Source organism: Lagopus muta, chromosome 3, assembly GCF_023343835.1.
Source record: "Lagopus muta isolate bLagMut1 chromosome 3, bLagMut1 primary, whole genome shotgun sequence".
Classification (NCBI taxonomy): domain Eukaryota; kingdom Metazoa; phylum Chordata; class Aves; order Galliformes; family Phasianidae; genus Lagopus; species Lagopus muta.
In genome coordinates this window covers 17067176-17355533 of record NC_064435.1, presented here as the reverse complement: position 1 = coordinate 17355533, position 288358 = coordinate 17067176, and the positions used below count along the sequence as shown (strand labels likewise).

General features: G+C 35.9%; 1 pseudogene; it reads right to left on the bottom strand.

The window, feature by feature from the left end:
* Positions 1-72417: 72417 nt before the first annotated feature.
* On the bottom strand, positions 72418-259963 carry LOC125690838 (heat shock transcription factor, Y-linked-like; annotated as a pseudogene).
* Positions 259964-288358: the final 28395 nt, after the last annotated feature.

Genomic DNA, 288358 nt, shown 5'->3' with positions numbered 1-288358 from the left:
TTCGGTGAAATTTACATTGAAATTTCTTTGCAGTGGAATATCTGACAGGTATTTTATTAATGGTGTGAATTTGTGGGGTTTTTGGTCATTTTAACATTACTTAAGTATCTTGCATGCTGCATTTAGAAGTATTCTTTTTCTTTCTTTCTTTCTTTTTTTTTTCTTTTTTTTTTCTTTTTTGCCAAGAATGTATTACTCAGAAGTACAAATACAAAATATGCAAGAGAAAGCACATGAGATACATTTAATACTACCAGCTTAAAAAAGAAAAAAAAGAAAGGAAAAGCAGTATAAAGTGCATAAAACATTTTGTTGCAACTGTTTCTTACATAAGTTGGAACAGAACTTCTATTTGTTAATATACTAGGGTTGGTTGAATGGTAATTACAAAGCTTTTCACTCAGGAATGTATGCATGGCTAGATATCATAAAGAATTTATTCTGAGGTGTTAGAAGTGATTTGAGAATTCCATTAAAAGAAATAGCCTTAATCATCCACAATAACATTATGTTAATTATTAATAGAGCTAATAAGTAGTCTGAAATTGCTCATATAAAATATTAATCAGAGAGGTAGATGAATTCATATTATTTGTGACAAGCATACCGCCTCTACTTCTAAATAACTTTATAATGTTATTATTTAGCCACCAAAAGAGATGAGAAACATTTCAGTACCCTTTGCGAAAAACTACTTGAATAGATTAACTTCAGAGATCTTGTTTTACTTACAAAATCTATTTATCAGCTATCAGGCAGTATTAAGGGAAAGGCAGCAAGCTGCTGGAAGGATGCAAAAAAAGTTCTTTTTATGCTCTAAATTGAGGCTGCAAACAAGCTGACAGACACACACCTTATGATGTTGCATTATCTGAAAAATGAGAAGTATTCAGCCCTCTGGGTTCAATTCTTCTAATCTGGAAAGCTTTCAGTAAGTCAGGGGAATCAGCGCTTATCAACTTATATGTGGCTGTCTGTGAAGCACAGGACAAAAGTGTGCTTAAGTCAGATCTTTCTGAATTCTCATGTAAGTTGTCTCTGATGGAACAAAATCATAAATACCAAGAAACGCAAACTGATTTTATTTTTAATTTTTTGTGAGAGGAAAAATATGTGTTGATATCCATGTGAGAATTGGAAGACTTTTCTCATTCTAATGAGATGTGAAAGAATTTGCTTGCTGAAGCTAATACTTAAATATGTCGATAATGTAAGGCAGAAATTTTTTCTGCAGGAATCAAACATATAGCCACATTAGTATTTTAATATGAAAAAAACATAGCCTGGTGGCGTGCCTGTAACAGTAATTGTTACACGTCTAATTCTGCTTATAAATTATAAATATAGCATACATTACGTTGGAATTAATCCTATGTATTAGACGTTGAGCTAAACTGGTTGTGGTTCCTTTATCACTTAATCCTGCAGAAGTTAAATATTGTAATAGTTATTGTGGGCATAATTTAATTGCCACTGAAATTAATAGGAACATTTCAACTGTTTTTAATGGATTTGGCACCTGTACTAATGCTGTAACTAAGTATGCCTGTGCTGTATTTGATGAAATTATTTACCTCTGCATAGGCACAACATAAAAGCTAAAGATAGGAGAGCAATTTCTACTGCTAGCAAATTTGATTTTTTTAAGCTATCTAAATAACTCAGATAAAAAGATAGTAAAGTTGAAAATAAATGTATTCATAATTTTGCTTACTGTGTAGCGCTTTATGAAATAAGAGCAAAACAATAAGTCAAATATACTATTGAAGATCTAAATTTGTAAGCTTTTTCACAAAGTCTGTGATCTTTTAAAACCATTAGCATTGCTGGTCACGTTCCAGACATAAAATAAATAGTGTTGATTTAATAAAACAAAAATCCATAAGGCTTGAGTTCAAAAATGTCAAGAGTATTAACATTGATCACCTTTGATTTACAAAATGTTACAAATAACACGGTATTTTGTTTTTGTGTATTTTTTGATAGATCTGCTCACTGTAATCGTGAATAGTTAAAGTATGAAAAATATATATATATATATATGTATATATATACATGTATATATATGTATAGTTAGCACCAGGACAATCATTTTTTTCTGTAGACATAAGAGCTTGACCACTTGCATGGGCTAGGCAATCCCCCAGCCTTTCTCCCCACCGCAAAATCATAGAATCACAAAGAATCTGCAAGGTCATCTACTCCAACTGTCCTCCCATTACCCTTACTACCACAAGCACTAAACCATATCTTGTAGCTCCTCAACCAGATGCCTCTTGAACACTGCCAGGGACAGCGGCTCCACCACCTCCCTGGCAGGCTATTCCAGTGCCTGACAACTCCCTGGGAGAAAAAGTTTTTCCTTATGTCCATGTGGCTTGGTCACCTGGAAAAACCTGATGCTCAGTTTAACTGGCTGGAGCCCTGCTGTCGCAGTACAACCTGGCATGCCCCTGTTTGGAAATGAAAAATGAAAAGACATTGTGAGGTGACAGCCTGGAGTCTGACCACTGCCCTCTTGGCTCACAATCTGAATGATCCATTGCAGCATCATGCTTTCTGTGACCCTACGTGGACTTATACAGCGAGGGACACAAATTGAAGTGCAGTGGTTGGGATCTGGCAAGGAGCCACATGAAAGAAGCTGAACGAATACCTGGAAGTCACAAGAAATGGAACAGTCACTTCTTATCCCCTTCTACTGTTTTTCTATGTTTTTATTTACATGCATATTTCTAAGTAAAGCACATCAAGCTTGGCATGAATAATTCATGAAAGTGATCTGGATGCCAACATATTTATATTGTAAGTAATGACTGAAAAATAAGAATCAATTTCTACAGCTGTTACCTGTGTGTTGTGTGTGTCTAATCAAATTCCATAATTAGAGAAAAATTGGAATAATTATGTAAAACACACTGAGAAAAACGAGGGTAAAAATGAAAAGAAATCTCAGTAACAACAAAACATCTCAGTTAGAATTAAAAGAGTAGCTGTCAAGCCACTCGCAGCTGGTGCAGCACTGTGAATGTTGTGTTAGCTTTAAGACAGCACTGAAACATAGAAACATGAAGAAGTTTTCTAGTACTGCAAGAGTGAAAATCTTTGTCTCTAAGGGAAGAGGCAGTAATTCAAACTAATAACAAAATGGTTACTTAGGAGAGTTTAGAGTACCATTGCCTACAATTAGCAGAAAAGAGGCTAGTTGGCTCTGCCTTTCATAAGAAATGTCAATTCCATCCCTGACTGGTCTGCTGAATCTTTGGAAGAGTTTGAAATTTGCAACTGAGCAGAAAAAAACTGCTATAGTCGGGCTCTGTAGCCACCATGGTAACATCTGAACACCTTTTCCTTATGTGTTTTCATTATATAGAGAGAAGAAATGTGCCTCTGGTGCCTTTGTAGTACATCTGAAAAAGTGTGCCTACAACAAAGCAGAACATTTTCCATACAGTACTACATTAGACTACTTATACTTACCAGGAGATGGTCTTCATGAAGTCTTTTTATATTGGTACTATCCTAACACTAAATTAAAAACAGTAGATTTGCAAAAGTCTTCGAGGTATATTTTAAAAAATATGTACTCAAAAGTTATCAACTCTGCAATAGCACTGGTCCCATGCAATTATACTTTTTTCATATGGCAAAAAGATTAACTTCATTTTGAGTTTGCAGAATGCAGTCTGCAAAAAATGTTATTATGAATTACTTTGTAAACATCCAACATGAATTTCAGAAACCCGGGCTAGCTGATGAAGAGAGCAGCTATGGTTGGAATAAAAATTGAGAGAGGAAGTCCCAGACCTGTCCCAGTCCAAGAGACAATTGACTGAGGAATGCTTCCTGGGAAATGTGATATGAACACTGAATGAGTGAAGAATTCTCCTATACTAAACGGATTGTCTTTAATATGATCTATAGTTGTCTAGGGCAATTGTTTCATATGCAAGTCTTATGCCAGAATTGTTCTCTAATTCATTCTTTGGACTTCCTATGAACATTAGATTTACATAGATGGAGTGGAAAGGTCAAAGATGTGAAATGCTTCTAAGGCTGAGACTTTGTAATATGTCCTAGAGAATTTCCAGATCCATACGTCATTCTTCAACGTGATCGATGTCCTTACTCTTGGAGTTTTTGGCCACTTAAAATGAGTATTTGAAAATCAGCCATCACAGCTGAACATAGCTACCAGATTTCATCTTCTGGTTCCAGGCTGGCTGTGGATTTTCCTGGAACTTGTTTTTATGTTTTCTTATTTTTCTCACTGTATTTGTTAGCTTCCAGATGAATCTTTCCTCTCTAATATTTTCCCAGGTTGCTCTGCAGCCTGTACCATATGTCTAGACTTTAGGGAAGTTGGGGGTTTGAACAATTTAAAAATGCTTCAGATGTATGCGATCTCTTTAGACAGAATTCAGAGAACGTAGATAGTTCTCTGAAGAAATCTGCAGACAATCTGGATGGTTATCAATTGCAAATTACATCCCAAGAGAGGAAGAAATTCTGCCAAGTTAGAAACATATCTCCTCTACATTCAAAAAGAAACATACCTTTAACAAGGATATCTCATTTGACATTAATAGGGAATACCCTAGGCATCAAACTACAGGAATGTTTGCATATTACCCCTCTGGCCACAAAGAATATTTGTATAGTGTACAGAAACTAGAATAGCTCTGAAAGGTATAAGTGGGGAGATCCTATGAATATACTGATCCTGTATGAATATTCTGGATTGTAAGGTTAGACTGTTATTTTGAAATTTGAAGCTTTTAGTTTCTAAACCTTCTATTTGGGATTAAAATATCCTGAAAGATAGACAGGATTTGATATCGCATGACAATGTTCTAACCAGTGGATAACCATTAGTTCCCCTTGGTTTAGCTTTCTACACCCAGATACCCTTTACAATAAGACATGAAAATTTTAAAATTCAAAACATTTTATTTTTAAAATTTTAAACTTTGTTGTTGTTGTAAAAGCAGAAATATTCACAACAACAAAGCATTTGGGCTACCTTAGGTAATGGAAGTTATTTTATGTGATCTGATAGTATAAGAAAAAGAATCAATTTTTGCTACATTTCCAACTCTGTGGCTCCAATGGCAAGCACTGCTGGTAATAAATCTGTTTTCATAACTTTCATAAATTGGTGTTTTAATATTCTATCTTGATAACTATTTATCCTGTTTACAGGATATATAGTTATCACCCTCCTCTGTACTACACAAGCCACAGGCCTGACTACTTAATTAATTAATTATTCCTATCTGACTCTTTGCATAACTTAATTAATTTTCTGCTAGCTTAATTAATCCATTCTTCAGTGGCTTGTCTGCTGATCAGATTAATTGCTGAGCTAATTTTGAGTCACTACCTACTGGTCTGATTTTCCTCTATTAAAAGTATACTTAATTCATTTCTTAACCATGTAATTTGTGTAATTCATTTCTAAATGATTTCCCTGCTTCTCTGAGTTTTAACCCACCAAGCTGAACTTTAAACTAACTGGAATGTATAACAAATTAAAAAGCATCTATATATAGCTCTATGCACCCTATGCAGAATTTAGAAACAGAGAAAAAAATACTGTAAGGAGAACCTGGGTCGCGAAGAACCTTTTACTTTGCCAGCAATCAAGAGAAATGCCTGTACAGGCTTAGCAGTCCTTGTACAAACACACTCTCCATCACTGTCTAACAAGTGTGGGCTGTATAGACAGAGATGTCAGCCTAGGTCTGAGGTTTTGAGTGAACCATTGCTTGTATAGTTTACCCTCACTGCTAAGGTAGAATCGAGTTTACTTCATTAAATAGCAACATATCCTATTTGTTTTTAAAAGCAGAAAGTAAGAAAAATCTGTAATATTTCTACAAAGCCTGTCTTCGTAATACAGCAGCACTGCATTTTGACATCTTTCTTTAATATCCAACCTACATTTTCTGCAAATTAGGTTGACAACTTCTTGTTTTTTCGATATTGGCAGTAGAGCAAACATGATTATCATCCTCTTTCTGCTGGCATTTTACATGGCATACTGCTTTTGGTATTCACACTCAGCTGTCTCTTTTCCAAGACTAAAGGACTGCAGAAGCTTTAATCTTTCTTCACAGGCATAATTTCTAATCTTTTAGCATTCTTTCTTACTTTTTTGGATCCTTTCCAGCTTTCTGTTATCATTCATAGCATTTGTTCTGTAAAGTTTGTTACTCCAGCCAAGGCCTTACCAATATTAAATATATAATAGAACAAGTCCTTTCAGAATGAAAGTTATCCTTCTCAAAAATGCATCATACTACCACGGTTATTTTCTGATCCAGTATAATCCCCTGAATGTACTATGCCAAGCTAATTATTTCACTTTTTTTGTTCCCTTTTGTGCATCCTCCATCAGTATTTGTTAGTAACACATTGATAAAGTTTTTCCACTGCTTGCCTTTACTGGATTCTGTGTGACTTCAAACAACCTCTTCAGCATGTTGGAGAATTTTGATAATATTCTCCAGATTTCTTGCACTCTCACAGATTTTATAGCCCTCTTCCTCTTTTGTGGTGCAGGTCATTAAGGAAAATGCTAATGCATCAAAAAAAGGCCTTTACGGGATGTCACGTGCAATGAACTCAGAGGTCAGTGACAAATAATTAAAAAAATATTCTTTGACTATCAATTTCAAACATACACCTACTTATTTTCTAATAAGGCTATTACATAGAATTTATTAGAGGTATAAATTTATTATATATACTTCTTTTCTCTTTATCAGCTATAGTAGTTAATTTGGTCCAAGGAAGAAAACGGGCCTCTCTACAGGATATTTTCTTACAACTCCTGTTTGTTATATATTAAAAATATATATTCAAGTTATCTGTACACTCATTCCATCTGAGTGTTTTCCAAAAAACTTTCCCACATAGTTTTTTGGATTGCTTAGATTCTCCTCCCAACCCACTACATGATTTTTGAAAGAAAAATGCTACAGGTTGCCTTCTCTCAAATCCTCCTTCCATATGTTCATTTTGGCTAGTTTCTTTAATACTTTAGGGTAAAAGCTATAAAACCAGTTTACATTTGCACAGAAACATGGACTCAATGTAATTTATAAAGGAAGAGGCATCCAAAAGTCATCTTGTCCAAATGTCTACTGAAAAGAGATCCAAATAGTTCAGGCCTTTCTTACGGTCTTGTCCAGTCAAGGTTTGATTATCTGCAAAGGCAGCATGTTCTGGTATGGATCACTCTCAAACTGACGATGTTTTTCTAAAATCAAATGACATTTCCATGTTGGAGTATGTATAGAATACTTCTTATCCTTTCATTATGCACTTGATAAAAATCTGGCTTACCCATTTCTGCATTCCCATGAGCTAACTATAGATAGCAATAAAGTCTTCTGTCTTTGACTCTCCTCCAGGCTAAACAGGACCAGCTTTTTCAGATTCTCCTCCTGTGCTACGTGTGCTTCAGTGGCCATCACTGAATTCACCAAATATGTCAAAGTCTTTCTTGTAGTGAGGAGCCCCAGTCTGGGCACAGTACTGGTGCCACAGCACTGAGTGAAGATGAATAATCAAATAATCCCTTAATCACTTTCCTCAAGCTGCTGGCTGCATTTTTTTTTTCTTTTTTTTTCCCCTAAGACAGATCTGCATGTGATTAACTTTTTTAGCCTTAAGGTCATACTGCTCTCTCTATTTTTGCTTTGATCCTGTTCTCCCCTTTGATAAGATGATTTAGTTACCTGGATGAAAATGATCTTTTCATATTTTTCCTCACAGTATTTCATCAATAACATTCACTAAAATGGAGCTGCTTGTGCCTTATTAACATTATTTAGAAGTAAGGTGTAATAAACTGCTCTATCTACTATTGATCACTACAGTCCCACTCTCAAATTCCATTTCTAATTCAAAATTCCTTAAGTAATAAACTTCCGTGCCCTGAAGACAAGCATGTTCATAACTCAGAAGAGAAGAAAGAGGAAGTTACTTGGCTCTGAAGACATAATTCAAGTATTCTTCATACCTATTCAAGTTCTAAGCACCAAGGTGTGGGGAATGCTGAGGACTCTGACTGATGAGTTCCAAGATTTTAAGATTTTGCTTTCCTTTTTTTCTCCCAAATGGCTGACTGCATTAGTTATTGACTTCTAATTTTAAAAGTACATAATTAATTGTTTTATTCATCCATTTCCTAATTAGCTTGCCAGTTGATCTTGACACATTCTGAAATGTCAGCTGTATTATGTATCTTATCACAGTCTTTATCCTTGATTTACATTTAATAAGGAGCTATTATGTATCTTTTCTGAGTACCTCTTATCTTCAGTGGGCCTATTTAATTTTTCCTTTTTTTCTTTAATTTTTTTTTTTCTTCAGTTCTGCAAATGTAACTTTTCCCTCTTTATTGTTCTACCGGGTAATATTTGCTAAAATATTGTCCATTACCATTTTTTTCTCATGCACCATTTTTAACTACTATCATGTCCTGATTAGCACCTCTCTAGGTCTAATAAAATTAGTGTATAAGACTGACTCTCACTGAACAAGAGTAATCCTTTCTTAATCAGTCTCATGTGCTTCTTGATAGGATCTTTCAAACAATCTCCTCATTGTTTTTCAGTTTTTTCTGTTTTTCAGTTTTCCAGGTCTGTTAACACTGAAAATATTTTAATACTCAAGTACTGTCACTGAAACCAAACTACACTCATCATTTCAGAAGAACTTCTCTGGTACACTCTTGTTAAACATGATAAAAAAATTAGTGGGATTGCTCTAGAAGTGTTGCCTTTTTTTTGTTTTTTCCAAATAAATAAGGATCACAGAATCATAGAATGGTTTGAGATGGAAGTGATCTTCAAGTACATAGTTCAACCTGCCTGTCATGGGCAGGGACACCTCTCACTAGATCAGGATGCCCTTAATTACTACAACCTGGCCTTGAACAGTTCCAGGGAGGATGACAGAATCTTGCCTTGTTGATAACAAACACTTTAGTATGCAAATTATTACCACAGCAACACTTTCTTATCTATTTTAAGGACAATTTGTGTTCAAGAAGTCCCAATTTTTTTTATATTTATCATGTGACAGGTTGTGCCTGGGATGTTGAAATCTGTTTTCTGCTGGGTGATATCATTTCTTACTCGCTTACCTGTCTTTAACTGTCCAGTGTATTTTTCTTTGTTCTATAGTTAGGTAACTTTTGAGACTCAGGTAATCTTTTACTTCCATTTTGTGTAGCACACTAGGACATTGTGGAATACGACTTGATTTATCAGTGCTGTGCAGTGCAAGATTTAAGTAAGAATGACTGGTTTGCTCATTTCTTTCAAGAGTATGGACGATGTGCATACTGTAACCATATGTCACAGCAAATACATTTTGAAAATTCATCCAACAAGGGAACAAAAAAAGATTCATATTTTCAGATGAGGATATTAGATCTCAGGCTCTTTTTCATATAAGTTTTTGACCATTTCAATGTAATTATTTTCAACAAATAAAAGTTCTGCATGTGCTAAACTGATGTCTTTCAAAATATGACATTACAGTATGTAATTCTTTATATTTTAATATAAAGGTAGCCATGGAAAATCCTATAATAATGGAGTTGCTTTTCATTAAAATGCAGTTCCTTTGTTGGATTAATGATCAATGTTTTTTTCTATCCCTGTAACAACAACAACAACAACAACAAATAGAGGCCTAATTTTCTTTCCTATTAAATTTCTAAGTGAATGAAGAGATTTCTGTTTTTATCAAGCAGAATATATTTCAGGTGCCTTTGTGGAAAATGCTTGAGTTCTTTTGTTGACTACAAGGTCTCAGGCAGTCCTTTTCATTCTGTATTTCTATTCAGATCCTGTAATGAGTTGCAACTGGCCAGATGTCACGTGTTGCCCATACATTTGATTTGCAGGATCAAAGCTGGATGAGAGACAGGTGGGAACAATTCTTCTATCTGATAGAAATTGCCAGTATTCCTCAATATTAGTCATATGCCTTTTGGGGTGGGTCTTTGAAAATTGCTGGGGAGGAATACCAAGCAGAGAAAAACAGATAAAATGACAGTGGCAGAAGCACTGGGGTATGAGAGCACATGTTCATATCATAGAATTCTATTAAATGAAAAGATGTACCAAAAAATAAAAAAAAATCTAAAAGCCAATCCTCCCTCCCCTGTAATTTTTTACAATTTTCTGTGGAATGGTTTATTTAGTACAGAGACATGTAGATGTTTTATTCTATGTTAAATTATCTCCAGAGTAATAACTAGCACTTCCATAATGATTTTAAGTAGCTTACCTCATAAACATAAGAAATGAACAGGTAGAAACTACAAATGTTTTACATCAAAATGATATCTCAAGAGGTTTGTTTGCTATAATCAGACACAAATGTCTGTGCTGGTTTAAATCCACAGGTTTGAATTCTGTGGAGCAGCTGAATAGAGACAGAGATTAATTTCCTTTTTCTGTGTTCTGTAACTGTGTTTGTATTTTTATGTCAAAACAGAGAATGGAAATTACAAGCAGTGAACGCTAAGTTTCTCCTTTCAGAAAAAGCAATATTTGTAACATATATAAACAATGAAATTTTTCTAAGCTGCTTTTATCTAATTACCTGTTGAGACTGAGGTGCACAGCTAGCAAAGGTTATAAATTAATGATGATTACTGTTGCAAGCAGTTCTATGAGAAATCATTCATTGCTTTAAGAATATAGTCATATCAACAGAGATAGAGCAAAAAGATCTGAATAGATTAGGAACACAAAAATATAGTTGAAATCATAAGAAAAATCAAGATAACCATAAGAGACCAATTGATTATTAATAAATTAAGTGCAATGTCATGCACCTGTGCTGAGGCAACCAACACTACCAATACAAACTGGGTGGATGAAAGGACTGAGAGAAGCCCAGCTGAAAAAGACCTGGGGGCAGTGGTGGGTGGGAAGCTGGACATGAGCCAGCCATGTGCCCTCACAGCCCAGAAAGCCAACTGCATCAGAAGAAGCATGGCCAGCAGGTGAGGGAGGTGATCCTGCCCTTCTGCTCTGTACTGTGATGTGTTACGTAATGTGTCCAGTGTGGTGTCCTCAGTACAGGAAAAATGAGAACCTATTGGAGTGCATCCATAGGAGGACCACAAAAAAGATCCTTGGATTGGAACACCTCTGCTATGAGGATAGGCTGAGAGAGCCGGGGCTGTTCAGCCTGGAGAATAGAAGGCTGTGAGGTAACTCGATAATGACCATTCAGTATCTAATGGAGAACTGTGGGAAAGAAGGGAACAGATAAAATAAGGGGAAATGGCATCAGGCACAGGGGGGTAGACTTAGGTTTGATAAAAGGAAAAAATCTTTTACAATGAAGTTGGTGAGACACTGGAACCGGTTACCTAGTGCTATGGTTGGTGCCCGTCCCTGGATACTTTTAAGATGAGGCTGGATAAGGCCCTGGGCAACTTGATCAAGCTGTGGTGTCCCTGTTCATTGTAGGGGAGTTGGACTAAATGGCTCTCAAAGGTTCCCTCCAACTCTAAGGATTTTATAGTCCTATGATTCTAAATTAACCACAGTAAAAATAAATAAATAAATAAAAATCAACCAGATAAGATCCAAAAAACTTCCCTGACACCAATCTTGCAGCAATATATTACTATATATTACAGCTTGACTAATAATTCTTAATATTACAACAGAATCTAGAAACTTCAGAAAAGTTACTAGTGATGACGTTCTCTCCAGCTAATATTTATTATCTAGCCAAAGCTAGGAATAGGCATGGACATTCCCTCCAACTCATAAACCAATGGATAGACACATCAGTCTCTGGAGTTTAGGTCTCTCTACCTCTCTTCAAATCCAATTTCAGGATGATCTGCAAATGATGAGTTTAGGATTAATGTTTATATTTTAGACAAATTAAATTAAGAAAGAAAAATCTCACTCTGTTAGAATATGTGATCAGAGTGACAATCTAATCCTTAAGTGTTTGTAATCTAAATGAACAAGATGAAGAACTAATGAAAGAAGGAAATGTTATACTCCCTGTATACAAATTAGCAGCTGATTGAAAGCCACAGTTCTGCCCTGATGTGGCAGCTATTGTTATGTACTGTGCAACTACAGTCAAGCTGCTGACACTAGGATTGTGAAGGCATCTTAAGCTCACATTTCTCTATCACAAAACATGGTTAGGAACACACTTGAACAGCGCTCTGCTGTCATATAAGGATTATTACTAATATGCATGTGTATTTAGTGAGTGAAAGAGAATGTCGAGAGCTAAACAGAGTAGTTAAGCAGTTGATTTCCAATATTTATTTTGCCATTTCATATTAAAGACATTCAAAAGGGCTGTTTGGAGAGGGAAGCATACCCTCATTTACTATTGTTAGTCACAACCTTAAGGAGGGAATTATCAAAAAAGATAGCTGTAGACAATGTCATTATCTACACATGAGAATGAGGACATAATAACACCTCAGATACGAAAGGACGTTGTTAAGATGTGTATAATGCATCTTAGGTTGGAGATCTTTGCTATGTTACATTCTACCTGACTCCTTATTTAACAACTACTTTCAAGGGCTGAGAGAGAAAATAACTCTAGGGCCTTGTGTTATCAGTACTCCTGCCATCTGATTTAGAGCTACCCTGGCTTACGTCAGTGTGTCACTACTGTTCCTGCACAGTGGAAGGCCCTAAGTAGGTGCAACTGATGCTGTGTTACAATGTGCTTCTCTGGCTGGTAGTATAAATCAGCATAGTTCCACTGATTTAAAGACTTCTATAGCATTGGGTATGGTATTAAGTGAAATTAAACTACCAAGCCTAACGGCTAAACCCATTACATCTTAGCACAGGCCACACTAGAGCTGAGAGCTTATAATGAGTAAGTACATGAGGATTTTTTCCAGGATGGAGGCAAAAAGAGGCTACTCACAGTGTGACCAGGCAGTGATTTCTTTCTACAGCAGCTGAATGATGCAGTATGTTAGAAGAAACATGCAGCTGTTCAATTTCTGATGATTTTATATAATTTTAGAATGGGATGATTAAAGTATTATGCTTAGGACCATCATTACTATACTTCCTGTGGATTCTTACATTAAGGATAATTTTTTCCTTTCTGATAGAGAGGTTCACATAGTTAGAAACACGGGTGTGGGTTGGTTGCTTTTTTTTGTTTTTATTTTTTGTATGTCTTACAGCACAGTCTCAGAACTTAGAGACTGTTAGTAAATCAGTATTTCTTACTGTCTGTTTATTGTTCAAATGTTTTTCAGGTCAGGTTAATGTTGCATATTTACAAGATCTTGAAATGTTTAATAGGGTATTGACATTTATGCAACTGTAAGCCTTCAAAACTGTTTCTTTAGGTAGGAATAGATAGATAAGGAATAAATGATATATATTTTTAAGTCCTCTTTGGGAAGGCAAAGCATGTTGTAGTAACAGACATTTTGACCTTTTTTACTGTCATTCTGTGATTCTTTCTTCTCTCTCTCCACTTATCTCTGCTTCTTAATGTCCCTGTCCTGCCACCAAAGAGCACAGTCCCTAAGGGGAGTTCCTGCCTCGGGTCACCAGTGAGACATAAGTGCCTATGACCAGAACCCAACAGTTTGTGATCTGTTCTACAAGGGTTAAAAATGCAGATTCCTTTGGCTTAAGCACTGCAATTTATAGAATTGTGAAATCTTCTGAGATAGAAGGAATCCTTAAAGGTCATCTAGTTCATCACCTCTGCAATGAACAGACGTATCTGCAGCTAGGTCATATTGCTCAGAGCCTCATCCAGCCTGATCATGAATGTCTTCAAGAAAAAGGCATCCACCACCTATCTGGGCAACTTGTGCCTGCACTTCACCACCCTTACTGTAAAAGAACTTCTTCCTTATATCCAATCTAAATCACCCGTCCTTTATTTTGAAACCATTTTCCCTTGTCCTGTCACAGTAGACCCTGATAAAGAATCTGTCCCCTTCTTTCCTGTAGCTCCCCGTTAGATATTGAAAGGCCACTATTAGTTCTCCCTTCTCCAGGCTGCGCAGCCCCCGGCTCTTCCAGCCTGTCCTCATAGGGAAAACTTTCCATCTCTTCATCACTTTTGTAGCCTTCCTCTGGATGCACTCCAAAAGGTCCTCATCTTTCCTGTACTGAGGACTCCACACCTGGATACATTACTCCACATGACATCTCACCAGAACAGAATAGAGGGACATGATCGCCTCCCTCAGTCTGCTGGCCTAAAGTTCTGCTCAGCCTAAATTTCACTCTTCTGAAGTTCAGGGTCCTGACCTCACTCTTTGCCATGCCCACATTCCTAGAGATCACAAAATCAACGCATAGATGCTGCAGCCCAGGCTGCCTCCAACCTTAACGCTTTTAATGACCTCCGCTGCAATGATGAGCAGCAGGTCCAGCAATGCTTCACCCCTGGTCAGTCTATCCAATACCTATGCCATTAATTGTATTAATTGTACCTAATGCAGTGGAGTCAGTGCACTTTTTTTTTTTTTTTTTTTTAATCCTTGAACCTTACTGCCAGAAATAAGGAAGGTTTATTTGGCAAAAAGTAACTCTCTGATGGCTTTGTTCTCCAGGATGTTTTTCAGTGTGTATTTTGGCCATATCTTTTATCAAGGAATCTGGTAATGTGGATCTTCCTCTGCCTCAGTGTCTCAGATCCTCTGTAGGACTAAAAATTATTATCCAGCTCTTTTTACAGATGGACAAGTACTTCTGGACTATGCACAGCACACTGATGTTGTTTTTGACACATTCATCTTCAAGATCTTTTTTCTTCTTATATTCCTTAAATATTTTCAATGCTACAATATTATTTAAATTTTACTTTTATTGTTATCTAGGTGGGTGCTCTGAAAGCAGTGCCTCCTATTTTATTCTGCTGGCCTGTGATGTCAGCAGTGGATGTTGGTGGTATGACAGTAGAGTTTGAACCTTCCCATCAATATTCCATTACATTTTGTTTCCATGTGACAAATGGTAGGAGAGGGGCAGTCTGACAAAATGGTATTTGAAATGGAAATATGTATGAATCAAAGGTGTTATGAGAATCCTTTTTTGGTATTTTTTTTTTCTCAAAGCTTGCTTCCTGAAGTATTCCTTGTGATAAGATTCTGATTTATTGAGGAGGCAAGTGATGGGTATTACCTGTGTGACAATCAAAATCTCTTTGGGGACATTTGAAAGCATCTTCCTCCAGAGCTACTTGCCTCTGGAAGAGAGTGCTCAGGAGTGTTTACTGGTGGAAGATCTGGCCTGTGAACAAATAACTTCAGCTTGGTATGGGACAACTGGGGAATGATACCATCGTGTCCTGTGAAAAACAGGACGCAGGTGGGCATCCCTGCTCACTGTTATCAGCTAGCAAGGCCCGAAAGATGGGAACAAAGGAGTTTCTGCTGAGATCCCAGACCCAGAAGCTGCCACTCCAAGGAGAGCTGACTCAACCGCTTTGGATTTGAGCTGTCACTCCAAAGAGAGCTGACTCAGCCACTTCGGACTTATAAATAAGTTGGTACTATCATTGAAAAGTTGCCATCATCGCCGTGGTCATCATAAACAGAACAACAACCACCCCTGACGACCCAACACTACTGAAGATCAATGATGGAACTACGAACCACGCTGGATCCATGGTGGTGACTATTTTCCTCTTGCTTCCTACAAAGACTCCTTGCTTCTTTCCTATCTTTTCTATCGCTCTTCTTCCCTTCCCCATTACTGTAATTTATAATAGTGTCCATCCTCCCCTTCCCCATCTTCCTGATTAAGGTTTGTAATAAGCTGGTTGGACCAACATTTGAACTGTTGATTATATATGTAACAAAGAACCTCCTCTCCCTCCCATAAATTGGAGCAAGACAGGTGTGTCATTGAATTCTCCCATGCAGAAAAAAATTTCATTTGCTGACATTCATTTGTGCTTACTGAGCATTTCTGGAGACCAAACAGTGGTTGTGAGTGCAGTGAGGAGGCGGATGGTACGTTTCAGCAGTGGTGACAGTGACTGGAAAGAAAAGCCACATTCTGGATGGCCATGAAGATTTATTTGAGCATAGTATACAGGCTCTTATTCATCACTGGTAAAAATGCATAGATAATGGTGGTGACTAAATTGAAAAGTGGTGTTCTGTAGGTGAGAATTTATCAAATACTGTTGTTGTACTCTTGGTAGCTATTGTCATTTCCATGGAAATAAACAGGAGGAATTATTTTCAGAGCAGCCTAAGTAGTTGTAAAGAATCAGTAGTAAAATAACAACCCCAACTTGAGTAGAAAGTCTACCGTTGGATTCAGGAGAGAGCGTTCAATGCTATTACTGCTATAGAAAGCTTGTTTTTCAAGAACAAGGCTGGAAGATTATGTTTGTGGAATGAACATGGAATAGAAAATAATTAGGAGATCTTTAGGCATTACACTAAAATAACTTCAGCATACTACATTTAGGCCAAGTAGTCAGATGCTGATTTCTGTGAGCATCATCTCTATACAGATCCAGATTCCTTTAGAGAAAATGTTTTCTCTTGACTCTTATTAATATGGCAAATATTTTCCTTGAGGAAAGTATCACAGCAGAGTGATATGAAAACCTAAATTCTATTCAGAGTTAAAACCATCAAATACTGAAAAAGCACATTTCTAAACAGTGTGTATAAAGTCCACGTTAAATCAGTGAACAAGATCTAATAAATGCACCAATCTCATTAAACTGACTGAATTTATATTAATTTAAAGTAACGATCTTAATAATGATATGTTCATGTGTAGATTGAATATTTAGTCCAAACCTAAAATAAATATGATTTACACCCCTCTTAAAAGTTCATTCTGTTCACCAGAGGACTGCAGGCTACTCAGCTGTAGTGGATAATTGTATTCCAGGGGTTCTCAGATCCCAGAAAGATAAACATGTATTTTAATCAATTATAGACCAGTATACAAAGTAAACACTAATATCAAAAAGACAAACACCAGTAGGAATGCAAATATTTTCCTTTGGTTATCAGAGATGATTTTGTTTAAGAAACAATTCATGTTAAAACATAACTGCTAGTTAATGAAGAGTTTTTTTTTTTTTTTTTTTTTATAGTTCATCCTACTATTAGAAAGTAATTTCTAACTTTGTGTGGATTTATTCATAATAAATTTTATAATATTAAAACTTGCCTACAGTATGCAAGAGGAATAATTTGAGAACTAGAGGCAAGAAACAATTTTCTTTTTATTAAAAGAGCAACAATGAATTTTTTGAAGAATAATAAGCATTTCTGAAATGAAAATAGTTTTCATAGCAATTTAAGTAATATTTAGCATGAGGTACATTTTGCTCTGTAGTCAGGCAAAATTATATTCACTTTCTTTTTCTCACTTTTACTCTTCAACATGTATTTTTCCATTATATACAAACATAAATATATTAGTTTAATGATTCATAGAATCAAATAATTGTTTGAGTTGGAAGAGACCCTTAAAGGTCATCTAGTCCAGCTCCTGAAATGAACAGGGACATCAACAACTAGATCACATTGCTCAGAGCATGATCCAGCCTGATCTTGCATGACTCCAAGGATAGGGCATACACCACCTGTAGGCAATCTGTTCCAGTGCCTTACCACCCTTATTTTAAATAACTTATCCCTTATATCCAACCTAAATTTCCTCTCTTTTAGTTTGAAACTATTTCTGCTTGTCTTGTCACAGTAACTCCTGAATGCTCTGGCAGGAATTCTCCATAGACCACGCTCTCTCTTGGGATTCAGTCGCTCTCATGTCTGCTTCACTAATAAAATAACTCCTATCACTTTGTACATCTGAGGAGGTGAGAGAGAAAATTGGAAAAGCAGATTACTTAAATTCAAACAGAGTAAGAGACATTGATTATTTCAGTCAGCCATCTACTCATCTCTGCATCTTTGTCAAAGCTTAGAATACTATGGGATATTTATTGAGAATTAGATAAAGAATTTAATATTGTCATTTAATGGCTTTCTTAAATCCAGATTTTTGTAGCTATGAATAATATACATTTTACCACCACTGTGAGTTACTTATAATCATAATATTTATTAAACTGACATTTCTACTGCAAGTTTTTTTTAGCAAATTTTGACATTAATTGCATACAACATACCAGTGTAATTACATCATATGGGCCTTTATGAACCTTTTAGAGTGCGTTACCTTTTTCTTTTTTTGTTCATTTCCTCCTCCTCTCTGTGGTTAGTCATGCCCCCTATATATAATCTTTCTCCTCTCAAGTCCTGTTTTTGTCACATCGCACATCAAATCCGTGGATTTGAAATTTGGTCCCTCTTATTTTCAGCCTCTTCACTATGGCCAGAATTTAACCCATCACTTCTATTACAAAAAGAGTTAAAAAGCACAGAAATTTAAAGCTTTAAAAGGCTAAGTTGAAATGTTATCTATAAACAAACAAACAAAACAACAGCAATAACAACAAAAATAACAACAACAACAAAAAAAAACTAAACTAAAAAAGCCTGAAACAAAGCAAATATATAATATTTTAAGTTTTTTTATGTCTTTCATCTTGGTTTGGGCAAATGTGTAAAATATACGAGGGAGAAAATTTTTAAATAACAAAATATTGACGTATCTTTGTTTCCCACTTTTATACTTTGATTCTCCCTAGGAAGTTCTATCTCCACAGATCACTGCCTTCAACTATTGTTCGCTGCTCAAAGGACTCTGCCTCACTGGGATATGTAAGAAAATGATAAATTAAAGTTTGTAGTGTCAGTTTGTTTCCTGAATAAAAGCCTATTGAACAAAGGGTAGTGCTACAAAGTGGGTGAAAGCTAGAATTCTGAGTATGTGTGTGGATTGTGTAAGGTAAATTAAGCATAATACTGAATTTCAATATCACAGAGGTAGGTCAGTGACCTACCATCATAAAGTGTATAACAGAGAAAATGGATATTTTAAAATTAAATAATTTAATTAGTGAAACAGTAACCTGTATAAAAATGGGGTGCAAGAAGAGTGTGTTTGCAAGTGTTCTTCATTACAAAGACAACTTGCTAGCCAATTTTTGTTTTGCTATTTAATTTTTATTTATTTTTTATTATTTTATTTTGGATTGTTTTAATTTGTTTTACATTATTTTATTTTACATGTGAATATAGTATATATTCACATGTATATATTCACATGTGTATATTCACCTGGAAGCAGGTGTACAGTTATGAATTAAATACAATTAAATATGTAAAATTAGAAGGAAACCTTACTATAAAACTCTGAATACAAACATATAGTCTGACTCATGCTTAGCCTCCCTTCAAACCAACATTCACTTTTTCATTGGAATGCAAATACGAACATACTTCTGGCAAATATGCTGTATATAGACAAGATCTGACTCATTTTGATCCAGTTCCTAACACTTCTATCAGCCGATCCAAAACTCACTCAAATAAGTAGAAAGACTTAGAATCATTGAATCATAGAATCACCAAGGTTGACAAAGATCTCTAAGTTCATCCAATCCAACCGTCCATACATCACCAATATTTCCCACTAAACCATATCCCTCAATACAACATCTAAACATTTCTTGAACACCTCCAGGGACAGTGACTTCACCAACTCCCTGTGCAGTCTGTTCCAGCTCCTGACCACTCTTGGAGAAGAAGTATTTCCTAATGTCCAACCTGAATCTCCCCCACTATAACAGGAGACCATTCCCTCTAGTCCTATTGCTAGTTACATGGGAGAAGAGGCCAACTCCCACCTCACCACAGCCTCCCTTCGGGCAGTTATAGATCATGTTAAGGTCACCCTGAGCTTTTTCTTCTTCAAACTGAACAATCTCAGCTTGCTTAGATACTTCTCATAAGGCTCATGCTTCAGACCTTCACGAACTTTGTTGCCCTTCTCTGACTTAACTTCAAGAGGCAACTGCTGACTTCTGCCTTTCAAGAAAGTAATTCTTTCTGGTGACAACAGCAGCCCATTGGTTATGGTTGTTTCTTGTGTGTCTAAAAAGGAGTTTGTACTGCTCAGTGTCCTAGCTTGTAATGTGTGTGATCAAGCCAGAGAAGGGATGAGATCATAGAATAGAATCATATGGTCATAGAACCATTAAGATTGAAAAAGACCACCAAGACAATCCTGCTACTGACCCATCACCATCACCTTCCTGTACTTTCACTAGCTGGAATGGATAGAGGTAAAGTACCATTGGTGATGGATTTTAGTCCAGCTACAAGGGCAGTTTACCCTTTCTGAGCTTTTTGAAGGCCCTGGGACAATGCCTCTGTTCAAATGTCTGAAGTTTGCTGCATCTATTTGGGTACCACATAGACCCTATACCTTCTGTGTGTTTTGCTGAACACTGTACAGTTTGGGCAGCCAACCTTGCCATTATCCTTTAATCCACCTGAACTGTCTTGTTGCAGCTGCTGTTCAAGACAAGAAACTGCATCAGTCAGAGCTCCTATGAATTGCATTTCCTGAAGTTCTACATGGAATGCTTAATCCCTTGCATCAGCTTAAATCTTGACTCTTCTACCTCTTCTCACACACCAAATTGTAAATGGGTTTGGGAATGGGGGGGCTGCAGCTTCCTTCAGACTGTATATAATTGTTCCTGTGTGGGGTCCTCTAATGTGTTTATCTGCTCCCATATCATCCTCCATGGACTGCAGGGGCACAGCCTTCACCAAGGTCTTCTCCACAGTCTGCAAGGGAATCTCCAGTGTTGTTGATAAGCTCAGGTTTGGCCTGACAGTGATAGGCATAATTTGAAGGCTTAAACTGCCTTTGTCTGACATAGACATTGTTACAAATTTCTTCTTCAGGTTCCCTGGTTACCAAAATCTTGCCACATAAACCCAATGCATTAGTCCCAAAAAAAGAGACTGAGTCACGCAAAACTGTGCAGAATGCCCACTCAAATTGGTCTTGAGAGAATTTAAGCACTGATTCATCTTTATGGATGATATAATTGATAGGAACATTCCATATCTCCCTGAAATCAGAAAATAGTTCAGCACCTTAAGACCTTAATTCTAATTAGTGTTTCATGGAAATTGCATCCTCCTTGTGACATCTGGGTGCTAAGAACAGGAAGTTAGTCTTTCTTGAAGGCTTTCCATCCTGAAATGTCATCAGTTTGAAGTCTGGATTATTTTTGGTGAGGTACAATCGGTTAATGCAAATTTTTCTGTAGGCATTGCATAAAAAATTCAGAAAATGACACATAAAGGGTAATTCTGTAAAAACATAAAATATTACAGGCAATGAAATCACTTAAATGAAATGTTTCATTACTGTCCAGTATTTTTCCATTAGGAATTTCTTCCCCATACCTCAAAAATCTTTCCAATTTTGAGTCTTCTGAGAGTAATTTTAGGCTCTTTGCTTCACTTCAAACTTCATCTTCAGAGGTATTCTCTACAGGGGGCTTCATATAGAACTGATTCAGGCTCCTATCTATACAAGCAATCACTTGAGAGAATAGCTTAACCATTATAAAAAATGTAGAGGAAACAAAAAGATACAGCTAAAGCAAGGCTCTATCTAGTTGATCCCTAAGGGTTAATGAATGTTCAAAACTGGTGAAAGGAGATAAAAGAAAAGCCCTGGTTTCCCCAGTTCTTTAAATAGGACACTTCTGTCTCTGATATAGTGAAATTATTAGCTTGTTAGAGTTTCAGAACTAATTTTTTAGTTGTACTAATGCTGCTTTGGTAATATGGCTTGAATCTTTATTTGGTAGAAAAATGCCAATTATTTTCTAATGAAGATAAACAATCAAATTTTTAGGATATCTTTCCTGTTCTTCTCTCCCTTAACGTTGTTAAATAAAAATGCAAGCCTTACTTTTTAAGATAATCTTGGGTTTTAAAAGATAATTGATGTGTATCTATTTATTATACTTTTTAGTTAAAAAAAAAGTGTATCAGCAAGAAAATTTTCACTTAGCTTGTCTTAAGTTTAAATTTTCTCTCACACTATTTCACGCTGTGTACAATAAAGTGAAAGACAAGATTGTACAGGCTCTTTGACCTATGTATCTTTGGAAAATGGGAAACAACATCCTCATCCTTTTCTCCTATCCTTTTCCTGCCATAAAGTGATATAAGCCTTTACTCAATGAGAGCTATTAGGATGACCCTCTTAGAAACTACAGAAAAGTAGCCTGAATCTTACCCACTGATTTCTCAATTCTTATTTAAAGTCTGAAAAAGTAGAGCTGTAATAGACAGAGCATGTAAAAGGTGAGAGTTGGGCTATGATGTCCATACACAAGCATCACATAAAATTTCACAGAGCAAGTTAATTGAATATTGGGTCCAACATGGTCAGAAACAATCCCAGCTGTGTTTAATTACTACTGAAGTTGTAGCTTCAGTGTATCTGGAACAGCTCTCTTGCACTGGTGCCAAGTACTGTGGAGCAGCTGCATACATGGTATTAAATTCACTAATACTAATTTCTACAGCATGCCCACTGAGAACAGTCCCTGGTTCATGCTGATGCCCAAACATTGCCTGAGATCTCACTTTGCAAGACTGCTAGTTGACTGGGGTCAAACTATTCCATCAGTTTAAGAGCACTGAAGGTCATGTTCCAGTGCCTGGAAATAATCCCTGGCAAGGCTTAATATAAAAGAATAGTCAAATCATATTGGTTTTTGGTTTGCTTTTTGTTTTTTGTTTCTTTTCTTTTTTTTTTTTTTATCTGTCTTTTTAACAAACATTATTAGGTTAAGTATTTACTTTTCTATTTCTATCACAAAGCAAAATGCTGTTAACAAGATTCTTGCAGCATTGCTTTTAATGTCATTTTGGATAATAAGAATATGGTGTGGAACACTATTGTATGATATTTTTCTGGAAGCAGATAATTTAATACTTGTTATTATGTTTCATGTAACATGAAAATAATTTTCTAATTAATTCTTGAAGTTGTAAAATAAAACTAATGATGTAGGTGATTGTATTCTGCAGCATAGCAATAATAAACTATTGTCTGGTGTAAATATCTATCCATGCTACAGCACAAAGGTAGCACATAAAGAGAATTATGCCTTCATGGGTGCAATTTAGATGAATGCAATATGTTTCCATAGCAATTACACAGAAACTTAAAGAAGATATTATCAGACTGAATTGAGCAGAAAAAGTAGATTTACATATTGATGGCAAGTAGTATTGCTGTTTCTTTTCTTTCTTTCTTTTTTTTTTAAATGATCTACTTGAACACATAAGCATCCTCCTAGACTAATTCTAGTATTGTACTAGGGCTGAACAATGTGAATAGCAAAACAGCTAGAGATGGGCTGAAACATGAGAACTGAGATCAGTAATTGCACCACAACAAGACTGTTTTATTTGAAGATAGAAACCACTGGGTAACAAGTAAGAGGAGAAATGATTCAGAGGTCTTGGGGATATCACACTGGGAATGATATCAGACCTCTTCGTAGCATGGCTTCACTTGGACATCTCTCTGCAATTACTGACTTGTAACTACAAATAATATTGCAATGCAGAACATAAGAAATAACTGTATTTTTAGTAGATATTTGCTAAAAATTTACTTAGTGTAAGTATGATGGATGTAAGGAAGCTTCAGGTACTGATGCTAAACACAGTCATAGGATACTGATCTATTTAAAATGATTTGAATCCCAATCCTGGCCTGAAATATTATTGATCTATTTATTTATGCACTAACATTACATTGATTGCTCAGACTAAGATGATGCAGTTGTCAAGGAAAGGAGAAGTTTAAAAGTTTATTCTGTTTATAAGGAATAAACAATTTCTGTCCATGATGCCGTAGTTGTGCTCAGTGCCTTTTAATTAATGGAATAAAAAAAATCTAACACCTTAGCCATTCTCTCCATTATTATTATTATTTTTTTAAGTGCAAGTATTTTTAGTAAAAAAATACAAAGTTGGTAGCAAAGGCAATTTTGGCCGTGATTTATAAAATTACATTGTGTTTTGCACTTACTTTAATTATCACCTTCCACATGAATGTGAGGAAAAATATATTTACTGTGAAAGTGGCTGAACACTGCCCATAGAGGCTGTGCAGTCCCTTTCTCTGGAGACGTTCAAAAGCTGTCTGGACACAGTCCTGAGTAACATGTGCTTGAGCAGGGACACTGGATCAGATGAACTGCTGAGGTCCCTTCCAAGCTTAAGCATGCTGTGATTCTGTGATTATTTCCAGTCTAAAACTAGCTTTCTGCAGTGCTAAGCTTATCTGATTTGGAATGCCAATATAAAGAGTATTTGCCTCAGTAAGACATGGACTACCACATTAAGGGAGTTTGACTTGAGATTCTGCTCACTGTAACAAACTATTTGAAAGCAAAAGAAATAAACAGATATTATCAGACCATTGTTTCAAGAGGAACTCCCAGTCTGATGTGTAGCAAACAACTTGAAGATATATTAGAACAAAAAGACTGGAATGGATGCACAAATATAACTGTTATGAATAGCAGACAGAAGAAGAGATGAGTTAAACTGTCAGAAACATAATTCAGTCTGTAATTTCCTTTCTTGGATCTTCTCTAATAAGCAAGCCATTGCAGAGTTAGAATGATAGAATCATACAATAGCTCAAGTTGGAAAAGACCTTCAAGATCATCAAGTCCAACCACAACCTAACCATACTACCCTAACTCTAACAACCCACTGCTAAATCATGTTCCTGAGCACCACATCAAAATGGTTTTTAAACACATTCAGGGATGGTGACTCAACCACATCCCTGGGGAGCGTATTCCAGTGCTTGACAAAAGTTCTGTATGATTAAAATGTTCTGCTCTGCTCGTCTGCTCTGTTGCAGAACTCTTCTGCCTCCTTCTCCTGAGTGGCACAGGATAATGGAATCAGACCTCCAGTGAATCCATAATGGTTCATCTTTACTGCTCTTCCATGGTCACCTGCTTTCCTTGCTCCAGTGTGGGACTCCTGCTATGGGATGGAGTCCTTCCCAAAGTGATCCCATGTGGGCTTCCCACAGACAGCAGTTCTTCAAGCACTCCTCCAACATGGGTCTGTACCACACTGTCCATCCTTCAAGACCATACTGCTCCAGCACAGGTCCCCACATGTGGCAGCTCCCCCAGCCCTCCAGCTCCAGCCCAAGGCTGCTCCTGTGGGAGCTCTCCATGAACTGCTGCTCCTTCAGGCCAAATCCACTGCTGCACCATGGGCTCCTCCATGGCTGCAGGGAGAGATTTGCTCCGCATGGTGCCCCATGGGCTGCAGTTTGCTCCACCATGGGCATAGAAATACTGCTTCATGCCTGGAGCACCTCCTCCACTGATCTTTTCTCTGCATTTCTCACTCCTCTTTCCTAGCTGCTGCTGTGTAGCAGGTTTTTCCTTTCTTAAATCTGCTCTCCCAGAGGAACAACCAATGTTGCTCATGACTCAGCTCTGGCCAGTGACAGGTATCTTTTGGAGCAGCTGGAGCCGGCTCTGATCTGACTTGGGGCAGATCGCTGAAGCTACCCTCGCAGCCTCCCTGCTACCAAAACCTTGCTGCATAAACCTAATACAATGATGCAATGTCTCTGAACATCTCTTGAGAATTTAATAAATGCTGACATGCTTTGTATAAGTTTTATGCTTTAGAAGTTTTACACTTTAAAATTTGCATTTGTTAGGCTGCAGATGTGAAAAAGAGACATCTGAACCAAGGAAATGATCATAGAAGAGAATTAGTAGAAAATCAGTGAATTTTTCACCTGTACTCCTTGGTTCTTGCTTTAACTTCCAAATGTACAAACACATTGATCCAGGCAACCTGCAGCACAGTGGTAAAAACCTGTCTTTAATCAAGACAGCCCAAAGACAGGAGACAAAATTATGGTTATTAACTTGCCTTCTTGGTATTTATGCAGCCATAGATCAGCAATTAGTCTGTAGAAGCTGTCTGCCTGCAAGAGCTGAGTTTCCTGGTATTCAACTTCTCTTCATGCTGAGATTGATACACCAAGGTGCAGGCTAGTGAGAAGTTCAGGCTAGATTTCTCTCTGAAAGCTGTCCGTCTGCTAGATATGTTAGTGCTTATGCATATGTATTATTTTCTTTCTGTAAAGTTTTTGCATACTGTAGTGAACACATTTCTTATACATAGTGCTTGATTTTCTGAATGCTTTTGCTGCTGGCATATAAAATTGTCTGTAAAATTTATAACTCAGTACTTTGACATATATGTTTATCTGGGGCTAACTGCTTGAACTCTTGGTCCACAGCTTCCAATTGATGTAATACTAATGGAGCTGATGAAAATGGTAGTAATGCTGCTATCTGATACAAATATCTGGTATAATATAGAGTAATCTAAAAGCAATTATGATCCATGTCTCTTGAAGACCCATGAATTGTTCTTGCATCTAGCAGATAGAGGAAAGCAGAGTAATTAATGCAGCTGCTCTGCACAGGAACTCCAGAAAGACTGAACTTCACCTAAAACAATTCCACAGTGTCCAGTGAGGTCAATTTTAGGGTTGTTCTTTTTTTCTATCTGGGCCAGAGAATACTCACTCAGTGCAAAGTATTCTGGCATTCAGATCTTTCTGGTAAGTCTCACTGCCTAGGAATAGCTGCTAAATTTAGAAAATAATTATTGCTTCAATTAACTCTGACATTGCATCATTATGAATGTGGGAATTTTGATTCCTTTTTCCCTAACTTAAACATTCAGTTGTTTTGTTTTTGTTTTTTTTTTCCCCATGAATAAAAAGATCAAAACAAATACCAAATCACTGAATAATAATTATTCTGTAAGTGAAGAAAATTAAGGTTAACTTAAACATTTATTCAAGAAATATAATAGAGTTTCTCCTTACCAGATGTATGGTGAGATTCAGGGTATCAACTGTGTTATGTAAAATGGAGCTTCATGACATTTGCATCTATGTTCATGAAAGTGGTTGGAAAATCTATCTCACATTCACTAAATACTCTCCATTCAGCCTGAAATTTCCATTGACACCTGCATGCATAAAGGAAGTAATGCAGTCGGAAGAGCTGGGTGCCAGTTACCTGCCTAAGCTCTGATATGATTGATGTCTGAGGCTAGAGAACATTAGAGATGTGCTTATGCCTAAATGATTCTTCTGCTTGTCTTTGTTTAGATAAAACATAATTTTATCTAAATTGTATTTATATAACAGAATTACAATATCCCTCCATAGAGCTGGAGATCTTGCTTAATTTCTCTGCTTAGGTCTCTGAAAATTCAATCTTCTACAGTACTATCCGAAATACTACATAATGTCCTAGAGGGAGAAGCGACTTGGAGTAGAGTAGAGCAGAGGATTTGCCATACTTTGCATCAGTCTATGCCAGTGTGCATCCAAACAAGGCCAGAGAAAGCAGGCAATCAGAACTCGATTCTGCTGTCTGATGATGAGAGCATTCATCTAAAAAAGGAAAGGAGGTCACAACTCCCCAGGTTATACTGATTTTCTGGGGTGTTTGTATTTCTTTTCTTTGATCCTGTTTTTCTTTTACAAAATAGTGAAAACCAAATCCTAGGTTTTCTCTCCTTCCATCTGAACATCCTAAATACTAAGCTGGCAGACAGATTCATTGCTCGGTTAATATTTATTAATTCCATGTACTCTGGAACATCTTAGCAACATGAGCCAAGGCTCCTCTGATCATTGCAGCAGTCATGATTCTTACTGCTCTTAATGGAATTCATCTTTCTTGAAAGCAGATGGCCACAGTTGTACACAGGCTTTCATGTACAATCTTTTCTTTTACAAATGCCGATTAATACTTCCATTTCTCACTTGATGCCTTTTTAGATTGAATTTTCACTTATCTGGCTATCATGCTGGTGGATTACTGTCACCGTCACTGGATCTCTGTGACTAATTATCATACGATGTGTGTCTGTTGTACATAAGTGTGAAGATCCTTGATGATGTACCATATTAATTATATTTGTGTTATTGTAATTTCAAAGAATTTGTTTAATCATATTTCTATTTTTCCAATCTTTAAGATAACATTATCTGATGATGATTCCTTTAGTGCCTTATTTTCTCATTTTGCCTGATTTATATTGCATTTTCTGTTGTCTTTTTTAATATACAATTTAATAACTGTATGCTCCTTGTCAGCCAATTTACTATTGTAAGTTATGATTTATCAGGCAATATACATGTACATTTTTAACTATAGTTCTTTTACTTATCATACTAAAAAAGATTGTAGTTCTGAGAATTTAAAAAACATGTGCAGACTAACAGAATATACTTTTCTCAAAAAGAAAGCACTGAGTGAAAGCAGAAAGAGAATTCTGGCAAACTGAACAGAGAATTCTGCCAGCATTCATGCTGCAAAGAGTCTCCCCTATCGTACATAGCAGAAGCACTGAGCTAGGGAACTGGAGCATCTACGCATAAACAGACCTCCATTTGGGATATTAAAATAGCCAGATTAAAACGATTTGTCAAATCTTTTAGGAGTTTGTTTCAAGGGTTAGTCAATGTTAGTGTTAAAATATTATGTCTTGTATTCAGCCATTATTCCTCTTCTATTGGCCAGTACAGCTTACAATTCTAATTGAACTTTCCTTTTAAATCATCACTGCAAAAGCTTTCAGATTATCTGTCGGAATTCTGAAATAAAAGTAAGAAATACTGAAAGCAGAGTTAGCACAAGTCAAGAAATTTAAGAGCAAGTTGGTAACAGGGTTTCTAATTCAGAGCTTAACAACCAAGACACTTATTTTTTGTGGTCTTTTTTTTTTTTTTTTGTGCAGGGTGGCCACAGGCTCTTTGTATTTCTGTGGGGTTTCTTAATCACTGACTGTTTAATCATGATTGAACTCTTGCTGAAATATTTATTTGTTATGGAATTGTGAAATGCTTTTATTTATTTTTTTTTAATCTTTTCTTTTTGATCTCTAAATAAACCATGTGTAATGAAAAGAAAAAGAAAACCAACAAACCAACCCAATGTCTGGCTGAACCAACTGAGTTTAAATATAGATTTAAAATTCCTTAACTCGTATGTAATTTTACCATTGGTTTTTGCCTCAGAATGGTGACTAAGGAAGCTTGTGGACAAGAAAGAGATCAGGAACTGCTCTTACTTGGGTTCCTTTCAAATAATTGCATTTCATAGCAGAGAAATATCATGACCTATAGAGAAGTGGAGAGGTTAGGTTTGATACCAGTGCCACTCTGGGAATTATCTGAACATACTGATAGAAAAAAATAATAGCAGACTACTTTTATGTTTGCACATGTAAGGGGAAATTGTATTTCAGGTCAATAATTTTGAGCCAAAAAAGCTGTTCTCACAGACTTGAAAGAGAACCTCTGTATCTTTTTGTCATACTTATTCTAGGTCAGGCCTATTGAAGAACAAGCATGAAGTCATAGATAAATGATGATTTCTTGCTAAATAAAGATGCATCTGTGTAAGCAATCAGTCTTATACACTTATCATTTTCTTTTCATTGGAGGAATGTAGTGTGAAATATTCTTCATACAGAGAAGAGCTGCCGCACTGCGAGTGTGTAGCACTCAGATACTGAGATTTCATTAGGTATTTTCAGATGTCTGAAACTCTTATCAGACATCACTAATGTACTCCATTTCCTACACATTTTTATTTTTGAATGCTACTTTCCTCTCGTGTGTTTTAATCATTCACTCATGCATGCTAATGGCATTAGCAGGCTTGATTTTTTTTTTTTTTTTAATAAGTAAGTAACAGTTCAATGGCATTGAACTAATTAGTATACTGACAAATGAAAATTTACCATGGTTGAATTGGTACAGAAATATGTTTCACTGGTAAGTGACACCAAAAAGTAGTTCACCTCTTCATTTTTCCTTATGCTTGGTACTGGTTCTGTATTCCATAATAGGCCCATGTATACTTTAACATCTATTTCTTCTCACCTCCTCCCTGTCAGCCTTTAGGCACATTCTTGCACTTACTTCTACCTTGGCGTCTCCCCGAAGAACAGGCACTGAAGCCCTTATTTGCCTCAGGCATCTTGCACTCATCAGTGATTACATCCCTGCTGCTTCTTGACTCCACATATGCCTTTCAAAACTACCAACCAAAGCTTATACACATCAACAGAAGAAAAACAAATTCTGTCATTGCTCTCATATTAAATCAGAAAGCTTTCAAGAGAATCTTGTGTTGAAATATTTCTTTGGTTAACTCGGAGGGATATTTTGGAATCAGCTATGTTCCAATATCCACAGTGCTGCTACGTTACTTCAAACATGAAGTGATATAAAACCATTTGACAATTAAGTGATATTAATAGATTTCATCCTTTCTATACAGTTGCCAGTGGTAATGCATTATCTCCACAGGGAAATTGTTTTACATTCCAATCAAAACCATCTTGAAAAGTAATGTAAAAAGACCTTTTGTTGCTAGTTCACTTTTATCACACACTAATCCTACAGCATATATATTTAAAACACCCTTCTAGAAGCAATTCCACAAAAGCACTCAAATCAATATAGCCTCTTTGTTTATTTTTGGGCTTTGCATTCAGTTCTAAATGAATTGCTGAGAGGGAGGAAGAGCTGGGAAAAAATAAAAACAAAGAGATTTACTTGATCCTAATCCTATTAATCAGGATTCTGTTAAATGAAGTGTTCAAAGCGTTTCACTACAGAAATAAGAAAATGCCTTTGTTAAATGACAATGAATGATGTGACCAACCTGTTCCACAGCAGTAGTGTTCGTGATCACGTGAGACATTCTGATTACTTGATTTCATTGATGTGCAAACTTTTTCTTTGTACTTACACCACAGTATGACATTTGACTAATAGCTGTCAAGAATAAGGTACTTAACTAGTCAAGAAAACAAGGGCATACATTGAAAGCAAGCAAACCAGACATGTAGATAAATATCTGTTTAGATAGTTTATATAGTTAAACAAATTTATTTATAGATTTTCAAATTATTTCATCAAAAGTAGGACAAAATATTCTGGAAAATCTCATCTGAACTTCATAATACTGTTTTGTTGGACATTTTATGTTGCCTTATATTTTTCTTATATAGTTTTCTATATTATCTAAGAAAAGCAAGATGATAAAAATACTGTAAAATAAATAAATAGAAAGGACCTAGCATGAAGATTTTATACTTTCCCATCAGAGATGCTGCAAAAGTTAGATCTCTCTTGATATTAGCTGAACCAGCACGCTTTCCTTTCTTTCTCTACTCACAACCCTACCTGCCTTCCTAAAGCCTTGCAGCTCAAAACTTGACTACTGGGTAGATTTGCATGCTGCTATCCTCATTCTCAAGGTCTCACACTTGACTCCCTTAAATTATTCAAAGTTTTTCCATGCTGTGGGAAAGTGATCTTTATTGGTTTTCTGCAAAGATGCCATCGTCAGTCCTAAAAAAATACAGTTTTCTCAGTATGTGGCCATTCAGACTTTGAGAGATGGTTGATATGGACACTTTTCCAGCCTTAGTTGCTCTCTCACATGCAGACACAAAGGTCTATGGAAGACTAGAGAACTGAACCTGTATTTTCCATTGGATTGTATGTTTTCTGTCTTTAGACCTAATGTTGCCAATCATGTTATTTACCATTCAAAAATTTTGCGATGTAAGGCAAATGAAGAAAAGGTTTCTGCTAATCATGTTATTCACCATTCAAAAATTTTGACATATGAGGCAAATGGAGAAAAGGTTTCTGCTAAGTTAAGCATTGTGGAAAGATAAAACTAGGAGAGTCCCTGTTCTGGGGGGGTTCTGGTTGACAGTCAGCAGAGTATCCTGGCAGCCAATCGGGCTGATCATACCCTGGAGTGCATCAAGCCCAGAACTGCCACTGAGTGAGGGAATGCATTTTCCTTCTCTTCTCTGAGCTGTATGGTCTCCCTTGAGCACATATAACTATTAGAGAGCATCCAAAGGAGAGCTATGAAGATGATGAAAGATCTAGAGAGCAAGATGGGTAAGGGGCAGCTGAGGTCCCTTGGTTTCTTCTGCCCAGACTGAAGGCACAGAATCACAGAATCACAGAATCCAAGGTTGGAAACGACCTGCAAGATCATCTAGTCCAACCACCCTCCCATTCCTATCAGTGCCACAAGCTACTAAACCATCTCTCGTAGCTCCTCATCCAGGCACCTCTTGAACACTGCCAGGGATGGCGACTCCACCACCTCCCTGGGTAGCCATTCCAGTGCCTGACCATCCTCTGAGAGAAAAAGTTTCTCCTAATATCCAACCTAAACCTCCTCTGGTATAACTTCTTGCCATTTCCTCGGGTCCTACTATTTGCCTGGGAGAAGAGGCCAGACCCTTCTAGTTCTATGCCATGTTAAATACAGGACAGCTATGGCTGTGGCCCAGATTCATTTTCCTTATCTGTATACAGCTTTTAGATTTGATATTTTTTATTCATCTTTTTTAGTGTTTGAGCTAAGCTTGCTAGTATATGTAGAGCCAAGCTATGTTGATCCTTTTGCTCTTCTTTACTGCTGACTGAAAGTGTTTTTGATGGGAAAACTGTGGTGATTTTTTTCAGTAGTTGACCAAGTTATATGTCTTCAGTTCCTCTGGCACAATCTTTTGAAGGTGTATACAGATAGGAGAGAGGTAAAGGGATCTAGTTAACCCAGCAGAGGTGACCCAGCAGCTTGTGACCCAATGTGCGTATTATGAGGACAATGAGACCTGAAGTGGTGGTGGAAAAAGCTGAGAGTGTCAGTGAGGGCAGCTCTGTCTGCTTTGTTCGCTAAGACTCTTTGCCATTGATTCAATGCTGCTGCAGGGCTTCAGACAGCTCACTTTCACAAAAGTCAGTTCCATACCAAATATTAAATGTGTACTGTATTGTACTACTGAAAGAATTTGATTCTATGAAGTGTGTAAAGGGCCTGTTATTCAAAGGACCCATACAAAGGTGCAGGGGAAATCTATGATGAGACCATTTTAGTGTTTGCTGTCTCCTGAGCAGCAGAACAAACACAATCCTGCTCCTCCTAGAGCTTTTTTTGCTTTAAATTTCTACCCTGGCACAGTAACTACATGTTCCTGCTCACAATGTTACCAGTACCTTGCTTTTCCTTCCCTAAAAAGTCGTAAGCCCCTCCTCAGAGTTTTTTTGCTCAATAAGGATGCCAATTAACATTCCATCAGAAATTAATCAACTACTCCAACCAGAAAACACCTAATGTAGGCAATTATCTGGCATTTTCAGAAATCCTTTAGGATGATTGGAGTTAAACATATCTGTTTATTTTTAGTGAAATGCTTGTTTTTCTTTAGCGACAATAAAGGCACTCGATGACCACCTTAGATTTCAAAGTACAATTTCGGATTTCTAAATTTGATTAGATGAATCCCACTGTGGGTTGAAAATGTACATATTATCTTCTAAATGCATGTGCTTTCATTAATTTTGTGCATTCTGTCGTATCCCTTGAGATCCTTCAGTTCTCTGCAAAGAAGGCAGCCATCTCATTTGATGGGAGCTACTGTGGGCCAATTTATGACTCAGCTTATGAAGCATGGCTTGACCACACAGGCAAAGATTTTTAAGGGGTTGAAACTAGTGATCAAGGGGATCAGTTCTGTAGGATGATGTTTTTGCAGTTTTAAATAATATCTATAATAACATTAACATACTCCCTTTAACAAACAGTTAAGAAGAAGAAACATTTCTTAACTGAAATTTTGAAGTTAAGAGCACAGAAATAGATTTCAGTCACAGAGTGTGGCAAAAAACTGTAAACTAGATGAAGCTGTGATGAAAAAATTACTGTGCATTATAGATGAATAACCTCTAATGAAGGGATTGTAGAAATATTTCTATTTGGCTGGCTGGATGAATAATGTGGTAGATATCCAGTTGCCAGATATAATTTTACCTGACACATGTGCTTTGTTGTGAAATCACCATTGTGGAGACCAGCTCCCTGTCTGCCAGCCAGATTTTTTTAAAGTTAAATTGAAGTGACTGACTGTGTTGCAGATAGCTGTAGGCTGCATTTCTACTTCCTACTAAAGAGCTGGGAAGTGGAACAGTACTATGGCAAAGCAGCAGATTGATCACACTGGTAAATCACTTGCTAGGTTTTCATTTGTGCTTGGGCCATTCTTTCTTAAGTAAGTTGCAGTACAACTGAATTTCAGTTTAATTTGATGCTGAAATCTCTGTAATGAGTAACATCTCTGAACCTTTTAATATTCAAATCAGGTACTCATTTTCTTCTTCTCACTGCATTTTTGACCTGGAGATCAAAGAGCAAACACTTAACAAATAACAGCAAGTAACAAACATCTCCATTAATATGAAGTAAGACATGCTCATTAGGTCTATTACCATTATTGACAAGGAATTCTAATGCACTTATGATCAAATACATGACTTTAGTAATAAAAGTTCTTTCTAATTTTGGCTGCAAGTGTAATGTGCTCACTTATTAACTCTGGTATTGATCCAAAGCCCATTGCAGTAAGAAGGGGAGTATTTTAACAGGAATGATGTATATCTGGTGTTGACTGCCATGGCTCCACTGACTTGCATGAAGTCATGATGACTCATCCGGCAGAGGACATGCCTACCAACTTTCCCAAGCACTGAATGAGGGAAGGAGTCTGCAGCTGATAGTGGGTAGGTGGGCTCGTTTAGACAATATTAATTATGAGATTATGGGTTGGTACATAATGATTCACAGTGCTTGCTGTCTTTTTTTATCTCAACTGCTCCAGTTTCTGGGTGCTAGTAGTGTTATTTTCATAGCCTCTTTATATCAGAACAGGCATGAAAATCCAAATTGTTTAGAAATGCCAAAATGTATCCATAAATTCAGACCAGTTATGTTAGGTAGCAGATGATCTGTAATTGCTATGCAGCTTTTTTTTCTTGCCATTCTTCCCTCTACAGTGTATTAAAAAACTATATTTTTATTACTCCATGCCATAGCAACTACAGAAGAAAAGCAGTAATTCTTAATGTATTATCAAAGTTCTTGTTACATTTACTCGGATTGCAATTGTGCCACTATTTCTGTTAGCCATTGTATCCTACCTTGTTTTTTGCTTCTTCTAAAGGGTAAATGACTAACGAATGGCAAAGATTTACCTCAGCCCGCTCCATAATGTAAGAAAATACAGGTTGTAAAAACAAGGTTATTAGGTGTTCAAATTTAAAGTAATAGAGGCAAATATCTCTAAAGATATGTATGTATATATATCTATTGATATAAAAATATATAAAACTGTAGTGGGAGTGGAAATTAGTAGTTAAGACTTCAATTTGCATCACACTTTGGATACAAGAAGCATCTTACCTGTATGAACATTTTAGAATAACAGAACTTTTCCTTGTAAGTCAAACAGAAATATTTTCACGAAGTCTTTGTGAAGTTCTCAGAGGCATATTGGAAGGTATAATTCTCTCTGAAAATTCCCATGGGGACAAATGAAGCTCCTCTTCAGGCTCTGAAGTCTCTGGATACTTGACAATATACAGCACTAGTGACACAGTGAAGATGTAATTTTTAAGTTATTTATTTATTTTTTAATCAAAGGTGTTATGAATAATGAATTACAGAAGTCCTATACATACCTTTTAGCACTGAGAATAGAACATACTTCCATGCAATAAATAACGTCTGTTTTAATGAAAACATCTGGAGACCAACTGCACTTGCCTTTTTAAAATACAGTATTAAAAATAACTGAATTAAAATAATAGCACAGTTTGCTATATTAGAGAAAATCTGTTTTAGTTTACAGACAGTGAGGTTCCTATGGGATAAATACTGTAAAATCACACTACAAAATTTCCCAAACAGGGAAGATAGGAACCACTGAAGGACTGGTAGAAGATATTGATTAAAAAAAAAAGGCAGCAACTACAGATGAAAAAAGGATGTTGAGTACTTGGCAATGTAGGCATCAGAAGGCAGCATAAAATGCACAGGGAGAAGATGTATAATGTTAGGAATAGGATCAAGTTATAAGCTTTGAAAGAAAATACAGTCTGGGTCAGAAGTAGGATATGTTTAGAAACAGTAATATAAGGACAAGTCCTGAAGAAAAACAGATCATCAAATTAAGAGTATTTTGTATCTGAGAATCAAATCAAGTAGATTTGATTCTCAAATTAACCAAATCTGGTCAATCAAATAGAGTTATTGTACTGTTTGTATCTGTCATATTTTCTATTGAAAATAAATAGCTGAAATTACTTTCACAGCAACCTATCTACTATAACTTGGCTAAAGGGTAGTTATTTGAAAGCACACTGTCTACTTCTCAAGTATTAGGTCAACCAGCAATGCAGCCAAATTTTATAGCATAAAAGAAAGAGGTGTAAAAAGGATCATAGGGATGAAATAATGAAATGAAAAATTTAGACTGAATAATCAAAGAGTTCTTGACAGAAAGATTTACTGTCGTTGTGAATGATCTCACAAAAGAAGTAATAGAAGCTCTATCACTTGGAAAATTTAGATGAAAGTAGGCAAAATATTAGCTTAGAGAATGTTAGCTTAGCAACAGAGAACAGTCTTGTAAAAACATAGATTGAGTGGTTTAGGAGTTACATAATTCATGTTTATGTCCTTAATGACACTGGCATAAATAAGTGACTGTTCAGTGTCAGTCTGCCAATTTGCCTCTGTAAAATAAGCTGATCAGTCAAATCACAGAATCTTTTCTTCAAACTGAAGTGTTTTTCACAGAATCACAGAATTGCGAAGGTTGGAAGGGGCTTCAAGAGGTGATCAAGTCCAACCACACTACTGAAAGAGATACCCTAAAATAGGTTGCACAGATGGGTCTTGAATATCTCCATAGAAGGAGACTCCACAACCTCCATGGGCAGCCTGTTCCAGTGCTATATCACTCTCACTATAAAGAAGTTCTCCAGCATGTTAGTATGGAACGTCCTGTGTTCAACTTTTAGGCCATTACTCCATGTGCTATCACTGCATACCACCGAGAAGGGCCTGGCCTCATCCATTTGCCTTCTGCCTCCATTTAGATACTTTTAAGCATTGATAAGATCCCCTCTTGGCTTTCTTTTCCTGATGCTGAACAGACCCAGTTTATTCAGCCTGTTCTCATATGGGAGATACTACAGGCCCTTTGAAATTTTTGTCAAGATTTTGGGGGCTAACTATGACCTTGTTCTTTTTTTTTTTTTTTTTTCTTTTTTTCTTTTTGAGGGGGATAAAGCAAACTCTTTTAAGTTCCTACAGCAGAAATGTGGAGAAAATATACAATAACATTTTTATCTGCACATGAAGTATCCTCACTTTTCCACTGAGGAAGATATTTCTTACTTTATTTAATTATTTCTAATAGAATATCTGACCTGTGAGGAAATAAACCCAGGGTTTATGAAAATCTTTACTTTGACTATTTAAATTAATTTTTCTTAAATTTTCTACAGCAGTCACAGTGCTGTCATGTGCAATGCTTGTGACTGTGAGTCATAAAGATGAATTTGGCAAAATAAAAACATGGCTTTCGAGAAGGACTAGCTGAGACATCGAATTCAGTCCACTTCCCTCAGTTGGAAAAAAAGTATGAAAACAGAATATTCATTGAAATGCACAAAGCCTCTATTTCAGACTCCCTACTAACTATGCACAAAATACATACCAGAACTGTATAGTAAACTCGAGGACTGGATAGGAGAAGCAAGTGGAAAAAACGAAGAAAGGGGTGGGAGAGTGGCCAGTGCACTCAGTCTTTACTGAGATAGTAGGTTCTTGCTCAGTTAAGGTCCCAACTCATTTAAGACTGAGCATCCATTAAGCTCAGGTGAGGAGACTATCATTAAGCTCTCTTTGCAGCTCCAAGTTTACCCTGGTAACAAAAATGGCAGATATTTTTGGTTAACACTGGAATGGGTTTACTTCAGATAGGCATGCTGATGTCCTTCTTGCACAGTTTCCTTCATCTTTTTGCATGTTTTCCAAAGCAATGCAGTGTCTTCATTTTAGATTGAAAGCTGACATATTCAAATTCACATGCAGCAGTTCAAAAGTACTGCCAGGAGTAAAAATCAGTCTTTTGGATAAATTTTCAAGTACTGTAAATTGGTGTGGACCCATGAGGACTTACAGAGGTGTAATGCAAATGCAATAGTTTATATCAAGGAAGGATTAAATTCAGGTCTTGCATGCCCTATTCACTAGCACTCACAAAAACATATGCTAGTTCTGCCTGTGCTTATGTAGTATCAAAATTCACAACAGCAAGTCTCTCTAGCTCTGTTTTCTTCCCCATTTTACTTCTCTCTACTTCTTGTGTCTTGATTTCAGCTGGAACAGAGTTAATTTTCTTCATAGTGTCTGGTATGATGCTATATTTTGGCTTTAGGAGAAAAACAATGTTAAGTAAAACATCAATGTTTTAGTTGTTGCTGAGCAGTACTGTACAGAGCCAAGGACATTTCAGTTTTTCAGGTTCTCATACTGTCCTGCCAGTGTGGAGGCTTGGGGAGAAAAGGACCTGTGTGGGTACAGAACCAGGACAGCTGACCTAAAATACCCAAAATGAAATTCTATTCTAACCATCATGCGAAAACTGTATAACTGTGAGCAGTAGGCAGGGGGAGCAGCAGCTGCTCTGTGACTCGCTGGGCATCCATCGGCAGATGGCGAACAATTGCTTTGTGCATCGTATACTTTATGAAAATATATATTTACTATTTACTATTATTGTAATTGCTGTTGTTTTTCTTTCCCTTCTCTGTCTTAGTAAATTGTTTTTATCTCAACTTATGAGTTCTATTTTCTTTCTTTTTTTATTTTTTCAATTCTCCCCCACTCTCACTGGAGGTGTGGGGAGCAGGTGAATGATTTAATGATATACTGATGCTGAGCTGCCTGCTGGATTGAACCACAACAGTTCAGAAGGCAAATTAATTTAATTGTTGTTCTATTCCTGTTAATATTTTATGTGTCACTGAGATGCCTGGAATGGTTGCGTGGAGAGTACCAATGACACTTCCTATGTGGCTGAAGAACTAAGGAAGAAACACCTAGATCAACTTCTATAATCCCTTAATATTTTCAATAATAATTGCTAAATGATATGACAGCCAGAATGATAAGGCATGTCTGTTAACTAGCTGAAATCTTCAAAACATATTCCTTTTGAACATACAGTCTAAACAAGATCCTAGGCAACCAACTGTAGGTGTCTCTACTTGAGCAGGGGTTGGGACTAGATGGCCCTCAAGGGTTCCATTCCAACGTCAGTTATTCTGTGATTGTGTGATTCTGTGGTATCCTATTTACCCCCTCTAATGAATGGTAAAACCTTTGTCACGTAGGAAAGTGGATGTTAATTGGTTATGAATAATACTTAGCAACTTGTCTGTGACTGTTCTTCATTGTTGCTTGAAAAGAGACAAACCTGTTTATCTTGCTGCAGGCAATTATGGCACCAGGCTCTTGAGCAGTGTCTAGGTAGCAAGCAAAGCTTATCACTCATTATTATTTCACCTTCTAACAATATGAAATCTTTCTGGAGATATTTATTTGTGAGCCCTCAAGGTTCCTTTAATTAGACATAAAAAAAAGTACAGAAGTCGAATACCTTGTTTAGGATGATGGGTCCATAATCACTGAAAAGAACACAAATGCTGAATGCTGTCATTATGGCATGCTATGATAATTTTTATTTACTATTTCCCATGGTATAAATGTTGTAAATGTCAGTTGCAAATTTTTGTGACAATAATAATAAAAAATGTAGACAAAGATACAGAAGAAAATGGACAAAACTGTATCTTCAGCTGATCACCTTTAGAGGCATGGTTTGCTTTTACAAGAATTCTTGACATTGAAATATGCTGTATACCCCAGACAATAATCTCCATCAAATATTTTTATGTTAATAAAATTGAAATATTTCAAATTAGAACTATCACACCCTTTTTCTGTTTTACTATCACAATCTTCCCATTATAGCTACCTGCAGTAAATCCTAAAAGTGAATTGTGCTGCTGTAGGAAAACAATTTATCCAGTGATAATGTCCCATCAAACACAATTGGTTGGCAGCTTTTACGCTGTTATTTCAAGGACAGCAAGTTGCCTTATTCTTGTTATAAATGGCATCCTGCCAGGGACTGTCTCAGTGAGACTGAAAAACTACAAATTAGTATACTGTTTACTTTATCTGACCTGGTTAGGAATAGATGTGGAAAGCAGGCACAACAGGAAGAAGAGATACTAAAAGTGAGCACAGGATGCAACTCAGCAGATGGGACTGGGTGACGCAAGCAGTAGGAAAATGTGACATAGAACCATTTAGACTGATTAATTGGTCTGCAGTCATCAAACATAATTGCCAAGAGATGAATGTTCCTTGAGTTATGTGAAAGAAGGTGGTGAACTTGGTAACCTTTTTCATTGTACAAATAATTCTTTGAAATCTTAATAACAATGTTGGAAATGTAAAATAAGATAAAAATAAAATGATTCCAAATAGTAGCGTAATGTTTCAGAACTATGTTAATCCAGATCACCTTTAAGGTGAGCAGCTGATGCTTGGGGAAGGATAAAATTTAAATATTGTTCTGTTTAGGAACATCTGGTTTGAACAAGCTTACTGAGTCAGATCTGGTGCTTGTTATTATATACAGCCATATTATTTAGTATTCCATAAATTTAGCGGTGCTAAATTAACTCTATAATGAAACATTTCTTAATTTTGTCCAGCAAATGAATGAATAGACAAATCTTCTATGCCTTTTCCAGCATAATATGTCATGGAAGAATGTAAATCCAATAATAATTACCAGAGCAGATATCAGGATACAATCCTTATCTATAAGTATTCATCATGATCCTTTAAGAATCCACAGACACTTTCTATTTGCAATGCAAGCCATCTTCTGCCTGTAGCACATTGCACTAGGGGTGGATTAGAGGGCACAAATTAGTCTCTGCCTGAAATGTTAGAAAGCTGCTTCTGTTAGACAACCAAGACAACTTTTCAAGGAGACTAGATCTATGCCTTGTTCCCATTTTCAGTGGCTACTGAACACAAAAAGCTAGACTGTCTGACCCCAAAACATGAAGTTTATTTTCTCTCTCCTTGTGATATTTATAACTTTTGTATTAAAAAAAAAATTCCGCCTGAATAATTCCACAGAAGAGTTTCTGTCTGCTTCATGGACATTTAATGGGTTATTCTGGTGCGGGCAGCAAAATACCAAGGTTTATCTCAGGGTCTGTTGGTAGCTAAGAACTGCAACAGAAGTATCTCTAATCACAGTACCAGTTCAAACAAAAAATTCTCAAATGTATGTAAAATATGCTCTGTTATGTCATCTCCTGCTTGTAAAAATAACCAGCAATTCAGCTCCTGTAAAATGTGTTTGTACATTTCTAGGTCATAATTGTAAAAATACTTGAAATAGTGGAATTTTAAGTAACTGCATTTTTCAAGCTTATTCTATTTCTGCTGTTCAATAACATGAAATGCCTTCAACTGTCTGTTACCTGTCTAGCACAGAATCCAACTTGCTAGATTCAGAGTTGAATGTCAATTTATATTCGATCATGTGTTTCATGTGAGAATCAATAATTAATAAATTAAGAGAGAAAATTCCAGCTCCAACTACCTACTTGTAAATCTCCTCCTGTACATATATCACGACTTACTATGACTTATAAAGTTTGAAGTTAATGGGTAAACCATATTTAGCTCATTGGAATATCTCTAAATAATAATTTGTTAAAAGTACAGTACATTAGGGTATGGTTGAGGATATTTTATTTCTGCAGTGAATTTAAATCAGTTCACCAGAAGGTGCCAGTCTTGGTCTATAAAACCAAGAACCTAGTAATTGCATTTCAGTAAATTCTATTACACAGATTTCAGTGGAAACTAATAGCACAGAATTCTGGCGTCAAAGAGAAGGCAACTAATGAACTCTGAAGGTAGAACACAAAATTCCAGAACAAATACAATACTATAACAAATCCGGGAAGAAGATTAATCATGCCTTGTTGATTTTTACATTGATGCAAAAATAATTCTGATCCCATGAAGGAAAATGATGGGGATACATGTACAGAAGATAATTCTCTCTTCAGCGTCTATGTATGTGCTTTATTTTTATTTCTTTTTTCTTTTCCTTTTTATTTTGAGTAGTGTGGAGCAAGTACGCACCATTACAACTAAGAGGATTTATTCTGTTAAGAATTAAATTGCAACTGATTTTAGCTCTTGAATATGTCACTGGAGACATGAATCCAAATTTCTACTCTCTCTCTCTCTCTATATATATAAAGTGATTTCTCTCCTTATGTTAGAGATCCTCTTTTTATTTTGCATCAGATCAAAGGAAAAACCTCAAGCCCATGCCTATAAAACTGCTTATATAGAGGCTGAGCTCATTTTATGTGTATCAGTGTCAGTTAGTCTAGCCACACACAAATAAATAGTTATGAATTCCTAGAACTTAATTTATTGGAGGGTCATAATGAGGCATTCTTACACATCACTTTTATATCCTGCATGCACATATGCTATTGCTAACATTTTATAGTGGTATAGCTTCAAAAGCAATTGTTCATGATGCCACACTGTATTCTACCCTCAGACTTGTTAAATTGTTTTTTCCTCTCCATGCATCAGGAGAAAGCTGCCTGCTTAAAGCTCAAATGACTAAGCTGTGCCTTGCCCTGATACTTCAGTCTAAGCACTCTGCTACCTTAGTGAAGCATGAAGTAAAAATACCTGGATACACATGCAGATGCCTGAAATTTCCTATGATTTGGAGTCTATCATGTAAGCAGCCATAGAGTCTGACACAGACTGCGAGTTGCAGAATAGAGTAACAGCTTCATCCTGAATTTATTCCAGTAATTAGACTATCAGAGCTACCACATGTCATTTCTCTGATTAAGAAGCAGGAGAACAAGGAGCTGTGAAGAGAAGAGAAAATACATTCAGTTTGTTTTCGCAGAAACATTGTATAAAACATGACAAAATAATCCATTTTTGTACCCTTGCAGTTAAAGTAATGAAACATTGTGAAAATAGCTGGTAACCACTAAAAAACATCCCCCCTCAAGAAAAAAAGAAAAAACAACAACCAAAAACAAACCCACAGCCAAATAAACAATAATGATGCAAACATCAAATGTGTATCTAAATGCCTGCAGACAGAAGAGGTGGAGACTGGGCTGGAAAACCAGTTCGATTTGAGAATATAGTGATATAGAAAGGAGTATATTTTTTCCTAGATGCTTCTGAAATTAAGTGGTTAAATACTTTCCTGGATAAACATCCAAAGTCACGTCATTTTGCAACTTTGATATGAGACATCTAAAGAGCAGCAGGTGGCACCTTGCTTTGTTAGTCCTGAACTAATGGCCTCAGCATGGTGTCAGGGGATGTAAAGTGACTTGAGGAACTCTCTTTCAAATAAGATATAAAACTGAAGACCTCAGTAATTAGATTTCTAAAAGGATTTTAAGAATGACCTAAACAAATTGCTTCTTGAGTTATCCCTTGATTTCCTATGTTAATGGGCAGCTATATCTATGCATACCCCTATGTGTGTCAGTTTACTCCTGATAACTTCTGATGAATAGTAGCTGGGAAACTTTGGTTAGATTTGACAAAGCAGAAGAGTTCTCAAAACCCCCATGAATTTCATGGTACTAGATGTCCAGGTAAGGAAAAGAAATCCCATCAACACCTGTACACGGCCAAATCACAGGGAAAAAAAAAAACAAAAAAAAAAAAACCACAAAAAGTTTGGCTCTTACAAGACACCAGAGAATCAATTTTTCAGGCAAGATCTCTTTCCTGTACAATTACTCCAGTGTCAATAATGCATATCTTCTCACTGAAGCTTTTCCTCTGGTTGAGGTAATCATAACTGTTCTTGTCTCTGAAGAATCTCTGATATCTAATAAGAAGTGAGTTTCAACAGCAGCCTTATTAAAATTCACTTATAAAGTAAATCAACCATGAGACACAAATCCATAGGAACCTAAGCTTCATTAATTCCACTTCCAATAGAACTATTTGTTTGCATACCATGATTTCCCTGCAGTTTCAACCACACATCATTGTTTTTTTCCTGCTTCTTGATGCTTTGGTATATTTAATAAATTTGGTACATAATCAGAGTTTATATAGCTCCTGTAAATTCTGCAGAAGTAAAGGATCTACACATTAGTATTTTGATTTGCTCCTTACTTACATTGATTTCAGTGGGACAATGCAAGCAGGAAAACACTACACAATATCTGAGTAGGGATGGGATTAATCTCACCAAGCTTTGTGAATTTACAGTGTGGACGTCCGCATCTGAGCTAATTATCTAAACTCCCTTTATAGTCAGAGGAAAGAAACAGGCATTTCCAAAGTGTGATTCATCTCCTCCCAAGGTTGACATCTAAAACAGGCCAGATGAATCACCCTCTGGAAATGCTCTTTACTCTCCTCTGACTATAAAGAGAGTACAGACAACTATCTCGCATAAAGATTTCTGATGTTGCAGAAGACTAAATCTAGGAGAAGTGGCAGAATTTTGCACATCTAATCCTGCTCTGATTTATGCCATTACTACTCTGGAGTCCCCAGCCTACAAGTAACAGCATGGATTAACTCTTAGAGATCTTAAAAAGTACTTAGCTCTCATAGGTACATTTTGGGAATGATTCAACTGTAAACCATTTGTGACTAAAGAAACAAAGCTGTTTTGTCTTAGAATGCAAGTAGTGAAATGGTGAGCCATCATGGTATTTCCATCTGAAGGAATAATTTGGGGGATTCAGACCCCAAATGTGGGGGAAACTATATTTATTTTTTTTCAACTTCTCATTTGTCAGCTGGGTTGCCAGGACTCATATGCTTTTAGCCAATGTATTTTTAGCTGAGCTGGAACTGGGGCACGATTCTTTGGTGTACTATGAATTACTTTGATTTTTCCCTTCTATTTTTCCTGTAAATAGAAGTTCACTACCTAAAGAAAAATAAAGACCTCTACATGCATAGCTTCCTACATATTATTTTCAGTGCTTCTAAAAAAATTACTAAAAAGTATCAGTGAATCCCACTGGAAGTCAGGAAAATGACCCATTTCAAAGTGCTAAACTTCCAGTAAAAATTTTAAACCCTTATCTTCTATTTTACTGTCCAAGACTCCATTTCACAGCAGTAAACAGGCAGATGGCTCTGTCCTTTCTGCCACTGCATTCTTTTTCTGTTTTCAACTACCATGCTGAAACTTTTTTTTTTTGCCTCAGAAAAACTTAATTAGTTCTATGCATTGCATATACTTAAAAGTCTGCTCAGTAGTGCATTTGTTTTGAGTTTATTTTGGCTTTGCTTTCAGTAGTTATCTTTGATTTACTCATCTTTTATACATTTAGGTTTATATTTATTTTTTATTTCTCTTGAGACTTACTGAGCATGCCCAAGCATTACAGAAATATGATGAGGGCAATTTGTCTAAAATCTGCATGAGCAATGTGCAAACAGTATGGAGGGTATAACTGGCCCAGGGAATATCAGTCTTGCAATAAAGTGGCAAGAATATGACTTTATGTTCACACCAGTCTTATTTTACTTTTCCTTGCCAAGTGTAGCTTGGAGAAAGGTACGTGGCTGTACTTAGAATTTGCATCTCTTAAAACATTTTGCATCGTACAGTGTAACTCATGCCAGAATCATGCATCACTGTATTTTTGGTTTCCTAGGAACAATGAAACAGGAATATTTTTTATGGCAATCTTCATCTACCTGAACACAGAAGTCCCTAAATCCCCTTCTTTCTACCTGGCAGATTCCTGCAGACTAAATGTGTTTTTGTAATTAGGAAAAAAGCCTGTCTTCTATGAAAAAGAAAAAAAAATCCACAACAAAATCTAATGAAGTACTGAGCATGATTCTGTAGTACAGTACATGTGAGCAGACAGAAAAAAATGGCAGATACATATGCTTCTGATTAAGCAACCACCCTTCGAGCGCCCTGGCCAAACACATTGACCTGACTGTGGTTGTACATAATCCCACTGACAGACATATGCAATCTCCTTAATTATAATTTCAAATAGTTTCACTGCAAAGCACACCAGCTCACACCAGCAAAGGGCAGCATTAGAACCTGGTGCTGCTGTAGCTTTACCTCATTAGCTCTCCACGTGTCAATAAGTAGAGATTATCACACTTTCTCTTATGAGTTCACACATTTTAACAGTGGTGCAGAGGCTAAGGCCTGGTTTGCTGTGAGCCTTTGGTGCTACCGTCTTACTCTGTACAGATCCATATTCTGTCATAGGGCTTAGAGATGTACCCTGTGCAGTGGCAAGAAACTGAATGAGTCATACCTGCTTATTGGTTCTTGGAGATTTCATGGAAGTGATACTTTCAGTGTTTGAGGTACAGAACATAAGAGTCATTGCATGAACCTACAACATTGGTACAGGAAACAGAAGAGTCTAAAATTTTCCTTCTCACTGACACATTCACACTTTCTCATCTCATATGTCAGATTTATTTAACATTTTTTAGTAGCTGGCAAATCTCATAGCCCAATAGCGATGAGGCTGCTGCAGCTCCAAGCTACCAGGTCTGGTCAGTAGCAACACTGAACACATTTCCAAAAGGCACACGTGCTCATAGTACTTATATATATGCACAGACAGCTGGCTGTATGTGTCAGTGCAGACAGAAAACACACCACTTACGTGAACAAACAAATTTCCAGTGGCCTGATCCTGCTTCTCTTTCTTGCTGTGCATGATGAAAAGCCCTTGGTAGGAAAGTACTTACACACGTATGAAAGGTGAATGCCTCCATTGTCTGGGCTAGGTCATGCAGCTTGCCAAGAGAGTATGCCCTGGCTCTTGGAGTCTCTTGCATGCATACCCACACACTGACAGACTTTCAGTCAAACCCCAGGCCCCATCGTCTCCTCAAGATCTGGTTGATACCTCTTGGTCCCTCCAGTACCCAACACAGTATTTATTTACTGTGAAAGTAGTCAAAGACTGGAACAGGCTTCCCAGTGTGATTGTTAATAACCTATGCCTGTCAGTGTTCAAAAGCCATTTGGATAATAACTTTCGGTTAGCTGTGAAAAGGTTAAGTAATCGGGCTTGATTACCTTGGAGGGTCTTTTCCAACTCTCTTCCTATCCTATCCTATGCTATCCTATGCTATCCTATCCTGTCCTGTCCTGTCCTGTCCTGTCCTATCCTATCCTACTCTTTTCAATTCCTCCTATTCCCTTCTGTTCTATTCTAAACCGGTAATATATATATATATATATATATATTTATTTTCCTTTTTCCTTTTTTATTTTAAATCTCAAGCTGAGATAAAGGCATCTTTAAAATAAATTCAGATAGAAACAATGTTGCAGAACTGTCAGGATAGAATTAATCTTTACTTCTCCTACTATTTTACTCATCATCGCTTTTGCAGTTGACAGATATAGCAAGGACACTAAAGAGCAGCATTTCAAAGTATGAAAGACAACAAGATATAAGACTAAAATACTCTAGCCACCCAAAAGAAAGGTGCCAACAAGTACTTCAGGTTCATGGTACTTAAGGTTGTAGATGTCATATCTCAATTGTGATTCACATTCTTCCAGCTGTGCAGGATCCTTTGCATGATTACTGCTTTCACCTCTCTCACATTTCCTGCAAAGGCTGGGTTCACACTGTATAAAAACTGTAGTGTTAAACAATGACTAAGAACATTTTCTGAAAAAATGCCTTCAACAATGAGAGCAGCATCACAATATGTTGTGTGACATCGTAAACTGTGATAATAGATTGACAAATCTTCTGAAGTAGGAGCCTGGAAGTCATGGAAGTATTTTTATCTAACTCCAAGTAGACACAGATTACAGTTTAGGAGAAAAAATGGCAAGCCCTGCTATTCTGGTAATGAAAGAGAAAAACAGAATTACAAAACAAAGGAAAAGGTTGACCTTTTGTGAAGCATTTTGTTGAAGGTTTTGTGGCACACAACACTCAGCCTTGGTTTTTGTGCTCAGGTTTCACAATTCAATTCTGAGTGTTTGTGATAAAAACAACTGAATTAAACTAAACAAACTAAAAAAACCCACAATATTAGAGCTATTCTGGATATCATCACAACTGCTTGGTAAAATAGTCTGATTCACAGTTCTATGAATTAAAAAATCTAATAATTAAAAATGATTGGAGATAGTCCACTTGCATGCATCCATAGGCATTCTTGGAGAGGACAGCAGATCTATCTGTTTTGAGGATGGTGGCTTTCCATTCAATTTGAAGAGTAGTTTAGGCTGTCAGAATTTATCCCATAATTTAAACACTTCTTTAAGACCAGAAGCACTGGTAAGACCCCAAAACCCACACTGCAATGACATGTACTTAAATCACGGTATGTTTTGAAACAATTTTTTGTACAGTTGTTTGAGCATTACATATTTATCAATAGATGCTTAATAGTAGCAAGATAAATTATATTAATAAGAAATTTAGACCTTTAATTTAAAAGAGGATAACAAGGGAAATTCAAAGAAGAATAGTAGAATAGTAGATTGTCTTGGGTTGGAAGGGACTTTAGGGAAAATCTAGTTCCAACCCTGCTGTCATGGATGGAATTGCGACCCACCAGATCATGCTGCCCAGGGCCTCATACAACCTGGCCTTGAATACTTTCAGAGATGAAGTTAAGCAAACCCAGCTTCCTCAACCTTTCCTCATAGAAGTGCTCCAGCCCTCCGATCATCTTCATGGCCCTCCTCCAGACCCGTTCCAGCAGCTCCATGCTGTGAGCCTCAGACCTGGATGCAGTATTCCTGAATGGGCCTTATGGAGGCAAGGGGAAAGAGCATATACGTCAAGGCATTTTCTGCATTCTCAGATGGATTTTGGTGGATGGTATTGGACATAGAACTGTCCAATGGAGAGACACAAGATCACACACACAGATAAATTAACAGGTTTCTGTTGGAGATTTTTTTCTGCTGATTGTTTTTCTTTTCATTCTCTGTTACAAATGCCATATTCAAAGCTGCATTTTGTTATATGTACCATGAGATGAAACATGAGGTGAAGACCCTGCAAACCTCCTCAAGTTTTGACAAATCTGCAAACTGTATGAGCACAGGTAGACTCTAGACAGCTAGACAAGTTCAGCTATTTCTTCCTCCTGTTAAATACCTCTGAATTTATAATGATATACTTGTTTTATGTGTTTCCTCTATCTAAATCAACTTGACTCAGCCATGAGAAACTAGAGAAGTCTTGCTCTTGTGCTACACTTACAGCTTTGGCATAATTGTGCCCTTCGGAAAACTATTCCTATTGCATTTGAGTGAAATGCTTTAGAGTGAAGCTTCAGAGTACCTTTTATGAATGCCGAGCCCCTTTTTAGCTCTGCTTATGATCTTCTAAATTAATTTGTTTATATTTCTGGAAACCTCTGGAGAAATTATTCTGACTAAGCATTGTTTTATTGTAAAATTGTAGTCCTTGGAGCACAAAACCCAACTTGAATCAGCTAAAGCTTACATTAATATGACCACATTAATTACAGGACAGTCATTTAGTATTGAAGGTATTATCATTCATACTTCAAATGTTCTTTGAGATGATGTAGACCTTGTGTTTCTTGCATTATAATGAGTGATTTCTACTGCATTTGTGTTTCATTCTATTTGTTATATTTTACAATAAAACTCACTCTTGGGAATGAGCAAATAATTTCTCTTGGCAACATCAAAAGTAGATGGGACCCAGTTCTTCTTTCTGAGGTAACCTGAACTTCCTTGTTTAGAAAAAATTAGAGTACAAAGCATTTAGGACTGGAACTAAGAAGCACTTAGCAGTGAAACAAGCATCAAAAATTGAGGTCAGTTCCAGTGTTGGTTTGTTTTTTTTTTCTTGAGTGTCTTTACCACTGACTTTCCTGTAAGATTTCATGCACATAGCTTGAATAACATGTAAAAGCAATTTTTCTACATGCCGTGTAATATTCTCTCTAATGTGACTCATTAGTCTTCCATGTAGAGCAATGATAGCTCAACCAGGTTGATATTTTTAAAGCTAATGAGCCACTGATTAGTATCTGATTGACTGAAGCTAACAAGATATGTTCTCTTTCAGTGATTTATGGTGATGAATTAATTAACTTATCCGAAATTCCATCTCTGGTACAATGTATGGCTTTCCTTCAAGTTTCATAACTCTGATGCTGAATCTATGAACTGAATATGAAGCTTTAAAGGTATGCTGATGTTCAGATGTCACTCTGTGAATGTGTTAATAAATGTACATTAAATTCTAAAGCAAATTAAAAATACTAGAAGGTGAAGGTTTGTGATAGGTTACTGTGTGCATGAGATGTGGAAGGAGTAGAGAAATCAGATTTCTCTTAAAGTATCTTTAAAGTACTTATGTTTTACAATGCCAATTAAGAGAATTTCTTATTTCCTCTTCCCTCAAAATTATTTTTAGGAATTGTAGCTATTTAATCACTAGTAGTTTGAGAAAATCTAATGCATTAATGTTGTACTCTTTTATGCTGACCTGTACAAGACAGCATAATAATACAGTGACACAGAATTTGCATGCACGCTCCTTCTGCTTTCCCTTCTTTTTTCTATTCCTGATAAAGACACAGATATCGTATTTCCAAATTACTGTTGCATTATCCCAAACTTTGCAAATTTGAATCAAATTTCTTAAGAAATTAAGTATATGTAGATGGTGAACAAGTTAAACATACTCAAAACACAAAAAATATAGATGTGTAGCGCTTGGAATAATTTTTAAAATATTTAGAAATGAGACAGATGCTATAAAATTTATCATTTGTGACCTTGGATTATTTCTTCCAGGAAGTTACCTCTAGTTTCACAGGTCAAAGATAGTATTTTATATTTCCGGGATAGGTTAATCATAGACTGAGATGGAAGGGATCAGCAAAGGTCACTGAGTCCAACTCCTGGCTCCAAATTGCACCACCTAAAATTCAAACCATACTTCTGAGAGCTTTCTCATAACACCTCTTGAATTCTAGCAGCTTGGGCCCAACTGGAACCTCCCCTGATGCAGCACTGTGACATTCCCTCTGGTCCTGTTGCTGTTACCAGAGAGCAGAGATCAGATCCTCCCCTCTGGTCCCTTTGAGGGAGCTGTCATGTGTAGGCTGCCCTGAAATTCACAGAATCACAGAAAGGACCTCAAGGATCATGAATATCCAGCCCCCTGCCACATGCAGGGCCAACAACCTCCCCATTTAATACTAGACCAGGCTGCCCAGGGCCTCATCTAACCTGGCCTTGAACATCCCTAGGTCATCCACAACCTCTCTGGGCAGCCTGTTCCAGTACCTCACCACTCTCTCTGTAAAGAATTTCCCCCTGACATCCAACTTAAATCTTCCCTCCCTCAATTCAAAACCGTTTCCGCTTGTCCTGCAGTTGTCTACCCTTTCAAAGAGTTGATTCCCCTCCTGTTTGTAGGCTCCCTTTAGGTACTGCAATGATGTCACCACGCAGCCTTCTTTTCTCCAGGCTGAACAAGCCCAGCTCCCTCAGCCTGTCTTCATAGAGGAGGTGCTCCAGTCTCCTAATCATCTTCATGGCTCTCCTCTGGACCCTCTCCAACACCTCCCTGCTTTTTCCGTACTGGTGGCTCCACACTTGGACACAGTATTCCAAATGGGGCCTCACAAGAGCAGAGTAGAGGGGGACAATCACCTCCCTGTCCCTGCTGGCCACCCCTCTTCTCATGGAGCCCAGGATATAATTTGCTTTCTGAGCTGCAAGGGCACACTGCTGGCTCATGTTAAGCTTTTCGTCCATCAAGTCACCCAGGTCTTTTCCTGCAGGGCTGCTCTCAAGGACTGCTCCTTCCAGTCTGTATGGATGCCTGGGATTCCTCCGGCCCAAGCGCAAAACTTTGCACTTTGCTGTGTTGAACCTCATCAGGTTCACCCAGGCCCACCTTTCCAGTCTGTTGAGGTCTCTCTGAATGGTATTCCTTCCTTCCACCATGTCAACCGCACCACTCAGCTTGGTGTTGTCAGCAAACTTGCTGAGAGTGCACTGGATTCCACCATCGATGTCATTGATAAAGATGTTAAAGAGCACCGGACCCAAGACAGACCCCTGGGGGATGCCGCTCATTACCAGCTTCCACCTGCACATAGAGCCATTGATGACCACTCTCTATCTGCAGCCTTTCAACCAATTTCTTATCCATCGAGTGGTCCACCCATCAAATCCACATCCCTCCAATATGGAGATAAGGATGTGGTGGGGGACCATGTCAAAGGCCTTGCTCACGTCCAGGTAAATGACATCAGTTGCTTTTCCCTTGTCCACCAACGCCATCACTCCATCATAGAAGGCCAGCAGATTGGTAAAACATGACCTTCCCTTGGTGAAGCTGTGCTGGCTGTCTCAGATCACACACTCATTCCTCATGTGATCAAGCATGTCGTCTAGGAGGATCTGTTCCATGATCTTCCCAGGCACAGAGGTGAGACTCACCGGCCTGTAGTTCCCTGGGTACTCCTTATTCCCTTTCTTGTAAATGAGACTGATGTGAGATTCCCCCTCAGCCTCCTCTGCTCTGGGCTGAACAAAACCAAGGGCCTCAGCACTTGTCATTTGCCTTGTCCTCCAGAGCCTTTCACATCTTCTTAGCCCTCCTGTGGATGCTAATAATTTTATATTCTTTTTGTATTGTGGTCTCCAAAATTGCATCCAGTGCTCAAGGTGAGAGGCAACACAGAGCAGAGTGAGACAATCCTTTCCCTCGTCTGGCTGGCAGTGCTGAGCCTGATGCACTCTAGATTATGGTTGGTCGTTTGAGCTGCCAGGGTGTACTTCTGACATATTCAACTTGCCATCAACCATGATCCTCAGATCTCTTTCCATGGAGCTGCTGCCAGCCTCTTGCCCCCACTCTGTACGTATATCAAAGTTTGCTCCATTCCATGTACAGAGTCTAGGACTCATTCTTGTTCAGTTTCATGCAGTTGGTAATTGCTGAGATCTCTCTAATTTGTTAAATTTTTTCTGCAAGACTTTTCCATCCTTGAGGAAGTCAACTCCTACCAATTTATTGTTGTCTGCAAAATTAATTAGAATCCCAGAATCATAACATTAAATTGGAAAAGATCATAGAATTACCAAGGTTGGAAAAGACCTACGAGATCATTTAGTCCCACTGTCTGCCTATCAGTAATACTTGTGTTGTTGTGTCACAACAAATGTTGCTTCCTTCTGCACAACAGTGAATGCTGGAGAGAGATTTTAAAGATCGGAAGATGTTTTTGTGCTTTGAGGGGACACACATATTTCTTAGCTCAAAGTACAGTGTTAGTACTGTGGTGAATACTAACATGTATAGTACACTTTCATAAAGTGTACACATGAAACATGTCTTCTGAAATGAGCCCTCTACATCTTTCACACTATGTTGAATTGATTGTCCCACAGTAGCAATTTTTCACAGAGGTGTTTGATAAGACTTCACTTTGTATTGTTCTGTTATGAAAATATTACCTAATTGTAAACACGGTTTTATTAAAAAGAACAGATTTCTGTTTTCAGAGGCAAGGATCCAGGCTATGACACTGAAGCTGGAGGCTCTCCTCTGACCAACAAATTTGGTAACAGCAGAAGTTGTCCTTCACTAGTTCTGCCCTTAAAGGCCACCAACAGAACTCAGGGCCTGTGCCCAGGGCATTTCAAGAGTGTGGGAGGTCTTTCTGAACATGAATACTGGGGTGTTTCTATGTATTCAAAAAGTATTTTGCTAATTTAATCTCTTCATCTTGGACTCAGCCAGGAGCCTTCCCCTGTGCAAGGTGAGTTGAGAAGAAATCACAAAATCACAGGATGGCCAGGGTTGGAAGGGACCTCAAGGATCATGAATAAAAGATAAAAGATGACTAACATCACCAAGTCCAATCATCATCACCATGCCCAGTAACCATATCCCTCAGTGCTGCATCTACACTTTTCTTGAACATCTCCAGTGATGGTGACTCCACCACCTGGAGTCTAATACTTTAAGTTCTAATACTTTACCACACTTTCTGAGAAAAAAAAAAATCTTGATATTGAACCTAAATCTTGCCTGGTACAATCTGAGGCTGTTGTCTCTTGTTCTGTCACTGTTACCTGGGAGAAAAGTTCAACTCCCACCTCACCACAACCTCCTTTCATTTCATTGTAGAGAGCAATAAGGTCTCCCCCAGCCTCCTCCAGATTAAACAATCCCCGTTCCCTCAGCTGCTCCTCATAAGACTTGTGCTCCAGACCTCTCACAGCATTGTTGCCTTCTCTAGACATGCTCCTGGACCTCAGTGTCCCTCCTGCAGCCCAAAACTGAATACAGTACTCAAGGTGCAGCCTCCTCAGTGCGAAGTACAGAAGACATTCACCTCCCTGTTCCTGCTGGCTACAGTATTTCTGATACAAGCCAGGATGCTGTTGGCCTTCTTGACCATCTGGGCACACTGCTGGATCACTCTCAGTTGGCTATCAACTAACACCCCCAGATCCTTTTCCTCCATGCAGCTTTCCAGCCTTTCTTTCTAGCCTGAAGTCTGTTGCGATGCATGAGGCTGCTGTTACCAAAGTGCAGGACCAGGCACCTGATTTTGTTTAAGCTCATACAACTGGCTTCAGCACACTGATCCAGCCTGTCCAGATCTCTTTGTGGGGCCTTTTACCCTCAGGCAGATCAACAGTTCCTCCAAACTTGGTGTCATCTGCAAATTTACTAATCTTTCTGCAAACTTACAAATCACCTCTGCAAACATTAAAAAGAACTAGCCCTGAAATGGAGTTCTGTGTAACCAAACTACTGACTGGCCATTAGCCTGATATTTAATATGGCATGCCACTGTGAGTCTGACTCATCATACAATTGTTCACCAATAGCATTATATTTTTGTCTAGCTGCATGCTAGACATTTTTTAATCAAAACTTTGCTGAAATCCAAAATGATTACACCATCTAATTGGTCATTTAGGTGAGCAGCCTTAACATATAAGAAAATTAAGTTTGTTACATATGACTTTTACCTTGTGAACTCTTGTTGGCTCTGTTCATTGTCTGCATTGTCTGTCAGGTGTTTTTCAATAACTACCAGAATAATTTTCTCCTCAGTTTTGCTAGGCACTGAAGTGAGATTGACAGTCTTTAATTACTAGGGTCTTCTTTCTTGTCCTCCTCAAAAATTGGGATAAAGTTTGCCAGCTTCCAGCCCACTGAGACTTCTCCAGATTCCTAAGACCATTGAAAAATAATTGAGATAGAACTTGTAGTGTTAATCTGACAGATCTTTGAGATCTCTGGAATGAATCACATTGGTCCCTACAGACCTAAATACATCTAGCTGAAACAGTACATCTCACACAGGTTTGAGTTTTGCTGGGAGTTTGTCATTACTGCAGTCTTGGTCATCAAACTCAGGTCCCTGGGGTTCAGAATGTTTTTCATATGTTCATTTATTATTACTAGTTTGATTAAACTATTCTTCTTGCACATTATTCTGAAGATAATGATAAAAAATCACAATAGTATTGAATAACATTCAGTTATATAATAACATTTAGATATTTGATGGTTTTGTATTAGTTACACAACTTTGCCAAATTTCTGATTCCTTGCCAAATTTCTGATACTTTATTATTCATTTTACTGCTATGCTCTGAAAACAGCATTTACTCTAGCTATGATACTAGAGAATATATTATCACGAATTACACAGTTTTAAGCATCTGAGTAAGGCAGTTCCATTTCTGTCTCCTCAGATGCTAAGATTAACGGGAACATTATGGATGATTGATTGCAGCATTTCTTCAAACTTGACAGTGTCTATACGAAACTGGATGTCCTTTATTCAAAGCCATTCTGAGCAACTACGGAATTTTTCTACAGCAAACATTGCAAGGGATTATTTCATGAAAACTCTCTCAAAAGAGCAAAAAAAAAAAAAAAAAAAAAACCAACCAAAAAATAATCCCCCCAAAAACTCTGAAGTTGGAGACTTTCAGTAGTTTCAGTGGTTTTAAAAACTAAGATAATTTAAATCAAAAGCATTCATACATCTTCTTCTTTCAGAAAATAAGCAAAAACAGCCTGACTAAATTTTCTCCACACTGGGAGAAAAGAGTGAAAGTCTATTTGACATGCTTTACATTGAACAAGGTGAGAAGTAAAGCAAAAAATTATTTGGTAGATATGTACCATGAACTTCTGCACTGTTGTGACTGAAAGAATACCCAACCAGTGCAGCATCTTGTTGAGAATCAGTCATTTACAAACAATTGTAACATTATCTTTTCAATGAGAAAAAAAAATAATCAACTACATTGAACATAGACAGCCACAAGATGCTAGGATGCTAGTTTTTCCTTGATGAGATTCAATCAAATATTAATTTTATTAGTTAGTTCCCTAAAAATCCAGTGAACATATGTTATTTAACCTTTTCTAATAAAGTGTAGAGCTTAATTCATTCCATCCTCTCCTTTAAGATCAATCATTAGGATATTTTTCTTCCGTGTAATATATTGCACTTCAAATAGGATTATATTAATTACATTTACAATGAACAAAACAAAAATTAATAAGATTGCTAGGAAGCCTACAATATATTATTTTCTTTTTAATTGTCTCCCCTTCCCAAAACTTTAGTGTTTTCCATTTTCCCTTGATAAATTCTCTTCTCCTCTGAATTGTTTCCAAGATCTCTGGCTTTTTTTTTTTTTTTTTTTTGGTGGCATGACAAAAAATTAGCAAAACAATCACTATTGCTTTACACCAAAAGCCTGATCATTGGTGTATCTAATTAAGTTGAGCTTACCACTTTACTGTGCAAATTTATCCCCTGAAGCTTTTTGAGATCCATAGCCTCAATTTAGATTCATCTGAATTAAAGAGGATAGAGAACAGCTCGCAAAGATACGCTATCTGAATACATAAATAATAACAATTTCTTGCTGTAATGAGTCTGGATGGGATGGAGTTAACTTTTCTCATATAGCACTACACTTTGCATTTGTGCATAAAATGTCAAATAACACACAAGTATTTTGGCTATTACTGAGCACTGCACAAACACTGTGCTAGCTGTCTCTCCAGATTTTGCCTCAAAGACCAGTAGGTCAGGATTGAGAAGAGGTAAGGATGGGACATCACCAGGACAACTGACCTAAACTGACCAAAGGGATATTCCATGCTCAAGGATGAAAGATGAGAGAAAAAAAGGATGAAGTGGGTGTGTTTTGTGGTTATGGTGGCGTCCTTCACAACCAACGCCTATTCATGTTTTCCAGTGGTGGGATGTCTGCTTGCCATTAAGAAGTAGTCAATGGATTCCTTGTTTTTGCTTTGCTTCACAGAATCACAGAATGGTTGAGATTGTAAAGGACCTCTGGAGGTCATTTATTCTGATCCCCCTATCAGCACAGCCAACCACGGCAAGTTGCCCATGACCATGTCCATGCATCTCTTGAAGATCTCTCCAGAGTGAGACCTCCACAACCTCTTTGGGAGCTTGTGCCAGTGCTCTGTCAATTGCACAAAAAAACAAATGTTTTCTGATATTCAGGCAGAACCTCTTGTGCTCCAGTTTGTGCCCATTGCTTCTTGTTTTGCACTGCTTCCTCATGTAGCTTTTTCTTTTCTTACTGAACTGTCTTTATCTTGACCCACCATAAGGTTTTCCATACTATTTTTGGCTCTGGTACTGCTGAGGAGGAGTGAAGGGGAGGCAACGTGGATATCTGGCAGATAGCCAAGGTCAACCAACCCATCACACTTGGAAACAGTTTCCTGAGAAGACAACTAACTTCCAGACTTTTCAAAGTCTGCCAAAAATATGAATTGAGTGGACTTACCTTTTTTCATTATAGGCATAAAGATACAAGACCAACTTCCAAACAAAATAAGACTAAAACAAAATTAGTGAGTTACAAACCAGTTGACATAAGGAATAAAATTTAATCTTTGCATAACTTTAAAATAGGCATTTTCACTGGAGATTTCAATAAATACATCTGATCAAAACATAAGATTAAAATATAACAAAAAAGCTGGATTTTGATCACTTCATGCTTCAGTAAAAGTGAAGAATTTCATCAGAATGTCAATGGATTTATATGGAAGTATAAGCTTGATTGTATAAAGAGATAAAAAAAGCACTGAATGAGATTGGGTTTGTGATCTGTACAAGTATCAAGTTAATTTTAAAACCGATATGGGATAAATTTGTCTCAAAACGAATAGGATTACAAAAAGAATCATTATGGATGTCTGTGCCTTAAACTGAAGTACCACAGCATATTTTATCTGAAGATTTTCAATGAAAAAAATAAAACAAGGAAGTCAGTCTTGTATTTATTCTTTATAAGAATGAAAAGAGAAATCTACATAGAGAGAATATGGGCTTTTTTTTTCTTTTTTTTTAATAATTGAAATCAATTTCTGTTTCTGAAATTCTTTCAGCTTTGAGGAGTCTGCACACTTTTAAAATGTAATGAAATAATTATAGATATGGGACTTGCTTTTCTTTTGTTCCTGTATTATAGCATTGGAGACAGTGCCAGCTAGTCAGTGTCTTAGATATGAGAAAACAATATGCTGATTGTAAGACATAGCACTTTTTGCATAAGACTGCTGAACAGCTGTCAATCCTATTCCTTCAAAAAACAGCAACAGAAAGTCAAGAAGAAAACAAATAAAAAACCTGACTCCACCTCTACCCTGCTCCTGTTTCCTTTAAAAAAAAAAAAAATCTATTTTTTTAAAGAGGAGCAGCAACTGTATGTTTTAAAGTATGAACCAGAGGGATAAACTAACTCTCTTCCATTAAAATGGTCTTTTTAAAAAAACGTTATAATATATTGTTGTCATAAATAAAACATAAGCACTATAAAAATTCTGAAAGAAACAACCTCTGGAAAATTAAAATACATTCAGTTGATTGAAATACTGAGCACACTTTATGTGGGGGAGAGGTGTGTTTGCTTTTCAATAGACTGAATATTATTATGTGGTACTTCAAAAGGCAGTGCTTGCAAGGCTGCCTACAATGCATTTATTAACTACCAAGATTTTACAGTCAGGCAAAATTATTTCAGCAGCTTTTGTGCTGCTGCCTCTCATGCCTTGGGGCAGTGCAGTCAGGAGGAATGGATAAGTTTTCCTGACCAGTGTCTTATGCATTCAGTTCTCCTAAAAGACCAAAGATGGTATAAATTACAGAGTAAACATTTCAGTACAGTTAGGAATGTGGAAACAAAAAAGATTTCTAGTTTGTTCATCTGATGTTGCAGGTGTTACTGCAGATGCACTTAGAAAATACAAACTGATAAATTGCTAGAATATTTTGTCCTCTTGCCTTTGGGCTAGAAGTCTTTACTTTTTCACACGCAGCTAAGTACCTAAGCAACAATTCCGAACTAACATGTCAAGTTGAGATGTTATACGAATCCCCAGTGTAATCACACACTATTTCTACTGCATGTTGCTCATGAGATGGGATAGTTTAAATACAGTTGTTGCTTTTTTTCACAAGGTTTGAAACAAAACAGTAAAATCCTCAAGAAATGTTGAAGGGACTGAGAACCTGAAAATACTAGTCTGACCTCTAAGCTGATGAAACCTTGCATTTCAGTCTCCATGATCCCATCAATACTGTAAAAAAACTCACAAAACTCAATATAACTCCATTTCGTAGACTCAGCTGTATTATTTTGTGCTGTTGTTTGATTCTTTGTTTCCACACTGCTTTACAAAAAATAGATTTGGAGACTTTGCAATCTGCTACGACCGCAACTCACATTTTTTTCATTCTCCACCCCTAAACACTCAGCAAATGTAATTTTCATTTCAAGCTCTAGTTGTGTTTTGATTTTTCAAAGACTTAAAGCATGTTATCTTGAAAGTGTGATATATTTTCACCTTCCCTAAATATACTGAATAAGCATTTCACCAAATTCTTGTTTACTGAGGTGATTTCTAATGTGATGTCAAGATGGTGACATGTGCCTCCAAGTACCATTAATCAAATCTTCCCTTTTTCCTTTTTCCTTTTTCCTTTTTCCTTTTTCCTTTTTCCTTTTTCCTTTTTCCTTTTCCTCTTTCCTCTCCTCGCCTCGCCTCGCCTCGCCTCTCTCTTTTCTCCTTTCCCCTCCCCTCCTTTCCCAAAAAGCTAATTTTCATTATGATATAATCTGCTTTTGATGCAGCCCAGGACTCAGTTGGCTTTTTGAACTGAGGGCACAGCAGTGTCTCATGTCCAGCCTCCCACCCCCCAGTAACTCCAGGTCCTTTTTGACATGGCTGTTCTCAATTCTTTCACCCCCCCAGCTTCTACTGATATGGGAGTTGCCCCAACCCAAGTGCAAGATCTTGCACTTGGCTTCTTTGAATTTCATGAGGTTCACCTGGGCACACTGCTCAGCCCATCTAGGCCTTTTTGAATGCACCCTGTCCCATGGGAGTGCTGACTGCACCACTCAGCTTGATGTCTTCTGCAAACTTGCTGAGGGAGCACTTGATCCCACTGTAGATGTCATTGATATTAAAAAGCACTGGTCCCAGTACTGACCCCTGGGGGACACCACTCATCACTGAAATATTTTGCTTAAGTCCTTGCAGGACCAAAGGCATAGTTTCTGTAATAGTGGAAATGAAAAATCATTGTTGGGAAGGAGAAAAAGCACATAGTAATGCCCGTGCCTTTTTTAGTGGTTTTATTTATTTTTTTTTAATCTTTGCTAATGGTTCTCATAAAACGTACCCACATTCTGAGAGTATAGAGATCAGGTGGTAAAATGGCCTATTAGAATTTACACAATCTTTGTTTACAGAACACGTAGTTCTGAGTTCAAATGCCATCAATATCCTATTAACTTATGTCCTGAAGCAAAATGAACTAAAATGTAGATTTGAATAACAATCATTAATCTGCCACATATTCTGTCACTGTAAAAACTTGTTGCTGTTGTTGTTTTTTTTTTTTGCCATTGTATAATAATTAGAAAAAGTGTGATGCTTTCTTCTTGTTGTTTTTGCTTTTAAATGCCTCATCTTTTACATATGTCAATGGATAAAAGTTCAAATTATCAATTTAGTAAGCAAAATAAATGTATTGAAGGGTAATGGATCTTTTCAAGCAAATCTTTAATGCCTTTCCTTCCTGGTTGTTTTATATTCCCATCTGTAAAAAAAAAAAAGAAATACAAAATGAATGAATGAATGAATGGAAAAACAATAAATTAAAATTGGTCTCTGCAGTAACAAATTATGGATATTTCTTTACAAATCACCTCTTTTTTTCCAGAGTATCTATCATAAATTTTAGCATATAGGCAGCTTCACATTATAATGAAAACACTTTTTTTTTTTTTTCTCTCCACTGTGGACTTCTACTGCATTCTTTTGAGAGTTTTGCAGAGAAGATTGACGAATTAAAATTCATCAATGTTGATTCAAACAGTTGTCACAAAATTAAAAGACCTGGCTAAATTGCACAAGTCAGACCTGAAAGCCATATATTCTTCATCACTCAATTTCTCTGCTCCAAAAATAATGCCTCCTATTTATTTCAAATGAAAACTACACCAGATTCAAAGAACAAAATAACACTATCTTCTACTACAAAACCGCATTTTTTTTTTTTTTTTAATATAGTCACCACCATTAGGCAAGCATTTTTACCAGTGATGAACAAAAGCCTGCATGCTGTCCTGGTAAAAATCTGTACCAGTGGAGGTGACCCTTACCAGTGCTGAAACACACCACTCACTGCCACACTGTGCTCACATTCATTATTTGGTCTCCATAAGTGTCCAACTGAATGTCAATGGATGCCATTTTTTCTGCATGAAGGAAATCAATCACACATCTTTGCTTCATACTCATACACCTCCATGTCAGACACCATTTTGTCAGACTGCACCTCTGCTGCCATTTGTCACACGGCAACAAACTTCAACAGAATATTGGCAGGAAGGTTCAACCTCTAGTGCAGTATCACCAACATCTGCCTTTGAAGTTGTAGGCCAATATAATAAAATAGGAGTCTTTCAGAGCAGCCCTTGTAGTACACAGAATTTGTGAACTAGAGGTTTAAAATAGATACAGCTTTCAAACCATGAATATTCAGGGAATGTCTCTTGGGAATTACCAACACCACAAAAACACATGAGATAAAAGTTTCAAGCTGACAGAAGTATCAGTATCTGTAACACATTCAGGGTATGCCTCGAGGATTTAACATAAATCATAAAAGAAGTCATTAGAATTAAAGACAATTATAAGCCATTGTTCATAAAGGTCAGTCTAAAAATACATTATTACAGGTGCATGAGGAGTTGGAAACAAATATAGGAAAAACACAAGAAACAAGTACAATGAAAATTCCTGGGAGCATTTTGTAATTTTTTATTTTTAATTTTTAAATGTGATGCTGTGTATGCGCAAGTATACTCATACAGTCTTTGGATACTGGAAGGGTCATACTTTTCTGGGATGCATGTGGGCCTAACTGATAGTGTATGGTTGGAAGCTACTTAATATGAAAGTCAACTCCTGTTGGTTGGAAGTCTCAGAGCCAGTAGAATGGAATAAATTTCAGGGATGTGAGGAATAAGCATGAAGTTGCCTTATTCTTATAATTTCTTCAGCATCTTATGTCAAACTTTTGAAGACAGGCTATGGGACACACCTCTAATCTGGCATTACCACATGATGTTTTCTTTCTTTCAACTTCCAATTAATTCCAAGCAGTAATTCTTATTTGTATAAATAAAAAAATATTCCTACTGGTGGGAATTTTTTACACCTAAACAATCCAAAGAAGCACACATCTACAGTTCTGTGACGTTTCTATTCTCTTTGGGGTGACTGGAGCTTTTAGCTAAATCTCTGCACTGTGTTCTTTCTTTGACATTATTAAGTAATTTCAAACTTTCCCAATAATTAAAACATACAATCATTTGAAACGACCTGTCATTTTCTATGTTGAGAAGAATATTCCAGACTCCCAGAAATATGTACCTTAAGGTTTAGGTAAAAGTTCTTTTCAATACCTGAGCCATCCCCACCAACAGGGATGAAATTCAGATTGCTTCACATTATAGCTGGCTCCTACCTGCAATGGTTTAAAATTGGACTGTGAAAATAGCTGTCTCACCAGTCGGTACCACAAGCATATCAGAAAAATTTAAGCATAAGAATGGCCTAAGTCACATTACATTTTCCTATAGACTCTATGAAGAATTGTTACTTTTACAGTAGTTAATTACATCTGTCATCTTTGCTATACCAAGCAATTTGAAACATGAGAATTAAAGCTGCTATAACCCTACAAATAAAAACAACAACAAAAAATCTAATAAATTAGAAAACATGCTGTCATGGCTAAGCAAAGTAAAACAAAGCTTTAGGCAGGTACAGAAAAGCTCAGTGGGCAAACCTGGCAAATTCTGAGCCTTTGCAAAACTTTGCAGAGAATTTAGATGTCTCAGATTTAGTCTCACGTCTTCTGATGCTGCTGAAAATTCTGACTCATGGATTAATGTCAGGTTCACTCTGTCCCTTTCTCCCCTCGACCAAGGGCTTCTACATGACTCAGCTTTCACAAGAGTGGTGAACAAATGAGGTACTTGGGATTTATAAAAATGTAAGGATTTTTCATGGCCATGAGTGATGTTTGCTCTAATCAGAAGGTGAGCAAAAGAGGGAAGACTGCCACATACAATTTCAGTAGAAATTAGATGTATCAGATTCCAAGAAGAGCACTGGCTTCCTAACTTTTCCTACAATGACTACATATGGCCATGAAAATTATTAGTGTGGCTCTGGAGTTGTCCTCATTTCATTTTACATGGCGCTAAGCACAGTGAGAAATAAGCAGATGTGATTGCTGTCTGGCACTTACAGCACGTAAATCACAGGTAATTAGATTCAGTCCCAGCAACGCTGCACAAGTTCACATAGAAAGCACAGACTTGGAACAGAAGCTTGCCTGCTGGCTTAATCACAGGAGAGTTTTTACATACTGTTAAAGCTGAAGTATATGGTTTCATAGAGAGAGGATTAGTCATGGCACCAAAGTCAGATTGCTTCTTTGAATTAGACTTTGTCTTTTTGCTGAGAATTACCTGAGAGTCTGGTCTTCTAACATAGTACCTTAACTGATGAGACCTTAACTAGGGAGAGTAAATCTCTTCACCCTGTATCTATGCTTCTCAGCAGGATTTCCTAAACAAATCCGGGGCTTTAGAACCATTATACGATTATTACATCAGCTCACAAATACATTCTAATTTTTAAGTCTTAAAAAGTGATATGGTTTACAATCTATGTTATTCACTCCCCGTTGTTTTTTTTTTTTAAAGTTGTCACATAAATGAAATGGAAGTTTGCTCTGAAAACACAACATTTCACTGGTTTATGCAGAGTAAAAACTAATATAGACAACAGACTTTAAAGCTTACTGTTACCTCTGATCAGGTTATCAAAAATACCAGATTTTCAAATGAAAAATGAAATATATATCAGAGCTCATATACTATTTTACAAGGTCAGGAGGAATTTTATTTATTCCCCTGGCCACAGGGGAATATTAAGAGGCTCATGAAAGCAAAGGCAATAATTTTTAAGAAAAGGAAAGAAGAAAAAGGATGTGAAGAGTTGATTTTAGCAAAATGGAACAACAGGAAAAATCACAGCAACAAACCAACTAATTTAATTTATATAAAGAGAGGAACAGATTAAATCTTATTAGCTATGAAATACCATAAACAATGCTAAACTTTTGGAAAGCCTGAAAATTAGTTAAACAACACTTTAACAGTAGACACGATGGGACGTTTTTAAGGAAATATGCCCTGTTTTGATATTGCCTAAGGTTTTGTCAAGTTGCGTTAAATCAATCTGAATTTCAAACCAAGTTGAACAGAACTCAAATTCAAATGAGAAGGTACCCTGAGAGTATGCCTAGATGACAATAATTCATACTTAAACACAATTGCTTTCAGTTCTGTCTTCACTTAGTTTCCTATGCATGCTATCGTACTTAAATCATTTTTCCCTATTGTAATGAAGCTACAATGTTTCCTTTTCTTAAAAAAACAGAGACTATATAGAAAGTTTCTAATGATTTCCCTAATTAAAACAGTGTTTCATTTTGTCTCATTCTCCATGCACTTGTTTTTCTGGAGTAACTAAAATCTTGTTCATATAACTGATGTATATAATGTAATTGATATAAATAATGTCTCTATTGAGTTTAATTGTAATTTCAAACAATTTAATAGTGTAACTGAACAATCTTTTTCAGAATAGTTTTAATTTTTACAATAAACCTAACAGATTTTCATTTAATACAGCTCATATGGACACATGTGAAAACTGAAATTATTTATATCGCAAAAAGGAAGTAAAAGAAATGTTTATGTACTGTATAAAGAAACACTTCAATGCATTTCATTTTATCCAGAATGTGTTGGACCTTTAAGTGAAATAAAGGAAGTTAATAGAGTTTAATGAGGTTTCAAATAATTTAAACAGAATTTAATGGACCAGTGTTGGCAAACTTAAAAGGAAAATCCAAAATTACTTTTTCACAGGAGTGTGAGAGGATTAATCGTCCAGAATATTAATAAAACAGAGTGCAATTTATTAGAAATGCAAGAAAAAAAGACTATTTCTGGTTTATCAGAAATTAACAGACTATGCAGGTGTTACAAAATGATCTCCTTTGCAAGTGATTTATCTGTGATCAATGTTTTAGTTCCTTATGGTAATACTTGATTTTAAATTAAATGTTTTCCTAAAGGAAACAATGAGGCAATACGCTGAAATCACAAGGGCATGGTCACAAATATACTCACTTTCATGTCTTGCATTCAGAAGAGGTTTGCAAAAAAAAAAGTAATTATTATTCTAAATGTTTCTGTTTCAATTGCCCCAGGTTATTTGAAAGCCAGCCCAGGAAGTATATTACATTTCATCTGAGCATATATGGCAAGATAAGCAGAATAGGGTTAAACAGCAGCAATTTTCATGTTTCATCCTTGGTATATCTCAAGTATTTAAAGTTTTCCTAAGGTAATTATTTTACAGTTCTTGCCATATTTCCTCCCTTCCTTCCTCCCTCCCTCCCTCCCTTCCTTCCTGCTTTATTTTTTTGGTTTTCATTTTGTTTGTTTGTTTGTTTGTTTTTAATATTTCCAAAGTGTTTGATCCCTCACATGTCCTTCTTCCTGTAGATAAATTATGAACTAACTCTGTGTAGAAGGCACTATGAGTTGCAGCCCTCTTTAGGAGTCCTAGCTCATTTTACATGGTATAAAAAATGACAAATGAATAAGCTGATGTCTCTCTCTCTCTCTATTTCATTATTTGTATTTCTGCACCATTCATTTAATCCCTGGATAAAACGAAACTATCCACTGAGATTAAAGATGAACACTACTAACTTCTAAGTTCATGAACACATGTAGGATCATAAACGTCTTTGTACTTGCTAATTTAGTTGTGGTAAATTTAGAAATTTGATTATTCCTTTTTATATTTTAGATATTTAATACTTATTTACTTGTTTGTTTGTTTTTTTGTTTGTTTATTTTTGCAGTGGATTCCTTATATTTGACAAGCTGTCATCTTAACTTGTTTGCTACTGGAATAGCATGTACAAGGTGCCTGCTACTCTCAGTTATTTGAGTTTTATAATATAAATATAAGTTCCAAAATACACATATGCATCTCTTTTGGAAAAAACAAAGGCTAGTGGAAATTATGTTCTCATCCTATGTGTAATTTTCCATAAAAAAGTAAAATAATCTCTAGGCAGAGTTTATTCTACACTACTGAACTTTTATTTTACTTTCTTTTTACTTAGAGAAAGAAAAGTTGAAAAGATAGATGATTGCTTCTTGTTGGAATGTCAGAGGGTTAAGACTGGGGAGAAAGAAAAGCTATTAAATGAAAGCTCTGTGGGGACAAGAACAACTAGATGTAAAACTGCTATGGGCTGGAAACAGATGAGCATAAGTTTATTAGACAGCTTTACACTGGAGCTATGAAAGACAAAAATCCCAGCCTCATTTGAAGCTGTCTTCTCCCATTCCGTGCTTCTTTCTGCTTTACATCTCCACGTCACATTCACATTCTTGCACCAGTTCTGTTCTCCTGGATTTCAGGATCATTTAGTTATCTGGCTGCTCACTGACACTTGAACTCAAATCCTGGAATAAAAAGGCTTTTATTGCATGGATAGATGTCAAGGACACAGAGGAGGTATATAAAATGGTGTCCTACTGTCCCATCTAAATATAATATAAAGGAGGCCTGCTGACAGTTTTAAGGCAACATTTTTCTAAAAGATTTCTGACTAAATGAAGCAATTTTTTTTTTTTTTTTTTTTAGCTCATATAACTTGCACAAGTCACAACAGATACTCATTAGAAATCTGAAATGTATTTTTGGCAGTTGCAAATTGTGTTTCAGAAAAATTCACTGTGAGTTAATTCTTTTTTGAACAGGGGTAGCAATTCTCGGCATTTATTTTCCACTTGAAATGCACTTGAAATCAAGGAAGTAAAAGGAAATGACTTGCACACAAAGACAAAAATTCAGATAAAAATTAAGTTTGACAAAAAGAAACCTATCTAGAAAATATCTCTGGAAATCCAAACAAGTTGTTCCATGTATAAGAAAAATCGTGATCCTTGTTTTCAGTGACTGTCATGGCTAATAAAAAACTCTATTTATCTTTCCCCCTTTGGAGTACAGGGTGAGTCATTTCGTTTTCAATGTTACTCATCTTCTCTCATACTGGTGATGTTTTAATTTCTGCCACTGGATCAAATATTGAAGTAGCCCACCAAAATGTAAAATTCTGTAGGAGCACATTCATTAATATGTATGGGGATTATGGTTTCTACTACTGTTAACAGAATAGACCTGAAGAAGGGGATTTGCTGGAGAGATTAGTGAGGCTGGAGCTCACCACATCTAAACCATCACTCATGTCACGCTTGATACATAAGCAGCATTGCGCAGCACTTTACAGCAATCTTCAGAACATGCTTATAACACTGTATGGAAGCATTTATAGAAGAATTGAACTGTTAAATCAATGATCACTTAAAAGCTATATTGTCCTAGGACAACAGACACAACTCCTACTCGGTAACGATGAGGTAAGTGATCTGCAACTTCTTCATTTTTACAGAAATATTAGTTTCTCAGAAAAAAAAAATGTTTTTTACTCATGTAGCAGTACTTTGAATAAGTTAGACAGGGAGGATTTTGATGTCAGTGACGAACAGAGAAGCATTACACATCTGATCAATTTCATCTCTCCTGACTCATCGAATAGTAGAGTCAGAGTAGCTTGAAGAAAATATCAGATGCAATGTATTCAAAGAAAAAGTAGATTTTGCGTTTCCAAGCAGTTGGGGATCTGAGGGTGTTTAATAAAAAAGATTATATATCATATTTTTTAACCATTAGGCTACTTTCTTTTTCAGATCTTAACATTTGATCATATTTGAGGTTCACTTGGAACTGTGAGGGCTGCTTTGAAAGTAATGTCACTAATTTCATTATGTTGGCCCATGATGTCAGAAGCAGATGCTGGTGGCATGACACTACAGGTTGTACCTTCCTGCCAATATTCGGCTGGAGGTTGCTGCCATGTGACAGATGGCAGCAGAGGGGCAGTCTGACAAAATGACGTCTGTCATAGAAGTGTGTACGAAAGACAGATGTGTCACTGAATTCCTTACACAGAAAAAAATGGCACCCTCTGACATTCATCAATGCTTGCTTAACATTTATGGAGACCAAACAGTGGATGTTAGCGCAGTGAGGTGACTGGTGCATGTCAGCAGTGGCAATGAGGATATTAAAGGCAAGCCATGTTCCAGATGACCAAACAGGTTTTTGAGTGCAGCATGCAGTTTCTTGTTCATTGCTGGTGATAATGCAAAGCTAATGGTGGTGACTATATTGAAAAAATAGTATACTGTGGCTGAGAATTTGCTATACTAGTTATACTATAATGCTCTTTGCATTTGTTGCAATTTCCATGAAAAAAAAACAACAAGAGGCGTTACTTTTGGAGCAACATCCTTACATTTCAGAAATTCCCCCCAAAGCAATATTTGTTCAAATCTAGTTTATGTCAGATAACCCTAGAGGCTGCTTAGTTTTAATTGTCTATAAAAGTTAACATACATCATTGTGTCTACTGTGAAATGGCTAACTTACACATTAGAGTGATCTATGAAATATACTTCTACTGCAAAAGTCAACTGCTTCTGGCAGTGCCATTTGTACAAAGCCAATGATCAAAAGATAATGAGAACTGACAGGCAACATCACAAATGCTCCATTGTAAACAGACAGACTAGGAGTTAAGTGAGCAATGATGATTGATTGTTTTTACTTTGGAGACATCTCAGAGAAAGAACAAGGATTTCTTGACATTCGCTTTCACATTATGATGACTAACCCTGCACATTCAAATACACTGAAAACACACAGCTGCTCTGAAAAAAACAGAGGTGTCTATGAATTACTTTCAAAATAAATCTGTATATCATGACATTCTAAATCACAAACTCCTTATGAATGTTTCTTTCGCTACAGTCATTGCTGAATCTAAGACAGTCAGAGAGCCAGTTCCCCAAAAATCCTTCCAAAAAAAGGGAAATAAAAAGATTTCACAAATGTGAAAATATCTCAGTGAAATTCTTTCTGCACTTTCAGAATGTTCTTTTGCCTAATGGTTACAGAACCATTTTATCGGTGCTATGTTACGTGTCTCAATTAGTCGGAAAATGGTAGAGCTCAAAATTCTGGCAGCACATATCTGTAACTGCATGGATCAACAGAATCATTTGAAGTGAATGGCTCTGTGGCCATTACTTTTTTATCCTGTTTGTTGCAGACACAGCAGTCTAATTTTTTTTCTAGTCCCAGTCCTAAACATCTTAATGATCATTATTATATGATCCTCTCAGTTTTCTCAAACTATCCCAATTATTTAAATATTTTCTCACCTCTTTGAGAAGCCTTATTACTCTCCAGTATTTCCAAGTCAGTTAATGTACTTGAAGGTCCAGTATTTTCGTAGTATTTTCTTATCCTTTAGAAATTGGTAAGTAATTTTTTTTTTTTTTTTTTTTTTGTATTTAAATTGCTAATTACAATATTGAGTGGAAGGAGACCTTGGACAGTCTCCTTGGCTGCCCTGCTTGATGCAGCTTTCAGTCTGAGAACTATCTGTTCAACACTGTTTAACTGCCTCTGCACCCTTCTACTATCCTTTCAGCTAGACAACGCCTGACTTGCTTGTAAAAAAGTTGCAGGCATCCTGACTTCTGATTCTGTTTTAAGAAATACAAGTGCTACTCCTCTTGCTTAAAAAGCTTTTCCCTGTTGGAAAAATACATTAGATTAGTTTGACTTGGTTTGCTCTTTACAGATGTGTGTTTACTGTTACATCATCTTTAAAAATTCATGGTAATTTTTTTTCTACGTTTAGGAATTTTCTATTTTTTTTTTTTCTTTTTTTGTAATGAAACTAGACTGAATTTCCTAAAATTCCCTGACCTTCTTTTCTCTCTCCCTCTTTTTTGTTTTGTTTTGTTTTGAGATAGTATATATATTTCTACTGCGTATTTTTAGTAATTTCTTCTTCCCTTCCCAAATTCAGAATTTCTATTTTTAGACTTTTTCTTAATTTTCAAGAATTAAGCATTTCCTAAATAGCTTATATGAATTTCTATAGGTCTACTTAAAGTTGTCCGCTGAGGTCATTTAAAAAATCTTAGCATTCTTATCCTTCCTGAAGTTCCCATGTGGATACATGCCATCAGTCAAAATAAAGGTACAGACTTAGCAAGAAATACAGCAATTTAAATCATTAACAGTGCCACTCCTGCTTTATGGGATAAGATTTTTAAGTCAAGGCAAGAAAAGAAGCACAGAAAATTTGTAATTAAAAGCGAATTAATGAAATGAAATCTCTTTTTCAAGTTAATAGCTTTACTACATGTTTAATTTACTAGGTAGGTAAGTTCATATTTTGTCTGATGTCTCAAAGAACAGTTAAAAACTTTTAAAGAATGAAAAACATGACTGTTGATTTCAGATGTGGCATGACTGAGGTGGTATGGACTCTAGCCCTCTACTTTGATGGTTTTGTTCATGTATTCAGGAAGAATAGCAGCAGTGCTTGTAACTCACTTTTCTTGAGAGTGAAGATGTACTTATGCAGATCAACATGAGCCAGCTAAAAACTGATATTTGCTCAGTATTCATTCCTCAGTAAAAGGAAAATTAAAAAAAATATCAATTGTGCGCAAATATTCCTAGTCACTGACAGTGAACTGTTTTTCAGACTACATCTGTTTCCCACTGATTGTTTAATGAGAATGCAGGCAGCACAGAGTGAGAAAGATCAGAGGAGCCTGTGCTCCTCAAGGCTATTACCTTGTTTACCTAATTTATAAAGCCAGGCAAAATATTTCAACCCTTGTTGTATTTGTTCATATTTATTCATTGCTTTCTAAAGTATAATATTCTAGAAGATTTGTACAGCAGCTGACTGAGACTAGGAAAACAGAAGATATTGCTGGACACACCAGCTCTACTAAATGTCACAGCATTACCCTTGTTTGAATTGGACTGACTGTATAACAAATGAGGCATTGACTGGCAGCAAAACAGATTCCTGGCATTAGATAGGTTCCAATTATCTATGCCATAGCTACTAGACACTAGATACACCTCTGGACAACCAGATAAGTGGACACCTGCACTTTGAGGCATGAAGGCAAAGTGGATGGCAGAGAAGAAATGGACAGGTTTCCTCTGGAGCCTGAGCATAGTGGTGTGACTGGTACAGCAGAAGGTGCTGCCCACCAAGGCAGAAAAGCATTGCTAGAGCTGTACAAAGCTAAGCATAAAGAAGGCAGGTGGTCTCCAGAATCATGGGGAGAGCTGGAAGTAGAGACTGGAAAAGCAGTGTTGTGTGTTGGCCAAGAAGTGACAGCCTGCATCTGAAGTGCTTAGGTAGCACTGTGGCATGCTGAGAAAAATTGCCTGGTCATGAAAATCATTCCCTCTGCTTCACACAGTGCCTACTTAGCATTTAAAAGGTTTGCCAAAACCTACAGGGCAGGGATAACAATGGTTGTTTTAGAAAGTTCAGAGAAATGAAAATTCCCTGAAGACACCCCCCACCTTAGGATGCAGGAAGAGTAGCTGTCAAATGGAAGAAACAGGACAGGAAAAGTAGAAAATATTCAGAAAATTTATTTTTGAAAATACTATATTCACTTGGTGGCTAACTTTTAAACTTCCTGTAGTATAAATTTTGTTCCTGTCCAACCCCATCACCTGTAGCTCCACTATCTGGGCCCAACCCTGGTGAAAAAGCACTGTTTGGTATGGGAGATGTAATGCGATATGGAGAAGCAGCAGATGCAGCAGGAGCAGCATCCTGGATGCAAAAGGGCAGCTCACTGCCACTGATGCAGCAGGGCCTGACCATATCTTCAGAGGGCTTCTGTTTAGGTGGCACTCCTTCAAATCCAGGTCCAGTGACAGTGCAACTGGTACTCTATTTTTTTACACCAAAATTCCCTTTGAATCTTCTTAGCAGATTGGTATAATCCCTCTTTAAATATGGGTTATAGTAGTAGACTAACTACAAAAATGCAAAGAAGAATTAGTTATCACCATTTAAAGACTGGAAAAGACAAAGATACAATAACTAATGATTAGAGTCTCTAAAGTCAGAGAGGACCTCAGGTGTATTTTAAACATGAATGCATGTGAATAAAATGTGATGGTTCTGTTAACTACATAGGTCTCTCTGAAACTAATGCTTCCTATTTATTTCCATGGAAACTACAACAAAGAGCGCAGTAACGCTTTTTGATGCAAAATTCAGTAATTCTCACCTACAAAACACTATTTTACAAGATAGTCACCACCAGCTGCTATGCATTTTCACCAGCAATGAGCAAGAGCTTCATACTATGCTTGTAAAAATCTGTTGTTACCGTTACTGCTGAAATGCATCACCTACTGCCTCCTTGTACTCACATCCACTGTCTAGTTTCCATAAACGTGCAACAAATGTTTGTTAATGTCAATGGGTGCCATTTTTTTCCGCATGGAAGAATTCAGTTCCACCTCTTTGCTTCATATGCGTTTCCACGTCAGACGGCATTTTGTCAGACTGTCCTTCTGCTGCCACCTGTCACACAGCAACAAACTTTAAGGGAGTATTGAAAGGAGGAGGTTCAACCTCTACTGCCTTACCACCAATACCAGCTTCTGACATCACAGGCCAATAAAATAAAATAAGAGTCATTCCTTTCTGAGCAGTCCATGTAATAACCACTCTAAGTTGTATTTTTGATATTTGGAAGTAGCAAAGAAATGTCAGATTTTCAAAAGCATAAAAGCTGGTTTTAAAACCCAACTACCAAAAGCTTTCTGCCACCTCAGTTTGAATTGACTAACCACAAATCACTCAAGTCCTGAGAGGTATTTCATGGGTAGGGGGACTGTATACCTCACTGTAGAAACTGCTACTTTATCTGCTAGGAATTTACCATGTGAGACAGATCTTGGCACATCCCCTTCTGTAGTGAAGAATCAATGAAGTCGAAGCTGACAAATGTTTTCATGCTATCAATGTCAAATATTTGCAGAGGTCATCTATTACCAGCACATCCTTTCTGAAGATCATTTCTTCTACCACTGCAGAGTTTCCCAACCAATTCTATGGTTGTATGATTCTGTAGTAATGAAATAATGTAAAAGTAGTGTCAGCAACATTGTTTGGAATATAATGAGAAGACAAGGAGACAGTTTTTGATTAGTAACCTAAATAAGAATCAATATCCACAAGATTTTAGTATAGTCGCTTTCTTTTAGCAATATCCTGATAGCTGAAGATTCAACTACATAGAAAGTTTTCTGGGAACATTTCATTAAGGTTGCATGTTTGAAAACTCAGCTCTCTGAGGTTTATTTTTTTGCTTTTGATGGAGTAAGTAATGCAATCTAAATAGTATTTTGGATTGAAATGCATCCAGATACTGTCTGAAGGGAATCCATACTGAAGTTTCTCTTCACATCACACAAAATACCTACTATTTTAACATAATGAATGATTCAGCAATGTTGAAATGGGCCTTTACTTATTAAGCTGTATTTTTTCTCGGGCACATCAGTTGAAAACAATGATGTCTTCTAACAGTTGCATGTTCAGTAATTCAGGATCCTCTGGTTCCTGCTCTGATAATCACATTATTATTTTTTTTTTTCACTGCATTTAAAATACTTTGAAATTGTCTTTCAAGTGCAATTATATTTATACATGAAGTTACGGAAAAGGTCTCACTGATAAGTTGTGCAAAAACATTAAAAATCCATTATCTCCTCTAGGGATGATTTTGTCTGCTAGAGCATGCTATTATCCTGTTTGCCAGTTAAACAGTTGTTCATCTTGGGAGAATCAGTATCGGTTAAGGATTACACCCAGTTTGTCTTCTCTATATTGTTTTTCTGATATTCTCATTTATTTCTTACTATTCAATTTCTGTTATCAACATATCAACACATTTCATAAATGGTTTCTAGGAAAGATTCCAACATTTTTGACATATATATGAGATATAAATGTACAAAGGGATATAAATATTATTAGGAAGCTGAAGGATATACCTTTTTGTTCTCTGCTAGAGTATGGAATCAGAAACAGAAGTTTTTTCTCCATCAGTGCACATAAACAACTTTCACGCTTTCTCTTATTGGGTAAACTGCATATATATTTGGGTCATTCTCCAAAGTTCTTCCAAGTTGCCAGCATCCTTTTTCAGATGGAGATAATGCATCTAGATAAGAATGTCATCATCAGTGTTATTAATTATATCTAAAAGGGACACCACCCTGCTTTGTCCCTTAGTTTTCCTCGCCTGATGCAAGAAACATGATAACTAAATTTTATAGTTAAAGAAGACCAGCAAGTAACCATTCAGTATGTTAATTACCATAATCCCTAGTTTTTTTTCAGTGTCTGTTCATTCAGGTACTGTTTGTCATCTCGAAAGTGTACTTACAGATTAATGCTTTTTTTCACGTATAGCCTTTCAATTTCTGTGAAAGATAGCTTTCTTAAAGCACATATTTTAACATAAATTTATTTTAATGATCAGTTTAGACTCATTTCTGAACTGACCTATTGTTTATTAATCTAGCTATCATGGCTTTTGATTTTCTGGGGCTTTTCAATAGTAGTTCATGCTTTTTTATAAGTCATGACAATTATAACACTAGATCAAAAGGAGTTTACTTTATGATGTGAGGATTCCTTGCTTATAATTGCTTGTTATTGTTTATCAGTTAAGAACTTTTAATGACCTTCTATAATGTACTTTCTGCAAGATCATTAAGGTGGGGTAAAACAAACAAAAAGAGCTTTAATCAACATTTATTTCCTGATTAGAATTTTTACCATGAACTTTATAATCACATGTATATTGATGATAACAATGCATCTATGTTTCTCTGAGTCAAAAAAAGATATGGATGGTAGTTAGAAAGAAATTGAGAAGGATGAAAAGTGTAGAAAACCAAAATAAAACTTTTTTTTTTTTTTTTTTTTTTTTTTTTTTTGTCATGGAAGATATTTTCCCATATTTTGTAGAAAAAGAAAAAAAAAGAAAAAAAAGAAAAAAAAAAAGGAAGCACTCTATTTCTATAACACAGAATATGATAATTTCTGAGTTAGGAATTTAGGAGAAATATTTGTATGAAGTGAGTTTGTGGAAAGGTTTATGAATTAAGCAGAAATAAGAATAATTCAAATAGAGTTAAGCACAAGATAAATTGGATGGAAGAACTTTATAAAGCGACTAGGAGTTGAAATTAAAGAGTAGCATAGTCATCATGATTTTTTTTTTTTTTTTTAAATGTGGAGTATCAGTTGCTGGTATGTTCTGGTCAGAAAAAAAAGAAAAAGAAGAAAAAAAATGAAGCCGATATTACTGCAAGGTGTAATGCCTACAACATCAAAATAACACTTAGAACTGCATTGCCATGTGTTTTTTAATTATTTAGTAGACAATTAATTGATAAAAACAGGAGGATGTAGGAATTGGCAAATGAAAACATTTAATTGCACCATTTTACTGAACTCAAAAAAATCTCTCTAGTTCAAAAATTTTTTAATAAGAGAAGAGACAGACTCCAGCACTAAAAGCTAGAATTTTGTTGCTCATCATGTGCTTGTGTATTGGTTAATATTCCTGCTCCTACTGAAATGAAAACATAAATTGCCTGCATAAATGAGAGAAAATGTGAGCTGAAAGTTTATATGTATGCTTGCTGCAGAATAATCTCGTTAAACAGTTTGTATAACAGAGATATACCCTGAGAAGCAGTAAAAAAGGCATTTGAAATTAGACATCCTAAGCAGAAATCTGGTCTGTATGGCAAAAGGGAAGGAAAAATAATAAAAAGCTGGAAGGAGGAGAACAGTATTCAATTTTCTTCAGGATGAGATCCAAAATGTAAACTATTTATTTTAATAAAGTCATAACAAAGTGCTTCCAATTCTACTGAATATATCTTTAGTAAATAAATGAGAGTTTATAGGAGCAAACAACTGTAAAAGAAAATAATATCCTCATCATTTTGTGTATTTTGGCATTAATCTAAGAATATATCCTAATTTCAGAATTTAGAGTTGTCTTTCAATACATAAAAAATACTACTTATCTCACTATAAATTTTTCAGAATCTTGCAAGTTGTAGGAAATGTAAACATATTTATATATATATTATGTACATGATGTTATGAATCTCCATTCATTGCATAATGATACATGTATATAATACTTCTATTACAGAAATAAATGAAAATGAAAATGAAAATGAAAATGAAAATGAAAATGAAAATGAAAATGAAAATGAAAATGAAAATGAAAATGAAAATGAAAATAAAGGAGCAGCAGTGGGGTAGCTACTTATTAAATCTGTGAAAGGCTTCACTCAGTGGTGTTTGCATATATTAGAAAAACTGAACAAAACTAGACCTTGGTGTTGTCAAAAAGTATTTAAAAGTAAAGAGAGTTGCCTGAGTGAAGTATTGACTGGAAGGGAGGAACAAACAGGATCAGGGTGACTGCTCAAATCTGCAGTGTATGTCATCAGAACCCCCTGCTATCTTCAGGGGAAAGGAAACATATCATCAACCACAGAATGTAAGTCACTGATTAATAAAAATAGAGCCCTAGAAGATAACCTCCCCACCCCACAGCCAAAATGAGATTGCTTTTTAGTTATGAGCAGACTGGTATTCTGTTATTAGTATAATGTAATTCGAGTTTTAAAGTAAACATAGCTGCACAATATGGAGTCAGTGGCTTCAGTGGGCTTAGAGAGAAATTACTTCTGTTAATGTTAATTCATCCTCTAATGTGACTCTCCATAACTCAAAATTCTCATGCCTCTAATGTCATTCCTGTTACATTCCATTACATACTGTTGCCATGCGACAGGTAGCAGCAGAGGGACACTGAAAAAACGATATCTGACACAGAAGTGTGTATGAAGCAAAGGTGTGGAACTGAATTACTCCATGCAGAAAAACTGCACCCGCTGACTTTCTTCAATACTTGCTGAATGTTTGTGGATACCAAACAGTAGATGTGAGCACAGAGAGATGGCGCATTGCTTCTTTCAGCAAAGCAACAGCAATAGTAAGTCACCTCCTCTAGTGCAGTTTTTTACGAGCATGACATGCAGGCTCTTCTTCATTGCTTGTGAAAATGCCTGACAACTGGTGGCGACAATGTAGAAAAATAGTGTTTTGTAGCTGAGAATTTGCTTTATCAGACACTGCTATTGTACTCTTTGTTTCTGTTGTAGTTTCCATGGAAATAAATAGGATGCATTCCATTCAGAGTGACATATGTAATATAAAGGCCTAATATTTTTTTCAAATTATCATTGTATTTGCAGTGCATACCTAACACAAACAGATCTTCTTCTAACACTCACAATCTTCACTTCATCTCATTGTTAGCTACTGAACATGCAGTAACTTCAAATTATGTAATATGACAATATAGTTATACAAACTATGGATTTTTTTTTTACTGTATTGTTAAGAGAATTTGGAAACAAAGACCTTTAAAAATAGTTTAAACAGAATTGTTATTAAAATATTACAATTTCTAATTTTTTTTAATTTTAGTTTGTGGAAACCTCTCTCCATCACAATCAAAATGTCATAACTGTCAGGTGGAGTCCCTAATGACTGGACAAAGAGAAACATAATTCTCATTTCTAAGATGGATAGAAAGGAAGACCTTGAGAACTGTAGACCAGTGAGCATCACCTCTGTGTCTGAGAAGGTCATGAAACCTCGTGAGGCCCTATTGGGAGTACTGCATCTGGGCCAGGGGCCCTTGGCACAAGAAAGACATGCAGCTGTTGGACTGGTTCTGGAGGAAGGCCATGAAGTTCATTAAAGGGCTGGAGCACTTCTTCTATGAAAAAAGCGTCAGGGAGCTGAGCTTGCTCAGCCTGGAGAAGAGACACTCAAGGAAGACCTCACTGTGGCATTCCAGTGCTTGAGGACAGGTTATAAACAGGAGGGAGTGTGACTCATTATACAGCATGATAGTGATAGGACAAAGGGGAATGGTTTTAAACTAAAAGAGAGGATGTTTAGATTAGATGCTAGGAGGAAATTCTTAGAAGGTAGTTGGACATTAGCACAGGTTGACCAAAGAAGATGTGGGTTTTTTTCCATATTCCTTGAGGTACTCAAGACCAGGTTGGTTGTGGCCCTAGGCTTCCTGATCTAGTGGCTGGCAACACTGCCCATGGCAAATTGTTGGAATTAGATGGCCTTTAAGGTCCCTTCTGACCCAAGCCATTCTATAACTATGATTCTACGAAGCATATTTTTGAAGAGACTGTCTGAATACAACTGGTATGAAAGCAGATTACAGAAAAAATACTGACTTTTTTTCATACGTACATATATTTAGAAACCTACAAAAATTTTTAGGTTTCTCTCTGAGTGTGATGTGGAACATATTTCTTCAGAACTGTTTCAGAATGGCATTTGTTTAATTATGAACTAGGCAAGGGGGTATAGAGCAAGCAAAGGCAAAACAGATGCACTGTAACAAAAATATATACCTGCTTTGTAACTACTTTATGGTAATAAAGTTTGATTTCTGTGAGTCAAATGAAAAAGAAATTACAAATATTCTATATTTAAATTTCAACTGTTTAGCTACAAATAATTACTGGGAGTTACTAAGGATGCTGGAGTACTTAGCTGAAGTACTTTATTTAGGGTGTTTTCTTACATCCTAACAATCAATGTATGTAGGTTAGGTTGCTCCAAAACTAATGTCTCCTAGTTATTTTCATGGAAACTACAACAAAGAGAACAATAGCACTATTTGATCGAGCAAACTCACATCTACAAAATACTATTTTCTGACACAGTTACTAACATTAGTTATGCATGTTCAATGGGGATGAACAAGAGCCTCATACTGTGCTCATAAAAATCTGCACAAGTGGAGGTGACATACTATTACTGTTGCCACTGCTGAAACATGCCATCCACCACCCCACACTGTGCTTACATCCCATTTGGTATTTATAAACATTCAGAAAGCACTGGTAAATATCAATGGGTGCCACTTTTTTCCGCATGAAGGAAATAAATTTCTCTCCTATGCTTCATGTACATTTTCATGTCAGGCACCATTTTGTCAGTGTTCCTCTGCTACCATCTGTCTCACGGCATCAACATGTAATGGAATATTGGTGGGAAGGTTCCACCTGTACTTCTATAACTCTAACATCTGCTTCTGATGTTATGGGACAACATAATAAAATAGGAAGCACTAGTTTTACAGCAGCCCTTGTACTTCTGTCCTACTGTAAAACAAATATTTTCTTAAGTGATGATTTATTATTTCCTCTAATGTTTTCTAAGAAGCACTTGTAATTGACACAGAGTACCCACTGCCATGCATCTTTCTTTGCTGTTCTTCGAATACAGTGTTTCCTCTTATAGCAGGGTTGAAGTTACTGCAGTTTCTCCGTGTAGCAGCAGTTTCTCCTAATGGCAGGGTTTGTCTGCAATTAAGTGGCAATAAAGACTTCTAGACTTGTAGTAGACCAAAGAAGAACACTTACCTATGGTATTCCTGGAATTGCCTCTAAAACTCACAAGATAAAACCATTGCCATGACAACATACTGAAGGCTGGAGTGTTGCTGGAAGACAGAGTTTTGTGAACAATGGGACAGCCTTGTTCATTCTAAAAATACATTCCTGTTTTGGTGCAATAAGTTATGTCTGCAAACTTGTTTTTGAAAAAGTTTTTTATTGTAAACTAACTTGTTTACAACTTTGAGATCGTGCACCTGTAAATCTAGCAGGTACAAAAGGATGCCTGAGAGGAGATTCAGAATTTCAAGACTTGGATGCTTCAGAATGAGTGCTTTCACAGATCAGCGACCCTGTCCCCTGACTGGACCAATGCTGGAAGCCAGATTGGCGATGTCTTTCTCCATCTGTCTCTCTCTCTCCCCCCACTCTGCTCCCCACCTCTGTTTCTTTTTTTCTTTCTCTCATATACTTGTTAAATAATGCCAGTGTTATTTATATTTCTTCTAAAGCCATATAGTTTTGTTGCATACCTTAGAATTGTAAGAGTGTTGATACTTTTAAGATAATTGTAGTACTGAGATTCTCATTAAAATTGATGTCTGTGTTTGGAGCTTAAGTGTTAGTTTCTCCTTTATGTAACCAGTGGGGATTTGTAAATATGGTCACCTCTCCCTCCCTTCATGGGTGGGAGGGAAAATTGCTTCAATTAGGAGCTTTATTTGGAAAGTGTGAAGTGACAATATCCAGCGTGGAACACACTTCAAGGTTACCTTGTTCATTTTACTAGCAGGGCTATAGATGTAGTTTTCAAGAGAGACATGGAAAACCTGGGTCAAACAAAATCTTTTTTTTTTTTTTTTTTTTTTTACTGGGGAGGGTGCGCCTCTTCAATTTGACAGGAGACAGAAACTTTGCACTGGAGTTCAGACTGCACTGAATGATTGATGTGTTACAGAGAAGTGCTATCACTCCATTCTTCCAGATATTTCTGAAGTTACAGTAATGCATTATGACTGAAACGTCTAAGTCATTTTCCTCCTTTCGGAAAAAATACAATAGCAGATCATGTTGATCATGTATCTAAGAGAAGACGACTGGATATTTTATTTATTTTTTAATATTGTAGTTACAGACAGTCTTTCGTACAGACTACACGACTAACACTTACAGACAATGATATTGCAAAGTTGTTTATTGGGCAAAAATAAACCATCCTTCCCATTAAAATACACACTTCAGCAGAGTGGGTTTCCAATTTACCCAAGACCACTGTACATTTTGCTGTGCTAACTTCTACAACAGGGAAAATATTTGATGCTCAAACAGACTGCTACAAGTTTCCTTGGAAACATAGCCCTTAAGTTCAAACAGTTTGGATAGGAAGCTAAGAACTGTATTCCAGCTGAAGTACAGAAAAGTCAGAATACCATGTTTTGTTCAAACGCATATATAAATATACATTCTTATCTATATACAGAAATAGACTTCAATATTCAGCATGAGTAAAATGAAAAAAAAAATTGTCTATGATACTGTAGTTCAGACCCAAATTTCCTATCCACAATATGCAAAATAAATAATTTAAAGGACTAAAGGAGTTATGAGTACTCTAAACTTAAATAATCCGATAAAGTAATTTGTGAAAGGACTTGGAACGAAACTGTGTTCAAAACAAAAATTTTTAAAAGTCTACAAAGATTAAGTAAGTCTGCAAGGACATTTAATCCAGACAGGAAAGGAGAAAGGAAGAATACCTGGGAATCCTGAAGTGAATAGGAAGGGAAAAATAGCCCTGAGCAAGCGGGAGAGGAATAGGCACATCCACTGACATGCTGAGGAATGACCATCATCATGATTCTCCAGGATTTAGCAGTGTTTAAAAAGTAATCACAGCAATTGCTTTCAAAGAGTAATGAATGTCAATACTAATTTTTCTTTGTAAATTAAAATTACAACAGGTTTGTGATATTAACAGAGGGAAAAATCTCTCTGTATGTTACATAAATGCTGTTGAAATGCTTTGTCTCTCTTTAAACACATTCTTTCCTTCAGATTATTGTTACAAGGGCAATTTCACAGACTTAAACACAAAAACAGTTTGTTGATCTAGAGTAGCTCAGCAGCTTGTTGGAGATTACATATACATATATATATATTTTCTCATAGTTACTACCTTCTGTAGAAAAATAGGTCTTCAGTTTGTATATCTAAATCTCCTTTTGAAGTGTTCAAAGGGTGTGACAAAGTTATCCAAAGGAAATGAATCACTGATATCATACCCTTGCTCTCAAGTATAGGAGAAAATTTGGAAGTCAGATGTAAAAGTAAACATCAATCAGAAGATCTACTTTCTATGATATTTTTTTTCCTCCTGCTTTCAGTATGCTCTTTGAGAAAAGAAAGACAGATTTTTTTTTTTTTTTTCAACTAGATTTACATGCATCCTATTTTATCACTGTAGCATATGACAGAATACAGAGCTGGATGAGCAATATTAATTCCATTGGAAAAATGGGCTAGGAAGGCTTCTAGAGTCACGGGAAAACTATTTTAAGGTAGGAATAGCTTGGAACTTTCAAAGTCCTCCATGTCAAGCAGTCAAACCATCTATCACAGAATTACAGAATCACAGAATTGTAGGGGTTGGAAGGGACCTCCAGAGATCATCGAGTCCAATCCCCCTGCCAAAGCAGGTTCCCTACACCAGGTCACACAAGTAGGCATCCAGGCAGGTCTCCAGAGAAGGAGATTCCACAACCTCCCTGGGCAGCCTATACATCCTATATAAACTAACACTAAAACCATAAACTTTCTTATCTCAGATTTCAGGGGAATTATCTTCTTGTTTAAAGCATTACAAATAAATTCCAAGAGATTTACTACTTTACTGGTTAAAAAATTTCCTCTCTTTCCCAATTTTCATAGGTATAAGCATTTTAATATCTGCTATTTAGTAGTCGTCTGTGTAGTGATATGATTCAGTGATTAATAATTTTTCAATGAAGATGTTCTGAGAAACCAATTTATGTGCATGTCTGAAGGACAGTCTGTTTCTTGTCCCAAATCCAGCTGACATGTACCTAGCACTGATAGAAAAAAACATATATTAGCAGGATCTTAGCAGGATAACAGTTTTCTATGCCAGGAAAGATATGAGATCCAATTGGAGAGCAGGAGATCTCGGGGGAGGCAATTTGAGTGCTATTTATCTGCTAAAAGATGGAACAATTTCTACATGAAGAGAGAAGGATAACTCTGTTTAACATCACCATGGAATTTTTATTTCAGTCGAAAGTTTTCTTTTTCAGCTACTCAATTTCTATGCACAACGGTGTCTATTGGTTTTCTTAAAACATTGCCCACAAAAAGCATAAAAGCAAACAACTAGGATGGGGCCTTTTAGAATCTACAACTGTTCCTTGTTATACATTAAAAGAAATATGCCAAATAAAAGCATATATATGAAAAAGATTTGAATGAAAGAACAATAATAATGAAGACTGTTTTTTTTTTTTAATGTACCAACCAGCTTCTTTATCTAGCCTGGGCTCTAAAAACCACTGTATACCTGTAGATATGCAAGAATAGAACAGCATCTGGGTATGTCAACAGTGTGGTACATTCCCTGAATGCAAACAAATAAAAACAATCCCGTATATCAGATCTTAGGAACTGCATTGTGCTGAGCAGCAACACTATGTAGGAAAATAAAAAATTAACAAAATAAAACTAGAAAATCCCATAGGCATGCTTTCTGTGGGAAGCTAATACCTCTATTACAACTGAAATACAGTGCGAGAAAAAGATCACAGACAACCTATCTGAACGCTTTTTGTTATTCATTGTATTCAAAAGCTATATACTAAAATGGAAAAGAGCAATTTTATGAAAGACAGGGTAAACTGTTTACCTGAGTCTTTATTCTGCATTTCCAAGAACTGTGAATTTTAGGTGCATTCCTTCACACCAGTGATATAATTCAAAAGAAATATCTAGCTCTTTCTCTTGAGAACTACTGAGTTATTAACATTAATTTACAGAGAAAGAAAAACAAGAACAAGTTTTAAAAAACACTGAGATTTTTTTTTTCTGCTGTATCTTTATGTCATGTGTCTTTTCTCAGTTAGTTTAGTGAGAAAATGGAACGGCAGAGATGTATTTGTTTCATTTTTTTTTTTAGCTTCTCTTCTGTTGTAAAAACTTAAATTTATGAGAACTGTTGACACTCAGACCTCAAGATCAGACTACGGACTGGAAGGGGCAGTCCTTGAGAACAGTCCTGTGGAGAAGGATCTGGGGTCCTGATAGATGAAAAGCTTAACATGAGCCAGCAGTGTGCCCTTGTGGCTCAGAAGGCAAATGGTATCCTGGGCTCCATCAAAAGAGGGGCGGCCAGCAGGGACAGGGAGGTGATTGTCCCCCTCTACTCTGCTCTTGTGAGGCCCCATTTGGAATACTGTGTCCAAGTGTGGAGCCACCAGTACAGAAAAAGACAGGGAGCTGTTGGAGAGAGTCCAGAGGAGAGCCATGAAGATGATCAAGGGACTCGAGCCCCTCCCCTATGAAGACAGGCTGAGGGAGCTGGGCTTGTTCAGCCTGGAGAAAAGAAGGCTGCGTGGTGACATCATTGCAGCCTTTCAATACTTAAAGGGAGCCTACAAACAGGAGGGAAATCAACTCTTTGAAAGCGTAGACAACTGCAGGACAAACAGAAATGGTTTTGAGTTGAGGGAGGGAAGATTTAGGTTGGATGTCAGGGGGAAGTTCTTTACAGAGAGAGTGATGAGGTGTTGGAACAGGCTGTCCAGAGAGGTTGTAGATGCCCCTGTCCCGGAGGTCTTCAAGGCCAGATTGGATGGGGCCCTGGGCAGTCTGGTCTAGCATTATATGGGGAGGTTGTTGGCCCTGCATGTGGCAGGGGGGTTGGAGATTCATAATCCTTGAGGTCCCTCCCAACCCTGGCCATTATGTGATTCTGTGATACTGTGATCACTCAATGTTTTAAGGTATAGATATTTGAAGATAGATATTCAAAAAAGAAGGCACACAAATGCTCTATTGTCCTGGTTTTATCAGTATTCCATATCATGACATCATGAGGCCAGCTGTTAGTGCTAGAACACAGTGCTGAGAAGCTGCACTTTTTGGTTCCTGTATCCTGGCAGTCTCAGCTATTCTCATGTGGGTTCCAGCTCTCCAAGAAGAAGATACACCAAGAAGAGATGGACTACAATTCCCAGAAGACTTTATTACTCCCCACATGATTTCCAAATCCAAGCGATGAGAGAGAACTCTTTTCCTTTCCAGGCAGTGCAGATACTGGCACAGCTGGAAATCTTTTATCTCCCATTTGTTTTATTTACTGCACGTAAATCCCTTTTTTGTATCATATTATCTTACATTCTTCTATCTTTTGTAGTAAATCAGTTATATCTCCTTATCTTTATTGGATTGTCTCCATTTTCTTCTCCCCAGAAATGGAAAGAGTGAAAAAAAGAGGCCAGGAAGGTCACTTGTGATAACATCAACAAAATCGCAACAGATACAAAAGCTAGGTTAATTATTTTGATTCAAAGGCTACAACCTTTCCATGCGTATTTGTAATATTTAGTTCTCAGTTTTCCTGTTTAATCCAGTTACTGGGCAAAATCCAAGCTTTGTAGATCACACCAGCTCCAAAAAGAAGTCCTTTGATAGGATTTTGTACAACTACTCTTAAGCAGAAGAGGGGTAAAACAAAACGTATTTTTCCACTTACAGTTTTGACTTCTAAAGAGAAAATCTGCACTTTACAACTAATCTTCTCCACTGCTTCTGAAAGTTTTGCACATGCATTTCTTTCTCCTCAAACCCTCATTCTCCAACACTCTTCATCAATATATAGTGGAAGCTCCACTGCTTCCACAGTAGTAGAGTAGTAGTAGAGTGCTTCACAGTTTTGGTTGTATTTTGCTCTTCATCAGTTCATAACAATCTTAAATGAAAAAGAAAAGAAGGTCCTATGGGTTCTGCAATTGTTGTTCACTTGCCCTGATGAGATGAGGTAAAGGATCACGGTTCATCTTTATGGCTTCAGATTATGTGAAGCACATGCTCTCACTGGGGAAAACAATCCCCGGTGGGTACAGAGAACTGATAAAGCAGGGAGTAGCTCTAGGCTTGTGCTGCCAGATACAGTCTGTCAAACCTCCAGGAGAGAAGTTTTCACCCTACTGCCAATGTCTGAAATCCAGCAGTAAATTCCTGTCAGTTTGCTGATGAATGGAGGTCAAAGTCTCTTTGATTCAGTAAGGTCTAGCCTAGCTTATAAATATCAAAATTTACATAAGTGACAACTGATCTGACATTCTCACTTACTCATGAGAGAACTTTTTGATTTTTTTTCTGCATCACATAATTTTGCAGCAAATACAATAGCTATGTGTTCTTTTTTGTCTGAAGATGAAGGGGAGATTTGTACTTTTACTCATTAATAACCTTGGCTCATTTGCTGATAACCTCAACAGCAATTTCCAGCCCATTCTAGCATTTGCCTCTTCTTTGAATTAAAATTAAAATTCAAAATAGTACAGTCAATCCTGTCAAACAATCCTTCCTGTCAATCAGTTTAAAGCATATCTTTGAGACCAAGCATCCGCAGAAGTAAAAAAATAAATCATTTCAATTATACCCATGCAGTTCAAATCAGCAGTAAGTAATGCAATACCTGAATATTTCTGCTTGTATGATTACACAGAAAATATCTGTTCAGTATTTCTGATTTGCTTTAATGATGCAGCTGGAGTCTAAATTTTGCCACTGGCCAACACCACACCTGCTATGTCTGCTGCTGAACCATTTTCCAATGAGCAGCAGTAAGTAAAATAAACAACTCAACTCATGCCACTCCCCTGGCAACTCTATAGGCTAATGTTCTCTTAATAACAGGTAAATGTTCTCTTCTTACATTTACATTCTCGTATCTCACATCTGAGCAGTGTGAGAAAAAAAAAAGAGTCTGCTGGAGAGTAGCACACACAGTTAAAGGTAACTATGTGGTTAAATCTACTGCTAGGGTCATGAAAATTGACTTCTACTGAATTTAAAAGGAATGAAATGACAGTTTCATAGTAATAGTGATCCCCCAATCTTTGGAGGTAAGAGTGAACAAGAAGGCTTTGTTATCCTTTGTTTTAAAAGAAGGAAAAACAAGAATGTAGAAAACAGGAGTACATAGAAGATTAAATAATAGGGTAAGGTTTAAATGCTGACTGAAAATGATATAAAATTATTGGTAAACTCATGTTTCCACTTTCTGAGTGTTATGACAAAGAAAACAGTATTCTGACATGTGTACATTTTATGAAATTAAATAAAATCAGACTATAACTATTTTCAGCAAAATAGGTTTTTTTCACTCAAAATTTTGGTAGTAAGATCAAGCCCCCATTTTAAGCTTCACTGAAGACACTCTGGGTTTGTTATCATTGAAGGATGATGGGAGAAGGTCTGGAAAGGCATCAGAAATTTCAGTCTGAGAAAAGAACTGAAAAATAAAAGGTAACACAAAAAATAGTTTAGAATTTTCTAGTTTTAGAAGCAATAGCCCAGATTTTTGTCTTGCTTTCACAGCATCTTTCACTGTAAGAGTAAGCAACATTTTTGTTGAAGGGCCTGGAGCATCTCTCCTATGAAGAAAGGCTGAGTGAACTGGGTCTGTTCAGCCTTGAGAAAAGGAGACTGAGAGGGGACCTGATCCAGGTCGATAAATATCTAAGGTGTGGGGGGCAGAATGGCGAGGCCGGACTGTTTTCAGTGGTGAGTGGAGACAGGACAAGGGGAAACGGCTGGAAACTGCAGCATAGGAAGTTCCGCACAAACATGCGCAAGAACTTCTTTACAGTGAGGTGACGGAGCACTGGAACAGGCTGCCCAGGGAGGTGGTGGAGTCTCCTTCTCTGGAGATGTTCAAGACCTGCCTGGATGCCTACCTGAGCGACCTGCTGTAGGGAACCTGCTTTGGCAGGGGGGTTGGACTTGATGATCTCTGGAGTTCCCTTCCAACCCCTACAATTCTGTGATTCTGTGATTCTGTGAAAGTTGTCCTCAAAGATCTGCCAGGTTTATTCCATCCCTTTGTACCTAAGGCCAACTTTCCAGGAGTTCTCATCCAATAATTCCTTAAACAGCAAAAAATTCCCTCTCCTGATATTCAAGTTCCTGAATCTGCTCTTTGCCAATCCCACATTCCTCAAGATCACAAACTCAACTCATGCTCACTACAGCCCAGACTGCCTCCTGATTTCCAAATACTAAATGTATTTTTTTTTACTTTCCTAAAGCTACTTCTGTGAAAAAATAGAGAAATAGAGAAACTTTTTATATGACAGGGTCTTTTTATGACATCCAATATCAAGAGAGGACAAGTAACCCTCAGAAGAAGTGGATTCTGGCAAAGAATAGATCTTTTAACAAGAAACGGCATAAGTGCTTTAAAAGGTGCATTCTGAGCAAGTGAATAAACCTGTCCCTGACAGATAAGCTCATAAAGTGCTTTTGTGAGAGAAAATTGCCTGATTTTTTACAAGAAACAGAGGAATTTAATATTGAAAAGTGTTTACATTTAGAGTTACAATAGAAAATAGAGACATACAGAGAAAGGCAGCAGAAAACCTACAGGGGTGCTCCTCTAGACAAACTCATTAGCTAGGAAAAATAACACAAATGCAGTATAATCAATTTTCTTCACCTCTCTCTTGTGGTATAATCCTAGAACTTGGAAAAATGCAATAAAAGCAAGGGATCATGCAGGGATTTGTATAGGTAGAATGGTGAAATATAGTTCTGTAAGTTTAGAAATGAGAGCTATTTTATGTCAAATTTATCAGTTGCTAAATCTAATATATTGTCAGGCAGTAACTGATCTTGGTATAAATTTCTAAGACTATGTAAGGCTTTGATTCTGTGTAAAGTGAAATGACTCTTAGGGACTCACTGCACTAGGAAAAATGTGACAGTTTCCATCCCATTCATTCCTGTTTTTCCAGACTTCCATCAGAGATGCTAATTTGTGTTAATTGATACAGGTCTTTTTCTGCTATGATACCACTTTCTGTGAATCTCCACGACAACCAAAAGAATAATAAAAGGCCTTAATGTTCTCATCTACACTAAGAATAATCCTTGCCACTCCGTAATTAATATCAGCAGCATTTTCCTATCAAATATGCTTTATAATGGTGAACTCACAACTTACAAGAACATTCCCAGAAGCATCAAGTTCAGAGGGAAAAAGAAGCATAGTTGTAGTATATAAAATATAGTACTGAAAAGGCATCAGAAGAAACCCAAACCAAAAAGATGATTTGAAACACTGACCACTTTATTTAAAAATAGAAGCATCAAAATTTTTCGGGTGACTGAATAATGCTCTAAAACTTAAGTTCACAACTTAGAAACAAGAGGGCTGATAGGATTTGCTAGCTTTTCTTATTTACTTTACTTCTCTCTTTCATATTTTTATGGTCTGTCCTGGAAATAGAATCAGTTTTGCTCATTTTCCCATAGTTTTTCTGCCATGAAATAATAATTGCAAGAAGACCTTCCCGGAAAGCTTTTAAGAAAAATATGGCGTGAAACTGAACAACAGTGTTATAATTTCTGACTTCACTGCACGGATGCAGTGTACTGCTCTGTATCCTCCTGCGCTTGATAGAAAAATATTTGGCACCACTTTGGATTGTGGTAGAAAGAAAAGAAATATTCTCCTGACTAGAGATATCTTCTCCCTTTTCCTAAAGTTTCCCAAGTTTACCAGTGAGAACTTCAGTAACAAAGATGACCCTTCATCAAAGGTCCAGATTTATAATCCTGCTTTGTCATCTGTACCATGGCTGTATCACCTCACAGATATACTTGGCCTACCTAATTCTATTTTTAGTAAAAAACCATACCTTTTCCCTGAAAAGCAAATATCTTCATTCAGAAACTCCTGTAGTGTTTCTGTGTAAGTAGCAGTGATATTTTCTATTTAAATTTTTTCACCCTAAGATCATGGAACAGATCGTATTGAAAACAATATGAAGGCATATACAAGACAAGAAGGTGACCTGAGACAGCCAGCACAGCTTCACCAAGGACAGATCAAATTTTTTCAGTCTGGTAGCCTTTCACATGGCCCCAGAGGACAAAAGAAGTTAAACTGATGTCATCTACCTGGATTTCTGCCACATCACATCCTTACCTCATTGGTTTTTGGACCAATGCTGCTTAATATCTTTATCAATGACTTAGATGGTGCTACTGAGTGCAACCTCAGCAGGTTTAGAGACAACATCAAGCTGAGTGACCAAACGGATGTAACAAAAGGAAGTGATACCATCCAATAGGACCTGGACAAGTTTGAAAACCAGACCCATGTGAATGGAATGAAGTTCCACTAGGCCAAGGTGCTGCATCAAGCATGAGTGCAGATGGGAGAAGAACTCACTGAGAGCAGCCCTGTGGAGAACATGAGGGTTCTGGTTCATGAAAAAGCTGGATGAGAGTCACCAGTGTGCACCTGCAGCCCAAGAGTCCAACTGTATCCTGGGCTGCATAAAAAGAGAGGTGTCCATCAGGGTGAGGGAAGAGATTGTACTCATCTACTTTGCCCCTTATGATTCTATGATTCTATGGTAGCTTTCACCTACTGACACTGCAAAGATTTAGGATACCTTTTACTTCTTGACCTGTATAAATGTTAGACTCAGGAAGTGCTTCCCATAACAGCAGGAGAGCATCACATAGTGCTAACCAGTGCTCTGATAACATCAGGTAGGAATTTTTTCCTCTTCATAGTAGTACATTCAGATTTATTAGTTCTACTCTAGAAATGATGGAGGATACTCAGGCACCTGAACTCTCTTGGAACAGCTGTTGCAGCATCAGACAAGAGTTTGAACTCTCCATCCCTGATTACTTCCCAAGGTTAGAGGAGGTGCACGTGAAACAGTAGAGAGCATGAGAGAATAACAGAGGACTGGATGAGGTCAAGAAAGCTGCCAGATCTTTGCCCTCCCTGTTGGAATCTTTTGCAGCTGCTAGCAGGGAGGAAAATAACAAATCAGCTGTATACTTCTTTCACAAGCCCCAAAGTAGCCTGTAGGGCTGCCATCTGTGCAAGAAAGATGATGGCCTGAGCACCATGTCATTAACCATCAAAAAGATGTGAAGTAGAGATTACTGAAAGTCTTCTGCTAGAACATCTTTCTGTTAAAATTTCCTGATTTTGCAGTCTTCTGTGTTTCAGAGGAATGTGAATATATTACAAAAAAATGACATGGATTATGAGGAATGTGCCACCAATGCCTATACTGTTTTTCTGCCTTGGGTCTGGATAGCACTAGGTGGCAAGGACTGAAGAGGTGGGACAGTACTCCAATTGCACTGCTCTGTGTGATAAGCAACTCTCAGTGAAGTATGTTGACATATCAATGCAATTGGTCATATGTAAATCACTAAACCACTTTTCTTAGAGAGGATCTCTGTCTCATTCCAGGTGTCTGACACACAAGAGGACAAAAACAACATGGTAAATATGACCTGTTTTAAGCAAAAAAATATATGCAGAATTGTTCCCTTAGGGCAAAATAGGAAATCTTGCAGAAGAAAGACAAAAATAATGTTGTTAAATTGAAAAACACTATAGAAAACTTAAAAAATTGGATTCGCAAGCTATCATTCAAATGTTCTTGCCCTTTCAAGTGGCCAGGAGACTGTGATGTCTACAGACACGGTTTAGAGAATGTTGGAGTGTTCTGTTTTATGACAATTTCTTGTTGATAGAAGCAGCAATAAATGATGTTCACTGATTTTGAACTGTTTAAGGCTTCGTATAACTACATAATATTCTGAACTGGAGGTTATATTCATCATACAAAACTTTACAGCTTGATCCTTGCTTCTGCTTGGAAATTCTTGAGATTAGCAGTTTTAAATTCTGTATGATAGACTTCAGATCAGCATAAGAAAATGAAACAAAACAAAACAAAATAAAGCAATACAAAAATCCCAAAACAAAAGAGGATTTAGAAGTATAGGAAAAGTTCAGGAATTTGAAGAGGGTATCTGCCGTGGAGCTAAAACAGTAATGCTATTGCTACCCGAGCGGGAAGCATGACAAGACTCAATATGAGTGATCCAGCTTCAGTTTATTAACGATTACACAGAGTTTTTGTAGTTGGCTTTAGCTATCGTATTGCCTTGCTATTGGTGGACAACAGTCGTTTCTAGGCAGAGAAGAATCTAACTACATGCCATCTGTTTTTGTCAACTCCCTTGAACCAAGTTCCTCCTTGGGCTACTCCCTCCTGCTCACAGAAACATTGTGACCTTCTGTTAGCCTCTAGTATTTTTCCATGGGTATGCAATCTGTACTGCCCTACAAGCTGTGCTCGTACATCTCCTCACAGCCTCCTTGTTCCTGGAGCCATTCCCCAACAGGTACCCTCCAAACATTTTTCCAGATGAAGATGGGCAGCAGATAGAGAATTGTAGATCTCTTGATGAACACCTACCAAATCTATGGTGCTTTATTTTTAGATAGCAGGTCTTGCACAGGAAAATAATACTGAAAACAACCACAAATCTGTCTCAGAATTGGGGTGGGGGGGAGGGGGGCACAAATGAAAGAACTGATAGCATGAGAGCAAATACCTGTTTCAACAGTTTATTCAATTGAGCATGTGCCTAAAAAGAAATCTTTGAGTCAGTCACCTTACCCCTATTAAAAAAAGAAAGCAGCCCAAGCTCTCCCTTGGAGCTCTCCTGTACAGCAGCTGGCTGCACAACAGGATCTCCCTTTGAGCAGGGATATCTCTCAAGATTACACCTTTACAGAGATCCCTTACACTTTGACATCAAGACACCTTGCCAGTACAAATACTAAATGGACTGTAAGAATCATAGAATCATAAAACTGCTCAGGTTGGAAAAGACCTTTAAGATCATCGAGTCCAAACACAACCTAATCACATTACCCAAACTCTAACAACTCTCTGCTAAATCATGTCCCTGAGCACCACATCCAAATGGTTTTTAAACACATCCAGGGATGGTGACTCAACCACCTCTCTGGGGAGCCTATTCCAGTGCTTGACAACCCTTTCTGTAAAGAAGTTTTTCCTGATATCCAACCTAAACTTACCCTGGCACAACTTGAGGCCATTTCCTCTCATCCTGTCACCTGTCATCGGTGAGAAGAGACCAACCCTGCTCTCACTGTAAGCACCTTTCAGATACTGAAAGAGAGCAACAAGTTCTCCCCTCAGTCTCCTTTTCCCCAGACTAAACAGCCCCAGTTCCTTCAGTTGCTCCTCAATGAGCATATTCTCCAAGCCCTTCACAAGCCTTGTTGCCCTTCAGTAAGCTTTCAGTTAGATTGATTATAAGCTTTGTTAACTTCATAAAGATCAAATTTTAGATTGGTTGTAAACTTTCCTAACTTTGCTGAGATTATATCTTTGATTGACTGTCCACGTATAATTCCTTAGACATATGACAGTGACTAAGTCTTGAACAGCTGTGGATTTAGCCACACCTAGGCTTCCTACCTGCATGGTTCAAGGAGTTTAGAAAGCACAATTGCCTGCTTGAGCCTTGTGATTCAATGGGAAAGCCTCCTATATGAGTATGCTTATCCTACCCTCTGCGCAGTAAATAATCAAGTGTATCTGTCTATCTTGAATCTTGATAAGTTGCTGCATTATTTACAATTCAGCTTTGTTAAATCACTATATTGTATCTGTATCAATACTTATATTCTAGCTTCCCTCTTATCAGTGCAATATAGTGTAATTGTTTCCATCCATGACAGCCTTAGAGAATACAAGCTTTTGTTTAGATAGCAAAGACCTGAAGAAACAAAGGCAAGAAAACTACTGAGAACTGGAATGAAAACAAATACAGTGATGAGAAGGGCCATAAAAGCTGTAAAAAACAGAAATGGAGCCAGAAAGAAACTGACGAAAGACAATTTTGCCCAATTTTGTGGTGCGTGAGATTATCAAGGGAATATTGCTATGAACACATAATGTGTTTAAACAAACAAACAGACAAAAACATCAAGCATCTAGAAGCTGACATGGGACTTACATTGCCAAGTAATACTGAAATAGGAGTATATAGGAGCTATTTAGAAATATAATCATACACAGGTTCTTTATTTTTTTTTTAAATACTTATCTCCACATGATAAAAATCATACAGGAAATACAGGGAATAAACAGTTTCATGTAAAAAAAAAAAATCATACCAAAACTTTCTTTCAATACACGATGTTAAGAGAATGAATGATGAAACACTAAATCAGCCTACTGCTGGATTGGGAGAATCTGGATCTTTCTACAGCATCCCATGTAAAGTAATGCATGGCCCTATACCTATTTTCTTCATCTACATTAGTGACAGCAGATTTTTCCAAACAGAAGCAGTTCTGTGGAAATATTGATTTTCGGATTCCAAGGAATATATTTATGGCTGTTTCTGGAAGATAACTGTCACCCAAGTAATGCTGCTGCACAAGAAGGCCTTAAGAGCACAAACAGGCTGTGAGTAGAGATGCTACTCAACATGCCTCTTGTTGCAGGAGACTACAGGGATGTTTGGTCCACAACACCCTCTTTAAGTCCTGTTACCATCTCATGGGAATATCTGAGCATGATTCATGCTATTTGTTTGATGCATGAAGGTTAACAGCATGTCTGGTGAGCTATAGTTTGCTTTCTAAGACAATCCACTGTCAGGTGGCATGGCACTGTCTGGCTTAGTGGGAAAAGAGTAAATCCTTTCAGGGGATAGACTCTCCTCCTTCAGGCCACATCCAGTGCTCCTCCATGGCTGCACGTGGAGATCTGCTACAAGTGCTGCCCCTGGGCAACAGCGGACATCCTGCTCAACAAGCAGAACATAAACTTTTATGCCAAATGACAACAAACCAACTAAACTGACCAAATCACACAGTCACATAATGTGCTGTCCTACTCTAGACAAAGTTAGAAATCTAGAAATACATATTTTCCCAAATTTTATAGGGAAAGATAGAAGAGGAAAAACTATACAGAAGTTTTGCAATTGCAGTAGGGAAAAATAAAGTTGCACTTTTCTGCAGCTGATAGTAAACACTGCTCATCAGTAGTACTACTCAGAGTAAGTACAACTCAACACAATTACATTGTACATACTGATTTTTTTTTTTTAAGTTTACTTCTTATGCTTTTTATTCTCTTGATTCCTGCTGGAATAAACAAATTCTATAAGTTCTAAATGCCTGAATATCTTACTATTTGTTGATTTCTATTAAGCATTTATATTTTATTTTGTTATGATTGTATGAATAAAAAGTATAGAACTTTAGAACCCATTCATATGTTTTCAATTACTCCATGCATTTCAGAGCTATTTATGATTGTATTAAATTCCCTTATTAAACAATGTATTGATACACAGATTAATTACTAGTAGTACATGAGTAGAATTTTATTACATGGTTTCTGGTGTAATGGATATTATGGACATAGTTTACTGATTTGTCTGCTTCTTCCTGCTTGTTTCCCTTTATATGCAAAGTAATTATTTTTCAGCCCGATCATCTCCCTGGACTGGCTTATTGCACATCCACATAGATGCTTGCAACAACACAAATTGCATGTGGGGAAATTAAATTCTATAAACCCAAGTTTATATTGGTTTGTTCTGTCATGAAACTGCATCTTAAATACTCAATTCTTCAAACTTAGAATAAACATTATAGTATCAGCACTGCCAAATTCCTTTTTATTGCCTTATATAACATCCTAGTAGTATAGTAATGATAATATTATAATCACTACCACTGCTCTATACAACTAAAGCATCAAGATGCTATCAATGTTTTTCTTCTCTTGAAGCCAAAACATAGCAAAATACAAGAAACTATGCAGAAAATCATCTCTGTCCCAGCTGAAACCAGGCCATAATTCATTAATTTGAGTACTTTCGTCTGCTTTTGAGCAGCACCAGCTGGTAAACACATTTCTGCCAGCCCATCTTCCCTCATAATTAATATTATTTCTAAGAACAGGGCCTATCCACTAAGCTGTGAACATTTCTAATCCAAAATTAGAAAAATTCCTATTACATGGTTATTCGAGCCTTCAGATGCCTTAACGCTAATGACACTCTTTAATATTAAAATTTTTCTTAGGTAGCTAGCATTGTGCCTTAGCATATCACTATAAATGCCCCTGCTCTGAAAAATCCAGCGTTTATTTCACAAACAGCTTCACTGGGCTTCTGAATTACTCCTTGAGGGACTTGAAGTGATGGGCATCTCAGGGCGCATTTAATACAAAGTTCAGTTTCTCACATTGTGCAAGGGCATGAGTCCTTAAGAAACATGGAGTTAAGTTGAGCATTATAATATTCTTTTATACATATTTTTATATATAGTATATATATAAATATATATATTTTATATATAGTATGTATATAACAATTACCCAGAAAAAAAACTTTTTTCTTTTCTTTCTTTTCCTTTAGCAACTCAAACTTGTTTGTATTTTCTCTTGAATCCTTGAATGATGCCTTCTAGATTCTTGAAATCATTTTAGTTTTGGAAATTTTATTTCCTTCTTATGTTTAAGACTTCTTGGTTTGCTGTCTCCTCATCTTCACAGCTGCTGTATATAACAAACGTCCTGCACTGTTGCTGCAAGAAAACTTCCTCCACTGTAGCCAATCTCACTCTTTTTAAAAGACTATCCAACATTTGTTCAGAAAACTGAAAGCAGAATCCATAGTTCTATTATCTATCATTCAAAGGAAAAAAAATGAATTTTCTTGTATGCTTAGAAAAAAGACAGTTGTAAAAGCTTGCTTTCAAGATAGTTTTAGACTGTAGATAGAAGTATTGGGCTTAGCCTTGAAAAGTTCTTTTCACCTCAGAGCAGCTGCTATCCTTATTATCTTGTATTAATGCTATTAACTTTGTTGGTTTTTTTTTTGTAAATTCTACTGCAAGATGCTACAAGAGGTAGCTCTGCACTGCAGAGGGGTTTTGTTGCATTAAGTTGTATTATAAACTGCACTATGGGCAAACTGCTGCTGTGTCTAAGTTCTATAATGCTCAAACTGCTCCCAGGCCCAGATTAAAATCCTGTACTGTTACATTTATTTTTGCTGCAAGCACTGCTGATAAAGATGTTCTTGGGATCTATTTGAGCTCAACTTACCTGTATACTCTCCTCACGTTGAAATACAGAATTACTTCTGCAAGGTTCAAATTCTAGTCTCGTATTTGCTGTACAGAATTCCAACATTCCAATAAGAGCTTTTATATTTATTTATATTTTTAATGAAGTTGTGCCTGACTTTAACAAGTCCTGTTCAAGGGATCTTTGCTTGTGTCCTTATTACCTCCTTCCCAATATTAGTGGCACAGATAGAAAAGTTTATATGGGCTATCCTAGAAGGTTGCTAGATTTGAGGGAAAGCAAAAAGAGTACAGAGGAGACAGTGTGATACAGAAAATTCTGGTTAACATTGCAAATTGAGAAAAGCAGAATTGTCCTGCATACTGACATGCTTTCAGTTGATGAGCTGAAGTCTGTCCATTAAAACCTGGGTGTTTTAATTGCTTTGAGATGTCCGTGTGCTTCTTCAGTGTGTATATGCAACCAGAGAAGAGTAAATAAGATTTAAGATTTTAATATGTGAGGTATCTCCAGGAGAGATGAGAATGCTATTGCACAGGTGAGAGCTGAAATCTTGTTGGGATATTCCACAGATAAAATCTACCTGCAAATACATGGAAGGACAACTAAAATGAAAATGAAATGTAAAACCATTCAGATAAAGCAAAAATAAAAGGCCTCAGTGTATTTAGATAAGAGGAATAGGAGACAGAATATCAATATTGTTTATTTTGACCTTGAAATGTCGAGCAAGAGGAGATTCATCAAAGCTAAGGGATAAAGTTGTCAAAATAAGAAAAAAAGCGTAATGTGAGCTTGAATAAATTTATGTTGCTAATTAGCAATTTCCAACTATCAGAACAGTCAAGCACCAGAACCACTTTTTATTAAGAGCAGTGAAGGACAAAAATCTAACCACCTTCTAAGATAAAGATTAATAAATGTACTTATATAGTGTGTCTGCCTTCAGTAACAGGGAGCTCATGTCAGTGACCGAGCAGCCCTCTAGCCATGAAATCCCAAGTACAAGCATATTTTTAAAGTTAATATATAAGAAATTTCATTTTTCTCCAGGTACTACAAATCAAATTTTAATATTTTGCTATTTTATAGCTATACTGGTTTTCTTTAAGAGAAATGCTGCTCTAAAGATGTTCAGAGTCTCTTGTAGTAATGAGTGATAAAAATGATTTCCCTTAATTGATAAATTGAAAGTGACCACACTGCACTTACTAGTTGGAGCCTTTTTCATCTTAATTATCACTATGACATTTTTCAGAATAACACTGCTTGACATTTACAGTGAAATGTGCTGTTGTTTCCTTATGTTCATTCTCTTTATAGTCATTTTAGCATCATCACAGTGAGGCTCACACTGTCTGTGAACTTTCATTTGTAGAGTAATTTCCTCTATATTTGCAAACTTTTGCAGTAATATTTGGAATTAGGAAGTAGAGAATTTTTATTAAATCTAAATATCTGTCAATTACTGTTTCAGCTTCTCATTATGTGTACAATATTTCCTATGAATTATTGTTGCTATACTGAAGCCACGGTAAAAAGCTGATGTGAAAAAAAGAAATAGTTTTGGAATTCTTGAGTGCACGAAGTAGGAACAATAAAAGAGATTTACAATTTTAAAAACTATATAATCTCAAAGTTAGTTAATTTTCCAAAAATGTATATAATTTCCTTTGTTATTCCTCACTCGAGAGTACCAAGAATAAAGATTGCACTGGATGGAGTATTTTGAGGAATGGGAAAGTATGACTAGTGCTTTGTGTATTTTTTGCTTTTTTTTTTTTTAATTTTTTTTTTTTTTTTTTTTTATTTGCTTGGTGAACAAATCTATTTCTCAGTTTGGCAAAGCCCAAATGTTTATGAATGCACAAATGAGTCACAGTTTTCCCTCTTTTCAACAAATTCTATACAATCCAAAATCATTAAATACTTAATACGATGTCTGACATTTTTCTAATACAATTTATAAGTTTTTCTAATCTTTTACAACAGGAACTTAAATGTATCTTGGCATCCTGCATATATTACTGTTCCTGTTTTCTTGTAAGGTATGTCCATGATTGGTAAAGCACCATCTCCTTACACTGTCCTCACACTGTCTGTGAACTTTCATTTGTAGAGTAATTTCCTTTATATTTGCAATCCTGTGCAGGATGTGATATGAGTTACACAATTAACACATATGAACCTGCTTTTCTTGAAGAGAAATAAAGCACAGATTTATACGTGAGTTGCAAGGAAGCCTAGTAGTCTGCAATTGTTATCATTATATCCATAAAGCTCTTGGATGTCCTGATTCATATCAAGGTCCCCCATATAAAAAGACTAAATGCAGTATCTATCAAAGGAGCTATAATTGGCACAAAGGTTTCCAATATAATTATAATATATTTAATGCTGCTACTTGGTAGGGTTTCTTTCCTTTGGGATATCTTTATATATTTTTAGTCATCATCCATCACTTGCAATTGCCACCTCTTTCTGTTTTGTGATTAACAGACACAAGCAGTGATGCAGAAATGGAGCAGACTGTTCAAAATACAGTAGAACAAATTTTGAGCTAAAATATCTGCCAGCATAACTGCTGGTTTCAGCCTCAACAGAAACTTTCTTTTTCACAAAAATTCATCACAGATCTTTGAAAGCCCTAGAAGCCCCTGGATCTGTTCATGTTTCCAGAGGGTGGAATTATCATCTCTGCTTTATAAATCACAACTGTACATAGAAACAGTATCTTTTATGAAACCTTCTTCATTAAATATAGAGTCCAAGTCCAATAATGGAGAGTCCAATGGGGGGCCCCAAAGATGATAAAGGGCCTGGAGAATCTCCTGTATGAGGAAAGGCTGAGTAACCTGGGTCTGTTTAGCCTGGGAAAGGAAGTCTGAGAGGGTCTCTGATGAATGGATGAGGCTACACATTTCTGTGATGAGCAGTGATAGGAAAAGGATTAATGGCCTAAAACTTGAACATATGAAGTTCCATAAAAACATGCAGAAGATCTTCTTTACAATAAGGATGACAAAGTACTGGAACACGTTGCCTGGGGAGTTGTAGAGTCTCCCTCTATGGAGAGATTCAAGACTCATCTGGATGCCTACCTGGGCTACCTACTGTAGGGTACCTGCTTTAGCCGGGAGGTTGGACTTGATGATCTGAGGTCCCTTCCAACCCCTGCAAATCTCTAATTGTGTAAAAACATATATTTTTTTTAATTCTGTAAAACATGGTTTTCTCCAGTGGCTGGCTTCAGGCAGTATGCCCAGAAGCTGGCCCCTGGAACATCCCAGTTGCTTCATGCAGAGACAAACACAGCAACTGGCCCAGATCCATGTGTTCACGAACTGCTGACTTCTAGATCCTGTGTCCCTCTGTTAGTCTGCTTGCATCCATGAGCCCTACAATAGCCAATTCTCTGATTCAGCCCCATAGGGCTGATGGTATCCTCAGACAGCCCTGGTTGGGGCAGCCAGACAGGGGCTGTATCTGACTGGGGCTGCCTTTTGCCTCTGTGTTCCTGCATGTCTCATACTGCCCCTTTAGCATACGTCACAGCAGTCTCAGTAAGCTCTTTTCACATGTATGATCTAATAGTGAATTTTCACTTTCAAACTTCTCCATTACCAATGTAGCAGACAAATTTGGTGTTCTGTGGAAAGCAAGTGCTAAATCCAATCTTGTTCTACAGTTTTGGGCTTTGTTGTATTTCATTTTACTGGGTTATTCAGACATCTCTTATAGAAATGAATTTTGTTTGTTGGGAGTGATTTTTAGGTTTCAACTTTTGGAGAGCAGCTTTCTTTCTAATTCATATACACATCATACTGTGTTGTTTTTTTAAAAGGATTAAAACCTTTAACATATCACAATTACAATTAGGATCTCTTCCTCTTAGCTCCCATTTTGAAATACAAGATGGATAGATACATGTGATCCTTTCTGTGTATCTGTAGTTTTAATCGTTCATGTATGTGATACAAGATTCTCAAAAAATGTAAAAAAGCTCTCAAATACCCATTTTAAGGCTTCGTATGTTCTGTGCTATGTCACTGAGGCAGCAGTGACAGTGGTCTTAAGAAATTTATATGCTTTTGTATATGCAGTTGTTTCTCTTTACAATAAAATTTTATATTAAAAAAGAAAACTAAAATTTCATAATGTTGAGTTACAATTCCTGGTTTCTATTTTCTGCTTTGAGCTGTACTTAGCAGGGAAAATGCAATATCTTATATTATATATAAGATATATATAAGGCTTATATATTATTATTATTAATAATAATAATAATATATATATATGTTAACAACAGTGGAGAAAATACCAAAATATAGTGCAAAATATTTATATAGTTAAATTTGTTTAAACTGCATTCACTTCAAGAATATAGGCTTTCTGCAGATATTACAGCAGTGACCTCAATTTATTCTTTCTGAATTCTCTTAAGGATAATAAAATTAATGAGGAAAAACAAATCTGAGCTAATACATTGAAACAGAAAACTGTTATGTGTAATCTGTGTCCATAAAATCTAATCAGCATCACTTCAGTTCTGAATATTTACCAGAAAAAAGGTATCAACAAAATGTGAGTATTACACAGCCTGCTTTGAGGGGTTTGAATCTCTGATCTCCTGAACTTCCACATGTGGTTCATTTATTGAGCCAACATGCTGTAGCATAGAAAAAAATTATAAATATAATTATTATAAAGTAATTACAATTATAAAACTGTATTCTGACTCATGTATGTCAAGTGTTGATAAACACGATTATTAGAACACGTGCACAGCACTGCAAGCCTCTTAATATTTGATCAAGAATATTGTTTGCAAGCATAATAGTGATTATTCAGAGTTCTTACACACACACACACACACACAAAATCACAAAAATTGCCTTTGGAAACATTGTTTGATTATGCTCCCAGAAAATAACTTAAGCAATATTCCAGAAAATAGTCTCTGTGCATTGGGATTTTGTTTTGTGTATTTTTCCCATTGTGAAACTACACTTGTGGGACCATCTGTAATCATACCATCTAATAGCTTTACTGTTAACATTCAGTAAGTGCTTTCTTATGTCACTGAATTATAAAGTTTCTTGCAATAATACATCTAGAGCTTCTGATGGAGAAAACATGCAAAATCCTGAAGGTACCTTTCAAAAGTAATGAGAAATTTGAATACACATGAATACTGTGGAAGCTGTCAACTTTTGTTAATTATCTTTCAAAAAGTTTTGACAGTATGAAAAGTCAGCTAACAATTCAATGAATTATAGATTTCTATTTGATCATAATATTTACAGTTTCTGGCTTCACTGTTGAAGCATTTTACCAATCAGTTTTACTGAAGTTTTAATACTTCTCATAAGTGATGCTTATGAAATTGATATTTTTTTTATTACTGTGAAAGGATAAGTCAAAGACGAACTAATTGCTTATGATACTTAAATTAAATCCTATCAGACATTTAATTCATACCCTATTACATACACATCAATATAAGATTAATTCAGTTGATACTGATCAAACTATTGACATGGTACTTCTGGCAGTATAATATCTTATGTATTGAGTAAGACTTGAGTATCCTATTGGTGATATACTCATTGACAGAACCAGAATACAGCTTGCTGCTTGCTTCTGTGCTATTTCAAAACGTGTTAGGAAGGCCTCAGGAAGGCTCCAGAGCTATCAGACCCAATGCAACTTCAGGCATAGTGATACCCACATGGGTGTTCTGCCCATTGGGTGCTCGACTCAAGAATCTCCCCAGCATCATCCCACTAAATTAGGTGGATTTGACTTTTGTGGTGTGATCAGGGCAAGTGGTCCAGGTTCTTGTCCTGAACAGGCTTGGTAATTAAGCTCAGGAGCTACCTCCAATGACCCTGATTACATTGTTTGTCTACCTCGTTATCCTCTTCCTGGTTTTTTTATTTGTTTGTTTGTTTGTTTTTTACTTCTTCTTCTTTGGGCTTGTGCTTTTCCCTCCTTATCCTGTGAGCTTGCAACCGGCTCTTATTTATTTTTTCCCCTTTGGTCCCAGCTTTGCTACATCCATACCCAAATTTGCTAATGATCTGCTAAGTTTGACCTGATGCTGCTATCTGAGTGACCTTGGCATTACTGCACAGCATTACTGGCTTGCTGGTTTTGGACGATGGTAGTCTTCAAGAAGCTACAGAAGGTTCTGTGAGTCTCGGTCCTGTCCCATAATACCTGACATACCAGTGAAATCCAGGTGTCCTTCATGGCTATGACCTACTTGTCATGTCCTACTAAGTAAGCTTAATCTCAGCCAAAGGCTGGTCAGTAGCCTGTCCATGGTCCTCTGTACTGACTATCTGTAGACTTAATTCACATATAAATAAAAGGATATAAGAAGTTTTATGATTTCCTTTCCTCTGTTGAATTTCTTATCTTAGTTGACCATTTACATTTTTCAGCAACATAATCTATTTTGGAGGGGACAGTGGATTTTCCACTGTGTCCTAAAAATCCCACAGACAATTGTATGTCATACTGCATGGAAACACCAACTCTGTCAGGAGCATGGCCATATGCTGCAGGGCTCTATATGAGTGGCATTCAGATCCAATAAGACTCTCCTGAGATGCGCATTTCAAAGCAAGAATCTTTTCTTTAATGCAGAAAATAAAGGGATACTTTTTATATAACAGTTTAGTGGCACAATGCCTCTGCAGGTATAAGAGCTTTATTTAGCATCACGGAGTTAAAATCCACAGGTTACTGCGAAGAAGATGCAAGCCCCAGTCTCAAAGGCTTTAAACTACGCTAGGATTGCAGTCCATTTTTTCTGACTTGTATAGAAAAGAAGTCAAACTATACAGGGTAAAAGGAGAAAGCATATAGAGAAGTAACTGGAACCAACAGACTTTGAGTGTTTCAGATATAACTGGTCACAGCTCATGGGATTCAACCTTTTATTACACTGAATAGCAGCTGGATGAAATGCAGAAATAGACAGGACAGTGAGTTCTTTCTCTTAGTTCCCTGTTCTTCACTCCACCTCTGCTTCATAAAGGCATCAAGACTTGAAGGATGCTTTTCCCTTCCTCTTTTTCCTTTCTCCCAGTTATTTGGAAAATATTTGTTCAGGAAATACAGGAAATATAGTGTGCTTTGGCATGTTTGAAAATCATTACATTTTGTAGAAAAATCTTATAATCAATACGTCATACTTCAGAAAGTTGAACAGCAGCTGCTTTCCCTCTAGTCAATTCAGAATAGACAATAGCTATACATTTGTCTTTATGAGGTATACTTACATACAAATATAGAAAATGATATGTGCATTTTGAACACGTTCTCAGGAATGCCTGGTTCCTCTGGATCCAGTGATGTTCAGAAAGGAAGCAGTTACTAGGCTGCTTAGGCTGGAGTCAGTAGAATTAAACTCCAGGAAGCAATAACTTCAAGCAGGGAGGCAGCTATCTACTTAGATATATCCTCTATTGTGAAAAGCAGTTAAGCAAGAACTTTCTATATTGAAGTGATTTGCCTGTGGGCCTCAGTTCCATCTAATCCTTGCTTGGAAACTTAATTCCATTATTCAGGCTTGCCCAGTACGTCTATTAAAATATCTAATTTGCTATCAGAATTTCTGATATTCTCTCAAGACTGCTACAGCACAGAATGAAAGCAAGGATTATCATAAAGATATGAAAAAGTATAAATGTTGCTTTTAATGACCGACCAATATTATATCAGAAGGAAAAATGTCTTGTAATTAAGACAGTTCAAATGTTTTATCTGATAGGCAAGGAATGATTTTCCAAAGTGGATTAGGAACATAAAACTAGCTGCCAATATATTTTGTAGCAGGGGAGCATACTTGTGAATTGCAAAGTATTTCCTTGTCCATTCATTAGTAATGGGAAAAAAAAAAAAAAAAAAAAAAAAAAAAAAAAAAGATTGATGTTAGACTTAACTAATCAGGAATATGTGGGGGAAAATGTAACTGTGAGCAGTCAGCAAAGAGTTTATCAGACTCCTTGATAGACCCTATCACTGTGAAACCTTGGGAGAGTCTGGAGTGTAAGACAGAGCAAATGGTATCTGTTTGCGTCTAGGGGTAAACAGGAGGTTCTTTTTGTATGCATTGTTAATCTTACTGCACTTAAACCTTCCATCCTTTATCACTGTGTTTTGGGAGAAGCTAGACCAATTAACTGATTAGAGGGACAGGAATTCCTGGATTGTAAGTGAATGGTATGTAAAATGTATGTTGAACACAGTAAAGCAGAACTATTCAGAGAACTATTCTGATACTACAAGAAACTATGAGAGCTCTCTAACCCGACTGAGTGCCAACAGGAACATGTGGAACTTTGTGTCAAGAACTATTATTAATATTCTGGATTACTGCTAGGCATTAGGAAGTGAGTTCAGTACGGTATTGCATACCAAGGTTTACAATGATCAGTGAATACCTCGTGAGATCTTACCAGATGAAGTCCTGAGAGGAATAGCCAACCTAAGAGTTTGAAGTGCAAAACCCTATTCTATAAAAACAAGTGCAAATTCTATGATTCTATGATTCTATGATTCAATTGATGAGTATGTCAGAATATCAGGTGCTCTTGCATTGTCTTAAAACCAGATCAATAGAAAAACTTTCTTTTGGTCAAAATTTATGAAACAATTTAAAAATGCAAATAGTTTCCATTCTGTTTTGAGAGACTTAACTATAGTTTTCATAAAAATACTTACTTACTTATATGCTTGGTGGATTTTTCCTCAGTGATACATAATCATTATGGCCTTGCCATCATTATGTTGTGACAGTCATGCAGTCTGGCAGTCTGATAGGCTTTTGATTTGATCTGTAAAAGATACATGGACAACAACAGGAAAACAATGCTATTAAAAAGTTTGTTGTTAAATACCAACTATATTAGTGACTTCTAACAGCTCTGCTAAACAAGAGATAAGAAACTGTAAGAGTTCCAGCCGAATGTTTACTGACAGATATCAAGGGATTACAGTTTGTTTCTTTGACATTTGCAATTCGCTCAGTGAATTTCAAGGGAGGTGAATCTTTTGGTATTTCATGAGTCACACCTCCCCTCGTCAGCAGGAGTCGCTGTGATCGAGTCAAAGACTCGGAGGAATAATACACACCTATTATTGAGAGCTTTCTTAACAACTAATATTGTACTTGGAGGTAAAATTGGCTAATATGCTAATTACAATCAATAAGCATTACAAGTAAGATAATATTAGGCAACAGCTACTCCAAAGAGTAAAAGAATAAAATAAAATAAAATAAAATAAAAAGATAGAAAATGGGGAAAGAGATGGATATACAGACACAGCAAAGCAAAGCAGTTCACTGCTCCTTGATCCAGTGATGTCTTGGAATCCCAGTAATGTTAGGCTGCTCGGGATTGTATTGATTAGATGATGACTAATGCCAACAGTACAAACTTTTACTTACAGTCCAAAGTGGTCGAACCCGCTCTTTTGGAGTGACACCTTCTGCCTTTGGAATCGCCTTTGTTCCCGTTTTCCGGGCCTCATAAATTTAAATCAACCGATATTTGAAGCAGGGAAATACCAGCTTTTATCTTGCCTTCAGAGGATACAGTGTCTCATCTCCCAGGTTCCTGTATCAAGCTGGAATTATTTGTTCCCAGGCCAAGTCTTTAACCAGTTAACACTCTGGGGCCCTCCTATTCGAAGGCAAACAACTCCAAAGAAATGCTTTCAAATGTGAAACTGACCACCGACTGATGCTGATTGCTTTGTGCTGATTGGAGACATTTCTTACTGGTCTCAGACAACATCTCAATACTGATGCTAATTAAAGAAAACTTCAGGTGAGTTTTTGTCTGGTCAAAATAAAAGGCAAAATGTTTGCATGTTCAGACACTTTAATAAGAAGAGATGTCATAATTTATTCCAATTTTTAATGCTGGAGGGGAACTTTTTTGAAAGGTTGCAGATTTTTCCACTTTACTGAATTGCAAGATAGATATTACTGGAGTTACTATTCATAATGTAGTAGAGCGGATTCTATTATGTATTGCAGAAGATTTGAAGACTGCATGTTTGTGATATGACTGTGAAAAATGATACTTCACAGAATTTGCATTATTACATGCTGAATGAAAAACTAAAATGCTTTTCTAATTTTTATCTGTGTACAGCTTGTTTCCCAAATGTCATGAAAATATACACAGCGTAAGGATGCATGGTAAAACATACACTGTTCTCAAAGAAATATTTCTTTCTAATAATGTGAAGTTATTGCTAAGGTTGATAATAAAAACCAATGCCATACAATTGGTGTAATAGTGTTCATCAGAACCCAAATCTCTCACTTCCTGAAGTCTCCTCTCCTCTGCTTTCCTGGGAGAAACATCTCATACTGATAATATTACTTTCATAAATATTTGTGGCACATATAATACATAACCTATTCCAATAGCCACTCCTAATTCCAAATTTTATATTTGTTCACCTAAAACTGTTAGATTAGAGGAAACCTACTTATGTTTGATTTTACTGAAAAAAAAACAAAACAACATAAAATACAAGAGAAAAGAGATATTCATAATTATCTAGAAGCTGAAACAAATAAACCAAACTCTTTAATGGATTCTTAGACCGGTGGTTATGTTGGTTAAAGTAAGACAGACACTCTTTCTCTTTCCGACTAACCTACATTGCTTTTTTTTTTTGCTTTTTTTTTTTTTTTTTTTCTCTTTTCATCTTCTTGCTTAATTATTATTTGTCAAATTCACATTCAGAATGTCACCTGGAAGTCTGCAGTGTTTGTTTGAGATTAGTTAGTGCTGAGGAAAGTGAATACTGAATTACTTTCTAAATACATGAGGGTTTGAAGTTTAGAGAAAGTGATGGAGTACTCAGTTGAACATGCACTGTGCATTATGCTAAGTAAATTTAACACATAACCTTCTTTATCAGACACTCCTTTTTATGCAGGAGCATGTAGCTTAACTGCTGGAGATATACGTCCTTTTTAACATCTTTTTTCTTTGCTTTCCAATAGGGACCCATTTGTTCTGGCAGGTTCTAAACTTATTTTCATAAATATATATCAAAGCAATTGATTTCTTAACATACTTCTCAAAATATATATAGTGACTTTAAGAATGGTGATTAAGTGCTCAGTTAGTCTTCTTCTCTGTTTACTTTTGCTTATGGTCTTGATTCTTTGCAGAATTAGGTTTTTGCAGAAGTATATGACAAATATCTTCTCTGTTATCTTTTCTATTATCTTCAGAGCGAACCAAAAGTTAAAGCATATTAATGTGGGCATTATCCAAGTGTCTCTTGAATACAGACAGTAATCAGCCACCTCTCTGGGAAGCATATTCCAGGTTTTGATCATCCTCATTGTAAATAATTTTTTTTCTTAATGTCCAGTCTGATATATGGTAGTCTGCTTCATTTCTGCAACAGTTCCAGTATCGTTACAAAATGTGTTGCAGCCTTCACGGTTGTCATTATTACAGAACATCATGAGACTGTTGTGTTTGGGAAGCATGCTTCAAGCTTTGGTACACTAGCAGAGGAAGCTGTGCCCTTTCTCTTGAATTCTAAAATATTTCTTACACATTACTGCTATTATGATTTCAAGTCTATACGTCATCGTTAAATAGTAATTTCAGCTGAGATCTAATAAATTTCCTTTTTTGTTGGTCTTGAAAGTACTTTGGGGTATACTTTGTCTTGAGAATTTTGTGTTCATGCTTTTATTTTCACCAGCTAAGCTCAACAGTAAAACCATATTTGGATGCATCATTGTCTTAATTTGTAAGACATATGACACTTGATTCAGGAAGAGTGGTTTCTCTCTGATGACTCTGCTACTCTATTCCACACCTCTACAAGTATGTTGTAGCTTGGCATGTATGAGAATGAAGCATGTTGTCTTGGCACTGTAATACTTTTTTGTGTCAAATTTCAGCCAAGTACTTCAGCGTTTTCATCTTAGCAGGAATATTAATCATTACCTGCACTTCTGCACAGTTTTCTTTAATAAATCTTGTTAATAATTAATGTCATTCTTTTGATAACTTCAAGATAAGCTAGGAAAGATTTAATAACTTTTCTCCAAATGACCTACAGAGGTCTAAATATCTATTACTGTAATTAATGTTCAGCTGTGAAGTTGAACATATTTCAAGTAATGTTTTACGTGTGCTTCTGATAAATAGTGTTTACAATACTAATAATTAATCAATGTTATATCTACATGCCCATATGCATAAAGGAGAAACTCCCCCAGGTGAATTTAAACTTCACTATTATTGGAGATAAACAGGAGAAACTGTGAGCTGTACCTCAAGTAAAGGGCAAAAACACTTGACAGAAGCAAAACTGATACCATCACATTGGCCTGTATGTACTTCCAGGGCTGAAGTTCCACCATGATGATGATGCAGGATGCAGGCAGCATTCATAGAAATGCAGAGATGTGATATGGTTTTCCAAACTGAGCTTCTTCCAGTCATGTTGCTCATCATATTGCTAATGTAATTTTCTCTTGAGTAGAATTCCTAACCTAACATTGAATAGCTGTGCGACACAAAAAAGTGTAGTTCTGTAATATAATTCTCACTGTAAATACAGAAATCTCCATCTCTTGGGCAAAATTAATTTTTTCAGTTATATGCTTTTCACAGTATGAAAATATATTTTTTCAAATAACTGGTATATCAAAACACCATTAGAAACACTTCATTTATTTCAGATGGCAGTTCTAGATGTGTCCAACTTTAAAAAGTACATGAATAGCTATTCATATTCACATACATGATAGTAGACTTTCAGATGCTGAAGCTTTAACTGCATTCATGACAATATATTCCTCATTATTTTCAAACCTGTAATTTCAAGGGATAGGAGACTTCTAAGATGGTTCTTACATTACCATAGAGCCTATCAGTACTTTTCCAGTACACAGTGTTCCTAAGATTCACACTATTCACTTTAAGCATGAGAGAAACAGAGCAGAAAAACAAAATGTTCCCTTAATGTTATATTTTTAAAATTTATATTTTTATAATTTATAATTTTTAAATTTAAGAATGTAAACAATGCTTTAGAAAGTACTACAATAAATATTAGTACATTCTTTCATATCATTTTTTTCTGAACTTCATTATGTGTAACTTTGAACTTCTGCATTTGATTCATTTTGTGTTCTTGAGATGCAATATATAAAAAACAATATTTTTAAGGTGTAAAAGCTACTTCTAATTTTTCAGTCTGAAATGCTGTTTTTGTCTAAATTACCATATTTTTCTAGTTCTATTTTTGTCTGAAAAGAAGATAGTAGCTTACTCTATGAACACTGTTTAGCATATGCTTTACTGTGGCAAAGGTTTCTACTGAAGCTTTGCTTGCTTAATCAACACCAGAAAGTTTATTTGCATTATTATAATAGCTAAAGATCCCCAGTCTAGTAAGCGTGACATGTAAGATGGTCATGATTGAAATTCAGTCCACTGAATTCCCAAAAAGAGATTAAAATGTGCAGAAGATCATGATTTCACTGATAGCACTCGGGGAGCACACTAGTGCTAAATGTGAAATAAAAAATTAGTATGTTATTTCCAAAGCCTTCTCTATATTAGATGTTTTGGTACAAAACTTGTGGAGGAATAGATGCTTTGTGTTTAATTATTTTCCTGATTAATAAGAAACTCCATTTATTCTAACACTCTCTAGACTTTACTGAACTAGATATTTGATGAAATCTTAGCTGTTTCAAGAAACTTACCCTGTCCACCATACTTAGCATCTCAACTGTACTTGGCAAACCTTATCAGAAATTGAAAAGTGGGGTTTCTGCAAGTTCTAAGCAATGATATTTATTTTTCTTTAACACACTGTTTAAATTCTAATAGTAAATATTTTCAAAGTGATGAGGTATGGTGTGAGTTAAGGATATATTTCTGATGATATTTCTATCAGTTTGTGCTATCCTTCCTTTTCAGCAACTAAATTATGCTTAATAATAATTTGTACTTAGATTATAACTTAAAGGGTTAGTTAAGTGTATTATTTTATTCTTTTCATTTTGAAATTGTAAAGTAGTTGGAGACAGAATCTTATCTAATACGCCTATATTTTGGATAGAGACAATATCCCTTGATCAAAAGTAAGGTAAGATTACAGTTTATTAAATTTCACTGAGGACAGAATGTCCTTAGCAAGAATTCTACTCTTATTTATGCTGCTTTCTTTTTATCTCATCTTTTCATTTGCTGAAGATTATAACTGTTCTTTCACTATTATTTTTTTCCTCAACATCCTAGAAGTCCCAGACAAAGGTGAAGACAGGAAACAGAACAAGATTACTAATCTTTTTGGGACTGTAATGTTACTCTTACTAAAGTATTCTGTGATGCATTCTTAGAAGTATTTTATTTGGAAATTAGTTGCTAGGAGTATTTGGAATTGTAGTTTACTGTATTTAAAGATTTTGTGACAAAGACAATAGTGCATAGTACTCTTTTTGGGAAAAGCTTAGGTTCTTGTCTACTTCCCTATCTACTGGTAGTGAAATATAATATCAAGTGCAGAATGCAGCAGCATTATTACTCTTTCAGTTCCTGGAGAGTACAGTGGAAGTCAGCTGTATTATATATGAACATGTAGGACAAAGGGATGCTTTAGAAAAAACAGGTTTTTCATCTTGCTTTTCTTCTCTATAGAATATTTAAAACTGAAATTCTACCTTCTCTTCAGGCTAAATGCAGATCTTTGTGTATTTGAGTCACATTTGCTGTTATCCTTTTTTTCATCTCACCATCTCATATTGCTTTGCCTCTTGAAATGCACACTTGTTTATTGGCTATATGGTTCTTACATGATTTTCTCTGCCCTTTCTTCTATTGTATTGATATATCATGGTATTATAAAAACAAACCACTGACCCCACAAACGTTTTGCATTAGATTTGGATTGTTTCATTGAATTTCTTGTTGAAGCTTTTTGGTAAGGAATGAATATGAGTAATTTAAAATATCAAATCTTCTCGTAAGCAATGGAAGTTTGTTTATCAGTTGTTGGCGTGTACCTTCTAAATTATGATGAATTCAGAAAATATGTTCTCCTATCTGCAAAATGGAAAAGATATAGTTCTAATAGTATATCTTAAATTTAGTAGTAAGAGCCATGCAGTTTGTGTCTAAGAATCAGCATCTAAGCAACTAAAGCAAGTCACTGAGGAGTACACTCACTGTGTTTACATGCTCTGTTCTTTGATGATTTATCCTTTTTTTTTTTAAAATATTCTATGCAGTTCTATAAATTAATTGATTCTTTATCATGATCTTGCATTAGATATTGCCTGTCAAGCCCTGAGAGGAGTGACAGACCTGACTGTCCCTGCCTATCCCTACATTGGTGAGAGCCCAGGATCTCTTTCCAGACCCTGGGGCCATCAACTCCTGCCCAGTGAGGCCCCACTCAGGGTTGGTTTCCAGCTCTCCACAGCCCAAACCTGGTTGGCTGTGTGCCTTACTGAGATGCATTTCTAGCCTCACCTCATGCTTGTCTCTGTCCCAGGTGGGGTGTCAAGTGCCTGAGATGGAAGCTGAGTAGAAAGCAATTCTGAATATGGAAGGACAAGTGTATAGATAGAAGGAAAACTGGGAAGAAGTGGGAGAAAAATAGAAAAAAACTGAAAAGCCAAGTCCTACCTTTGCTTTAGAGTAGACACAGATTAGCTCCACTGAAGTAATCATCCTGTGTCCTAGAAGTACACAAACGTGACCAGATGGCCAGCCAGAGACACTGAAAAGAAAAAATAACCAAGATATATATATAAGTAGCAAAGTTTTCTCTTGGACTGATGCGAGGCAAGAGGGGAGGTGGACACAGAAGACCACCCTACCCTATGTGGCAAGGCAATGTGTCATTGAGCTAGTAAAGTTGGAGCAAGCTTTTTTTCAAGGTAATTTCATTATATTCGGATGTTTACTTTCAACTAAATTTAAATATTAAATTATGTCTTTCTAATTGCATTTCCTGCCACACTAGAGTGGAAAGTATACTGTATAAATAAAATATTAAATCTTTACTCTTAATTTTAGGATAGCACGTCAGAAGAAAAAAAGGAAAAGAAAAAAAGATAAATATCTACAGTATTTATCTAACTTTTCTGCTTGAAAAGCATTTGGCAAAGAAATGAGATAGGATTATTTGTTCTGCTTTCCCTTAGAAACAGGTTGGGCTCAAAGGACATTCTAGCATTTCACAGTCACTTAGGTAAAGTGTATTTGTCGTATCACTGTAAAAATCTACCTACTGTAGAAGTACTCTTTCCTCTGTTGGGAGTCTCAGCTGTTGGTCTGATAAAATTGACTTTTGCAATTAAGAGGTAACATTTTGAATGTTTAATTTACAACTGCATATTTTGCTCTTGTTCTGCTATACTTTTCTTAAGCTGTAATTAGTTCTGTCACCTTAAACCTCTGTGATGTGGCTTTAATTTTAGAATCAGACATGAGATGTGAGTTTCCAGTTGGCCTGGTTGGAACAGGAGGTTTGGTACATACAAGGAACTGAGATTTGTTTGTTTTTGACATATCAAAGATTTCCCAGTGTCATAGTAGAAAAGTTTAGCTGCTTTTCAGTGCTGTGGCATCTTGAACATTGCTAGGTTGCACCCACATTCCCTACTCATATTTGCACAACAATGAATAACTAAAATCCATGAAAGATTTGTTTCCTTTGTAAATTAAAAATAAATTTGGTAAAAGCAGAGCTAGTCAAAATGTATTCTGTCTCCAAGAAATAAAATTTGCTTTTTAACAAGTTTGAATGAACAGGATTGTCCCAATGTTTTGTTTAAGAGAATGAAGAGAAAATGTTCTTAGAATTGTCCAATGTCAGGACGTTGATTATGAAAACGCAGGCTTGAGTTCAGATCACCATTATGACGGATGCTGACCAAAGATTCCAAACTTTATCTTCACTAAAGTACTGCTATATTCAAAAACATGTACTCCATTTTCCTCCTCTCTCTTCTCCTTTACCCTGAATTGCTGAACTTGAAAATCTTTCAGATAAATGTTATAACTGACAAATATGCTATAAATAAAATAGCTCCAACTTAAGAAAATCCTAGTATTCAAGAAGATGTTATTTTAGTTTTGATGCTTCAATGATAATTTGATACAGACTAATGCCTTTTCAGTGTCCTAGATTCTACAACATGTTGTTTACAAATACATGGTGAAGGTTTAACAAAATGAAGTGGCCATTATGTAACTAATTTATAGATCAGGAAGAAAAGTAAGAGCGGTTCAATAGGCTGTGTAGAAACACATAAAAATATGAATAGTATCAAGCAGACTCATCACTGAGGAAAGAAGTCATCTCCCTACCTCATCAGTGTCCTCATCCCAGCAAAAAATTCTGAGTACTGATGATTCGTTGCAGCCCCTTCTTAAGGAGGATCATCAACTTTACTCAAGGCTCAGAGGGGCATTAAAAAGCTGAGCGTAATAAATGTGATGAATTTCACTATGTTATTAATTAGGTTGTTTTTTTTTTTTTAAATAATTTAAATAGGTAATTTGATTCACCAGTGCCTCTGTGAAGAGAGATTTAAGCCGGGTAAGATATTTCTGGTAAATTTAAATAGTGTTAGATGCCAAATGTGGGCAATTGGATTGACCCTGTATTGCCATACAAAGGACACAATACGTATAAACACTATGTATATTCATGTATAGCATTGCTGATGCTAAAAAAAATTCAGACATAATCATCTAAAAACACTTGTGAAATCAAGTTGTAGTGGTTTCACTGTGATGGACAGCTGAGCTCCATCACACAACTCTCTCTCTCTCCGTCTCCTCATAAGGACAAGGCGAGAAATTATGATGAAAGAAGGCTCACACCTTGAGATAGGGAAAAGTAAGTTACCATCACAGGAAGAAAAGACTCAACATAAGGAAGAATCATGTAATTTACTACCTATTAGTATCAGACTAAAGCAGTGAGAAACTAATAGCAAACTAATAACACCTTGTCCTACGTGCACTCTCATAGAATAACAGAATCATAGAATAGCTGGGGTTGAAAAGGACCACAATGATCACCTAGTTTCAACCCCTCTGCTATGCGCAGGTTGCCAACCACCACACCAGGCTGCCCAGAGCCACATCCAGCCTGCTCTGCAATGCCTCCTGGGATGGGGCATCCACAACCTCTTTGGGCAACCTGTTCCAGTGCATGTTCCTCATGCTGTGGCCTCCTTCAGGCCACGTTCACTGCTGCACCTTGGGCTCTTCCATGGCTGCATGTGGAGATCTGCTCCATGTGGGGCCCATGGGTTGCTGGGGGTCAATCTGCTCCACCATAAACTTCCTGGGCTGCAGAGAAATTCTGCTCTTGTGCCTCTGGCACTTTCTGCCTTCTGCAACACTATGGAGTCTGCAAGGCTCATTACCTATTTTCTTATTCCTTTCTCCTAGCTGCTGTTTCATATAGTGTTCTCCCTTTCTTTAAATCTGGTCTCCTGCAGACACACTCAGAGTGTCTCATGGCTCAGATTTGGCCATCAGCAGGTCCCTTTTGGATCCAGATCCAGCTTATCTAACATGGGACAAATCTTACACTCTTCTTACAGAAGCCAGTCCTGCAGCTTCCCACTAAAAAATCTTGCTGGATAAGGCCATGACATAGATAGAGAAAAAATATGTATATACCTGTGTATATATGTATAATGTATATTTATATGTTTAAGTCTACAAATTAGCAGAGTAAACTATACCAGCTTTCAGTTACCAAATCCTTTCTCCATGTCATCTTTTTTTTCCTTGATGGAAACAAAATACTAATTTGTACATGAATAGCAAGACATAGTAAAGTTTGCCTGGGCAGATAAAAAATATACATATATTCAATCTGAAATATTTGGAATGTATGCACAGAATAAGTCAGGCATTTCTCAAAAAAGGCTGGATCTACTCTCCAGGATTACAGTGCCAGTTAGGCTCCTATTCCAGGTTCAAGATTTGCTGATTTCCTATCAATTTCAGTACCTTATGTTATCACAGAAGCATGGTACGTTCATTATTGGTTCTTTGATGTGAACTCCGTTGAAATTCATGGAAACCAATGAGAAGACACAGCATTTCCCTATGAAAATCTGTGAACTAATATTATTTGTCCTCATTCACCAACAAATCAGTCAATTACATCTTTCCTTTTCTATAAGAATCAATTAATGAAAGTCATAAAATTGGATTTTTTTCTTTAAGGAAATTGCAGACAGCTGTGTATCAGAATCTGACTTTCTCAGCCTTTCTAGGCAGCTAAATTCCTCCTTTCAAAGAAATGCCTTTTTTCCCTCTTTCCTCATTTGGTGCTTATTTCTTCCTTTTTCATTTAAATGACTTCCGCGCTGCTTATGCATGTAAGTGCTTATTTCTTCCTTCTTCTCTTTCTCTCTCTTTTTTTTTTTTTTTTTTTTTTTTTCTTAATGGAAAAAGTAGTGCAGACCAAAAATTAACCTTGAGATGCTGAGAGAAGCAATGACAGAAGTGATGGGTAAATGGATCACAAGGAAGAACTTCCAGGAATACACTTCTTTTATTAAAATAAAGAGGGAAACAAAATCACTGCAAATAGCAATAAAAGAAACTGAATTAATTATTCATGGAAACAGTAGTTTTTATTTAGAGAGAGAAAAATTTATTGAAGATTACTCTGCATGTCTCTGTATGGGAAATTTGATATTACAAATAATCCTAGTTTAGATCTTAATATTAGAAGTGGTACAGATTGTCAGGTACAGTAATCTGCTAATTTTTAATCAATTTGGGATTGCAGTCATAAAATATTATGAGATGTGAACTTTGAGTTAGTATTTTTTGAGCAGCAGATAGGGAAGTCCTCAAGAATTTGCTTCTAACACTTTTTTTAATTTTTTTTTAAAATGAGTTTAATGTATACATCCACTACATTTTTTAAGGTTGAATATTCACTTCCACTGACACAAAGTGGGCTTCATAAATCAATATGTTGATATTGGTTAAGTAGAATTTAGTCCTGTTTTCTGCAAGGCTGTTATCAGTTCTGTCTTGGACTCATGTTGTGACTTTAATGAGGACTGAGTTTTTGAACCCTTGTGACTGTCAAAGGTAGCATGCTGTTTTTTTCATTAGACTCATCTTGGTAACTGCTAACTTCTTAGTGAGAAGCAGCAATTAAATCAAGTCTTAGAATTTCTACTCAAGTAGCAATATATTTAGATTTATTTAATCTTCTAGTAATCTCTAGAAGATAATATTTATGTTATGTGATTCCTTCTTCTATTCACTTGAAAGCTGTGTATATTGCTTTGCTTCTGGCCAGATGCAGATGTTAATAAGGACAAAAAAATGTTCAGATATTAAAACAGTTTGTTTTAAATCGGATTCCTACTGATTTATACTGAGGTTTTTACTATGTATAGTCACTCCTACTGTACCTGCTAAGGTGCTTCTGAAGTGGGGCTTATTGTTTGAAGTAATGATGAATTGTCACAGTGAAGATTAGATTTGATGTCACAAATAAAATTAAACTAATTTCAAAATAGTTGAGTGTTTTATAGAAAAATTGCAACAGTATGAAAAATTCTATCCAATATTGAGCATTCCTAAAATACTACACTGTGATATGAATAAGGTATGAATGATATTCATCCTTATAGCTGTCACTTTTTTATCCTGTATAGACATTTCTAACCCTTGTTTTCACTTCTTTTGTTCCACATGCTTCTGTTTATTACCAACTATTCTTTTCTGTCTATCTTGATCTATGCCATCTATGTCTGCCAGATGAATGCATTTTGTTTTTGTCTGTAATCTACCTTGCAGGTATTCCTTCTTCTCTTTGCATTATTTTATTATTCTTAGCATATTAGCAGGGTAGAGCTGCCATACAGGGGAATCAGTAAAAGCAGAACACTGTCATTTTGATGTGAATTCATTTTACACCTACTGCACACTCAAGTAGTATCTTGCCTGGAAAGAATGTCTCTCTGGCAACTTATTCCAGCCCACTAAATCTGAGTCATACTCTTTCCATTTCAAGTGGTCGGACTGTGTCTCTACTACTCCTGTGGGTAGGACACCATGATGTGATCTGACTTCAGCTAGACTTGCACACCAAAGTTCTTGCTCCCTGGCTGCCAACCAAATAACAGATTTGACATGTACAGAGTTTTGCTTTTGGAGCTTGAAGGCAGTAAGAATGTGCAATGACAGAAGAATGATTTATGATTTATTTGTCTGAAGGATAAAGCATTCAGTATGTTTATGACAAATGGTATTAACCATATCTGGCATTTCAGTGAAGCCTGTAGGTAGATATGATGTAGCCTTACTAAATCCTGTAATTTGCATTGTCTCTTTGGGGACAAAGTGTGTCCTAATTTGAATTGCCCTTACTATTCCAGTGTCACAGTCCAGAAGTTGTGGGGCAGATTGTTCAGCTGGCAAGCATGTATTCTCTTTTAAATCTTCCTGTTAACAACTATGGGCCAGAAGAGAATGATGTGTTGAACAGTGGTCTGTGTCAGTCTTGAGTTTAATACTTGGATTCATCTGTAATACATGCCACAGCCTAAGTATGTCAGTTTGTATTTGCTTAACACAAAAACGAAATATGTACAGTTATAGGAAGAAAAAAGTCAAAGATTTTCAAATGATCTTGAATCATTTGTTACTCACACTGATCAAAAAATGATCTTGAGATTTTCAAATGCTCTTTGAGAAAGATGAAAGTTAGTAAACATAATTGCAATGTAATATATTCAGAATAATTACTTGCACAAATACACACTATGTAAAAAAGCCTGCAGAATGGTGTAGAAATGGATCATAAAATGAAACAGGCTTCAGTGTGGTCTCATCACTGTGGAACATGTATAAAGAGAAATAATGCCAAAAATATTGTGTGAATAATGCTTCAATAAGGCTTGGGAGCTTTAAGAGTCTAGCTAGAGGAATATATGTAATTCTGAGCACTCCAGCTCAAGAAAGAAATGAATAAATTAGAAAAAGCCCAATGCACAAGAATGATCAGAAATAGAAAAAAATGCAGTCTGTGAGGAAAGGTGGAATGAATTGTTGATATATTTGAATATATGTGTGTCTGTGTAAGAAGAGGTGAATGAGATAATGCAGCCTTTAAGTGTACAAAAATTTCTGGAAAGGGAATATTCTGCATATTCTTTGTAGATTTAATCCAAAGTAATGGATAAACATTGTAGAGATGGGAGAAGATTTTCCTGACTGAATAAAGTAAAATAGCAGGATGAAGGCAGGGAGAGGCCATAAAGACTCTAGTCATGATCTTTTGAAAACAAGATGGCTAAATGTCTTTTAGAAGTGACAGAAATAGAGTTCTGTCCCAAAAGGAGGATGTTACCTTTACTTTCTTATAGGTCTTTCTAAATTCTAATAATTTGGTTCTTCTCACAGGTATGAGAAGTCCAGATATTTTATAATTCTTGAAAACAGCTCCTCTGCAGTGTTAAGGCAAATCCAGTGATCACTACATCATATAAAACTAGCCTTTGTAAATGTGAGAGAATGTTTTTTACCAACACATAAATAACTTTTGATTGAAATAAAGGAGAATGATTGGATATATAGTTATAGAAGAGCTATCCATGGCTATATTCCATCTGCGGTTTAACTGTAAGAAGATTTATAGACTATATTGTTTTTTATCATACTAGTTGTATAAGTCTTCTCCAAGTAAACTTATTATTTCACACCAAAGGAATTTTTCCAAACGACTTATTTCTTGTGACATCTTAATAAAATGTTTGCACTGAAGATTTTGGAAGACAGATAAATCCTTCAACAGCTTGTAGCAGGCGTCTGCCAGTCTGAAGGTAAGTGTGATTGTGTTGTTTGTGCCATCATTGTCACCACTGAATTGCTGTTCAGAGAAAGGCAGTGCTTTGGCTTGCAGAGTCCGTAGTTTAAAAATGGCTTGAGACTGTAATGGTATGGCAAGCAACGTTAAAACTGCATGTTTAAGAAATGTGTCAAACAGCCCTTGTCAAGGAGGTTATTTTCCCCAGCTTGAAAATATCATGACATTTTTTGTTGAATAAAGGGCAGATTTTTTTATGCATTTTCTTGCAGAATTATGACACTTTTTGTATTTACAGAATATATTTCAGTTTGGCATTTTCCCCTTTAAGTTCTATGTATAACTCTGAGTTTAATGCTATTGTAGTTGTTATTCTTTTGTACACGGAAATGTTTGTGGGTTTAAATTGTGAGAAAATAAGCTATGTAGTTTATTTGTTATTGTATATATGATATCAGTTCTTTCTAAATTTAACTTATCTTTGAAAGATGTAATGGATAAAAGAGTTGTGTGTTTATAGAACTCAATGAGTTTAGAGTTTACTATGAGACTGTGGGCTTTCGTTAGTATATCACAGCTTCCTTGCTGTTTTGTTTTTTCTATATAAAAGTTGACTACTTACTGGTAAAAATTATTTATTCATATATGAGTATGATTTTCTTATGCAAATACTTCCTTTATGTAATTATACATGTTAGGTATTGGTCACTTTTAATATTTCAAAATTCTCTGCTCCCTCTCCATGCCCCTCCACCCCTTTTTTTTAGTATGTGATTAGATATCAGCAGGCTGCTGCCAGTATCTAGAAATAACCAAGTGAAATAGAAATGATTTTTGGGTCCTTTGAATTGTGGATGAATTTTTCTTATCTGCTTATCTAATTATATACTTAAGTGATTGATTATAAAAGTATATTTATGAAAGCCTTTAGGGTAAAGTAACTTAATGTTTGTATTGTTTTATTAATCTTTGGGCTTACTGAAGTCAGTTCTCAAGTGTGTCTTGGCATGACAGATGTAAGTTCATTCAAAATTTTCCAAGGAGCACATCAATTTCGATTTGGAGAAAGAAAATTTGCAAATCTTTTAAATGAAGCATCAGTTTCTGAAGTCATAAAATATTTTAATTTCTAGTTAGTATAAACATGCCTCCTTTTTGATGTTATTTAGAATAGCAGAGAATCACCACCTGTATTGAAATATTGAAGTGGGAGTGCACTACAGATCTTGCAGTTTGAAAATGGGCTATTGCTCTGTGGCTGTGTATACCTCTAAAGTAATAGTCCATAGTGATTTTTCTTCATAGACAGTGAGAAAGTGATTATATTTAGCTAGAACTATGCAGCAGCCACTAGATTCTGTTGTTATTGTTAATGCTTCTTGGTTATAGTATGTATAAGTGGATACACAAAGTCCAGTCATGTGTACAGCTAATGCATGCACTTTCAGTTGTTTACCATAAGCTGATTTTTAGTTCTGTGGAACCACATGCAGCATAGGTGAGGACCTGAAAAGACTAATTAATGACAAGAAGAACAATAACAGAAAAACATGCAGTATCTTGATGATGCTTAAAAAAATACCTAATTTGTTTTGCTAGAAGTATTTGGAGTATCACTTTATAGAGAAGTATCTCTTTATAGAGAAGCTTTGATTAGAAAGTACAAAGTAAATGAAACATAGTGGTACAAGCAATACGAAGTTAATGTGCTTTAATGAAATTTAGTATTTGTTTGTGTACTCTGTAAGAATTACCAATCATAAAAAAATCAATATATTCAGTAACACTTAGAAAAAATATATTAGACAAAACATGAAACCTAAATTTACAAGGATGGGGCTCTTGGAAATGTTTCCTTAGGCTCATTCTTCTGTTTATCTCACTCTCACAATTTGCCTTTGTTTACCCTTGAATATCAGGTTTTAAATTGAGTACAGTACATATATTTGCCCACCTGTTTTTTGTCTTGTTTTTGATGAGCTTTATCTGCTTTAGTTTTTAGTAATAAACGAACTCAGGATTATTGGTTCTGTTGAATAACCTGTAACCTTTCTAATCTCAGCATGAATAATCAGTAGACAAAATGAGTAATGTTTAATTAACTCTGTCCAGTATGACAGAGAATGCATTTTTTCTTCCCCTTTCTCTTTCTCTGTGCTTGGCACAACCTTTTGTGTCTTATTATTTATTTGTAGTGTAGATCTTAAAAGCGAAAATCAGCTTTGGGACTGTAAAATCTGATTCACAGGAACTCATTGGAAATAATTGCAAAAGCCAATTGTAGAAGACTGCAGTAGGAGTGGGATGTGCTTTTGAAAATATTGTAGTTAAGTATGTCAGGAAGAATCATAGATTCACCAGGGTCGGAAAAGAGCCACAGGATCACCCAGTCCAACCATCCACCGATCACCAATAGTTCTCCCTAAACCATGTTCCCCATCACAACATCCTAACACTCCTTGAACACCTCCAATGTTGGTGACTCCACCACCTCCCTGGGCAGCCCATTCCAGTGCCTGACCACCCTTTCAGAGAAGCAGTATTCCCTAATATCCATCCTGAATCTCCCCTGGCACAGCTTGAAGCCATCCCCTCTAGTCCTAAGAAGTATCTCCTGCTTTGTCTTTTTACCATAAATGCTGGAGTAGTATTCAGATCTATTTTGAGTTTGTGATCAGGTTAAAAATAATTAATGCTGTATAGCAGCAGTCTGTGGCATGAGGAGAGCTAAAGTGTGGAAAAAATAAAAAATAAAAAAATTACTGGAGTAAATGACCAGTGATTGTCAGTGTGCTGAAGTTCCGACATATCTTCACTAAACATGGTTGATTATAGCTTCAAAAGGAATATACAATAGTAAGTAGGAGATTCATAATTTACTAAAGAACAGAAATACACTTACCCCTATATGACTTCATTTTACATTATCATAACCTGAAAGACATGGCATCCAAGTGTCTTTTTGTGGAGTGCACAATTCCAAATGAACTCGTGAGAGGACTCAAGGAGATTCAGCAGAAGCAGTCCATTGTGTAGCAGTGTATTTCCATGTCATCTGCCTATTCTGGCACTAGAGATGTCAATCTATTCAGTTTTACAAAATGATCCCTCTAAAGCAAAAAGCCATGATGAGAATGATGTTCTCAAGAAATAGAAATTGTTAATTTTAATTTCTTTTGTTTTACCTTCAATTTCAGCTCTGCGATGTCTAACAATTTTATTGGAAAAAGCTGACCTAGTGGAATGATTTCCACTAAAGAAAGAAAAAAAAAAAAAAAAAATTAATGGAATTTTAATGGAAAAGTACAGACATTTTTGCTATCTGTTTACACAAAAAAAATCTTCTGTAGTCTACAGAACTCTCAATCTGGCATTCCTATTGTATGTTAAATTTTTGTATACTTACATACATACATACATATATATATATAAAATAGAAGAGTAGAAGAGTACTTTTTTTTTTCTCCTGGGCTGCCCTAGAGGCATATGATACATCAAAAATAAATAAATAAATACAATTGTGTTACAGTGGATGATAACTTTTTCCCAGTAAAATTTTATGGTTGATTATAAAAGAGCTAAGATATCAGTGGATTTAAAAATTCTTAAATTCTCATTGATCGCTTGCTATTGATTGCAATAAATTGATGTCTTTAAAATATCTGCCACCTATAGAGAAATATGTCAAAATAGCTTTTACCACTGGACATAAATTTTTATGTCAGTGATCACAACTGTTACTGTCCATATTGTCCAAAGTAAAGTGGGAATCTTCCTCCTCTCATAAATATTTATCTTTAAATAAATTATAGGAGAACTGAAAGGCAAACATTTTATATCTGCAGGACTATGAAAGTGATATAGAGCCTTCTGAAATATTTAAGATTTTACAGCTGATTTTAATTTAGATTATATGTCAACCCCACTGCAGATCTGAATGACCAGTTTCTCTGTTGTCCAGGAATCAGTCAAGAGTCAGATCAACCTTCTTATAGTGAATCTTGCTCTTAATGCCTCCTTCAACCCTGAGGTTGAAGCCAGATGCATTGCACTTCAATATTGTCATTCCAGGGACTACTTGATCCCCTAAATTCTAAGTACAATATTGTGAAACACCTATTCTGCTAATACAGTCTGATAGAAATGCACACTGGTTGAAACAAATCTCTTTCAAGCACTCATTGAGCACTAAGCTGTCAACAAATACCACAGCTGTGCATGCTGTGATGTGCTGTATTTCTATGACTACAGTGATGAAGTGCAAAGGAGCAGTTTGTGATATTTTGTTTTTCCATGTCAAAAAACACATCTCGAACATCACGTAAGACATTTGCAATTGTGGGTTGAGAACAAGGTTTGTAGAGTCATCATACATAACTGCCTGTGTAATTTGGTGTGCTTTGGTTATAAAATAATGTACCGCTTCCTTAGTCTGTTCATGGTAGTGCAGGCATGTAGCTTCTTATGAAAGACTGTTCTTTAGGGAAAAAAATGGTATTGAATGCAAAGCAAACACTGCTGAGATCTGAGAGATAGTTAAAGACTGGATTATTTCCTCCAAAATCTGAACACAGAGACAGCCAGGGAGTGTTTCTTTTTCTCTCCTTTACCTTGTGCATCACTCAAGGGAGTTATTCAAGTTTTCCTGTTCTTCCTTTTAAAACTGGGTTTTTGGTACATCTATAGGGATCACAACGAACCATTGCATTACGTGACTTTTTTTTCTTTCATGTGAAAGCTGAATGTTTACAGGGATTTATACAGTGAAACCAGTCAACCTGTTCACTTATAGCATATATACTCCTTTTTGAGTGAATCGTGTTAAGCCTAGATTTTTTTTGTTCCCTCCCTTGTTTTGTCCTATGGCAATTTTAATGATCCAATACACTAAAATATAACATGATAATACATGTATTGTGAACACCAAATTTTCTCAGTTACACTTAATATCCTTTTCTATAAACAAATTTTAATAGAGCTTGCTACTACTTGTTAAATTTTAATTCCAGTTTTTATTTAGTACTTACTACAGTGCTGCATTGAATAATACAGGTTCCAGCTCAAGATAGTTTAAACAGCTTTAGTTTATAATTCATGACATTAACTGAATATAATAATATGTAGGCTAGAATTCCTTTTGCAAAGGACAAAAGATTCAGGTCCATTAGTTGAGGTTGGGCTCCTAAACTGAATTTTGTTATAGTTGATGTAGCAGATATTTTTTTTTTCATACTCTGATGTGAAATAATGTTTTCTAAAATTATTTCATGCATGATAACTGATATTTGAGTTGGCACCCATGAAGAATGTACCATATAAGTAATATGTAATGTCTTAACAGTTGCCTTGGCAATTTTGTCATAAAAATATGTAAGAAGATGGGAAAGTTCAAAATACATGCCTTAGCAATAATCATAATTTTAACTCTCAATATTCATCTACCAGTGCAGCCCCACTTGTAAAATTACAGTTCCAGATATGACTGTCAAACTGATAATTGTGTCCATAATATTTGTTCTTGTTTGTTATTGGATCTTCAATAAAGATTGACTAAGAATAACTGAAGAAGGAGAATGGACAAGCACCAGTCCCTAGCACTGGGTGGAAAACTGTCTTGAATTGCATGGAATTCTGATATCAGTGGCTTTTTTTTCATTATTTTTCACTTCAAGCTTATCCATTAAGTCACCACAAAATAAATGAGGAGTCAGGGAAAGTTCTTTGAAAAAGATAATTCCATGTTAAATTTCTGCTCTTAGTTTAGCGTGAGAATCTCCCATAGGGCATACTACCTTTAACTCTAGAGAGAAATGTACAAAATATTCCATTGTGCACATAGGACATAGGTTGAGGAAAATGTGGTCAAAATCAGTTCTTAATTTCTAGAGCACTGGACTCAACGAAATCTTTTTTTTTTTTTTTTCATCTAACTTTTCTTATAGTTTCTGCTGTATAAAAGGTCAGATCCATCTTAGAGCTCTTATTAATTGCCAGCCAACAGCGCCTGTGGCAAACAAAAAGACTGTGAACGTAGGAAGGGCCAGGAATTATGCAGTATTATCATCACAATTTTTCTGCAAGTACCATAAGATATAAGCAGTCCAGAATAAGATGCAGAACAGTAGAGACTGTCTAAAATCATTGTATTTGCCTCAGTCATACAGAGACTGTTACAGTCCTACTGATGCATTTTAGTGGAATATACTAAATCATGTTAATTTTCTTTATCAGAGCTTCCCCAACTGATGAAGTCACACCTTTTATCCAAAAAAGCTATATTTCAGAAGAGATTATTGCTATACAAGTTCTGTTTGAAAAGGTTAACATTAAAAGCAGTTATGATGAGAGACTTGAGGTTAAGCTACTGAAAACATTATACCCTTTAGAACAGTTTGTCTTGCAAGGCCAAGTTGCCTTTGACTGGAGTGCATCGTATCAAAAGATAATTCATGGTTATTCTCTTATGTGCTAGGCAGCGAGTACTATCAACTGAATTCATGCTTCAAGAAGAATTCACATCATAACTGGGTGTAACTGGGCACAGTATCAGAACTGTGGGTGTTTTCATGGACAGTCTGGTGATGACTAAATTGGTCTGCATCTCAGGTATAAAGGCTTAAACTTCTTTTGTGTCTCATGGAAACTTGGGCAGGTGTTAGAAGTACATAATTCAGATTACTATCTAAGCATATGTCTAACTGGAGCCAGTAGATATTTTGATGTTTTCAAACTGTCAAAATTAGGGCCTCACTTACTTGAAACTAATTTTATGCTGTTAAAGTCTGAGTATTTGTATCAGTCTTGAAGTCTGTGGGCATTTCATTCAAACTCAGTAGATGATATGAGACTTGGAAATTATCTAGAGAAATAAATTGCTTCACTGCCAACATTTTTTAAACATCTATGTTCTAAGAACAACTTACAGGATTGCAGGTATCATAGAACTTCCTGCATTTTAAATTTGAATTCTTGTGTTTTGTTTTCTTCTATTTTGTGTGGACTAAGTGTCTAAATGGGAACTCACTTTTTCAAAAATGTATTCAGTAAAGAATGACTGTAAGATCTTTTGAAAATCTGGCAGCACTTTTCCTATGTGTTTTGTCTTCTAAGTACCTGTAAAATATGATTCTACTAATAGTATTAAGGACAGATAATAACAGTAACAACTGTTCTTCCAATACTATGGTGAACAGTATTTTTTTTTTCATTGGTTGACCTGGATGGGCTTTAAGGTTTTCCATACATAAACTATGATATTAGCTGTTAATCATCATTATCTTGAAATTTTTTGTGTGCAGGAATACTCAGAATTCTTTTGCATTTATTCATTAGACAAATATGATGTGCCTTTAAGATGAATTTTACCTGTCACCATCTTTTCATGGGCATTTTGCTGTATATACTGAGTTTATTACAGATATAACTAAGCATCTTTTTCTTTTCCCCCATTTTCAGTAAGGAACAACAAAAATTTGCCCATGTTTGTTTGTTGAGTCATATAGAAATTTCATATTCCTGTGCCTTAGTTTTAATATGGAAAGAAATCAGTGACAGATTTTTGGAGTACATAATAAATTAATCCTCCTTCCTTGTAACCCTACATAATTTCAAGCATAGTTTGTTAACTCGGTTCTTTTACCAAAATCTGGACAGCTCTGCAGGAGAGTATTTTTATACCATCTCCCCAAAGGAATGGGAAGTCATTGTTAGTTTAGTAGCACTGCTGAGTCTGAGCAGGTCTTGAGTATTTTCATATTAATAATGCCTACTATAACATGGAGCTGTGGGAAAAGATTGTAAAGATAGCCAATGACTCTGTAGGGTGCAGCCTTGCTACTTGAAAGCCAATTTGAGTTGGAAATAAGAAACACCACTGAATTTGTGTGGAACAGTTCAATGATACATTGTGGGGAAAAAATAATGTAGTTAAGGGAAGTAATGTAGTTAATGTAGTTAAGGGAAGTAACGTGGACATCAGAGCAGGTGTAGCAAATTCAGCTTGATTTCTCTTGACATGGAACTTCAGTTTCTACACTGTGTAAGGATGCTTCTAGGTTTCCAAGTCAAATCTACCCTTGTATACTAGTTATTTGCCTCTTTATTAGAAAACCATGCTGGATCCAAATTGCCTCTGTATGGAGCCATCATCGCTTCATGCATAATTAGACTGTAGTCCAGGAAAAAGTACTTGTGGATAGATGACAGTGGTAACTGAAGGCTGAATAACAATTAAGGACTTGTCCCCACCATGAACTAACCATGGAAAAATCGTTGAATGCAATGGCTTTCTTTATTTCGTGTTGTAACATAATAAAGGATTAAGATATATACATCTGCATAACTACTTTTGAAAAAAGTTCCTGCCTTCCAAAACATTATGAATTACAAAACCAAACATTTGTGGCTGATTTCACATTCTAAACCACAGATTTGTAGGGAAAATTATGACAAGTGGGTGGAGAGGAGGAGAAAGGAAAATTACTAATAACATGGCAACACAGAACACACTTTTATGGTTATTTTGCGTCTCTGTTGCCTAAAAATAGAACAATACTTTGTGTACTTCACCAACATGTGTTCAAGTTATTCAGAAATAGGAGGTCAAATCACTCAATTAATATTAGTCTAACATGGGATTCAATTCAAAGTTAAAAAAATACAATTAGATAAATCTCATGAGTATCATTTCTTTGAAAATAGAGTTGACTCTAAAGTTATTAACTATCTGATGCTGATATCACAGGCAATTCTATCAGTAGCTATTAATACTTTCTTCTTTTGATATTAATACTTTTTTTTTTTCAGAAATGCATCAAACTGCACATTACTAAAGATTACTGTGAAGTTAAAACTTAATCGTGCATTTGCTCTCTCAGATTGTCTTCAAAGTCAAGTATACCATACTTGGGTGTCTTCAGAACACATCAAGGATATCAGAAGCCTACCGAGTCACTAGCAGTTGCCTTTCTCTCAGAATAATAATACAAAAATCTTTTCTGTGAATAGCTAACTTTGTACTTTTATTCTTAGGCAAAAAGCTAATTTGATTACAGCTGGTAAATATATATTGCTACTACCACATTTTGTGGGGTGCAATATTAGTGAATATGCCAAGGAGAGACAAGGCACAGTCATACTGTTGTATACATTTTGTACGGAAAGAATGTTCTTGGCACTGTAGCTGTCATAAAATGTCAAACGTAAAACTCTGATGCATTTGGCAAAAGAAATATTTTCCTATTAATTAATGTAAATGATGAATGAGCTTCATTAATAAAGAAAAAACTGACCTAGTGACAATGTAAAGTGGAATTTTTTTTTTTTTTTTTAATATTAATAATAAAGAAATGGCAATTGAATTGATGATCTTTGAAAGTCCCTTCCAACTGAACTATTTTTATTTAAAAAGTGACAATGTGTTTCTCCTTTGTTACTTACACTAATAGATTATCCACTTATTACTGCTAAGGAAGGACTTACAAAAGGTGTCTTTTTCATTATGCTGATTGACTCAGCTGTTTATGTTGAAATGAAAAAGGAATGTATGAAAATATTCTTTACAGAAATGTTTTAGTGTCATAATGGATTGAGCAACCCTACAAGATGACTGCTGGCCTTGACTGCTAGACAAATAAGCTATTTGCTTATAGTTTATAATCTAGTTCTGTACGTCCCCGCACTTAGAATAACCAACAAATGTTCTACCAGTGCAGTACAGGTATGGTATAACATTGATGTTTTGAATGTGATTTACAGACCAATCCTGCAGTTTGTGTAAGGTACATAGAATTTGGGGTAATACTTGTATATATAACATTTTTCAAAGAAAAAAAATTATCCATTAAACAAAATAAATAAAAATTTCACATTGATGTTGATTTCAGTAATTAATAATGACTTTAATCACTGCTTGTTAATTAATATTATGTGAAAACTTGTTGAAATGCTAACATCTGAACAGGAAATTCGGTTTCTGCAGTAAGAAAATATATAAAAATAAGAAGAAACAATTTAGAATCATATCTTTATGATGTAGTAGTGAGGGCATTAAATTGCATTATTTCAAGAATAGTTAAAGATGAAATGACAAGCAAGCCACATACCTATTGCTGTAGCAAGTTAAACGCCTTAAACTACAATCTAATAGTCCTGTCACATCAGTTTCACAGATTAAGTGGAGCTGTGGTGATTTGTAACAGGTAAGGATTTATCTTGGCATGTTGCTACAAGTGTACATGAGATGTAGCTTTAGGATGATATTATTTTGTTTTGGTAGAGTAGAAAGGATCTAGCAATGATATAGTAAGTTGTTTCTCACTCCAAATGACCTTAGTACAGTTATCAACATAGATATCCTGTGTAATGGTGTAAGTTCAAATGCACTGCATTAAGCAGCTTGTCAACTCTTATTTTGTTATTATTGTTACAAATTATTGTACTCTAGAAGCTGCTCTGTTTATATTTTACCATTTTCTTAATTAAATGAAAAGACACTGCCTACCAAATAGCAGGAAGTCACCTAAAGCAGGGCCAAATTTAATAGCAAGTAGTCATCTTACACTAGACCAAACATCTTCTTGGGGAGGGTCATACATTATTCATAAGTGCTTATGTTATTTTAATGCTGGCCGCACAGTGAATACTCTAAATTCTAAACATATTACTTACAGCATGTGGTACAAATATTACGTATCTTCACCGACAGAATAATATTTTTCCTCCTTCCCACCATGCTGCTATCCTCCCTGTCCCAATTTCTCACCACTGCATTTGCAAAAGTTAGTTTACTTCTTGTGTGCCACTGTACAAGATAGCTTTAGAATGATTAAAATGAGGAGACAAATTATAAGACACAGTGGCATACCTCAAACAGCTCGTACATTTTCCTTAAATGTTTACCCAGTTTCACCTCTAAGGATCATTCTATTTAAATGCAGTACAGCAATAAAAGGAAATTTAAATTAGCATTTTCAGTTGTTCATGTTTGAAGAGCTAATTACAATCTTCCAAACATACAAAATATGTAACTCTTCTTGTCTCCTCATTACAGAGGTTGATTAAAATTCTCAGGATCACCTCATCGAGAGAAAAAGCTGAGGAAAAAAAAAAAAAAAAGAAATTTCCAAGAGTCAGACAGTGCTTTTCTTCCTATGCTCATCTGCAAAACATATTCATCTTTACTTAGTAGCATTTTCTACCAAAAGTGGAATTCCAGTATAGATGAGGTGGACTACGCTATGTTACATCAGTATATTTCAGTGGTGTCTATATATATTTATTAATGAAAAAGTTTTAAACAGAAAAGCAAAACTATGTAAACAACCAAACCCCTCCAAAAACCCTAAAGAATGCCTTCTCTGTATTGTGGTTGTGACAATGCTTATACTTGCACGGATAAAGAGATTTCACTTATCATGGCTAAATGATGAGAAAATTACAGTTCTTTTTATAATGCGAATATTAATGCATATTTCCATTTTTAATAAGATATGTAAAAACCCTCTTGATGTGAATAATATGCATGCAAATTATCCTAAAACCTTAAAATCTCTGTCATATTTCTTTTTAAGGACCGGAATATATATTGAAAATCAATATGGCACTAATTCATAAGTTCTGTGTTTTCCTTAAAGTTCTTTTTTTTTGAAGGGACTTAAGTGGATTTAACTAGATTTCTTTGTTTTATTGCTTATAATGCTTGTTTTCCAGTGCATCAAAGAAGCATCCATCTTACCAAATTGTTGTCTGTTTCTGCTCCTCCTGAACAGTCTTCATTGTCTTATAGAAAGGGACAATTCATATTTTATTTTGATAGGTTTAATATGAGCACCAGAGCAGAACAGAGTAAAATGAAATGGAGTGCATAGCCACAGAATGGTCTAAGAACTGAAAATATAAATAGACTTGAAGAACAATTCATTGTCTTATAAATGCAATAGTGCAGATAGAATCTTTGGTTCAGAAAGTCTGTAAATAGTACTGATTTCTTATAAGTCTAAAAGCATTTAAATATTCCTCTTCTGATTATCTTGCTTTATTTCTTTAGTTGTATCGCACTGTACTGAAATCCTGTTTCTCGTACATGCCACAAATTTGCACGTAAGGGGCACATAAATTAACATAATTAAGGAAGCCAGCACTTCATGGTCTTCCTTCTCTGCTCTTGAAGTCTGTATCTCCATGACCATATCCCTGGTTGCTGAACCCTGCTTGGTAACCCAATTACACAACAGGAAAGTGCAAACCCATAAAGACTAGCTTTATGTGTGGGGATGATTGTGAAGAGGAAAGGGACCTGGGGGTGTTGGTTGATGCTTGGCTGAACATGAGTCGACAGTGTGCCCAGGTGGCCAAGAGGGCCAACAGCATCCTGGCCTGCATTAGAAATAGTGTGGCCAGCAGGAGCAGAGAGGTGATCATCCCCCTCTACTCAGCACTGGTGAGGCCACACCTCGAGTATTGTGTTCAGTTTTGGGCCCTTCACTATAGGAAAGACGCTGAGGCCCTGGAGCGTGTCCAGAGAAGGGCAACGAAACTGGTGAGGGGTCTGGAGCACATTTCAGTCTGGGAGTGTTCAAGATTTCCTGGATGAGGAGTTACGAGATATGGTTTAGTTTGTGGTAGCAATGGTAATGAGAAGATGGTTGGACTAGATGATCTTACAGGTTGTTTCTGACCTTGTGATTCTATGATTCTATGATTCTGTGCTGCTGCTAGAATGGAATGTCCTTTGCTTCACCCAAACATACAACCTCACTTAGAAGGGGAGAGAAGAGTTATTCAGTCAAACCCTATTTGCATTTGGGATCACATCTGCCATTGGTAACTGGAGTTCTCATTTATGTGTATTGTAAGATCAGTTGTTATCAGCTTAATGTTCTCTTAGCATTATCTAAAAATTGGAAGGCATACAAAAACGAGTACTTGATGTATTCAGCATTATCAGATAGTTTAAAAAAATACTGCTGTTGCCTGAGAGGATAAATTTCTTACCTATCTCAGTAGCCTACTAAAATAGGGAGATCTACTGCAATGAATCTGGGCTGCATGTTACTAGCCTGGTGTTGGTGACATAGCATGAGATTATTCAGCATAATCATTGCATTAACAATAAAGAGTGTGGGTGGTAGGAAACTCATGGAGGAATGAGGCTGTGTGATCAGTCTGTAGTATTTAAATAGATGGAGGTTTTTCTTTTTTTGTGTGTGTGAATTTAGAGCTGTATGAAAGATTTATTTTGTTGTATATCTACTGCTGGAATGTAGTGGCTACAGCATCACAGAGAAAAGCACATCTCTGCTTCATTTTGACTGTAATCATCAAGGTAATATACATTGTAGCAATTATTTCTCAGTTTACCATAATTCAAGCAGTGGCATATTTTGCAAATGCATTATTCACATGAACTATCATTTTATGTGTCTGGTAGACTATTGTTTGCAGCTAGCTGGCAGATAATTGCTGTTAGCATTGTCCTCCATTATTTGATGCATTGACAGATCTGTCTGCATGCTTTAGTTTTAATTGTAACATCTGTCCTAGAAAACATGCTAAAAATATGAGCTAGAGTAGCTGGTAATGTCTCTTATCGTTCTCTATCCCTCTCAGTTACCAAAAGGTCCTCTATTATTCTCTGCAAATCGTGCTTTGATTAATAGCTGAAGTTTGGCAGGGTTGTTTCCTCATTGTTGTGAAGCAGTATACTCTACCTGATGACGTTCAGTTGCAAAGCTGTTTTAGGACACTTTTAGATGAAGAGAATCAGGTAGTACTTTCAAACAGAGCATCTCTTATAAAAGAATCTGAGCCACTTAGGACCACTAGAAGGAGATGACAAGTAATAGCAGTAGGAAAGTCACTACATAGGGAACAGGAACCTATGTCTACTGACTTAAATTGTCATCTAGGGAAGTTGCTGCTCTCCGAAACTTGCATTCGGGATGCAGTGGAGAAGTCTATCCAGGCCTTATCCAGTCTGTTATTCCTTACTGTTTTTCCACATAAGCACCAGTGGTACAGACAGGGATGACCTGAAAATTTTCAGGTATGACTATAGGAGTCCAGGGCCAGTGAGTTCAAAGAAATGGGGACACAGATAGTTTTTGCTTTGATCCTACCACTGAAAAGTAAATAATTTAGGAAAACTTGTAAGATTTTGTGTCAACAATTAGTTTCATAGCCAGTGTTTGCAGCAGGCTTTCAGATTCTACAACTCTATAACTTGTTTCTGAGGGTCATCAGCACCTCGGGAGAGACAGGATCTGCACTAGTAAATGGGCCCAAGGTTTCTTTCTCAACAGATTCCCAGGCTGGACAACCTGGTAAACAGAGCTTTAGTCTTGGAACACTGTGAAGCAAGATACACCTCAACAAATTGGGAAATTGTTTTGGATAAGCAAGCCAAGATCCCAGGGTAGTAGAAACAGAAGGAGCACTGTCATCAGTAAAACAAGGCTGAAGTGGAATCACTTCAAGCATAGACATGCAAAGAAAGAAATGCTTGCAGAACAGTCTTATGAGAGAAGCTCTCAATCTTGTATGGGGAAATCGGATGGGTGCCTCTTTGAATGCTTCTATACTAATGCTTGCAGAATGGGGAATAAGCAAGAGGAGTTGTGCAGCTTCTACACGAGGGTTTTCTGGACTGGACTGGCTAAAGCCTTGAACATGCTGGACTAAATTTGGTGGTAATTCTACTTCCAGTTAAAGACTGTGCTAGAGACCTCCTGAGGCTTCTTCTAATTGCAATGATTTGATGATTAATGCTCAGACCTTTCATCATACTAACAAGAAAGAGATGAAAAAACAATTTTGATGGTCATTTTAGGCTACAGTGATTCTATCAGAAGCAATGCTTCATAACTGATAAGTGTAAGGTTAATCTCACATCAGCTAAAAATTAGGTTATCTGTTTAAGCTTATTTTCTATCTTCCATTTTATAATCAGTAGAGTTTCTCTGCTTATAAGTACTTACAAATAAGTATCTCTAAAGGATAATCCATCTTACTTCTTGGCAGATATTTAAGGTGCATGTGGGTGAGTAATTCCCTAGACATGCCACTATATTTTCATTTGCTTTTAGGAGAGCTGGCCTAGCAGGCTTTGCCTATATGCTTAACTTAATGATATCTGTTATTCAGTGCAAGATGTACTACCTTGAATTTAGTGAGAGATGTGCACTAAGTAGCCTGTACCTAATAGGTTTTCAAGTCCCAGCTGGAAGAAGCTCTGGGCAAATTGACTCAGATCTGACTCTGCTTGAGTGAGATTTTTGATCAGAGAGCTCCTGAATTTCCTTTCGCCCTAAATGATTTTATAAATGATCAGTCAGATGTTAAGATAATTTATATTTTAGAGTATTCCAATGTGATTCACTTTAAATCTGAAATGAGGGCATATAATGACAACTTTCAAATAATTAAAAAACACTTTGTAGCTCTCTCTATTAATTTACTTTTTAAATTTTACTTTGGAGATTCTTTTTTTGTGTATGGACCCTAAGATTCAGATTTTCTCAAACACAATGATAATAAAATTATTTTTAAAGCTATTTCAATTGACCATTTTCAATTTTGATCCTTTTAATCCTGTCAACAGAAAATGTATGAGGGGCAGTGCTGTTTTTTGCCTAAAACAGATGTATACCTAAAAGCTGTAAAAAATGATTCTTAATCTCTTTTAGCATGCAGATTTCACTTTCAGGAACTTTTAAAACCCAGAAGTATTTCAGAGGGAAATGGTGTGCTTTACAATGGTCCTGTGTGATCATTTGTCTATTAATTACTTCTAAACTAGATTCTGGCAGTTATAATAGTCATTCATAGAATAAAATCATATTTTATTTACTAATTTCTGATCTCTTCTGTTTTTATGTTCATTGGAAAAAGCATTTGTCATTGTGTTCCTAGATGTGCATCGTTTTACATTCAAGTAAAAATATTAATCAGACAGCACGTGGAAAATGGCAGCTTTCTAAATGTTCATACTTTCAAGCAGTATTTTATAACCATCTAATAAAAGATCTATTTTAATGTCTGTTAGAGGACTGAATTGGAGGGAAAGGACAAAGAAATCACCAAGTAAAATATTATCTTTTCTATCCTGAAAAAAAAAAGAAGTGAATCCAGGCAGCTTCATTAGATGAAAGAACTGCAGAGTGTGCTGTGATACAGCCCTGTGATGGGATAAAGGAGTCTTATACTGTGACTGAACAGCTCTATTTTTGTGATGTATTGTTGATTCATAGAAAATTACCATTTTAGTCACCAACAAGAAAGATGTGGACTCTCCTCTTTGGTGATGTTTAGAAGCCACCTGTAGATGATCCTGGGTACCTTGTTTAGGCCTGGAGTTTGTACTTGAGCAGAGGTTGGGTCAGATGGCTCTGTCCGTGTCAACCTCAGTCATCCTGTGATTCTAAGATGCTATTAAGTTACCTACTCCTCCAGTTTAAAGGGTAAAAGTTTAAGTCCTATTATGGATTAAAAAATAAGTTGCTGAGAGCAGGCAAAAGGAATAAGATTTTCATACTTTCAGTGAGAAAAATCCCTGAACAACCATTCAAATTATTATTTCCCTATATGTATGAAGTTCACTTTATTCTAGTTTTTGCATTTCTCGTTCCACTCAGATGTCTTAGTAAAATAAAGATATAATGAATTTCTTAGCTAGCTCCTTTGATGAAGTTTTGGGTCCACATCTTGATTTATTGCTGAATCAATAATCTCTTGTTTTTTAGCAATTAGATCTTGATGATTTCCTTCCTTTCTGATCTTTCTCGTATTTGTAGGAGAGACATGTCCAACTTCATGATTAATGTATTTTTAGTGGATTTATATTTTTTCCACCAAAAAAATCTAGGGTATATCAGCTCAAGTATTACATAATATCTTTTCTTTCATATGAAGTTGTGTTGTCCTCTACTCTCATGTTTCCTTTCTTGTACACCTTTGGCAATATTCTCTTTCAGAAATCTCGCAGTAACTACTTCAATCCAATATAGGATCTCAGTCTGCTATAAATCTCCTTATAGATTTGTATGACAAAAATAGAGCTTTGAAAAATCTTTTAGATATTTCACCTATTTTTTAATTCTCAGAAGTGTAAAATCTCTGTCCACTGCTTGTAGTGGATGAATAAGAAATTGTATTATTCCACATGATCATCTACTGAAGAAGTAATTGTACTGTGCAGGTGTCAAAGCAAACAATGCTGTGAATAAGATAAATACAACACACCTCAAGTCCTGCTCTTCTGAGTAGTCCTTGAGTGATCTTCCTTTTAAAAGCAAAAGAAACAAAAATTCCTGCCAAGAGCTGATGCAACCTTAAGTAATAGCATCTCTCAGAGCTAATATTTCTTCAGAGATTGGAAGACTACAGTGAGATCTGGAGCATCTCTTCTATGATGAAAAGTCAGAGGAGTTGAGATTGTTTGTATTGGAGAACTCACTGCCTTTCACTGCAGAGCTTCTTTCAGCCTGGAGAAAAGAAGGCTGCGGGGTGACCTCATTGCAGCCTTTCAATACCTAAAGGGAGCCTATAAACAGGAGGGGAATCAATTCTTTGAAAGGGTTGATAACTGCAGGACAAGGGGAAACAATTTTAAGTTGAGGGAGGGGAGATTTAAATTGGACGGCAGGGGGAAATTCTTTACAGAGAGAGGGGTGAGGTGCTGGAACAGGCTGCCCAGAGAGGTTGTGGATGCCCCATCCCTGGAGGTGTTCAAGGCCAGATTAGATGGGGCCTTGGGCAGCCTGGTCTAGTATTAAATGTGGAGGTTGGTGGCCCTGCATGTGGCAGGGATTTGGAGATTCATGATCCTAGATGTCCCTTCCAACCCTGGCCATTCTGTGATTCTTTCCAGCAGGTCAGCCTTTAACCTGTAAAAATACATGCAGTTACTCCTTCTCAGGTGTAGGACTCTACTCCTGCCCTTGTTGAATCTCAAAAGATTCTTCTCTGCCTCGGTCTCCAGCCTGTTCAGAACATACTGAATGGCAGCACAGCCTTCTGGTTTGTCAGCCACTCCTCTCTTCTAATTGCTTGGAGATGACAACCATAACTTCTTCTATCACTTTCCCAGGAACAGAGGGAGTCTGCTTGGCCTGTAACTTCCTTCATCCTCCTTGCCTTTTTTGAAGACAGGAGTGATATTTGTTTTTCTGCAGTCTTCAGGCACCTCTCCAGTTCTCTATGATATTTCGAAGATAATAGAGGTGATTTTTTCATTAACATTTTAAATAAGCTGAGAATTTAATGGAAATGTTAGTTTAAGATAAGATTTATATTAGCACAGAACCTTGTAATAAATTTCACTTGAAATCTGGGAGTGAAATTGAGAAAGGAGGAACAATTATCATATATTGATCTCTTTGTGACAATATTTTTTTTTTCAATTAGAACTAAAAAGCTTTTGATTTATTCAGAAAGCAGCCCAAATTCAATCAGCCATTGTAAAATGTTTTTATACTTAAAGATAACTTTCAGGCATAAATTTCAATCTCATGCTTCTGTAGGATATATTTAATGAAATCTCATGAATAAAAAAAGTTGTACTTCAGAGCATTTTCCAATATATTTCAGACTTTACAGTATGAAAAGAAGAATTTTGAATTTTTGATTTTTAATTACATCTTTCTGTAATTTTCATCTTTCAGTACAATGAGAATATGATCCATAATATATTTTCAACTGTCTGTAAATAGTTGACACATTTTGTTTATTTATCGAACACATACAATTTATCTTTTCTGAACTTAAAAACCATTTGGTTCTATTATGTTTGATTCAAAAGTTTTGATGCTTTACATCTGATGTTACGAGTCATTGCGTGAAAGACCAATGAACAAAGGAAGAAAAAAATTCTCAGTTCACTTCATTGCTATCTGTCTTTATCAGAGTACAGTATAGTATCTATAAATACACAGGTTTCAGAGAAAAAGGTGCAAGATGTATTACATAGCCTATGACACATACCATAAAGAGACTCTTAACAAGCCATTCTATGAAGTGACAAAAGAAATCTCAAAGAGACACTTGAATAAAGTTTTAACATATGTTTGAAGTATCAAATACATGAGATATACTGAAAAATTCCTTATCATCTCTCTCTGATAAATAAATTAAAAATAAAATAAAATTATAAACCTGGATGAAGTGAAACAATTTATTTGCTTGTGAAAAAAGGTCTCTTTATAGAAAAAAGGTATCATCAAAGATCATTCACTACAGATGATTTCTCCTTTAAAAATAGCTTCTTGCAAGACCAAAGGTAAAACACCTCAAAATCAGTTGTACGAGTTCACCACAGATATCTCCTTTTTAAGGAACATTTCCCAGTATTATAAGAAAAACTCATCAGAAAAAAAAATTTTCAGCTGTATTCACTAGTGAAATTTTCTATGAGTTCTGTGCAGGAGAAATTTATTCTTGTTCTTGTAAGAGCAGTATCATTTCTTAAATAAGTTTCCACTTTCCATTCCTTTTCTTCTTTTCTTTTTCTTCTTCTTTTTTTTTTTTTTTTTTACTGTGTCATCTCTCAAAACCTGAACCAACAAGGAAGTGATCATTCTGGGCACTTTTTCTATGATACTTTTAAGTTTTGCTGCTAACAACGTTATCCCTCCTGTGATGTATTTGCATTGCAGACAACAGCACCTCATTACAGCAGTATGCTATTACCACTGTCTCAGCTGAAACTGGACATAAACTCATGAGTACTTTTTGCTGTTAGATTCAAGAACAGGAGGATATTAAATAGTCTTGCCCTGCCAGTTTGGCTGAGGATTCAGGAGCCTCCCTTTGACCAACTGGTTTGTCCCATTCCTGGCTGATGGCGTAGCTGTGCCACCTAAGGCTTGGACTTCCTCATGGTTCTGGGTAGATGGGGATGTGTCCTCAATAAGGGCTTAATGTTTTCATTATTTATTGCTTTCTAACTTTCACAATTGACACCAATTGCTAATGACTTCATTGGTCAACTTCTTTGACTTGTCTGGTTCTGAAGCCAGATATGCTGATTTCTTATCTATCACCTTCTGGCCTTCCATCCCAAAGACAGAATGTAAACAGTTTGTATTTGCTCTGTTACTTTTCACCATGTACAAATTAAAACAGTAACAGAGATAGATATAAACCAGAGTTTTCTGTTATGCCTCCCTGGAAGGTATTGCTTGAACTCTGTTTGTTTTCCTAGCAGATAATGGCATCATGCAGTGAGTTAGAGCTGGGCAGATGTCCTAAGGCCTCATTTGCTCTTGGTAGCTTGCTTGAGTAGGTTTCACCCTGTGACAAGAATAAATGCATTCATTAGTGAGGAGATAGATAGCTGTAATCTGCACTGTTATTAAACACTTGGACATTATGCCTGAATAAGAACTGACCAATTTAGCTAGATTAGCAGTAACAAGTATGTTTAATGATAGGAAGCAAGTTGAATTTCATTTTATAAAAACAATATTCACCACAATGCCTAGAGAATTTCTAAGGAGAGGACACAAGATTTTTACTTTTGTAGCGAGTTTTTTGGTGCCTTGTTCAGAAAGTCAACCCTTCCATGAGATAAACCTAAAAATATTCTTGCTTAGTGCTCTCAGTTAATGATTTTCATTCAGGTCCCCCCATTCTATTGATAATAATAATAATAATAGTAATAGTAATAGTAACAGTAATTAATAATAATAATAATAATAATAATAATAATAATAATAATAATGATATGCTGTTCTTCTGTATGTAAGATTTCTTACAACATTTATATTCTCAATTTGATTTTATGAAGTCTTTTACTTCCCTTGCTGCAAATCTTTTTTTATGGAAAGAAGAAAAGGAACCTTGTGGTGAGGTAAAATGCAATTTCTTCTTAAATCAATTCAGTCTTAGAGTAGATTCATAATTTGCAGTTTGAAAACATGGTCCTTGCAGGTAAACTATTGTATTGACTAATTAATAACAATAATAACAAAGAGAAAAAAATCACAACAGGAATCTAAGGAATTCCTTTGATTAAAAATGAGATGTATTCAGATGTATTATGCTGCTTTGCTCTTGGTCTTATCATATCCCATGAAAGACATCAGCATTAATGGACTCCTGGATTTCACCTAACTTAGTTACTAAATGTAAGAAGAGTTCTGCTCTGAATCATAGTTGCGTTTCTTGCCATTAGCTTCCACTATAGCAATGATCTAATTAATATAAAACCAAGTATAATATTTCTAAACTAATGTAAATCTGTAATAAATCATCTACTAAGAAACGTTTGAATACGAAAGAATATGTATTCACTGCTATTATCCCTGGATGTAATGTAAAATAAATGCTGAAATCCAATTCTATGTTAGACACAATTCCCTTAAATGAAAACCATGGTAGCCTGCTGAGAAATGGTAATACAACTCTCCTATATATACGATACTGTCTTTTATAGCATTGGATTTCTTAATCAAGTGTATTGTTGAATTCTTTAAAAATGGACATGTTAAATTTACATTCAAAGACATCTGTGCATTTATTTGGAATAAAGGGGTGGTTACGTTTTTTTTAATTATTATTATTATTTAAAATGTGACCTCAGCAAACATTTATTTTGCTGACATTGGAAAATTTTTATTTGCTGACTGTTGCTCAAAATCAAATTTCCTTTTTCTTAAATCATGGATTGAACCTATAAATGCATATGAATGTTTAATCAATGCTAACTATTCTATTTCCATCTAGATGCTCACTGATATTTACAACGACTTTAAACTTCTCATAATTCCTTGATTCTTTCATATAAAATTTATGAAATAATAGCCATAGCATAGTCCTGTTGCAAATAAAATTACTTTCATCTGTAAGGTCAATATTGTACTTATTCTATGATCAGGGGGATGAAGGAGGAATTTGTCACGTGCTTATAAAAGAAAAGAAACATTTTCTTTTATTGAGTGAAAAAATTACACACACAAAAATATGAAGAACCCAACTGCTGAATAGGAGAAGGAAATAGCAAACTTTTAGGCAAGATAACAAAATACTAGGCATGAGTAAAGATACAGAAAGAAGTATTTTCAGATTCCCACTGATGCAAGGTAATTTGGTTCCCTCACAGTCCGTTACATGGTGTTTCTTCTGTTTAAAATGGGAATCTTTCCTGCAGTCATTTTCCCCTACTTGGTTTAAAATGGCAAATGTTTCTAGCCTCATGCAATGTCTGAGATACAAGCCTCATCTGTTACCAGCTGTCAGTATCACTGCCTGGAAGTTAGGAGAACATTCCTAAGAGAGTAGTTAAGAGGGTAGGGGAATAGCCTGCTTGCTCATTGTCAGATTGAGCATTCAAGAGGTAACAAGACCTCTTATCATGGAAGCATTTAAAAGAGAAAATGAGATACTGGACTTCAGTGGTGTAGTAAAAATAAGATTTTTCCTCAGACAAGAGAGCCTTGGGACACAACAGCACGCTGTTCTCAGTTAAAACCAAAGTTGAGAAAAATGAAATCAAGTATCATGCAGGGGTAAGAATCAGAGCGCACAGTAAACAATGCAAGCCAGTTTTTTTTGTTTGCTGTCTTGTCAAACTTGGAATAATCACTTCCCACCTGGCTTTCTTGGATCTGTGCAGTGTAGGAGCTCAATCTTGTGTTGCTCATTTCAGAGGTAGAGATGAAAACTGTGCACTCATTAGAGGAAAGAAATGATTGCTTGTCCAGCAGAGATGTAGAAGAGGACAGAAGCAGGACAGTTGAGACAAGCTGTTTGTTTTTTTCTTTTTTCTTTCCTATTTAACTGTCTTTATTTCCATGTAGAAGTTTTGGTGGTGGTTTTTTTTTTTTTTCCCTTATTTTTTCCACTGCCACACTGATTGGGAAGTGAATGCATGGCTGTGTGGTGCTTAGCTCTTTCTGGGCCAAACCACAACACCTTATCTCATGTGCTGAGCCTTTTTTTACTCATACTTTTTCCCTCTGTCCTGAGTAGGGGGAGTGAGAGAGTGGCATGATGCTTCTTAACTGCACATCAGTGTTAAACCACCACAAGTACTAATGAGAGTGGAATAGTGGATAGCAGTGGAAAACTGATGTATGTAGGATAAATCAGACCATAATTCCTTTTCTTTTTTTTCTTTTTTTTCTTTTTTTTTTCTTTTTTTTCTGAATTAAGACTGGAAATCTGCAATGTGTATTCAGCAACTCTAGCAAGGTGTATATATATACATATATATGTGTATATGTATATATATAGAAATATATTTTTTAAGTGATTAAGTTAAGCTTTCTTCTTTGGCACAAATAGAAGACACAACAGCAAACGTAAATGCATGGATATTATTTAATCTTAGCATTATCATGCACCCTGTCCCCAGAAGACTAGAGCTGAATAACTCACAGAAAATTAGAACTCTAATTTTCTCTCCTTCAAAAATTATAATGTACAGCAAATTCCAGTGATTCTTAATATAAGTAGTTTTTGAAACATGTGAAAGCATCAAATTGGACAATTTGATCTTGGATAGTACAATTTAGGTAGTTTGCTGTGGATGGTAAAAAGTCAAATAACATAACAAATAACAATAGCAACTGCTTATGCTTGCAATGATGTGAACACAGAGAATGCTTTTTCTTGTACAGGTCTGATAGTTTCAGCTGATATGGTCTTTATATTGACTACTAAGTATTAATAATGTAGAGATTGTAAGGATAATTGGGGTTTTGCTTTTAGAAATACTCTTATGGAAGGTTAGTGATAATTCATTGATATATAACTGATGTCAAGTAGTTTAACTCTAAGAATTATTATTATTGTTATCATTATTATTACTATCTTTGAAGGGTATAACTCTTGGTCTTTCTGTGTATTTTGACTTTCAAAAGCAAATTGTGATTTGACTTTCTTGTGACAGTCTACCTCAGAACAAGAACCCATGTTTAGTTTAAAACAAGCATAAAAGCTTAAGCAATGAAGTTTTATCCTACTGTGAGTCTGGATATGTCATGTATTAAAAGCTGACTTATTTTGACTCAAATATTATTTCCCTGGCCTTGTCTTAAACAGAGGCTATTGTCTGCATCTCTGTGGTTTGAAGTCTGTCATTGTGTGTGCATTACTCTGGACAGAAATTACAGCATCTTCATAAAAGAATTGCTGCTTGAAATACCAGAGAAAACATCATATATATCCTAGACATTTTTGAATAGGTTACCCTTTTCTATCAGTTAAAGATCTGATATTGATTCCCTCTTCTTTTTTCCTCTTTATAATAACACAATCTGTGAAAGAATACATCGGAGAGAAAATTTTTATTGCAGAATACTGTAATAAACACGTCAGGTTTACTATATGGAAGCTGTCTGTTTATTTGGAGCTGAAAAAAAAATATTAGCATAAGAGAAAATGTGAGCATATCTTTGGTGCCTTTCATTTTCACCTTTGGTAGGCAAAAACATTTCATATCATTGTTTACATTTTTCTTGTCTAAATTAAAAAAAAAAAAAAAAAGAAAAAATCAGGCAGCATCTTTTAATAAAAGTCTATGTGCTGGCTGAGCTATCCTTTATATATCCAAATTCAGAGCATTTTCTCTGAGCATTATTGATATTGTGTTGTAACATGTCTAAAGGATAATATACCATTTTTAAACTTTAATGGCTACAAACATAATAAACTACTCTTTTTAATGAAGATGTGAAATGAAGGTAGTATTTTTCTTCTCAGCTATTATATTTTCTGTGATTCTTTTCCTTGTAAAGAAAGTTTTGAAAAGCTGCATTTCAAAAGACTCATGCTGGTACATTATTCTTATGAAGTTCCACCTACTTACTATTTTCTTAGTGTGTGACAGGTGAAGACTGCCAAGTAAGTGAACTTTGGCAGGAGACAGAAAGCAGGGAAAAAAATAGCCAACCAGTATCACATACATAGTGACACAATGCATATAATACCACAGCATTTTCTGGAGAAAGAAAAAGTTGTGAGAATAGTGTGGGGAGAGAGAGTAGAAAGCAACAAATGAGATGAAGTCTGACCAGCCTTCAAAGATATGCTGCAAAAATAGCAGAAGATTAAAACCTAAATCACACAGTGAAACAAATTCTACTCTCACCAAACCAAGATCTGGTCAAAAAGAGTCAGAAACAGAAAAAAAGGTTCACAAACTGTGAAGAATTATTATGAGGAGTGCTGATCTTCTGTAATTCTATTTTTGAGCACAGTGTCTGGTTTTGATTAGATGCACTTAATGGTGATGCTTCTCTCTGACTTATGACTTAGAAAATAGTACATTAATTTAAGAAAGGTATCAGCTGTCCTTATGAAAAATGTTGCTTTCACTTGATTAGGTACAGAAAATCACATGTATTCAGCCTATTAGTGATCTGCTGAGAAACTGTTCTGGTTCATACATAATTTTTAGAAGTGGCCATACTTTGATCTTTAGTTCACATACACTTTTGTGGGTTTTTTTAAATGACTTTGTTGTTAGCAAGCAATTAAATGTTACATTAATTTGTGAGTTTCTAAATGAATTTATCTCATTGAAATGAAACAATAGCTTTTGTAATTGCTTTCAGTTTAATATGTTAGAAATTTCCACTGAAAATGATGCATTTTGAGACTTTCTCACTGATTTTCTCCTTCTTTTTTCTCTGAAATTTGCAAGTCTTTTGTTTTTAATAATTGTTTCATTGGAGATGAAAAAACATATTAGCATAAGAGAAAATGTGAGCATACTGAAACAATTGAAATTGTATTATCTTTGTCAAATGATTCTACTTGAATAAAGCAAGAATATTTTAATGAAAATGAACAGTAAAAAATGTTCTACTTTACTGGCAATGACAATTTCTCTTTGTATTGGTGCGTCCTGTCAATTTGAATGCTGAAAGTCTTCTAAATATAATTCTAAATCTTTACACTGTGGCCTCAGAAATGTTATGGCAGGATTAGTTTTCAACAATTTGTAGTCCATTATATGTGTTCACCAAGCTGTGCATAAAGACCTTTACTGCCTTTGATGTATGTAGAACACACACCAGGCATCATTTCACAATGAATGGAAGTTCTTTGCACACGTTGTGGAGGATGCTAAAAGCTTACATATTTTCTGTGCAGCCTGATGGGTAACAAAAAGGAAAAAAAAAATGACTTATGGCTCATAATGACTATGACAGTAAATGTACAGAGAAGATGTGTGTTCATGCAATCTGTGGCACAAGTTCAGGGGTGGGAAAACACTCGGAAAACTATTGCTCTTTAATTGCCCTAAAATTGTTATGCTTTTCCTTAAGTATGCACTTTCAGAGACTCTTGTAGATATAATACAGTACTAGAACGAACTTTGATCTTACTGCAGTCACTTTTGTTACTCATATGGTTATGGTCAGAAAACTATCAGAGACATTTTGGACACTGAATGCAGTCCCCTATGATTTCAGTCAACACTTTTCCTTTTCAGAAGCCCTGTTTGCATGTTATCTGGTTATGGTTTTCTTCTGCTTGAGTTCCTGTGGACATTCCTATGCAGTCAAGTGGGGAACAAAGGGGAAAAACAAAAGAGGTATTTAAAAAAAACAACCAAACAACAACAACAACAACAACAGAAAAAACTCAAATTATGCTTAAATGGAAAGTACAGTATCTCAGCATACAAGGAAAATGGACAGGAACAGATAAACAAGAAAACAGGGAAAAAGTATTACTGACTAAATTCTGTGAATTACTTTTGGGTTGGTAGGTGGTGAGGTGAATGGAGTAATTTATTCTAGCTAAAATCAAAGTTTTAGTCCATGGCACTTAGGATTTAATCATCTCCTTCTCTTTCCTGCATCAACTATTTCTCCACTTATTTACCTCCTGCTAGTCACTTAAAGCCAACTACCTGGTTTGTAATTGTTTATGTTTTTACATTAAGCATAACTTCTGTTCAAGTATTCTCCACCACCCTCCACCATTGCTCCCAACTGTGATTTGCAGATACATTTTTTAGCAAGTTTTCAAGGTGCTGGAATTAGCACTGGACAAATTGTACACTATATTCTGTAATTTTTTTTAATGTAATTTTTATTTTTATGCTCATCTCAGCTTTACTTCTATTTACTATTCCTGTACTACAACGTCAAAAAAGCACCCACACAGACTGTGTGTCTAACTGTCTCAGTTAGTAAAACTATTTGAAAGGCAATAGTCATGTAGCACATACACCCTTGAAAAATATCTATGAAAATGTAAATGTAAATGCTATGTTATGCAGATAAATCAATAATTTCTTTAATAAGCATGTATATCTATAATTTTATTTAAATGTTAAATAAATAACCTATAAAATAGATTTTTAAAATAAATTTTTAAGTTGTTTTATAATTGGAAGAGTTCACACACTTGAAATGCAAAATGTACACAAATGGGAGATTAAAGCCAAGTATGCACCAGGAAATACAGAAAATGAGTTTGACAATGTAGTTCATCTGTAAAAATGCACTATAAAATGTAACAAGGACAAGACAACATTAAAACCTTGAGAATGGAATATAATATAAAATATTTACTAATACTCTCACAAGAGTTTTATGCAAAAATACAAAGTATGATTCTTTTTTTTTTTTTAATTCCCCCTGGCACTTTTGCCTTCTTTTGCTTTGGTGGAAAATTTTCTTTCATTTTCCTTTCAACTTTTACAAATATATTTTTATTTTCTATTAATAGAAGTGTCTATGTTACACAGTTAATTAACAAAACGTAGTATTCTATAGACTACGTCTACTATAGTCTACTACGTCTACTAGTCTACTATAGACTACTACTACTCATGATAATTTAAATTTAAGTCAAAGCTGTATGAAGTTACTAGTGATAGGACAAATCAGTCAGCTTATGAAATCTTTGAGCTTCAAAATAAAATGCTTACTGTGTATATATCTACTCTTTTTATGAACTGCAGATTTTCCATTTTATATATAAGCCTTTGACTTGTTTCAAGGGAAAAGGCTTAGTTTCATAGTCAACATTTGTTTTCCCCAGTTCTTCACAGAGAGTTATTGAATGGATTGGAAGGAACGAAATCATTTAGTTCCATCCCATGCCATGGCCAGGTACACCTCCCTGTAGGTAAGTTGCTCACATCCCCATGCAAACTCGTCTTAAACATGCCAGAACCATGAATCATCTGTTTATTCCAAGGCTGCTTTTAAATTTCAAACAGGATTTTGAAACTTATTTCTTATTAAAAGAGTACCTCAGTACTGTGAAACACTTTTTTTTTTTTTAATTATTAATACAGACTTTGTTTTCTGTCTTTTACCACACAGTTTCTTGAAGCATGCTTTTGCTACAATATATGGACAGATTCTGGAGTACTGGATCTTTAGCACAGACTTTCTTTTTACATATGTGTGTATTGCTTAAGATAATTCTCTAGATTTTGTCTCTAGTCAATGAAGAGAGGTATCACTAACAGTCAATTTATTTAATTTTTCTTAGATATTAACTGAAAGAATAGACAAACTTACAGACACACCCATTTGTCAACGCTATGCTCAGTATGAACAAATTCATTTGTATATTGGAGTATAATACTGTTTTATTCCAATCTCATGTTACAAGATTTAGTTAATTAATTAATTATTGCAAAGCACTTTGAGAACCCTGGAGAGAAGACATTAGTAAAAGTACGTGATGTATTTTAATAATTTTCCATTTAACAGAGTGAGGTGAATTACCTTAGAGCCTTGGAGGACGCTGGGCGTGATTAAGAACTGTTGACTGCATTACAGAAAGTACAGTCTCTACTTCCCTTCTGCTTGGCAGCTTTTCAACTTCCAGCTGTCCACTAATAAAAAGAGAGCATGCATACTTTTATGCATGATTTTTGAAAGGTTAGAAAAAAGTTTTCAGAAAGCAAACACTAGTTAATTTCATTTAGTCAGAGTTCCTGGGAAGCTGCGATGGAAAGAAAAATCTGTAGGAAAGCTGTTTGATATTTAGTGAAAATTGAGTCGTCTGGAGCAAGAAGACAATGGGATGAGTTTCAACAGGACTGAATGCTGAGTTTTGAACTTTGGCCTCAACAACCCCAGGTAATTCTACAGGCTTCAGGCAGAATGGCTGGAGGACGGTGTAGAGGAAATGGACCTGGGGGTATTGATTGATGCTTGGCTGAACATGAGCCAGCACTGTGCCCAGGTGGTCAAGAAGACCAAGGGCATCCTGGCTTGCATCAGAAATAGTATGGCCAGCAGGAGCAGGGAAGTAAGTTTCCCTCTGTACTCAGCTCTGGTAAGGCTGCACCTCGAGTTCTGTGTCCAATTTTGGGCCCCTCACTGCAAGAAAGACATTGAGGCCCTTAAGTGTGTTCAAACAAGGGCAACAAAGCTGTTGAGGGGTCTGAAGCACAGGGTTTATGAGGAGCAGCTGAAGGAGCTGGGATTGTTCAGTCTGGAGAAGAGGAGGCTCAGGGGAGACCTCATTGCTCTCTATAACTACCTGAAGGGAGGTTGTAGTGAGCTGGGGGTCGGCCTCTTCTCTTGTGTAACTGGTGATAGGACTAGAGGGAAAGGCTTCAAGCTGTGCCAGGGGAGGTCTAGAGTGGACATTAGGAAATACTACTTCTCTGAAAGAGTGGTCAGGAGCTGGAATGGGCTGCCCAGGGAGGTGGTGGAGTCACCAAACTGGAGGTGTTCAAGGAATGTTTGGATGCTGTGATGAGGGACATGGCTTATTGAGAACTATTGGAGATGGCTGGATGATTGGACTGGATGATCTCTCAGGTCTTTTCCAACCTTGATGATTCTATGATTCTATGATTCTAAGAACATTCTGCTGTATGGAAAGCCTAGGATTTTCAACAAAAGGCCCACTTGGCTAAGAAAAGATCTTATTAAGGAACTAAAACTCACCAGGACAATGGGAAATGGTTTTAAATTGAGGGAGGGAAGATTTAGATTGGATGTCAGGGGGAAGTTCTTTGCAGAAAGAGTGGTGAGGTGCTGGAACAGGATGCCCAGAGAGGTTGTGGATGCCCCGTCCCTGGAGGTGTTCAAGGCCAGATTGGATGGGGCTCTGGGCAGCCTGGTCTAGTATTAAATGGAGAGGTTGGTGGCTCTGCCTATTGCAGGGGGATTTGAGATTCATGATCCTGGAGGTCCCTTCCAACCCTGGCCATTCTGTGATTCTGTGAATTCAAAAAGAAAGCATTAAAGGAAATCAAACAAGGACAGGAAACTTGAAAACTTTGTAAATATATGACTAGTGACTTATGAACAAAACCAGCCAGGCCAAAAATCTGTTCGATCTCCAACTTGCTAGAGACTTACAAAGTATCGAGAAGAAATTCTACAGACACCTTCACAGCAAATGGATTCAGAGAAAACAAAGCTCCAGTGATGGACGAGAGAAGTGTATCTGCAAGTATCAGTATAAAAGAAAGAGTAACTGCAGCGGGAGACCACTAAACTGGAGACTATTCTGAGGTATGTCTTGAAATCCATCTGCCAGATGGTATCGATTTGGATGTGATGAAACTGTGGGCTGATTGCAAGGCTCTCCTCTATTATCAATGAAAAGGAAATAGTGTCAGGGAGAGGTACCTGGCAATCAGAACAAAGATATTGTGATATATTGTTCTTTAAATAAATAAATAAATAAATAAAAGTCAAGACGAAGAACCTGGGAAATTGGAACTGATCTGGAATCCTTTTATTTCCATACTTATGAAAGGACCAAAATGAGAAGTAAAAATGAATATATCAATGACAATGCTTTCCCAGCCTTCATGTCTTCTGCTGTGAAATTACTGTCTGCAAGCACAAGAAAAGAGAGATGACACTTTTGACTTGTGATGCCATCACATCTTACTGCATTCTTGTCTGGAAGATGAGGCCTAGAAGACAGCATTGTTATTCAACTTGAAAACTGGCTGAACTGCTGAACTCAAAGAATAGAAACCAATGTTCTCTTGTCCTCCTGGTGGCTGATAATAGTACTAGAGGAGATACTGAAAACAATTTTATCCAGTATTTTAATTGGTAACATAGAGAATGACACAACAGACACACACTGTCAATCTCCAGAAACACTACAGCAAAGGGAGTGACTGACACAATGAAAGAAAGATCTTCAGTTTTGAGGGGCCCTGATAAAGTTGATTAGATGAACAGAAAATTTATTAAGTTTGACAAGGACAAAACTCTGGGGTTAGTGTAGACCTTTTCTTTTCAGGCTATTAACAGATCAGCTGAGTAGTATTGTTGAAAAAGACTAAGTTTGTGATGGATATCACATGAAATCTCAGTTCACATTGTCATCTCTTAACAGAGCAAAGCAAACCACACATTGTCTTAAAAGAAGACAATAAAATTTTCTCTCCCTGTCTTGTGCTGTTAAGGCTTGACTGGAGTACTTGGGTCCAGTTTAAGGGCTGTAGTAAGAAACTGGTACTGGTTCTGTTGGATATTGTGACAATCAAGGGCCTTAAGCACAAAGGAATGAATGAGGAAACTGCACCTGTTTCTTTTGCTCAAGAGAAGCTAAAGGGTAGTCTACTAGCAGCATGCAACAGTGGGTTGAGTAAGACTGAGCCCAGCTGCGGATGGGATTAAATGTACGCTTCTTTTCTCCTCCTATATACACATAAAGTTCCCACTAACAGATTTCATTCTGAAGTGCTGTGGGGAGATGGGATTAAGTCGTTTGTGTGGTGTCAACATGTCTCTGCCTGTGTTCATATGGGTGTCTGGCTTTGTAATTCTGTGTACAGTGTATGCAATTGTCTCACTCCAATTTATAGGAGGGAGATGAGGTTCATTTAATATCTGTATACTCAGCATGAGATTAAAAAACAGCAGTTCAAATGTTGGCCTGATCAGTTTATTACAGATCTTAATCAGGGAGATGATGAAGAGGGGGACAGACACTATTATGAATTAGGGTAATGGGGAAGGGAAGGAGGGCAATAGAAAATATAGGAAAGAAGCAAGGAGTTTTTATAGGAAGCAAGAGGGAGATAGTCACCACCATGGACCCAGTGTGGTTCATAGTTCAGTCATTGATCTTCAGTAGTGGTGGGTCATTGGGCATTGTTATTCTGTTGATGACGATGGTGACCACAGTGATGATGACTTTTCAATGGTTCCAAAGTGGTTGAGCCAGCTGTCCTTGGAATGGCAGCTTCTGGGTGTGGGATCTCAGCAGAAACTCCTTTGTTCCCACCTTCTGGGCCTTGCCAGCAGATAAGAGCAGGGATGCCCACCTGCATCCTGTTTTTCACAGGACACGATGGTATCATTCCACAGTTCTCCCGCTACCAATCTGGAGCTATTTGGTCACAGGCCAGATCTTACACCAGTAAACACTCCTGAGCACTCTCCTCTGGAGGCAAGCAGCTCTGGAGGAAGGTGCTTTCAAATGTCCACAAAGTGATGTTGATTGTCACATGGTAGCACCCATCACTTGCCTCCTCAACAAATCAATCAGAGTCTTATCACAAGAAACACCTCGGGAAGCAAGCTTTGAGCCAAAAAACAAAGGATTCTCACAATCCTCTATGCATCAAAGTGAATTATAAGGGTGGGACTGAGATAAACTTTAAGCATTATTGGAAAGCAGAGGGAATAGTCAAGGTAGCTTTTTTTTTTTTTTTTTTTTTAAAAAAAACTTGGTAAAGAATAGTAAAAGATCTTCTCTTAGATATAAACACATTTCATATTAAGAGGCAACTTTAGAAGAATTTAAGACTGTGTATCCTCCTGAACCTCCTTCTGGATGGAGGTTCTGTACTTGAATTCATTGTCGTAATACACGTAAAAAAAGTATTGCATGGGACATGTCCCCTGTGATATACTTCTCTCCTCTGCAGGCAGAGTATAACAAATGTGTTATAACCTTATATAGTCCGATCATCCAACCAACTGTTGTTTTTATTTTTCATTCCATCTTACTATTCACTTATCCAGGCTGTAATCCAGACAGTTTGGGTACAGGAATATTATGCTGAAAACCTTGCTGAGTTTTGGCCACAGTACCTAATGTGCACTCAGCAGAGCCTCAGTTTCCATGTTTTCCTGCATGAGCCTTGATTTAGAACTGTTTGTAAGAATATATGCTGGATAAATGCTCTTTATTTTTGTAATAATGAGATCCATTTAGATCCAAAATTAAGGTTGGATTCTCTACATGTCATTCAATGTCTTTGAATTTTAATTTGGTTTCTTGTTCTATGTTTGAATTGCTACTGATTTGATGGAGTTATAATAACATTGCAAACTTGTAATAGTATATGGTAGGTACATTAATGATGTTGGGGAAAAGAAAGGACTCTAATGTTTCTAAGTGATACTTTTAAATTTACTTTTTATTTTTAATGAAGTCACTACATCTTCCAATTCTGTTTTAAGCTGTTTTCTTTTTGTTTATGTATGAAATCAAGCTTATTGAGCAAGGGAAGAAAATCTGTGACATACAAAACACTTTTCTCTATCTTTCAATATTAATGATTTCCAAAGACATGCAATAAAAAAAACAAATAACATAAAAAAAAGATTCCCCATTCTCAGACAAATAAAATGACTGGCTAAATTTCAGTTTGCCTTGTGGTTCACTGGATAGCATAGAAAATGAAAGCAAATAGAAATCACAGTATATTGTATGATGCTGGATGTTATTTAGTATCCTTGTTTCTGATGTAATTCAGACTCATCTTTCCTCGACCTCTGATAAAATACAGATTATATTTACAAAGAAAACAAAATTTTTAAAAGATCTTAAAATTCTGAACTTCTAGAGAAAATAAATCTGTCCTTTTAAATGTACTGGTTGCTTCTTATAGAATTAATGTCAAATAAATTGTTCTCAATGTAAAATTACATCTTTATCATATGCTTAGTAGCGTGTTTTGTGGCAATACAGGATGTATAATGGAGACCAGAATATATGAATCACTAACATACAACAGAATGTGCAATTCGCTGTGAAGGTGAGATCAAAATGTCCTTTCACTTACATCACATCAAATTAAGAGGAACTCTAAGGATGTTCTCACAATTTAATAATAATAATAATTAACAATAATAGCAATAATAAAACCCACAAACATAAGTGAAAGAGTAATTTCTAATCAGACTGAATCCAAGTTTCTTTGGCCCAGCTCTACTTTGCACCATCAAGACATTAAGAATTTCCATTTTTCTAGTACTCAAGAATGTTAAGCTAAACATACTCCAAGGAAAAAGAAAACATAACTAATATTTTCAGTTTGGCCCTTCACCAGGAAACAAGTTTTCCAATCCTTTCAGGCAAAATCTGCCTTTATAATGACAACGTGAAAAGTCTTTCTTTAATCAGTCAACATTCTTATAATTTGGTCTGTCATTTCCATTTCTTCCTTATCATATGGGTCAAGATTTCTATTATAATCAGTCATTTACTGTATGCATTCTGTGAATAACCTAATAGCCTATGACCTATTGAGAATCATCAGATGTGCTCTTAGAGAGAAGATGCATTTAAATACTTTTTAATGGGGTAAAATTATGCTGTCGTACATAGGTCCACTGGCTGAAACATTGCTTTAATATATTTCCTCAGTGTGTTTGGAACTTTATTTTGATTTTTATGTATAGCTCAATTCTAGAGAATTCTTTCTAAAAAGTTGTTCATATTAGTGATGTTTGTAGGCTTTGGGAATATTTGAATTAGGATGAATCAGACAACAATTAAAATATTAAATGTCCTCATATAATAATATTATTTGCATTTGAGCCAGTACACAGAAAGCCAAAACTTCAAACTTGGCTCTGGTACATAGTAACAACGGATTATTTTCAGGACAGATATTCCTTAACATTCTATAATTTCTATATAGCATGAAATGTCTTATTTTATTTTATTTTATTTTATTTTATTTTATTTTATTTTATTTTATTTTATCTTATTTTATTTTTATTTGGTACTGCTATTGCAATATTCAATTAATAAAACAGAATGCCGCAGTCACAAAGACAATGTTAGCTGGAATTTTAGCCTTGACATCAAACACAAGTGCACATTTATTTGATAACAATATGATGTTCACTGTTTAAATTTCAACAACCTTGGAGATGTTTTCTTTCATTTCAACAAGACTATAAAGAATTTTTAATTCAGGTGCAATCAGAAACAAATATTCTTAGCTTCAAACTGGCTACCTTACCTATTGAGTGAAAAAAAATAGAACATTTAAAAAGAATAGAATTAATAAGAATTGTGATTAGAATGTATTAGAAATAATTATCTGATATAGTCACAATAGTGGAGGAGATTAAATGCCTAAAATTGTTTCACTCTACTCAAAATTCAAATACAGTTCAGTATGTTATCAGTGGAAAGTACTGACAGATGGCATGAAATAATATGGAAGAAATAATGTGAAAAGCATGGCAGATGCATTTAAAATTGTATAAATCAGAAGTTTTCTCAAATAAAAGGAAATATGAGTTGTATAACACTATGAAGTATCCAAGCCTGACAAAAAAAAGAATGAAATACATCAGACTGCTCTCTAAAGGTTTTAAAGGCAGATGTTGTATCAGGTTATATAAAACATCTAATATAAGTATTCTAGGTTCTTTCATCAATTCAATGTATGCTAAAGTAAGCAGTTATGTTTTTGGATCTCAGCAATGCTGGGTGCATATTTGTTACAGCTAAGTGAAGTGAAGGAATTGATAGTGGGTCGGATTTTCTTCTTAGATACACGTCATTAGTTGCAAGGAATATGCAAAATCATGGTTCTGTATGCTGTAGAGAGATGAACCATGAAACAATTAATCTGCTTTATAATAACAAATGTTTTCAGTCACCTGTCAAATAAAAAAAAGACATTTTCCCAGACTTTTTCTGATGTTCAGGTTCTTGGGATGCATTCTGGCTGCATCAGTTTTCTTTATTTGCCCTTTAATAGCTGTGTGGAGATTTTTTTCTATTTTGGTCAGTAAGAGATTTCTGGTTGTACCTTATGTAAAATGTGGGCCTTTGGAAGATGCTGGCTTTCTTCTCTCACCTTTTGGGCTTTCCAGCTTGGTTCCTTGAGTCTAATTGAAACAGCATTAATGAAAAGAGAAGTCTCAAGAATTTACAGTGAAAGAGAAAGGAGAAGTAGAACTTCCCCTTACTGCCTTTAAAGGCAACAGATAAGTCCAAAATAGAACTGTAGATATTTTTAGTAAAAAAAGGCTCCTCTGCCCACAGAAGTCATGACCCTGAGTGAGGCTGTGTGCTCACAGTAGCTCTTTCTCTTGGAGATCCTGAATGTTCCAGCTACCTACTTTTACAAAGAAACTCACTAGCTTCTTACAGCTGTGATATAACTGACATCAATTTCAGTCAGATGTAACTGGATGCCTAATAAGGGTACTAACAGCCTATAGCCTTATGTATGGAGTGTAGTAAAAAACTCACCTTTAAACCTTAGGACAGTCATAAGAAGAGAAACATGAAAGAATCAGCAAGTGTTCCAGGGTATTTAACCAAGTTTTTGTAGTCAAGTGACTAAAGAACTAGCTGCTGAACAAGAAATAATTATTGATCTATCACACAGAATCACACACAGAATCACACAGAATCACCCGGGTTGGAAGGGACCCCAAGGATCATGTAGTTCCAACCCCCCTGCCTAGCAGGGCCACCAAACATACACATTCAGATCAGGTTGCCCAGGACCCCGTCCAACCTGGCCTTAAACACGTCCAAGGACGGGGCATCCACAACCTCCCTGGGCAGCCCGTTCCAGGGCCTAACCACTCTCCTAGTAAAGAACTTCCCCCTAACATTCAACCTAAATCTTCCCTCCTTCAACTTAAAACCATTTCCCCTAGTCCTGATGTTATCAGCCCTTTTGAAGAGTTTACTCCCCTCCTGGGTGTAGGTTCCCTTCAGGTATTGATAGGCTGCAATGAGGTCACCCCGCAGCCTTCTCTTCTCCAGGCTGAACAAGCCCAACTCCCTCAGCCTGTCCTCATAGGGGAGGTGCTCCAGCCCCCTGATCATCTTAGTCGCCCTCCTCTGGACCCCTTCCAAAATCTCAATGTCTTTCTTGTACTGAGGGCTCCACACCTGGACACAGTACTCCAGATGGGGCCTCACAAGAGCCAAGTAGAGAGGGACAATCACCTCCCTGTCCCTGCTGGCCACCCCTCTCCTGATGGAGCCCAGGATCCCATTTGCCTTTCAAGCTGCCAGAGCGCACTGCTGGCTCATGTTCAGTCTCTCGTCCATCAGGACCCCCAGGTCCTTCTCTGCCGAGCTGCTCTCAAGGACCGCTCCTCCCAGCCTGTACAGGTTCCTGGGGTTCTTCCGGCCCAAATGCAAAACCCTGCACTTTGCCGTGTTGAACCTCATCAGGTTCACCCGAGCCCAGCTTTCCAGCCTGTCGAGGTCCCTCTGAATGGCATCCCTTCCTTCCACCGTATCAACCGCACCACTCAGCTTGGTGTCGTCAGCAAACTTGCTGAGGGTGCACTCAATTCCCTCATCGATGTCATTAATGAAGATGTTAAAGAGCACCGGTCCCAAGACAGACCCTTGGGGGACACCACTTGTTACCGGCCTCCACCTGGACATAGAGCCATTGACCACCACCCTCTGTCTGCGGCCTTTCAACCAATTGCTTATCCATCGTGTCGTCCACCCATCAAATCCACTTCCCTCCAATTTGGAGATGAGGATGTGGTGGGGGACCATGTCAAAGGCCTTGCTCAGGTCCAGGTAAATGACATCGGTCGCCTTCCCTTCGTCCACCAATGCCGTCACTCCATCATAGAAGGCCACAAGATTAGTTAGGCATGACCTTCCTTTGGTGAAGCCGTGCTGGCTGTCTCGGATCACATGCTCATTCTTTATGTGACCGAGCATGTTGACCAGGAGGGTCTGTTCCATGATCTTCCCAGGCACGGAGGTGAGACTCACCGGCCTGTAGTTCCCCGGGTCCTCCCTGCTCCCCTTCTTGTATATGGGAGTGATGTGACCCTTCCTCCAGTCGTCCGGGACCTCACCTGACAGCCACGACTTCTCAAATATGATGGAGAGCGGCTCGGCAACCACCTCAGCCAGCTCCTTCAGGACCCTGGGATGCACGCCATCCGGCCCCATAGACTTGTATTCATTCAGTCTAAGGAGGCACTCTCGGACTTGCTCTGCCCTTACAGTGGGGAGGGATTTACCTCCTTGGTCCCCACATAGAGGTTTGGGGATGCAGGGTTCAGGGACGTGAAAAAGACTAGAATCCTGGCCACTAGTGAAGACCGAGGTGAAGAACTCATTCATATCTATCTATCTATCTATCTATCTATATATATATATAGATAGATAGATATGAATGAAATATATTATATTATATATATTATATATATTATATATAATTATATATAATTATATATATATAATATATATAATATATACATAATATATATAATATAATAATATATAATTAATATAATATATAAAAATAATTAATAATTAATATATAATAGTTATTATAATTATAATAATTAATAATTAATATAATGTAATAATAATATAATATATATAATAAATAAATATATTATATATATATAAAATGAAATATACTCATTCATATCTATCTATATATATATCTATACAATCTATTGGGCAAATTATTTTTCCTACAGTCTTTGCTTGAACTAGGTGAAAATGAAGGTGTACCATAATAGCACACATAGATAAAAAATCAAGAGCCTGCTTTTTCAAGAACAAGTGATTACTTTCAGCATTATGCATGGAGACATTTTGAGGCCAAAACTAAGCAATAGTAAATTGATAAAACAACAATAGAACCCTCATTTCAAATCATCATACACTTAAGAAGTATAGCATATGTACTTAGTACATGTGTAGAAATATTCTGTGAAAGTTCACTTGCCAATGTAAATCTTTTATCAAAATTTCAGTTTTTTGATTAATCACAGTAAATATTTTCATTTTTCTTAAGCTGCAACAAGTGAAGCTGACACTGGAGATTCCTTTGGGGTGAGACTTCCTAATTTACCATGGAAAATAAAATACATACATATATACTAATATATGTAAATAAATGTATGTTTATATGTACATAACACCTTCATTAACGTTGAAAAGAAACAATAACAATGATAATGGTGGAAAACAAGAAGGCGAATTTAAAATAAAATTTGGTCTCCTAAAGCAGTTTCTGGACATTTTGCTCATTTTCTTTATAGTATAGCTTTTCTTTTGGCAGTTGCATAGCACTTACTTCAAAAGATAAACAAAACTAAAATAAGCCTGCCTTAAAATATCTTAGAGACGGTAAGAAAAGAATTCTATTCAAAAGTCTATTTTGTGAGTACATACTTATAATGAAATATGTTGGAAGAAATCCTACAATATGTTCATGCTTCATGTGTATCCATACAGGAATACCTGTTGTCCCCTGAGCTGGCTTTAAATCTGCCTTTTCAGACATGCACATTGATTTTCAAGATGTTGCAGTACTAAACATGAAACCTTCTTGATTCCTTTCAGTGCTGTCACTGAGATTGATAAGCCACATTATGGTTTGGTGGCCATTTAACTCTTATGAACTTGGCAGTCTTTCCCTAGAGCAAGGGAAAAAAAAAAGACAAATGTTCTGGACTTCAGCTTGCTCAGGATTGATCTGTGTATGAGATGTAGAGGTCTTCTCACAGAAATGCCAATTTCTTTTATTTTTTTGCTACTGCCTTGCTAAGGATTACATACTAGGAAATTTATTTTTTATATACTTACTCTGTGCATAGTGTCTTGAATGAAATATAAAATATTTTTTAAACTTACACTGTGGCAAGAATAAATATCAGCAACAGAGCTGCACTGATTCTGACAAAACAGAAAACCTGAACATGTTTGACCAGAAGATTGCACAGACACCTGGCAGATTGCCTCACCGTGCTAAGCCGCTATTAGGGTGTAAACAACTATGACAAAAGCTTCTGCATGTCCTATCATCTGCAGTGGGAGCCTAGATGGTGGAGAGTATTACTGTATGTAGGTTGCCCCAAAAATAATGCCTCCTATTTGTTTCCATGGAGACTACAACAGATACAAACAGCACAATAATACTGTTAGATCAGCTACAAAGCACTGTTTTTCAACATAGTCATCACCATTAGCTATACATTTTTGCTAGTGATGAAAAGCCTGCATACTGTGCCTGTAAAAGTCTGTGTGGCCATCAGGAACATGGCTTGTCTTTCACATTTCTGTCACCACTGCTAAAATGTACTCGCCTTTTCCTTTTGGTCTCTATAAATATTCAGGAAGCATCAATGAATGTCAGTAGGTGCCAGTTTTTCCACCTGAAGAAATTCAATCCTACCTCTTTGCTTCATACGAACTTCTATGTCAGATGCCATTTTCTCAGGCTGCCCCTTTGATGCATCTGTTACAAAGCAATAAAATGTAATGGAATATTGGCGGGAAGGTTCAGCCTCTACTGCCATAATACTAACATCCGCCTCTGATAAACCATAACAAGGCCCACATAATAAAATAAGTATTACTTTCAGAGTAGCCCTCATAGAACAAAAAAATATGCTATCTTCCTTTCTCCTACCCCATCCTAGGAATTTTTGGGGGCCCATGGTTTTGTTTTGTTTTGTTTTCCTCATTGATGGATATGTGCCTGCAGCTGGGCTGGGCAGATCATCAGGGAAGAACCTATGCTGCAGCTATGACTCAGGACATGTGAGAGATGCATGCTCTCATCCTGTGGCATTTGGACACTACAAAATTTGGGACTACAAATGATAGCGTAAGGCTGTACTCAGGATCTTGAAGGAGTTTTGAAAGGGAGCAGCTCTCCATCTGTGTCCCAAAGCTCATGGTAAGGACAGAAGTTCAGACTCAGCTTGTGGTCTGTGTTTGTTTATTGACTTCCCATGGCTGCCTGGTTAGCACATGGATGCCTGTGGACCACTGGTTTCCTCCCCCTAACTTTTCCCTGTTTCTCTGTTGTTTCACTCAGGGAGAATTTATAGCCTTAAGATAGTGTGTGCAGCCTTCACAAAGAAATTGGAATAGAATTTTGTTAAAAAGTAGGTGCTGTTTTAGCTGCATTTGCTACATAATTAATATTGAGTGTAATACTAATTTAAGGACTAAAATTCAATTAATTTAAGTGATGTTATTCATCAACAGTAAACAGAAGCAATAAAATGTATTAATTAAAAAAATAATGGCTTCAGTTTTTCTGATATTGGAGTGCTGTAAAATAGAAATGCTATTATACTATGATTAATTTATTCAGAACCATTCTTAGTTGAAGTAATTATATCCAGCCAAGGTCTGTCAATGCAATTTTCTATCCACTGTCACTTTATATCAACTGTGGTGTGTACAGCTGCATAAAAAGTTAATGTCACTTGAAATGTTTTATCTTTTTTAAAAGAAACAAGAAACTAACAATTATTGTTTATTATTCAACTTTGTTTAATTTATTTTAAATTAATTCACTTTAGTGTTGTGTTTTGTCCTGGTCTGTTGCGTTTTCGTTCTAATCTGTGAAGTGAGATATTGCTCTTTAATTTTTCACTTATTTAGGAAAAAATCAACATAGAAATATAAGCTTTTGTGAAAATGTAGATGGACATATAGGGTCATCTTTAATGAGGGTTCAAAGAACTTAGCAATCTCTAAAATGCTTAGTCCTTTAATTTTTTTTTAAATAAAATCACACATCAAATAAAATCACAATCAAAATGTGGCAAGACAGTGCTACACTCAGGTACCCTGTGTTTGTCCACTACAACAAACCCTGAGTTACACAGTAGACTGGACTCAACTACTCATGTGCAAATCATTTGCACTCATGTGAACTATATTGGTAAGTTGGAAAAAATACCAAATCTAGCTGGTAGTATACTAAATACTTTCACCTAAATACTCATACATTTATTTAAAATGAGTTTTCCAGTTCTTACACTGAGAAAAATAAATGTTTTTCTGCCTGCTATATGGAAACTCTTGTGAATTTTGTACTTTTTATTTTTATTGTGAAAAGTTAGACCAATTAGAGCCTTCTGAACCTCACTTGCAATCGGATTTTGGATGGAATAAATCAGGTTCTCCTACCTTTGAATTATCATGTGTCAATTCAACCTCTTCATTCCCATGAAGAGATGATCTGATGATGTTTACTATGTGTTCAGTTTTACTTTTATATGTTGGACAAAATGGAATACTCAAAGTTAAGAAGTTTTATTTTGTAATATATCTATGTTTAAAATAGAAAGTGCTTACTATGCTTGCAAATGTGTAAGAATATGATACAAGTGTGATGGATAACCTAAGAAAACAATTATATCAATCTACTAAGATAATTCTCTATAAACTCAGTTTTTGCTGTGGCACTCATTCAAGTGGACTGTTCATGGTTTAGTAAATTAGAAATTAGGGAGTTTATCAACCTTAGTGGCTACCGAGCTTGTTGTGGAAAGTGCTGATACACTCTTAACTATTGAAAATCCATGCAATTTATAAGTCATTTCTAATATCTTTGAGGTTTTACTCTCTCGTGTAATGCTGACTCAAAATGAGTAACAGTCCTTTTGTTTCTTGTGTTGTGGATTCATATCTGTAATCATCCATATTAGGTTGAAAGTTATACATTTGACAATTTCCTAAACTAATTTTAAAAATTACCTATTGAGATTTTTATTTATTTATTTATTTATTTATTTATTTGATGTGGTCACTACTCTTCTAACAGGACTTTATGAAAATCCTCACTACTGCACTATTTCAAAAGTAGTGAAAAGCTAAACAAAATCATGAACCTGTTCAAGACATTCTGAAGTACATGGGTACAAAGAACACACGTGCTCTCCTGGAAAATGGAGGAAGATTAAAAGAAGGCAGTTAAAGATGCTGAAAGATTTTGTCCAAATGCCTAATAGGCTTAAACAGAGATCTTTAATCTCACTGAACATCTGTGTGATCTTAAACATATCATAGAACTGTAGAATTGTAGAATATCTTGGGTTGGTAGGAACCTCGAAGATCATGAAGCTCCAACCCTCTGCCATAGGCAGGCTTACCAACTGCTAGATCAAGTACTAGATCAGATTGCCCAGTATCTTATCCTACCTGACCTTCAACACCTCCAGGAATGGGGCATCCACAGCCTCTCTAGACAACCAGGTGTTCCAGCACCTCACCACTCTCTCAGTAGAAAACTTCCCCCCTGACATCTGATCTAAATCTACCCTCCTTTAATTTAAAATCATCCCCCCTTGTCCTATCACTGTCATGCTATTATCCCTGCCATATCTGCTTCTCCTTCCATAACCGAATGATTAGTAAATAATTACTGATTCTTTCAGGAGTGCTTCAGTCCATTTTTATTCAGCTTGTCTTTGGAAATCTATTTGAAAACTTTTTTTATACAGAATTGCATATTCAGAAAAGGCATATTTAGCGTTGAAAATAGTGATTATTTCCATTTGATTTTAAGGGGAATATGATTCATTTTAAAGTCTTATTTTGAATTGAACACATCTTCAGAGATGATAGGAAGGAGATCTACACCAGCATATGCCAACACTGTTCTAAAGAAAGAGGAAAACTTTAGGCAGGTAAGACAAATATCTGTCTTTTGCTGTTGTATACCACTGATCAATCAGCACTGGCTATGAAAAGGAAATGATATGAACAGGTTAGAAGGTTATATATCTGCCTCTAACTTAAATTCTGTCTTCGATAAATCACAGCATGCTTTGAAATAGTTTAAACTACAGCGGTACAGCCTGACTACTAATGCTTCTCTTATAAACCATGCTGTGTCTGGTATTAGTGTAGGCAGAACTGTATACCGTCAGACATAACAACAAACTTCAGAGTTCTTCATATCAGGAAAATCAAAGGTCACATGACATTTTATAGCATAACATATCAGAGCTGAAGTAACTGAACAAATTAAAATCAGGCTATTGAAACAAATGTCTTAAACTGGTGTATATGTGCATTTTTTTGCTGATTATGAGCAGTTTTCCAGTATTTCTCAACTTCTAGAAGTTGCTGCGTGTCAAAAAATCATTGCATGTACTAAATCATTAAGGATTAGAAATCCGTCATGATTGTAGGTCTTTCTGACAAACTTTCTGGGTTCACTTGTAACCTGGAAGGGAAATTGAGCCAAAAAGTACAGAAAGCCAAGACAGACAGAAGCAATGAGAAATGTAGGTAAGGATGAAAATGCTGATATGTGGGAATAGTGAAACATTCACAGAGGTAGATAAGCTAGAAGCTTATAATAACTCTGTGGAAGAAAGGAGGGAAGGAGTTCATACACAAATGCAAAAGCAGGAGAAAGATTTTTCAGCAAGTCAATCTGAATTCTAAAAATAGTTTAAATGTTCATTGGCCTTCTTTAGAGAATATTAAGGTGAAAAAGACTGACAGATAGAGGTCTTCATAATTTCAATTCAAAATACATCTAATGTCTTCAGTACTTAACAGTTAAGGTTTACGCACTTGAATTACATGTACAGTGCAAACGGTGCATCCAGAAGGCATTAAGCTGTTGTGCATGATCTATCAAGTGATATGCTCTATAATGAATGTGTGAAAACTGAAGGTACCAAAAGGCCACGTGAAGTGCACTATTCTTTAGTTGATTTGCTGGCCTAAGAAAACAAATTTGAAATTCTAATTCCCAAAGATAATTTCAAAAAGGTGTCAAATTTTAAACAAATATATTATCTCATTTTTCCATAATAAATTCTTTTATTTAAACTTGAACAAAATAAGTGCAGCTGATTTTAGCTGAATAAAAGATAATCAGCTATTTTTTTTTTTCTTTTTTTTATATTGACTCAATGACACATTCCAAATGACACTGAGTAGGCACAGATTTAATAGGCATGTGTGGGAAGGCCAGGAAGTCCTGATTAGTATGAGCATGCAGATGGATATTGTCTGTCACAAACTACCTACATGGTAATGTGTTGTTTTTATTCAGCAAATATGGCTCATATTTCTGTGAAATAGCTTAAGTTATTATCTGCTTGGAAAGCTGGCAACAAAACATTTGTACCTTTCATGACCTGTTTAGAACATGCCAAATGTCACCAGTATTTCACCTATCTCTAAACAGTCAGAAGACACCAGAGTATTTAATTCCATAAGCTACTAAAATGCTTTTAGTCACTATACATTTCACATGCTGATTAAGGAATACAGATGCCAGAAGCTATTGCTAATTCTCATAAACTCTCCAATACCCCAAAGAATATGTTGAATTTGGTGTACTGTGGCAGATGAAATATGGCCTTTGAAATTAAGGCAAAAATACAGCTATATTAGTCACTTTATCTGATTAACCATTCTATACAGATTAATGGTTGTCTTGATATTCTGAAATATAATGGGTAGATATGTTTTCATTATTTTTCATTTATATCAGAGATTGAGATGCTCGCGGTCATTAGGTAAGGCAAAGCATGCTTCAGGATTCTTATTAATATTCACTTTATACTTGTAGTTTCTGTTATCACTCTTGTAAAAATAAAGTGTTATTCATGCATTTAACAAATCAATCTCCTTAAAATTCAACATGATAAAAACAGCAGGAACAGGGTAGTAATAACCAAGCTCTAATTTAGTGGAAACTGGAAAACTATATGGAGAATATTGCCAGTTACTTTAGACCATGTTAATAAAGTAGGAATTATATAATTATTTAAATTATTTATAATTCAATAATTTGAATTATAATTATTTGTTTTCAAATGAAAAGATCAAAACTTAGCTATATAACTCTGTAAGTTTTCCTGTTTGCTTGTTTCATTCTTCTGTGAGACTCTTTTAGGCTTCTGTAGTATTTACATATACAATTAAAGAAATTTGGACAAAAATGTTCCCACAGTATTAAAATCTGTCATCTTTTGTAAATAGCATAGAGAAATTATGAAGTCTGAATGCATTCTTGAATCTGAAAAATAGGCAGTAATAGACTACTGAAAGTAGAAGTGCTTTCAGGTGAATTTAATTAAAGTCAGTAAACAAACTACTTGAAGCAGAGTAAGATAGCAGCTGAAAACAGATGGGAAATACAGTATTTGCCACTCTTTTCTGACTATATGCTTCCCTTTCTAAATTAAATTAATTCTGACAGACTCCTATTCTTTAAAGTCACTTTCCTGGAGAAAAAAAAAAAAACAGAACAGATGATTAAACTCAGATATCACTGATTAGATATTTAGCAATACAGAATATCATGCCTTCATTGTATCAGAGAAAACCATGTTCATGTATATATGTCAAGCTGTATGTTATTTCTGTGTCTAACATGAAAAATACAGTCACATAGCATATGTTAGAAGTGAGCCCTTTTTTTCTATGTATGTTAATTCTACAAGCAAAAATGTTTGTCAGCCTGATGACTATGTAAGAAATTATCTTTTCAGTTAGAATAATTTGTGTTAGAAATAAATCACTTCAAATTTTCTAGTTCACCCTCAGATGTCCTTCAAGATCAACGTATTTGCTCTGAAATTTTATTTGGTTGATACAGGAACATCAGACTGAATGTATTCGCTGGTAAATAAATTCACTACTACACAACCAGAGATAACTCCAATGAGATACACAAATCTTTCTTTGTAGAACATATTATTTCCTTCTTTCTGGCTAAAAAATAGGGATTTATGGGTTTGCATTTCCATGTCATGAAAAAAAACAAATGCAGGCATTACATAGGCTTGTGTATTCAATCTCATCAATCTACAGAAAAGGTGCATATGCTTGTTTTGTTGGTACTTGTGGATTTCTGAAATAACATGGATAACAACCTACATTTTTGGAATAACACATATCCGACAGTAGGAAACTGTTTACCATTCCATAAGCAAATTTGTTAATGTCAAGTTTTTATTTTTGAATAGAACTCAGTATTTCTGTTCTGTTCAGATTAGAGCTTTCCACCTTTATTCATGCTAAGTAGGATCTCACTGAATTTCAGTATTACTTTATGTAAAATAAGTATTGTGCAAGTTATTCTAAAACCACTGTAGCTTTCATAATTTAAACAAATCTTCTAGTTCATATAACTTCTTTTTAATTCTTTTTCAGTTAGTTTCCATGAACCATATAAAAATATCCCAGTTTAGGTTTGCATAAGAGAAAACAGCTTGGAAGTACATTTACAATGATTTTTCTTTCTTCTGACTTTTAATTCTGTTAACAATTAATTCATTTTAATATAAATTGACACATGCTGTCTCAAAATCTAAAGAAAGACTTTTTTTCTTACTGCTGTATTATATATATATATTTTTTTTTTTCACAGGACTTGCTGGTATTCTTCAAGGAGCCTCCATGTCATAAAGACAAATTATACTTAGGTCAAATTCAATATTCTCGTGAATCTGATTAGATTCCAAAGGCATCATGAAGCTTCATTAGAAGAAATAAATCTGTGTCATACTTGTGCTGAGTGCTGCAGTTGAGTTGGAGATTTGTCCCTTACTTATAGATTTAACATGAAAAGAATTCAATTGCTTTATTTACTCCTGAGGCCAAATTCTCCAGCAGAGCCTCATTGGTGCACAAGAGTAAGAGCTTGTTTTGGACTTCAGATATGGAAAATACCAGCAAGAATGTTTCTGTCTTAGTGTGAAATCAAAGTAATATAATTTCAAAAAGTGAATTACAGCTGGCTGAAGGGTGCTTTCAGGCTGTGCTATTTTGCTTCCTCCCAGTGGATTCTCTGGAGTTAAATCCACAAACCACGATTTTCTTCCCCTGAAATGAAAACAGAAAAGGGTAGCCACAAAATTCTCTGGTGTAATGTTGCTCTGAGGAATTAAGAAGTTCATACAAATAACACATATGTGTTGCTTTCTGCATTTAACATTAAATTCATATTTTGTCACATAAAATGAATAATTGATAAATAAAATTTAAGAACCTATATCTCAGAAGTATTCTTTGACTTCTATGTTGAAATATGGTGATAGGACGAAGAACAGAAACCCAGTGCTTCTATGCTATGCTGGTTTTTACTTTTCAAATTTGAGAAGATGTATGGCTCTATCATATAATCATTGATACTGTTATACTCAGAACTCTCACAAATGGAGAGAATACACTTATAACCATGGCATTTATACTTACTCCACATTTGCAGTCCAAATTAACAAATAGACTCATTGTTAACATAGTTCCAACATTTATGAAAGAAATCCCTTAGCATCCATCCTTCTCTTCGCAATTTTTCTCGCTTTGCCAGGGTCTCTGCACTAACAGCTGTCATTTTCCTCTGAGGACCTGGGAAGGAGGGATTATTCTCTGTGGTGGAGTTTCACACTTTTCTGGGAGGATCATGATACCTCTGCTTGTTTGCTCTGTGGTGTTGAATCTGCTTGGGCTTATTTTAGTACCTTACCTACCTACTTCCAGAAGAATGCAATGTCTGTTGTCATTCTCTAGTAATGCTGAAGTCAATATTCAGTAGACACAGCTTGCACTTCCACTGTGGTCTAACACCTGGAACCATGGTGGGGCTGGAGCAGCACTGAAGGTACCTGGTGCAGTATTACTTCACCATTAGCAATCAAGCAGGAAATGGGTGCCTTTTGCCATGAAGTCTTTACAGTTTATTTTTAATTCCTTCTTTACTGCAGTGTTCTACAAGCTGCTTTTCTGTTACTGATTTTATTAGAATTTGAGGCACTACCATGTGCATATTGTTATCATAGGCAATCATATTCCAAGAGTATGAAGGTGAATAAAATATTATATCCCTGTCAATATGAAAAAAGGAATCAAATATTATAATCTTGTCAATTTATTGCTGTATTTATCATCTTTTAATGTTGACACTAAATCAGAGATATCTATTATGTCTGATCTTAGTGTTAAGGCAAAATATGTTTTATCAATTTGCTTGCAATTCACAAAAACTTTATTAGGATTAAATACCCAATACTATTGTATTTGCTATAATAGCAAAAGTTATTTTATCAAGTTTCAGTCATTTATAAGGCTTACTAAGAACAGCCTTTTTTTCAACTATACTAGAAGAAGTTAGACATTTTTATTACCAGATCTGTCATGCTTCAGTTGTTACACTCTGGAATTATATGTACCCACCTTCTGACCTTCAATTTAATCTTCTTATCTTTGTAGCCTCTCTCTCTCTCTCTCTCTCTCACACACACACAAACACACAGAAAAAAAAAAAAAAAAAAATTAATTTTACTTTAGTTAATTTTTACTTTACAGTGTTTAATAAATGAACCTAAAACAAAAATACAAAACTGGCATTTTCAATTACTATCTGAATTTCAATAAAATTTGTACATATTAATGTTTAAAGTTCTTTAAATATTATATAGAGGTGTAAAATTTTGTTAAGCAAAGAAAAGCATGTTCAAATGACCATTTCAGAGCTGCAATCGCTGTTCTCTCACAAAGAAATTTAAAACTAGAGTGCTGAAAGAGGACTACTTGTTTGATAAATAACATGAGGCATAGAAAACACTTTTAACCTCCACTGCTCTCACACCTAATCCCTTCATACATACGAATATACATTTAAATGTTTCAGGGGAATCAGGAAATTAAGCAATAATACAGTAGCCTCCACTCTGCTTAAGTAATGAGTGAGTTTTAGCCTTTTGTCTTTGTGTAGCCCTTTGCCAATTTTGTAATAGGCAGGAAGAAGACCAGTTAATAAAATTCAACAACTGTAAAGTTAAGAAATGACACTTGAAAATCCTGTACCTGGGCTTTAGATGGAGGCCTAGAAACGATTTAATTAGGAAAGTTTTTGGGAAGGTCTTACAGGAGTCTGTGAAAAGATCTTCCTTTTAATGCCAGTTAAACCTCCCTGGATTGGATGTCTTGACAAATGGAAATCTCTGCGAAAACAGGTCTTTCAGACCTGATTGGTAATTCTGTGCATGACCTTGAACAACATCTGTGTTCAGAAAAGCACATCTTTTAGAAAAGGGAATAAAAAGAGCTAAAATGAAGTACTAGTTGATAAATTGTCTTAGGGAGCTATCCACCCAAACAACAAAGATTCATATCTATTTTCCACATGAAGACACCCAGTAACATTTGAGGTTTCTCGAGGTATCAGAAATATCCATATGGGGCTCTCAAGTGTAAAATCAGATCTAAGAGACATCCTTTCTTTCCAGCAGGAGCTGTAGGCCAGGAGGATATTCTAGGGCATCTCATGTATATATGGGCAGCTGAATCTTAGCTTATGCATCTACTTGAGGGTTGAAAGAATTGTTCTGTGAACTTCATCAACTAATGACTTGAGGATTGACACATATATCCATATGTATATGTCTAATGCTACAAGGCACAACTTAGTATATTCTTCTTCCATGGAAGAACAGCTAAGAAAAGTATGACATCCCCTCCAGGGATAGGGCATCCACAACCTCCTTGGGCAACCTGTTCCAGTGTGTCACCAGTCTCTGAGTGAAAAACGTCCTCCTAATATCTAATCTAAACCTGTCTCATTTTAAAAACATTCCCCCTTGTCCTATCTCTATCCATCCTCATAAACAGCCATTGCCCCTCCTGTTTATATGCTCCCTTCAAGTACTGGAGGGCTGCAATGAGGTCTCCCCAGAGCCTTCTCTTCTCCAAGCTAAACACTCCCTGTTCACTCAACCTTTTTTCATAGGAGAGGTGCTCCAGCCCTCTAATCATCTTAGTGTTCCTCCTCTGGACCTGCTCCAAGGACTCCATGTCCTTCCTGCACTGGGGGCCCCAGGCCTGGATGCAGTACTCTGATAGGAGTTCTCCTAAATCCTCCAAAAGTATTTCATTTAATACATCTTTACAGACGAATGGATGCAGCAGACATGGCCATCTGCTTTCCAGTTTGAAACACATCATTAGAGCCAGAGCTGTCACCCACCATTCTTTTCACTGTGTTACTATCTATTGTATTGTTTCCGGAGATGGACAGTGTTGTGGTTTAACTCAGTGGTTTAATCACATACAATTGTTTGCTCACTCCCCCACTCACAGTGGGATGGACAGGAGAAAAAATAACCCAAAGTAGAACTTGTGAGTTGAAATGAAAACTATTGACTAAGACAGAATAAGGAAGATGGAAGAGGGATGATGGTTATTCTAATAATATATACATGTACAGAACAAGTGATACATAAGCAATTGCTCAGCACTCACTGGCTGATGTACAGCCAGTCTCCAAGCAGCTTCTTCCCAACTGGCAGGTACAGAATGGAATGGTATAGAATATCCTTTTGTAGGGCCTGTGTAGGTCATATATCCTGTTTGTATCCCTTCCCAGGTTCTTGTGCCCCTCAACCTCCTTCACAGGCAGAATAGTACAAAAAGCTAAGAAACTGAAATGTTATTTGCTCTGTACAGCACTACTAAGCAATAACTAAAAACAGTGGCAACATAGTTTTTCCCCTAAAGCTAAAACATACCATCATACCAGATAGTATGAGGGAAAAACCAACTCCATCCTTATTTTTCTAGGCTTTTTTTTGTGATGCACAGTGACAGGCCAAGGGGCAACAGGCACAAACTGGAACACAGGAAGTTCGATACAAACATGAAAAAAAATTACTTTCATGATTACAGAACACTGGAACAAGCCCAGAGAGTTTATGGAGTCTTTGAAGATATTCAAAACCCACATTATTTTTTTTCTGTGCAACCTCCTCTATACAGCATACTTCATCAGGGGATTGGACTAGCTGATCCCCAGAAGTCTCTTTCAACCCCTACAGTTCTATGATCCTGTTTTGTTTCTTTGTGAAATATAGCAAAACGTCTTTTAGATGTGATGTCAATAACTATATTATTATATAGTATTGTCACCAGTTTTACAGGCTGGTTAGACCTGGTTCTGTGATTAATGGGGTAGGGGGACCTATGAATCCATGTCCCGGGAAAAGGAAAAGGGAAAAGTGGAAAAGGGTAGAGAGATGCATCTAAACAGTGGCAATGATCTGAGGAGAAACAAACTAATTTACTAAACAGGATAACGGAATGCAAGATAACACACTATAATACACTATAATACAATATAATTAGAATTGATACTAATAAATCAAATTAAATGAGAGAGTGTCTGAAAGCTGAAGTCCTTACTCTAATGCTGAGGTGAGACAGTCTAGGGAGCACCCACACTGTCAAGATCAAAAAAAGGAAGTTCAAGTGACCTATGAATGGCTTTTATCTTTCACTCTGAGCAGAAATGGTAACAGAACAGCTAACAGCCCTCTGGGAGATGCAGTTCTTCTCTTCTGGGACAGGTACCTGGACCTGGAGCATTAACTCTTTAACTTCCAAAGCACTACATGATGTTATTATGTGGAATACCAATAACCAAATATCATAAAACCATGACAAATATATATATATATATATATTATATTATATATTTCTGTATTTTTTCCTTCATATGTATTTATCTTTCTCTCATTTTTGAGATTATTATTTTCTTGTTAATTAATCTTGATTTTTTTCTCTTTTAAGCTCATTTTTTATCCACTGATACTTTAGCTTTCGATGAGAAGTATGTAGTTCTCCAGACCTTTGAAAGAATTTCTCTTTATACAGTCTTGTTCTTACTCTTTTTTACTTTTCCTTTGGTACTTTATGGGGAAGGTCATATTATGTCTCACATACATCAGAATCTCCAAATAATTTAAACTCTGTAGTTTTATTTTTACAGTTCCTTTTATATTTCTTCTTCTTTTATTAAATCAATGACTTTCTTATATTATATGAAAAATGCATCCTTTATCACAAAAAGATGCTATTTGGAATCAGTAAAGTGTTGGAAAATTCTCTGTTAATAGGATTGTGGTGTCATCCATTAACTTTGGTGTCAATAGTACTGGTTTATCCTTCGGAGATTTTCATCTTTTTTATATTGTTTATGTTTACACTATAGATCTTGTTTTTATAGGGGCTAATTTTGTTTCAATATTTTAAGGTCTACTGCCTAGAAGTGATGTAAATTATACTTTTTAGGTCACTTAAGAATCTCTGTACACATGTATAAAATCAGTTACAAAACCATTACTATACTATGAAGAAGATACATATTCTCTTACTCTAGTTAGTTAGCTGTTAATTTCTATTCACATCTCTATTTGCCTAGTTTTAACCAAATCTCCTTGCATAGTGTCCACCACACAGTGACACTGCTACTGCAGGAGATATCAATAACATTATTTTAATTAGTTAATAATTAATATTTATTAATTAATAATATTATATATATTTTAAAAGTATGTATTCTTTGTCTGAAATTAGAAAAAGAATCTAAGTCAAAATCTAAAATATGATGTAAGTTAAATAGCTTCCATAGCAAATTCACAAAAGGAAGCAAAGCATACAACACATTAAATTTACCCTAGGAAGCAGTGGATTTTGTGTACCTTGACTTAAACAAAACATATGGCACCATTTCCCACATCATCCTTGTTATGAAACATAGAAAGTATGCGATAGATGACTGGATGGTGAGGTGAATTGACAACTGGCTGACTGCCAGAGTTCAGAGGGTTGTCATCAGTGGTGCTAGAGTCTGATTGGAGGCCTGTAACAAGTGGCGTTTCCCAGGGGTAGGTGCTAGGTCTAGTCTTGTTTAACTTTGATATGGATGAAGGGATAGAGTTCGCTCTCAGCCAGTTTGGACGAGAAGGCCAATGGTATCCTAGGGTGCATTAAAAAGAGCATGGCCAGGAAGTTGAGGGACACGATCCTTCCCCTCTACTCTGCCCTGGTGAGGTCACATTTAAACTTTTGTGTCTGATTCTGGGCTTCCCAGTTTAAAGAAGACAGGGATCTCCTAGAAGGAATCCAGCAGAGGGTCTCAAAGATGACAAAGGGCCTGGAGGAAAGGCTGAATAATCTGCATCTGTTCAGCCTGAGGAAGAGTGAGAGGAAGTCTGATTAATGTTTATAAATATCTAAGAGGGGTGGAAGACAAATGGATGAGGCCAGGCTCTTCTCGGTTGTGCGTTGTAAGAAGACAAGGAACAATGCCCTAAAACTAGCACATAGGAAATTCCATACTGACATGTGGAAGAACTTTACGGTAAGAGTGACGAAACACTAGAACAGGTTGCTCAGAGAAGCTGTGGTGTCTCCTGTTCTGGAGATATTCAATACCCAACTGGACAACCACCTGTGAGACCAGACCTATTCTAGGGCACCTCCTTTAGAAGGGGGGTTGGACTTTATGATCTTTTGAGGTCCCTTCCACCCCTGTGATTCTGTGAAACAGAGGAGGTATGTTAGGTAGCCCTGCATTTGACATTAATAAGATATATGACCATGCCAAATAGAGAGGGAAATGTGTCTAAGGATATTCCCTACATATGCTTGGATATTCCCTACGCAGTCCCACTGCATACAAAAGTAGCCTAAAAGATAACCTGTTCAGGAATTTGCATCAAGAAATTTCTGAGAGATAATATTGATTTGTTGAAATCAAGATTTTGAGGAAAAATCAAAGATGGCATTTAATGATAGGCTGCTGCACAGAGACAAAAATGAGAGGACAAATACTGACTGGGCATATAAAAAATGGAGGTGCAAAACTATTTTAAATCCAGCAGTTTGTCATCACATCCTGTACAACAGTTTTGAAGGTAAAATTTCTGGATAACCTCTCTTCTTCGCTTAAATTGCTTGTTTACTTAACTTTCAGCTCTGTGTGAAAGCCATCTACAAATTGTGACTTTATATTATTATCCAGTCATCCATTGATGCGTATTCCCACAATACTTTCTGAACAGTTGCCTCTCCAGTGAAACTGTGATTATATTAATACTTTATTTATTTGTTTATTTTTATGTGAAAAGAGTGAAATGTCAATATTATACACAGAAACTTCCTGCACTGAGGATTATTTAGGGAAATTATACTCTAACTATGCTATGTTAAGATTCAATAATTATTTTCCAATTTCTGCAAATTTGTGAAATTTCTTTCTTCATTATTCTAATACAATATGAACTTTTAGAAAGATTTGATGTCTACAACTTAGGTCTTTCAAGGCTTTCCTACTCTTGATAGTTCATTTATGAAGTGTCTGATTTTGGATTATTTTTCCTTGGTTGTTAGAGATGGTGTTTTTCCTGAGTTTTTTTCCTTGTAACACATTTGCACCATCACTCAATAAATTTATCCCACTGCTTCTCTATATAGTTTCATATATAGCTTCAACTATATATGAAACTATATATGAAACTATAGTTTCAACAACTATAGTTTCTCTATAGTTTCATTATATGCTGTCCATTCAGAATTTAGCAGTTTAATAAATGTCAAAGAAAAATGGGCAAGGAATTTGTGATACAGTAAAATATATCTCAGAGGCTTATGAAAACATTCTAAAATTGTAAATTTGTTGAGAATGAATGACCCATAGATTAAAAAAATGCTTTTGAATTTGTTAACCTGGCTTACTGCCACAAGAATTAGTAAATACATTTGTATTTGTTAATTTTAGGGACAGTGTAGATTGTATGAATCACGTGCAAATAAAATTTGCAAAATAGAAGCTGATGAGAATGTTATGCAGTGATACGAAGTTCACGGTTAAATAGGCATAAGAGGCTAACTGCATGAACATATATTAAGAATAAAGATTACTGATTACACGTAGAGCAGAAGTACCAAATTGTTCTTATAGATCTGCTTTGTACTTTTAAGTGTAAATGTGGAGATCTCATACTATGATTATGTTGTATAGAAAAACAGCAGTGATTTACTGGCAACATGGCTTCTGAGTAGTTCACAATCCTGTGTACTGGGAGAAATAAACCACACAGGTGTAGGCTCATATCTTTGGGTGACCAATATGCTGTAAATATTTTGCACCTTCCAGAACCATAAACATTAAAAAGTATAGTTCATAAAATTAGACACATTGACCACCTCCGGCCTAGTGATAGAAGTGTATCTTATTCTTTATAAAGCATGTGTAAGACCTGTTGGAACATAAAATGTAGTCAGGTTCTGTTGCCTCGGGAAGAAAGGAGAATTAATGATTAAAGGTTTGGAAAATTAGCTTATGATTTATGGCTTATATAGCTGATGTCATTCGGGTTGATGGAGTAAATTGATTTGTGACCTGATCATTATAAAATAATAGGTACATGGCAAAGGTACAATAGTGGAGTGCTGTGGATAGTCAAATGAAGTAATGAAAAATACACTAATATATAGTAGTAGTATTAGAGCATTTAATTATGTACACAGACCAGGTTTTGCAATAAGCTCTAAAATACAATTCTCTAAAACATAATTTGTACTTTTTGGAATCATTCTATGGATATTGTTCATGGAATCTGAATGCATACAGACTCCATTCCCCTGTCTAGGAATTTAAATAGCTGTGTATATTTCCTTTCATAGCAGACCAGGGACAGAGTTGATTATCTCTGATGTTAACTCAGTAGATAGAATTATTTCTATCTGGCTGCTCATTAAGTTATTGTTGAGGTTTAACCTGGTAGGCAGCTAAGCACCACACAGCCATTTGCTTATGCATTCTTTACCAGTGAGATGGCAATTGTATAATTGTTGAAAAGTAAAACCCATTGATTTATATAGTTAAATAAGACTGAAAAGAAAGGGCAAAAAGGAGGTGAACTTGGCCAGTATGGCATCACCAAAGGTAAACTGCCTGAACAGTCTGGTGGTCTTCTGCTACAGAGTTACATCATCAGACAAAGGAAGAACAACTTCTACGGAGTTACATGATCAGACAAAGGAAGAACAACTGATACCACCTACTTGGATTTCTACAAGGCTTCTGATATGGTCCCACACCACATCCTTATCTGTAAATTGGAGAGACATGGATTTGAAGGCTGGACTATTCAATAGATAAATAATTGGTTGGGTGGTCACACCCAGAAGGTTATGGTCTACAGCTCTAGACCCACATGGAAGCTGGTAAAGAGTGGTGTATGTATTATTCTTGTAGCCCCTGGCTGTACAAAATTATTTTGGGATTATCAGGCTATTTATTTACCAGCAGTGAAAATAATTGGTTCTGCTCCCCACTCTGATTACAATATAATTTATAAATAGGAAAGAAATCAAAGTAAAGTATCTCCTTTAAAATGTTTGCACTATTTCTACTAACAAGGATCTTTGAACAAATATATTTTTAAAAGTATCTGCAAGACTTTTTTTTTCCAGATCGTGTTCTTAAGGTTAAAATATAGCTCAGACAACTATTTCTGGAAATTAGTAATAATGGTCACAAATAATATCAGAATATATATATATTTTTGTTTGAAATCCATCTCATATTTACGGATCTTTTGTAAGATTCTTAAAGTTTTGGCAGTCATTTAAAATAATGACAATTGCCAGGAGTTGTTCTGTGTTCTTACTGTATTTACACTATTCATTAAAACCTATATCTTCTCTACAATAGTTCATTATGTTAGAATTTGAGCTTAGAGGAAAATTAACCAACACATTATGGTTCAAAACTTTCAAAGCAGTACAAACAAAGGCAAAGTTGAATTTAAATGTTAACAACAAGTCATGACTCATACAGTAGGAGTGTTAAAGTGTGGGATATGTTACTGTTTTTTAATTGTTACACACACACAAAAGAGAATTTCTCCCCCCTCCAAAATATAAAAGGAATTAATCTTTGCTAAAATGTTAATCTTTTGCTAATCTTTGCTAAAAATGTGTCTCCCAAATTAAGTTGTTCTCTAAATACTTTTACATAATTACATTATTGAACTTTAACTGAGTATGAACAAAGGAAAGAATTAGATATGTTCACCAGCTCTTCTACTCAATTATTATTATTGCTAAAAATATGGGTGTGATTAAAAAAAAAAAAAGATACACATCTCTGCTTTTCCTTAATGCATGAGAGACATGATAAGGAAACACAAGTGAGCAGAAAAGAACAAAGGAAACATAAAAGGGATGAGAGACAACTTGGAATAGGAGGTTTATGAGGGTTGTATTGATCAACTGGTAAAATGGATTTGATAAACAAAAACTGCAGTCTTAAAAGGGGAACTTGTCATTATGGTGATCCTTGATTTTTTTTTTTTCTCTTAACTACTGAATTTACTTTAATTCTCTACTTGTCTTCATTTACTTTTATATTGAGTTTTTTATATTGATTTTTATACTGAAATATGTTTAAGTTTTGAGAGATCTGTTCTTGGTTTCCCAGAATTATATATGTATCCCAAATAATAGCTACTCCTGACATATTTCTACAGGCCTCACAGGGAGGAATCATCTTCTCTCACTGTGAGGAAGAGGATAAAACCTAGAAACTTAGCTAGGCTTAAATAATTTATTGATAAGGAAAGAAAGAAAACCATTGCATATTGATTGAATAGGACACATACTTAGAGCATTCATGTATCAAGTTGAGCTTAGAGGTTAATGTTCAATAATTTCTAGGTTTCAAATATAAATTAGAATAAAGATATCAGGATTTATAAGCTTCCAACTCTGCAACTTACTTATTTTTTTTCTCTTAGCTTCCAGGACTATCCCTGAATAGATATATAAATTTTAAAAATGAAGCTTAATGTTAAGTATAGGAAGAAATTCCAAGTTATATATACATAGAGAGAGAGAGATCTACAAAGAATCATAGGTGTATTTGGAGTTAACTGTCCTCTTGGTACAACATGTGACATTTATCCTGAAAATTAAGCTTCTGCTACAAGTTTTTGTAGCAGAATATTTATTTATTTATTTATTTATTTCCCTAAGCTATCAGTCACTGGAAAGAGAGATGTAATAAGCACTTTTCTGGATTGACTTAGTCTGCCCAAGAAGAATTTTAATTATTTCATCATTTATGAAATTGTGTACTTTATAGATGCCACATAATGCCTGAACACTGAATTATAGACTGTTCACACTGAAAGCTGGCAACAAAAATTTTAGCTAAGCTATTCAGGAAGTGCAGTATATTGTCTTCATACACATTAAGTAATTGTTTAGTTTTTTAAAAAGAGCTTGTTATTTAAGAAAAAAACTTGCTGTTCAAGCAAGTTATTTTTCAAAGCATTTTTAAAGTATTTGTTTTACTTTTTTTATTATTTAGAAATATTTATTTGCACAAAATTGTTTATAAGTACTTATTTATATATAGAGAGAGAGAATTTGGAAGAGAGAGAAAAAATACATTATATTTCCTGAATTAAGCCAAGTTATGACATTCTTAAATTCTTTCAGAAAAAGCATGTGTACGTTGTGTTGGAGAGATGCACAGGTCTGTCTGAAAAATTATGTGATAAAAATGTCCATACTGCATTCACACTACAGTCACACCTCTGAGATTGCATGGCCTAAGTTTGCTCTATCTGCCATGGTGAAGTGAGGAGTCAATGGAATAAGCTGCCAATATCCTGTGAGCTGGGACTGTGTAAACTGTGGAAGAAGGTAAAGACTTTTTACATCTTAATAATACAACACCATCTTTTGTCAGTTTTAATAAATGTTTTTGCATATTCCAAAATAAATTTCTTAAACTTGAACTTGAGTCGGACACATAAGCATTTTCAATTGTCATATTTAATTTCCGAAGAAAGAAGTGACACCAGATATTAATAAATTTAAACATGTCTACAGCTATTAAAGTGACAGATATAGAACACTACCAAATTCTAAACACCTGAGCAGCATTACAAAGTGACACATTCTTCAAAAGAAAACATGGAAAATCTAATACGCCAAAATAATTGAGTACAGTTTGAAAAATGTGCCAACATATATAAGTTGCTCAAAAAATCTCTAAGGATTTGAATTAAGCTCTGCCCAGCTCTGCCTGAAAAATATCAAAAGGGAAATTCAACCATGTCAGGAATTTTTTAATGATTCTAGGAGTATTATGAAATCATAAAACAATAGTTCTCATGAATTCACAGCTAACTTTGCTTCAGGAGAGCATGCTTTTTCTGATACCACATTCAACATGTATGATTTCTTCTGAAAATTTAAATCTTTTCTCTGAACCCCCCCAGTGTGTATTCTTCAGTAAAGAGCCTTGTGTAATGCTCACAGGCATCACTCACTAACTTCTGTAGATTTTGGTTCATTTAAGAACTTTATCTTTGTTCATTGTTGCACCATTCAGTAGATTCCTTCTCCTGAGGAACTTCAACAAAATTGGTTTCCGATGTTTATTTTAAATGCTCTCTAGAACTTCATCCTTCGATATTTATCTATTATCCTCTCATCACACTCTCTGTCCACTGTTACATAAGAATATTAATGGTGACATCCTGATTATTATCTGTCACCAGAATTTTTCAGCAGACGTTCATAAATCCTACGTGAAATTATCTTCTAGTTTTAATTCCTCATACGACAGGGTAACTGATAAAATCTTATGATTATTATTTCTAGCAAAGTTTAACTTGTAAAAAAAAAAAATATGACAAGCTTTGCTGGTTGATGTTTCAAATAGTGATTACAGAGGATATCAGTGATCATTTTGTAATTAATCCTAAGTCATCAGCACTAATTACACAGTTTTCCTGCCTGTGGCTTGCTTATTTTCACTGTGACTTTGTCAAAACAGACATATTTTTTGAGGAACTATTTTATTTTAGCTTTTAGAAGTCTTTGTGAGATAGGCTGACATAGCATCACAGGCTGGAAATAATTACATCAGGCCCTTTCCCACTCTGTGGTAGGACACTGAGGCAGACAGGTAGCATTTGCCTGGATTTGGTGATACCCACATACAGGCAGCTGCAGACAGACTGCTGCTCCCACTGGATCTGTTTTCACTTCCCAATGACTTCTAAACCTCTGCCGACTGAAGACTCAAGTAGAACTGTAAGTCATGTACACTTACGTAGACTGTGTAGGAATCACAGTAAAAATTGACTCATTCTCCAAGAAGCCATTGAATATTTTCTTTCTTGAATGGAATTATAAATCCTTAGTAAAATGCTGCAGGCTTAAATACTCAAGATAGACACTACTACATACCAGGACAGTGGACATCAGAATGGTGGGGATTAGGTGAACTGCACCTGCTGTGTGCCAGTTAGTAGTTTCAAAAATTTATTCATATGCTAGTCAGTACATTTCTCCCCATGTTTGCTCAGAGCCAACATTTAGATGCTGAGCTAAGGAAATTTGGTTTGAGGTCATAGAATAGTTCATCACTGGGAAAAAAAAACAGATAAGCAGTCTCCCAAAAACACAGTATTTGTGAGTATATCAGCAAGACCCTAAAAAATTTCATAAACAAGACTCTGTGAAGATTTAGGATTTTGTCTTAGAATATCTTTTGGAAATGGAAAATCTGTTTATCACAGTTCATTTTTTTTAAGCCAATATTTTTATTTGATGATTTTGTATGTATGGGCCAGAAGATTAAACATTACAAGTCTCCTATACTTGTTTTAAAGGATATGTGAATAAATTTTGTGTCACCTGAGTCTCTTTTTCATATGGATCTCTGCTAAGAATAGGCTCTGCACTAGCAAAAGTACTTGTATTGATCCTGGAACAGCATCCTTGCTTTCAGCTGAGAGTATGATAAAACAGAAGTTTAGTTCATAAGAAGAAAACACGCAAGAGTGTATTTAACTCACCAAGGTCATGAGCTCACCGTATTTGGCTGCATTGGCTTATTTACTTATTTTCTTTCTTTTTTTAAATCTAACTGGGCTTAAAGCTAGGGTAGTGATTACGCATCCTCTTAGTCACTGAAGAAGTATATGAAGAGGCATTTCAAACTGGGAAACATGTCTTTACACCTACACCCACATAATGTTTTTCCTGCCAGTGCTCCCACTCATCTCCTAGACCTATGACTTCTCAAAAATTAATTGAGAGGCTGCTGAATACCATAGATGCCAGTCAACAGTGTGTTTATGTAAGCAGTTTTCATTTTAGTACAGTTGCTGAGTCATTCTAAAAAGATTATCTCTGGCTGTGACACCATAACAGACACCCTGTGATCCTGAAAATCTTGATTATTTTAAAATAGACATCTAACATACCTTCAGAAAGGTCAATATAAATGTTTAGGAAAAAGTAGAGACAATGAAGATAGATTATATTGTTGGCTTTGAGTTTACTGCAGAATGTTAATGAACAGATTTTAAAAGTTCCTACTATTTGTAAGAAAATACATTTGTCATTGTCATGACAATAGCTGCTCAGAAACTAAGATAGCTTAAATAAGTATCAAGATACACCAGCCCATTAATGTGAATTCTTTAAAATAAGAGATTTCCAGATTTTTTTTCCCAAAATTTCTGTCTGAATTTTTCAGTCAGGTTAGGAGGTGATCAGAGCAAACAGTGGAAATTCATAAAACTAAAAGATAATGAGAAATGCTCATGTTCAGTAATCCAGGCTCAGGTGAAATATGTTATGAACCATGTTTTGCTGTACAGTTTTGCAAAAGTGAGTGTCCTAATGGGCAGGCATACACTGTAACAACCAACCAACAGCTACTCATACCTTTATTATTGACCACAGTTTCCTTCTCCTGTTCCCCAGACTGGGTAAAATGGGGTTTATAGATTGTTCAGTGTTGAGTTTTTGATTCTTATCCTTCTAAGTCATCCCCTCAGGAAAGTTAAAATACTCCATTCTTATTCTCCAAGATTGCAGAGTGCCAGAGTCACAATGTTTGCAATTCAAATTAGCAAATAGCACCATGAAGGAACACTTCAGATCTGGAAGGGTAGAAAAGACTATAGTCTGATTATGGTCTGAACATTTTGATTTTTATAATCATTAAAAAAGATATAATCTGTGGGGCTGTTACATAAATGACGTTTTTGAAACTAGATTTAATATGTGAATTATGCATGAGAGGAGATAGTCTGCAGACGAAGTGCATTCCACTATACTGTTGCAGCTAATAGAAAGCAGCAGAAAAGGCTTGTGGATTTTTAAATACTAAGATATATTTCATTTTAATAATTAATTTTGTCTATATGCAGCTCTTCATCTTTCAACGTATACTATTAAACCTTTGATATTCTGCTTCCTGGTATGGAGATGCCATTCACTGAAATGACTTGTTCTTTGATAAGATAAACTGTTATTTACTGAGCTCCTTGTAAAATATTTTGGTTGTATGATCCAGAAGAACTACAGACAAGAGGCAGAATGAGAAATCACATCATCGATTCTGCATGCTTGAGATAGAGTGCAAATTCTTGTTTAAGACACTAAAAATGTCCTAGAAGTTCTGACCAGTGTGATTGCTGCAATGGAAAAAAACCCTCTTTTCTGCTTACCTATGTTTCCTGTTTCCATACTTCTGATTTTTCTAAGATTTGAGAACCAGCATCTTCCCCAATATTTTTCACCACAATTTTTGTCCAGATGAATACCTATTAAAATATTCATCAAGACAAAAAGAGAGACTTAAATGTTCAAATCCAACATTATAATTTTTTTAAATCCCTGCTTATTAGACACATAGCTTGTTTCCCTTTTTTGAAGTTAAAGATATTTCAGTCTTCAGACTGTATACTTTTTTATACTCTTCAAACTGTCATGCAAGATTGAGTGACTAGTGCTTAACAGTGCCTGAATTTTTTCAGAGGTTTAGGAAGATAATAAGAGCTTTCTTTTGGATGCCCACTAAACAGAGATAAAAGATACTAGCAAAATCAATCATGATGTGTTGAGGGTGTGACTTACCTTTTTTTAGAAGCCTACTGACTGAAATGCTCACTCCAGTAACAAACGTAGCTCCAACTACTCCTCCTCCTTGCTAGAGTGCCCCACAGACAAAGGGGAATGAATAGCTGGCTAAGGCTGAAGTAGTTCCTCCTCTATGATGACACTGACTTTATTTGTTTCATGTATTAACTTCATTTGTTGCATGTATGAAAAAGTTGGATTTTTTAAATCAAATAATAAAAGGCGGAGATTTACAGGTTAATTTCACCTTATAACCTAAATAAACATTATCAAAAAAATCATTATAAAATATGAAATACAAAATACGTTGTGGCATAGTAACTATTAAAATTGACTATCTAACATGTTGAACTACAGATAGCTTGAGGTTCCAGTATTGCTTAGTTAGAAGCAGTGCAAGAGCTGGAGACATTCCTCTGAAAAATGGCAACTGTGAGAGATAAAACAGTCTTTCAAAAATATGAGTTTTCTTTGGTGTACCTGTGATTATTCACAGTCCTTTTGAAAAATGCTTTTAAATCCTTCAAGTCCAAGAATCTTGCAAACATAATGCCTGTCTTTAGATATACATTTTTAGCTGACCAAGAGAAGGAATGGAATTCCTAATGCTCCCAATTGACTGCTAACTCTTCTGGACAATAAGAAAAGATGAAAAATTTGAAGTTGTTATTTATCATTTTGATTATAGCATTGCCCCATGGGTTCATGTTTTATGCAAGGTTATATAAGATTATTTTGTGAGAAATGCTAATAAAACATATTACAGTTTTCAAAGTACATTTTGATTTCTTCCTCAACAGCTCCTACATATATTCAGAGGCTCCTGTAAGGCAACTATGGTTTCTAAAGGGGTCTGACTATCGCACAATACTTCATAAACTTACAAAAACAGTGGACCGTCACCTTGAAAGACAGATGTAGATGGATTACCTGCTTCAACCAATCCACAGGACAGCTCTATGAAACGTGACAGAAGCATGTATAAGGAACTACATTCTTTACATCTACATAAACCTAAAATTCTTCTGTAAGAGACTTGGGCCTATAGTAGTGCTGTAGTACAACTTTGGCAGCTTTGGTATAACCTTTGTGTAAAATAAATTACTGAGACTGCAATGACTCAGAAAGTATTAATACAGATAGATGTAAACACACATAGAACACTGGAGATCTGAGTGCCAATGCGCTTTCAGAATAACATTCTGAGTAAAACCATTCTGACTAGTGAGCAGCAATGCACTTGCAGAGATAAGTATTTGTCTTACTTTATAGGAAAAAAAAGAGAAGAGAGAGAGAAAAATCCATTTGTATTCATAACACTTCTGGGATATAAATTAGTTTAAGGCTCAGGTGGATATGAGAGTATTAAATGTGAAAAGAGGAGAGGAAGACTTCATGGGATTTTTACCTGCCGGTGCACTTCTAAAAAGAACTGAACTACCTACTTCTGGATGAGAGGGAACAAGTGGAACTAATTCCTCTCAAAACTGCCAAAAGGCAACAGACTGAACCTTTAAATCATTCATGACAAATTGTGAAAGGAGTGCAGATCTGTGGAGGATTTGAAAGAAGTGATATGACGACAAGAGTCATATTTTTTTCCTTCTGTGCAATTAATTTCTTTGTATTCAGAATTTGCCTCCCTTTTATATATATCTTTGTAGTATATCTGTCTTTGTAGGCAGCAAGACGGAGATAGTCACCACCATGGGTCCAGTGTGGTTCATAGTTCAGTCACTGATCTTCAGTAGTGGTGGATTGTTGTGCATTGTTGTTCTGTTGATGATGACGGTGACCGCAGTGATGATGGAGATTTTCCAAAGGTAGTACCAACTTATTCAAAATAAGTCCAAAGTGGTCGAGTCAGCTCTCTTTGGAGTGGCAGCTTCTGGGTGTGGGATCTCAGCAGAAACACCTTCTGGGCGTTGCCAGCAGATAAGAGCAGGGATGCCCACCTGCATCCTATTTTTCACAGGACACGATGGTATCATTCCCCAGTTCTCCCATACCAAGCTGGAGCTGTTTAGTCACAGGCCAGATCTTCCACCAGTAAATCTGAGCACTCTCTTCTGGAGGCAAGCAGCTCTGGAGGAAGGTGCTTTCAAATGTCCACAAAGTGATGTTGATTGTCACACAGTAGCACCCATCACTTGCCTCCTCAACAAATCAATCAGAGTCTTATCACAAGAAACACCTCAGGAAGCAAGCTTTGAGCCAAAAAACAAAGGATTCTCACAGAAGGTAGTTTCTCCATGAGAAAATCATCTGGTCAGTGAGCCCTCTTACTTAAGGAATTTATGCATCACCATCTCCTATAAGTATGCCTCTAAACTTTAATAAATTTCTTATTTTGCTCAGAAGATAAATTCTTCTTATGGACTTCTGTTTTCTTTGATTTAAGAACAGTGTTTCCTATTATATTTTGCTCCAGATCTCATTCCAGTGTATTTAAAATATTAGGAAAATTCTGTTTCTAAAATTTTTTGGGCTAGATGCCATTGGTGTTGAATTAGTAAAGCCATTGGGAGACATTTTAAGAAATAAATGATGCTTTCATTTTGGATTATTTTCTTTATCTTAAGCCTCTTTTTATTTGTTTGTTTGTTTGTTTGTTTGTTTTTCAGGAGACGAGAATACGCATGTTTATAATGAAATTAAGCTTTTTTTAAAATTTTTATTATTATTTTTTTAAATCAAAAACATTTCATGCATGCAACGAGAAAGGAAAATAGATATTATTAATAAGAAAGTCATTAGTGTGGAAACCATACAGAGAAAGAAAAAGAAAGAAGGAAGGCTGCAAGCTGATAACTATAACTGATAACTGATAACTGATAACTCAAGTGGACAGACCAGAATATTTATCCTTGTAAGTTCCTGAAGCAGATGTGAAAAAGAAAAATGGAATGCAGGTGCTTGGCAGTTAGCATATCTTGGTGAATCTGGGTAAGAAAAACCAAATAGAATTCTAAATGCTGCAAGTTCAGGTTTTAAGAAAGAATCATGTTTTTCTGAAAATAAAGCAACATTTACTGTTGCTTTCCACTGACTCATGTTATGAGTTGCTGGAAGTTCTCATTAGCTCACCATTGCATACAGTTATTCAGGGCCTGTCTGTTGCCAGGACATCCTGAGTTTAAAAGAATAAAGGAGCTATTAGAAACCACAACAGTTGTTTATATCCTTCTAGCTATCTTCTCTTCAAATGCAAAATACTTGAAAAAACTGATCCAAAGCCGAGGCTAATACATGGTTCCCGAAAATTGTTCAGCCCATTTTGGAATGCATCTGAACTAGTTCTTTTGTTTGAAAAGGAACCATGATTATGCATCTTATCACAGAATATTACATGACCTGTCATCACCTATTCTTCAGAGAAGCAAACAAATCTATAATCTGTCATCTATTTTTGATTTTCATCGCATAATAATTACATCTGAGTTTGAGCTGCTGAACTTTGGGCTTTGCCCTTTTGTAAAGTGGCATGGGATACAAATTCAAAGTAATCTGTCTGAACTGTTAGGCTTAGAAATCAGCATTTAATATTACTTTTTTTCCCTAAGAACACTGATGTGAGATTAATTCCTGGTTGACCTTAAAATTTTGATAATAAAATAGCTATAATTGAAGACTTTGCAGAGTTTTGTTTATTTATTTATTTTTGTGAAAAGAAAAAAAACAGAAGTGGACTTGAGATATAACAAATTTCATGATAACCTGTATTTGTTTCACTGATTCATGATAGTAAATATAATAAAGTACTTTGATTTTCATTTGTGCTCAGTGGGATAATGTTTCTGGGAGGATGCTACATACATTCAAAATATACTTTGAACACTTTATCTAAATCATGGTTTCAGTCTATGAAGTTGATAAGATGTATATATCAGATTTTTAAAGCTTGCATTTGTATTTCCTTTTTATAATCCCTAACAGAACTCATTGCTGGTAAAAATAAATTAATGACTTTTTTCTTGCAAGGAATTACAAAAGCAGTAGCAGAAAGGAGAAAGAAAGCATTAAGAAGTGTACTATTTAAAAGATGGAAAACATAAATTTATTTATTCTTAAATAGTGCAATTTAAAATATAAATTTCTAATAAATAGAGTAATTTAATAATGTACTTTGCGTGAGCATCAGGTCAATACTGCTTTTAAACAAAAGGATCATGTTCTATGGATTAATATTTTCTTCTTCAATAACATGAAATTCAAAATTTTCTTTCATATCTCAGCATAATTTACCTAATAGTGATCAAGATTGCAAGAAAGATCATATATCATGGTGCTGTGATAGGGCCTAGCACTTTAAAAATACTTGCCTATTTAGCTATGCCTTAAAGCCTTCTTAGGATTTACTTTTGTAAAGCTCTATCTTACTCATCGGTTCACTATGATTAAGGCAATGAAATTTAGAGCAGAGTTCTTAATCCTCATGTTTTTGAATCTCCTATTCATAACAGAAGCTATGAAAAAATAATGGATAAATTAAAAACAAACAACATTCCCTCACTTCAAAAATTGAAGATTTAATTACAGTACGACAGTTTGTCCTTGCTGTCTTGTTCCTCTAAGTGTTTTATCTGTGTCTTGGCTGAAAAGACTGCTTAGGTTCAATCTTACAAATGTTCATAAATACCTGAAGAGATGGTGCAGAGATGATAGGGACATGCTCTTGTTGGTGATGCTCCATGCCAGGATAGGAGGTAATGGGCACAAACCAGAGCACAGGAAGTTTCATGACCTTCAGGAAACATTTATTGTGAATGATAGAGCACTATGACTGGTTGCCCATGGAAGTTGTGGAGTCTCTTAGGCGATCTTTAAAAATCTCTTGATGTGGTCCTGGGCAAGTGGCATTAGTAGTCCCTGCTTGTGCAGGAGTTGTACCAGAGCCCTACAGTGGTCTCTTCCAACCTCAACCACGCTGTTATTCTGTGGCATAATCTCTCTCATTCCTAAATAAACTGAGAAAAAAAACCTATTTTGCATAGCTTTTGTAGGATATCTAGGCATTTAGACCTGTACAGTTTTGAAATGTAGAAGCATAAAATATATTTTATGTTGACAGAAAATAGTAGAAAGCATCCATCCTAGATTACTGTGAAAACTCCAATCTTCTTACTAGTTTTTATCTTAGCCAAACATGATTTCTGGAGTAGATTACTACTTACTTAGGTACATTTAATATGTTAATTGAGGTATGAAACCGTCAGTACTACCTTTTGCCTCAAGTTAAATTGTGACACGCTGCAACAGATTTTTTTTTCATTTAGCAGGCATTGTAAAGAGTGGTTTATACAGTGGTGGGATGAATGGCTTTGAACATGCTCCAAATGCGAGCAGAACCTGTACCAGTACATCAACTTCCATTGTATTATGAAATACTGGAAGGTATTCTACAGATGCATTTCCCTCTGCTTTCAGTTTATAAGGTTACAATGGATTTTCTACATTTTACTTTGAATTATCTTTCTACCTAACCTGTGTATGAGCTCCAGACATTCTGGGAATTTCTGACATGTAGTGTAGAATAAACCCAACTGTGGTTCTCCACTAGCTTTGGGAGAAAATAATTAAATTGTTAGACTCCTCTGAAACCGTATGTGAATAAGGAAGAATTTCACAAGATGAGCTATGCACAGAGCCTAGTTTCATAAGCAGGAATGCCTGGGAATACAGTTGTAGGATAGTAACATAGTAAAATCTTCAGAGTAGTGGCACAGGACAGTGACAGAGACTGAGTATAAATACAAATCCAGATGTAATGCAGTGTCCAGAGGTGAGTGTGTGAGAATCCTTCTTAGTTTTTTTGGCTCAAAGCTTGCTTCCTGAGGTTTTTCTTGAGATAAGACTCTGAGTGACTTGTCAAGGAGGCAACTGATGGGTGCTAACTGTGTGACAATCGATATCGCTTTGGGAACATTTGCAAGCCCCTTCCCCCAGAGCTGCTTGCTCTGTAGAAGAGCGGAAGAGAGTGGTCAGCAGTGTTCACTGGCGGAAGATCTGGCCTGTGGCCAAACCGCTCCAGCTAAGTATGGAAGGTTGGGGGATGATACCATTGTATCCTGCGAAGGCAAGATGCAAGTTGGTGCCTCCCTGCTTCCTCTTATCTACTGGCAAGGCCAGGAAGATAAGAACAAAGGAGTTTCCTGCTGAGGCCCCAGAGCCAGAAGCTGCCACTCAAAGGAGAGCTGACTCGACCACTTTGGATTTGAGCTGTCACTCCAAAGATAGCTGACTTCACCACTTTGAAAGCATTGAAAAGGGGCCATCATCGCCGTCGTCGTCGTCGTCCTTCTCACCGTCGTCGTCGTCAACAGGACAACTCTGCTTGACGACCCACCGCTACTGAAGATCAAAGACTGAACTACGAACCTCGCTGGATCCATGGTGGTGACTATGTCCCTCTTGCTGCCTATGAAGACTCCTTGCTTCTTCTTTCCTATCTTTTCTATCGCCCTCCTTCCCTTCCCCCATTACCCTAATTCATAATAGTGTCCGTCCTCCCCTTCCCCATTTCCCTGATTAAGATTTGTAATAAACTGGTCGGACCAACATTTGAACCGTTGCTTCTTAATCTCACGCCGGGTATATAGATAATAAAAGAACCTCTTCTCCCTCCTATAAATTGGAGCGAGACAGAGTGGAATAGTGCAAGTGAATAACAAAGAGAACAAATAACTTGTATCCAGTGTATCCTAAACATCCCATGTGTGGTGATAACATATAGGAAATTATGAGATATCATAAAAGATAGTCACAACCCCCAGCAGAATGAGAACAAAATAAAAAGAAATTCCTCCAGCACTGTCTTTCCAGTTAAATGTGCCATGTCTGGTCAGTGCTGCTACTAACTTACAATGAGTGTTCTCTCATTTTTGGTGGGAAATGACTGCTTTTATTTTTGTTCTTATCCTATCACCACATTTCCCTAGTTTATATCATTGCTGAGTTGCAAGATTTTACCGTATACAATTGGGTAAAGTATAACAGAATTTTGAAGAACTGTTTGCCTATTGTATGTTTTCTAGAACAACCAAACAGTAATCTCGCAAAAGAAGCAGCCCCATTCATTCACAGCACCATGGGAAGGGATAAGAACATCTTGTGGTAGGCTTGTGTGGAAAGAGGAGTGATATCAACCAGATTCAATGGCAACGAAACTGTTTTTCTACAGGTATCTCATTGCAGTTATAAAGATGATATTAAATCAAGATTGCTGCATCCCTCTTTGGCTTCATTCCATCACAGTCTGGGAGTTTTATGTTGCCAGTCATCATGCTGGGAGCCTTGGGAATTATATTAATCTGAGCTGTATTCTATGGCTCAGACCTGCATCAAAAATGCAGACCAAGCATTTCTGATAATTAAAATTTCTTATCCCAATGGAATTTCCAAAGCAGAATGCTTTCTATTTTATTATTATTATTATTTACTATTTTGGAATTTCTGTTCTAAGCAAAAATTTCTTCTGAATAGAAATATCCCCAAAATATATCCATATACATCAACTGGAAATAGTAGACCCTTGGTCTACTAGTTTAACATTTCAAAACCTGGTGATAGCCAGAATCAGGATGTGCTCTCACTTCAGAGAATCAGAAAGAAAGAAATCATATTCTGTGTAGCTAAACAGTGAAAACAATATTAAATTATTAACAATCATGACATAAAAAATCCACACTACTATAATTTGTGCCATAATTTGTCATTGATGTTTTCAATATTACTGTCTAAATATTGCTGTCTGTTGTCACTTTCATTAATACCTTACAGTAGATCTGATGAAATGTAGAAATAATGTTTGACACTATTTGAAAAAAGAGCCTGGAGTAGGGAGATAACTGCAGACAAATTTATTGGATTAAGGACATGTTCTATTTCTGTATCCAATTCTCTTCACATTTGGTTTCTCAAATTTCTACAATATGGGCAAAATACAGGACATAAAATCTAGCGTAAAACATGAGAAAAGTCACTAAATGATGCATCTTAGCATCTTGCACTAAACAAGAGGATTTACATACTCAGGAACTGCTTTTGACAACACAGCTTGTACTTATGTATCCCAAGTAGATACAGGCTTTTTTTTTTTCCTCTGGGGGCAGATGCAATTATGTAAACTTCATCAACTTGGAGAGATTAACTGGTGTAGCTATTCTGAAGCAATTATATTCTACCACAGTTTCCTCAATAATTTGTTCTTAATAATTACTCTTTTTTACATTTGAAATATGCACTATTCTTAGTGAATTATTTATCTGACAGATAACATCCCAAATACATGAAATGTGTAAAATCTTTATGTACTCCTTTTAACAAAATCAACGTTAATAAATATACTATGGCATGGCAGAGACATGATGGCAGTTAACTTCTTATTAAAAAACTCCCACAAATATTTCATACGTTTAAAAGCAGTCACAGAATCACAGAATCACAGAATCACAGAATTGTAGGGGTTGGAAGGGACCTCCAGAGATCATCGAGTCCAACCCCTGCCAAAGCAGGTTCCCTACACCAGGTCGCACAGGTAGGCATCCAGGCAGGTCTTGAACATCTCCAGAGAAGGAGACTCCACCACCTCCCTGGGCAGCCTGTTCCAGTGCTCCGTCACCTCACTGTAAAGAAGTTCTTGCGCACGTTTGTGCAGAACTTCCTATGCTGCAGTTTCCAGCCATTTCCCCTTGTCCTGTCTCCACTCACCACTGAAAAGAGTCCGGCCTCGCCATTCTGCCCCCCACACCTCAGATATTTATAGACCTGGATCAGGTCCCCTCTCAGTCTTCTTTTCTCAAGGCTGAACAGACTCAGTTCACTCAGCCTTTCCTCATAGGAGAGATGCTCCAGGCCCTTCACCATCTTCGTGGCCCTCCGCTGGACTCTTTCCAAGAGATCCGTGTCTTTTTTGTACTGGGGAGCCCAGAACTGGACGCAGTACTCCAGATGAGGTCTTACCAGGGCAGAGTAGAGGGGGAGGATCACCTCCCTCCACCTGCTGGCCACGCTCTTTTTAATGCACCCCAGTAAGCCATTGGCCTTTTTGGCCACAAGGGCACACTGCTGGCTCATGGCCAACCTGTCGTCCACCAGGACACCCAGGTCCCTTTCCGCAGAGCTCCCCTCCAGCAGGTCATCCCCCAACCTGTACTGGTGCATGGAATTATTCCTCCCCAGATGCAAGACTCTACACTTGCTTTTGTTAAACCTCATCCGGTTTTTTTCTGCCCAGCTCTCCAGTCATTATATCACTAAATGTTTACATGGCTGAAATACACTGTGAAAAGTGTATTTTTAAGTAAAATGAAGACCAGAGGAAACTATTCAGTAAAGCAAATAAATTGTTTTTGATAAGTAATAAAAATTTCGAAAATCTGAAAGACTTTAGAATGGAGAAATGAATAAGATAAATTTTTAAGTCCTTTCAGGAATCCTATGATTCAATTGAAATGGCAAATTAATAACATCAAAATAAATGGATGCTCATTGTGAATTAGTGAATGGACAGAAGAAGAAAAATAACAATTTCATTTTACAAATAAATTATTGGGATTGAAAACTGGCAAACTGATGTCACGTGCATAAAGAGAAAGAGCAGATATATTTTTATGAAATCTGCAGGAGAAATCAAATCTGTTCTCCTGTTTTATAAGCTGATGCCAGTAAGATATAGTTAGGTTAATCATAAAATTTAAGAAATTTCTTTCATATAAAGCTCATTCAGTGCCTTTCCAGTGTTCTGAAGATGTCCAATACTGGAAAAGCTAGTGATAACATTTCAGTAACAGAGACAGAAACTGCGGCAAGTATAATGAAGTGTTTGTACTCTCTAAGATCAATTTCCTAATGGAAATTCATAACAGACTGGAAGGCAGCTTCAGGATTAAGAGCCTTTGCCACAGTTCACTGTCATCTATTAACTTCTGGAGGTTTTAGGTCAAACACTGTCCCTTGTAAAAAAAGTTGTTAAATAGTTGCTGCCAAGTCTTGTCTGCCTTTGGCATAACTAATAGCTCTTGCACAAGCTTCAGGTCTGCAAACCCTTCCAGGATCTTCTTTCATGTCATCCTGTTTACACATCTCATGCATTTTGTGAAAACAACAACCAGCCAAATGATGCAGCTGTCATTATTATTACATTAACAAAATAAATAGTTATATATTTCTCATTGCACAAATTGCTAAAGGGCAAATATAAGTGAAATGCACTATTTTTGATGCAATAAGCATTTATTATACAACAGAGGATTCTCAGAATTTGTATGGTTGTAGTGATAACAAAGCCAGTGTGCAGCCCTGGTTTACTATGGTATAGATTACTTGCACCTAATACAGCACAAGAGCTAATGAAGTCTGCATATGTCATCTTTGCTTCACTAGTCCAATATGGAATCATGGGCAAAACTTGCTAGGCTTTGGTCCGCATCCGTCATTGTGCTTCACTGTACAAGAAAGACAAGATTTGTAGACCTTTTTTCTGTGAAACAGTCTTTATTATTAGAAGAACTGAAGAAAGCTGTCTCACTCTTTGTCTGCTGTGTCTGTCTGTCTCTTGTCTGTTCTGTTTTCCCTTCTGTTTCTAGAAATGGGGAATTTTTGATCCAGAATGATCTCACTCTACTCAGTAGTGATATTCTCTTTACTCAGTAGTGCTACTCTGTTGCTCAGACAGGAGAGTATGAAATGGCCAACGGCTTCTTTTCTCTTACTTGCACATGCAATATATTCATACATATGTAAAAACTGTGTATGATTTTGGGCCACCTCCTCTCACACTGCTGGAGTTGGGCTGATCAACAATGATATTTTTAATTGTCTTCCTGAAAACTTGTTTAGTTTATAATACATCGCAAATGTATTCTGTCTAATAGCTAGTGTGCTTTCCTCCTTGAATACGTTTCATACACATGCTTTCTCTGTTTGCATAGATAAGCCATTTCAAGTCAGATCTACAAAGTACAAACTTCACGGTGTAGTAAGTATTTTAATTATTCTTGTATGCAACCTTTGGGGGTCAGACCCAGGGAGAGTACCCAATGGAACTGCATGCTCAAAAAGAAAAAAGCTGTAATTACTGTTCTGCATATCATTCATGGGTCAGTGGTAAAGAAAGTCTCCTAGGGAATCTCTTCAGCATGTACTCATGTTTATTGGGTGAAATGTTATGCTAGCTTTAAACTAAACTTTTTCATTTAATCTTTTTAATTAATTCAGTTAGAATACTCCAAACATCTGAGCATTCTGCAGATCTGAAGGCTATATCTGTGACCAATTGTGAGCAAATTTAAATGAACTTGTCTAGCCCTATTGTTGAAGTTAATAGGTTTATAAATCTGATTACATCCAGGATATTCGCTCAGACACTCTGGGCACTTTGTACTTTTCTGCAATAGATTTTGATGTTAATGTTTATTTATTTATTTCCACAATTAGATTACTACTGCTGTGCCTACTATCTTTTTTTTTTTTTTTTTTTATCTTTCCTAGCTGAATGTAGAAAATATGGGTACAACAATACAATTTATATGCCACTGCATTTCTTTCTATATGCTTACATCATGAATCTGGTATAGGAATGAATTTTATTTGATTATACTCTCTTAACCTTTTAAGATTGATACTGGAATTTCACTTAGATTCTTTCAGCTACCATGTATGCCTGGACATATTTTCCAGAAAAATAATGAGTTTTAAAGGAAGCAATAAGAAGTATATATATGTGTGTGTATGTGTGTGCTATTTCCTTCCTTGATAGTTCATTTCAGACATAAATTTACACAGTAGCTAGAGAGTTACCATTAACAATATTCTGCTTTGTGCGGACTCAATAAGGGTGTCTTGAATATCTGTAGGATTTAGAGTAGTACAGGAGTTTATTTCAGTAGTTAATCATCCTTTCAATTAAAAATAAATGACTGCATTCTTAGGGTTAGTGTCAGCACAGCAAGTTCAACTTCAAACATTTTATAGTTCTTCCGACTTGCACACTGTTGTGCCATTACATTAACTTAACCTATCATGTGACAATAATTGCTGTATTTTAAAATTAAGCATGTGTGTACATACAGTACCACAGAGACAGAGCTGAATCTGTGCAACAAACATTAAAGACCGGAGTTACTGGTGGTTCTGGTGGTTCCTGGTCACTGAGGTCAAGGAGATCAGGCATACGCTCTTTAAGGGAATTTAAGTATCAACTATTTGCCTTCCTCCCAAAGGTGTGAATCTTTGATCCCAAAAGTTTGGGTTTTCTATTCATCTTTCTCATTCATTTGGCAGGCTGTTTTATCTATTTATTATTCCTTGTGCTTGTCTTGCAACTTTCTACTACTTAGAGGTCTAAGTAGCATCTTACCCCTTTGATGCTCACATTACTCACATATTTATGCAAAATCTTGTTTGATTGTTTTTTTCAAAAATATAGGTGTATTTTTGATGATTGTACTTAATATACCCTTTGTAATCAAAGCATCAGGAAGAGCAGTCTTCATAAGTGGTTTGATAAAGGCTGATTTTGGAATACTGATCATCAGGTCAATCATCAGGAATATCTCTCAAGAGGCTAGGTCAAGTAGTCTTCTGAACGTTGATATTATGATGTTCATATCTTATTTGCATCACAGACAGATGGAGAAGTGGCTGGATATGATGAAAAAGCCTGGAAACTCATTCAGATAGAATTCAAAGATATAGGAATATTTGAAATCAATTTGGAGAAATTATTTATTTTTTTAATAATGGAAACACTAAGAAGTGATTTCACATAACCCACTGTTTAATATGTTGATTGTAGTGACAGTGAAAACGGTATTTATTTCAATGAAAGTTGTGATGGTCAGAAATTCTTGCATTACATCCAAGATTTCTTGTTTTGACAGATATCTTCCCTGCTTACAAATTAACTGCTCCATTTACTGAAAGATTGTAAGTAAGTTACATTTTCTCTGTCTAATTCCAAGCATATTATGTTCAACTGTTAACAGCTATGTTAGCTTACTGAGTGCTTTCAGAAGCTATTCAGATGATAGCTGTTGAACATTTTCTAGTCTTGGTAGTTTTAACATGCAAAAATGTTACATTTTATTATTATGAGCTAATGATGTCTGAAAGAGTGAACTGAGCTTAGAGTTCTCAAAATGTCAATTGCCTGCTGTTCCAGCTGTATGATTGGAACTTTGGGTAGGTAGGAGATATTTAGAGGAAACTAGTCTAAATCTGACCATGTTAAAATGAAAATTCTTCAGAATTGAGCCGCATATATTATTTAAAGTGCACACTTTTATAAAGTTAGATTGTGCAAATGTAAAATATTTTTTGAAATAAAACAGTACGTAAGTGATTGAGATTCTTCTTTTATTTACAGAAAGTGATCCAGAATATGCTGCATTTCTGATCAGCTAACCTGAAAGGTCTTTTCCTCAAATGCGTCATGACTTTTTCAACTATTTTTTAATCCTTCATTTCTTAAAATTTTGATCAAAGAAGAAAGTCACAGAGGAATAGAATAATTTATTACTATTTGTTATATCTTACCGTAAAGTTGTGTGTAAGAATTAGATTTTATTAGAATAACAGAAAAGTTCTGATTTTATTACAGACAGAAAATAAAACTGTACACTTATATTGCCACATGAATAAAGTATTAGCAAAAATTCATATGTGTTATGTACTGATGGTAATCAGTAATCTTTACAGCACTGTAATAGTTTCTAACAGTTGGGCTTCTACTCTTCTTTAGTACTACTATGCTTCAACTATAAAAACATTGCTACCAGCTGAATAGGTTAGATTTAAATACCTGATTTAAATTTTTATCTAGACATAATGATGACCAGTTTAATTTGAATATCTAAATATCTTAATGTGCAATTAGTATTTTATGAATAGTTATCTAATTTTTCAGGATTTGGAAGCTGAGATTAACACAGTTCAAAATAAATTAGCAACACCTGTGCTAAAAAAAATTGTGATTCCATAACTGTTACCTTATGTAAGATATTATTATTTTACATCATTGTCTCAAAGCTTGCTGGGGACACAGATGAACAAGTCCAGCCAAGTCCTGGGCAAGGGTTGTGAAATCCTTTGTCTGAAGGACACAGATGGACAAGGCCAGGGGCAACGAGAGAGAGATAAACTGCAGCTTAATGGCTGTAAAGCGGTCTTTTGTGTGGACTTATCTCAGGATGATGGCCATCTCAGGGGGTGCTGACATGACTCTTGCTCAAGTGCCCAGGGGTGTCACATAGGCAGGAGAAAAAGTAGGATAAAAGAGGAATCGAAAACCATGAGGATAGGTGTCTGCCATCAGATTCCTTGCTACGGAATTCCTGCATGCTGACGGACTCTCCTGGCCCTGCTACCTGAGTCCTGCTGCTTCCTCCCGGGTTGGCTCTGTGACTTCTTCCTGCTACCTGCTTGCTGCCCAAGGCTGGCCAGGCTGCTGCTCTCCCCCTGCTGCATCTGCCTCGGACCTTCAAACTTCATGCAACGGGACCACTGCTGGATCCTGTTGGTGACTATCCCCACTTTACGCGATACTTGCTTCTTTCCTATCTTTTCTATTGCCCTTCTTCCCTTCCCTGTCTCCCTGATTAGGATTTATAATAAACTGGTTGGATCAACATTTGAACCGTTGTTTCTTAATCTCACGCCGGGTATACAGATATTAAAAGAACCTCATCTCCCTCCTATAAATTGGAGCGAGACACCTTATAAGTACTGATAACTGACCTAATCACTCACAGCCAGGTACAAGTTGTCATGTTTGGGTAAAACATTTCCAATGAACACCACATTAGAGATTTTTTTCTTTCCAAATTATTTTTATCATCTATAAATCACTACGCTTTTTCCAGTTCTGAAATATTCTTATCATTTGACTGATCAGATCAAAATCAAACTGCATTGAATATAGCCCTGTTTTACTAAATGTAGAAATAATCAGTACTGCTGACTTGTTGAGATTTGAGGACTGTAGAGATTAGAGAAATAGATTTAACCTGAGAGAAATCACTTAAGCATTTGCTTAGAATGCAAAGAAAATACAGTCCTTAAAAGGGTGATTTGCAGAATCAAACTCTCTAACCCACGTAAGGTTAAAAGAGCAGGATGCTCAGGATGGGTGCAAGGGGAATCGCTCCTCCTAGCTTGCACACCAAAGAGTGGGGTCCCATTACATTTATAAGCCAAGCCATACATATTCAATAGTGTTACCCAAGATCCATTGGCATATTAATTGCTTTTCCAGGAATTCATTTACATACTGTCCCCCTCCCCCCCTCCCCAGGGCATGAGCATTAGTTTCCATTGGATGAAGGCTTGATGTCTTCCTCTCCATTCGGTGATCGTTCCGGGATGAAGTCAGACGTCTTCCTCGCCATGTCCTTTAGACCTCTGTTCCAGTTCTGAGCTCCTTTCCCACCTTGCATGCCTCAGCAGTTTCCCATCCTGCTTACCTTCCCCATCCACTGCTTTCTTAGGGGCCCCTTTCTACTGACTTGAGAAGGCTCCCTTTTGGGAATGTGTTTTGGAAAAGCAAAACGTTAAACTAAGCAATAAATTGGTCTTGAGGTAGCAAGAGGTTAAGCTAAACAACAAGTGCCTCTAAGCAATAAATTCCTCTAAGCTATAAATCCCTCTAAGTGACACTATTTGTGAATTCCCTTTGAATTAACAAAACTAAGAGATGTTATGGACCCCTTACATATTGTATTCTACAGCTCACCATCTGAAGGGGAAAGGTGACTGAAAAGAGAAAGACAGTAACAGATTTTATGGAGACTTTTGAAATCAAGAGGTATTTTCAAGATGGTTTACTTCAGTGATCTTCACAGTGTTTCATGGGTTAGTATTTTTTCTCTGTTTTATTTTTTCTTTTAACTAACTGTAGGTTAATGGGCTAGATATAAATAATTCTTAAATCAAAAAGACTGAAGGAATGATAACCGCAGATTGAGACTGAATCATATAAGCACAATGAAGCATTTCAGAAGAAGAATATCATCTTAGCAGAAGTATATAGATATACTGGAATATACGTGGAATCGGTATGAGTACTGCAAAGGCCATGTCTAGACCACTGTATACCATTCTCATCACCTTACTCAAGGAAGACAAATTAAGATTGGAGCAGACACATATAAGAAAATAGATAGGGATGGAATAATCAATTTTATGAGAGGGGATTAAAAGAATTGGCCTTATGTAGCCAGCAAAATGAAGAATGAGAAGGGATCAGATTGTTCTCTATAAATACATCACAGAATTGAACAGGAGTTAGGGAGAGAGTAGTTATTTAAACTGAAGGACAATGTTCAAACAGGTGCAATAGTAATAAATTGGTCAGAAAGTAGACAGGCTGTAAATTTAAAGAAAAGGTTTCTAATCATTAGAGAAGAAACAAGGAAGGAAAAACATTCAGCTACTTTTAAGATGGATCTTGACTATATTTTATTAAAGTAATACTATTCATAAAACAATTTTCATATTGTTTTTGTTTTTAATTTCAAATAATCTGTGAAATTAAATTCTCTTTTAAATGTATGTGCTGAATTACTGTTTTTATATGCTTAGGTAAGTGGGAGATAAATCAAGGTAATGTAGTGGATACATGTTGGTTCAAATTTGATATGCATTTTGTTCTGTTAAGAAAGTCAAAAGCTTTCTGAGATACCTTAGAAAGAAGAAGTCAGAATTTCAAACCTGCTGGAAGAACTGTTCACTATCTGGGGTTAGTCATAAATTCGTGTCTGGTTCCAGCTCACGTTATTTTAGTGATAATTCCCTTTTAAATTCTTTTGGTGTGTTTTGGGCCATAGCTGCCTCTCTTAAGATTTGTCTTAAACAATTAAATTAATTAAAATTTAAAACCAAACTATTTGGTTTTCTTTTATATTTTAAAGACCACATTTTCTCTAGTGGCGTCTGAACTGACAGTTTCCCCACTTTTCCCTCTTACTGGCAATTGTAGTTTCTGAAAAAAATCCAAAATTTATGCACTTTATAGGATCATAGAATCACTGAATGAGTTGAGTTGGAAGAGCCCTCAAAGATTATCAAGTTCCAGTCCCCAGAATCTTGTCTACAAGATTTGAATTGATGTACTATCTTTCAGTTTGAAAGAGCACACAGGTTTCTGCTCAAATAATTTCCAGTGGAAAGCATGCAAGTACTGCAAATTGAAGACTAATAAGATTTTAAATTAGGAAAAACCAACATTAGGGTTGCCAACTGATAGATGAAGTACAAAATCAGATTGCCCAGAACCCCATCCAACCTTAAACTCCTCATGGGACAAGGCATCCACATCTCTGGGCAACCTGTTCTAGCACCTCACCACTCTCTCAGTAGGAAACTTTCCCTGACACCTAATCTAACTCTTTCCTCTTTTAGTTTAAAGCCATTACAATCTTGTCCTATAAATATTTACGCATGTAAAAAGGTTGATTTCCCTTATATTTATGAGCTGCCTTTAAATATTGGAAGATAACAATAAGCCTTCCCTATTCTAGACTTTACAAGCCCAGTTCCTTCAGCCTATCTTAATAGGAGAGGTACTCTGCTCCTTGAAGCATCTTTGTAGACCTCCTCTGGACTCTCTCCAACAGCTCCACATCTTTCCAGTACTGGCGGCCCCAGACCTGGATTCAGTACTCCAGATCAGGCCTCAAGAAGGCAGAGAGAAGGGGAAAAAATCACCTCCCTTTAAAGTCTGATTTGAAGATGACATAAGTTCAGATCCGTACTGTCCTGTAGAACTCATTTTCATCTCCTCTTCCTTTTTAACTTTTAGTTTACTTTTCATTGAATATTACTATGTATTTTGAATATATTTAAATAATGTGTGCATGTAAAAATGAAGCAAAGCTTTTCCTAATTTCATTTAAAATCTTATTAGTCTTCAATTTGCAGTACTTTCTATTGGAAATTATTTGAGCAGAAACCTGTGTGCTCATTCAAAATGAAAGATAGTACATCAATGCAAATCTTGTAGACAAGATTCTGCCAATTTATTTAATCTATCTACAGAAGTTAATGGATGATGATAATTTAGTACTATAATACAGCTTGAATTTAGCTGCCTGCTTAAGTAAATGTTATTGATATGGCTAAATTTTTCTATTCATTCTTCTGGCAGAGTATCGCTGAAGTCAGAGAATACTCTGCCAAAAGAATGAATAGAAAAATTTAGCCTTCAGTGGAAATTGAACTTATTTTGTCTTGAAAACTGGAAGATGGACACAGAAAAATATCATTAAAGACTTTTTTTTGGTAGGCTTCACAATTTAGCCTTTAACGTTGCCATGTACAATAACATCACATATGTTATTTGTAAATGAATGCTAACACATTGACTAAGATTTTTGGAAAATGGTGTTATTTAGGCAATTAGAACTGACTTTCTTTTTTCACTACTTGCTGTGATTCATCATTCCTATTCAAAGTCACTCTGTAATTTTTATCATGGATGTGTTATGTGGTAGATGATGTCACTATAATATATATTCAAAGATCTTATTCAAAATAAGACTGAGTAAAAGAGCTCAGGGTTCACACTGTGAAAATATACAGCACGTGAATAAGGAAAGTTTGAGGGAAGAAAAAGAAAATGTCATAAAACATTACACATGTAACAAGAAGATAATCATTAGTTACTCATGCTACCAGCATATTTGTCGGGATGAGTTCAGTCCTGAGATGCCTTTTTACTGGAAGCCTTGAACCTGAAACTCTACATGGCCTAAACTAATGCTTATTGAATAAGAACCTAACTCATTAGTCAGGAATTATCTTGGGTGTACTTCGATAGTGCATCTAGAATGAAGTCCAAGAGGTTCAAAATTCACATTTAATTACCTTATGATTTTTTATGATCTCTCTTTTGCAGAAAGTGAACTAAGTGATCTAATCCTATCAGTGCAAACTTTTGAAACTTTTATTAAACCGTTGCTTTCTGAGTGATATTAAGGTAATTTTTAAGAAGTAAGTTAAAAAATAAGAGTAGTCATAAGACTGTTTGCTAATGAATGGATTCCAATTGTGGTAAGTAACTGCAGTATTTTTGGTTATTAATGAATCCCTAAGTGGGTGCTGATACATTCTGTTCATTATGCAGAACTGTCAGCACCTGCAATAAACTCAGCTTTCATTTCGATATTAAGTATTATAGTACAAACCTAAAAGTCCTGAATTCCATACTTTCTTAAACATAGAAGGAGAAAATAAACTGAAGGCATTATTACTAGTTTTTAATAGTAGAACAAAAATTAAAAAAAATTGTACTTTGTCTTATTCTTTTTATCCTTTTTTTCTGGAAGTTAGCATTGCTGTTGTGATTTTGGAGTGTTTTAGATTGGGAAAATTGGGATTCACTCATTTTGCACTTAAATACTTTATGATGGAAGTAATCAAACCTACCTGCAATACTCATCTTTCATATATTGTATGTATCTACATCTGAACTGTCTATGCTATCATAGTCAATGCATTTGCAATTATTAAAGATTAGGCATAAGATGTATAGTTGTGTAAGTTCTATATCTTACATTGGTAATGATAACACATACGTTCTGTGGTAGGTACTGTAGTAACTAGTTATCCACTTACTAGCTAGGTGACCAACTCAAACAAGCCTATTCAGGTTTTTCTTAATACATGAAATGAGAGCACTTATGACTTTCTAAGCTCAACTGCCATATTTCAGCAAGAGATATAGGACCAGTAGATGTAAAGGGACTTGCTTCACAAGTCTCATTCCATATACTCTCTTCCTTTGACAAAGGAGTGCCTCAAGCAATATTTGAAATTTAAAACTCATATTTCCATTGTTTTTTGTTTTAGAATACCTTCTGGTTGGGAAGGAAATTTAAACCTGTATTAAAAAAGAGAAGAAAAAAGTAGCTTTAAAATTTTATGTTTGTCTACAGGGTATTCTGAAAACAATACTGAAACCATATCAGTATGAAATGCGTTTATAAACTTACAGGACAACACAGCTTTTTAGTTAGAAGATCAATTTGTCAATCTTTCAATAAATATTTTAAGATGCTCCAACTTCAAGTTATCTGTATAATTTAGAAAAATTCTGTTTTGAAGCTGCAGTAGTTCCATGGTGATCACCCAAGAGTTTGCCATATATTTTTCTTGGTAGCTTCCTTAGTTCCCTGAATGAATTTACCTGAGTACAAAGCTCTTCATCTTCTTCAGTCCTTGGGATGCTTTTGAGATTTTACGTCAACACAAATTAAGCCTCCAGGAAGCTATGAAATGCAATGTGCAACCTCTATACTACGTAACTTTTCAAAGGTTTGAAGTGTTTTTTTCACCTCTAAGCTACTAACTAGTGTTAGAGGCCAACAACATCCTGGAAAACTTAAAAATTTGAAAATGCGTATGAATATGAAATTCTAAATAGCAATAATCTTTTATTGTAAATTGCTCTGAAAGTAATGCTTCCTTTTTGTTTCCATGGAAACTACAACATTTACAAAAAGCACTGTGCTCTTTGGTCTCCATAAACATTCAGCAAGTACTGATGAATGTCAGTGGTTTTTTGCCATGTTTGGAGGAATTCAATTTCATACTCACATGTTAGATGCCATTTTGTCAGACTGCCACTCTGCTGCCATTTGTCACGTGGCAGCAAAATGTAATGGAATATTGGTGGGAAAGTTCAACCTCTACTGCCTTACCATTAACATATGCCTCGTATATCTTGGGCCAGTGTAAAGGAGACTTTACTTTCAGAGCAGCCTTTGTACACAATCATATATTTCCAATTCCATAATGAACTCAGACAACATAGCACACAGTAAAGGCATTAGTAATATTTTGCAGATAGAACTTTTTTTAAGATTGACCATAAGAGAAATGTCAGCAGAATTCTTATATGGACACATTGTAATTCTTAATATTGAAATATTAAAATAATTGCAATTTTATAATGTGCAAGTAACTTTAAGATCTGAAATGAAAATATAGACTTTATTTTTATTGCAATGTGCAAGAAATTCAATGACAACTTTGAGACCCAGTTTCTGGAGAACTGGATGAAACCTTAGGAATATATTCACTCTATTTAAAAGGGTCACAGACCACAAGATTGCAAGAATGGCATGTGTTGTTAAGTAGGCTTTAATAATAAGGATAAAAGTGAGACAGGGAACTCTCAAGTAGCACAGATGAACTGACATGATCCCCCACCAAAAAAAAAGCAAATTCTGAATAAATTAACTATCTTTTATTTCAGAACACAGAGATGAATGTTAATATTATAAAATATATAAATGAATGGGAAAACAGGATGAAGAAAACTGGATTGTACGATTCATGCGTTTTAGCATGAAAAACAACTTTATGGTAATTATCCATAAGTGAATCATCACTGTAAATATAATAATTTTTGTTAAAATTGTCATAAAAAATCTTTATTAGAAAAATTTTATATATCAGGAATGTGTAACAAATCAAAACTATGGATTATAATTGTAATTGGAAATTCTTTGTTATAAAAAATAAATAAACAATAACAACAAAAAGTGAAAACAAAAAGAAAAACAGAAGTGGGGGATGGCATTTTTTTTTCCAGCTAACCTGATGTTAACTGACTACAATATGAATAACTGATTAGCTGCTACCAATAGAGAGTCAAGCAAACCAAGAAGTGTTTCTGCATAAGTACTGTTTCCAGATTCTAAAAATACCCTGCTGAATAACAGCAGTGAGATAATTACTATATTCTTAAATATAAAGTGAAGCATCACACTTATATAAAAATGTTTTTAAATGTGATCAATTGTTTTTTATTAGAATAAACTTGGAAAAGTTCTGTGAAAAAAATTATGATTACCATAGTAATACTGCTTAAAAATGATAGCACTGTGGTCTCATGTGAACCATTAGCTACAGGCTTTATTTAAGAAAAAAAGACTGTAACTGAGGTCAAACATTAGGAAACCTTGAATAGAATCTCTATAAAAAGGAACCTTACTCTGCCGGTGATAGTTTTCTACACAAGCACAGAACACAGCCCCAACAGAGTTAAACTGTACAGAGGAAATTCTTCTCTTCAGGTGTGATTAAAATCAGTATTCTTAAAAACATGTCTGTGTGTGTTTTATGTGTGTGTGTACAGATATGTGTTTATATATGGATGCAAATATGTGCTCATTCTGGAAGCTATGCTTTTTTTTTGTTAATTGACTTTTTCTTAGGCAGGTTAAAAATGATATATGATTTTTAGCTCTCTGACACATATCAAAACTGGCCACAGAAAATATCTAGAGAGTCATCTGTCTGTCAGTATTTCCAGTCTACCTGTTACTGAAATAAGTAGGCACTAATTATACGGATTAGGAGAACCATCTATGCTATCCCACTGGGATCATCTTGACTGCCTATCTTAATGACAAGCTATATATCATAAAAAAGTCATGTGAGTTATAGATCTAATTGTCTATTTTTTCTTTAATATTTTTGTTTTGTTAGCAGCTAACAGTGATACTTCAATGACATTTTAAAAGTACGTTAATGATTTTTGAAAGAGTAGTGCATGAATTGTCGCATCAGTTTATATATATTTGGGCAAAACATTTTTCTAGCTGCAGTAGCATCCTTTCAGGTTGCCAAAATATAGTCAGAAGAGTTTTTTCAAGGTCATTTAAGTTTGATAGAATCTGGCATGTTGCATATCAATCCCTGACCACAATGTTTGACATTGATAATGCCTGATCCAGTGTGACCCTTATGATTTTTCTGCTTAATTTTGTTTCTGCATATCTCCTTGTTAATTAACATTTCTGTAAATTACAGCACATGAATGGAAAATGAGATTGTTCATATGTCTGAGGATGCTAATACAAAGATGATTTTTTTTTAGATCTGTCTCAAATCTTTTTTATAATTTCTACTTATGTCAAAAACTGATATTTTAATATTTTCAGCAGAAAAAAAACTGCTAGAGAGTTTCTTCTTAGGACAGCTACTAAAATGAAATAACAGACATGATTTTCTTTGGGAAATGAAAATGTAGTTCTGCAGCTGATATGCTCCATTTATATTCTAGCTGAGTACATTATATTTCCTATGATGTGATGATCTCAGTGGAGAGTGCTGAATGCTCACCAGTGATGGCCAATTCAAAATTCTGATTTACTTGAGCTTTGGCTTTTGAATTCCTGAGCTTTGCTATACCGGGTAAATGATAAAATATTCAGAATTGATTTGAATATTTGTTGAACTGCTCTTCTTGCATTAGTAAAAAAAAACCTCAAATACATTCACTTGAAAATTTACGTTCTTTTGCTTATGATGACTTCAAAGCAGGGAATTTCAGTCTGAATTGAAAGAGAGAAAATGATCCGGAAAACATTGATGTCTTCAGGTACAGTTTATCTGAAGGTTTCAATGAACTGCAGATTCAGTGATTCTCTAGACAGAGCATATTTCTGGTGTCAGGTACGGCTGGGTCTGCTATGGAGAGGGATGTCAGGAATCAGCAGCTCTGACATTGCTCATTAGCAAGGTACTCATGTCTTAAAGGTTTCATTTAACTTTCATTTGCAAACTTCAAAGGTGAGTCTGGATGAGTTTGCTGGTGAGAGGCTTTAGTGCATGGTGAGATTTATGAGCTCCTCAATATTAAATGATGCAAGCCTGAATTTAGTAAGAGATAATTTACAGTAATAATGGATGGTTATTGTAATTGATTCACAAATAAGTTTTGATGAAAGTTGTTCTTCACTTCTAGGAAAAAATAATGGTGTGTTCTTCAGACCGTAAGAGATCTTTTCCTCTTGTCTTTCATTCTTTTTCACTTTTCTTTTCTGTTGATCTGCCCTTATCAAAGTCTCTCAGTAGTTTTCCATAAGAGGTTCAGTAAGATCAGTATACAATTACTTGCCACCCCCTGGCTAATGCCCGGGTAACAATGCAACAGCCTGACAACCAACAGCCAGCTAACACCACAGCAATTCATGACCCACCAATGTCCAGACAATATTTAAACAGAGACCAGCTCCTGGCCAGATTCCTACAGCTTTATGGCCTTATGCAGATGTCAACATAGTATAGAATGACTGTCCTGACTAACTCAGGCCAGCTATCCTGGCTTCTCCCTGCCTTCTGCTGTTGTGCCATAATGGCAATGGCTTTTCCCTAACAGAGTGGCCTTGGGCATGCTTCCATCACTAAACAACAACCAAAACACTGGTGTGCTATTAACACTGTCCTGGATGAAACCAAGACCCTGATCAGCACACTAATGTGTTAGAGCACTACATATTTGTGTGTGTTCCCTCTGAATATTTTTTTTCTATTTTCACTCAGTTAAGTTCTCACAGAGATTCACATAATTTTATTTTTTGAGCTCTGTTGGTGTTTTTGACACCATTTAAAATACAGACTGTCATTAACTGCTTTATAGTATAGAAAATTTGAGAAAAGAAGGATTTCTGCTTGCATTCCTTTGCCTTTTAGTTTTTCAGCTTTTTTTTTTTTTTTTTTTTTGCCATTTATTTTATTATTTTATTAAATTTTTTGCATTTTTTTTTTAATGGAATTTTCAGCATTCTCTCCAGAAAACCTCTTAGGACACCAAGCATGAAATACAACATCTAATGTTGTCTTTCAGCCTTCAGTACTTGAAGAGAGTGTATAAACAGGAGGGGGAACAATTGTTTACACGGATGTATAATGACAGGACAAGGGGGAATGGTTTTAAGCTGAGACAGTGTTAGATATTAGGTTAGATATTAGGAAGAAGTTTTTCGTTAAGAGGATGGTGACACTGGAACAGGTTGCCTGAGGAGGTTGTGGATGCCCCATCCCTAGAGGCATTCAAGGCCAGGATATAGCTCTGGGCAGCCTGGTCTAGTAGTTGACAACCCTGTCTGTGGCAGAGGGGTTGAAACTCGATGAGCATTCGGGTCTCTTTCATCCAAGCCATTCTATAATTCTATAAATTGTATGAAGAATGGCTGTTGTGCACACACCTCAGGAGACAGTGCTTATGGTTTTATATTTTTCTTTGTTTTATGTGAAAATAAACATGTTAGAAGAAAATTTTGGGGTTAAATCAACATAGCTCCAGTGACTTCATGGTGGCTGAATAGCTCAATTGAAATAATTTTTTTACAAGGGCTGCTGAGAGTAATTGCACCTATTTTATTATGTTGGTCCACAAAATCAGAGCTGGGTGTTGGTGGTACGGCAGTAGAGGTTGAAACTTCCCACCCATGTTAGATTACATGTTGTTGCGATGTGACAGATGGCAGCAGAGGGGCACTCTGACAAAAATAGCATTTAGCATGGAAATGCATATGAAGCAAAGGTGTGGAATCAAATTTCTCCATGTGGAAAAAATGGCACTAATTGAAGTTCATTCATGTTTGCTGAACGTTTATGGAGACCTAACAGTGGATATTAGAACAGTGAGACAGCGGGTGGTGTGCTTCAGCACTGGTGACAATGTCATGAAACATAAGTCGTGATCTATACAGTTATGAACAGCTGTCACACCACTAAATGAAGAGCATCTCAATCAGTTCATCCATGCACATCAATGGTTTATGACCAGAGAAGGGTGTATGGAGCTGAATGTTGTCTTCAGTGAGTTGGAAGCAATGGTGACTACATTAAAATACTGTAAAGTTTGAGGCAGGTGGGTCCCAGAAATGCTCTCACAAGAAAAGGAAGAACAGTGTATTCAAGTTTGTCATGACCTATTGTACAAATATGAAGCTGAAGGTGACAGGTTGCTGGATCAAATCTTCACCAGTGATGAGATGTGGAAACATCGCTGTGAGTTGAGTAAAAATGGCATTCCATGGAGTAGTAACATGAATTCTCCATCCAAGAAAAAGCTAGAAATTCATCTCTCTTGGATATACACAGTCTTTTGGGATAGGAACTTGGACAAACCATCAACTCTGACCACAACTTCATAATACTTACTAAGCTGAAGGCTTGAATTTCTAGAGTCAGTCCAGAGAAGAAAACCTTTCTCTTGCAATATGATAACGCCAGGACCCATACCAGTTTGAAGACTGTGGAGCACATTTCCAGTCTTGGTTGGACTGTCCTACCACATCTGTCAAACAGTCCAGATTTAGTGCCTCCTGACTTATGTCTGTTTGGATCACTGAAAGAGGTACTGTGTGGGCATAATTCTTCAAGCACTGACACCACCACCACAGCGGTTGTGAAACAGTGGGTTACCTCCACTGGTGCAGATATTTTTGAGTGTGGCATGCAGGCTCTTATTCATTGCTGATGAAATTGCATAGCTAATGGTGGTGACTATGTTAAAAAGCAATTTTTTGTGGTTAAGAAACTTGCTCTATCAATAGTGTTGTTGTGTTCTTTGTTTTTGTTTTAGTTTCCATGGAAATAAAAAGGAGGCATGACTTTCAGAGCAACCTACATGTTTTAATTTCAGAGTTTTGGGGATGGTCAGCTCCTGCATTTTTAAGATAACTTCCTTAAAGTATTCCCAGACTTCCTGGGCTTGTATGCTCTCCAAAAGTTCTTCCAAAGGACCCTCTCAACCATGGTCCTAAGAGGTTAAAGTCAGCCCTCTGGAAGTCCAAGGTGGCAATTCTGCTGATTCCCCTCTGTGGTTCAACAAGGAATGAGAAATCTAGCACCACATGATCACTGTGCCCCAGATGCCCTCCAACCTTTACATCTCCTACAAGGTCTTTTCTGTTAGCGAACAACAGGTCTAGGATTTTGCTTCCCCTTTTTAGCTCCTTCACCAGCTGTGTCAGGAAGTTACCTTCCACACACTGCAGGAGTCTCCAGGGTTGTTTCTTATCTGCTGTATTATAAATCCAGCAGATGTCTGGGAAGATAAAGTCCCTCACAGGAACAAGGGGGAGAGACCTTGAGATCTCACCCAACTTTCTATAAAGTGTCTTGTCCATTTCATCCTGGTTGGGTGGTCTGTAACAGACTCCCATGATAGTATCAGTCTTATTGACCTCTGCTTTTATTCTGACCTATAAGCTCTCAGTCCTATCAGCACCATCATTAATTTCCATACATTCACAGTCTTTCTTAACACAGAGGGCTACACCACCACCCTTTCCTGCCTATCCCACCTCTTTTGAAAAGTTGGTAGCATCCATTACAGCACTCCAGCTTTCAAGTTATTCTACCATGTATCTGTGATGGCGACTATATCATAGCTTTCTGACTGCACGATAGCCTCCAGCTTCTCCTGTTTATTACCTATGCTGCGTGCATTAGTGTAAAGGCACCAGAGCTGGGCCTCCTTTTGAGTGGCAGTAGCCTTAATACCCTGAAGACCATACTCAGATATTTCCATAGCCGCCAACCTCACACCAACCCTCGTATTCTTCCTACAAAAGGGTGAGTTGTCCTCCTCCTTCACCAAGGCACAAGACTGTGGGATCTTACTAGCACATCTCTCTCCTACAAGCACTGCCACATTACATGCAGGCTCTGTACTAATGACCCCAGTTACACCCCCACCCCCTTTGTACCTAGTTTAAAGCTCTATCAGTGAACCTTCCCAACTACGGTCTTAAGACCACTTTCCACCAGAAGGAGAAGCTACTCCTATCGGTTGCCAGCAGGCCTGGTCTTGTGCAAACAGAGCAGAGGTCAAAAAACCCCAAACCCTGCCAGGCATACCAGGCATGGAGACAGATATTAATACATAGGCCCATCATATTTAGTCCTTCATCATTCCCTTTAACTGGAGAGATAGAGGACAACACAACTTGTGCTCCTGAACCCTTTACCTGTTGCCCCAAGGCTCTGAAGTCCATTTTCAAAATTTTTAGGGAAGTTTTTCCTACATCATCACTGCCTACCTGAACCAACAATAGGGGATAGTAATCTTAGGGCCAAACTAGGGAAGGAAGGTTCTTCCTTATGTCTTTAACTTGGGCTCCTGGGAAGCAACAGACCTCCCTATGTAGAGGGTCTGATCTACATAGTGTCCCTTCTGCTCCCTTCAGCAGAGAGTCGCCAATGACAATGACACGTCGTTTTTTCCTTGCCAATGAGGTTTTGATGCCAAGTGAGGTCTTGTTAGACTCTGGTAACACCACCAAGTGAGGAGAACCATCATGGTAGAAAATAGTTTTCATTGTACGCACTCAGTGACTGAGTCGTTTGTAAGGCTTAGAGTGTTTTCTTTTATAACAATCTTTGCTCTTGTCATGGCATTGCTCTAACTGTCACGGGTTACAGATATTTGTTAGCAATGTTTGAGAAAGATAATATCAGTTCATCTCATAGAAAACACTGTTGGAGTTGAGAACAGACAGCCTTCCAGGCAAACTACTCCTTTATGTGCTCAAGACCTTGTTCTCTTTTCTCCACCATCGTAGTTGTTAAAATGACACACTACATCTTCCTGCAAATCTCACCTACTTCAGACCATTCCCAGTGTAAAAAAGCTTTATGGTTAATTTTGTACAAAAGATTTTAATTTTTTTTTTTTTTTAATTTTTATTTTTAAATAAATCCCAAGCATCCTCTTTCATTAATTACATGACAAATCCTGGATACTCAACATACCTTCACTGTGATATGTACTGGTATATTGGTTGAGACAGAAGACAAGTATAATAAATAAAAACAAAAGCAAACAGCAAAAAAGATTTGATTACACTCAAGGCATGGAAATGTTCTAAAAAACCCACCTAGGGCAAAATTTACTTAGCCACAGACTAAGACAAGTGGCTATGTAAGACAGATTTACACTTAAAATGATAAGTAGTTTATGAAGAATACTCGTAAACTTCAGCTCTTTGTATATTTCACAGATAACTAATCTGCCTTCAAAAACATTCCCAGGTGGCCAAAATTAATTTTCAAAGTATTTTTCAAATGTAAAAAGACAAAATACTTTCAATAAAAGTCATATAGTTGGGTGTAGAACAATGTGCATAATATTGTCTGAAATCAATAGAAGGATTCCAATTTGTACCAGTTTATATTTCATTCAGTATGTACTGTGCACAAAATCAAATGTGCTATGTACACACGATGGATGACTTCAGTAGTAACATCTCATTTCAGTATAAATAAGAAGTCAATATACAATTAAATACAAAATATTTAAGATATGCTGAGATTTTCACCCCAGAAAAGCTTTAACTGTAATTATTAACAGTTTTATAAACAAACTTGTTTGGATCGATTATATTAGTAGCTGTGTAAATGGTCAGATTTCAGTAGTGTGTTTTTGAGTTCAGTTTTATGAATTAAATTATTGGAAAATGTTATCAGTAACTGGTTCAACTGGGGAAAAAGTTATTAAACTTTTCACAATTCTGGTGTCTATGTAAGTTATTATCTATGTTAAGTATTTGAACATAACAGTATGTAGTTGCTGAAATACAGAGAGATCTGGTGTTAATGCAGGATAGTTCTAAGATCCTAGACAAAATTTTGGGACATAACATTAGAATTTGATCAAATACTTTTCTTACAGAATATGACTTTTCTAGCAAGTCAGGAACAAGAAGGATGATTTAAAAGGCCCATGAAGCTGTCCTTGGACCTGATTGAAAAGAGAAAGTCAGATGAAGAAAACTGCCTCAATTAGAATATTTCATTGCTCTTTACAAGTTTTATTGCTAATACATTTACATAATATGGTTCATACAAGTCATTAAAATAATATATTGGGAGAGATATTGTCTCTCCATAATATAGAGATAATATTGGCGATATGAAGCAAGATTAATTAAAAGTTGCAATCACGGGCCACATAAGGTTTGTTGCAGTTATGACTCAGACTTTCTAATACTTGGCAACACTTTTGAAAGTACTATACAGTTGCTATTAAGAACAAGTTGATGTTTCCAGATGTTTTAAATCATTCAACTACCAATGTGTACTAAGGACAAAAACAAATAACTATACAAAATATTGGTATGCTGCAGAGTTGCTAAGATATTGTCACTAAGCTATAGATGACCACACCACTATGTAAATGACTATAAAATATTTAAATAAGCTTTATGAATTTCAAGATTTCTTCAGTCACACAGGGAAGAAGTGTCCATAGTGCAGAAAACACCCACATTAATGTTAAATCTCCCAGTTCTACTAATTTATCAAAGAGATTATCAAGAGAGATTTTCTCAGTTTTCACCAATATTTTAAATGAGTTGCACAAAATACAAAATATATACAGGTACATCACTGGTAATACTTAAATATAACAAGAAATCCATTGTTTAAGGATGCTCTAACAGTTTCTTTTTCTATTCTGAAAGTTTACATCTTTTACTAACAAGCAAAGACAATCTTATGTCGTTTCTGCTCCAGAGAATGTGAGAGAAGGTTTTTATTGCTGCCTTTTGGCAAACATCTGAAGATTAGAATCCAGCTCAACTTGTTTATATGTCATGACAAAGACTTCCAGACTCTTATATCTGCTGTTTTTATGGTTACTGAAGCAGTGACATCCTTATTGCATACTTTACTAAGAAGAAGCTCTTACAAATACGTAAGTCTCTCTGAAAGTAATAATTTTATTTCCATGGAAACTACAACAGATACAAAGAGCATAATAAGACTGTTTGATAAAACAAATTCTCAGCTACAGAATGCTATTTTTCAATATAGCCACCACCATTAGCCATGCAATTTTCATCAGCGATGAGTATGCTTGTAAAAATCTGCATGACCATCCAGAATGTAGTTTGTCTTCCATGTCACTGTCAGCACTGCTGAAATGCAGCACACACCATCTCACTGTGCTCACATCCACTGACTGTTCTCCAGAAACATTCAATAAGTATTGACAGACGTCAATGTGTTCCATTTTTTTCACATGTAGGAATTCACTTCCACACCTTTCCTTCATACACACTTCTGTGACAGATGCCATTTTGTCAAACTGCTCCACTGCCTCCATCTGTCACACAGCAACAGCATGTAATAAAATATTTGTGAGAAAGTTCCACCTCTCCAACTTCTGCCACTGACATCATGGGCCAACATAATAAAATAGGAGGCATTAATTTTGGAACAGCCCTCATACATTACCAATTTGTGTGTCTCAGTTCCTATAATGCATTTCTGAATCTATAACTGCAACAGATTTTATCAAACCTAGTTATATATAAATATATGGGAAATATCAATGGGAATTATGATATATGAGCATAACATTTTCTCATTTATGTTGGTTACACTCGTTTGGCAAAGTCTGCATTTTTTTTAATTTCTCACATTTTACATCATCTGTTTACGATATGCTGTCTTTAAAATTTTGCTTAGAAAGTTGACTTAAAGGATTTTGTTTTTCTCATAAAATTTTAGGTTACTCTCATAATTCAATTCATTATATCACAATAATTTTGTATTCCTAGGAGGATTTGCTTCTTTGAGTAGATTCATTTAACATCTCTGTAATTCCTATCTCCTACATGTTCCTCTTTATTTAGAGATGCTATCTCCTTATTCTTTGTACTATCAAGAAACAAGTACATATTAGATTTAAGTTTTAACTGAACCAAAGTAATTGGTCACAGTGGATTTCTCTGAAAGGAATGTTTTCAGTTCAGTTGAAATACTGATTGTTGTGAAGTGAAAAGTTCATTTTGCATACTCAAGATCTCAGCAACTTTTAAAAAATCTGCAGACAGTTATTAACTGCAGAATAGACTCAAGTTGGTTCTATTACAAGGTAAAGTGACATAGACATAATTTTTTCATTTTTGTATTGGTTTCATTCTTGACTTACCTACGAGATTTTCATGTAACACATACAGAAGGCAGATTAATGGGGTATAAAAGAAATATGTCTGAATTAAACTATATAAAAAGTTCTCTTTTCACTGTCATGTTAATAATTCCCTTTTCTTACATCTAAACTGCATGGAGTTTTAATCACAAAGAGAAGCTGCAATTTAAACCTTTTTTTTTTTTCTTCTTCTTCTTGAAAACTTGAAAATGAGGATGATATTGGCATTTGAAGGACTGGGGGAATGCCTCAGCCAGTGATGTAAACCTCCTAAATCAATCTCAACTCTGTGCTGGGAAAGACCATGGAGCAGATCCTCCTGCAATTTATGCTAAGGAAGATAGGGAGGTGATACGGGAGAACCAACATGACTTCAGCAAGGGCAAATCCTGTTTGAACAACCTCGTGGTCTTTTATTATGGTGTCAGTGTACAGGGGAAAAGCCACTGATATCATCTATCCAAACTTCCTTAAGCCCTTTGACATGGTACCCCATAACATCCTTCTCTCCAAATTGGAAAGATATATATATTTTTGCATAATGTCACATGGTATGGAATATCCCTTTCACCAGTTCAGTTCAGCTGTGCTGGTTCTGCCTTCTCCCAGGTTCTTGTGCCCCTTCTTGCCCCCTCACCAACAGGAAGCAAAAGAAGTAAAAGAAGATGAGAAATGGAAATGTCCTTGGTTCTGTACAGCACTGCTCAGCAACAACTAAAACATCAATGTATTATCAATGTTTTCTCCCAAAGTGGAAATGTAGCATCATACCAGATGCTATAAAGAAAATCAAATCTGTCTTGGCTGAAACCAGGACACCAATTCATGTGTAGATAAACACATTCTCATCAGAAAAAAAAAAAAAAAAAATTGTCCTGCTGCAGACAAAAATGCCTGTCCTTTTCTCTTTTACAGTAGTTTCAGAGATGAAAACCACCCCCCACGCCCAATAAATGAAAAACAAACAAACAAAAAAGCAGATTTGGAAAAAGAAGTTTGATACTTGTTTAGAAAATATGAGAGGGCTGCTCTGAAAATAATGCCTTCAATTTTATTATGTTGGCCCTCAAGACTAGAGGTGGATTTTAATGGTACGGCAGTAGAGGTTGAGCCTTCCCACCAATATTCCGTTCCATTTTGTTGTTACGTGGCAGATGGCAGCAGAGGATTAGTCTGAAAGAATGGCATCTGATATGGAAGTATGTATGAAGCAAAGTGGTGGAAGTGACTTTCTCATAGTGGAGAAAATAACACCTACTGACATTCATCGATGCTTGCTGCATGTTTCTGGAGACCAAAGTGTGAGGTGATGGGTGGTGTGTTCAAGCAGTGAGAAAAACAATCCACATTGTGGATGGCCATGCAGCTTTTTATGAGCGCAGCATGTAGGCTCTTGATCAGTGCTGATGAAAATGCAGAGCTAATGGTGGTGACAACATTGAAAAATATTGTTTTGTAGATGAGAATTTGTTCTATCAAATAGTATTACTGCGTTCTTTGTATCTGCCATAGTTTCCATGAGAAGAAATAGGAAGCATTACTTTAGAACAACCTGCGTACACATTCATTTGAGATCTATCAGAGTGGTCTACAGTTGGCAAACTTTTTGGATAATAATGAGTCAGTGGATAATGACGAGTCTGGAATCAAGATACACTTGAAATACCTTTGCATAGGAAATTTCAGAAGAAGATATATATTTGTTGTAATTAGTTTCATTGTGAATATGATGAATATTTAAAAGCCAGTGATGGTGAGAAGTGTGTTTTATTTCTAGAGCATGTTGTAAAATCACTGTTACTTGGCTCTGCTTTAAAGTACTTTGCTTAGAAAAGTGTAGTATGTGATCAGTAAGGCAGGTACTTATCCTGAACACCAGTGATTCATGTAGATAGATGTGGCCCTAAGGTTCTACTACAGCCGTTTGCTTTTCCCGAAAATAAAGTAATCTGGATTATTAACACTGGGATAGAATAGAAGCAATATTGAGTTGTCCCTGCTTGGAGAGTATGAGACAAATATACAGACATGGGACTGTATATGTCCATATTTACATATATATGAAAAAAATTAAAGAACACAATAAAGACAACACGTTATGGTTGGAAAAGGTTTACCATGGCAGAGATTTTTGGGTAGTTCACTAGTGAAATATTGCTTTTGTTTATCTGCAAAGCTACACGTTCTCTGTTAGAGACATCACAATGTAGCAGCAGCAAAGAAAGTTGACAGAGAACAGTTATATGCCAAACCTTATCTCCATCTTGTCTCATTCATCTCTAGTCTCTAAGATGACTGTAAATCATTCTTGAAACATGTAGAAAGCTAGTTGACAGTTTCTGAAGTAATCTACATACCTTTCACATCTGAGGAAGGAGTGCAAGGAGAAGCTGTTCAACATCTTTCTATGCTGCTGCTACATTGTGGTGTCTCCCACTTACAACGCATGTAGCCTTGCATATAGTAAAAAGCTGAAAAGTCTTGGTATCAGGAATATGGAGTAAATGTTCATACAGTGTCCAAACTTGAAAATTAGATCATTCTTTTTGCTTGTGGCTTTTGGTAGGTAATATATTTTTAAAGGAAAAAAAGTTTAAAGCACCTAAGAGTTTCAAACTATGTGATTCTCCACATATAAAACAGGCAGTGTGCTGAAAGTTCAAAATTGTTTACTTTATTATATTTATTTTGAATAACCTAAAACAGCCTTTCATAGAATCACAGAATCATAGAATCATAGAATCATAGAATATCCCAAGTAGGATGCAACCCATAAGGATCATTAAGTCCAACTTACCTAGAGCAAAGAGATTAAAGCAGAGGTTTCAATTAAGCATGTTCTTAAATGTCTTCCTGAACAGGCCCACTGTGGGGTCTGTCACTTGCTTCTGGAAAAGGAAAAAAAATGTATGACTACTAACTTCATGTAAAATGAAAGTATAGCAGTATTGAAGTCATTGTGTAAACTGTCTTGATTTTTCATGCAACAGTATCATTTTAAAACTGTCATATATTTTGTTATTAATTTATGCATGATTTTCTGCATTCATAGAATTACTAAGTGGTTGATGTTTGAATGTACTAATGCAGATTATTCAGATAGAACTTCTCTGATCTGTGAAACAATACCATACAGTAAGAGAGAAACACAGAATACTTAGTACTCGATATGTCTTGTGTGCAGAGGAAGTGACACTTCTTCCAAATCTTGTATCTATATTTAAAATAGATGAATACCGTACAGAATATCTTTCTGCAGCATGAACTAATCAGTGGAGAGGCAGTAAACAAAAATGTAGGAAGTTGGAGTTGTATCTCTCCATTGATACTATCAGATGCTTTAAACTTTCTGTCTTTTCCTGTTATTAAAGATCTACGTGCTTTGGCTTCTAGGGCATGTCACTCACTAGGTGAAAACATCACCTAAAACAATAGGTATTGCAGTCTATTTGTAACTAGAAATATGGCAGTCAGGAATTAGGGTAGAATAGAATGGAACGGAAAGGAATAATTCTAAGAATTGTTGTAAGAGACCTTCAAAGATCATTTAGTCCAACTGCCAATTAGCTATTTGGAGTGGAATATTTTATTTTATATTTGTCTAATATACTGTGCTGTCTCACATTTTTGTCTTTTATGGAAATATGGAGGAAGTTTTTAAATTCAAGGAAATTCAGGAAATGAACACACACAAATGTACATATGCCTTAAATGCATTAACATTGTTATTTCTTCTACACTTTAAATTCCCCAAATTAAATATATATGGGCTGCACTGGGATAGGGCTCAGTCAATAGGCTGTCAATAAGTGTCATTGGACTGACTGATTTTTTTTAATGCAAATAGAGATTATTTCAATTTTCAGAACTTAAAGCTTTTTTTTGGATAATGATTTCATCTATATTTTTTTTTGTAGGAACTCCACACAAAAATATCAAAGTAGTTCTTTCTGTGTACAAAACTAGCTAATTATTATAGCTTATTATACTGGATATCTTAATCACTATATTATCAGAAATTAGTGACTGTAAAGGAATCCTGGGCTGCAGGGCAAGAAACTAGTGAGAAGAAAAAGAATTATCTTGCTGAAACTGGAGTACATTACCCAGATATTGAAGAGATAAAAAAAAAAAAAAAAAAAAACAACAGGTGCATGTTATTTGTTGGCTGTTCTTGATTAAACTTTTTTTAGTGAATTTGCTGCCTAAGGTAGACTGCAAACATTTAATCCTCCATATATTGTTAATTTCATTATATGAATCATATCAAATATTTTACTATATAGCTGTTATGGTGCTATTGTTTGAGTTACATAAGAAAAGATATATTTCATTTCATACATGAGAATTCTCATGTACTGATTAATTAGGCTTCTGCAAAGTCATTTGTAGGTTTTTATCTCATTTGCTGAACAAATCTTTAGAATGGGGTGGATTTTTTTTTTCTTTAATGAACATAGAATCATAGAATCATTTGGGTTAGAAGGGACCTGTAAGATCACCTAGTCCCAACCTCTCTGCTATAGCAGAGACACCTTCCTCTAGACCAGGTTGCTCCAAGCCCCTCCAGCCTTTTCGTGAAGGCTTCCAGGCATGGGGGCATCCACAACCTCTCTGAGCAACCAGTTCCAGTCTCTCTCTAACCTCACAGTAAAGACTTTCTTCCTCATATCTAGTCTAGATCTACTCTCTTCCACTTTAAAGCCATTTCCCTTCGTCCAGCCATTATTTCCCTTATAAAAAGTCCCTCCCCAGTTTTCCAAAGGCCCTATTTTCTTGATAAATTGCATTTTATTTTATTATTGTTGTAAAGGTGAAGTGCATGTTATTTGTTTATTAAAGTAAATTTGTAGATTTTAAAATGCCTGAGGTCACTTTCGCTTACAGGTAGGAAAACTGAAGGATGTCTTTTGTACAAAATGTATTGTAAAACACTTTCTTCACTGATACATGCTTCTCTTTCTCAACAGTATCCTGTAAAAATTAATGATTATCCAGAAAATTGGGATGCATAAACTTTCCCTGGAAGATGTACACATGTGAAATACTTTGGGGTTAACCAGCTGATAAGCCACTATTTTAAGAACATAATTTTTTTGTTATTAAAACAGCTAGGTACTTTTTCAGATTTTTATTTGACCTCTGCACCTAGAGCTGTAATGAAAAAGGCTTTTCATAATAATCTCTAAATTTACTCAGAACCTAATTAAAGGAAAAAACTGTGAATTAATATATTCAGAATTGTATCTCTTGATACATTCCCTTGTTCACTGCACAGTGTGTTGAGTAGTTTAAGTAATTGTATTAAGTTATGTGAATTCTCTTTCTTTTAATAAAAACACTCGAAGAAAACTTCTTATTGTTCTTTTTAATCCATTTAGCAATTCCCACCAGAATTGCACACTTATACTACAATAAGTTGATTTCTGTGAAAAACAGGTAACAAACTTATCCTCCTGTATCAAGTAACTTTACAGTCAGACATGTAAGACCTTCTATAATACAAGGACATACTTATTCCCTCACAATATAAGATTAGCTGCTCCCTACCCCTCTTGTATCTGAGGACAGGCTGGATTCCAAGGGAGCTTATTTTCTGCTAAACTTCTATTCCTTTCTCATGTAACAACATTCTATAGAAAATTTAAACAAGATTAATTTAACATGAGCTCACAATAGCATTGTCTCAACACAATTTATTTTTCCAGATTGTTACATTTAGATAGCAGTGTGAACTAGTTAACTAGATTACTGATTATCTGGTTTACTGAACTTGATCCTGAAATTCTCCCACATTAGTTATCTTTTTTCTTTATTTATTTTCTGGGAAATCTGCCCTCATGGGTAAGATCTATAGTTACTGAAGATGTAACTCAGTTCTCGAGGAAGCTGATAGAAAGATTCACATCAGCCTTCAGGGAAGCTGATTCAGCCTTTTATAATATGGTTATAATATGTCTTCATTCATAAAGATAGTCTTTTAAAAGTTGTCTATCCACACTCTAATTTATGCTACAGTCATCTGGTGTCAATATACCTAACACAGTATCAAAATCTCTACTGTAAAGGGCAAAAAGCATAGTCAGCTTTTGAAAACAGTAACATTTCTGCATAATGTCTTTCTCAATGATGTATGTTAGATGAATGAAGGCCTAAGAGAGATATACACTCACAGATGTAGTGGATATATTTTGTGTAGAAGTAAAAATTAATAATTTGAGCATTGAATGTGCAGTAATGCCTACAAAATACCCATATCTCGATTTGAAATATAGGATCTTAAATCTCAATCTTATAGTAAAGATACTTGCAGATAGTAGGAGACAAGTTTGTAATTTTCTTGAACACAGTGGGGAGACAGACAAATGCATATCTTATAAGGTAAAGTTTGAGTAAAATTTTCAATAAACATCAGAATGTTTGGGACTTATTTGTGTTCTCTAAATCTAACTTGACAAAAAGCATTGCTTTTTACCACAGACCTACTATTTTAATGGCAGCAAGAACAGACATTTTGCCCTTTAATTCCCTCCATTTCAGTAATTTTTCCAAAGAGCATGCAGCTTCACATCACAAGGTAAGATTACATCTGAAGAGTGCCTCTTAAAAGAGTTTATTATTACAACATATGCTATAATTCTGGTTTGTATGAAGGGAGAATGAGACTTTTTCTGAACTAAAAAGGTGCTTGGACCATGGTTATGTCCTAAACCTAAGCTTTCCAGTGCCAATAGAAATCATATTTACAATTTTGTCTCTTCCAGATGGAATTAATGGTGGGCAGGATATCCTGCAGCCTGGTATCCTGAGATGAGTTCAATTTCACGGATGAAATAAATGTGCTTTCCATTATGAAATGTACTTGAACACTGACTGACTACGAATATAGTGAACTTGTGCGCTTCATCATCAGTATTTTCTTCCCACAATGTGTCCCTGGGTATGGATTTTCCTCTACAAGAAGGAGAACAGTTCTGAAATTTATACCTTTGATAATTAAATGCATTTGTCATTCCCAAGATACCATCAGAGATGGGTTGTAAATGATGTGAAAAACATATGCTACATCACTGAATATCTCAGAATCTTCAGTAATTGTCTCCTCATATTTCCAAGAGGTTTACATTAAATCTTGTAACCCATTCTTGCCAATTCTGCTAGGTGAAAAACATTACCTCCAGATTGCACTGTATAGTATGTAGCATGAGTTCTGTCTACCATCTAAAGTGATTTATTACTCTTGTCTGCAACACAGTTCAAGAGCAGGAAAAATTTGGCTGTTTTGGAACTGAAGATAAATGTTTATTCCAATCATTTATTTGTTTGATGTCCTGATAAGAGACTCAACATAATTAATGATATACATTTTTATTAATGTTTCTTTCTTAAGAAATGCTTATTTAGCAACACTACTACATATTAATAGATAGTTACATTGTACGGGGGGGGGGAGGGGGTGAATTATGTTAGGATTCAAAATGCAGTGTCTTCATTCTGGGAATGAAGAAATACAGTGTTTTCTCTTTAATAAGCAAAACAGGATGGATTCTGATTTCTTACATATTATACTAGTGTATGTCTTTGCACTGATCGACAGGTTTTTTTTTTTCCAATTTCTTTTTCCACTCAGAAGAACATTAACCAATAAAAAGGCAGTTAATTATTCCTCAGTCAGAGGGTTTTGTACCCCATACTTTGTTTGCAGAGATCTACAAATAATATTTACACAGATTAAGAAGTGAAAAAAGCTAAGCGCATCAAAATAATTCAGTCATGATTTAAGCTCTTTCTGAAAGTATATAATGAAACACTGTATCAGAATTCCTAGAATTCACTTTTTTGTTTCTCATGGTTTTAACTGTGCCTCTTCCTTGTCCTTTATAATGGGAATACATAGCTGTTTAACTACAATTTCACAGGTGAGCTCTTGATGCTTAAGGTTGACTAGACATTTGACTAGAAATTAATTATTTCTCTAGCAATATGTATGATTTAAGTAGAGTTTTAATTAAAAAGAAAAAAAAAAAAACCAAAGAAAACAAAACAAAAAAAAAAAGCAGAAACAAGTTAAACCCCAAGTTAATTAATTGCCTTGTTTACAACATTCCTTTTTAACACAGGAACACAGGAATTCCAGCTAATTCTGCAGCATCTTGTAACATGGAGGTCCACAGATCAAGAAGCCTGATTTGGCACCTTCTTTGGTAGAGGTGTTCTCAATATGTTTCCTGCTTCTTGCATCCACTCTCTACTCTGGAAAGGAGAATCAATAACCACTACCTTCTCATGACACTAGCAATTTTGGTAGACCTCTCTTCTATTACTTCTCATTTATATTTTTTCTGGAGAGAAATTTACTTCTTGGTGTCTAACACAGAAGTCAATACATGCTTGCTGCCTTTGTTTAACAGCTATCATTATATTGCATTACTGCAGAGATACAAGTGCAGCTTGCAAACAGAATTAAAATAATCAAATTGATTTCATAACACATTTTCTCACAATACTGTTGTTTACCTGCTGCCTGTTTCTGAGCAGTTTCAAATTGCTAGTTGAACCTCCGAGTTGCTGTTTTTGTTAGCATCTAGGTTATCACTTGCTCCTTATTTCTTGTGTGCCTGCATTCCTAATAAATCACTCTTTTTGTCTCCCAATTTTAATTTTTATGCTGCAGTTTTAAGCCAGGTATTCCCCTCTAATTAGATATTCTTGCATTCCAGACATCTATTTATATTTACATTCCATATATATAACGCTATGGGGTTACTTTTATATGGATCTTTTAAGAACTCTTTGAAAATATAAGAATTGTTGTTGCAATTTATCAGGTTGATTTATTCAGAAAAATCAGCATTGTTGAAAGTTTCAACAGAGGTTGTGCAACTACTTTCAATAGGTAGAATTACATAATTTATCTCATAGCTATTTGGTTTTTATATCAGGGTAGTTATAATACTTAGGGATGGTAAGTGGCCTTTGACAAGAATGCAACATTAGCTCCCAGAATAAGTACTTTTCTTTTATTTATTTATTTATTTATTCATTCATTTATTTGGAGGAATAATGCAGGATATTTGATTCAAATATATGTAGAGTAAAATAAGCTTTAAATTTTTCATGATGGGCTAAGTTTGTCTTTCAGTCTCCCAGATCAGATATAAATGCTTCATTGTATGCACAACATGCTTCTTGCAAGACGAGATAGGTAAGAAAAGAAGAGCAGAAACTAAATTTACTGATTGATAGAGGTTCACATTTCCTCAGGGCAACAGAGTCAGACTAACACATGCAACAAAAATCTCACTGAAGTGATATCTTTGGCCTCTGCAAAATGATTTTTGTGTATGAAGGAAAAAGATGAATTCTGATATTGTTCATATATAAAAATCAGAAAATATGATGATAGTGAATGCCTTTGGAAATTAAAAATGAATACTCAAACCAATTAGGAACAACTAACAGACAAACAAAATTAACCTGTTTGAGTTTGGAATTTGTTTCCATTTGGGAAGGAAAGTTTTGAACTGCAGTGACTTCCTTACAGAAAACATTATTTCTGATATCATACAACTCCTCTCAGTGACACTCCACAGTGTAGCATGTGCAACAGCTATACTGCTCTGCAGTTCTGTGAGCCTTTGATAGCAAAACATAGAAAATAATCCACAAAACAACTACAGAAAACACACACGTGAGGAACAAGTGAAAACAGTGATACTGAACAAATATATGAATTTTACTCTTGACCGAGTCAATTTTCCACACACGATGATCTGCAGATTGTCTTCAAAAGAATTAAAAAAAAAAAAAAAAAAGAAGAAAAAAAAAGAAAGAGATGAAAAAGAATGGTCAAGAGCTCTGCAATATAACACATGCATAGCAGTCTAGACTATACTGGAAGATTTTGGTTCTTTTGGCAATTAACTTTCTACTAAAGGTTGAAAAAACCTGAAATTGACATCAAGTGGTGATTTACGTTAAATCAGGATTTTCACCATGAGTGATGCAAGTTTCCATCTACTGATGTGAAAACAGAAAACTAAATTTTTTTTTTTTTCAGGAACTGTGGATTGAGATCAGTTTTCCTTATGGTCTAAACTGCAAATTAGTCCAGCTTATATATATACAGCTTTCTTTGGAAAAAAAGAGGGAGATTTAGAATAGATATTCAGTGGAAATTAAGGTACTATAGTCTTATTCCATCATTTTATATCAATACAGATTATCAAATAGAGAAGGCAGTTTCATGTATTGCCCTTATATACCTTGATAGAATTTCTAAATTATTCTGGAATGAAACAAAGAAGTGAAACTTGACTTGGCCACTAGCTTGAGAAATATCGGTTTCCCTAATCCACTTATCTCCATTGTGAAAAATGAATACATAAAAATGATCTTTTAAAAAAATATATTATTTTGATTGCAATGTATGTGCATGTTCTGTTCCTTTTCACAGCCTCTGTTCACATCATGCTGAAAATGAAGCCAGTCTAACATGCATTTTTACATCCCTACCTGTCTCTTGCACAGAAAAAAAATTTAAATGATCACAAGCTTTCAAAGTGTCTAACAGGGAGGAACGAGCTCTCAGACTAAATGTGGTACCTCAGGTCACTGACTTGCTGTGTGTTATTTCTAGAAAGTAAACGCATACAGCCATCTGCATCCCACAGGCTGCCCCATAAATTATGTATTATCTGTCCAAGAATAAACACTGTTCGTTTTATTAATTTGGAATGTTGTGGTTTTGGTGCTGAAATGAGTTACCGAACCACAGGTTTGAAAAAGACAATGCATAACAAGTTAGGCTTAAATAATCTTCCTAGGGAAGAAAGAATGCTCAGTACAGACAGGGAATAGAAAGGCAGCAGAGCATTATAGAGGAGGTCACCTGTCATTTCAGCCACCTAAAAGATGAAGTTTCTGCCAAGAGTATTAATCCAGGTGGGAGTGATGTTCATTACCTTAAGATACAGAGCATAAAATTATACATCCAAACAGATTTTAATTCAAAGAAAATTCAAGGGCAAATTTGTAACCAAACCTTTTAACTGTGGCTGTTTCACCCTGATGAGCAGATCAACTCCAGGGCAACTGGTCTCTTACTCACTCTCTTCCTTTGAAGAGATGGAGAAAATATGATGAAAAAGGTCTCAGGGGTTCAGATAAGGATGTTAATTAATATCACAGGCAAAACATACTCAGCTGAGGAGATTAATATAATTTATTTTTTATTGTGAACTTATTACCAAAACAGTAAGAAAATAAAGCAAACTAAGCCTCCTTTTCCCTATCCACCCTCTTCTATCCATTTCCAAGTAGCACAGGGGAACAGGCAATTTTTCTCTGATGCTCCTTGATGGTCATTCTTGTCCCCTGCTCCAGTGTGGGGTCACTCTCATGAAATTATGTCCTTCATGTGCTGGTCATATATGGACTTCCCACACATTGCAATTCAAGAACTACTCAAACATGGATCTGTACCACAGGGCCCATCCTTCAGGACAAGCTGCGTCAGCACATGTACCCCAGGGATAGCATCTCCCCAAGACCTTCTGCCCCACTGTGGGCTCCTCTGCAAAGGCTGCAGCTCCAGTCCTGTCTACTCCTGCAGGGCTTTGATCTCTTTTATCCTTTTATTTTTTAATTATTTTTTTATCAGTTTGTTTGTACATGCAGTAAGCTGATAAGCAATTAAGAAAACTACAGCATTTTCTGTAAAAAAATCAATACAATAGAACCATAGAACCACAGAATCACAAAATGGCTTAGTTGGAAGGAACCTTAATTATCATCTAGTTTCCAAGCCCCTGTTGTAAAGAGAGATGCCACCCACTCCTTCAGGCTGCCCAGAACACCATCCAGCTTGTAATTCAGTCCCTCCTGGGATGGGACAATGTCTTGCTCCAATTTATAGCAGGGAGATGAGGTTCTTTTAATATAACATATCCGGCATGAGATTAAGAAACAATGGTTCAAATGTTGGTCCAACCAGTTTATTACAAATCCTAATCAGGGAGACGGGGAAGGGAAGGAGGGTGATAGAAAAGATAGGAAAGAAGTGCGTAAAACAGGGATAGTCACCACCAGGATCCAGCAGTGGTCTCCTTAAATGCCGTTTCAAAGGTCTGACGCAAAAGCAGCAGGGGGGGAGAGCAGCAGCAGTGGCCGGCCTTGGGCAGCAAGCAGGTAGCAGGAAGAAGTCGCAGAGTGTCAATGATTTACAGGCCGGTTTGGCCCAGTTCCGTGACCAGCGGGGCGGAGGGATTTCACAGAATTCGCACCTCCAGAAAAAGGGAACAGGGGACCCCAAAATAATTAAAAACAGTGGCAATGATCTGAGGAGAAACAAAGTAATTTACTAAATATAGTATCGGAATGCAAGATAACACACCATCATACAATACAATTAGAATTGAAGCTAATAAATCAAATATAATGAGAGAGAGAATGTCCGAAAGGTGGATAGGCCTCACCATAATGCTGAGGTGAGATGTGCAGTGCAGTTGAGCAGCAGGGAAACAGGAGGAGAGCCGACGAAGAAGAGTAGGAGAAGAAGAGTGCATCAAATGACCCTGCCAGAAGTTATATCTCCTCTCTGTGACAGCAAAGTCCCCTGGGGAATGTAGCTCTTCTCTTCTGGACAGTTACCCGGAACTTGAGCATTAACAGTTAAACTCCCAGTGTACCACATGATGTTATGATGTGGAATAGTGATAACCAAAAATCATAAAACCATGACACAGAGCCAATCCAGGAGGAAGCAGGAGAGTCCATCAGCATGCAGGAATTCCATAGTGAAGAATCTGATGGCAGACACCTTTGTTCTTCTTGAGCATGCTGGTAGAGCACAGAACCAGTCCAGGAGGGAGAGAGGTAGGTCGTGAGGTGAGGCTTCTCATGTCAGAAACTCTTCTTCTTCATGAGGAATCTGTTGCCAGAAAACCTCACCTCATGGTCGTAGGTCCCCATTTTATCCTTCTTCTTCTGCCATCATGGCATTCCCAGGCACTTGGGTCGGACTCGTGCAGCACCTCCTGAGATGGCCATCTTCCTTGAGATCAGCCCACAAAAAAGACCGCTTCACGGCCATTATGCTGCAGCTTATCCCTCTCTTTTTGTGTCCCTCAGACAAAAGATTTCACAACCCTTGCCCACGACTTGTCCATCGGTGTTCTCCAGACAAAGGATTTCTCAACCGTTGCCCGGGACTTGCTCAGACTTGTTCATCTGTTTCCCCAGCAAGCTTTGAGACAATGATGTAAAAGAATAATCTCTTACAGACAGCTGCAACTTCTCTGGACAATCTGCCTCAGTGCATCACCACCTTCTTCTTGTATATGTAAGCAACTTCATCTCTTAACAATACCTCAAATACAGTCAACAATTCAGTACCTAGTTCAGTACCTAGTACCTCGTAAATACTGTTTCCATTAATTCTGTCAAAATGAGGCTACAGAAGTTATTAGTGTCATATTTTCTACTACACTTTAGGACACATATGGAAAGACATGGCTTTCAGTTTTATTTCCAGCAAAAATGTTCTAGTTACAAGTCTGAAGCATTCCCAGCCAAACTAGCAATGTTCTGTACCTGAGAACATCATGTTCATTCTGTTGACAATTTATAGAGAAGAGCTAAACAGCTCATTGTCCAGTCCAAGCGATTCACTGAAACATAAATTTACTATACCATGCTAAATGTTTTTGCTTTTGTTCTGAGTTGCAGAGGGATGATGTCAGTTTGGTGGCAATTGATTCCATTGAATACTCAAATTAGATGTAACCTTAATTTATTGACAAAAAATGTAAAATAATGATTTTCAGGAGGAAGTTGGAGGCTGAGAATTCCAAGACAGGCAAATATCTCCTGGAAATATGTGAGAGTCTGAGCTTAAAGACAAAGACGAATGAAAAAAAAGAAATGCCATTAGCATTTCTTCCAAAAACATCTTTTATTTTTGTGTCAAGGAGGCCAGAAGAGGTTGAGCATTGCAGTACTCATTATTTTAGCGCTATGCTTTTTGTCAATTGATCTTTTTTTTTTTTTTTTTTTTTTACCTAACAATGCCTTCTATACTCAGCAGAAATGAAGATTTCCTGAAATAGATTACAAGAGATAATAGCCAGAGCTGAGGTCACGTTCTACTCTCAGTTACACTTAACTCTGGACTCAAGTCAGAAGGGGAAACTAAGAAGTGAAGGATTTCATTATAAATGGATGATTTTGTTTAGTTGTTTTGTAGGTAGATATTTTAAAATGTGAATTTGTAAAGCATAATCAAAAGTGAAAGGATAATTGTATTATATCTCACATCTTTCATTCAAATTACAGTCTTCTTCTTCTGGTAATATTAGAAAACTTCATGCATTTAAATGTGTGATATTTGATATTTTAGGTACAACTGAGGGCAACAACTAAATTAATTAAAACTAAAATTGTAATTGTGTTGCATTAATGTTGGAAAGTGTCAACACCTAAACAAATAACTGCAACCTATGGAGTTCTTTGCTCATTTTGTTGCTTCTTTCTCAGCTGTGAAGAGTGATGGCTGGTAACTGGATTCAGCATTTAAAGCAGCCCTTGGGCTGAATGTGAAGTTATTTTAGCTATTCACAAGGTCTTTGTTAGGTAGATGATAAATATAAGATTTTGGATCCAATTAAGATCCAAAATTCTGAAGTTTGTTTATTTTAAAAAGAACTAACATAGCAACCCTTTTTATTATGGTTATCTAAAATCAATTAGAAAAAGTTTACTGTCATGTACGGTAGCTAAGAAACAGTCCAGTGACACTTATTGACACAGTGATTACTCTGATGGTATTACATGTAATCATCCGTTTCTGGAATCCTAGAAATGGGGAAGAATGTGTTATATGATCTTGGACTGCCTCTGACAAAGCAAATTATGTCACAGACATATTGTATTTTCAGATTAAGAGCTTTCTTCTCGTCTTGGATAATATATGGTCTCCAAATTTAAGAGAAAAATATGGAGTTTTTTTATTTATATATTTGCTATCCTGTAACTGTTATGAATGCTGATTAAAATAGAAATAAAACAAAGTTATTGAAGTTGAATATTTTAAGTCAAGTAATTTTTTTTATTTTTTTATTTTTAAATTCTAACCAGGAAAATGATGTGTTTGAAAGTTAGAAAATGAGACATTTTGGTATGCTCCAAGCAGACTTATTCTTATCCCCATATGTAATATGCACTGCATTAATACACATTACATTATGTGCTTCTGCAATGCTAATTCTGCACAAATGTTGACTCTTCCATATTGTCCTGGTTTTGGCTGAGATAATTTTCTTCACCGTGGCTGGTATGAGGCCTTATTTTTATCTAGGAGAAAAGCAATCTTGGTAAGACACTGATATTTTAGCTGTTGCTCAACAGTGCTTACACTAATTCAAGGAATTTTCATTGTCTCACACTGCTCTGCTAGCATGGTCTCAGGGGATACACAACAACCTGGAGGGGAAAGAACAGGACTGCTGAGCCAAACTGGCCAAAAGGCTATTCCATATCGTATGGCATCATGTGAAACAATAAAAGTGACATAGATGACGTAGATTTCAGGAGGATCTATTCCATGATCTTACTGAGCACTGACATTCTTGACTCATCAGTTCTTCTCAGGATATGCCTTATTACCTTTTTAAAAATGAGTGTGATGTAGTCTCGCTACAATTATCTGTTAGAGGAAGTTCTTTGATATATGTATACACAATGTGAGATTAAGAAACAACGGTTCAAATGTTGGTCCAACCAATTTATTACAAATCCTAATCAGTCAGGGAAATGGGGATGACTGTTATGAATTAGGGTGATGGGGAAAGGAAGGCGAGGAATAGGAAAGGTAAGAAAGGAGCAAGAATTACATAAAGCAGGAATAGTCACCACTGAGGTCTAGCGGCGTCCCATTGCACATTGTCTCCTACTTTGACCAGGACTTGGCTGGACTTGTCCAGTTTTGACAAAGGTGCAAAAAGAATAATCTCTTACAGATGTTTCCTTTTCTTCAGTCATTGGGGACTGTCATAATTTCTCAAATAAAATAGAGAGGGGACTCTCAGAGAATGACAGATGACATAAAGGACATGTCTCAGAATTCTTTTTAATTTGTTTTGGGTTTTTTTTTTTTGGCCAACTGTCACTATCAGTTGGACTACAAAGAATGTGTGAGGGCAAATACTGCTGCAGTCATTATTATCATTTTCTATGGCACATTCTGTCAGCTATATATGTATCTAAAAGATTAAATGAAAAGGTAAAAGTTAAATTTAGTTTTGACCTTTCCCTTAAACCCACATTCAAGGTGAAAAGCAATTTCTGCGAGGAAAATGTTTGAAGTATTGGCTTCACTTGGAGACAAATAGACAAAAGTAAATTCACCTGCATATCATGCATAATTGTTAAATCAGATGTAAACTGGAGAAAGGGGAAACCTTGTATAATTGTAAATTCTCCACCCACTGTTTAGACTGCACTTTTGAACATCTATAAATTTGTCTTTGTTGGTGTCAATTTTTCATATCTTGATATATAAGTAAAATTTTTCAATCATTGCCTTTAGCTGTTGCTTCTTGTACAACTGTCAGAAGAATTCCATTCTAGACTGCAACAAACAAATTTTATGAAAATTAATTTTCTTTAAAAGACAGATGAGCTGACTAAAAAAATCCAATAACCTTCTAGAGCTTTTTTTATCATATTGTTGAATTATAATGAATTTTTCTTAGAGTCTAAGAGAGTCATAGATCACAGACTGTATAGGGAAAAGGCATAAAACTTGATTATATTCTTAATAAATTCAAGTTTTACCTTGAAGGATGTTGTTTTAACGCACAAAATACTCTGGCTAGACTATTCAACACAACTTTAATTGAACATAGACAAAAAATGGATCATTCGTGTATTATATTCTCCTTCTGTTTTCTTGAACTATGGCTCAACCTAAAGCAGTCATAGGGTTTTAAAAGTGAACAAACAGCTGTGAGAGCATGCCACTCAGCATTTTTTTTAGGAAATGGCCCAGACTGTATTTATGTCATCTATATGGAAGTAAGTAAGCAAAACAGTTTAGATCTTTATGGCTATTAAAGAAAAAAAAAAAAAAAAAAAAAAAAAAAAAAGAAAGATACTTGGTTTGGATGAAATACAATTCTTTTTGTTTCACTAATACAGGAGTTTGCGTACAGAGTAATTGGGGTAGTTTAACACTGGCTGACAGCTAATTGACACATCACTCTGAGTCCCCCCCAAAAAAAGGCCAGGGGAAGAAAATGTGATAAAGAATAGGCTTCTGGCTGAAAATAAGGTCAGAGATCACTCACAAATTACTGTCATAGGCAAAACAGCATAAGTTAATGTAATTTATTGACAGTTAATAACAAACTAGAGCAGTGAGAACTAAAAGCAAATCAAAAGCAGCACCTTCCTCCCATCCACACTCTTCTCCCTCCCCTTCCTGAGTGGCACAGGGGTTGTGGCCAGTTCATAATGCTTAATCGCTATCATTCCTGCACTCCCACTCTCTCCCTCTACTTTACCACGGGGTTCCTTGTGTGGGATGCTGTTCTTTTTGAATCGATCAAATGTGCACTCAAGACTGCCTGCTCCACCATGGATTGCTTCACATGCTGCAGTGAACTTCCGCTAGGTGCAGGGAGAATATTCTGCCTTCCTTTACTGACCTTGGTGTCTGCAGGGCTGTTTCTCTCATATTTTCTCACTCCTCTCTCTCAGTTATTTTGGGTCAGTGTTTTTTAGATTTTCTTAAATCTGCTCTCACAAAGACACAATCAGTTTCACTCCCTGTATCAGCTTTGGTCAGCGGAAGGTCCCTTTTGGAGCTGGCTGCAGCTGGCTTATGTCTAAAATAGGCAGCTTATAGATCCTTTTTCCAGAGGCCATCCTTTCAGCAGCCTCTCTACTGCCAAAGCCTTTCCACCTAAATCCAATACAGCAATGTAATTTTTGTCTCTTCTGTGTGTGTAATATTTGGATATTTATGCTGCATTTATACATTTAAGTGTGTTTTTTTCTGAAGTAACAGTATTTGCTTTGGAGTTACAAAGACTTTGTGGTTCTCAAGGATCTCCTCAGATGAGATCAGTTTTAAGTCAGGTGCTCCCTGACACCACTTGAAGCAGATCCACAGGGATAGTCTTGATACCAGGAAGGGAAATATGCATTAGAAGGAAAAAAGAAACACTACTTGATGAACAGCTGGAGAGACAATAGTACAGATTCACAGATATTTAGAACATCTGAGGGCCACCTATAAACTTTAAATATATTCAAAATTCTCTTGAGTTCAGAATGAAAAGAACAATTTAGTATTTTCTCTCCTGTATGGAAGCTGAATGAAAACATATAAAAATACCTTAGATAGCATTCAAAATGATGTTCCTATATTTTTAGCTAGTTATTTAATACACATGTTCCCATATTTAGCAGGTGTGTTTAGGAGTGTTTAGGAGAAACATAGCATTATTTATTTATTTGCTTTAAGGGGGAAACGTTCACTAAAAACCTTTTTTGAAAAGCAAATCAGATCTATTCTCTAAACTAAAGAAATGTTATCCAAGATTTAAAATGGGGAGCTGTAATCATTGTAGCTACGCAACTAAATTAATAGGAACTTGCGTAAGGATCTAGCTAACTGACTAATAAGAATATTGTAGAAATCAACTGTACTGTTGTATGAAAACATTCTTCATACAGAGAAATGACAAAATGCAACATGTAAAGAAGTTTCAAATGACTGTAAAATGTGATGCTGCTAATGGTAAGAATATCAGTGCATGTTTAGTGTGTGGATGAGGATTTAAAATTGAAGGAGAGGTGCATGATATAAGAGAATAGGAAATAGAATAATGTGTAATACAACAAAGAAAGAATTATTGAGGAGACTTATGGCTGATGTATTTGAAACTCGGCAACTAGCTAGCACAGCTGCTTTTGTCAGTAACTGCCAAGAGTAATGCTGCTAAGCTATCACATTGCCCCAATAGCCAAGGGAAGGAAGTCATCCATGGAAAGAAAAAACAAGTTCATCTGTGGCATGTAAAGAAAAGGTGGTTGCTCCTGTGCCTTTTTAATTTTAAAATATTTTACATATGTAAATCAGGAGATGCTGCAACATGCCTTACTGAGTTTGCCCAACTATTAATAATACATTTATTCTGCAGGATATTTTAAATGACCTGAAGTAATGGTTTTCCTCCTTGCTATGTTACTATTGTGCAGAGAAAATCTGTAAGTGCCCAAGTTTATACTTAATATTGTCTATAACTCTAATGGCTAGGTTCTTATTTATTTTCACATATCAGTAATATTTCATCATATTTATAGTAAGGGAATTGATGTTAAGATAGAAATGCTTTATCATCCTAATACTGAATTAAATAAGCATAAGGTTGTGCTTGAAAATTCATTATTCTTTCATTGCCAAGTCTTAGACTATGACAGAGGCCTATCTACACTACCGGTACATCATCTGATGATGTTCAATGACAGGTTCAGATAAAATAAAAAAAAACAAGCTTTCAGTGGCTATGATTAAAATAACTTCTCAAGTGTAGCCCCTTGCTAATGGAGATATACTAGAGGAACACCTTGCAGAAATTTATACTGTACCTAGAGAACCAGTTTGCCAAGTGAAACAAAACTACAATTTTAAATTTGTCTACACGCAGCTGCCATAACTTCAGTTTGAAGTTTGAAATAACATGAATTTGGTTTCTTTAGACTTAAAATACAAAAAGCTAATCTACTGAGAAAGTACATGACAGACTGTCTCTTCTTCAGTTTTCACTGATGAAATAACTAGGCATATTAAAATATGACAAGTCAGAACACTTTTCCTTTGTAATTCTATTACGTTTTATGTTGTTGAGATATTTTATTTTAAGGGATACACAGCAAATTTTGACCTCATACTAATGCCAATGAGATTTTTACGCCTTTTTTCTTTAAATGACTTTTAAGGTTCACTTCCATATCTTTGATAGATAGAACCAGAACATACTGGGAACTACAAATTTATTAGTTGACACTAGTTTTTACTCTTTGCATTACTGCACAAAATCAAACAGGTGAAGATGTTGAACTTAGTACTTCACAGTGAGGTCCTCAGCAGCCTATAAGAGACTGCTAAGCTGAGAAGTTAAATTAACTTAACTTAAATTAACTTAGCCTGGCCTAGAATGTTATTTTCAACTTTCCAATGAAGTATTGCACCACTAGAATGCATCTCAGGTGAAACAGTAGAATTTGCCAGTTCTATTTTAAACACACCATCTGTGACAATTTTTTTCTGAATATTGGCAGCGTACTGACACTGCATTACTAAAGTGAATGAGACCTGACACATGGAGAAGTCCCAAGATTTTATTCCAGCTAATATATACATATTACTCAGAATATTTTTTTCTTTGGGGTAGGTGACAGCTACAGTTATGACAATATTGTAGTCTACACTGGCATTTTAATACTTTGTAAGAAATTAATGGAAGTGGTCATGCTAAGCAATGATTTCTGCCATGGCTATATAAAATACTTATGCTTCCTTCCAGAGTACTGGACTGTCAGAAGCATAAATTCAACATGAATCTGGTTTTATTACCCTAAATTACTGGTGTACTGTCTCTTGTAAGGTTGAAATAAAAGAAGTTTCGAAGAGGGAGAACTCTTGCTTAGAAAAGTATGCATGAATATGACGTGGGCTGGGCATCCCCTTAAATGCCAAATTATTGTCATCTAATTCCTTACATTGTACAATATTTTTAAGTCTGATAACTTGTACAATGCAGAATTAAATGCATGTGCAGATTGTCTTGGCATTACTATTATGGTAAGTGTACATGCAAATTTCACTTGTAAATCTGGGTAACTCCCATAATTTGTTAGAACAAAAAGAAATTTGGAAGTTTGCATGTTCTCCAAACACGTCTTGCATGTTAACGCACCTTACAACCTTACCTTGAAATGCTTATTTTTCTTCTTTTTGAGTAACAGAGTTGGGATTCCTGTTGAAAACTAAGCTAAACTTATTTAACAAGGCTAAATTTATTGAACAGTGCTACTAAATTAGTTTTAGGCACCTAGATGTATAATGCTCCATCAGGTGTTATTTCTAGTTTTCTTTGTTTGTTGGATTGTTTGTTACTTGTTGATGAGAAGATTAAAAGTGTGTTTTGGTACACTCTGTGTCTCTGTATGTACAATTATATACTTAAGTAACTGTATTTTATTACGTAACTTCTTATTATGTGTCCACATGAAGATTTTGGACATGGGGATATAGGGCAAGGGTATGGCAGGGCCGCTGTGGGCACAGGCTGGGACTGCCCCATGCTAACTCAAGTTTCCAGCCAGCTCAAACAGATCTGGCACAGGGTATGGCTGAGCCCAGCTGCCAAAATGGTGTGCCTCTGTAACAGTGTATTTAGACAGGGCAAAACCATTACAAAAATAGAGAAAAATGGTATGTGTTCCACATATTTAAGAGAAAGAAATTTGACTACAAGTCAAGATCTTTACACTGTAAATAAAAAGGTACATGGTATTTGTATATGTGTGCAATATTTATATATGAAGAAATATTTATATACAGTAAGGTAGTTTATTTATTAGGCATGTGAGGCATAGTAGGCATTTAAGTTATAAAGTAAACATTCAACTCTCAAAATTCTTATACAGAATTTAAAATAAAAATATCAACGCTTTTCAAAGGTTAACAATATTTGAAAATGCTTTTCAAATCAATGGCAAGACATTTCTCTCATTATCATCATTCTTAATGGGTTCTCACAGCAGTTTACAGAAATGTAGTTCTCTTGTATCAATTCCATCAGTTCAAGCAGTAATTTCCTCTGTATGGCAGAAATGCCATTTATACTCTGGAGTCATAGAATCATAGAATCAAATCACCAAAGTTGAAAAAGACCTCTAAGATCATCCAATCCAATCGTTCACCTATCACCAATAGAATCATAGAATCGTAGAATCATAGAATCACAGAATCTCAAGATTGGAAATGACCTACAAGATCTCTAGTCCAACCGTCTCCTCATCACCATTGCCACCACAAGCATTAAACCACATCACACAGCACATCATCCAGATGCCTCTTGAACACCGCCAGGGATGGCGACTCCACCACCTCTCTGGGCAGCCATTCCAGTGCCTGACCACTGTCTGAGAGAAAAAGTTCTTCCTTATTTCTAATCTAAACCTCCTATGATACAACTAGCTGCCATTACCCTGTGTCCTGCTCGTTGCCTGGGAGAAGAGGCCAAATCCCTCTTCACCACAACTTCCCTTCAGGAGGTTGTAGAGTTCCCACTAAATCTCAGTACAACATCTAAACATTTTTTGAATGCCTCCAACCCTGGGCAGCCCATTCCAGTGCCTGATCACTCTCTTTTAGAGAAGTCTTTCCTAACATCCAACCCATATCTCCCCTGGTGCAACTTAAGGACATTCTTTCTAGTCCTATTGCTAATTATGTGGGAGAACAGGCTGACCGCCACCTCCCTACAACTTCCCTTCAGGTAGCTGTAGAGAGCAATAACGTCTCCCCTGAGCCTCCTCCAGACTAAACAATCCCAGTTGCCTCAGCCACTCCTCGTAAGATTTGTGCTTCAGATCCCTTACCTGCTTTGTTGCCCTTCTCCAGACACGCTCCAGGGCCTCAGTGTCTACTGAACAACGTACTTGAAGTGTGGCCTCATCAGGACTGAGTACAGGAAGATGATCGCTCCTCTGCTCCTGCTGGCAACACTACAAGACAGGATGCCTGTGGCCTTCTGGGCCACCTAGGCACATTACTGGGTCATGTTCATCTGAGCGTCAGCCAGTATCCTGAGGTTCATTTGCTCTATGCAGTCTTCCAGACACTCTTCCCCAGGCCTGTAGCGTTGTGTGGGGTTGTTGTGGCCAAAATGTAGGAATTTATAATGCTTTCCCAGTGAGGGAGTCAGCTCTCTGCAAGGGTAGATAATAACAGGACACGGGAAAATAGTTTTAGGTTGTATATCAGGGAAAGTTCTTTACCAAGAGAATGGTAAGGCACTGGAACAGGCTGCCCAGGGAGGTTGTGGATGCCCTGTCCCTGCAGGAGCTCATCCAGATTGGATGGAGCCCTGGGCAGCCTGGTCTAGTATTAGATATGGAGCTTGGAGGCCCTGTCTGTGGCAGGGGGGTCGGAGCTTGATGATCCTTGAGGTCCCTTCCAACCCAAGGCATTTTGTGATTCTATGATTCTATTATGGGCTGGTAGCAGTTGCGGTGTGGGAACAAGGTAGTGGGAGTGAAGTACACTGTGTGCTTACCTGGCCCAGCAGCCTCCTGTGGGCAGTAGAATGTGCTCACTGTCACCTGAGAGCTACTGTAACCCTTTTATCTTTCCTCAGTATACTGAAATAGATACTCAGCCCTTTCAGATCTTTATTCAGCCATTCAATATTTATATTGCTTTTACAGGCTGACTCTGAGTCAGAGATGATATCAAATCTCTTCCAATCCTGTCACAGGAATTAAAAAATTAAAATAAAAAAAATAGTAATAAAAAAAAGTCAGAGGATGTCTACTTAAAATCTTCTTAGAGAAAAGTCCATTGAAATAATCAGGCTTAGAGTGTGATGAGAATGTCAGTAAAATAATGCATGCCTAACAGCAGGGTAGCAGAACAATCCTTTATCATCAATGCAGTTGCTTCTGTCCTGAGCCTTTGATACAGGTCTTAATTGTCAAGATGTCTAAGGAGGCTGGAGGCTTCCCCCAGAGCAGCAAGGGCAAGGAATACCTACACGATGGTATAGTTGCTAAACTTGAACAGATGCAAACTAAAAAAAAGTAGTTGCTATGTGCTTTCTGGAAAAAAAACATGTCACTGCTGCATCACTTCAAAAGTGCCTTCAGAGGCAAATTCTATTTATGGGAAATTTCTGTAAAGCTTAGCAGAGAGCACAAATCTCTCTTTAGAATTTTAACACTCCATAATTTTTTTTAATAAATAAGCACATGCTATTCTGGAAATAATATACATATCTATGTCAAGGAAATTATATTTCTGTAAAACTATTTTACTCTTGTTAAATTCTGTAGACTTTTCCATAACATTATCTGGACTACAAATAGGAGTTCTGTACTGAGGTAATAAATGAAATCTTAGGAGATCTTCAGACTACTAGCCAAATAGGTAGGTTGCTTCAAATGTAATTCTTCTTTATTTCCCTTGAAGTGGCAACAAATATAAAGAGCACAATAACATTAATTGATAAATTCTCAGTTACAAAACAATATTTTTTAACGCAGTCACTACCATTAGCTATTCATTTTCATCGGTGATTAACAAGAGTTTGCATGTCATGTTCATAAACAGTAGAGGTAACCTGCTGTTGCTATCACTGCTGCTGAAATGCACTACCCATCACCTCACTGTGCTCACATCTCCTGTTTGGGGATTTGACATAGTTGACAAAATGTAATGGAATATTAAGGAGGTGAGGTTTAATCTCTACTGCTGTACCACTAGTATCCACCTCTGACACTGTGAGCCAATATTAGAAAAAAAAATAATCATGTTTGCCCAATATTATGGCAGTACCATCATATCTGATAGTCTCAGTAGTCTGTACCACTTAAAAACTTCCAGTTGTACAGAGAAAACCAGTAGCTCCGTGACATAGCAACAGTATTGTGACTCATCACATCATTTGAAAAAGTTCTAGCATTCCCATTTTGTCAAGTTGCTTCCACTGATTGATCAGCATCACCTTTACCTTCTCTGAATTGAATTTTTTTAATCCACAGTCTGCCAAGATTGCAGTGATGGGAAAAATTGCTGAATACATTTTCAGTGTGTTTATTCTAGGAGATGGATCTCTACTGATGATTGTAAAGTGGAAAGGATAAAAAAAAAGTCTACAGTGTCTGCATAAAAAATATAAAAATAAAATATTACATATCAGCAACTGAGGAAATTACTAAGGAACAATGAAAATATACATATACGTCATTTGTTTTCAAAACTATCTAGTGTAATTTAGAGGAGTTAAAATATATAACAATGCAGTATCTCTCTCTCTATACACATGTATTTTTAATTTTATATTATGGGGCAGAGATACCAAGTTAAAATTAAGTCTTATTTTCAGTCCTTTCAAATGAAATTCTAAGGACTGAAAGAGATTTTTTTTTCTTTTTAATGGCTTATGTTTATCTCGTATTATTTGTACACATTCAAAGTTTCTGTCTTATTCGTCCTGTTAGGCAGAAAAAATAGAGTTTAAAAATTCTGTGTTATGTTCGCCTCTAATGTATGCATCTCCTGAAAGTTTGATTTCTTAAAATACATTTCCTTTTTTTAAAATTTTTGTCTTATTATTTTGCTGACTGCTGTAAGTTATTATGCACCACAGAGGTATCAAGGTAAGCTTCATGTGACTGCTTCTGCACTCAGGGTACTTGCAACTGCCCTTAATGTAGTACCTGGATTCAGAGATTCCCCATATACATGCAGTGTCTGTGTTATGCTAAAAAATTCAGCTAAAAGTAACTTTCTGAGTTAGAGCACTTTATCGTCTCATCAGCAGTCAGTACCACAAGAGTACTAAGCTTAGAGTAGATGAAAGCAAAATAGAGGAACAAGGAGGTTTAGGAGAGAAAAGGAGAGCAACGGAAGAAAAAACATGGCACTTAATGTTCTGCAGGAAAGGTAGAGGGCAGTGGCAAAACCTGAGGCTCTGCACTCACGGGGTCTGCTTTCCAGTACTATCTGTGTTACAGATGAGCATGTAATGGTGAGATCAATTTTTATTGACAGTAGAAGAACACAGATGCCTTTTTCTGTCTCTGATATCTGAAGTCCTACAGTCATGCTATAACAGGTACAGCTAAGAAATTTATTGAAAGCTCATGTTTCATGATTAAGGAAGAAAATCCGTTGGACAAAGAAAAGACACAGCTTAAGCCTGTCGCCATTTTCTGTGCAAAATAAGAAAGGCCAATCATGAAGAATGGAGAGGCCATTCATTTAGGAATGTCACAAGAACAGTTAGTAGAACAGGGTAGCAATCATGTCCTATAAAAATATCTTGCAAAACAGTAAATAGCAATTTTTAAAATCTAATATAGAAAGTAATCTAGAAACTATTATTTCATAAGATAGGGATTATACATTCTTTTGAGATCATGGAATTTAGTACCAAATAAGAATAATAATAAATTGAGTAATGTATAGATAACTGTTGCATATCAATGCATATAATTCTAATTCTTCAAACTGTCACTAGTATTAAAAGCATAATAACTGCTTGCTTTACATGTGGCAGCTTTCTTAATGTAACTCTATTCTTTTATTTTTTCCAATATCCTGTTAAACTAATGTTTAAATGATAATGTCTTAATATATTCTAAGTTTTGTTTCCTAGCTCCAAAGAATAGGAGAACTGAAGTATGTGGCAAAGTCTTCTGCTCAATTTGTTTTACATTTTACATCATGCTGTTTGTACCACATGTTCCATCAATGCATATCACAAATACTTATAAACACGAGGGGAAACATGGCTTAATTTCCTTAATCTGCAATAACTATGCCTTTGTGAACACACCTTTCTAACCACTTCTCTAATGTTATGTGTCAAATCTCATCCAGTTTCTGAAACTTAATGCCAGCTTGGACCATCCTCTTTTCAGGAGCTTTTCACTGTTTCCTTCTCACTATATACCACCCCCTGTGTTTCCAGCTTTCCTTGTGATAACTGCTTCTATCACATTTACTAGTCACAGTATCCTTGGTCAGCCAACTCCAACTTTTCTTTCCTCCCATTGTAATTTATTTTGCATATAAATGCAGTCCCTTTTATCACTCATTCCCAGAATTTCTATGCTTCCACTTTCACCAGACTACATGCCCCAATTTTTTTCTTAACCCAGAGTCTGAATTCATAATCCAAATTTTTACCCTCTTTTCCTCTGTACTAAGAGCACAGGAGAAACAGTCTTTACTATTAAAGAGATTGTTGAAAAACTCCAAGCAATACTCTCCAGTAATTTTAGCTTTCAGTAGATTCTGCCAGATTGCCTTATACATCTGTCCAATATTTGGATGAAATAAAACTCAAATGTCTTACTGAAGTCTTACTGAACAGATGCACATTGTGATGATTTAGATTAGTGATGGTTACGAATAGTAACATTGAATAGTAATGGCTTTTTCAGAGATGATAAAGTCTCCACAAGAACAACCAAACCATTAAAACAAAAAGTTGCAAAAGCATTAGGTTCTATTTTACCTATTTTTTTTCTATGAAAAAATTATCTTATAATTTGAAATAAAAAAAACATAAGCTGAAATTAGAAAAATCAATTAAAAATACTGACAGAGATGCTGTAACTATAACTGTTATTTCAGTTCTATGTAAACTGATCAAAGTCTAACCACTTTCTTCATACCCTTCCCTTCCGTAGCAAGTAATCATTTGTTTCTTTTTCATCTTTGTGAGTATTTATTGTAAATATTTTAACCCTCTTAACCAATTTATTCCATTACAAATGTTCATTAACTGGCAGTAGGTCTTCAGGTTATAGAAAGAGACATGAAAAACAAACAAACAAAAAATGCCAGAAAGGGGACAACAGTGACAAAGCATCAGAAAGCTGTGACCTTGAATGATGAGATATGTCAATTTAGCAGCCATGGTTTGAATACTTCCCTTCTCAAGAATGTAAGCATTGCTGCAACTTGCAAAGACTATCACCACTGATTTCAATTGGAGATTTAATATTTGCTTTAGATGCTTTAGGATTCAGTTAAAGCTAAGACTATCAAAAATACACACTATGTTTTGTTTATTATAGGAATTTTCTGCATTCTAAGTGTGACCTAGGTCAATATGACCCCTAAACTATATTTCTTTACAATTTGAGTACAGATAGAAAATTACTGGTTTCCTGGCTTAAGAACCTGTTGGATTTTTATGAAATACAGGTAAGTAAAGTTCAAGTTTCCCCATTAAATCTGATCTAAAATGTCACCATTTTTCCATCTTGAATACCTCTTTGTTTTTCTACTTCACATAACAGGCAGTTCTAAAAGTAAGAAAAAATAGGTGTTTTTTTTTTTCTCCCCCATGATCTTAAAAAGAAAAAAAACCAAACAAACACTTCCACTTAGATGAGTGCTATCAGGGATTTCTAAATACGACAGTAGTTCAGTGAAGACATTTGAAAGCTTATGTAGTATCAGTACATACCTACTAGCCTACCAGTCTAAGTTAAATAACTTGCAAAATGCTAATTCTGAACCAAAGGACAATCAGGAAACAAAATTCTTTTCTTAACAGGCTTCACATCTATCAAATGAAACACAACTTGATATTCCAAGAAGCATGTCTTCAAAATGGTGTTCAGGGAGTTACACAAACAAATCCTTTTGATGTAAACGTGACTTGAGCACATAACTTCCCAAGAGAGATCTTTGAAAGATACCTCTTATAATCTCTAAATGTATTTGAGTCAAAAGGAGATCCCAGAAGGATATGAGGTACTTTTTTGTTATGTTAATTAAATACTTTTAGTTCTAGCAATTTGTTTTAACTACTAGTCTACCAAAAGAAAGAAAAATATAGAAAGAATAAGGAAAGGAAACAGTTGTTTCAGTGAAGACAAAGGAAAAATATTTCAGAACTGTCTGAAAAGTTGATGAGCTTTATGTAACTAGTCTTGAAATATATTTTATTATGACAAGGTAGCACAAGCTCTTTTTGCTCAGTACAAATAAATCTTAGATTTTCCTTTAAATAACATGCTTTATAAAGAGGCTATATAAAATACCAGCTTTACATGTCATGAAAAAGTTAATTTGGTTTTATTCTGTATATTTCAGGATACAGAACATCTTATTATTCAATTATTAATGGAGATTCTAGAGCTTTTGGATCTTTGTATTTCATCTTGCATATTGCAAAATGGGAGATTTGCTATGTCTTCAGTTCCAGGATACTGTTTGTAAATAAATTTAATTAAATATAAATAAACATTTATGAAGAGACCAAGGAAGTGATTCCATACACCAGAAAAAAAAAAAAAAAAAAAAAAAAAAGAGATTTTATTAAACAGTTTCAAAATAAGTATCAAATAGGAATGATTTGTACTCAGGTCTGTTCTCAGACTAAATAAATTAGAATAAGAAAATGTAAGATCCATCACAGACATGACTTTTTCAAGATAGCGGAATAAGCCACGAATAGAGACTGTGAGAAAACACATGAAATGACTAGTTTGGTGGATGAGTAGGAAGCAGTGGATATTGTTTGTTTGTTTGTGAGGCTTTCAGCACTGTAACCTAAAACAACCTCAGAGACAAGCTGATTAGATACAAGTTAGATAAAACAGTGAGGTGGATTGAAAAGCGGCTACTGTGCTGTGAAGCTCAGATGGTTGGACTGGTACCATGAAGTTCAGTTGGAGATGATTAAGAAACACCACTCTCATGAAGTGAGACTAAGAGAGCTGGGAGTGCTCAGCCCGGAGGAGACTTGGAAGGAATCTCATCTATGTCCATAAAGGATGCAAAGGAGGGTGTAAAGAAGGTAGAGCCAGGCTCTTTTTATTGATGCTCAATCCCTGTACAAAAGGAAATGAACAGAAACTGGAAGACATGAAGTTTCCTGTGAACATGAGTAAACACTTCTGTAGTGTGCAGGTGGCAGAACAATACTGGCACAGTTTGCCCAGGAGCTGAGTATCTACCTTGGAGATGTTCAGAAGCCACTTGAAAATGGACCTGGCCCCCTGCTCCAATTGTTCCTCTTCGAACAAGTGTTGGGCTGGATGACAAGAGGTCCCTGCCAATCTTTCTAGCATTCAATCATTCTAGTACTGTGAAAAACTTTTGTATTTGGAAAATAATGTTTCATTTTTCTTTATCATTATGCGTTGTTATGCTACAAGCAACCCTGCACAGACATAGCACTCTGTTTTTTTGTTTGGTTGGGGTTTTTTTGCTTGTTTGTTTGCTATTTTTCTGATATGCTAAATGGTATACCCATCATAAGATCTTACTGATCTAAGAAGATGAGATAGTGAGAGCTTATTGCTCCTTACAAGTGAAGCATAGTAGTAGCTGTACTTATTGTGGAAGAAATGGATAAATGGAAGGCTCTGCCATTTAATCTGAACAACCTTGGGTGTCATTATGGAGAATTTGGAAATACCTTAATAAACTCAATTATCTGTTATTTTAAATTAATTCAATCCAACTCTAATCAAATACAGTACATTAGATGAATTTTATATAGGCTAGTTGAATAATTGTTTTTAGTGTGATTCATCTTCAGAATCAGAGATGACATTCAGTAGACCACAGCATAAATTGCAGTTGGCCTGGAATTTAATACAATAAAACAAGGTTTCTCAATGGACAAGATAAAGTAAAGTGAATGATGACATTTTTATCTGTTGTATGTTCAATTCCTATTTATGTTATCTACAGTCTTGCAGAATATTTATGAAATATCAGGTAGGCTAATAAAATAAAGCTTTGGAGATCAAGAGTAAAATAAATAAATAATTAAAAATTGCTATGCTTCATTGTTTCTGTGATTGAATTTTCTCATTTGAAATGTCAGAAGACAAAACCATTTCCCTTATTTAGAACGTGCATTACTTAATTAAATTTATTCTACATTGTAAAATTGAAACGCGCAATTTTTGTCTTGCTGGAAATTGTGTTTGGATATAAGCAAGATAGAAAATATTGTAATTCTGTGACAAGTTTATAAGAACTAATGCTTTTCTGTCTTAATGAACTGCCGTTTTGGAATCCTCGACCCCACTTTTCACTGGAAAGTATAAAAAATAGTTTCACTGTTACTGCGAGCAAAGAATGTGCATAGACCCAATACACATATGTTTGAGTTCCTGAATATATTAAAATGCATTGAAAAGCATTTAGAACTGTATCTGACATTCTGTGTCAAAGAATATCAGGGAAATACTGTGAATGAAGTTTTTAAACAGGAACGGTCTTATTTAATACTATATCCTTTTTTTTTTTTTCTTTCTGAAACAATATAGAATGATAGATACAACATGGCATGTATAGGGTGGCGTGCTTGTAACTTATCATCTTAGTTCTTGTCATTCATTTTACCATATCAAACAAAACAAAATGTAGTAATAACTAGTAGTGACTGATGTGGCTCTTTATACAATATCACAGTTGTTTTAAAGAAGATTAAGTAGCTTTTTAAAAATTATTTAGAAGATGGCTGTAATATATTACTTAACAAAAATGTTTTCGTTATTTTTAAGCTTGGGTTTTAAATCAGCTAGAGAGAAACTGCATTTTCAGTGGAGTTGCTGTAGGTTGGAAACTACTTTTTTGTATTACGCTTCGTGAGATAAGAAAAATTAAGTGGTAGACAATATCCAGTAGCTGAACTAAGAGGTATTCTTCCATTCTTTCAAATTTGTATTGAGTTGCTGAAAGGCATAGTAATCTATGCTTATCAAGCCACTTTCTGTTGCTTCACAAGTTGCCATATTTCACACTGAAAAACAGTACATTCAATTGCAGTGCTTCTGTAGGTAAAAAGATATTATTTCTTCCACTGAAAATCAGCAACTATTTCTCTAGACTACCTCTTTTTCTGAAATGTTAGTAAATAATCTTGTCCAAATTATTAACTTAATATTTTATTTACTACTTTATTTACTACTTTATTTACTTTTTATCATAAAAATTATTCTCGTAGATAATTTTTCCAGTGCTTTTCTTTTCATTTTCATGTGCTTAACTACACTGGAAGCATTTAAATATTGCAAACACTGCTCTTTAATTGTAACTTTCTTTTTTTTAATTAATCAATAATTTGCAAGAAAGGAAAAAAATTATATATTCTTGAAAAAATTCTAAATTTGAGCACGTATATTACTGTTTCAGACTAGATTGTGATAGACCTTCGAGGGGCTTATAATCATTATTTTTCTTCTACTGTTTCTTCTATTATTTACAGTTTAATATATTTTATTTGCAATTCATATATTTATTTTTATATTATTAAAAACAAATCTGCATTTATGACAAATTTAGATAGAATTGTTGCTGCCCAAAAGGCCAACAATAAAAATGATGAAGAAGTTCTACTGTGCACATTTTAGGATTAATGGGGAAATTATATGAAATTCGTAGGTGAGTAACTTTAATTAGATTTTCTCATTTTTCCAAACATCGAGATAGCATGCTTCTCTGTATTCATGTATGTTTTCACCCTGTCATGTCTCTAGAAAGCTAAAGAAAGTGTACTCTCTGTCTCTAACTTTTTTTTTTCTCACGTTTACACAATGCTTCTAAAACATATTACATTAATTCACAGAGATTTTTTTCTCTTAGGGAAAGGACAAGATGAAAAGCTATCCATATCTTCCAGATATTCGTCAGACTGCCTCTACAAATAAGTCCAACAGTGTTGAAACTGGTGTAAACTGGTGTAAATAATTACATTTTGATATAAGCACGTCAATATATTGAGAATGCTCACATGGCCAATGAAATGAATTGTACATAATATTTGACCACCAAGTTTCAGATCCTGGTGACTGGATGTTCCTTCTACTCTTCTCTTTGCCAGTTTATAACTAACATATATTGGAAATATTTCCAGTCTTGATGCTTTCTCTAATAACAAATATATCAACACTCACCAATGTGAACGGTACTGCGAAAACACATTACAGAACTACAGTAGATGCTATGTGCAATACAATTATGTTTGTATCTAATTTGTAGAATTACATAAACGTCAGTCCTTAAAAGACAAAACATTATTTGTTGCGAGACAAGAAAAAAAATCTTTAGTAGAATTTAAAATAGAAGCACAAGTCAAAAAGGAGGAGGGTGACATTTGTGAATATAAACTCTTTATCCCATTTTAGGCACCTCTAACCTATTTCTGTGCAAGTCTAATGCCTTGTATTTCCTTGAAAGTTCCAACTATTCCACATTTTTAGGTTCCAAGGCTGATGAGGTGGCAAACCTGTGGTAAGCTTTAAAAAATATGTTTTCGACACTTCGATCATTGCTGTCATGCCTGTATAATCCAAGTAAATGTTCAGGAAAAGGGTTGCACTTAACCATGCTTCCAGAACAATGGGATTTCCAGTCTTAGTTTCTGCTTGTTGACAATGCTGTAATAAAATTAAGAGGGGCAGAACGCTTAAGTAATGCTGATGACCTGGCTTTTATGCCCTCTGTGAGGGGTCTGTATAATTATTCATCTTTGTGGCTTGGTTAAGTGTATCTTCCAGTTAGCTGAGGAATAGAAGAACAGATGTTAATAAATGTTAATAAATAAATAAATGGTAATAAACAAACAAACAAACAAACAAACAAAAGGCCATTCTTCAAGTCACAGAAACAACTAGACCTTAATAAGTGACTTGAAGAGTCTAATACTACTGTCATATTTATTTTTGCTTGTGACTTCAATGACCATTCAGATTGATAACCATCACCTAAGAGGTACATTTTTTGTGACAAATCTGACTGCAAATATTCAAAGTAGTAGTCATTATTCAGTGGAATATACTTTTCCCAATACGTTAACATTGAACTAGCACCTAAGTTCAAGGGGAGGAAAACATGTTGCTGATAGAAGAAACTTCACATAGATTAAATTGTAAAATTTGTTCTCCTGCACTCCTTGGGAAGTTAATTTTTCTTTATCACTAAAAGAAACATGCATAGTCTGCCCAAAACAAAGTTCAGTTTTCATAATTTACACTGCTGTTTCTTTAAAACAGTAGGAAGCATTTCCTTACATTGTCAAATCATATTTATCTTTCATCACAGAACAGTGGGGGTTGAAATACAGGGTAAATTGGCTGGAATTGGAATTATCACATCTTTCTTCTGTTTTATTAAGGAGAAAGGATTCTCTATAGATTTAAATTGTTTGTTTGTTTTGAGGAAGATTTAACAAAGTACAATGATCAGAGTTTGGAATAACAAGCTTATTATTAGAAGGAATCATATATTAGTGAATTACAGCTTTTGATCTGAATACGATAAAAAAACTTGTTTGTTTGTTTGTTTTTAGTTGAATAAGAAATTTCTCTGAACAGTGCCTGGGTAATGACTGTGGAATCAGTACTGTTGCATTTAAAAAAAAAATCATGATAATATGCAATGGTAGTTAAGGGAAATAAGAGGGCCTGAAAAATGAAAAAGATAAAATGATTCACTTTGTGTGCTAGACTGTGAAAGTGAAATTTAATTATATCAATTTTCTTTTAATCTTTAGATTCTAGTGATAAGTATATTACTGCTGATTCTGAAGGGCTTATTTTTTTCTTCAGATGTCTTTAAACATAATTATGAAAACTGATCTTAGAGATTTTAAAGCAAAAAAGCACATAAAGGGGCATTCTTGATTTATGAATGAAATGATAAATTAAAAATATGTAGTATTCAGAGCAGCTTTTCTTTTTCTTCTGTAGCATGACTTACCCTCCTGTAAAGAGGGACTTAAAGTTCACAGGACTGATTTGTTAGCATGCTACATTTTCATTAAACAAATTTTAACTATGTAGGTCAGATTGAAAATAATGCCACCTTTTAATTTCCGTGGAAACTACAACAAATACAAAGAGTACAGTATCATTATTTGATAGAGCAAATTTTCAGCTACAAAACACTGTTTTTCAACATAGTCATTACTATTAGCTATACCTTTTTCCAGCAGTGAACAAGAGCCTGAATATTAAGCTTGTATAAATGTGTACCAATGGGAGTGACCCACTGTTGCTGTTGCCACTGCAGAAAGGCACCACTCACTGGCAGGGCTCACTCTACTCCTTGGTCTCCATAAACATTCATTAAGCTTTGATGAAGCTCTTCATTTGCAAGAATGGTAATTAGAAAATTTGCCATTTACTTCAATAGAAAAAAAGTTTCATATAAATTTTGTACTGAAAGTTCATTTGAATGCAGAAGCCAATGGCTGTATGCAAAACTATGTTGGAACCTCCACAGAAGAAAATTCAGCCTATATGTGTCCAAAGCAATAAATGTATTTTCATTTCTACCTGGTGGCCAATGTGATTATGGTTCCATTGTGGAGTCATTCTTGTTTGATAGGCAGAGTAGATCTGTGAAGAACTTGATCTTAGAAACAAAGGACTCAATACGTATAAATATTTGTATTGTGTGAAGACTTTCACCATAATGAATATAAAAAAACTATGCACATAGAAACCAATTAAATTTTTTATTATCTTACCTAAGTCCTATTAGTTTCTCATGGAAGAAATAAATATGTGACTCTGGACAGAAATAGTTGTTAGGAATACTTAAATTTGAAATGAAAAAAATATGGTTATGTTTTTGGGTAACAGAAACAACTAGCATGTTGACTTCAAATGTGTATTTAAGAAGATAACTGTTTATGATAAAGCTCATTATGAGGCTGTTGTGCAGTGAGATTGTGTTCATATCATCCAGAACTAAAAAATTACACAATTTTTATTGCTGAGCATAATGTGATATGCCATAGAATACTTCTTTGGTCAGTTTAGGACAGTCATCATTGTAATGCCATCCTCAAATTCTGTATTGCTTTTCAGTAATGTGTCACTAGTTTTGTCACAGATGCTACAGAAGCAGTATGTACTACAAAACCAGCAACTACAAAATTTTACTACTAGGAACTAAAATAATTGTAATATCACTTAATGAGGCCAAGAAATCACGAGAAGAAATGATTTTAAACAGGAGCTAAGTATTATCTACTGATATCAGTGGTTGAATCACAAAAGTAAAGAAAAGTGGAACTGCAGTATATAACTTTGAGTTAAAGAACAAAAGTAAGATGTATATAAAGATAAAATTTTCCTAATAAAATGAGGTGATATGCACTAATTTAAGCACACACAAATATGAGCTACTCATATATTTAAGTCTATCAGAAAATATGAAGGGAAAATAATGCGATGGACATGCCACACGCTTTTTATTTATGTCTCTGCTTTAATTATTAAATTAAGATGATTATTTCCTGGTAGGAGATATATTTTCTGGGTATTTAGAAGAATATTTAACAGACAAACTTTCTAAGTGTGGAATGATTTAACTTGGTTCTGTTACCTGTTTAAATATAGTAAAACAATGTTTGAAAAATTTAGCATCAAAAGTAATCCTATAAACCTACTTCAATATAAAACTTAAATGTTTTCCAATTTATGTCCTTAGAGTATCTTTGAATAAAAGCTAGTTTGTATATCAACTGAATCAACCATCTCGAGTTGTGATATTTCATGGACCGATTAGTTTTTTTACCATACAACTTCTGTTAAATATCCCAGTCATTGTAAAATATGAAAGAAAATATATAAAGGACATTAGCATATTTCTCAGAATAAATAGAAATATACTGTATTTTAAATTTCTGCAGGAGATGTACTATACAATCTCAGTGGTGAATGAAGTGATTTCCTGATCTTTACAGAGTCACAGAATCACAGAATGGCCAGGGTTGGAAGGGACCTCAAGGATCATCAAGCTCCAACCCCCATGCCACAGACAGGGTCACCAACCTCCTCATTTAATACTAGACAAGGCTGCCCAGGGCTCCATCCAATCTGGCCTTCAACACCTCTAGAGACAGCACATCCACAACCTCTCTTGACAGCCTGTTCCAGCACCTCACCACTCTCACAGTAAAGAACTTCCCCTTGACATCCAACCTAAATCTTTCCTCCCTCAACTCAAAACCATTTCCCCTTGTCCTGCTGGTCCCAAGACAGACTCCTGGGGGACACCGCTCATTACCGGCCTCCACCTGGACATAGAGACATTGATCACCTCCTTCTGTCTGCAGCCTTTTAACCAATTTCTTATCCATCGAGTGGTCCACCCGTTAAATCCACATCCCTCCAATTTGGAGATAAGGATGTGGTGGGGGGCCATGTCAAAGGTCTTACTCAAGTCCAGGTAAATGACATCGGTCGCTTTTCCCTTGTCCACCGATGCTGTCACTCCATCATAGAAGGCCACCAGATTGGTCAAACATGACCTTCCCCTGGTGAAGCTGTGCTGGCTGTTTCGGATCACACGCTCATTCCTCATGTGATCAAGCATGTTGTCCAGGAGGTTCTGTTCCATGATCTTCCCAGGCAGAAGTGAGACTCACCATCTCACCTCTTCTCACAGAGATGAGACTCACCATCCCGTAGTTTCCCAGGTCCTCCTTTCTCCCTTGTAAATGGGACTGATGTGACAAAAACAAAAACCTAAACATCTGTTTTCTAATTATTTATAACTAAAAAATCTAGTTTGAGAATTAAAAAAAAAGCTGAACATATGTTGAGTTCAAAGTAAGATTATCCTTCATTATTGAACCAATAGATTAACCAGCTGTTAACGTTCACATTCTCTGAACCTTTCACATTTTTTATAGCAATATTTTCACGACATAAATTTTGGAGGAATGATATTTTGGTTGGAATGTTTTAAGCAGTAAATTCATTTACTGCTCAAGAGCATTTGAATGTTCTTAAAAATATTTATATCACATATTTTCTGCCTCTGTATCTCACATAACATACAAAAATTTAGAGCAATATAATTCCAAATGTTTACTTAGTTAGCTCCAAACCAAAGACTATAAGTCCAGACAAAAAAAAAAAAAAAAGTTTAGAAAACTTATGTTAAAAAGAAGTAGACAAGTTCATCAAGGAACTAGTTGGATTTGTACTCTCGAAAGACATGCTTTTAGTTAGAATTAAGGCACTATGTTATTGGTTTAAGTTGGTAATTAAAAACATTGTTTCTTTTTTTTATCCCTGATGTCCCTTAAGTGAAAAAAGTGTAAGACACTATGCTTGGCAACCTCCAGGTCTGAAGGAATGATCTAAAAGTTCAATTAAAGACGTTAACCGCCAGTCATCAACCACTAAGGATTCAATGCAGCTGGAAATGTGCATAGTCATTTATATGCTATACTGACATGCAGTATATCCAGTGAGTTCTCATATGGGCAAGTTTAAATCATGAGTTTGTTTTGCATTAATATTTAGTGACAGGTTCATGATTTTATAAGACCATTATCAAATCAGTGTGGGGAAATTCAGTTCTGATATATCTGTACATTGCATTCATGCATTCATCTGAAAGATTTCATACAATCAGTTTCAAAATTGGATTATGCTTCTATAGACTTGCATTTCATTTTGTTTTGAGCAAGATGTTTCATTCTATCACTCAGTCCTCTAAGTTCTCACTATAAGAAATAATAAATAATGCTTTCTTTTTTTATTTGCTCATTTTCATTTATAATTTCAAAGCACACTGTCATCTTTCATTCCATCATTTCTTTCTGGAGCTGAGGAATCCTAGTTTTCCATAGATGGAAAGCATTCTATGCAGCTGAAAATCCTTGCCAGTTTTCTGTATCTCTTGTACATTCTGAAGTGGTACTAAAGCTTTAGACAATGACTTATGTTCTTTTCCATATCTTGCCTAATAATCCTGCAATTCTACATGTCTTTTAGCCAATAGAGCAGATTCTTTTTATAAGAGCTTCCAATATCTTTTTTCAGAGTGCAGATATCTAAATTCAGGTTATTGCTGAAGAACTTTTTGTTTGTTTGCTCTTATATATATATGCTTTTCAGTTTATTTATTTTTATTTGCTTCTGTGTATCTTCTTCTGAATATACCTGTTACGAAGTTCACCTTATATTTCATGCCTGTCATTCAAAAACATAGTATCTTGGTTCAACTATCTTTGTTGTCATCTTTCACTTTTGACAACTGTTGATAATTTGTATTCTCAGAAAAATTCCCATATTACTGCTTGCGCTTTTTTTCCAGATTATGCAGTTAGGAATGCATTGTGCATAATGGATCCCAACACAGACTTCTATCCAATCCCATTAGTAGTCTGTCTTTTTTTAGGAAATTCACTATTTATTCTCTCTACTTGTGTTACATATATTCATTACTTACATTCTGCCAACAGTGGAGAACTTCCATTTTATCTCAGATATACAAAGTGATTCTTTAAGGTGCCTGAAACAGAAGTATGCTTCACCATTTTCATTTGTGGCTTACCTTCTCATTTCATACCTCAAGGTCTGAAACAGATTTTGAAGCTGGCCTTTTAAATTTGATCTTTATTTTTATTCTATAGACTTATCAGTTCTAAAAGTGTTATTCTATGTGCATTCCATTTCTGATTATCATATACTTTTCTGCTTTTCCTGCTGAAATTTTCCTTTCCTAAGGTTTCCTAACTCTTCCTCAGATAAATTTTTTCAAAGTTTTGTTTTGACAGCAAATTTAATTGTAACTGGGAGCAATGAAAGTAAATATTCAGGTTGATGATATTACATATTAGAATATAGCACTTTGTTGTAACAAAATTTTAGTTTCCAGCTTATCCTTTTTTATTCTCAAACATTTTCTCTTCAGGGAAAAAATATTCCTTAGAGTGATACAGCAAAGAAGAGCTTTCACAAATAAATGATTTTAATTGTTTAGATTGAAAAGAAGGAAAAAAAAAAAAAAAAAAAAGAAGACATTAGAGGATTTCTTTCACCTATTTATTTCAATGTTTCTTTCAACCAGTCATCCACTTGACATCAACAATTGTTCATCAACAATGAACAGGGACACATACATCTAGAACAGGTTGCTCAGTGCCTGATGGGACTGATGTGCTTTTTTATTATTAAAAATATTTTATTTAATTTAATTGAGTAAGAAGAAAAATGCAAGCAGAAAAAGGGAATAGAAAGAGAAAGGGGAAGGGAAAGGCTAATGTTGAGGTTCATTATTTATTCAAAGGATGAACTATCTGACTTTTTGTATTTTGAATTACTGTTTTAATTGCAAACTCTTGCTTATACCTCAGTCGTGAAAATAAATTCAGTTTGTCTTCTCTTCAGAAACTCTTTATCATAACAAGAGAAGGAAAAAAAGTATTGGGGGAAAGTAAGCATTCCTTTTTGTCTTTATGTACAAATTTGCTGTGAGAGCTATAGCTCACCAATGTACTTGCTTGGCACCCCCACTCATGATAGTGAGCTCATGATGGTCAGCCACGAACCTATGCCTGCCTCTTCCCCATATCATCCCAGCTGTTTCTATATGCCCTCCATACTGAGAAATTAAGAAACAGCAAATTCACCTTTCACAACTTGACTCACACAGGATACCAATTACCTATTCTTGCATCTGTGGGGAGCATTATTCCCTTTTCTTAGAAAACATCAGAGAAAATGACTTGTTCAGAAAAAGGGACACCCATGTAGATATTCTGTAGGGAACTGATAGATCCAGCACCCATTCAAAGATCAGATTTGTAGCTAATCAATTCAGGAATATAGTCACAACATGCAGGAAGAATCCTGAATGAGAAGATAATTTCAGAGCTATTACTATGAATCACAGTGTCACCTCAGTGTAGGAATTGTCAATCTAGTGCTGCTCTCAGTGTAAAAAGAAAAAAAAAAAAAAAAAAAAAAAAAGTGGACTATGTTAATCTGGGAAAAAATATCCTTCTCATTACATTATTTTCATGTATATCGTAGACCAATAGGTGCCACCATTGCACTGTGGTTGTCACAGAAATTCTGAAAGAATAAATAAGAGGAGCTGTTTTGTTTTATAGTCCAAAAATGCTCTTCTCATGGGGAGGGGGAGTGGGAAACAGGTTTGTTGTTGTTTGCTTTGGAAAAAGCAATTCTGGGCATGTAAGTTGGTTGTTGGATTTCTTATTCTTTTTTGTTGTTGCTGTTTCCTTTCACTTCTTTTTATTTTTATCCTGATTCATTCTAGCCAGAATGTTGCAACCTTAACATTTCTTTGTAATTGTTCAAAGCCTTTGATCACAAGTATCCAAATGAATTAAGCTTTAGTAAATTGTGTGGATATGCCTTTGTGTCATTTTATTGCTGAGCAAACAAAACCACAAAATGACTTCATCTGATTAATTGCTCATTCCTTTGGTGACCTAAATAGGACTGATCTGATGCTTTTTTATTGGATTTTTATATATGCAAATCTCATGCTATATACATATACAGTAGTAAGACACAGAGTACTGTGGAAAATTCTGTTGAGAACAGAATTTGTCAGTATTGGTATTCCTTTTTTCCTAACATGATGAATGAAAATATGCCTTTTGGTTGTATTTATAACTTTTACACATACTTTAGGATATGTTTCAAAACCTCCCTGTATTACTGCTCACTAGGTAAAAATTGAAGATAACAGCACTTTTCTCAGGTATTCCAGAACTTAACTATTGACTTATTTAGATGAATTTAGAGTACAAAGATGGTTATTTGTTTAGTTGTAGGCAACTATAGTACTACGTAACTGAGAAATGGCAGGTACACAGATAATTACAAAGATGATAATAAGGAAAGTTTCCTATACTGACTGATTACTTCTCTGAATCCCAATTTACAAGTAGTTTAAGAGTATCGTAGATGAGAAGAAATATCTATTTCAGTATCTCTTCATATCATGCAGCTGAGACTTCTAAATGAGTCAGCAAATACTGAAAGCTTTTTTTCTTTGCAATTGCGATGGATGCAGAAAATGTGATAAAGAACCTTCAATTTACAGAAGTTATCAAATCTTTAACTGGCAGTAAATCAATACCAGTATGACCTGGATTACACTAAACTACATAGAGATAAAAGACTTGCCCTAGTTTCTTCACTTATTTGCTCTTATCTGCATGGCTATATTTTATTTGGTTTGTCTTGCTTAATCCTGTAATGTGTCTCTAATGTATTAGTTACAATTTCCACTCAGTCACTTTCCTATTGCACAGGTGTCAAGAGAGCATAATTCCTTCCTATTAAAATCCCCTGGTTTTCCATCACTTCCCATAAAACCACTGGAGGGGGAAGAGTGTAAGATCTATAATATGTCATGTCTTAGTGAATTGGGTTTATTGTGGTGAGGAGCAGTAAGGGAGACCATATGTCATGCCTAGTTGGCTGAGAGCAACCCAGAACCAGGTCCTGCATAGCCTGATCAGTGTAGCAACATGTCTAGGCCACTGTGTCTTATTTAATAAATAGAAATTGTCAAACAAAATACATTTCTGATGACATAGATAAAATGTCTGCCATAAGCTCATGCATATGATTCTCTGTGTTACTTTTTCTTTTTTTTTTTCCCCTGCAGAAAGCCATTAGGAAATATCTATAACTGTAAACTAATTAGGTTGAGGGACTTTGCTGAAACACCATTACTATTATCACTTGTTAGACAAGAAATTGGCTTTGGTTGGGCCTTTGACAGCAGCACTTTTCAAGAAAGTCCCTGTCTGCAGCCTGAGGGAGGGTTCAGAAGGAGGGCACTGAACCAGGGGCTGAGGGATCCAAATCAAAGGGAAGGAAACCTAAAATATTTCAGCACTGACAGTCAGGCTCCTGACAAAACATCTCAGTGCCACTGATATTTTTGTGTTTCACATAAAATATCTCATAAAGCACAAACTTGCCATTGTTTCTGCCATTTAACATTTTCACTAGAAGTATTTGTAGTTTGAGCTTTTCATAGCTGAGATTTCAGAATCTGCAACTGCCTGACAGCTCCTACATCAGGAAAAGTAAGGGCAAATAATTAGTAAAAGCTAGAAAAGACCAGCACTGATGCAATACTGCCCTGGGTGTGAACCAGGGAGATGATTTCATGTGCTAGGCTGTGGGGTCCCTGTGTAGCTGATTAGGTGTTTAACCCCAAGAGATGGGAGATGAAGAAAGATCCTGAGCGTACCATAATACGTATTCTGGTCTGAGTTCCAGTTTGAGCTCTGGCCTTGCACATCAGTTCCACCACTTTCATACTATCCTTTTTGCCCAAACTTTTGGTTTTGGCTTGTGTTCAAACAGGCATTTAGTTTTTTAAAACATCAATGTTTATTCTAAGTGTTACAGGAGGCTGCTTTTTCTTCAGCAGCTGAATGATTTTCCTGTAGATTGCAGCAGCATTTTGTGGAAGAGTGATAATGAAAAATCTACAGTATAATCTAAGTCTTATTAGACTCAACTACAGTAAAAAACAAATGCAAAAAGATCCCCAAAATTTTGTTAATTTCACTAAATGTTATGGAAAACCACACAGAAGCCTTTCAGTATATCTAGTTAAAGCACTCTTAAAATATGTTGCTAGAAGTGGTATTTTACATTAATTATTATCAAGGTTGATTTTTAAAGAAAAAATAAGGTTAAATATAAATAGCTGCTAAAGCAGATCCCCTGAAAACAAAAGGAGACATGAGAAAAAAAATCTGAAAAAAATGAAGTATGGATTTTTATTGCTCTTGGGCAGTTGTTTTGCACAATTATTTGACCTTTTATTGAATAAAATCATTCTTCTAGTAAAAAAGCTGCCATCAGTTTTCTGTATTTGCCCTTTCTTCTTCAAGACTGTGATTACAAATATTTTAAAATACGTCCTTCCTACATTTATCAACATTTTAAAGAAAAATACTGGATTATAGTATTAAAAGGATTTTCTATTGTACTTTAAAAGTCTATTTTTTTCCCCTATAGAATTATTGAAAATACTTGTCAACTTTTTTTTTGTTTGTTTCTTTTTTCAGGGAAAAGTAGATTTTTTTTTTGTTCTTGCTGTTTCTTCTTTTCTTATACTCTCAGCCAGTCATTAGCCTAAGTTCAAAACTCTTTTTGGCTCTACTGTTAGCATACAGCTGTATTAAAGCACAGCAGAATGTTCTGGCAATCAGAGTCTTCTGCTAACAGGCTGTTGAGAGTAACAGTTCCCAAAGGCTCATGTGTTCATGTAGAAACTTCCTAACTCTTTCAGAAAGAGCTCATTTCATGCTATATTTCAAAGCTGCAATAAATACCACAATAAATATTCACTGAACTTTAGAAAAAAAAAAAAAAGAAAAAAAAAAAAAGATGCTAACATTCACATGTAGCAAACATTTTAAATTTACATTTTCACTAACAAAGTTTGTTGAAAGTTTTCTTCTTTCTGTTCCAGTTTTTACTCTAGGTTGCTGATGCAGCAGCTGCTGTTCTTCCTGTGAAGACACTTTCATTTCCACATCGGGTGCATAGTTCTTTACAGTCATAAGGCAATGCAAAAAGAGCTAATTTTATTTTCTTTCTCTTTTTCTGATTATTCTTTCTGAGTGATGCAATTATTGTAAAAGGCTGTACCTTACTCCAGATATTATATTGGAAGCAACATGTCATCAGTAATGACCTTGTTAAGCATTTTATGTAGAGATTTCCCTAATGGAGTCACCTCATTATAGGTGTAACAAAATTTTAAATAAGCAATGTTCCTAGAAATAATTAACCTATATCCACTGTTTACTATTTAAAAGAGGACACCATGGTCAGTATTGGAAAATGTTACTAGTGATTAAAAAGTAAGACTTTATATATTAAGGTAAGATTTCAAAATTTTTATGATTCTTAGGATTTTAGATTTTTATGACCCTCACATACTGTATTAACTGGGCTTAGAGAGACAGAGAAATATGGTTTGTTTGGGGCAAATATTAAATAATCAGAGAATCATAAAAAAAAAAAAAAAAAAGAGTACTATAAAGAACAAAGATCTTATATTTAGATATATTTTCTTTCATTTCTCAAAATATTTTTGCCATGGAATTAGCTAAATAAAACTAATGACACTCCAGATATTCCTCCGTAAGTACACTTTGCAGATGCTGTGGAAACAACAGAACAGTAACAGCAAATAAACAATTCTTCAATGAGCTATGCCTAGTCTAGCTGAGATGCAGTGTTCCTCAGACCTTTTACTCAATCAGTTCAAGAGTCAGAAAGAGTACAGGTGGCATTTTTCATGGCTAGTACTGTGTATGCATCAGCATACACTCTGGGAAATACACTCGGGCATGTGCTCAGACATCTCAGAACAATCTGTTTAGAGCAAATAAAATCAAGGCAAAATAGTTTAATGGTGTCTTTTGGTTGTAAATAAAAGAAATGGTTTAATAAATTCTAATATGTGTAAACTGTATTTTCCTACATTACAAAAAAAAAAAAAAAAAAAAAAACCAACTTTCTCACTGAGAATGCATCCCTCATCCCTCCCAGATTTTAAGTACATAATTAGAGTGAAAATAATTACAGAATATTCTTTATGCCGGCAGTTCCAGTTAGCAAATCACCCTCATAAATGATGACTTCTTGTAGGGTCTTCATGACCAGTCTAACAATTTTGTGTCCAAGAAAATGTAATAAAACATAATAAACATAATAAAACACGGAGTACGTTCACATCCTGGGTGAATTTGACATCAGTTATCATTTCTTGAAAGCTTTAGAGCCTTATTTATTCTAGTACTCTCTGAAGATGTATTATTCTGTATTCACAGTGTTAGAAGGAATGAAAAGGGAAAGAGAGAACAAACAAAGTTTCTCGACACAGAATTATTATTTCATCAGTTCATTATCTCATGTAAGATGATTAAATGTTCTTCCTTTTGGGGAGTAAAGAGTGCATCATACTTTCTTCTAGGGTAGCTCTCATTGCTGTTTGAGGTATGAGGAGGAACTAGTTCCCTCATTTGAACCTGTTCCTGCAAATTCAGGTTATTTAGAATTGATTTACACACTATAGGACAAGCAGAGAGTGAGGCAGCTATCCTCACATTGTGCATTCCCTGTCCCAAGTCCCGAAACCTAAGAAAGGTTATATCTGCTCTGCAAGGAATCTTTCTGAGAAAAAGCTATGCATTTCAGAGTTTCTTGTGTTTTCTCAAACAAGAAGTAATAAAGCTTATCTCTGCTTTGTTCCCTTGAACTCTCCGCCAAAGACACATCTTTTCATTGGGTTCATGAAGCTTCTTACTGTAGTTTACAAGTACATAAGAAATATTATATCAAGTAGTAGCTCTGTTACAAAAAGAAGAGCAATAATTAAGTTGTTTTTTTCTTTTCCTAAAAAAAATATAGAAATGGAATGCTGATCTGAAGACTTCCTGAAGAGATTCTGTCTAATGAGCTCTTGCTTTGATATTCTCTCCTGTGTCCCAGGCTAAGTATAGACCATGGAATTAATAAGCAACTGAGTGAAATTCATGAGAAACATAGGTTTCTGAATCTGTACTATAACAGGACTGTATAATTCTCCCTCTTTAAACATAGTAAAGATTTGTTATATGTCTAATTGAACCTTACCAAACTGAAAAAAATATTGATGGCTTCAATACTTTCAATAATAAAACTGTAAATCTCAATGAGCTTTATTATGAGCTTTATGCATAATGATAAACTTTGAATTTTATAGAAACATCAATTTTATGTATTTATATAAATATTTGTGTATTCTTTATCATGTATGGTAGTGCTCTAAAATAAATCTGAAATAATCTGATTTTTTGCAAGCATAACTATCAAAAGCATATCTAACCAACTAAGTGTCACATACAAATACATCCTGTAATATATGTCTGTGTCAGAGGTAAAGCATTGTAATTTGGATGAGCTAAATAGTAGGAAAATAAAAAGGAAAATATTTAATGACATTCTTGGTTTCAGGCAACACCTTTTATTTGCTCTTTTTTTAATTAAAACTCTGAAATGAAAGAATAAAATTCCCAGTTCTGCTGGAGCTTCATTGAGCCAGAAATAAATTTTGACAAATATTATGTGTTTTAGGCCAAATGCAAAATGTTTTTTATGCTCAAATCAAAACTCAAATTGTCACTGAGAAACAAAAGTTGATAGAAAATTATAGTTGGGCAAAATTCACCTTTATTCACCTTTTGTTTTGTTTAAGGTAGCCTGTACTTGATACTAATATGCTATTTTATTTGCTTTTCATCATGTGTTTGAAAGATTGCCATATGAAAATTACTGAAAACAATTTTAAAGTATCTTTTGTTAGGGAAATTCTCAGTTTTGGCTCTGTGCTGACTTGATCACCGAGGTTCGCTGCTTCAGAGCTGTCCCAGTCAGACCAGCAGTGACTGATCACAAAGTACAGGGGGGTTTTGGATGGTTCCTTCATCTAGGGAACCCTGAGGTAACAGAGCAGCCTGGTAGCTCTCATGAGATCGGCTGACATGGAGTAGGCACTGCCAGAGCAACAACTCTGCATCCATGCCTCCTTCCTAGAAAAAGCCTCAGGAACAGAGAGGAGGAGTCAGGGTGTATGAATCATGTGGGCTGTTCAGATGAGGAGAAACTGTATGCCACCTATTCGCATGACTACACAGGGAGGAAGCTGTAAAACGAGTGATTTTCAGAGCAAACCCCAAGTGGATCAGGCAGAGCAGATCAGGCAGGGTGAGCAGTCAGGACAGGGCACCTTGCCATATAGGAGGGGGCTTAGCACTTAGCACTTAAAAGGTCATTTAACATGATGTTGCTATCTGGACACACCGAGGTACAACCATGGTCACCACACAGTGGTGAGCTGCTGCTAGAAGGGACGTGCAGACTCAGACAGAAAGCATGAATGTCCATGCCACAGTTCAGGTCTCAGGCTGGAGAATGCCTGGCTCTGCCACTGCTACAGAAGAGCAGCCAGGATACCACCTGTGTACTGGGGGATGTGGATGTCGGTGAAAGTCCATCCGTGCAGAAGTTGCCCAAGGCTAGTCAGTCTGCTCCCCATTTTGCTACAACATCAGTCAGGAAAAAATAGAAGGACTGTCATCATAGGGGACTCCCTTCAGAGGGGAACTGAGGGCCCAAAATGCTGCTCAGACCCATCCCACAGGGAGGTGTGTTGCCTGCCTGGTGCCCAGGTTGAGATATTGCTATGAACATCGCTTGCCTGGTTAAGTCCTCTGATTATTATCCATTACTGGTTTTCCACACTGGAAATGAAGAGGTAGGCAAAAGAAGTTCTTGGGTGATCAAAAGGGACTTCAGGGCTCTGGGAAGACTGCTGAAGGGATCATGTTCTCCAGTTGTGTTCTCCTCTTCTGAGGAGAACAGTTGATGATTGGGATCCACACAAAAAGAGGAGGGTGGACATGCTGAATAAACGGCTTTGTGAATGGTGTCATGCTCAGGGCTTTGGGTACTATGGCTTCGGATACAGCCTTGAGACAGGTGGAATGCTAACAATGGATGGGAGCTGACTGACTAGAAGGGCCACAAATATTCTTGGGAGCAAGCTGGCTGGGCTGGTTAGCAGGGCTTTAAGCTAGGTATGATAGGGGAAGGGGGTCTACGGGGTGACAGAGAAGTGTGTGGGAATGTTGTCATCTTGGAAAGTGGCAAGGGGAAACCCCAGACTTGTTCTGGAGGTGTTAAAGAGGGCTCCTCCAAGAAGGCAATGAGGCCAATAGCTAAGCTGGAATGTCTCTATACCAATGTGCACAGCATGGGAACTAAACAGGAGGAGCTACAAACTGTGGCGCAATTGGGAAAGTATGACCTCATTGCTATCATGGAAGCACAGTGGGAGGAATCTCACAATTACAATACCCTGACTGAGGACTACAGGCTTTTCAGAAGGGATTGACAGGGTAGGAGGAGTAGCGGAGTTGCCCTCTCTAAGTAGTGTATAGATTGTGAAAAGGAATGGTGACTGAGGAACAGCCACAATCGGGTGGAGCGCTTGTGAGTAAAAATCAAGGACTGGTCCAGTAAGGGGCCCCTAGTGTTTAGGGTCTGCTACAGGTCACCTAATCAGGGAGAGCCTTTTGACGAGGCCTTCTTGCTTCAGCTGCAGGAGGTATCATGCTCGCAGGCTCTTGTCCTGGTGGGGGATTTCAAACACCCAGATAGCATGGCAGGTGGCAGACAATCCAGGAAATACATGGAGTCTGTTGAGGGCAACTTCCTGGTCCAGGTAATAGATGGACCAACCCGAGGTAAAGCCTTACTGGACCTGGTGCTCATGAATGCAGAGGAGTGCATTAGAGAACTTAAGATTAGAGGCAGCCTGGGCTGTCGTGACCATGCGTTGGTGGAGTTTGTGATCTTGAAGAACATGGGCTAGGCAAAAAGCAGAGCTAGGACTCTGTGCTTTAGGTAAGCAATCTTCTGGATGCTCAAGGAACTGCTGAGCCCCTGGGAAACTATCCTTAAGGGCATGGGTACAGAACAGAGCTGGCAGCTCTTTAAGGACACCCTTCTAAGAGTGCAACAGCTCTCCATCCCCCAGCAAAAGAAGTCAAGTTGGGGAAGCAGGCGACCATCATGGCTATGCAAAGACCTGCAGCTTAAACTGAGAGAAGAGAAAGATGTAAAGAAAGTAATGAAAAGAGAAAGATGTACAGAAAGTGGAAATGGTTGTGTAGCTTGGGAGGAATACAGGGCTGTTGTCTGTGTGTGTAGAGACAGAATTAGGAAAGCCAAGATGGAACTGAACTTGGCACGGGATGTGAAAGATAACAAGGAGGGGTTCTACAGGTACATAGGCAGGAAGAGACAGGCCAAGGAAAGTGTTCACCCTCTGATGAAAGGTAACAGGCAGCTGGCTTCTTCAGACATAGAAAAAGCTGAGGTACTCAGAGAGTGCTTTGCTTCAGCCTTCACAGGTGGTCATGCTTCCCATGTCTGCTAGGACCATGAGCCTCTAGGTGAGAGTGTGGGGAGAGGTTTCTGTCCTGCTCTCACTTCCATTGTAACAGTGGAACAAGTCTGAGTCCGCCTCATGAAACTGAATGTGTATAAGTCCATGGGGTCAGATGATATCCATCCTAGGGTTTTGAAAGAGATGGCTGATGTGGTTGCTCTCCATCATATTTGAAAAATCATGGCTGTCTGGTCAAGTCCTTGGTGACTGGAAAAAGGGAAACATTACTCCCATCTTTAAGAAAGGGAGAGAGGAAGACCCTGGGTTACTACAGGCCGATGAGCCTCACATCTGTGCCTGGGAAGATCTGGAGCAGATCCTCCTAGAAGCTATGTTAAAGTACGTACAAGGCAAAGAGGTGATTAAAGACAGCCAGCATGGCTTCACCAAGGGGAGATCAAGCCTTACCAATCTGGTGGCCTTCTATGATGGAGTGATGGCTTTGGTGGATGGGGGAAGCGTGATGGATGTCATCTACCTGGACTTCTGCAAGGCATTTGACATGGTCCCTCACCACATTCTTCTCTCTAAATTGGAGAGGTGTGGATTTGAAGAACGGATTATTTGATGGATTTGGAACTGGCTGGCTGGTCACAGCCAAAGGATGTGATCAATGGTTCTGTGTCAGGGTAGAGGCCAGTCACAAGCAGTCCCTCAGGGTTCAGTCTTGGGACTGATGCTCTTCAATATCTTCATCATGACATATACAGTGGCATTGAGTGCACACTTAGCAAGTTTGCGAATGACACCAAGCTGAGCAGTGCAGTTGATACATTGGAGGGAAAGAAAGCCATCCAGAGGGACCTTGGCAGGCTGGAGAAGTGGGCCCATGAAAAGATAATGGGGTTCAATAAGGCCAAGTGCAGGGTGCTACACTTGGGTCGGGGCAATCCCACGTATTTATACAAACTGGGGGAAGATCTCCTTGAGAGCAGCCCTGCAGAGAACAACTTAGGGGTCCTGATGGATGAGAAGCTGGACATGAGCCAGCAGTGTACTCTTGCAGCCCAGAAAGCCAACTGTGTTCTGGGCTGCATTAAAAAAGGGGTAGCCAGCAGGGAGAGGGAGGTTATTGTCTCCCTCTACTCAGTTCTTGTGAGGTCCCATCTGGAGTACTGTGTTCAGTCCTAGGGCTCCCCGTAAAAGAAGGATATGGAGCTCTCAGAGCAGGTCCAGAGGAGGACCGCTAAGATGATCAGGGGATTGGAGCACATCCCCTGTGAGGAAAGGTTGAGGGAACTGGGCTTGTTTAGCTTGGATAAGAGAAGGGTCCAGGGGGACCTCATTGCAGCCTTCCAGTACTTGAAGGGAGCATACGAACAGGAGGGGGAATGGATGTTTATGAGGGTGGATAGTGATAGGACAAGGGGGAATGGTTTTAAACTGAGACAGGAGAGGTTTAGTTTACATATTAGGAGAGTTGTGATGCACTGGAACAGGTTGCCCAAGGAGGTTGTGGATGCTTCATCCCCAGAGGCATTCAAGGCTAGGCTGGATGTGGCTCTGGACAGCCTGGTCTGGTGGTTAGCATCCATGCACATATCAGTGGGGTTGAAATTAGATTATCATTGTGGCCCTATGCAACCCAGGCCATTCTGTAATTCTTGAGACTTCTGAACCTGGCTTCCAGGAGGATTTGCTTCCTAATTTTTCCATCCACTATCCTTCTTGATGTTTTTGAATATCGTTGTGATGTTTGTCTTTCTCTAGTTAATAAGAATGTCCCTTTTTGCCATGAACTTCTAAAGGTGATAAAGAATATCTTTGCAAAGTCATCAGAACACTCCATCAACACCAGCACGTGCAAGCCATCTGGTCCCATGGGCTTCTGTTGATGTAAGTGGATTGGTTAAGAGATCTCTAATTCCATCTTGCATTTCACTCTTATAAAGCCTGAAAGTTTCAGGGACCTACAAGGCAAATCATCCTAAAAAATCCATTGAGCACCTCAACATTCTTGATGCTCTTTATCACCAAGTCACCTTCCCCTGAGCAGCAGGCTCACATTTCCCGCCTTTCTTCTGTGCATCTTTGTTGCGCTTCATATTTCTAGCAGGTGCCATCTTTTTCACAACTTAGTCTTTCTGACGTGCAGCCTGGAATACATGAGCAGTGTTTCTGTGGTACTCAGAGGTGACCTATCCTTTTGTCTCCGACCACTGTGAATTTCCTTTCTGCACTGGAGCTCAGTCAGGAGCAACCAGTTCGCAGCTATACTGGTCTTATGTATCACATGCTCCACTTGCTGCATTTCAGAAAACCATTTCATGCTATGACACTGACCGTGAAGATCAACCATCTATACAGGGCACTTTTGGCCTTTGTATTTGTCTCTCATGGGATCTCACCAAGGAGATTTTGGCTGTGCAAGCCAAAAACTCCTCTCAAAAGTCCTTGGCTTTATATTTTTTTACCCATTTTTCTCAATATCTCCTACTGAACTCATGGTAGTTATTGTCCAAGCTACTCTCAGTAAGCGTATCACCAGCCAATTCTTCCTGACTGATGAGAAACAGCTCCAGCACAACCCCTTCCATAGATGACATTCAAAAAATTGTCCTTCATGTTCATCAGAGATCTTGTGTAAAACACTCCTCTCAAAGTTAGCAACCCCTATGACAAATGTGTGCATCTGCTTCCCTCACACATAATTAATCACACAAAGTAGGTCTTGTTTGTAAGGCACAAGCTTCTCAGTAGTCAGTGTTCTGGTGCTGCTTAACAATTTTGTATGATTTTTCTTCTAATAAACTTCTGCATTTCCCTGAAAATTGAAAAAAAAAAAAAAAAAAAAAAGAGAGTGCACAGGAAAAAAATACAAACTAATTCTATTGAAACGGAGTTAATTTATAACTTTTAAACTGTTTTTAACTGAAGCATAAAAAGAGACAAAGAAACAAACCACTTATACCCAAACATAATTATTTCCATTTGAGGGTGGAGAAGATTTTGTATTTTTTCCTTTACTATGTTTCTTTCCACTATATGGTTATTGAAATTCACATGTAAATTTTTGACCTCATGCCAGTGAGCTAATTTAAATAAAATAACTCTACATTTCAGACTGCAGCAGCACAGTATGAAACAAGAAAGCTCTCAAAAAATTTTTGTCTCTTACAGTAGAAAACATGAAAACATATGTTGAAAGTAAAAAAGGCTAGAATTTTGGTTTTCCTGCAATAAAAAATATTCATATTTTAAATGTAAAATGAAAATATGGTGATTTTAAATAAATTTATATGTCTTTCTGAAATGTTTTTTCATATTAAAAAGGTCATTAAAAGGTCACCATCTTCCTTCTTAAAAAACTTTTGTTAGCAAATAGAGGCAGTGTTTCTTGAACTACTATTTTGTATGTACTCTGAAAGCAACCTCATCAATGACACTGTGCAAAGGAAATACAGTGTCATGTCCTTCATGTTTTTGAATGAGAGACTGTATCTTTTTCTGGTTGCTTCCTAATTGTAATTAACATACTGAGAACCAAAGAGAAAATCAGCTGAGACCATTTAAACATGTAAAACTTGATCCATTTAAACATTAACTTAGAAGGTGAAATAGGCAGTCTGTATCTCAGAGAAGCAAGGATTCATCTCAAATAATTTTAGCTTTGGGAAAAATCTAAGACTCTCAGTCCCCTGTGTGCTTAGTAGAACAAGGACAGGACAATACTTCTGGCCTCTCACACACAACAGTAAAAAGGAAAGCCACTCCTTCCATGAAATACAGAGAAGCTGGTAATGTCACTTCTATGAGATTCTTCTAAATGTCTTATACTAGGTCACATGAGAAGTCTATGGCAGAAGGAGCAAATTAAGCACATTTATGGAACTTTAAGTGAAAACTAAAAGTGCTAAATGTTCCTTGTAAAAAATGGAGGAAATTGAACAATTGAGAATTTTCCATAAGAGATGGTGCTTGAAATCTCTATATAAGAAGAACAATGTATGTACATAACATTGATTTTCTTTTTGAAACTAGCTTTACTCTTCATTAGGTAATTTCTGTATTATAGCTTGTATTGAAAATATTCTGTTCAAACAGTGTGGCAAAAATCCTGTAATGCCTTGTGAGATTATATACTTCACTTGAAAAAGAGAAGCAGTAATGTATTTTGTTGCTAGAAAGGAGTGATTTAACAAAGCTTGCACACATTAACAGGATTGGTGATGGTAAGGTCACTTGATTATATACTGAATAGAAAAATAGTCAAATAAAACTACTAGAGAGACCTTCTTGTTAAGTCACAAGGTTTAGCATTGACCCTTATGGCCAACAGTTTATGTCTAACACATTAATCAATTCATTATATCACTCAATAACATATAGCAAATCAGTAAGCTATTTTTAAATAATAAGTTTCTCAGTCTTGAATAAATGAAGCTTGAAGATAATTATTAAGTAACTTACTGAATATCTCTTAAAGGCAAGGAATTTCTAGACCTCAAGAAGCAAACCTGACAGGCAAACCTACTCCAGGGGAAGGTCCTGGCACACCACCCATTTGCTATGCAGAAGGAGCTCTTCAGGCTCTGAGCTGTCCCCGTTTGTATTTTCATACTATATAGGGTTGATGCATGCTACCTCTCCCAGAACGATCTTGAGCCCAGTTCAGTTATCATGAACAGATTCATCAACCAAAACCAGCTCTGATGGTTATCATTCAAGCTGGGTTACAAGTGAATGATCAGGCTGAAAGGGCACCAGGAAAAATAAATAGCTGCATGCTCCCAAAGCAAATTTTCTTGTCATATAAGGCAAACTGAAATAGAAATTAAATACTCCAATTTTCTCCTCTTAATCCTAGTATATACTATACTTCCTTGTCTATCATTGCTTTATTTTCTACGTTATGTAGTTACACTGCAAGAAACTCATCATGATGTTTGAAATACCCTTCATAGTCCCATTTCCATATATTTTACTTCCCTAGTTATCCTAAAAAAAACCATGCTCACTATTATTGTTATAGATCTTTCAATTTTACTCCCTATCAGACATAACTAAGTAATTACACAGCAAAATATAATCTTATGAAGAGATAATTGTAACAGAATTAGAAACATTGGGTATTTAAATACTACAGTCTTCAGTAAATAGTGATGGTAAATAACTGTTTCAATCTCAATATAATATGAGAAAGTAATCGCTCTTAATTTTGTGTGCAACAGATCAGTTGCATATAATAAAAGCAATCACAATTCAACAGATTTAGGGGTTACATAATCATAAAATCACAAGTGCTTATTTTCCAGGCAATTAATAGGAATGAGTTTTCATGTGGGGTATTTTCTTTCCAATTATAAATGTATGGTTAATAAGTTGTTCATTGTAGAATATAAAAATGCTTTCATTTTACAACAGAGAGTACTGAAAAATTATCTGCTTGTTTGCAGCACATTAATTTTCTTTTCTACTCTTGATATATTGATATAACCTGGAAAACTGGAAATCTTTTTCCAGATATATTGTTATAATAGTTAATATTCTATTGTCTTTAAATCTCAAATCTCAGATTATATCTGTTTATCTCTTAGTTCAGATGTTGTTCCCAGAAGGCCAATGGTATCCTGGGCTACATTAAAAAAGAGAAAAGAGGTGACCAGCAGGGTGAGGGAGGTGGTTGTCCCCTCTACTCTGTTCTTGTGAGGCAGTCTGGAGTACTGCAGCCAGATGTGGGACCATTTGCACAACGAATATGTAGAATTGCTGGAGTGGATCCAGAGGAGGATCACATAGATGGTCAGAGTCCTGAAGCATCCCTTCTATTAAGACAAGTTGAAGTAAAAGCAAAAAAGTAAGCAAACAGAAACACATAAACAAACTTTTTAAAAAATTATTCTTATTATTATTTTAACTAGCATTTAAGAGATTTAGTGAAAAGCAAAGCCTTGGTTCTTCATTATATATTTTTTATATATATTCTTGCTTGTGCTTTTGCATACCTGTTAGTAATATATAATGTTCTTGCTATAATTCTTAGTTTTCAGTAGATTCTTGACATATAATAGAAATCACAAATAATACCTTAGTATAAATATTTTAGTATGATTAAGAAACCACAATTGATAGAAAAGCTAAAATTAAAAGATTAAGCATGATATAACTGCACATAGCAGTTATAAAGGAAATGCAGTTTGGAATGTAAGTGGCAGCGAAACAAATGATGTGAATAGACCAATAAATATATGTAAGTCTATGCAAAAAATTTAGAGGAGTTAGAAGAGGGCTGCATAGAATTAAACTTTGTGAGGTGGTGCATAGACTTTCTTATCAAGCTTTGCTTTTATGAATGCTGACATCTCCAATAACACAGTATTTATAAAGCATTCTTATACCTGTCTTTTATCTGGAAGTCTGGACAGATTAACTATTAGCAAAAATTTATGCTTACAAGCAACCCTGAAGCTTAACTTTCAGGAATCTTTTATAGTTATCACATCAGTCATCTGCAACTGCAGATGAACTTGAAAAATACCCAAAATATCTCCCAAATACCAGCCAGATGTAGAACTGCCACCGGTGCCCCTTATGGGAAAAATGCCACAACGTCTGTTAATCCACACTTGAGTTTCAGCTGAATCTCTTTTGGCATCGGTGTTTTTAGGACAGTATTCAGACAGTTTGAGAAACTCAGTAGCATCATGCTGCAAGTATGTAGATTATTTCATGATGTACCTAGCCTTAGACAATCAAGTACAGCACTGTTCTTCTTCACCTCCCCATCATAAATTCCCATCTTCTGCAAGCTGCGTTGATCCACTTCTAAATTCTGCTTCTTTTGATAGAAGCATTTTTAAACTTCATCTTATCAGTACCACAACGTGTTTATGTGTCAGAAATGAATAACATAAAAATAAGTTCTACTCATCTGTGGCAGGAAAATATTTTAATTTTTATCAGTTTTGACAGGACTTAGTTTGCTGCAGGTAATATACATTTATAAGTTGTATTTTATTAGCACATCAAATCATGCTGCACTGAGTTATGTTTCGTCACATAGCATTAGTGTCACATTGGATCTGACAGGAGATTGCCTCCACTTAGACATACTAAGAAGCCGATAAACTTATTTATGGCAGTTTTATATATACCTTCATTTTGTATATATTCATCTCCTACAAGGAGAATTATTTATTGTTTTTTTTTATATCAATTGAACAAACATCTATTAAGGAATGTTTTTGGAACAGATAGTATAATCTATGAGAAAATCTTGCATTTTTTTTCATTATTTTAGGCTATTAAAAATCCAAATTTTAAAAGACGTTTAGTATGTAAAAATATAAAGCATGCAAAATTCACTACTGCTTTAATCTCATGTCATTTATGTGAATGAGGACTTTGTCACTGCATTCAACTGCTTGTTTTCAGTAAAAATGCCACAGCTCTACTTCTCTTTACTAATAGGGCTGTGCTGAAAGTTATGCTTCCTGTTTTCTTATGTTGGCCCATGATATCAAAGGTTGATAATGGTGGTATGGCAATAGAGGCTGAACTTCTCTGTCAATATTGCATTACTTGTTGTTGCCATATGACACATGGCAGCATAGGGGCAGTCTGACAAAATGGTGTCTGACATGAAAGTGACTATGAAGCAAATGAGTGTGGCTGAACTCGCATTCTTTGATGTTTACTGAATATTTGTGGTGACCAAACAGGGAATGTGAGCACAGTGAGGCAGTGGGTGGTGCACTTCAACAGTGGTGACAGCAACAGTGGGTCACCTCTCCTGATGCAGACTTTCACAAGCATGGCATGCTGGCTCTTGTTCATTGCTACTGAAAATGCTACCACTGCTAACAGTGGTGACTATGTGGAAAACAGTCTTTTGTAGCTAAGAATTTCCTCTATCAAACATTGTTATTGTACTCTCTGTATCTGTTGTAATTTCCATGGAAATAAATAGGAGGCATTACTTTTAGAGTGACATAATATATGCTTTGTGCAATGCGTTTGCATTTTATGCAGAATGTGTTCTGAGCAATTTACAAAGTGTCTTGATAAGTCTGCAGTGCTAACTAATGTCTTATAAATACTGGGGGAAAAAAAAAAAAGAAATTAAGAAGGTACAAATAGATTTGTTTTCAGGAAATGTATGAAAGTGTGTTGACTTAAATTTTCCTTTTACGGACTTCCTCCACAGACAGACTTCTGTCCATGTGAAACAGAGGTAACAGAAAAACAAGAGACTTAGAAAACACATCTATGAATGTAATAATATGCTATTCATTACAGCATGCAAAGTCCTCCAGAAAGCCAGACAGACAAACATTACACAATATTAGATACTTCTGATTTGTACCTAATAAAACAGAAACAAAAAAGAAAATGAAAAATTGTGCTCAAAAATTTTATGGGCTAATATGGAAACTGACTCACTGCAAAGGTAATAAAATTTTGTGCAAACCAGCACAAACTTCCTACTTTGTATTTGTGTGGAATGTTTAATATTGAGGTCATCCAAATTTCTTTAAATTTATATATATGTTTAAAATTAATTTGTTTTACATTATGGAAAATGCATTCAAAAACAATTTCATACCTCCATACTTAACAAAACAGCTCTTAACCTTCACTATAGGGCATCTCTTGTAATGAAGACATATTGTCAATTCCAACTTGACCCAATAATTAATTTTCTGTACTGTTATAGTTAAGGGAGACTTCAAGAACTCTTTCAGTGTAAGTTTTTAAGATGGGCTTTAACAAGTAGATATTAACCTGAATAGATGTCATAGTGATTCTACATTATCCTACATAACCTGTTCAGATCAGTAGCATAATTTTATGATTAACTCTTCTTTGTGCATGCACTCACTGAAATCTTTTTGGTGGCCATGTCTGTGACATCACATAAATAATAAAACATTTTTAAAAAAATAACAAATGATTTAGTGAAGTTTTGTTTACAAATTCACTCAAGGAGTTTGTAAAGGATTAAAGTCATTCATATTGATTAGCTTAGAAGATAAATCCTAGCCTACACAATTGTTCTCATTTCACATCTCGAGAGTGTTATATTACCTCAATTATATACTTTATGAAGTTTTAAAATGTTTTAAGCACTTAGCTTGAAAATTACTGTATGCACGCTATCATTATGAAAATTACATGTTCTAGCAGTACATGTTCTAACAATATAAGACAGGAATTTGGGTTCTCTGATTTTTTTGTACCAAGTCCTCCTATGGTTTTGCATAATAACAACTATTAATTAATGTTTTCCATGCCATAGCTTGGAAATTTCAAGTGATATATAGTTATATCAAGTTATAATCAATTCCTATTGCACACAAATTCTACAGGTTTTTAAGAAGTGGTGATTCACCTATCCTTAAGACCTGAAATCTGAATAGATAACATGATCAAGCGACAAGTTGATGTCCTTCAAGTACAAGACTGAAAAAGTGTCGAGAAATTAATGTAAAAAAATACTGTGGAGCAGAATCCTTTTTTTTTTTTTTTTTTTAATTCCTAGGAATGCGGTATTAGACATAGTAATTGGATTGATATTATATTAAAAAAAAAAAGTGACATTTAGAAATTAGTATCAAGTGTTAAGTACAGCCAAGACAATAGCCTTACAATAGCTCATGAATGGTGTTTTGTGGTTATTTTTTTTTCCCTCTGCCATCTTTGTTCTCCACAGTTTAACCTCTACTTTAAAATAATAATAATAAACTGAGATAATGAGATCTATCCTATAGCTTTGTTGTAAAGAATAACTAGAAGACCTCTGAACTTGTGTTACAGTTCTTACATGGTGTGTTTAATTCACAGTCCATTACACTGTGGTATGCACTGCACACAGTACAATATTATTGCATATTGTAGAGGGGAATTTTTATTTATCATTGTAAAATGTCGATTCTTTTCTTTTCAAAGTTCTTTTCCCATCTTCAAACTAATTAATTTTGTCATGACTATTCATAATGCATTAATAGAAAATTCTGGCTGATTAAGCATGTCTACTCAAAAATAGTCATTTCTCTGATTTACATGGATTCCCACAGTAAATGTTTATCTGATACTGAGTCAGAACTGTCTACATTCTTTACATTATGTTATCAAAAAGTAGTTTTCCTTTTGAACATACAACTTTACTACCCTTACAAAAAAAAATAAAAAAATAAAAAAAAAAATAAAAAAAAGACTCAAAATCCATTATTTATCTCTGGGGACTAAAATCTAAAAGCACTTTTCCTTTTTTTCAAAGCATTTCCAAAAGTTTTTGTATTTACATGCTGATAGAGGAGAGAAACTTGAATATTTAAAACAGAAGCAGTTTTATTTATTTTTATTTTAAAGGTTCCCACTCTACACAATGAACCAAGAGCATGAAGTCTCTTTCGACTCTTTCTTTTCCCCAACTCCTAATTTCGTATATTCTATTGCCAAGCAGAGCAGTGCTTACATTATGAGAACATCTGCAAATTAACTACTGTCAAGTTTAGAACGTATAAATGCTCTGTATTCAAAGAAATGAAAAAAACAAGGAAGAAACCTGCAGAGGTAAAGGAAAATTTTAATGAAAGACTTTCTTCTGAAAATTATACAGTTTCTTAAATTGTTTCTTTGAATAAATGTTTCTGTAAATATTTTCACAGAAGAATATGAGTGAATGAAGATATAAATTTGAAAATAGTTATTTTCAATTTGTGCACTGTGGAACTGCTTTGTTTGCTGAATAATCAAAATGTAGAACGTTTATATTTGTAGATGGTTCTCACTATGAGAACTTGGTTCTCTTATAGCAAGAAAAGCATGAACTGTTTTAAATTGAGGTGTTATTTCTAAGTATTCTGAATTGTGCTGCGTTGCATAGATTCTAGACAGAAATACCAGTCAAATTTGTTGTGTGTTCTTGTTATGTGTCACCTGATAATTTCAGCGTAAATATTTGTTAGCATGTCTTCTCAGTTCTGTGTTTGTGAGGTTTTTGCCTATTATTACATATAATAAATTAGTAATAACTGCTAGACATTATACAAAAGAGTCGCATAAATTGTCCTTATTGCTGTTAATAATAAGAGTGAAGATGGCTATATAGTGAAAGTCATACTGAACAAAATGTTCTTAAAAGTACAGAGGTACACTGTCATTGCCACGATGAAAGCCCATTGTGATTTAGACTAAAATCTTAAATGTTAGAGAACACAAGTAAAAAGTAGCATTGTGGAAGGGTTCAAATCCCAACACACCTGTAAAGTTATAAATGGTTGAAAAAGACATTGTATCTTTGGATAAGCATAAACTTTACAACAGCTTCCCAAATAAATTTCACTCAAAGCCATAAGAACAACAAGAAGCCAATTGTATTGTAGCAGTTGATGGAATCAGCAGAATTAAAATCTGTCTGCCTTCCAGCTTCTTGCTATACTGGAGCACAATTTTTAATGCACCTTATTCATCAATCACTACTTTTTCAAATAACCATCCCAAGACTTTATCAGTTTTCATTGAAGTGATGGCTGTTGTTAGTAAGAATAACATCGAAGTGATAATAAACAGGGCATTACAATAACTTAGAAGATCATTCAAATCATGTCATTTAAAATAGAAAATGGCAATTAAAAAAAAAATCAGGACTGCTTGAATTATTAAGGATCAAATCTTTAGTGAAAAAATAGGCACAGTTCTGAGGCCTTCAACAAAATGTACTCAGTTAATTACAACAGTTAAAAAAAATAAGTCTTCCATGCTTTTTTTTTCCTGTAAACTTGCGGAAAGTCTTGTTTTCTGAATTCTTCTCTGTCAGTGCTTTGACAATCAGTCAGAGATATTGCTTCATTATCCAACCAGACTTGTCTTTTCTGAAGTTAGTTTTGCAAAATATACAAAAGCAAATAACAAGATTATTTCCTCACCTAGACAGTGAATATTCATTTTGCAACGTATGCTTGCGAGCCCCGACAGAACTAGAAGTAGCTTAGACAAATTCAGAGAATTTATTTTCATTGATTCTCATTCTGCTCCTATGACAACATGTGCTAATTCAGTTCCTGTTTCAAGTGAGAAAATCAGTGGGGCTGAGATATAGGACCTCTTATTGTAAGCTATTAGTGCAGTTTCTCTTTAATAGCTTCTAAAACTGGGACTTCCTATGCTTCATAGAAATTTATATTGTGACAAAATAAAATGCAAGATGATGACTAACATTCAAAGTTGCATTCAGTAATATTACAGTAAAATTACTGAAAGTCATTATAGCTGCATTGAAAGAGTAAACTGCATTTTTTTTCTAGATTTTACATTTATTTATCATATGATTCCAGGTTAAAAAAAAAAAGGCATGTTTTCTCAATTTTCCAGAAGTCCACTTTGGAACACCTACAATGGGATAATAAATTTCAATATTAAAACAGTAAAATGCAGGTTACCGTACATGCAGATGACCTACCTATTTAAACTCCCATTACAGTCAAAAGATACCGAGTTAGTCAATGTTACCTAGAGCTATTCAGTTCTATCTAATAGAATGATAATCAACTTCCATAGAAACCTGAATTACCACTAGGAACTGTTATTTGGAGATAATTAACATCTATTTCTCCCACTGTACCTGGGTCTTATGCTTGGGAAGATTTGGGGAATCAAATCAAAGCTTCTTAATGCTCTCAAGATATCCCTATTTCCAATAGCAGTAGCCTATGATGTGGAAAAAAAAAAAAAAAAAAAAAACAAAAAAAAAACCCACCCAACAACCTGAAAGTAACACTTGTGATTTTATATGCATTGGAAGAATTTAGTTCTGGAAGAATTTAGCTCATCCTTTGGAAAATAGGAAATCAGTCTGAGGACTACCTGTACTCAGCTTTTGAGAGGCCAGGCATTTGATGAAGAGTGCTATTTTAGCAGCAGTATGCTGTCATTTTGAATTGGGAATATGCTGTACATGGCAATGCTATTTAGGTGAGCTCTAGCTTAAGTATCATTACTCTAAGCATTGAAAAAACATTTGCATGTTCAGGAAAAGACTGCAGAGGTTTCTGTTAATACACGTACAAATTGTCTTTTAGTATAGATTGTAAGTACTTTGAAAGAATAATAACACTACTTATACTCACTGACTGTTAGCTAATTCATTGGCCAAATTATCACTAATTTTTACTAATTTTATCATCCTGCACTGAAAATAGTGTAACATGTCATTTTGATGCTTGCATTTTATTTGAAATTGCCTCAAAATATCATCGTCATAGTAAGTCTTTTTCAGCTATCCATAAGCTTTCCAGAAATGTTCAGCATCCTAAATACTTTTAAGTGTTAACAGATGGGAAAGGCCCAAGAATAACTCTTGGATATTGCTTACAATTCAGTCTCGTAAGAGTAGGCTCTCAAACTTCCTCTGTGACTGAGTTTAATGTGTTTATTTGGAGACCACGCATTACTACGTGAGTAAAATGTTACTCAATTGATAACTTTTCCATTTATTATTACAAATGAACTTTATGTAAATTAAAAATTATATATACATATATTTTAATTTTCTGTCTGAATTTTTTTTATCATTTATAGATTTGCAACACTTTGGATCCAAAATTATTACTAAATGAACCATGATTAATTGCATGAATTTCATGATAACATTAAAATAGAAGAAATTCTCTACCTCTTCCAGCTGAAAATGTATAGCTAACAAGACAAAGCTATACGTTGCAATGTGTGCTTAAAAAGTAACTATACATGTGTTATCAATATTGTTTTTCTCTTAAAGCCACGACATAGTATTATACCAGACACTATGAAGGAAAAAAAGAAAATCAACACCTAGTTTAAACTAGGACAGGAATGTACACAGTACGGAATTAAAAGATTAATAGCATTGCCATAATCATTAAAAGCGTTCACCAATTGACTCTAAATTTAACCCAAGGTTTAACTAATGACTCTATAGAAGCTAATGTCTCCTTAAATTAAGTAAAATTTGTTGATTATAGTTTAGGAATAAAAAAGTAAGTAGCAAGTGAACACAGATTTAGAGAACAGCATGGGAACTAAATAAAATGATGGCTTAAAATTAGGACTGCACATTACTAATTAGGACTGTAACTTACAAGTAGTAAGGTGCCTGTTACACTTATATCTTCTATGAGCTCTGAAAAATCATTCAGTGTAGTATTCATCTCAGCCAATATTTCTGTACTCAAGGACCTTTATAAATCAGTAGAGGGAGAGAGGCCTTGAACTATCAGAACACTTGAGTAGATGCTTATGTCCTCAGATGTATTCCTCTGGCCTAAGAGAACTGCCCTGTGATAAGTGATAGTTTCATAAAGTAGCTTAGTGTCTCTTTCAGCAAGCAGTCACACTAAGTTTAAAAAGATAGGTTAGGATAACAGGCAACCTGAGTTCAAATAACTGACAAATTATGGTACTTATAGCTAAGATGAAAGAATGTACCAAACTGTATACTGCACAGGATGAGCCATATTCTTGGTATTCTTTTTGTGGTCCTTGACTATAAAATGGGAATATCCAGCAATTTTTCTAACGACAGAAAGGAAAAGAATCAGTAACCACACATGGTAAACAGTAGTAATGACATGAAAGTCTGCTTAAGACTGATAGAGTAACAATCTGTTTTTATTTAGAAATATCTGAAAAAGAGAAGGCTTTTTAGATAGTGAATCTAATGATAACTGAGAAATTCTCATTGTTCAAGTCACCAATTACGTAACTTATTACAAATATTTGTAATTTTGAATTCTCCTACTCTTTTTTCAAGGAGATGACTACAAAACATTTTGTAACTTTTTGCTCTTTGTGCTGGTACAAGCTGCCTAAAGAAAAAAAGTCTGACCTGCAAAACATTTCCACGACTTATTAATGACTGCAACCCAATTCCAAACCTGAGAAGTTGGAAAGTATCGGGTTTTATTTAGTGGAACAGAAATCCTACAAGATTACACTGAGTTTCCAGATTTCCCCAGATACCCTTTTAATGAATTGCTTTCTTACTAGATTTCTGCAAACCAGCAAGTTGGCAAAGTGAGCCCATTGAGTCAGTGAGGGGGTCATTCAATCACCAAACAGTAATTCCTGAACTGCTACTAGAATTTAATTGCTTCCAGGAAAACTTCCATTTCTACCTTTTTGAGGATATCATAGTTGGAAGAGCGAGGCAATCAGTCAAGTCTGCTATATGGAAGCATGTTACTCTAGCCATATGGAGAGCTTGGGGGATCCTTAGTCCAATCTCCAGAACAGGAGCCAACAGAACCAGTTGCAAAGAAAACCTTATCAGCTAACCTGTGAAATGCATCTAGCTAAATAGCTGAGTGCCATGCAAACCTGATCATGCTGAGGCTCTGAAAGCCTGGGTACGCTTCTGTCAGTCACCCTGGGATTTCTGCATGGTGGCTGGGTAAGAAGGCTGCATTGCTCACTAACTCTGCAACCTTTTTTGGCTGGCTCAGAGGAGGAACAGCTGTGATGTGCACAAGATTAGAGAGACCAACAACTCATCAGATCGACAGCAGCAGAAATTTGTTAAATGAGATGTGGGAGACTGGGAAAATCACTTAGATTTATTTAGAAGACTCAAGAAGCTGAATGTTTTCAGGTTTGGTTCATCAGTTTGCTTGGAAAGTACTGATGTAATTTAACATTTTCTTAAAATATTGGATTTTTCCAGATAAGCATTTTCTGACTTCTTTGTAAGTAATTCTAATATAATGTCACATTAAAGGTTGTTAAAATGTTTGAGTTCCACATAGATGGAAAATAAAATAATTAGTATTTAACATTATTTTGTGTTTGTTCTTTATACTTTTCAGTTAAAGAGTCAGTTCAGATTTGAAAGAAAAAAAAACAAACAGAAAAGCCCAAATTTAATGTGGAGTTTTGATAGCCTGTTGAGAAATGCAACCCAGCTGTTAGACTACCAGCATCCATTCTCTTGACCTTTCAGTCCTGAACCCACATCTCTTTCCTCGGCTCTAGAGATTTCTAGGCCTGGAAGGAAGTTTCTTCCTTCAAATGTAAGATATCACTATCTCTAGGGCTAAATTGAAAATCTACATTTCTGATTTAACACTTTAAAATATAATTGGCTCTTGTACTATTACTGACTACAGTATTTATAGCTCTCTTGGGTGTAGAAAATAGTTGCTCAACAATGAAACCTGGATTGATTTTCATTCATTAATTTTGAAAAAGGACATAAATGTCCCGAATGATGTATTCATTCAAAATTTACCATTCATCCTTACATTTTAATTGTGCTTTAGGAACTGATCTCTTTGTTCCTTTCAGGAAAGTAAGTAGTAAATAATGGATTATAATTTAATTGAAAAAGAAAAATGCAATGAAATTTCTTTTCAAGGGATTATTTAGTCCTAATATAGAAGCTGGAGAAATATCTAGTGAAACATATATATATAATGCATACATATCCGACAACACATTTCTCTATTTATAAACAGATTTTGGAATGTAATCAGAATGTCAGAGTTCCCCAGATTATTGGCTTTACATCTGTGATATGACTATCATCTGAGTAGCTACTAATTATAACAAATAACCAAATATAACAAATGGTCACATACTTAAGCTGGTTACTTATTGGAGGACAGAGATTTTAACAAAGAGAAATCCTGCTTTACACTTAATCTCCTCAAATCTTATGGTTCCAATAACCCTTTAGAATCTTCAGCATTCTCTTGTATTTTTCTCTTTTTACTGTTTTGGCTGGAACACAGTTAATTTTCTTTATAACATGGTATTGTCTTTTAGATTTATTGATAACACACTGACATTTTAGTTGTTGCTGAGCAGTGCTCTCACTGTCCTGTCAGTAAGGAGACTGGGGTTGCACGAGAAGCTGAGAGAGGACAGAATCAGGACAGCAGATGCAAACTGGCATTAGAGCGCATACCATATGACACCATTTGGAACAATAAAATCTGGAGGAAAGAAGTGTGGAGTGGGAATGGACATTGAGGGTGATGGCATTTGCCTTCCCAAGTAAACATTATGCATGATGAGTACGATGAGCCCCGCTTTCCTGGAAGTAGCTGAACATCCGCTTGCCTATTGGTAATAGTGAACGAATTCCTTGCTTTGCCATGCTTGCTCATGCAACATTTGCATTACCTAATAAACTGTCTCTTTGGTTTTCTTTTCCTTTCCTCACAAACTCCCAATGTGGGGAAATGTGAGAGTAGCTTCATGGAGCTCAGCTGCTTACCATGTTTAAATAACAACAACCATGGATGAATTTATGAACATAAATTTGCTTTTCAGTGAAACTATATATATATATATATTTTTTTTTTGGGGGGGGGGGGGGGGGGGACGGAGGAGGGAAGGGGAAAAAGAAGCAGTAAGATTTCCTCTTCTTCTTTGGAAGTATTTCTTTAATCAATTTTAAAAATTAGTGAGGAATGTAGGAAAACAAGCATGAAAGAATCATATTTATTTACACTTACACAGTAGAGTTTGATGTTAGCCAGTGGAACATTAATTTATTGTACCATGGGTATTTAATACTAAATGAAGTGAACTTTTCAGCAAAAACCATGTAGACACAAAGGTTTGGAAAACATTTAGTGTATGTAAAATTGTTTTAATAATTATAAGAATAACAAGCTTTAAAGTACATCTATAAATATTGAACAAAACAATTATAAGAAGTTAGTGCTATTTCTTCTTCTTCCTGTATGTACCTAAGTGCCTTTTCAAATACAGCACATTAACAAAAAGTTCTGTACACTGAATCATTTGCCAATGTACAATGAGATCATACTTAAATAGCTCGAGATTTCAAATATATTTTGATGTCTTATCACACAGGAAGAATAATTTCTTGTGATTCAAAAATCCTGAAGTCCTTTCTACAGGATGTTATCAAAGTTACACGTCACCTCTAAAAGGTGGATGATTAGACAAAATCCTTGATGTAAACTCAGCCTACTTGTTCTTATGCAATCCAGCTATGAAAGAAAAGCTATTAAGACTAAAATGACCAAAAGCTTGGGGAGAGAGGGCAGCTATAAGAAAAGAATATGGAATATTCTTATTAAACTTTTTTTCCCCTTATTTGGAAGTACAGCATAGCTGCATCTGCAGAAAAGATTTTGTTTTCTTGTACTCGTAAGCTTTGCTTTTTACTACATAGTGATAAAATTATACTGAAAAACATTCAGCCTGGAGGATATCTTTTTGTGCTTGTGGTAGAAAGTTGCAGAATTACCAATTATCTGTTTGAGATAGACTGTGATTCAGATTTCAGTGTTTCCTATTTGAATCAAAGTAGAGGGCTCATGTGACAGTTGAGATAGAGACTACCTCACCTGAGCTGCATTCAGCCATTTGCATTGTTTCAACAACTCTGCAAAAGATATTACAGCATATAAAATGTCTAAAACATATTGGCAACTGGAGGGAAAAGACAGTAAGATTTGTTGACACACGATGACTTCTAATCCATTCTACTGAGCCATGTAACTCAGTGTTACTACTGATTTTTATGTTACCTTACACTTTCAGAATTCATCTATTTGCAATTCTTCTCTGGAAGAAAAATAAGTCCTGCAGTATATACTACTTTGCTTTCTATCTTCTTTTATATATATCTCTATATGAGATCTGTGTATGAAAAGAAGATGTAATAAAATCATCTAAAATTTTCCTAGAAATATTCTTCAGAGAAAACTTTGAGATTTCAGGAAATTTCAGTAAAAAGCCGTCTTCCTTGTCTTGTCATCCTTTGAAGTTCATCTTTAAGGAATTCAACATAGTGCATGGCAGTTGCTTTACAGGTTCATGAAACAGTAAATGATTGACTATCTGGAGACTCTAGACTGTAAGTGTTTGTTCATGCAACAAAGATTTGCTTTAGATTTCTTCAGAAATTTCCCGTTACGTTCCCTGAAATGATCTCAACATTCTGACTGTTATTTTGTGGACATGAAATACTTTATGTCTGGGAGAGAATTTCCCAGTGACTAAAACTGAAACGCAACTGGAAGATAAATGCTACTCTAGTAGATATTTTTAATATGCACTTTGTAGTTATGTTTGATGCATGAATCATTCTGTTGAATACATTTTATTTCAATCTGAGGCTTTGAATAGTAAGTAAGTATTTTGGTGACTGATACTTTGTTGAATAAACATTAGTGAGCAAAACTGATGCTCTACTCAGTTACCTATTAATTTCAGGATATACTGTTATTATTATTTGAGACATTACTATAAGACAAAAAAAAGCGCTTTTGTGTATCTTTTGTATTAACACTGGAATGATGTCTGAAAAAGAATTCAACTTCCTCTATACACTTTTGTTTTTGTATTTTTTATATATCTTTTTCTATTTGCAGGTGAACAAAGTTGCTCTAGTTGAGTAACAGTACTGCAATTGCTCAGTTTACATCTTCATACATAAAGAAAGCATAAAGTTTTGGCACAACCTACTTATCTGTTACAACTCTGTTTCAAATGTCTAAGTGCAAGAGCCAAATACTGGAATTCAAACAGTTGTTGGGTTTTGGAGGCTTGTGTATTTATTTGTTTGTTTGTTTATTTATTTATTTTCCCTGGAACAGATGTAAAACTTGTAGGTAGTTTTTAGAAGATAGACAGAAACTTTCTGAAGAAAGATTTTTTTAAGTAGAATATACTGAATTATCAAAATGTTAAATGTAATGGAGTTTCTTGGTGATTTTGTCTTTAAGGATACAACTTTCCTTCAAAATAACTATTTTGGTTAGCAGTACAGTGTTCGGAGATCTCCTGGAATATTTGTGACACAGGATCAAGGGCCTATTTTAATGCTCAATCAACTGTTTTGTATCCTCCCTATTTGCCTTCACCATAACAGAGGTTCTGGTTCAGGGTCTCACTCATTTATTTTCTGCTATTTGTTACAGTGTCTATCAAAAAGGAAATGTTCTTTGGAGTACAGATTTTAATTTGATGTCTACAAAGTATGTACATGAGACTCTGCTTTAATGGCTACAATCTCCTTCAAACATGAGTGGTAAAATTTGCATTTTTTACTTTTCCCACACTAATGTAATCATATTTTCTTATTTAAAACTAGTATTCTCCCCACTCGATCTTTGTCTTTTGTGCAGTGAAGCTCTTTCAAAAATTTGCAAATAAATTCTGAGGTTCTAAAACCAAATTTGCATGTTTAAGGAAATGTAAAATATCCTCCTTTGATCTTAGCTGGTTTCAGTTTTAAAAATGTTGATCTTCAGAATTCCTTCATGTGGTAGGTTTTGGTCTCCTTTTGATTTTAGATAGAACATGCAATTATATTGCTTTTCTAGGTAATGTTAAAAGAGACTAATCTGTGAAATGTCACATAGTCACAGAATCACAGAATTGTTGAACTTAACAGGGAACTTCAGAAGTTATCTGGTCCAACCTTCTGCTCAAAGTGACATCTGTAGTTGTACTAAATGATCTTGAGAGATCTTTTCCAACCCCTAAGATTCTGTGACAGTTCCTTGCTCAGGACCATGTCCAACCATCTCCAAGGATGAAAGCTTCACAACCTTCCTGGGCAACCTGTGCCAGTGGTCAATGTTCCCATATCCATACAGTAAATTTCTTCCTGATACCTAGATTGAACTTATTGTGTTCTAGTTTGTGCCCACTGTCTCTTCCCCGCCACTGAGAATTCTGGATCTGTCTACTTAGCACCCTCCCTTTGAGAATGTAGATCCAGGATTAACAGGTCCAGCTCTCTCAGCATCTCCTCACAGGAGTGATGCTCCAGTCGCTTAATCCTCTTTGTGGCCCTCTGTTGGACTCTCACTAGTATAGAGTCATAGAATCCTAGAATAGCTCAGATTGAAAAAGACGTTAAAGATCATCTAGTGCAACTGTGACCTAACCATACTGACCTAACTAACAGCCCTCTGCTAAATCATTCTCCTGAGCACCACATCCAAATGGATTTTAAACATGTCCAGGGATGGTGACTCAACCCTCCATGGGGATACGATTCCAGTGCTTAACAACCCTTTCTGTAAAGAAGTTTTTCCTGATATCCAATCTAAACTTACCCTGGCACAACTTGAGGCCATTTCCCTTCATCTTGTCACCAGTGGGAAGAGACCAACCCTGCACTCACTGTAAGCACTTTCAGATATTGGAAGAGAGCAATAAGGTCTCCCCTCAGCTTCCTTTTCCCCAGACTGAATATCCCCAGTTCCTTCAGTCTATCCTCACAGGGCATATTCTCCAAGGTCTTCACAAGCCTTGTTTCCTTGTATGTCCATGTCTACCCTGTACTGGGAGCCCAGAACTGGGTGCAGTTATCCAGATGTGGCCTCATTAGTGCCAGAGAGTGAAAGGATCTTATCTTGACCTGATGGTTATTCTATGCCTAATGCCTAATGTATCCCATGCTTAGCCTTTTTTGCCCCCCTCCCCCTCTCCTTTCTTTTTTTTTTTTTTTTTTTTTTTTTTTTCTTAATGGTGATATAACTCTCATTGTCCAAGGACATTTGACTTCCTTTTCTCTCTCTCTTTTTTTTTTTTTTTTTTTGTTTGTTTGTTTGTTTGGGTTTTTTTGGGCCTGGGGGACTGTGGCCACCAGATTCCCTAAAAAAACCTTTATGTTAACACTGCATCAAAGTTGATGATGTTGATGACATTTGTCTCTGGCAGACCTTCAGCACAGCAGTTGCTACTTAATGTATTCAGTCTTCCTAGGAGAGCTATAGAAAACAACCAATATTATGACTGCTTTTATATAAATAAATTACTTCCAAATAAGTAAGTCACCAGGCAAGACCCTTGTACTAGGGAACAAGAAGAACAGAGAATATAAAATATGTTCCTGGTGGTGATGCAATATGATGCTAAGATCTCCTATTAGATTGTCTAAAAGCCTCCAAAAAATACAGTCTAACTGTTCAGTGCAACATAATAACCATTGTCATTCTGTATTTCTCTTTTTTTTTTTCTTCAGTAAATTAATGTAATCTGGCAGGCTATCAGGCCTCCCCTTTTCCAGTGTTCTGTATTTGGAAAGAATGCAGATAACTAGCTCAAAATCTTTGGTGGTAGATCAGTTACATACAACTTCTTTGATGTTCAGGAAATGGCATCTGTGATTTTTGGTTATCATATAACTGTCCATGCTATTCTTAGTAGCATTCTAGTTATAGATTGCAAAAAATGTTCATCTCCAATCTTAACATTTAAGAGCAATTGGTTTACAGTCTGACAGTCTTTCATCTATCACATGGAATTATTTTTTATATATTATCTCTAGTCTTCCTTCTCTATCATGTATTTTTTTCTTTCCTGCTCTCATTTAAATGTGTAAACTCATCACCAGCTAAACCATATGGTTCATAATGGCTGGCTGAACTTTTGTTTTCAAGTTTTATAATTTATTCTTCCTACATTTTTAGACTGCATACAAGGACATGTTTTTTACAATAAGGGTGGTGAGTCACAGGAACAGGTTGCCCAGAGATGTGGTTATACGGCCAAGACCATCTCAGACACCTGCAGACTTCTAGACTTACCCATAGTGCGTGCAATTCATTATCTTTCATCATAAAACTAATTACAAAAATATATAACGAAATATGGTGATACAGGTAGTGTGATATGCAGTCCAAACGATTGTTATACCTACCCTTGGATTAACATTCAAATAAATCCAATCACAATTCTCAGACGATACTGTAACCCACAAAATATCATCATAGAGACATTTCCCAGAACATACATTAACTGCAGAAATACTGCAATGCGGGTGCTTCCCTATCCATTTTTATTAGGTCTGCTTCTAAAGTAATGTGCTTTGGAAGGCCTTGTAGGGCATTTTGAGTGAATCTTACCCACACTAAAGGTTTCAAGGGAATGAAAGCAAGGTCTAAATGGCTGTGGATGTGTGAATGTGTATATCAAATCTGCTGAAGCATCTTGATTGTATCAGTAGAAATGGGGTGTACAATCCTTTTCTAGCTTTTTTTTT